This window comes from Chiloscyllium punctatum, chromosome 45, assembly GCF_047496795.1.
Source record: "Chiloscyllium punctatum isolate Juve2018m chromosome 45, sChiPun1.3, whole genome shotgun sequence".
NCBI lineage: Eukaryota > Metazoa > Chordata > Chondrichthyes > Orectolobiformes > Hemiscylliidae > Chiloscyllium > Chiloscyllium punctatum.
The window spans coordinates 13,858,099-14,101,891 of record NC_092783.1 but is presented as its reverse complement, the minus strand read 5'-3'; the positions used below and the strand labels follow the sequence as shown (position 1 = coordinate 14,101,891).

Genomic DNA, 243,793 nt, shown 5'->3' with positions numbered 1-243,793 from the left:
TGCTCCTTATCAAATGCCTTTTGAAAACCCAAATTCACTACCTCTATTCATTCCCTTTTATTCATGCTGGTTGTTAGATCCAACTAAACTTGTCAAGCAAATGATGTCTCTTTCGCAAAACCATGTTGACTCTGCCTGATTATGTTATAATTATTTAAATGTCCTGCTGCCAGCTTTGTTAATCAGGGATTCTAACATTTTCCCAAATGTTCTTATCTGTCCACAACCTTGCATTCCCTACCATATCCTCCTGTAGCCCTACAATCTTATGAAATCGTTCTATTCCTCCACTCTGGAATCTTGTGCATTTCTAATTTTCATTATTCCATAACTGAATGCCTTCAACATGCCTAGACCCTAAGTTGTGGAATTCCCTAAACTTTACCACATCTTTGGTTCTCTCTCATCCTTTAGGATATTCCTCATGACCTACTTGTTTCACCAAGTCTGGTGGCTTAATATCTCCATGTGTCACTTCATGCTAAATTATTATGCTTAAAGTGCTACATAGATGCAAGATGTTGTTTCATAGGGAATCCAGGCTATCCCCTAATCCTGAAAATCACTTGCAAAGGTTCCTCCACACTATTACTTCTGGTATCCTCAAGGATTTATCCTCAATCGCCCCTGTCTCTCATCCATTTGCTGACTCCCTATGATACTATTTAAAAGTCTAGTGTTAATCTTCATACAAATGCAAACAACACCCAGTTCTAACTCTCCACTAACTCTCTTGAATTCCCTACTATTGCACAATTATCAGAATGCTTGCATGTCAGCTGGCTGGGCAGAATCTCCTGGTATTGAATATTGGGAGACTTGAAGCTTTTGCTTTTGGTCCCTGTTCCAAACTCCACTCCCTACCAACCAATTGCATCCATCACCCTGGCAACAGTTAGAGGTTGAGCCAATCAGCTTGTAACCTTGCTATCATTGTTTTCGAATCCCTCCACGGCCATACCCCTCCCAAAATCTGAAAACTTGCCCAGCCCTACAACCTATTGCAAGAGACATTGCAACCTTCCGGTTCTGGTTTCTCAAATACCCTCTGTTTTATATGCTCCACTAGCAGTGACCACACCTTACAGTTACCTTGACACTAAGCTCTGGGATACCTTTTCTTCATCTCTCTTCCCCTCCACTAAGATACTTTAAAAATGTACCCTTTTGACCAATCTGTTGGTGACATGACTTGAAGACTTCTTATGGTCTCAGTCTGGGGCTGGGACAGAACTCACTGACCCTGGTACTGCCCGTCGCCTGGGACCCTGGCACCCCATCCTGGCACAGCAGGCCACCCTAGAGCCCTGAGCACCGATTCTAGGCCTCTGATGTTTACTCCCCATCCTGAGCTGTATTCTCAGACCATATTTTATTTACAATGTGCCATGGAAACATGTTGGAATATTCAATTAGATCTTTTATAAAGGTTTGATAGGACATGGCTAAGCCAGTATTGATTATCCATCCCTAATTGTCCTTTAAAGATGGAATACAAACATAAGTTGAAGTTGTTTGAGAATCTTCTTCTTTCAGTAGTATATAGTAGATCAAGGATATGAGTTTATGATAGTAAGTAAGTCTATGATAGTAGGTCTATGATATGTTCACCTCTGTTGGGAGTCTAGTTACTCTGTGGCTATGCTGAGCACCGTATGTGCTGAGCTCATTCCCAGTGCTCCTTACCTGTCAAGTGACATAGAGCCAGATAGGTTGTATTATGTGTGAGATTTTTTAGTGGTTACTTTCTCCCACATATAATGAATGAAATCATGCCTATATATGATTTCCAGATGATACCTTTTAAAACGCTGCAATGTAAAACCAATTTGTACACCAATGACAAGGTGATCAATAATCAGAAATATATTTCATATCTTTTAGTTGTGAAATGAATGGTAGCCAGTACATACCTTTTTACATCTGTCGGAGAGGCAGCTTTGAAGCTCTGTTTAAAATCTGATCGAATAGTCAAGGCCGCAACAATGAGCACCCACTCAATGCTAAAGTATCAACCTAAATAATGTTCTCAGTGTCTCTGAACTCACAACCTCCTGATTCTGAGCTGAGGGGGTTAGCACTGAGATGTGTAGACCATGCTCACTGTTCAATGCCACTGCCCTGTGGTTGGGATTGTGAAGCCACATTAACTCAGTGCCTCCCAAACTGGAGGCATGTACCTCTGAGAATCCATTGACATCTCCCAAGGAATAGAAAAAAAAACAAAGCTGTTGGATTTGGTGCGGGTCAGGCACCAGTCATTATTCTGATTTTCTTCATCCAGTTGACCACCTCAGTGTTTGATGTCAAGTCTGAGAAATTCGTACACCTCTTTTTAAAAGTATCCATTTCGAGGATCTGCATATCACTAGCTGGGCCCCTCCCACTTGCCTTTGAGAAGGTGATAGTGAGCTACAAAGGCATGATATGTATGTAAGTGTTGGACTGGGGTGGACAAAGTTAAAGATCACACAACACCAGGTCATAGGCCAACAGGTTTATTTGAAAGTACAAGCCTTTGGAGCACGGCTCCTTCATCAGACAGTGCTCCAAAAGCTTGTACTTCCAACTAAAGCAGTCCACCTGATGTGGATTGATCCACACTGCACTTAAAGAGGAAATTCCACGATTTTTGACCCAGCAACAGTGAAGGAACAGCAATACATTTCCAAACCAGGATGGTGAGTGGATTCTGCTACATTTTTTCCTTTTACATGTAAGTAGTTGAGGGTTTGGAAGGTGCTGTTTCAGGGTCTTTTGTGAATTTCTGAAGTGCACCTTGCAGGTAGTAAGCACTGCTGCGACTGTGCATTGGTGGTGGAGGGAGTGGATGCTTGTGGATGTGATACTAATCAAGTGGGCTGCTTTGTCCTAGATGGTGTCAAGTTTCTTGAGTCTTGTTGGAGCTGCACCCATCCAGATAAATGGGAAGTATTACATCACATTTCTGACTTGTGCCTTGTAGAGCGATGACAGACATTGGGAATACAGGAAGTGAGTTGCTTGCCGCAGTATTCCTAACCTTTGACCTGCTCTTGTAGATACTGTACTGACATGGTGATTTTAGGTTAATTTCTGGTCAATCATAAGCCCAGAATATTGATGGGAGGTTGGGTGTTTCACTTGCCCAGGAGACACTGAGGAGCAAACTGGGCACCAAAACTGAGACAATTCTGGAAATGGAAATTTGAATTTGCCACATCTTAGAGTATCTGAAAATCCTGAAAGAGGAGAAGGCAGGAGGGCAAAATCAAACTGGAATGACCATCAAGCAGAGTTTTATTTACGAGTGCAGCAGCTGAGTTTATGACTAGACCGAGGTAAAAATGCCATCTCACTTACTGGCATTGTCACCAATGGCGGAAATGACACACACCAGGCAGTGTGGCCGTAATATTCTGGTGCAGATGGTTTGATCAATAGAGTTAGCGGAGGGAATGACACCTGAAACAGTTTGACAGCAGAGCTGAGATGGAGGGCAATGAAGAGTTACACCTAAAATAGTGCCATTCTCAACCGAATCTACTGAAGCTGAGTCCACCCCAGAAGGAGCAGGTAAGTATTATACAGTGTACTGTTCAACAGGCATGTTGCTGAACCAGTAAAGTTGGCTTTCAGCTGAAGGCAACATATAAGGTCACATCACTGTTCACTGACTCTGGACTGCCCTGGCAACATTTGTTGCAGGTCACTTTAACAGGACTCTGCTACACTTTGCATTCAGAATTATAAATACATAAGTAATTTATTATGTTGTTATTTCAATCAGAGCAATGCAATTATAAATTATGTGATTAGCCATTTGGAAAGGTCTCCTTTTAGGAAAGAAATTGAAGGAACTCTGCACTAGCCAGGGCCTTATGTTTCATACCATGAATCCTTTAAGCAAAATAATTAAATATTAAAATTGCCAATTCCTCCCATTTGCAAAATACTAAGTAAATTCTCCTATTATGACTTCCGGCCAATGTTTTGTTTCTGTTACCCTGCCATACAACTTACTCCCAAAGAATGTAATCAAGTACAGTATTTCTATAAAATGGTCTCTGTTAACATTTTACTAATTTCTATTTATATTCTTGGTCTTCCTTTCCGGTCTACTTTAAATCAATAATGAGTTCTTCTTATCTTCTATGACAGTTTCATTTTGTTAATTTGATCAAGTTCAGTATCTTTTCTAAAATATAAAGATTAGTCTTCTCTAATCTTCACAGCTGACTGTCTTCATGGTTGGATTTATTCTTGTCTCCTTTTTGATTGATGTGAGTGCACTGTGAAGAGGTTTGGCTTTAATATCAAAGACATTTTGATACCCCAAAGTGAGGAAACATTGAAATTAAAATTTTGGAATTTCAACATGTAGTTTTAATTATTGTATTTTGCTATTTTAATTTTACAACTTCGAGTATCAAAGAAAAACTGTCATGTTGAAAGCAAATGTTAAAAATCTAAAATTCACCAAACCTCACTTCATTTAAAAATCAACACCATTCTCCATTCAGGGTCTTCCACCCCAGCTCCATACAATTATTCAAAAGTATTCATTTTGTCGTGAAATAAACTCATTGCAAATTGAGTTTTATTATGTGGAATCTTTATGCAATTTTGAGAGCTAAACTGTTGAAAGGAATTTTCACTATAAGCAGTTTTGGGCTGATATTCATCACCAAATGTCTGTTACACAAATGATCTGGGTGGATGGGTGGCCTGTTTGTTTGGCGTGAGAGAAACCATTTCATGGAAGTTGGAAGTGGCCAATTTAGAAGGAGAAGAACTGCATTGGAATTTTGCAGGACTGTATACAGTTTTTTCATTTAAGAAACAAATTTAGACATGTATGTGGATGGGACTGGTTTGGAGGGATGTGGGCCAAGTGTAGGCAAATGGGATTTGTTCAATTGTGAAAACTGGGCAGTAAGGACATGTTGGCCAGTTTCCATGCTGTAGACCTCCATGACTATGACTTTAACTCTCACTATCTCCATCTTTCATGCTAATAATCTTCAAGGAAATCTTAGATGAGAACCTTTTAAGGAAAGGTCATAAAGTCTTACATAAGATTCCTTTTTCACGGATCAATTTTCCCTACTCAGGCATTTAGTAAGACTTGCATTTTCTGCAAATGTATTTAATTTCCCTTTGATCTTATTTGTACTGTCACATTTCGTGGCTTCCTCTGGTAACCTATTGCACAAATCTGCTAAGATTAAGTTAAACAATTTCATTTATTCCCCATTAGGCCAGAATTCTTTCCTGGGTACTCCATGTGTTAATAAATCTTCCAAAACTCTTTCAGTAATACCAGATGGACAGATGTTGAAAATAGTATCTTCTGAAAGTCTTTGCAATGTTGCCTGATTTGCACCTATCATTGACCTGCAAGATCACAGTTTGAGCTATATAGCAAATTGTAGGCGTGCATATTTTTATGTTGCTGTTAGTTGACTCCATCTTTAGGCTTCAGTGAAGGAGAGGGAAATAATGGATTATCAGGACTAAAGCTTGGTACAATGTCAACATCAATCCAAATAATCCCAAGTAATGTGTGGGGCCAATACTGACACAGAGTAAAGCAACACAATGATCACCCTGGCATTGGTGATGATCATTACCTACAGGGAGCTTTTCTCCATGTTCATCCTGAAAGTAGGTCACTGGTGACAGAAGAGTTCATAAAGCTTTTGGTCAGGTCCACTTTCCTTTTGGGAATATACATACAGTTCCACCAGACACTAACATAATGGATTCATTTCAAAAAGAGCCACAAACCCATTGATATTTGTCAACATGTGCAACGTCCAATAAATAGAGAAGCAGCACTTCAATGGCAACAATCCAAACTTCTTGTAGTAGGAAACAAGTTTAAAGAGGGAAAGAAAGAATTAAGTTCTTACAGGTTAATGTTGTTGTTTATGCTTCACCATGATTAGTGTGACCATGTGACCAATATCAGTAAAAGAATATTGAAACAAGGTTTGTATTTTTGATGAGATGACTAACCTTTAAACGACAGCGCACCTTCATTCAAGAAAAGAACTGAAACATATTTATTATAGGGTTAGGGTATAGGGTGTTAATCATAGACGAGGGGAGCAGATTGCAGGGAAGGTACTAATTGTACATTTTGTAACCAGTGAAAATATCAAACATGGATTAGGTGCAGTTCAGAGTCCACTAAATTTACATTTCGTTCTCAATAGGCATTAATTGGAAAGCATCGAAAACTTTGCCTTCCAATTTGTGTAAACATTTCAATTATTTATCACTCCATCGTTAGCCACCCGTTCAATTACACCCAAGTACAAAGTGATAATCACTTTAAGCTATTTTTAGCTATAATGCTACACAAACATTGTCTTTAGTTAAAACCACATAAATAAAGTTTTTTGCAGTCTCCATATTAGCCTGAAGTGCAGAAAAATTACAAGATGAATAGTGAGTGTCTTTTTAAAAAAATTAACCTGTTTTCAGGAAAAAAAGCAGTATTTAGGCAGTGTGAACAGTAACTCCCCCCACTGGAATGTGAACAGTATTTATATACAATTTAACCTGACAGTGTTCAATAGTAGACCCCTCTGACAGACTCTGGTCAAGATAACCAGCAGCAGTTCAGAGCAAAATGATCTCTAAGTCTGTGCTGGGAGTTAGACCAATTATATTTCACTATCATTTCAAGCATGATTTGATTCTCCTTTAATAATTTTCTCCCCTTAACTAAGGATTGTTTAATGTCATAACTACGTGACCAAGTGTCAGGGACAATTTAGTAAAATCCAAACTCTCCTCAGGTTACTTTTAGACAGAATTCACTCACACTTTACCAACTACCTTAAACTCCATTAGACTTCATGAATGTAGATGATGGTCAACTGAAGGTTATTATAGCTCTACTCAGTTGACTGATATGGCCAAAAGTACGCTTAGTCATTGTTCTGTAGCAAACTGTATCAATGCAGACAAATGTGAACTAGAACTGGTAAAGGTCCATTATTGACCTACCTGTGACGGAAAGTTATGTGCTTAGAAACCACAGCAAGAGGTCTTCCCTCACAGTTGTTGAGATCATGAAACTCCATCTCAATCAACAATGAGTCTAATACAATTGCAGATTAATCTGGCATGTTTTGATTTGATTTTTTAAAATTTAATTTTTCTATTAAAGAATCTAATTTATTGATGTTGTAGAGGCAGCTTGCCCTGATAATTTGATCTCCAACTGGAAAGAAATTAACGTGCACACGTGACAAATGTGGTACAATTCCCTGCATTCTCATGGTCTTATTGTCAGTCAGTAGAAATAGTGATGGTGGATCTCTTAGGAACTATTGCAGTGAACCCAACTTTCTGGGTCAGTCAAGAGAAGGGGGAGGTGGGCAGGTGAAGGTGGCAATACAGGCTCAGCGGATGTTATGAGTTAGATTCACTGGCATCACCTTCAGACAGAAATGGGGTTTGGTCCAAAGGCATGCCTTTTTTTTACATTAACCTGCATGATGTTATATTTGATATACTTCAAAAACATGGTAAATGGAGCACTTTATGTTAATATGTCATATGGACCACACCCTAGATTAAGCTTTGCTGTAATGAGGAAATTTAGGAATCTAAATCTTGGTATGACAGGTTTCCTCTGGGTGCTCTCGTTTCCTCCCATAGTCCAAAGATGTGCGGGTGAGGTGGATTAGCCATGGGAAATCTATACAATTTGCCTACTCACAATATTATTTTTCATTATAAAAATTCTGTCAAATTTGGTACTTGAACTTCTCTCTTTAGCTGGGAATATGCATCTGCCTTGCTCATGGACATGGCGACATTTCTTTATGACTATACTTGAAAGCAGGTAAACATTCAGATACGTTTGGTCTTGCTTGAGTGATTTGTCCTCCATTGTAAGAGTGAGGAAAGCTGCTGTATTTCACAACATTTCAGATTTCAGACATAACTTACCCAAGAGCTTCCTTATGATTGCAGAACATCAGAGCCTAATAATCAGTGTCATGGCTTCTACATACATATTTAAAAATAGGCCTTGGGAATTAAAACGTAGCTCGTTTAACAGAGGTGTATGAAAGCTAAAAGAAACTTCATTCAAAGATGTAACAGCAAAACATCAGAAATAGTTGTCGTATTTGACCAAGCTGACTGAAGTAATACAAAGAGTAGATAAGGGTAATGTAATAATGTAATGTATTTGGTTTCCAAGTCTCACAGGTTTCCCATATTGTGGACTTACGACTATGATCAGGTCATATGTAGTTAGCAGATAAAGATCTGATAAAGCTATGGCTCAGAAATGGGAGTTAAAGGTCACTATTCGACTTGCAAAAGGTGGACAGTGCTGTTCCAAGGAGATTGGCATCAACACCAATATTTTTGCTAACATTTGGACTTGGGAATTGGAAAGTGCAATTCCAAAATCTTTACATGGTAGTAAATTGGGCACTAAAGTTAATACTGAGGAAGACTGCAACAAATTACAAAAGACATTTGTAAGCTTACAGAATGCCAAATGTTGATAAGTATGAGGTGATATATTGTGTTAGGAAGAATAGAGAGGCCACATACCTTTGTATAATAAACATTTGAATGGGACAAAGACGTTGAGGAGTCTAGGTATGCAATAGAGGGCTATAAGGATATGAAAGAGTTAGTTAAAAAAAATTTATATGTATATATCAACTTTAATAAAACATGCCAATGTGCTACAGTGGAATGTTAGAAATCAGAATTTAATGTTAAGCCACATTAGGCAATAATAGTTGGCCAAAAGCTTAGCCATAAAGGTAGGTTCTGCAGAGGTGTATTCAGGAAAAGTGAGTGAGACAGATAGAAGAGTTTATAGAGGAAATCCCAGTGGATAGGCCCCGGACAGTAGGATGCATTTATAAAAAATACGCACAAAATGAGGTGTTATAAAAATGAGACTCACAAAACAATTCAAAGGGAATTTGGGAGAAAATGTTTTATTCTGAAAAGTGATAGGGGTGTGCTATCACAAGAAGTAAAGTTAGTCTGTATAGATATATTTAAAAGAGCGCTGGTTAAATGCAAAGGAGAAAGGAATAGAAGGATATGTTCATAAGGCTGGATGAATAATGAGGTTGGAGCTGGGTGAGGGGAGGGAGCAACATTTGACATAGTCTAATTGGGGCCAATGGTCTTTTCTTGTGCTGTAGAGTGTACAGACCCAATTTTAACCAACACACTTACACAAGATTAACATCAGCCTATATAGGCGCCTGTTCAATTCTAGGCACTAAGAATGTGCAACACACATTGTTACTCTCTCTCATTGATAGAAATAGGAAGAGCAAAGGGTGAAACATTAGTTAAATGTGATGAACTACTATAACCCCATGCATGGCGTGTTACAGAAACTAGTTTAAGGAGGCACTGTGGCTACATTGGTGAAATATTTGGTTGTCAATAAATCTTTAAAGACTTTTTTTGAAGAGAGAAATCTAATTACTCTCCTGACCCTCTCCACTGTCGAGGCCTCACTCCCTGAATCTCCTGTGCCTACCCTAGTGATAACCAATAAAATGACACATATGCCTTGATTATATTTTAAATTATGCAGGATCATTATTAAAGACAGAAATAAAACCCTGGACAGACCTCAAGGTGAAGCCTCAGGCTACTGAAAAAAACCACGTGGGCCACTGAAATGTTCAAATCATAGAACAGGACCGAGGTGGTGAGAAAGAAAATAAGGTTCAGATGTGATCACATGACTTCAGGGTTTTAATGCGCTACCAGATTTCACAATTAGTGAATCCAATCTGGGGGTGCGGCCGATAAAAAAAGGCATGTTCTGATCACCAGAATAAATTGAAAACCAATCTGAAAGGAGTTGTGAAATGCAAATACAGGCAGGCAGTGTGCATGCAAAACACATCCTGAATCTTCAGGCAAGCATCGGGCCTTTGATGTTCAGACATTTCCAGTCACCTGTTCGGGGGTGTGAACATCACTAAGTCTCTGAATCTTCCTTTCCTCTCCTCATACAGGGTGTACAAACTGGTACACCAAACGCTGCGATACATCAGGCTTCCGAATAATCCCCTTTTTATAATATTGCCGGATAGAACGGCTTAGCTTGTCATAGTTCATTGCTGGTCGGTTCTTCCGGATTCCCCATAGCCGAGCAACCTGTGCAGAATCTTCAATCTTAAATATACCTACATCAAGAACAAGATGAACAAGGTTTCTGCTCATTAGTGGTAACTAACTTTTTTTCAGTATTAAGTAGACTAAAGAACTAGGTTAAAATGCTTTCCTTTCTATTATCAAAGTTCAAATGTGGTTCTGGTGTGAACTGCTCTCGGACTGTAACTGGGACAGCACAACTTTAATGTGCCCTACAGCTGCTAACTTCCCATGTATGCATCTTTGGAAAGGCAGCATTTGTGTTGAGAGTGTGTTGCTGGAAAAGCACAGCAGGTCAGGCAGCATCCGAGGACCAGGAGAATCAATGTTTCAGACAAGAGCCCTTCATCAGGAACACTTGCCCGAAATGTTGATTCTCCTTCTCCTCAGTTGCTGCCTGACTTGCTGTGCTTTTCCAGCACCACACTCTCAACTCTGATCTCCAGCATCTGCAGTCCTTATTTTCTCCAAGGCAGCAGTTGTGGCCCATACATAATTGCTCTTGAGAAGTTGATGAACTGACTCCTTGAACTGTAGTAGTCCATGTGTTGTAGGAACATCCATTGTGCTATTAGCTACAATCCCTTGCATTGTTTTTCCACTATACAGACCTCCAGCATCATGCGGAAGTACATTTGAGGGCAGAGCAGTACACATTGTCTACATGGACTTTTGTAAGGCCTTTGACAAGGTTCCACATAGTAGATTGGTTTGTAAAGTTAGATCACTTGGGATTCAGGGAGAACTTGCCAAGTGGATACAAAATTGGCTTGATGGTAGGAGACAGAAGGTAGTGGTGGAGGGTTGTTTCCCAGATGAGAGGCCTGTGACCAGTGGTATTCTGCACGGATCGGTGCTGAGTCTGCTGTTCATCATTTATGTAAATGATTTGGATGAGAATACAGAAATCATGGTTAGTATGTTTGCAAAAGACTCTAAAATTGGTGGTTTAGTAGACAGTGAGGAAAGTTATATAATATTACAAAATGATCTTAATCAATTGAACCACGGGGATGAGGAGTGGCAGATGGAGTTTAATTTAGATAAATGTGAGGTGTTGCATTTTGGTAAGATGAACAAGGGCAGGACTTACACAGTTAATGGGAGGGCCCTGGGGAGTGTTGGAGAACAGAGAGACCTAGGGGTTCAGGTACATAGTTCATTGAAAGTTGCATCACAGGGAGACAGAGTGGTAAAGAAAACATTTGGAACACTGCCTTTCATTGCTCAGACCATTAACTTTATGAGTTGGGACATCATGTTGTGATAGTACAGGATGTTGGTGAGGCCACTTCTGGAGCACTGTGTACAGTTCTGGTCTCCCTGCCAAGGGAAGGATATTATCAAATTGAAGAGGGTGCAGAAAAGATTTTCAAGAATGTTAGTAGGATTGAAGGGTTTGAGTTATAAGGAGAAGCTGGATAGGCTGGGACCTTTTTAACTGGAGCACAGGAGGTTGAGGGGTGACCTTATAGAAGTTTATAAAATCATGACGGACATAGATAAGGAGAATAACAAAACTCTTTTCCCAAGGGTTGGGGACTTCAAAACTTGAGGGAATAATTTTAAGGTAATAGGAGAAAGATTCTAAAAGGGCCCTGAAGGGCAACATTTGCAAACAGAGAGTGGTGTGCACGTGGAATGAACTACAAGCTGAAGTGGTAGATGCAGGTACAATTACAACATTTAGATAGGTACATGAATAGAAAAGAATTAGAAGGATATGGGCCAAGTACAGGCAACTGGGGCTAATTTAGTTTGAGAAACTTGGCATTGATGAGTTGGACCAAAGGATCTGTTTCCATACAGTATGACCTGATTTGTGGAGTCCTGCTGTACACAAATTGACTGCCCCATTAATGAATTGTCCTGCACGCAGTTGTTCAGAAATCTTGCAGTTACACAGAACTGTCAAGGATTGCTGCACACATTGCAACAGGACGAAAAGCACAGCTTGAGACTGACCTTTCTCTTTGTTCAGCCAGCGAATGAATCGACCATAGTTGTGTGGCTTCAGCAACAGTTCCTTCAGGAATTGCCAAAGGTGAATTGGTTGACCAGAGCAGGAGGAGTCTGCCTCTGTGTCCATCCATCCTTCATCACTGCCTGGTGAGAGCAACCACAGATTGTCATTGTCACTTTTACTTATTCACAGTTCAATCATTGGACAGCACCTAACCTTATAAAGTGGCAGTCAATACAAAATGAATCGTACAGTGATCTGAGCACAGAGAGGCTGAATTTTGAGAATGTTTTGTTGATCATTTTCAGAGTTAATACTTTCTTACTGTTCTTTAGTTAGCATTCAAGATAGGTGGATGGATGAAAAAGGAAATTAAGAGGGTCTGTCGATTGTGAAGGAGCAAACATGGCCTTTGCAGTGATATGTACTTCTTGTCAGACGTGGGAGTTTAAAGAGAGTTTAAGGGTTACTGCGGATGATATCTGCCATAAATGCTGTTGGATGCGAATCTTATCAGATCGAGTGGGTGGGTTGGAGAGACAGATAGAAGCGATGAGGAATTTGCAACAGTGGTGGATGGCAGTTCTAGGAAGGGGGGAAAGTCCCAGATACAGTCACATAGATGGGTTAACACCAGGAAGGGTAAGAGAGGGAGGCAGCTGGAGCAGGAGTCTTTTGTGGATATACCCATTTCAAACAGGTATGCTGTTTTGGAAAATGTAGTGGGTGATGGATTCTCAGGGGAACGTAATACGAACAGCCAAATTTCTGGTATTGAGACTGGCTCTAATGCAACGAAGGGTACGTCGGCTTCCAAGTGATCAATTGTGTTAGGGGATTCTGTAGTGAGAGGTACAGATAGATATTTCTGTGGCCAGCAGAGAAAAAGCAGAATGGTGTGTTGTTTCCCTGGTGCCAGGATTAAGGATGTCTCAGAGAGGGTGCAGAATGTTCTCACGGGGGAGAGGGGCCAGCAGGTGGTCATTGTCCACATTGGAACTAACGATAATGGAAGGGAAAAGGTTGAGACTCTGAAGGGAGATTACAGAGAGTTAGGTAGAAATTTAAAAAGGAGATCCTCAAGGGTAGTAATATCTGGATTATTCCCAGTGCTACAAGCTAGTGAGGGCAGGATTAGGAGGATAGAGCAGATGAATGCATGGCTGAGGGGCTGGTGTATGGGAGAAGGATTCACATTTTTGGATCATTGGAATCTCTTTTGGGGTAGAAGTGACCTGTACAAGAAGGATGGATTGCACTTAAATTGGAAGGGGACTAATATACTGGCAGGGAGATTTGCGAGAACTGCTTGGGAGGATTTAACCTAGTAAGGTGGGGGGGGTGGAGGGGGGGGGGGGGACCCAGGGAGATAGTGAGGAAAGAGATCGATCTGAGACGGGTACAGCTGAGAACAGAAGTGAGTCAAACAGTCAGGGCAGGCAGGGACAAGGTAGGACTAATAAATTAAACTGCATTTATTTTAATGCAAGGGGCCTAACAGGGAAGGCAGATGAACTCAGGGCATGGTTAGGAACATGGGACTGGGATATTATAGCAATTATGGAAACATGGCTCAGGGATGGGCAGGACTGGCAGCTGAATATTCCTGGATACAAATGCTACAGGAAGGATAGAAAGGGAGGCAAAAGAGGAGGGGAAGTGGCATTTTTGATAAGGGATACAGCTGTGCTGAGGGAGGATATTCCCGGAAATACATCCAGGGAAGTTATTTGGGTGGAACTGAGAAATAAGAAAGGGATGATCACCTTATTGGGATTGTATTATAGACCCCCTCCAATAGTCAGAGGGAAATTAAGAAACAAACTTGTAAGGGGATCTCAGCTATCTGTAAGAATAATAGGGTAGTTATGGTCGGGGATTTTAACATTCCAAACATCGACTGGGACTGCCATCGTGTTAAGGGTTTAGATGCAGAGGAATTTCTTAAGTGTATACAAGAACATTTTCTGATTCAGTATGTGGATGTACCTACTAGAGAAGGTGCAAAACTTGACCTACTCTTGGGAAATAAGGAGGTGTCAGTGGGGGAGCACTTTGGGGCCAGCGACCATAATTCTATTTGTTTTAAAATAGTGATGGAAAAGGATAGACCAGATCCAAAAGTTAAAGTTCTAAATTGGAGAAAGGCCAATTTTGACGGTATTAGGCAAGAACTTTCGAAAGCTGATTGGAGGCAGATGTTCGCGGGTAAAGGGACGGCTGGAAAATGGGAAGCCTTCAGAAATGAGATAACAAGAATCCAGAGAAAGTATATTCCTGTCAGGGTGAAAGGGAAGGCTGGTAGGTATAGGGAATGCTGGATGACTAAAGAAATTGAGGGTTTGGTTAAGAAAAAGAAGGAAGCATATGTCAGGTTCAGACAGGATAGATCGAGTGAATCCTTCGAAGAGTATAAAGAAAGTAGGAGTATACTTAAGAGGGAAATCAGGAGGGCAAAACGGGGACATGAGATAGCTTTGGCAAATAGAGTTAAGGAGAATCCAAAGGGGTTTTACAAATATATTAAGGACAAAAGGGTAACTAGGGAGAGAATAGGGCCCCTCAAAGATCAGCAAGGCGGCCTTTGTGTGGAGCCACAGAAAATGGGGGAGATACTAAATGAATATTTTGCATCAGTATTTACTGTGGAAAAGGATATGGAAGATAGAGACTGTAGGGGAATAGATGGTGACATCTTGCAAAATGTCCAGACTACAGACGAGGAAGTGCTAGATGTCTTGAAACAGTTAAAGGTGGATAAGTCCCCAGGGCCTGATCAGGTGTACCCGAGAACTCTGTGGGAAGCTAGAGAAGTGATTTCTGGGCCTCTTGGTGAGATATTTGTATCATCGATAGTCACAGGTGAGGTGCCGGAAGACTGGAAGTTGGCAAATGTGGTGCCACTGTTTAAGAAGAGCGGTAAAGACAAGCCAGGGAACTATAGACCAGTGAGCCTGACCTCAGCTGTGGGCAAGTTGTTGGAGGGAATCCTGAGGGACAGGATGTACATGTATTTGGAAAGGCAAGGACTGATTCGGGGTAGAGAACATGGCTTTGTGCGTGGGAAATCATGTCTCACAAACTTGATTGAGTTTTTTGATGAAGTAACAAAGAAGATTGATGAGGGCAGAGCAGTAGATGTGATCTATATGGACTTCAGTAAGGTGTTCGACAAGGTTGCCCATGGGAGACTGATTAGCAAGGCTAGATCTCATGGAATACAGGGAGAACTAGCCATTTGGATACAGAACTGGCTCAAAGGTAGAAGACAGAGGGTGGTGGTGGAGGGTTGTTTTTCAGACTGCAGGCTTGTGACCAGTGGAGTGCCACAAGGATCGGTGCTGGGCCCTCTACTCTTTGTCATTTACATAAATGATTTGGATGTGAGCAGTTAGTAAGTTTGCAGATGACACCAAAATTGGAGGCGCAATGGACAGCGAAGAAGGTTACCTCAGATTACAACAGGATCTTGACCAGATGGGCCAGTGGGCTGAGAAGTGGCAGATGGAGTTTAATTCAGATAAATGCGAGGTGCTGCATTTTGGGAAAGCAAATCTTAGCAGGATTTATACACTTAATGGTAAAGTCCTAGGGAGTGTTGCTGAACAAAGAGACCTTGGAGTGCAGGTTCATAGCTCCTTGAAAGTGGAGTCGCAGGTAGATAGGATAGTGAAGAAGGCGTTTGGTATGCTTTCCTTTATTGGTCAGAGTATTGAGTACAGGAGTTGGGAGGTCATGTTGCAGCTGTACAGGACATTGGTTAGGCCACTGTTGGAATATTGCGTGCAATTCTGGTCTCCTTCCTATCGGAAAGATGTTGCGAAAATTGAAAGGGTTCAGAAAAGATTTACAAGGATATTGCCAGGGTTGGAGGATTTGAGCTACAGGGAGAGGCTGAACAGGCTGGGGCTGTTTTCCCTGGAGCGTCAGAGGCTGAGGGGTGACCTTATAGAGGTTTACAAAATTATGAGGGGCATGGATAGGATAAATAGACAAAGTCTTTTCCCTGGGGTTGGGGAGTCCAGAACTAGAGGGCATAGGTTTAGGGTGAGAGGGGAAAGATATAAAAGAGACCTAAGTGGCAAATTTTTCACGCAGAGGGTGGTACGTGTATGAAATGAGCTGCCAGAGGATATGGTGGAGGCTGGTACAATTGCAACATTTAAGAGGCATTTGGATGGGTATATGAATAGGAAGGGTTTGGAGGGATATGGGCAGTGTGCTGGCAGGTGGGACTAGATTGGGTTGGGATATTTGGTCAGCATGGACTGGTTGGACCGAAGGGTCTGTTTCCATGCTGTACATCTCTATGACTCTATGACTCTAAATGCAAGAAAAGCATAATTCAGAATGTATTTGCTCACAAGGAGAGCAAGCACTGATTGGATTTATTTGTGTTGTAACACCAAAGCTATGTGAGTATGAATAAAATTAAGATAAACCTGCTTTTTCCAATGCAAATCTGCAGCCAGTGTTGAAAAAAATTACAAAAGTTATTTCAATATGATAGGCAGATAAACTCTTATTCTCAGTACCCATAAAAATGTTATGGAAGTACCAGCCATTAATTTCCGGATTAATTTGTTTTTGCTTTGAAGATATGAGGTAATGATCCAGACAGGGAAGGTGGCTGAGAGGAGTTAGAGTCCAAATTGGAGGGAGATGAGCATTTCATTGTGTCTACTTGTGTGTCAATTCATTATCCTAATCAATGACCTCATTATTCTTAGGAACTGATTCATGAACCAGGGTTAATTGATGATATATGTTAATCAATGGCATGGAGTAGGACTCCCTCTGTATTGAAGAGCATGTCCACTGCCTCTCACATTGGACTTTGTTTACTCCTTTTACTCCTTTACCACCCACAACTATCTCACGTGGGCAAAGGCAAACGCTGAGCAATAGCAAGAAAAGAGTTGGAGGAGAGAGTAGGAAAATGGAAAGGTTTAAGTAGAGGGTTCCAGAACAGTCATTGACACTTTGTGTCTCCCTTCTTTATTCTTAAATCTCTTGGTGGAGGTTGAGGAGGTATAGTTGTGAGAGGGAGAAAGACACAGTTCAGCAAAAGGGAGAGTGTACTGCAAGTTGAGTACTCTGCTTTCTTCATGGCTGATTAAATGACGATCTCTCCCTATCGGCATCACTGTCTTATTGGTTTTTAAGGGAAAGTACCTCATAGAATCCCTCCAGCTTCAAGCAAGCCCTTCTGTCCACCAAGTCCATACTGACCCTCCGAAGACCATTTCAGCCAGACCCAATCCTTCTAACCCTGCATCTCCCATGGCTAATCCACCACGCCAGCACATCTTTAGATTGTGGGAGGAAACCAAGGCACCCGGAGGAAACCCACACAGACACTCGGAGCATGTGCAAACACCACACAGTCACCCAAGGGTGGAATTGAATCTGGGGTCCACGTTACTGTGAGGCAGCAGTGCTAACCATTGAACCACCGTGGACCCGAATATCGGTCTTGGTGAGGACAAAGAATCATTTAAAGTACAGCAGCACATCAAAGTTGGAACTGCTTTCAGTAACAACATTGTATAGTCCAGCAAAAAAAAACAGAGAATCCTTTCACCTGAGTACTTTGTAAAGACTTGTTAATCCTAATTCCTTCTAAGAGGTTGATGATCAAAGTGGTTGGTTAGAACAAGACTTCTCTTTACATGCAATTATCTCATATCTTTTTTTTCCATGGACTGTGAGGAGCATCAGGATTACTGGACAAATCTATATGGTTGCTGTGAATGCTGCTGTTCATTAGGTAACTGGAGGACAGGCACACAATGGGCAAGGACCACATGTCTGTGGCACAGTAACTGGACATGAAACCCCACCACTTCTGAGACCTTAAATTGGGATTGGGACAATGACACACATGTTAGTGCTGCAAGGTCCATTGTACTTAAAGAAAGGCAGAAAGTAAGGGTTTGGAAATCACAATAAGGAAGGAACAGTGGAGAGCCAGTCACTATTGTGCAGCCATCAATGATCAGCGCAAACACCACCAGCAAAGGCCTTCACATAGATCACATGTTCCATCCGAATATAATACATACCGCAGGAAGACATAGAGAGTAGAGAGTTAAATTGGAAAATAGCAGCGAATTGGTAAGAACCATTTTCAATCTTTATCTAACTTATTCTTCTTGTAAGATCACATTCTATGGAAGCCTATTCGTGTGGGATTTCTTCCTCTGGGTAGGGGACCTCTTTTCATATTGACAGTAGCCTTTCACAGACCCCCAGCTGAGAGACCATGCCCCTCCTGGTCCAAGCTATTTACACGTCCTCCCCAAGTCCAAGAGGCAGCAAGGGATTTTGTCATAACTATTTTGGTTTTGGCTGAGTTGTTAAAATAACTAGATAAAACAAATCAATAGTCATAACACAGCTAATATATATGAATGTGCCTATTCCACCTAACACAAGGATGTATATGGATGCATTATAGAGTCATACAACATGGAAACAGACACTTAAGTCCAACTTACCTGTATCAAGCAAACATCACAATCTGACCTAATCCCATTTGCCAGCATTTAGCCCATACCCCTCTAACTCTCCCTATTCATGTACCTATCCAGATGCTTTTTAAATGTTGTAATTGTACCAGCCTCCACCACTTCCTCTGGCAGCATATTCCATACATGCACCTCCCTCTTTAAATCTTTTCCCTCTCACCTTTAACCTATGCCATCTAGTTTTGAACTCACCCACCCTAGGAAAAAGAGCTTGACTATTCACTCTATCTAGCCCCCTTGTGATTTTATAAACCTCTATAATATTCTTGAAGAGTGCAATTTTACTGCAACACAGAACGTGAAACTTAACATAAATAAATTGCAGGGAGGCCACAAACTCCAGTCATGCAGTTCTTCTGCAGTGATGCCCGTGACTGAATGCAACATTCAAACTCAGCAATGGTTGTATATTGCAGTATTGAGTACTTATGCTTGAATTAAAATGACAGAATCCTTACGGTGTGGAAGCAGGCCATTCAGCCCATTGAAACCACACTGACTCTGTGAAGAGCATTCTACCCAGACCCACCCCATAACCCTGCATTTCCCACAGCAAACCCACCCAACCTACATATCCCTGGACACTATAGGTAATTAAGCGCAGCCAACCCACCTAACCTGCACATCTTTCTGTTGTGGGAGGAAACCCACACAGACACAGGGAGAATGTGCAAACTTCACTCAGACCGTCACCTGAGGGTGGAATCAAACCCAGGTTCCTGGTGTTGTGAAGTATCAGTGCTAACCACTGAGCCACTGTGCCAATTTCATGTTAGAGAGTGAGATTTATGCCACTAGTGGCTGCCTTTCACACAGGCTTTTCTGGAAAGTTATTGTTTGGGGATGTTGCAGTTCCACTCCTTCCCTATGCCACAGGAATATAAGCAGAGCCCCTCAAGTCTGTTCAGCATTCTATAAGATTACAGCTGAGCTGTGATCTCAATCCATGGCAAGTATGGAACATCCTCAACGGGACAATCTTTATTAAACATTGTTTTCTTTTCACTTTGGAGTAAAATAAGAAATTTAAAACAAAAGACTCCTTGCCATAACACTTCCAGCACAGAGCCCTCCACAGAAGTTACTGCATCCAGCTGTTAGTTTAGGGTATCTGTAGAGAAACCCTCTGCAGAATGAACTGGATCAAAACTGATCAAATGATAATTCACACTTTTGCTCCCCAACTAGTTACGTTTCATAGTTACAGCCCGAGCCATAGCCTCCCTGCAAGTGTTCCTGCACAGCTACAATTGCATTGCATATCTCAAATTGAATGAATATAAGAAGAGTTTACATACAGATAGAACGTTCAGAGGTCGTGAGCAGCATGTTACCACTGTATCTGTTATCTCCTGGTGTTGACTTCTCTTTCATCCAGGCAGCTGAAAAATACAAAAGCACTGTGTTTTAATATCCACCAATCAATACCCTCCAATCTCTTCAATATTTATTCTCTCCTTCCCTTTAATAGTCCTTGTCAAATATATTTCATCCCCTTTAACATTATAGTCCACAGCTCCCCTAATAAAAAATAGAAAAACATTCATTTAATAGAATATATTTCATGACTTTGGAATATCTTAAAACATTTTGGAGTGAATGAAATATATTTGAAGTGTAGACCCTGTTGTAAAGTGGCAATCACAGCCACCATGCACCCAGAGAATGATTCCCAAACAGCACTGAGGTAAATGATCAATCTGTTTGAGTGATTTCTATCTGAGAGCTGCACGTGGCAGGACAGCAAGGAGAACACGCCTGCTGTTTTTCGAATTATGTCATAGTATCACTGCTCCAAGCAATTGGAGCCTTGTCTGACTCAAAAGACAGAAAGTCAAAGAATGCAACACCTACTCTGGAATGGATTTGATCCAGACACATTCTCACTAAAGGAGGACACCATTGGCACCTCATAATTTATAATCTATTCTTCCTTCCCTGTTTATTATATTTGTAAGAAGAGCTTTTGTAATCTCTTCTACGATCTTGGAAATGTTAACTAAATAGATTAATAAATCATTTTGACATCTACTGGTTTTGAAAAAAAATCAGTCCAACTTCCTTTATCCTTTCTCAGAATTGAGCTTCCTGATACCCAGAATTAGCTTGGCTGCTTATCACTGATGCATCACAATGATAACTACCCCTGATTTCAGAGAAATGGGGAATGTTGGTGCAACGTGTTCAGAAAAGAGCACAGGAACATAGTCTATGGATTACTCTTTGATCTCCTTCGAGCATCCTAGGAGTACTGACAAAATATAATGGCTAGATCTTCCCAAAGTGAACCATGATGGATAATGTCATATTCGACTTTCATTCTTCCTGAATGCCATTTCTAGTGCTGATGTCTCCTCACTTATGAACTTTGTACTTGGCATCAAGGGCTCATCATTGCTGATTCTCTCTTCCTCTGCTCGGACAATCAAAACAGTCTACATCCATTTCTCACTGAGTGTGCTGGGCCCTGCCTCAACCTATCTGCTGCTAAACCCCTCCTTCATTTCTACCTTGTGATCTAGACTGGATATTTCCATCTCCTACGTTCCATAAACTTCAACCAATCCACAAACTACTGCAGCTCTCTAACGCAAACCAAATCCATTCACCCAGCACCCAGATGCTCACTGAAATGCATTGACACCAGTTACAGAGGTGTTTAGATTTTAAATTTCATATGCTTGGTCTCAAATAGCCCATGGCCTTATACCTCACTGTTTCTGTGATCTTTCTACAAGGCTGCAATCCCTCAACTCTGGTCTCTTGCATGCCCTGATTTTAACAGCTCCACGATTGATGACCATTCATTCAAGTCTGCTGCCTGGAACCTAAGCTCTGGAATTCAACCTCACAGTACCAGGCATCTGGGTTTGATTCCAACCTTGAATGTTTGACTGTGTGGAGTTTGCATGTTCTCCTCGTGTCTGTGTGGGTTTCCTCTCACTGTCCAAAGATGTATAGTTTAGGTGGTTTGGCCATGCTAAATTGCCCTACAGTGTGCAGGCTAAGTGAATTAGCCATGGTAAATGCAGGCACAAGGTAAGGAGCTATGTTTGGGTAGGATGCTGTCTGGAGGGTTGATGCACACTCAATGGGCTGAACAACTGCTATCCGTACTGTAACGATTCTATGATTCTTTCATCTCACCTCTTCCTTTCCATTCAGTGTCATGTCTTTGTTTTACAAACAGTTTTAAAATGTTACTTCATGTGAAAATACTGAATAGATTTTTTGTTGCTTGTTAACTACTCTGTTGGACTATTATAAGCAGTAGACAAGGAAGTTGTTCACAGTTTTGAACTTTGTCTGGTGTATGTCTATTGTAAGGAGACATGGAAATTAACCTGACAGTCAAGTAACCTCAACTGTTTAGCTTAATAAGACCATTAAAAAAAATTCAGTGTCAGTACTGAATTAAGGGCTTTTGCCTGAAACATCGATTTTCCTGCTCCTCGGATGCTGCCTGACCTGCTGTGCTTTTCCAGCACTTCTCTAATCTTTTTTTTATTAGATTAGATTAGATTACTTACAGTATGGAAACAGGCCCTTCGGCCCAACAAGTCCACACCGACCCGCCGAAGCGTAACCCACCCAGACCCAATCCCCTACATTTACCCCTTCATCTAACACTACGGGCAATTTAGCATGGCCAATTCACCTAACCTGCACATCTTTGGACTGTGGGAGGAAACCGGAGCACCCGGAGGAAACCCACGCAGACACGGGGAGAATGTGCAAACTCCACACAGTCAGTCGCCTGAGGCGGGAATTGAACCCGGGTCTCTGGCGCTGTGAGGCAGCAGTGCTAACCACTGTGCCACCGTGCCACCCATAAAATCTTGTCAGTATTGAATACTGAATCTAGTTAAAAATCACACAGCACCAGGTTATAGTCCAACAGGTTTATTTGAAATCACTAGTTTTCGAAGCGCTGCTCCTTCATCAGGTGGTTTCACTGGTTTCAGGTGGTCCACCCCAGTCCAACACCAGCACCTCCAAATCTGTTAGCGTGCAGAGTAAACGTCCAATAGTTGCTATGTAGACTAAGTAGTTCATTGCTTGAATGCTGCATATGGATAAGATCAGTAGTCAACATGCTGACTTTCAACTAAACTTTGATTGTCCTAGAAAATGGATCCATAGAGGGCAATGCATGATTAATTTGTTAACAAGTAACTTAGGAAGCATACAAAAGTCATGCTCACTGCCTGTTATAATGATAGTGGCATGCCGTTAGCATTCAATGTGCTGATGCATGGCTTCATGTGTTCAGGATGTTACCCATGTGGGTCCAGCAAGTGCCTAAAACTGGAAAGTGCTACTTATAGCCAGGCTGCACCTGTTAAGGCCAACCAGTCTGCAGCAAGTGCTGGAAGTCTCATGGAAGAGTTTATGAGCAGGTAAAAGAAGGAAAATGCTCCAAAAAGCCACACAGCTTTCCCTTGGGCCACACAATGCAGCACAGGAAGCCCAGGTGCAGGAAATTAACAGGATGGATCTCCTCTCTCCACAGAAAACAAGATGTCCTGGGAGGGACACTGCCAAGGAAGTGGGAGCAGTTAGTTTATGCTAATATTTAGGTCTGAGAATCTGGATGCACTTACACAAAAAGTTCAATGACCTTGAGCAGTCATGGTCAGTGGATGCATCTCATATGCCATGTCCTTTTACCAGTACTCTCACGCATAGTTCAATTCACTATAAAATCTCCACTTTTGAGTATATCTCAAATCCCAAAACACTCCCTACCATACTCAACATTCACCAGCCTGCCCTCACCCTCACACATTTAACACAGCTGCAAGCTTCAAACTTAGAATTCACAGCTTGTACACAATTCTTTTTACTTGTTCATACATTGTGATTATGACTGGCTTGGCCAGTATTTATTGCCCATCCTGAATAGCACTGGGGAAAGTGGCATTGAGCCATCTTCCTCAACTGTTGTAGTCCATGGGATGTAGGAGCACCCACAATGATGAGGGAACAGCGGTAGAATCCCAGCTACGCAACTGTGTCTGGCATCATCCAAACACATTGAACCACACTTGATACACTTTCTCTTCACAAAAGCAGCAGCAACTAACTAGCAGGAAGCAGATACAAACTGCATCCCCTCCACCATCCATCCCCCCTCCCTACCACCCCCCCCCCCCCCTCTCCCCCCACCCCCACCCCGGTACAGGCAGTCGTTAGTGCAGCCAGGGTCAAGAACATGGGATTCAAACCTTTTGTTTTTGTCCTTAACCCTCCTCTCACATCCCACAGTCTCCTGAAACCACAATCTCCCCTGGTGTACTAACTAAAGATGCTCCTTTTGCTTCCCTGGCTCCCACCCCATCTTGTACTTTCCAATATCCAGAAGCTGTCACTTGGTAACAAACCAGTGCATGAGCCTGAAGTCCAAGAGGAACAGGAGACTGGTAAGGAAGGAAAGCTGTGCATTTCCAGCCAGCAGCTCAGAGACTAACACAGCGTGTACTTCAGAGGGGAGCAGGGGAACAGCATCTGCACCTGGTGAGTCACCAGGCATGGGGAAGGGGCAGAACTGCCACTGGGTGCCCAGAGGCTGAGGTCACCCTGTTGCAAATACAGACTCGGATGAGGATTTCAGTGGGGTCACAATCTGATGAAATGGGCTTACACACAGTACATTGGCAGGCCAGCCAGAGAACCTGGCACCATTGTCAAGGGACTTGGAAAAGTTTGGCTCTAGCTTGACATGAGGCTTTACACAGAACTGGAGCCTGTCATTGATATCTCAGTCAACGAGTGTGGTGCTGGAAAAGCACAGCCAGTCAGGGAGCATCCGAGGAGCAGGAGAATCAACATTTTGAGCACAAGCTCATCATCAGGGTTGGTATCTGAGCCTATTATCCATGATAATGAAGAACTGAAGAAATTCCAACAGGAATGATGGTTACATTGCTGCTCCAATTAAAACAAAACCAGTTTTAATCAACCCATTCAGGCAGGTAATGGCACAGCCCGATAACAGATGGCACTTGAATCTAGAGCTCTAGTTGCAGAGATAAGTTCAGTGACCACTGTCTACACACACCTTCTCAATTTACCTGGAACAAATTTGCCCAGTTTATTGTCTCTTTCTGATCTCATTGTAATTAAACGTACCTGAACCTAGTTACGTTTGGATGTAGATTTTCTTTATCTAACATCTGTCAGGGCAACACAGAAGTAGTTTTAAACCAAAACACTTCACTTACATGACTTAAAATATCTTACAATTTACCTAAGTTCAATTTGTATGTAATCTCCTTTTCTCAATATTCTTTCTGTCTATGGAGTTAACTGTGTAGGCTGAAGCTATCCAGCACAATTACAAAGATCAGTGAACAGATTAATGCAATCCATTACAGATCAATTACCATTAAATACCATACAGACCCTTAACAGCTGTGGTATAAAATTATTCACACAATACAGTCTCAAACTGCCCATACTTCCTGTTGTAAGTTTGATCACAATCACTGATAAATAATTATGCTCTAGTGTTGGAGAATTTAGCCCAATTAACCAGAGAACACAAACACACAGATCAGACTGAGAACTGACAAGGATTTATTGAACAAACAGCGATATCGTGGAAGAGACTTGAGCCCACTGAAACAGTCACTGAATAGGCTGTTCAGAAGGAACCTCAGCTTCTTCTCTGAACAGAGTTTTATACCCGAACAACAATGAAGGGTGAGTTTGGGGCAATGGTGTGAGTTGTACAACAAAGAGAAATAAGGTTTATTCATTGAAAAGATTTAAGTGTCCAGTGTCTGACAATGAGTTTCTTAATTGACTCAGGAGATTCCGATCCTTGGCTGGAGTAGGTGTTAGTGGGTTTCATCCTGGTATCAATGTGTTTGTATTGTTGAGGGAGCAAGCAAAGTACCTTGGGTGCCTCATTGTCTGGGTACCCGGCTTGACTCCTAGTGTGAGCAGCTGTGCCCTAAGGACATCAGAGGTGCTGTGCTATTGTGGAGTGGGAGAATCTTTATTGGTTAATCTGAAGAAGTATATTCTCTTGGTCTGGGGATGGATGAGTCGTGTCCTCAGGTATGTGTGATGTCTGAGGTGGCTGGTTTGGAAAATTTGAGGCATTGTGGTAAGCTTAGTGGCTAAGTGCAGTCATTTTGTGTTGTCTGTTTTGTGGCCATGTCATGGGGAGGCCGGGACCCATATTTTCTCCCACATCCGGTATAAAGGTACTCATCCACACAACCCTAAAGTTGCTCACTTCCTGATGTAAAGTTATTGGCATTCCCTGGTGTAAATTTACCAGTACTCCCTGGTTTAATGATGTTCATATTCCCTGGTGTAAATTTGTTCACACTCCCCAGTTTAAAGTCATTCGGAATCCTTGATGTAAAGGTGCTCACTCATACCCACTTCTGTAAAGTCCCATCCGCTATGCTGCAAAGTTGCTCACATCCCCTATGTAAAACTAGTCATCCTCCTTTGGTGTAAATTTGCCAATGCACCCTGGTATAATACTGCGAATGCTTTCTGGTGTACAGTTGCTCACACTCTCTTCCATTGCTGGAAACCAACGATATTGCTTGCTTGATCATGACAAACTTGCAATCAACTAAGTGGTCAGCTGCTTGCAGTTGCAATTTCATCACTGAGTAAGAGGTCATCTCGCACCAACAGTTCTTTCTGTGGTAGCTTGAGTTACAAAAACAATGGAGTGGTCAATCTGACACACACAGTTGGTGCCAGCCCTAGGGGTTGCCCCTTTACAAGTTCACAGGCACAGTACAGCCGATGCCTTAGATCATTCAATTACATTTTCAAATGAAAAACTTCATGTTTTGATGAAGTAATTAAAAAATAATCCATCCTTATAGGCACAGATGCGTGGGAACCAACACAATTGCCTTTTATTTAAATCTAAGATTCATCTCATTGAAGTCCTTTAACCATCACAGTGAAACTTCACTCAAGACCATGAAAATGCCTTTTAATAACGGAGAAATGTGTAACGGCAGAGTTTATAATAACAAAGATTTCTTAAAGCATTTCTTATAATACTGTAGAATCTAATCAGAGTCAAATAATTGTGGCAAGGATTTTGTTCACCGTACATAGAGTCATACAACACGAAGACAGATTTCAGTCTGACTAATCTAGGCTGAGTATCATCCCAAACTAATCTAGTCCCACCTGCCTGCTCCTCGGCCATGTCCCTCCAACCCTTTCCTATTCATGTACTTACTTGATGTCTTTTAAGTGTTGTAACTGTGCCTGCATCCATCATTTCCTCTGGAAGATCATTCCAAACCACCCTCTGTATAAAAAAACTGCCCCTCATGTCGTTCTTAAATTTCTCTCATCTCACCTTAAAAATATGCCCTATTCTTGAAATCCCCCACTCTTAAGGAAAAGACACCTACCATTCACTCTATCTATACCCGTCATGAACCTGCTATGCTCTAAAGCAAGAAATCCCAGACTCTGCAGCCTTTAATTACAAGTCAATAAAAGTAATAGAGATTTATAAATAAGCACTTACAATTATCCTAATATTTATCATCCATCTAAATGTATAGGCTTATAGTGAGAAAGTCTACAGTACCTAGATTTGTAATGAACAAGTCTAATAATGCTGGCTCCAATAGCAATACTTTAACAAAATAATTTATATTGAAGGCCATGAATAATGGCAGGGTTTATAATGTGACTTTGTAAGAGCATATAAGATTGTAATGAGGAGAGGCTAGAGAAATCTATTCAATGTAGGAGAGTAAGTTCAAGTTATGGGAGGTTACAATGAGGTAAATAGGAACAAGACAATTAGCTGTGATCTTCTTTTTACAAACAGTAAACAGTGACCAAATTGATCGCTTTTAAAGGGAGATTATTGAAAAGCTATAAAAAAAATTAAAGGTGGAAAAGAGTTCAGAACTGGAAAACGTGGATAACGTGTTTAGAGAACTTTCTTAGGTACAGATGGTTGAATAACCTGTGTTGTAAAAGGTTCCATAATGTCAATTAATATTTGTAATAGCAAGTTGGTACATAAAGGGCATTTCAAACAGCAGTACTGTACTGGTAATGAGGGTTTATGATAATAAGGTTTACCGGCATTGTTTTTATAACCACAAGCTTTGTAGATCTTATCAAGTCTTAAATCTGATACCAGCCTCCATTACAATTGATGTTAATTATTTATATTGTGAAACTCTGCTCATAAAGTCATGCAAAAGAATTCTAGGAATCACCAACATAAAATTAAAGTGCTCTGTTCATAATGGTGGCTTCCAAGCTACTGTACACTAGCTGCCATCCAGATAAGGAACAGAGTGCCCTGCTAATTCCGTGGGCTCAGTTATTTATACATAATTCGAGCTGTGGCTTGGACTTACTGCCACCACAAGTAACCAGGGCAATGAAGCCTGCATTAACTTGTGAAAGGAGTCTGATGGGATGGATATCATGGTTGGCATAGGGTAACCACTCACTCTGCCAGAATGTCAAAGTGACACTTCAATAAAATCACAAGGTGGGCAGAATTGACTGGGGTGGAGGATAAGTTGCAGGGGGAGGGGATGGGAGAGATGACCTGGAATGCTGTTTCCAAGCTAAGCAAAGATAAAGCAACAGAGTTGAAAGTTCAATGAAATTTGTGTTGTGTGAACTGATTTCAGACGGAATGTCAGCAAGTGACCATGAGATTGATCACAGTGTGTCAGGAGATGAAAAACAAGCCTTTGAACCTTTTTCCCATCTCGATCTAACAGCTTCTGACTATTAAGTGGATGTCAGGTAAATCCATATTAGCCTGTGATGCCTCCACAGTTAAACAACTTTCTTCAATTGCTGCCTGGACCCACTCATAGGTAATGTATATGCAACAGGATGGGATTCCTGATGAAGGGCTTTTGCCCAAAATGTCAACTCCCCTGCTCCTCGGATGCTGCCTGACCTGCTGTGCTTTTCCAGCACCACAGTCTTGACTCTAATCTCCAGTATCTGCAGTCCTCACTTTCACCGAGGGAGGGATTGTACTTTAGCTACTACAGCTATCCAAAACTGGGGGAAGGATAAGAGGCCTGTTAAATGAATGAGGAGACAAGAGCATTGGCTGTTCATGCCTTGTACTATTGCCTTGTACATACCAGATTTCCAGATGTCCAGGTGTGCATACAAAATATCACCGCACATCGGCGATCTTTGTCTGAATTCCTCTTCTGACATGGAGCACAGGTCCTTGCCGCTGAGCTCCTGGAAAGATTTCCCAATTTGTGGCAGTCGGTATTGATGCTCTGTCCATAGAATCCACTTCTGAACATTGCTCACACTCCATTCTATTGGATCTAGAAACAAGAACATTGTAGGAATTAATAATTTGATTTGATATGATTTATTATTGTCACATGTACCTAGGTACAGTGAAAGATTTTGTTTTGCTTGCACTACAGGTGGATCATAGCATACAAAGATTATAGGATGATTGAACAGACCTAGGATTACCAAGTTATGGTTGCAAAGAAGGTGCACAAAAAGCAAGAGTAACATGAGATTTGAAATTTCAGAGGACCTTTCTGAAGTCTAATAACAGTGAAGAAGAAGCTGTTCTTGAACCTGCTGTTTCTTGTGTTTAAGCTTTGATACTGTATTTTGCCTGACAGAAGAGGTTGGACCAAGTTATAACTGGGGTGGGAGATGTCTTTGGTGGTGTTGGCTGCCTTTCAGAGGTAGTGAGAAGAGTAGATGGAGTCAATGGGTGGAAGCTCAGCTTGTGTGATGGACTAGGCTGTGTTCACAACTCTCTGGAATTTCTTACAGTACTGTGCAGAGCAGTTGCCATATCAAGCTATTATGCACCCAGATAGAATTCTTTCTATGGTGCATCTATAAAAGTTGGTGAGGGTCCTGATGGACATACTGAATTTCTTTAGTCTCCTGAGGAAGAAGAGGTGTTGTTGTCACTTCTTGACCATTGCATCAATGTGAGTGACATAGACAGATTGTTGGTAATCGTCTATTGTAGGAATTTGACACTCTTGACCCTCTCTACCTCAGCTCCATTTTGTTAGCATCTGACAAACGTATCAGTCCTAGTCACCATCAGAAAGCAGAGGCATGCATTTTGAATGAGATGAATAACCTTGATCTGAACTGAATTATCTGTATCTTGCTCTGTTCTATAGTAAAGTAGATGAGCTAGTTCCATGCATTGCTCAGGCAATTAAAGTTTGTGAGTGTCAGGTATGGTCGTCTGAACTACAGGATTTGCTAATTCTGATATTTTGGGTTACATATTTAAAAGAACTTTCACCTTGCAGGAAACAGTTAAGGTTCATTGTTACCTTTCCTCCTTACACATTCATTATTTGATGAGTATAATTGAACTAATTCAGATCGGATTCCCACTATGCTTTGCAGTACTAGGAAACAAATGTGATTCTTAAATTCAGCACCAACTGAACCGGTTTTTTTTATGCTACGTGTTGCTTTCATAAAAAAAATGCACAATGCTGCATTTGACTTTACTTTAGAAAAGCATTATACTGCAGTTCTGGAAATCTGAAATAAAAACAGAAAATTCTGGAAATATTCAGCAAGTCAAGCAGTGTTTGTGGAGACAGCAATTGAGTTAACATCACAGTTACTGATTTTATTCATGAGGCAAATGCTTTAACAAATATACAAGCAGGGAAAATGGTATAAGGTTGGGTGGGTTGCGCTTCGGCGGGTCGGTGTGGACTTGTTGGGCCGAAGGGCCTGTTTCCACACTGTAAGTAATGTAAAAAAGGCAAAAGGCAATTATTATGGGGAAAGACTGGAGAAATTAAATGACAAAAGGAACGAGGATGCAAAGAGCAAGCACGTGATAAGGGTACAAGTGAAGAAGCAAAAATGGTTCTGGGTTACCAAAGGTCATGAGGTCAATGATAGTCTTAGAGACTTGTTCAGTACGGAGCCACGAGCTGGAGGGATATAGAATGCAATCTGTTAGGTCTGTTATGCATTTTCAGCATTGTCTGTTTTAATGTTCTCCTTAACTATATTTCCTATTCCTCTATGTTACAATTTCAAAAATGTATTAATTTATGGGATGTGGACAGTGCTGACCAGGAACATAGGAACAGGAGTAGACCATTCAGGCCCTCGAGTCTGCTCTGCCATTCACAAAGATCATAGCTAATCTGTGGCCTGTTTAATTAAAAAAAGACTCTAATTAAATTTAACAATAGAATTAGTATCAACTGCCATTTGAAGAAGAAAGTTCCAAACCACTATTATCCTTTGCATGTAGAAGTATTTTCTAACATCTCTCTTGAATGGCCTGGCCCTAATTCTAAGACAATGCCTCCAGTTCTAGAATCGTCACCAAGTGGAAATGGTTTATCATTATCTACCCTGTCTTTCCCCGTTAATATCCTGACGACCTCGAATAGATCTTCCTTTAGTATTCTCAATTCTAAATAATAAAGGCCCAATTTTAATAATCTCTCCTCATAACTTCATCCCTTTAATCCTTGCAACTTGCATTGAATTCTCTTCAAGGCCAAAGCCTTACTAAGATGTGATGCCCAGATCTGCTCATAGCTCCTTGAAAGTGGAGTCGCAGGTAGATAGGAGAGTGAAGAAGGCGTTTGGTATGCTTTTCCTTATTGGTCAGAGTGTTGAGTACAGGAGTTGGGAGGTCATGTTGCGGCTGTACAGGACATTGGTTAGGCCACTGTTGGAATATTGCGTGCAATTCTGGTCTCCTTCCTATCGGAAAGATGTTGCGAAACTTGAAAGGGTTCAGAAAAGATTTACAAGGATGTTGCCAGGGTTGGAGGATCTGAGCTACAGGGAGAGGCTGAACAGGCTGGGGCTGTTTTCCCTGGAGCTTCAGAGGCTGAGAGGCGACCTTACAGAGGTTTACAAAATTATGAGGGGCATGGATAGGATAAATAGACAAAGTCTTTTCCCTGGGGTCGGGGAGTCCAGAACTAGAGGGCATAGGTTTAGGGTGAGAGGGGAAAGATATAAAAGAGACCTAAGGGGCAACTTTTCCATGCAGAGGGTGGTACGTGTATGGAATGAGTTGCCAGAGGATGTGGTGGAGGCTGGTACAATTGCAACATTTAAGAGGCATTTGGATGGGCATATGAATAGGAAGGGCTTGGAGGGATATGGGCCAGGTGCTGGCAGGTGGGACTAGATTGGATTGGGATATCTGGTCGGCATGGATGGGTTGGACCGAAGGGTCTGTTTCCATGCTGTACATCTCTATGACTCTATGACTCTACTCTAAGGTTTTGTATAACTGCAGCATAATATCTACATCCCTAAACTCCAACCATGTAGAGCTGAAGGCCAACATTCCATTAACTTCTTGACTAGGCTAGCATTTGTTTCCAACCCCTAAAGAAATGCAGCCATAGATTGGATAATCAAACTTGCAGGACAGTGGGGCTAATTAGATTATTCTGTCAAATATCCTGTGGCAACCCAATAGACCAAATGATCTCCTACTGTGCTGTATGGTTTAATGATTCCGAGGCATAATTTCTCCTCTCTGAATTACCTGTGGGTTGAAATCAAGAACCCCCTCAAAGTTCAAATAAAAGCAAAATACTGTGGATGCTGAAAAACTAAACCAAACACAGAGAATGCTGGAGAAACTCAGCAGGCCAGCTCTGAAGAAGATTCATACTGGACTCAAAGAGTTCACTGTTTCTCACTCCAAGGTGCTGCAGATGCTGGTCTCTCCACATTCTCTGTGTTTGCTCCACTCAAAGCTATTCTTTCACAGGACAACAATATCCCAACCTCCCAGTGTCTTTCTTCCCTTTTAAAACCTTCAGAAATAGAAAGACATTCAATTAAATAGTATATTTCATGATAACTGGATGTCCTGAAGCATTCTACAGTGAATGAAGTACTTTGACAGGTGGTCATGTTGGAAAATCAACTGCCAGTTTGAATACAACAAACTCCCCAAATATATGATAATGACCAGCTAATAAATCAGCTCTTCCTCAGTCCTGATGTGGGTCTTGAACCCAAAACCTAGTAACACATTAGTGAGGGTACACAGTTGACACATGGTATAATATCAGCTAATCACAAGCAATTTCTTTCTTTGTCTGAACTTGGTAATCTTTGTTTCTTCACCAACATGCACCAGTCACTGCAAATGCTCATTGCCCCAGTTTAGACCTCCTCATTTCCCTTCATGCCCTTTCAGTACTCCCTACCGATCTCCAAGTGTCCACATTTCTCAGCTAATCATTACATTCCCCAAACTATGCACAACTCCCACAGTTTCTCACTTCCACAGCTCCTCTTCCTTGCTGAAACAACACATCCACACACCAATCATTGATAATGCCACAGAAGATAGTTTCCTTCTCAAACATCAAGTTCCCAAGCCTCCTATGAGCAATACTATGGGAGATCAACTGCATTAGAAATGTTAGTGTGCACTTTCGAACATCATATAGTGTTCAACAAAATAACCTCCATATTATACCTGATAAACAGTGCGTAAAGAATAAAAACTGAGAACACACCAATAAGCAGTCCAGTTATCAAAATCATTGACACTATATCGAATTCCCTTAATTGACATGTTTATAAGTTATAGTCATAGAGTGATGCAACATGGAAACAGATACTTCGCTCCAACCAGTCCATGGTGAACATAACCCCAAACTAAACGAGTCAAAACTGCATGTACATGGCCCATATCCCTTCAAACATTTCTTGTTCATATAACTTTGTGGGTGGCACAGTGGTTAGCACTGCTGCCTCACAGCGCCAGAGACCTGATTCAATTCCCGCCTCAGGCGACTGACTGTGTGGAGTTTGCACATTCTCCCCGTGTCTGCGTGGGTTGCCTCCCACAGTCCAAAAATGTGCAGGTTAGGTGAATTGGCCATGCTAAATTGCTCATAGTGTTAGGTGAAGAGGTAAATGTAGGGGAATGGGTCTGGGTAGGTTGTGCTTCAGTGGGTCGCTGTGGACTTGTTGGGCCGAAGGGCCTGTTTCCACACTGTAAGTAGTCTAATCTAATTTAATTATCTGAATGCCTTTTAAACATAACTGCAGTCGCATCCATCCCTTCCTCTGGAAGATCGTTCCACATAAGAACAACACACTGCGTAACCGGTCCTCATGCCTTTTTTAAATCTTTCTCCTCTCACCTTAAAAATATGCCCCCAGTCTTAAAATCCCTCACTCTAGGGGGAAAGACACCTGCTAGTCACCTATTATGATTTTATAAACCTCTATAAGGCCGCACCTCAATCTGTCATGTTCCAGTGAAACAAGTCCCAGCCTATCCAGCCTCTGCTTATAGCTCAAACCCTCCAGTCATGGCAACGTTCTGGTAAATCTCTTCTGAACCTTATCCAACTTAATAATATCCTTCCTGTAACAGAGTTCCATCAAATTAAAGCAGATTTGCAGTGGTAAATTGAGCAAACATATGAAGCATGAAGAAGACAAATTGATCCACTTTACTTGTTCCCACCCAGGCATGTTACTGTCCATCTGCATCAAAGCCAACCCAACTCATACAATTTCCTGGGAGTGGTATTGACAATAAAGAGAACAAGTTCAGGGGGATAAATCTCCGGGTGACTCCTGCTTGATTCTCAAAGGTAAATCATGAAAGTTCCAGGGGACTGCAATGACCAGTATCAATTGTACAGCTAACCCATTGACTTGCTATAGGTCGAGATGACTTCTCACTGTTCACAAAAACTCATTCAATTCCATACTGAATGGCTGTCATAACTCCATTGTCATTGCATGTTCTGACAATTTGTTCCACAGGTAAGAGACTCTGAAAAAAAGATGTTCTTAGCAGCTAACTTAATTCTATCCTCCCTCAGTTATTAACATTGACTTCAACCTCAGAGAAGCACTTCCCATTGAATCTGTGTGACAACTCAATTTTCCAAACAGCAGCCTTCCTTCTGACCTGTCCAAATAACCACCAACGTTTCCATCACAAGATCACAACTTGACATTTATGTGAAGGAGGCGGAGGTGGGTATTGCAGATGCTGAAGATTAGAGTCAAGATTAGAGTGGTGCTGGAAAAGCAAAGCAGGTCAGGCAGCATCCGAGGAACAGGAAAATCGACATTTCAAGCAAAAGCCCTTCATCAGGAATGATGAACATTGATTTTCCTGCTCCTCGGATGCTGCCTGAACTGATGTGCTTTTCCAGCACCACTCCAAACTTGACATTGATGTGAAAGAATCTGTGCTTGTCATTTTGTAGCAGTCACACATCCAGAGAATAAAATCCTGTACAAGTAATGAAGTGGTACAGGTTGGCACTGATGCCATGGAGTTTTAGTAGCATGTCACAAGTTGTCAATTTTTCATTTGATTTAATAGTGAAAAATGCCGCATGAGATTCACTGATACTTGATAAATCATCTAGGATTATGTTTCAAGGCATCAGCAAATCATTTTTGTTCAGATTGTGCTTTAACCCATTCAACCTTTGCTGTTTAATTTATAATTACACTCTGAGGTTTTTATCATTTTACTGCCCTACAACAAATTCCTGGCTACTTGGTAATCTTCACACAACACATCATTGCTAATTGACGCATTTAACAACAACAGTAACATAAATTTATATGCCATTTTTAATATAGCAGAGTGTTCAAAAGCAGTACATGGCATTCTCAAACAAAAGAAAAGTGACGCTGAATCATACAAGAAGAAATGATGGCAGAAGACCAAAAGCTTTGATCATGAGGAAAGGGAAGCTTTAAGAGTCCTAAAGGAAGACTAACACAAAGGAAGATAGCTGTAGTTGCACAATCACTGCAAGTCCAAATAAATCATTGCTGCAGCTCCTCAAGGTAGATCCAATTATCTTCAGTTCCTCCATCCATGACCTTTTCTCCACTATAAGGTCACAAAAGGGAATGTTCATTAATGACTGCATAAAATTCAGCACTATTTGTGACTCCTCAGATATTTCAGCAATCCATGTCCAGAAGCAACAAGTTCTGGACCACACAATGGGTGACAAGTAATATATTACCAACACACAAGTGCAAGGCAATGACCATTTCCAACAAAAGAGAATCATTTCTTGATATTCACAATCATTACCATTACTGAATTCCACACTATCATATCCCTGGGATTTGCAGAAATTGAACTGGACCAGTCATAAGTAATGTGGAGCTTATTCAAGGAAAAGCTACTATGTGTCCTAGATAAGTATGTACCTGTCAGGCAGGGAGGAAGCTGTAGAGCGTGGGAGCTGTGGTTTACGAAGGAAGTAGAATCTCTGGTCAAGGGGAAGAAGAAGGCTTATGTTAGGATGAGATGTGAAGGCTCAGTTAAGGTGTTTAAGGGTTACAAGGTAGCCAGGAAAGACCTAAAGAAAGAGCTCCGAAGAGCCAGGAGGAGACATGAGACATTGTTGGCGGATAGGATCAGGGTAAACCCTAAGGCTTTCTATAGGTATTTAAGGAATAAAAGAATGACAAGAGTAAGATTAGGGCCAATCAAGGATAGTAGTGGGACGTTGTGTGTGGAGTCAGAGGAGGTAGGGAAAGCACTAAATGAATATTTTTCAACAGTATTCACTCTAGAAAATGACAGTATTATCAAGGACATAAATGAGATACAGGCTACTAGACTAGGTGTGATTGAGGTTCACAGGGAAGAGGTATTAGAAATCCTGCAGAGTGTGAAAATAGATAAGTCCCCTGGGCCGGATGGGATTTATCCTAGGATCCTCTGGGAAGCCAGGGAGGAGATTGCCGAGCCTTTGGCATTGATCTTTAAATAGTCATTGTCTACAGGAATAGTGCCAGAAGACTGGAGGAGAGCAAATGTGGTTCCCCTGTTCAAGAAGGAGAGTCAAGACAATCCTGGTAATTATAGATCAGTGAGCCTTACTTCAGTTGTTGGTAAAGTGTTGGAAAAGATTATAAGAGAGAGGATTTATAATCATCTCGAAACGAATAATTTGATTAGGCATAGTCAGCACGGTTTTGTGAAGGGTAGGTCGTGCCTCACAAACTTTATTGAGTTCTTTGAGAAGGTGACCAAACAGGTAGGTGAGAGTAAACCAGTTGGTGTGATGTATATGGATTTCAGCAAGGTGATTGATAAGGTTCCCCACAGTAGGCTATTATACAAAATGCGGAAGAATGGGGCTGTGGGAGATATAGCAGTTTGGATCAGTAATTGGCTTGCTGAAAGAAGACAGAGAGTGGTGGTTGATGGGAAATGTTTATCCTGGAGTCCAGTTACCAGTTGTGTACCGCAAGGGTTGGTGTTGGGTCCACTGCTGTTCGTCATTTTTATAAACGACCTGGATGAGGGCGTAGAAAGGTGGGTTAGTAAATTTGCAGACAACACTAAGGTCGGTGGAGTTGTGGATAGTGATGAAGGATGTAGTAGGTTACAGAGAGACATAGATAAGCTGCAGAGCTGGGCTAGGAGGTGGCAAATGGAGTTTAATGCGGGCAAGTGTGAGGTGATTCACTTTGGTCGGAGTAACCAGAATGCAAAGTACTGGGCTAATGGTAAGATTCTTGGTAGTGTAGATGAGCAGAAAGATCTCGGTGTCCAGGTATACAGATCCTTGAAAGTCTCCACCCAGGTTGACAGGGTTGTCGAGAAGGCATACACTGTTTTAGCTTTTATTAGTAGAGGGATCGAGTTCCGGAACCATGAGGTTATGCTACAGCTGTACAAAACTCTAGTGCGGCCGCACTTGGAGTATTGTGTACAGTTTTGGTCACCGCATTATAAGAAGAATGTGGAAGCTTTGGAATAGGTGCAGAGGAGATTTACTCGGATGTTGCCTGGTGTTGAGGGGAGGTCTTACGAGGAAAGGCTGAGGGACTTGAGGCTGTTTTTGTTAGAGAGAAGAAAGTTGAGAGGTGACTTAATAGAGACATATAAGATAATCAGAGGGTTACATAGGGTGGATAGGGAGAGCCTTTTTCCAAGTATGGTGATGGCGAGCACGAGGGGGCATAGCTTTAAATTGAGGGGTGAGAGATATAGGGCAGATGTCAGAGGTAGTTTCTTTACTCAGAGAGTAGTAAGGGTATGGAATGCTTTGGCTGTAACGGTAGTAGATTCGCCAACTTTAAGTACATTTAAGTTGTCATTGGACAAGCATATGGACGTACATGGAATAGTGTAGGTTAGATGGGCTTCAGATTGGTATGGCAGGTCGGTGCAACATCGAGGGCACTGTAATGTTCTATGTTCTATAAGGTTAGAGACTGAGAATTCTGCAGTAAGTAACTGAACCCTTGGGGTCAATCTTTGATTCCATTGTGTGACAGAGAAGATAGAGGAACAGACTGCAGGCAGAATCCTTGACGGGATGGAATGTAAGAGGATTTTACAAATGAGCAATCAAAATCAATTCTGTCAGCAATGAAAATGAAAATCTCCCTGTTAATGTTGGCAACACTTTGTTTAATGGTGTCAAATTTAATTTGTTGATGCTCCTGTTAAGGATGTTTTATTAACTTCACAGTGTTAACTAACTCAACATTCTCCCTCTCAGCTGAGACCTCTAGCCGATAGTCAACCAAGTTCTTACTACTGTGTAGACATTTGTCCCCTTGCAAACACTGGACCCATTTGTTTGATATTGATGGATCCCCAAAACAGGCAATAGGCCCCTTGGAAATATGGAGCCCTGGGCCTTCCCACTCAGGATTCTTCTCTGAAATTATATCCTGCCTGTTTTGAAATATTTTCTCAATTCTTCAATTTATTTTCCGTTTCCAATGCAATATATGCATTTTATCTTTTTCTGACCCTACATAACACTTCTAATTTCCCTTTAATCTTGTGATCAAGGTAATACTTTATCTCAGTCTTTGCTAGTACACTAGACAGTTTGCTCTTCTTACTCTTTCCCTTTATGCTTTCCACAATCCAATGTTCTTTATTTGTATATTTACCTCTTTAAGTTCTACCTTCTCTTGCTTTTTCTGATTGTTTTCATTCCTTCTGTCCCTTGACAATGTGGTTTAAAGGATATCTTGCTCTCTGTGTCATCAATACATTATCCCCCATCCTATTGAAATGTAGTAATCATTGTAGACAGGTTCCCATCTTCTCCTGAACTAGTGTCCCATATAATGATGAATTCTGTTATATAAGATCCAGAAAACAAACATAGGATGAGAATTGATTTTGGGGCAAAAGTTCCGATATTAGCTTGGTAGCGAATAGAAGTGTACTTTAAGGAGTGCCATGTAGTGGGAGGGAGCAGCAGAGAACAGAGAGGGCTAGCAGGAGTGAGGCAGCTATAATCACAGCTGCCTGTGATGGGGAAAAGGAGTTGAAAAGACGACACTAGGCTAGAGTTAGAAAAATGCAGAGCTCTCAGTGGTTTTGGTTGGAGGGAGTTAGATTTACAGAGAATCAAATCATAGAATCCCTACAGCATGGAAGCAGGCCATTCAGCCCCTTGAATCCACACCAAACCCTCCAAAGAGCATCCCGCCCAGAGCCACTCCCTTGCCCTATATTTCCACTGGCTAACCCACACACCCCTGGATACTTTAGCACAGTTATCCACCTAACCTGCACATCTTTGAACTGTGGGAGTACACCCACACAGAGAGAATTTGTAGACAGTTGCTGAAGGATGGAATTGAACCCAGGTCTCTGGCACTACCAGGCAATAGTGCTAACCACTGAGCCACCATTCACCCTAAAGGAATAGAAAAGGACAGGGGAGCTTCAACAGGAGGACTAGAAGTTTTGAATCAAGCCATTGCTGGACTGAGAGCCAATATCATTCAGTAACCGAGCGTTAATGGATGGGCAGGACTAATAGGGAGTGTGTATATAGGCAACATTTAGATAATCTCAAAATGAGTTTATAGAAGATAGTAGTGTTGGAAAATTTTATCTTGCAACACACCATTATGCGTCAGTTATGCTCCACAGCCTTTTTTACCCTTCCCAATCCTAGAACACAATTTAAAGTGATCTGCAAAACAAGAGTGAAGAGAGCAAAACTTTTTTCACTAAGTCAATGCTAGGGGATGGAATGCGCTGCTTACAAGTGTGGAGGAGGGCAGCTTACTTTGAGGCATTTGAGAGGACACTGGACGATATTTGGATAAATCCAATATGTAAGGGTATGGGGGGAAAAGCAGGAGCTTAGTACTGATAATGATTTTCATTTAATGATGGGCTGAAGAGCTTCTTGCTGTGTCATAACTCTTTAGTGATTTGATGAAGGAACACTTGGGATTGCTCCCCGAGTCTTAGATCTGTCTCCTAATCTCCTAAACGTCTTCAGGCCTTACCTTCCCAAAATCATTGGCTCCTACTTGGATCATAAATGGCTGATTTGCTTGCAAATCCATTTCCAGTCATTCTGATGTGTTCCTTACTCCTAGACCTTGGAAGCAAGAAATCAATGGGGTTCTCAATCTGTGCCAAAACGGATTTAGCAGTTCCAAAGAACAATCACACAGGATTCAAAATGTTAGTGTTTCTCTGTCTCCATTGCTGCTGCCAGACTCCATCATTTTCTGTTTTAATTGCTAACAGATCAATTAACTTTTACCACAGGAATACATGGCACTGTGGTTAACACTGCTGCCTCACAATGCCAGAGAGCTGTGTTCAATTCCAGGTGACTGTCTGTGTGGAGTTTGCACATTCTCCCTATGTCTGCAGGGATTTTCTCTGGTTTCTTCCCAGAATCCAAAGATGTGCAGATTTGGTGAATTGGCCATGCTAAATTGCCCATAGTTTTCAGGGATGTGTAGGTTAGGTACATTAGTCAGGGGTATATAATGGGTCTGGGTGGGTTACTCTTTGGAGGCTTGTTGGGCTGTAGGGCCTGTTTCCACTCTGTAGGGATTCTTTGAATACAATTCAAGCTTCTGGAAGTTTCCAAAGTAACTTTTCGTGGATATATCTAAAACAGTATTCTTCTGTGGAATTCCACATCTGTCATTGTCGAGGATTTTACTCTAAAGGAACAATACTGGGTGTGTCCAGGTAACAAAGGAGTGCTATTGAGCCTGATTACACACAATATACCCATCCAAATGCCTCTTAAATGTTGCAATTGTACCAGCCTCCACCACTTCCACTGACAGCTCATTCCATACACGTACCACCCTCCGCGTGAAAAAGTTGCCCCTTATGTCTCTTTTATATCTTTCCCCTCTCACCCTAAACCTATGCCCTCTAGTTCTGGGCTCCCCAACCCCAGGGAAAAGACTTTGCCTATTTACCCTATCCATGCCCCTCATAATTTTGTAAACCTCTATAAGGTCACCCCTCAGCCTCTGACGCTCCAGGGAAAACAGCCCCAGCCTGTTCAGCCTCTCCCTGTAGCTCAAATCCTCCAACCCTGGCAACATCCTTGTAAATCTTTTCTGAACCCTTTCAAGTTTCGCAACATCTTTCCGATAGGAAGGAGACCAGAATTGCACGCAATATTCCAACAGTGGCCTAACCAATGTCCTGTACAGCTGCAATATGACCTCCCAACTCCTGTACTCAATACTCTGACCAATAAAGGAAAGCATACCAAACGCCTTCTTCACTATCCTATCTACCTCGACTAAATTATACTGCTCCTTGACTACATCCAGGAGAGCATGCTGGTTCTGACTTTTAGATGGACCACAAGCTAATGGAGGTTTGGAAATACATTTCAGCCTTATCAAAATTACATTGCACTGAATATGGACAGAAGGGAAGGAAGGGTTGGGGCTTCCAGTCTATCTCTCTCCTGTGTCCTATCAAAGTGATTGAGAGAAACATAGATGCTAGTTAAAAATCACACAACACCAGGTTATAGTCCAACAGGTTTAATTGGAAGCACTAGCTTTCAGAGAGCTAGTCCACAACCACCTGATGAAGGAGCAGCTCTCTGAAAGCTAGTGCTTCCAATTAAACCTGTTGGACTATAACCTGGTGCTGTGTGATTTTTAACTTTGTACACCCCAGTCCAACACCGGCGTCTCCAAATCATAGATGTGAATGGCAGAATTTTGTTACAAATATTGCAAATTTCCTACTCTATAATCCGATTTTATTGGGAGTGATGATGTGGAGGTGCTCATGTAGAACTGGAGTGTACAAAGTCAGAAGTCACATGACACCAGGTTATAGTCCAACAGGTTTGAAATCACGCAAGCTTTCAGAGCACAGCCCCTTTGTTGGGTGCTGTGAGAGAGCAGGGCACACACGCACACACACAGTTTATAGGCAGAGAGATCAAGGGCAGAGAGATCAGAAGATCATACAACTGGTATGAGTGGAGTGTCAGATAATATGTCTTTACAGGTGACAAAGAGTGTTGGACGGTGGTGGGGAGAAAGTGTATGTGTATGTGTGTTTGAGAGTGTATGAGAGAGTAAATGTGTGTGAGAGAATGTGTGTGTGACACATATACTCTCTCACACACGTTACTCTCTCATACACCCTCAAACACACATACACATACACTCTCTCCCCACCACCTCACACATGTAAAAATCTATGGGGTGTATCATTTCATTGGGCCTGAGATGTTACCTTTTGTATATTCCTATCACTTTGCTTGATTAACATGACAGTACAGGGTAAAACAAGGGCTGCAGATGCTGGAAACCAATTCTAGATTAGAGTGGTGCTAGAAAAGCACAGCAGTTCAGGCAGCATCCGAGGAGCAGGAAAATCGACGTTTTGGGCAAAAGGCCTTCATCAGGAATAGAGGCAAAGTGCCTGCAGAGTGAAGAGATAAATGAGAGATAAATGCTACTTTCTCCTCACCCCCACCCTCCTCTCATTTATCTCTCCACCCTGCAGGCACTCTGCCTCTATTCCTGATGAAGGGCTTTTCCTGCTCCTCAGATGCTGCCTGAACTGCTGTGCTTTTCCAGCACCACTCGAATCTAGAACCTGACATGACAGTACACCACTGGCATTGACTTTATAAACGCTTTACACACCGTCTAGCACTGTTGGTCACCTGCAAAGACACATTATGTGACACATCAGTTGTCTGATCTTTTGATCTCTCTGCCTATAAACCCTGTGTGTGTGTGTGCCCTGCTCTCTCATTGAATTTGACGAAGGGACTGCACTCTCAACGCTTGTGTGATTTCAGATAAACCTGTTAGACTATAACCCGGTCATGTGACTTCTGACATTTTGGGAGTGGGCAAGGATAAATGATTGTGACATCCCAGGAATGCTACAATTACAGAGATCCTGACGACTCTAAGAGCAGGTTTTCATGATCATTTCCTGTCCTAGCCTGGCAGTTTGCCAGGTTTATGAACTGGCCAATTGCCACGTGATCAGATAATAAGGAAACTTCATTAACATGTGAGAATTATAGGCCTAGGTCTCTCAGTGGGTTACTTGAAAACCCCAAACCCACTGTCTCTAAACCAGGAGTAAACATAGTTATGCTATGTTGTGGTGGAATTTTTCAAATCTATCAGTTTAGCTGCCAACAGCTGCCCACCACATTTGCCTAGCCTTCATGAAGGTGCACTTAACTCTCTCTGTCATTCAGCACTGAACCAGGCAGCTCATAAATGAAAGTGCTTACAAGGACAGAAAGACTAACACAAGGCTGCCATTATGTAATGTTTGCATTTACAATTTTGACTGAAACTGTAAACTTTGACTGAACATGTCTCCTACTCCAAACAAAAGTGTCAATGATGCATAGCATGGCTTCAGGTTCTTTACCAGATCTGTGCCATCTTAGTAAAAAAATCACACAACACCAGGTTATTGTCCAACAGGTTTAATTGGAAGCACACTAGCTTTCGGAGCGACGCTCCTTCATCAGGTGATAGTCGCTCCGAAAGCTAGTGTGCTTCCAATTAAACCTGTTGGATTATAACCTGGTGTGTGATTTTTAACTTTGTACACCCCAGACCAACACCGGCATCTCCAAATCATGTGCCATCTCTTTAATGATGACTCTATAGGTTATAGAAAGGTAACTACTCTTGAGATTCCTGTTTCTAGTTGTAGTGAGAAATGTTTACTGTGAAGAGTGAATGTCTGAACCATAGCCCTCCCTTAAAAACAGCATCCCAGGCATCAAGGTGAACATTGGAATGAGGTAATAAAAGCAGGTAGGCTTATGGGATCAACAAGGTGCCATGCTCTGAGGAAGCACATGTTAAAGGCCTGGCACTGTTTCCAACTGTTTTCGAATTGTTTCATGCTGAAAGCACTGGGATAGCACGTTTACTTGATATGATCTGGTGTAACCTGTACCTGCCCTGTAGCCATAGCCAAAATGGTGGTGTTTGTTTGGAACAGGCTGTGCATGGCACCGTCACAAACTTTCCATTGCGCCAGCTGTAGACCCTTTAACATTGGTGAAGTGACTGCTACTACATAAAACCATAATATTTAGTAGAATTAGTAAAGCATAAATTGCAGAAACTCTATCACATTTTAAACTCTATTGCCAATTTAATGTTTACAGGTCAACCCAACCTTGAACCCAACCTATTCTAACATTGTATTGGTTGAGTTAGATGCCCAATTTGACAATTGGCTCAGCCCTGAAAATGTTCAATCAACTAAGCCTGTAATCAATCTGACTTCTTCCTTTCTAATTGACCTTGATGACCAAAAGTCAGGTCCTATGTTTTCGATTGATACGGTCAGATTTTAATATCGGGATAGTTTATGAATACAAGACCACTGAATCCCTGTGTATATCAGAAATGAGGAACTGAGAGGCAAAGTGAGAAATTATATTGGACAGGCTGAAAGAATTTGATTATTTCTTAGAGCCATAGTCATAGAAACGTACAGCATAGAAACAAACCCTTCGGTCCAACCTATCCATGCCGACCAGATATCCCAACCCAATCTCGTCCCACCTGCCAGCACCCGGCCCATATCCCTCCAAACCCTTCCTATTCATATACCCATCCAAATGCCTTTTAAATGTTGCAATTGTACCAGCCTCCACCACTTCTTCTGGCAGCTCATTCCATACACGCACCACCCTCTGCATGAAAAGGTTGCTCCTTAGGTCTCTTTTATATCTTTCCCCTCTCACCATAAACCTATGCTCTCTAATTCTGGACTCACCCACCCCAATGAAAAGACTTTGTCTATTTATCCTATCCATGCCCCTCATAATTTCGTAAACCTCTATAAAGTCACCCCTCAGCCTTCGGCGCTCCAGGGACAACAGCCCCAGCCTGTTCAGTCTCTCCCTGTAGCTCAAATCCTCCAACCCTGGCAACATCCTTGTAAATCTTTTCTGAACCCTTTCAAGTTTCGCAACATCTTTCCGATAGGAAGGAGACCAGAATTGTATGCAATGTTCCAACAGTGGCCCAACCAATGTCCTGTACAGCCACAACATAACCTCCCAACTCCTGTACTCAATATTCTGACCAATAAAGGGTAGCATACCAAACGCCTTCTTCACTATCCTATCTACCTGCGACTCCACTTTCAAGGAGCTATGAACCTGCACTCCAAGGTCTCTTTGTTCAGCAACACTTCCTAGGACCTTACCATTAAGTGCATAAATCCTGCTAAGTTTTGCTTTCCCAAAATGCAGCACCTCGCATTTATTTGAATTATCTGCCACTTCTCAGCCCATTGGCCCATCTGGTCAAGATCCTGTTGTCATCTGAGGTAACCCTCTTCACTGTCCACTACACCTCCAATTTTGGTGTCATCTGAAAACTTACTAACTGTACCTCTTAAGCTCACAGCCAAATCGTTTTTATAAATGATGAAAAGAAGTAGACCCAGCGCCAATCCTTGTGGCACTCCACTGGTCTCAGGCCTCCAGTCTGAAGAACAACCCACCACCACTCTCCGTCTTCTACCTTTGAGCGAGTTCTGTATCCAAATGGCTAGTTCTCCCTGTATTCTGTGAGATTTAACCTTGCTCACAAGTCTCCCATGGGGAATCTTGTCGAATATCTTACTGAAGTCAATATAGATCACATCTACTGCTCTGCCCTCATCAATCCCCATTGTTCTCAATCAAGTTTGTGAGACATGATTTCCCACGCACAAAGCCATGTTGATTATCCCTAATCAGTCCTTGCCTTTCCAAATACATGTACACCTTGTCCCTCAGGATTCCCTCCAACAACTTGCCCACCACCAACATCAGGCTCACTGGCCTTAATTCCCTGGCTTGTCCTTACCACCCTTCTGAAACAGTGGCACTATGTTAGCCAACCTCCAGTCTTCTGGCACCTCACCTGTGATGTAAGGCCACAGAATGATTTTTAGATGATGCTCTGAGAAATGTAAACAAATCTGTTTTGCAGTTCATTAAAATCCTGGAATGATGATAATATGGGGATAAGGTGATCGCAAGCCTTCTGTGAGACATGGGTATCGTGAACAAGGTCTGTACTTCTGGCCCCTCCTTAATTGTTCTTGAAGAAAAATATGAGCTGCCTACAGTTGCTCGGGTTGTTTTAGAGGGTAGCTCAGGATTAATCTGGTGCTAATGGCCAGCAAAAAAATTGACAGTAGTAGATAAAAGTAGATACTATAGATGCTGGAGATGTAAAGTATAAAGGGAAAGTTATGTTTCTCACTTCACAGATGCTGCCACACCAGTTGAATTTCTCGAATATTTTCTGAAATGTTGGCCAACAGGAAAACCTGAGCACACAAACCAGGATAAGAAAAATAGACATGCACTCATACACCACCTTGATTAGATTACCTACAGTGTGGAAATAGGGCCTTTGGCCCAACAAGTTCACATCAACCCTCGGTGAGCAACCCACTCCCTACATTTACCCCTTCACCTAACACCACAGGCAATTTAGCATGGCCAATTCACCTAACCTGCACATTTTGTATGGACTGTGGGAGGAAACCGGAGCACCTGGAGGAAACCCACGCCGACACGGGGAGAACGTGCAAACTCCACACAGACAGTTGCCTGAAGTGGGAATTGAACCCAGGTCTCTGGCATTGTGAAGCAGCAGTGCTAACCACCGTGCCGCCCACTCAGAAAGATATGAATAGTACTTCAGACAATAAATTATTGTGAAGTGTACTAACTCTTTTTATAAGTAGGTACAATAGAATAGCGGCTATTGTTATTGGACTAGTCTTTAGAGGCATGAATTGGATACACGTGTTGAAATCCCATCACTAGGGCAGTTTAGCTCAATGAACGAAATGATTCTGGAATTAAAAGCTACTCAGTAATGATGAGCATGAAACAACCTGATTGCCGTAAAAAGGAGTCTGTCTTCCTTACCTAGTCTGGCCTACATGGGACTCCAGACCCACAGCAATGTTGTTAACTCCTAAGTTACCTCAAACCTGGCCTCAGAAGTCACTTTGCTGTCTACCTTCTCAAGAGCAATGGAAAATGCACTATCAATGCTGGCTTTTCCAATGATATCCACATCCTGTGAATGAATAAAGAAAATAAAGAAGCAGCACTCCACATTTCCTTCCAACTCCATTAATAGTTAATTTGATTCCTTGAATACATTTGTTCCTCTTTTTGCATTTTCCAATCCCTATTGTTAATGAAACTGCTGAATATTGTTCTGGGCTCTTTGAACAGGTTACTTGCAGGGTATTAGCTATAACCTGTCGAACAGAATGTTGGTCTTTAACCCACACCTAGAAATTATTGTTTTAGCAATGCACATCCTCCTTCTTGCCGCTGCATAAACAGATTGATATTTTATGAAGGGATGGGATGCATTGCGAAACTTGGAGAGTAAGTTAGAATACTGCTTGCCACCTGTCTTCAGACTCAAATAAACTGTGCCTCAGCACCTGTATATCTCTACTCTCAGGTTATCGAACCAACTTGAGTAAATGCAGTTAAGATACAGATCACTTATGATTTAATTAAGTGGTAGAACAGGCTCGAGGGTCCGAATGGTCAACTCCTGCAACTATGTTCAAATATCATAAACTGTAACAGCTGCCCAGTGGCAAACTTTCATGGATTTAGCAACACGCTTAGCTGTATCCAAAGACAATTTGGATAATCGACATTCAGATAATCAAGGTTCCTCTGTAGTTTCATGTCCTGGAATGGGTAGGCCACATCCATCCACCAAAGTCTCTCATCTGTAGGTCACTTTTTGGTGACCCTTGCTGAAAGTATGAATGTGAGGGTGCCAGCTATGGATAAAGCTGTTGATGATGCACCACATGGTTCAATATCCTGTCAACTTGGCTGCTAGATAACCTAATGGAGGAGGTCCAATATTGACTATAGTGATTACGTGAAAGGGGAGGCAAAGGACAAAATCAGTCTAAAAACTAAGAAACAAATAATTGAAGACCTCACTTGAAGAGAGCAAAAGTAAGACTGTAAGACTGTTTATTGGAAATATGAGAATTGAATTCTCTTGTTGTGTAGGGAGGTGTCCTCCACTAACATTGAGCAGAATAAAGGAGGGGTCATTCAAGAAAGATGTATAGACCTCCATACTTTAACTTCCATACAATCTAGTCAGGGTGCAAAGAAGAGAATTGAAATAGTGTACTCAGTAGTATGTAAAATATAACAAAAAGATAGGAATAAAAGTGTAGGGCAAGTCTGAATTGACTGAGCTTGTAATGGAATTTAGGTTCATTCCTGATGAAGGGCTTTTGCCCAAAACATCAATTTTCCTGTTCCTCTGATGCTGCCTGACCTGCTGTGCTTTTCCAGCACCACTCTAATCTTGTACTGGAATTTCTATGAGAGGAGATCTCATAGAAACATATAAAATCCTGATGGGACTGGACAGGCTAGATGTGGCAAGAATGTTCCCAATGTTGGGGAAGTCCAGAGCTAGGAATCACAGTCTAAAAATAAGAGGTACTCCATTCAGGACTGAGATGAGGAAGAATTTCTTCACTCAGACAATTGTGAACCTGTGGAAGTCTCTCCCACAGGAAGCTGTTGGGTCCAGTTCATTAGATAGATTCAAGAGGGAAATGGATGAGGCCCTTTCAGCTAAAGGGATCAAGGGGGATGGAGAGAAAGCGAGAGCAGGATACTGACATTGCATGATCAATCATAACCTTTTTTTTTAGGTTAGATTCCCTACAGTGTGGAAACAGGCCTTTTGGCCCAACTAGTCCACACCAACCCTCAGGTGAGTAACCCAACCAGACCCATTCCCCCTACCTAATGCACCTAAATTTACGGGCAATTTAGCATGACCAATTCACCTGACCTGCACATCTTTGGACTGTGGGAGGAAACCAGAGCACCCGGAGGAAATCCACCCAGACAGAATGTGCAAACTCCACACAGACAGTCACCCGAGGCTGGAATCGAACCCGGGTCCCTGGCATTGTGAGGTAGCAGTGCTAACCACTGAGCCACCATGTCACATCATGCCAATCATATTGAATGGTGTTGCAGGATTGAAGAACCGAATGGCCTACTCCTGCAGCAACTTTCTATGTTTCTATGTCTTCATTTTTTAAACCTTCAAATCTTGGGGACTGCTGATTATTGAAGTCAAGACAAAGAGGCTATGTTTCGATTAGTACAGTGCAACCCTGAAATGCACACAGACCACTCCTGATACTAAACTTTGCTCAGAAATCAAAATTGACTGAAGGTGCCAGATACTCTGACGCACAGTCAATACTTATATGTACTGAGTCCAAATTATCCTTAAATACATGCAAATTAACATGACAATGCGGGCCTCTAAAGGAAATGGTCGTTATGATAAAGTAAATAATGATGGAAGCCAATTCAAAAGTAACTTTTCAAAAGGAAATTGCATAAATACTTGTCAGAGAGAGAATTACAGAGTTATAGGGAGAATGTGGGGAAATGGGTCTAATAGGATTGTTCTTTCAAAGAGCCTGCAGTGACCCTTTGGTCTGCTTTCTTTACTAAGTACATTGCAATGAACCTCACTTAAAATAAGAAGCAAGCATAAAATTCTCATGCACCCTTTTTGCCATGTTTCATGTCATTAGGTCTAAAACTCTGTTTTAAAACAATAACAGGGTCCAACTCACTAAACTCATGCAAATATAAACCAGACAACAATGACAAACTTGCATGACAGTTGCTGAGTAATTGCAGTGAAACATGACACTGCCATAAATCAGAGCTTAATACAGTCTCCTCCACATATAATTAATACCTTCATGCAAACACAAGTTGCGTGTTATACTCAGTGGATTGTGAAAATGTCTGAGAGGAGCTGCTGGATCTACCTGGCTATAGGCCAGATCGGGCATTTAAATTTGGAGGGACATAACTAAAAGCAAGAAGGAGCAATCTGAAAAGTTCACTTGACTTCCTATTTATTTTACTATAACCTCCCCTCAACCCTCACTCCCTCACTCCCTCTGCTCTACAAGGATCCAACCATCCTACTCCTGCACTCTAATGTTTTCTATCAAGTTCCCCTTTTTTAGACGTCTTTTCCTGCTCTCAGACATCATCAAACTCTCTCTCATCTTCACTCAGCCTTTGTTTCCAACCTCACTATTTCCTTCCCTCTTGCACCTGCTCAGTGCCTTTTAGATTCATCTCTTCCTTTTATTGTAAAGTACTCAAACCCACCTTCTGCATAATGACATGATACAAGATTGCTTTTCTCCTTAATTTTATTGAACAAAACTTGAAGGTTGTAAATCGGTTATTTCATCGCTCAGCTGTTCAAGGTTCGCTTTTCCTTCCAGTTAAAATAGTTAATTCCTCATTAAATGAACTTTAGACTTGTTGTTTGAGCTACTGTGCACTTCATCAAATTGGTTAGTGCCAAACTGCGAATGCTCAATATATCTCATTGTTATAAGATCATTAAACTATCATAAGGCACAGCGTGGTGCAGATCAGTTCACATTCACTCACTTGGGAGAGATGAGAGAGAGTTATGGCCAATAGCAGATATTCTCTTTATCTCTATCGTTAATGTACAATAATGCAGTATGTCACACTAATACAGAGCACATTGTTCCATTGTGGAACAATCTGCCATGAAACAATGTCAGATTAATTTGAAGCAAACTCTTCTAGGGCATCAGAGCACATTGATCAGTCAGTAATGCCACACAATTGAATAAATCGATTAATCTAATAAATCTGGTTACAACTGCTTTCTCTCACACCAACTAGAATAGTCTGTTGCACAGTAACATATTAAATTGAAATTATGAGTATCAAGAGGATTAATTCAGTGACAATTTATGAAATGTTTTTAATAAGGAATTAATAAATAGTAAATAACTGTCCGATTGAACTCAGCAGACAATCCATATTTTAGATTAATTTTGAAAAGTTAAAATGATGATTTTGATCAGATTAGCTGTTGAACCCAAATGTTTAAGTTACTTTTGGAATCATTTACCTGCTGCAATGTTTAGTAGCTTACAGGCTGTTTCTATCTCCTTGAGAACTTCGCCGACCACCATCGTCTGAACCTGTTCTAGTGACCTTTCTTCAAAGTGGACACTGTTCTGATAGTCCAGCTCTGTGGGTACACATAGCTCCTGACTGTCCACTATGGGGCATTGTTCTGGCTCTTTGTGCAGCTCAGTCTTCATGATGTGGTCAGTCTCTGGCCGCTCCACCAGCCCCTTAGATAGCCATGCATAGTCTTCAGTTAGCAACATGTCGAAATAGGACAAGTAGACAGGCAGTGTCCGTTCAGGAGTTGAAGGGTTACTGGATGGTTCCACCATGGTCCACTCGAGACCCTTTGGGTGACTGGGTTTCTCCAGGTTGGTGAGTATTGCATCCTCAAAGGCAGTTCGATTCTGCTGCAGCATGGTCAGTCGCCGACCAGCACTGCCCATCACCTCAAGTAAACTCTTCAGATCTATATCAAAACAAGATGAGACAAATGTTTAATTGTATAATAACATTATCCATACACTGATGACTATTGACTGCTTCACAACAAAACTGTTCATTGAACCCTTTGGGAAGCTGTAAGCTAGAAACGGGGATTATGAGGTCAGTTGGTCACTTAAATATCCCAGTAAGTCCTGAATGAGCTTTAATGAATGTTTTACTCATGGGTCAGTTTGTATTAATGGATGATCACGTTAAGTGGAGCTGTTCGTTCAAATACAGGATTCAAACTGTAGTTTCTTTCTTGTGGAAAGAAAAGCTGCTGCTTAAACAGACAACATCTGACTTTCTTTTCATGACTTTAATTAAAAGGGCCCGACTCTTTCTTACAACAACGTCTTTGCCTTTTACCAAATGAATAGGAATTAATTGTGGTTGATGGCAAAAAAAAAGAGAATTAGACATTAAGGTTTACTCATTCTTAAGCTTAATATATCCTAGTTTTAAAGAATGCTTTTAGGTTATATGTGTACATAATTAGACTACAAACCTTGACTTAAATACTTTTGCATCTCCATCAAGACCTGCAGTAGTACCAAATGTGAAAGTAAGGTTATATCTTCTGCCAGTACCGTGGACAAGCCTGGGAAATAGGTGTAAACTATGATGCAGTGTGAATGTGCAACTACAGTTTGGCAGCTTGACAGAAAACACAGGTCAACTTGAAAAGAAATTTTTGTATAAACTTGTATAATAGAATATTAAGATCATAATATTCACAATTTACCACCACCAAGAGTCTTACGCTATTAGAATAATTAAGATTGGTCTTTTGCCCACAACTAATGGAAGAGAGAAAGCACAGCCGGTTAACTTGTCATTTAAACATTGCAGCTTCTGCAGAGACAGTGCCAGCTCTTCCATCGTAACACCACTTTCAACCATTTATCCTACTTCTCTGGGGTTCCACCAAAGGCACAGAAGACAATTTGAAGAACTCTTCAGGGTTCTGCAAGTTTTTCTTCAGTCTTCAACTTTTCCCCTCCTAACGATACTGACTCCTGCTAAAGAATCAACCAACTGGCTTTCCTTATTCTGTGAACACCAATAGAGGACATTCAACCATGGCGGGAACCACAGCCAAAACTGATTCCATCAAACACAGATCTCGGTGAGACGGAAATACGGGTGTGTTTCAAACCTACTCTCAATCCCCTATCTTAATGTTAAGTCTATTTATCATCGAACTGAGTATAGTTAATAACTAACTAGAGATGTTTCAGTCTGTATTGCTTACTGCTACATGGAATGATGCCTTCGTCTGTGGCAAGGTTATCTAAGGGGCTTTTTGTTTCTTCTGTTGTGCTTTAAGCCTCCTCCTTGCCTTTCTTCCCCACCATCCGACTATAAGATAGCAAGCTTTTAGAAACTTGGACCTTGCAGCTTCACTGAGACTGATATAATGCCAATCTATTATTGGCTAGTGCACTGGTCACTTAGTGATCCTTTTACAATAACCTAGAACAATCTGTTACACGCACTGCACAATATCATATTGATCTAGGACAGTCTGTCAAGCAGAATTGCATAATATTTTAACTGGACCCATCGAAAGACTAAACAGTGAATGAAAGTTGTTAAAAATGATATAAAAATTTAAGGAATTATTGAATATTAAACAGGCGCGAGATTAAAAAGATTTGAGCCCATTGGTGATGTTGAAAGTTAAGCTCACAGAAAGGCCTCCATTGCATCCAGCAACCCAGAGTCAGACCTGGGTTCTTTGGTTTTCAATTTTGTTCACACTCATTTTCTTGATGAGTGGTTTGTGCAAGATCTGGTTGAGTTATTGGATAAACTAGTGGAATTTTGTCATGAGGCTTCACTAGTGAGATAATGAGTTGGTACAGTAATACAAAAAATGAGAAACTGCTTCCACGTGAGAGTCAGTAAGCAGAGGACACAGAAATAAGTTAATTAGAAAAAGGACAAAAGATGAGATCAGAGTTTTATTGTCATGAAACAAATTTAAATGAACTGGAACTGACCTTTGGGAATGGGACTTGCAAAATGGCTATTTACAAGCTCTGTACAGGTATTATGGGCTGAATGGTCTTCTTTTTTGCTGTACAATTCTATCACTAACTGTTTTGTCTTAACCAAGATTATTCAAGGACTCAAAATAGGAAGAAAAAAAATTATGAGGAAATGGAGATCTGGGGGAATCTCGAAAGGCTTTGATTTTGGTTGCTCACTTTTTGTTTTCTGTTGTCAATGATTCTGTTCCAGAAAGTTATCTTAGTCCCAAACCAAAGCTGAAATAAAGTATAACAGTTGCTTGGGTCTGAATGCTTATATTTGTTTTACTGATTCAATTTGACTCTACCTTCTCAACTCTTGACTCGTTTGGTTCATTTAATCTCTTGTCGATGGATAATTTCGCTGTAGATGCTGGAAGGTTAAACTACTAACATTTAGAATTTAAACAAAACACAAGGGACACAGTGAACACAAGTTAGGAAGTTATCACAATTATGGCCATTATAATCAGAGATATCAGACTTGCAATCTGAAAATCCACCATCATAAGCTTGGGCAGAATTGAGAATATCACAAGTTTCAATCCTGTTGTTGGAATTAAATCTTTAACTTGAAATGTCTGTTCATAATATTCCTTTTCACATTTAATAAATATTTCTTGCTACGTTGTAAGTTTTTTGGCCAATCTGATGTGCAAATATCAGGCAGGTCACAGCTTCTCTCAATATATAATTGATTCCAATTGGATTGTGTATCATTGTCTTGCTAGTCACCATCAAAGCTATACAAGACAGTCACAAAGACTGTATACCCCATATACTACACCTTTTACTCTGATATACCCAAATTTTAAAAACGAATGAATGGTTTTACTGTCATGTATATTTTATGGTGAGAAAAGCAGTAAAATATAGTGAAAAGCTTTTCCATTGTCGCTACAATCCAGCACCATTTTGAATAGTTTTAAGAACAAGAAAAAAAAGGAAATGGCTTAAAGAGAGTCCATCAGTCCTGAGATGACTCTTCATCAATGACGCCTATGCCGCCATCACTCCTCCACTCTTTTTCACTGCCATCTGCACCAGACCCAACCAATGTAGAAGTTGCCACTCTTCAGCTGCCATCTTTTGCTGCTAGGCCAATTCTCTATTACCACTGCCTCACCGTTACCTGTGGTGGACCCAACCAATAGACAATAGATGCAGGAGTAGGCCATTCTGCCCTTCGAGCCTGCACCGCCATTCAATATGATCATGGCTGATCATTCCTAATCAGTATCCTGTTCCAGCCTTATCTCCATACCCCTTGACTCCACTATCTTTAAGAGCTCTATCCAATTCTTTCTTAAAAGAATCCAGAGACTGGGCCTCCACTGCCCTCTGGGGCAGAGCATTCCACACAGCCACCACTCTCTGGGTGAAGTAGTTTCTCCTCATCTCTGTCCTAAATGGTCTACCCCGTATTTTTAAGTTGTGTCCTCTGGTTCGGCACTCCCCCATCAACGGAAATATGTTCCCTCCTGCCAGAGTGTCCAGTCCTTTCATAAGCCTATAAGTTTCAATCAGATCCCCTCTCAGTCTTCTAAACTCAAGGGTTTACAAGCCCAGTCGCTTCAGTCTTTCCGTGTAATGCAATCCTGCCATTCCAGGAATTGACCTCGTGAACCTACGCTGCACTCCCTCAATAGCCAGAATGTCTTTCCTCAAATTTGGAGACCAGAACTGTACACAGTACTCCAGGTGTGGTCTCACCAGGGCCCTGTACAGCTGCAGAAGCACCTCTTTGCTTCTATACTCAATCCCTCTTGTTATGAAGGCCAGCATGCTATTAGCCTTCTTCACGACCTGCTGTACCTGCATGCTTGCCTTCATTGACTGGTGGACAAGAACACCCAGATCTCTCTAACAGCCCCTTTACCTAATTTGATACCATTGAGGTAGTAATCTGCCTTCCTGTTCTTGCCACCAAAGTGGATAACCAGACATTTATCCACATTAAACTGCATCTGCCATGCATCTGCCCACTCACCTAACTTGTCCAGGTCACCCTGTAATCCCCTAACATCCTCATCACATTTCACCCTACCACCTAGCTTTGTGTCATCAGCAAATTTGCTAATGTTATTGCTGATACCATCTTCTTTATCATTTACATATATTGTAAAAAGCTGCGGTCCCAGCACGGATCCCTGCGGTACCCCACTGGTCACTGCCTGCCATTTCGAAATGGAGCCGTTAATCACTACCCTTTGTTTCCTATTAGCCAACCAATTCTCTATCCAATCTAGTACTTTGCCCCCAATCCCGTGCGCCCTAATTTTACTCACTAACCTCTTGTGTGGGACTTTATCAAAAGCTTTCTGAAAGTCCAGGTACACTACATCCACTGGATCTCCCTTGTCCATCTTCCGAGTTACATCCTCAAAAAATTCAAGAAGATTAGTCAAGCATGATTTCCCCTTCATAAATCCATGCTGACTCTGTCCTATCCTGTTACTATTATCCAGATGTGCCGTAATTTCATCCTTTAATGTTAGGGTCGCATCTCTCATTCTTGTTGCCAAGATGCCCTTTTTTCACTGCTTTGCCACCACCAGCACTTGACCCAACCAACAACAAAATCACTGATCTTCAGGCACCATCTTTTGCCACTGGGTCTACCTCGCCGACATCATCTCTACCCATGTAACAGCTGCCAATTCCGATGCGAGGTCCCAGTCTCACCCCAGGAAGTAAATAGGGCTCACTGGACACTGCAGTGGGGTCAGTCTGGGCCTACTCAATGGCAGTTGATATGTCGTAACCATTAACATTCAACAGGCATGCATATGACACAGCAATTAATATTCACACTGCCACAATAGAGAGACTGGAGATAATAAGGAGGATTATCTTATAGTAGAGTCACTGGAGACTGGAGAGGTGTTGATGTACAGGTAGCAACAACATGAAGTACAAAACAGTCACACGATGGAGACATGAAACTATGGAATTATAATACAAATTTCAACCCTACACTGGCAAACAATATCAACATGGATTCAGGAAAAATGACATCCCAAGTGGATTGAGGAAAACCCCCCCTCAACTTGAAAGGCATTTAACCAGTTCCAACACAATTTAACAGGAAGCTTCAGCATCAATTTGCTAAAGGTGCTCTGCACCCGTCAAAGGTATTTCTTGTGACACAGTAGCTAAAGCTAAATGTCACTGACCAAGAATAATTTTGTAATCAATAGAAATTGGCAAAATGGTTGTAAAGAACAGACATAGTTTTGAGTGTAGAGACGCATTGGCGGAAGTGCTGAGCGCTGTGCCCCAGGCATTACTATCAGAACCACTGCTACCTTAAATCACACAAAGGATTTAGATTCAGAAACTGAAAGGAAATGAAGTAGTGAATGACATTACCATTGTCCTCCAAGGAAATGGAAAAATGGAAGTTAGAAATTACAAATCAGAGTATGAGACAGGACAGTTAAGAGCAGGAGTAGGCTATTTAAACTCTTGGCGTGCTCTGTCATTCAGTTAAATTGTGATTGATCTCTATCCCAACTTTACTTTTCCATCTGTGCTCCATTTCACTCAATAACTTATGAAGGAAAATCTATTGATTTCAGTCTTAAAAACATCTTTTAACCACAGCCTTTTCAGAGAAGGTGCTCCAGGTTTCTTCTACTCTTTAAGTCATAGAGTCATAGAGCTGTACAGCATGGAAACAGACCCTTCGGTCCAACCCGTCCATGCTGACCAGATATCCCAACCCAATCTAGTCCCACCTGCCAGCACCCGGCCCATATCCCTCCAAACCCTTCCTATTCATATATCCATCCAGATGCCTTTTAAATGTTGCATTTGTACCAGCCTCCACCACATCCTCTGACAGCTCATTCCATACACGTGCCACACTCTGCGTGAAAAGGTTGCCCCTTAGGTCTCTTTTTTTTCTTTCCCCTCTCACCCTAAACCTATGCCTATAGTTCTGGACTCCCCAACCCCTGGGAAAAGACTTTGCCTATTTATCCTATTCATGCCCCTCATAATTTTGTAAACCTCTATAAAGTCACCCTTCAGCCTCCAGCGCTCCAGGGAAAACAGCCCCAGCGTGTTCAGCCTCTCCCTGTAGCTCAAATCCTCCAACCCTGGCAACATCCTTGTAGATCTTTTCTGAACCCTTTCAAGTTTCGCAACATCTTTCCGATAGGAAGAAGACCAGAATTGCACACAATATTCCAACAGTGGCCCAACCAATGTCCTGTACAGCCGCAACATGACCTCCCAACTCCTGTACTCAATACTCTGACCAATAAAGGAAAGCATACCAAATGCCTTCTTCACTATCCTATCTACCTGCGACTCCACTTTCAAGGAGCTATGAACCTGCACTCCAAGGTCTCTTTGTTCAGTAACACTCCCTAGAACCTTACCATTAAGTGTATAAAGCCTGCTAAGATTTGCTTTCCCAAAATGCAGCACCTCGCATTTATCTGAATTAAACTCCATCTGTCACTTCTCAGCCCATTGGCCCATCTGGTCAAGATCCTGTTGTCATCTCAGGTAACCCTCTTCACTGTCCACTATACCTCCAATTTTGGTGTCATCTGCAAACTTACTAACTGTACCTCTTATGCTCGCATCAAAATCATTTATGTAAATGACAAAAGTAGAGGGCCCAGCACCAATCCTTGTGACACTCCACTGGTCACAGGCCTCCAGTCTGAAGAACAACCCTCCACCACCACCCTCTGTCTTCTACCTTTGAGCCAGTTCTGTATCCAAATGGCTAGTTCTCCCTGTATTCCATGAGATCTAACCTTGCTAATCAGTCTCCCATGGGGAACCTTGTCAAACGCCTTACTGAAGTCCATATAGATCACATCTACAGCTCTGCCCTCATCAATCTTCTTTGTTACTTCATCAAAAAACTCAATCAAGTTTGTGAGACATGATTTCCCATGCACAAAGCCATGTTGACTATCCCGCATCAGTCCTTGCCTTTCCAAATACATGTACATCCTGTCCCTCAGGATTCCCTCCAACAACTTGCCCACCACCGAGGTCAGGCTCACTGGTCTATAGTTCCCTGGCTTGTCCTTACCACCCTTCTTAAACATTGGCACCACGTTTGCCAACTTCCAGTCTTCCGGCACCTCACCTGTGACTATTGATGATACAAATATCTCACCAAGAGGCTCAGCAATCACTTCTCTAGCTTCCCACAGAGTTCTCGGGTACACCTGATCAGGTCCTGGGGATTTATCCACCTTTAACCGTTTCAAGACATCCAGCACTTCCTCCTCTGTAATCTGGACATTTTGCAAGATGTCACCATCTATTTCCCTACAGTCTATATCTTCCATATCCTTTTCCACAGTAAATACTGATGCAAAATATTCATTTAGTATCTCCCCCATTTTCTGTGGCTCCACACAAAGGCCGCCTTGCTGATCTTTGAGGGGCCCTATTCTCTCCCTAGTTACCTTTTTGTCCTTAATATATTTGTAAAATCCCTTTGAATTCTCCTTAAATCTATTTGCCAAAGCTATCTCATGTCCTCGTTTTGCCCTCCTGATTCCTCTCTTAAGTATACTCCTACTTTCTTTATACTCTTCTAAGGATTCACTCGATCTATCCTGTCTGTACCTGACATATGCTTCCGTCTTTTTCTTAACCAAATCCTCAATTTCTTTAGTCATCCAGCAGTCCCTATACCTTCCAGCCTTCCCTTTCACCCTGACAGGAATATACTTTCTCTGGATTCTTGTTATCTCATTTCTGAAGGCTTCCGATTTTCCAGCTGTCCCTTTACCTGCGAACATCTGCCTCCAATCAGCTTTTGAAAGTTCTTGCCATCAACATTGGCCTTTCTCCAGTTTAGAACTTCAACTTTTAGATCTGGTCTATCCTTTTCCATCACTATTTTAAAACGAATAGAATTATGGTCACTGGCCCCAAAGTGCTCCCCCACTGACACCTCAGTCACCTGCCCTGCCTTATTTCCCAAGAGTAGGTCAAGTTTTGCACCTTCTGTCGTAGGTACATCCACATACTGAATCAGAAAATTGTCTTGTACACACTTCAGAAATTCCTCTCCATCTAAACCTTTAAGACTATGGCAGTCCCAGTCGATGTTTGGAAAGTTAAAATCCCCTACCATAACTACCCTATTATTCTTACAGATAGCTGACATCTCCTTACAAGTTTGTTTCTCAATTTCCCTGTGACTATTGTGGGGCGGGGTGGTGGGGGGGCGGGGGGGAGGGGGAATTGGGGGGGAGGGGGGGGTCTATTTCTTAGTTCCGCCCAAATTACTTCCCTGGATGTATTTCCAGGAATGTCCTCCCTCAGCACAGCTGTAATGCTATCCCTTATCAAAAACGCCACGCCCCCTCCTCTTTTGCCTCCCTTTCTATCCTTCCTGTAGCATTTGTATCCAGGAACATTCAGCTGCCAGTCCTGCCCATCCCTGAGCCATGTTTCCGTAAGTGCTATGATATCCCAGTCCCATGTTCCTAACTATGCCCTGAGTTCATCTGCCTTCCCTGTTAGGCCCCTTGCATTGAAATAAATGCAGTTTAATTTATTAGTCCTGCCTTGTCCCTGCCTGCCCTGACTGTTTGACTCACTTCTGTTCTCAGCTGTACCCGTCTCAGATCGATCTCTTTCCTCACTATCTCCCTGGGTCCCCCCCCCCCCCCCCACCTTACTAGTTTAAATCCTCCCAAGCAGTTCTCGCAAATTTCCCTGCTAGTAAATTAGTCCCCTTCCAATTTAGGTGCAATCTGTCCTTCTTGTACAGGTCGCTTCTACCCCAAAAGAGATTCCAATGATCCAAAAATGTGAATCCTTCTCCCATACACCAGCTCCTCAACCATGCATTCATCTGCTCTATCCTCCTATTCCTGCCCTCACTAGCTCGTAGCCCTGGGAGTAATCCAGATATTACTACCCTTGAGGACCTCCTTTTTAAAATTCTACCTAATTCTCTGTAATCTCCCTTCAGAGTCTCAACCTTGAAATACTCCTCTTGATTTCACTCCTAAAAGGTCTCACTAGTTTTAAGATATATTGTCATTCTTTTGATTTTTTTTTAAAACAGAGGAAATAGTTTCTCCATATATGTATATCCTTTTAAATTACTTTATCATTTTAAACACCTTGACCAAATAACTCCTCAACCTTTTAATTGAGGGAATTAAAACCAATTATAACCTAACCTTATTAGAGAACCATTTAATTTTAACCTTTTGATAAATCTGTACTTCACTCTCTCCAAATTCAATACCTCTTCTATTTCTGGTCTTATGGTCTTCCAATGTGTTGCCCAAAACTGATAGTAATAGTGGAGGTAGGGCCTGAGCAAGGCTCCATACAACTGAGAATAACTTCATGTCCTTTGTAATTCAGCCTTTGGTAAAATGGCTAAGATTACATGAGCTTTATCGATTGCGTTTTGTACCATTACATCAATGTTTGATGGTCTGTGTACCTGGATGAAGTGGAATGTGGTGTAAGAAATTGCAAAGAAGAAACATGCTCCACACAAGTCATCGATTATAGATGACAGAATAGATAGATGACAGAAATAACTGAGAGTAAAGTTGAAAAATAACTGACAGTCAATGCAACCAAATGTGACAAAATAGCAACTCCCAAATAGAAACCATTTAGGCAAAACTGTAGAACACAGTCTGAGGAAGCTGTGATCAAGCAGTAAGATGCTCTGATGTGATTAAACCTTATGGACTGTGTCCACTGCAATTGCTAAGCTACAAGAGAGCTTGTCACACATGGCAGATAGTGCAGAGAATAACCACATTTTGGTCTCATACTAAAGCAATGTTTGATGAAATCTGATTGGATGGCCTCTTCAGTATTAAAAGGAGAGGCCTCAAGGGTGATATTATAAGGAGGTAAATGCATGGCAAAGTATACCTGGGCAATTACTTTATTTTGTAAAAAATAGTGTAAACTTAAGATTGAATTCAGGACATTGGCAAATTCTGGAAGGATTATCTATTATCTTGTGATCTGGTGATATATCACAACCAGATATACCACAACCAGATAGGACACAGACAGATACCATTGTCAGATACACCTCAGAAGATACATCTCAACTAGATACACCTCAACTAGATAGCCCACAGTCACACATAGCACAGCCAATTACATCTCAGCTAGATACACAACAGCCACACACCACATCATGACCAGATATACTACAGTGGGACATACCATAGCCTGAAACACCTCAAGATATACCATAGGCAGATGCATAGTCAGATACTCAACAGCTAGATATACCACACCCAGATAACCATTGTCAGGTACTCCACAGCCAGATAGTCCACGGCCAGACATACCATAGCCAGATTTACCATAACCAAATTGACACAACCAGATATATCACAGTTAGGTATAACGCAACTGGATATGCTTCAATTAGATATGCCATAGCGAGAAACACTACAAGATACACCATAGTCAGATACACACAGCCAGATACTGTATAGTCAGATTTATCACAGCCTCTGTTATAGACACTAATATAAGGCAGTCTCAATAAATTGTAGCTTCTAAAACATCATTGTCTCTGTACACCACAGTCAGCTGTACAGCTGCAATATACCACAGTCTCCATTGAACCACAGCCACTAATGTCTAACCATTATTAAAATCTCCCAATGAATGTGTAACTATTATCAAAACCTCACAACGCCCAAAGAAGGCATGTGGTTACTGACATGCTAACATGGAAATTACTCCCTTAATTACTGCTTAATTAGAACTGCTCCCATCCTCCTAGCTCTAAAACGATTATAGAGAAAATCTACACTTAAAAGGAAGGGTAATATTTATACAAGAATTGCAAGGGTGGATTTTTCCTGGAGCTAATGTCCAGCTGTTGCCTGATGCCCTTTGGAAACAGATTAAAAACTATGTCAATTATATTTTTTCAATAAAAGCCAGCTGAAACTTGGCACCCTTTTAAAGATTATGGATATTACTGTGGATCACAGTGACTGAAGGTAGTACATCTGAGACTGTAATAATGCTATTGAAAGGTGGTCTGTCGCTCTGAGTTTGATCTCAATGTGTTGCATCTAAAAGACCATAGTTTTGGCTGCACATAGTGGCTGTGTGTTACTGTGGGGATTTTATTTTCCATTATTTGCCCAGGATTGGATTAAGTGATTAGAGGACTGACCCCTGCAGTTCACTCCTTTAAATCCTGCAACAGCTTGATGACTATCCATTAGTGCAGGAAGCCCTGCAAACAACTTCTATTGGTCCAACAGCAACCCACAGCAACCAAGGCTGTGATTTACGTAGGAAAAATAATAATCAATCTCAATTAAAACTTGCTCTCCAGTGTCAAACTGTATTTAATAACACTCCAGTGAAGCATCTTAGGAGGTTTTAACTGACATTCGATGAATGCAAATTGCTGTCACTCAGTTATGCTATGAGGTATTTCATTATTTGAGAAACAATTAGTTTGAGCTTTGATATTTAACACAGTACACTTCAACTTAGAATTGCTTGGGTTAAAGTGTGTCCATTTCAAAGGACTACACAGAAAAGGCTTGCATTCTTTTTTGCTGATGAAAATGTAAGATACAAATAAAAAACACAGCACATTTTATTTTGCAGTGCAAGGACTTTTTCTGAAACAAATTATATCATTGTGCTGCTAAATGCAATGGGAATGCTTGACCAAAGATTGCACGGCCTGGTTAAATCTTGTCTGCTTTATCACTGAATAACTATGTCATGACATTTTTTCTGGGACAGTGGCATCTGAGCAATGAATTCTGAACACCGGGAGGCTAATCTCTAAACTGTAATAGCCAAAAAAAGCATTTTCTTAAGAAACAGAATTTTATCTTCCTTGAACATTAAAGGTATTCTCTAATCTTACACAAGCAGAGATAAAGGAATATTTCCCTCATTTTGTAAACTTATGCTGTGTTTAGTGAAGAAGCAAAGTCAGGAGAGTCAAATGATTATTTAATTACAATGATTTCTTCTGTTATTGACTCAATATTTGTCACTTCTTTAAAAAACCTTTTAGTTCAACTTTATAAAACAGAAAAAGTATAAGCTTGGACATCAAGTGAGAAATAGTTAGCGGTTTCAGTAGTGGGGCAGGGTAAGATTGCACTAAAATCAAGAATGTCACTGTGAACAGCATCAACATGAATTCTGATAAGAGATGGATAAAATAATCATGATCAAAGTTCATAAATACCCTTGCACTAAGATACACATTATCAGTGGCATGAAATGCAGTTACTCCTGACTCAGACCTCAGTAATTGAGGATATAGTCATCAGGTTATGAAATTTAATTCAAAAATTAATGAAAGCAAAATTTCAAAAACAGCATTAACTACCCTGGAAAAATGGCAGAATTCTACATTACACTACCATACGTTAGTTTCATTCAGTTGCTCAAAGTCAGAGACCTCATTTCTAAGCATTTAGAGCATTGAGCACAATCTCCAAATCAGGAGGCAAAACTGTGTGATTAAATGAGTTACATATGAAAGTTGGCATGTTTAATCACCATGAATCAATGCATCTAATTATAAGTCGATGTAACCACAGATCACAAATCTCAAAACATAGGTGAAGAGTCTAAAAAAAATAATAAAAAAAAGACTTTGAATCATTCCATATTGTAAAATCAACACCACGTAATTTAGTTAAGGGGACAGAGTTCATTCTTTTTCTTAAACCATAAGGCAGCAAGTTCATCAGTTGTCTCCCAGATTTGAACTCAATGCACATCTGGGTGGCTCGGTTGCACAATGGTTAGCACCGCTACCTCACAGTGCTAGGGACTTAGGTTCAGTTCCTACCTCAGGCAACTGTCTGTGTGGAGTTCGCACATTCTCCTCGTGTCTATGGGTTTCCTCCCACAGTCACAAAAGATGTGCAGGTTAGGTGAATTGGCCATGCTAAATTGCATGTAGTGTTTGGTGTAGGGGAATGGGTCTGGGAAGGTTGCTCTTCAGAGGGTCAGTATGGACTTGTTGGGCTGAAAGGCTTGATTCCACACTGTAGGTTATCTAATCTTGTTGCTTCTGTCAGTAGTCACTAAACCTTTTGTCCTGATCACTTCAATGTTGACACTAATTTGGAACAGGAAAACCATATTTGGAAGGATCTGTATCACTGAAGCCTGGAGATAATCATTTTCAGACGAATGCATATTCGAATAAGTATAATGCCAACATAATTTTCTACTTCAGTAAGTATTTTGTTGGCTGGGAAGTGTTTTGGGAGGTCCTGAAGTCATAAATAGTGCTCTGCAAATGCAATTCCTTATTTTGTTATGTTGGGTCAGTGCTCTGAAATGATTTGTTGCGATCAAGGTTAGCCCACATAACATAAAGAGTCTTACTGAATTCAGATATCATTGAAACTTATTAACAACTAATAGTAACATACTAATATGACTTGCATACATGGTTTGTGCTATATTCCTACTTAGGTTACTATTATATTGCATACATGGTTCACTGGCTGACTTAAAGGTTTACCAGCAGGCTTCTGACTGATTGCTTAACTGCTGACTGAAAATACAGAGAGTAAGATGGAGATCTCTTGTACTGCAGTGTCATTTTATCATGCCAAAAAGCTGCCTTAAAGGTATACTATCTGAGATCTGTGCAATACTACAACAATCTCCTGTTTCTCTTTGAAGAATAGAAAACTTATTCTGACACAAGGATACACATCAGTACACTATCTTTACCTGGGAATAATGTTTTGACACATGTACAATGTAATTAGATCTAGGTCTTATATCATTATCTCAATTTGGTTATGTAGCTTCACTCTGTGGTGTGTTACCTGTTGATGTGGACACATGTTTCACGCTTAATGGATGTCGGGTTGTTGTCTTGTGATATACTTTCAATAACAGAATAATCATCATGTAGGTTAAAATCAAAAATTGCACGGCACTGGGTTATAATCCAATAGGTTTATTTGAAACTGCAAGGTTTCGGACCGCCCCCCAAACCCTGCTCCTTCCTCAGGCAGCTAGTGACAGAGAATATATCAGACATAGAATTTATAGTAAAAGATTTAAATGGTCATACAACTTATGCAAATGTGTTGAACAAACCTAGATGGCTATTAAGTCTTTAATCAGTTAGAATGGAGGTTCAGGTCTCTCAAGCACACACACGCACACTCCTCTCTCAAGAGCACGTACGCATAAACACACACACGCACACACTCATATATACACAAACTCTCTCACACAAGCACTCTCTCTCCCTCAGACAAACACATACACGCACATATAAATCTATGCGATGATATTGCATTTGCAGATTTGAATTTGCAGATACATTCTATTTTGTTCAAAAAGCACACAATCTATAGACAGTCAGTCAATGTGGCATTTTATAAATTCATACTTTGGAAATAAAACCAGTCTGGCTCCAGGATGAGACTTGAAACATGGCCCGACGCTGAAAATGCATTGTCTGACCTCAGGTGTCACCTTTATTCTGATAAAACCTGAAGTTATCTTGGGGCAGGGGTTTACATATTAATCAATGGGAACCCACACCTCCATTCTGATTAAAGACTTAATAGCCATCTAGGTTTGTTCAACACATTTGCATAAGTTGTATGACCCTTTGATCTTTTACTATAAATTCTGTGTCTGATGTAAGGTCTCTGACTAACTGCCTGAGGAAGGAGTGGGAGGGCTCCAAAAGCTTGCAGTTTCAAATAAATCTGTTGGACTACAACACAGTATTGTGTGATTTTTTTACTTTGTCCATACATCTTGCAGGTTGGCTACGTATAACCTGTTTCATAATGTGATAATTTGTGATAATGTTGAGTGACCTGGGCAGCATACAACACTGTTTCCATTGATCCATGTACTTAAAGTAAGATTTCAAAATTATGCTTTGCTCTGGTTCAAGTTGGGATAATTGTTTGCAGGCTCATACACTTGTACCATCTTCTTCCTTCTTTCCAACAATGCATCATTGAGATATACATTGAGATATACACATAATAACAGAGGCCACGTGTTATCTGTGTTAATCTGTGTTCCAAACATGAGAGCTGCTGGTGATGTTAATTCAATGTCTTGAGTAGGAGCAAGTTTTTCTTGGATATCTGAAAATCTTGGCAAATAGCTCTGAATCTAATGATTGTGGATTTCACCACATGAATAGCATACTCAATGGGACAGTGGCTCAGTGGTTAGCTGCCTCTCAGTGCCAGGGACCCAGATTTGATTCCAGCCTCAAGCGACTGCCTGTGTGGAGTTTGGACATTCTCCCCGCGTCTGTGTGGGTTTCCTCCAGGTGTTCCAGTTTCCTCCCACAATCCAAAGATATGCAGGTTAGGTAAATTGGCCATGCTAAATTGCCCAATAGTGTTCAGGGATGCGTATGTTAGATGCATTAATCAGGGGTAAATGCAGAGAGTAAGGTAGGGGAATGGGTTTGGGTGGGATTCTCTTTGGAGGACTGGTGTGGACTTATTGGGCCAAAGGGCCTGTTTCCACACTGTAGGGAGTCTATAATTCTATGAAATTGAGTATAGTGAGGAGAAGAGGTAATGTGTTGATACATCACTTCCCACACATATCTTGGGAGGGTCAACTAGCATACTTCTGGATTAGTGGTGCTGGAAGAGCACAGCAGTTCAGGCAGCATCCAACGAGCAGTGAAATCGACGTTTCGGGCAAAAGCTTCCTGATGAAGGGCTTTTGCCTGAAACGTCGATTTTGCTGCTCATTGGATGCTGCCTGAACTGCTGTGCTCTTCCAGCACCACTAATCCAGTATTTGGTTTTCAGCATCTGCAGTCATTGTTTTTACCTAGTAAAAGGAGAAACCAAGATTAATACTCTGGCTTCAACTCCTATCATGGCAGATGGTGAAACTCTAATTCAGTAAAATCTGTATTTAAAAGCTAGCTTACTGATGATGATGCAACCACTGTCAACTGTCGTAAAAATACAGTTGATTCACTAATATCCTTTAGAGAAGGAATTCTACAGTCCTTACTTGGTCTAGGCTACATGTGACTCCAGACTCACAATGATGTCGTTGACACTTAGATACCCTATGGGTAATTAAAAATGAACAATAAATTCTGGCCTAGCCAGGGATGCGCACAAATAATGAGTAGATTTTGTAAAAAACCTGTTGAGGAACATCAAACTTACTGGATATGGTGGTTACACTGGTGGTTTCTTTGATCTGTCTCACAAAAGGGAATTGAGTGAAATAATTAGCCATCAGAATGCAGTTGTCTCCTTAGACTTTGAAAGTATCAGTTATGGATTTGCACCATGGATCAGAAAAGTTTTGTAAGAAATGAGACATTATCTCAATTATTGGGGTTCACGAAGTTGACATGTTACATTGACTTGATCACTTGGTCCATGTCCTCACTGATATGAAGTCAGTAGATAGATTTGTATGTCACGTCCTTGGGTTTTTTTTCTGCAGCCACTTGGCCTCTGTTATTATGTGTATATCTCAATGTAGAGCTTATGTAATGATTATATGCTTTCTTTTGAAAATCACATTCCTAGAAAGTTTGAATTTGTCCAGTAACAATATGTTTGGGACTTGTTGGCTGCGTTGAGGCCACCCAGTGATAATTTTTGAATCAACCTGATCATATTGGATATTGCACACTTCTACAGCAGGACCCTTCCTCTGAACCTGGGCCACCTGGTTCAGAGGAAGAGACATTACCATTGCACTACAAGAACCTAGCCAAGCCACATGCTGAAAATTTACGAATGTTCAGAGACATTGTTATGCACCTTTAGAGCAGGTGGGACTTGAACCCAGAGTTGAGAGTATGGTGCTGGAAAAGCGCAGCTGGTCAGGCAGTATCCGAGGAGCAAGAGAATTGGCATTTCTGGATTAGGCCCTTCATCAGGAATGAGGCTTTTGGGCCAAGGGAGCTGAGAGATAAATAGGAGGGGTTGGAGCTCGGGGGGAAGGTAGCTGAGAGTGCAACAGGGAGATGAAGGTGGGGGTGATGGTGATGGACCGGAGAGGAGGGTGGAGCGGATAGGTGGATGGTAACTTGACCCAGGTCACCTACTTCAGAGGTAGGGATATTACCATTGCACCACATGAGCTCTCTCAGGCCACCTGCTAATGATAACTTTGTTGAGCAATTGCAGCTTGACATTATCAGATATAATTTTCTGGATTGACTTTATTTGGCTATGACTAAAATGAATGAGGTTGATGGGGAGACCATCATTGACCCAGGATTCAACATTATCCCAGAGTAAGTCCAGAGCAATATCTTTCTTAACAGATTTTGGAAGTGTGTGAGAACTAGGAATAGCCGTGTGTGAGCCTGGTTTGTTTCATATTTCAAAACGGAACCCTTGTTCTTTCACAAGCTTTGCTGAAGGGGGTCTTGTGAGATGCTTTTCACAGATCCTTTCCAACCTCTGTGCTTTGTAGGAACAACAGAATTCTTACTGAATAGCTACATATAAAATTTTTATAATCTGAAAACTAGAGCAAGTGTTTCCCTTTCTACATTAGAATACTTTGTCTGAGCTGTCATGAGGACTTTGGAAATAAATGCAATATACTCGCCATTCTGTAGCTAATATGCTCTGAGACCTTTCTGGCTACATTTATTTCTAATGAGATAGATTTGAATGGATAATAATTTTGAATGGACTTGATACCACAGTCTAGAATCTCTGCTATTTGAATGGAAATTTTGATCATCTGGCAGGTCATAATATTTAGGAGATCTATTCATGCTGGTGCACCAATGATAGTAGGTCCCATTGCCTCAATGATGTAAAAGCTTTCAGATGTCCATCCTGAGAAGCTGTTTTAAATTTAAGATGGATAACCCCAATGCCTGGAATGTCAGACCCAGTGTAAGCAGTTAGCTTATCATATATGGACTGCACCTGTTTGTGTCAGTGTCCTGAGTACATCACATGTAAGGTGCATAAAAGAATGAAATTTGAATTTGCACTAGTATGAGACTTGGCATACAGCACATATTGTCCATTCCATTTGGCGAATATCACTTGGATGGAAATAAAAGCTTCAACATTTCTGACAGTGTACATGCATTATTTCAAATTAACCATGTGTACTGGAGTCTGCAGGATGTAACATTCCAGTTATTTCTTGCACTTCATTGAAGTGCATATGTGCCATAAATGGGAGTTTGGAAGCATCTTTGCCATTGTTCATTGGTTGGTCCTTCTGCACATTATGATGCAGAGAATTACATTACACTTTGATAATCTCAGAACTCTTGGACTCTTTGTATATTCTGGCCCAATGACCTCTTGAGGAATATATTTTGGATATCTCACAGAAGATTTGGATATTTTGTTAGCTCTATTGATAATTGCAAGTGATGTTACAGAGTCAAGCATCTATAGAGATTATTGTCCAGCTACAACTTGCATCAAACATTCATCCTTCTTCTAGCAATCTGTGAATGGTATAATCTTTAGGTTTGTCCAAAAATGCCTTTCAGAAAGATTTGTTAAGTGTAGAGGTAATGGCGAGCTCCATCATCCTTTTGGCTGGGGTAGCATTGGTGAAGTCATGTTCTTTGCACTTAAAATAGGCTATGGATTGATCAATATTTCCACCCGGTTTTTGAGAACTTGGAAAATCTTGTATGGATTTGTGTAATCAACTGAAAATGCTAAAGAGTCTTATTCTTCCTAATGCTTCATTCCCCAAAGGAATAAGAAATTTGGCAGCCTGTCTTTCTTTACTAGTTGATCAATGAAGTGTAGATTCTTTTCGAATAACTGAAATTTGAACAAAATGTCACTGGAATACTAATCCATGTTCTAAGGTTTACTTTCCATTCTGATCATGCTTGTTTAAAAGTTTCAAGTCCAGATTTTTGTTTCAGTGTACAGGCAGTCCCATGTTAAGAACAGGCTCTGTTCCTGAGTACATTTCTCAGTCGATTAGTACGCACATCAGAACACAATATAGCACAATATAAAATAGCCATTTGTAAGTACAATAGAAGGCTCACACATCAAATTCTTAAAATAAAGAATAATATGGGACCTATTTCATTCATATGAGCATTCAGAAGTCAGATGTTCATTAATTGGGGACCACCTGTACTGTTTATCTGCTTATTAGTTTACTTGCCTTTTTCTCTGTTTGTAACTTTATAAGTTATTGCTTTAAAATTAATAGGTTTGTGCCTGTAGGTGACATTTGATTAAAAAGAGAGTTGTTACATCATGTGCCTCTTTTTTCTTTATTTTTGCCATTTGCAAGAATCAAGATGGCAGAATCAACTGATGCTAGCAAACAAGTCAAAAATGTTTTTGTTCTCCAGTGTTCCTTTCTGCCACCATACCACCACAATCTTTTAGTGTGTGTGCGATTAGATTAGATTAGATTCCCTCCAGTATAGAAACAGGCCCTTCAGCCCAACAAGTCCACACCGATTCTCTGAAGAGTAATCCACCCAGACCCATTCGATCGCCCTATATATAACCCTGACTAATGCGCCTAACACTATGGGCAATTTAGCATGGCCAACTCACCTGACCTGCACATCTTTGGGTTATGGGAGTTAACCAGAGCACCCAGAAGAAACCCACGCAGACATGGGGAGAAAGTGCAACCTCCACACAGTTGCCTGAAGCGGGAATCGAACGCTGCCGTTGTGAGGCAGCAATGCTAACCACTGAGTGGGGGTGGGGGTGCACAAAGAGGGATAGAGAGAGAGCGAGAACTCAGAAATGTTCCTTCCTTCAATACTGTCATTGTCTTCAGCCTTACTCACTAATTAAACACATCAACTGTCACTCAGACAGGTCAGGTGGTAGAATAGAATAGAATAGCCTTTATTGTCACATATACTCAATGAACATAGTGAAAAGTTTATATCACAACTGCTATCATCACTGCAGCCGTCAGTACTAATTTGCTGTCACCAGCTTCTGGAACTTGATTTCTGACACCATCTTCTCATATCTGTTTGTTTTCATTGCTGTCACCATCATGGCCATTGTGGTTTTCTATATGTTCGGTCATGTAATATATACTACAGAGAGTCAAGTTCTTGATGAGTCCAACCTCTGGAAACTTATTAATGAGTAACTTTATGTACAAATATGATTCAGTGAAGAGATCATAGAATCCCTACAGTGTGGAAACAGGCCCTTCATCCCAACAAGTCCACACTGACCCTCCAAAGAGTAACCCACCTAAACCCATTCCCCTACCCTATATTTACCCCTGACTATTGCACCTAACCTACACACCCCTGAACACCATGGGCAATTTAGCATGGCCAACTCACCTAATCTACACATCTTTGGATTGTGGGAGGGAACCCCTACAGACAAAGGTAGAATGTGCCAATTCCACACAGACAGTCACCTAAGGTTGGAATCAAACCTGGGTCCCTGGTGCTGTGAGGCAGCAGTGCTAACCACTGAGCCACCGTGCTGCAACAGTGGCAGAAGTCAGGTTCCAGAAGCTGATGACAGCAAATTGGTACTAGTGGCTAAAGAGGTGATTGTGTTCAAAGGAATTCAGATGAGAGGAAGCTAATATGAAACATAAACATTGATATATATCAGTTTGGCCTGTTCCTACTCTGTCAATTGATTATCATTCTATGCATATAGTTCAGATCCAGGCACTCATCACCTAACTCATTAGTGTTTATCCTTGGCCCTAAATTATTTCTTCTGGAATAACCCTTTTAATCTAAACTATGATCAAAATAAATATACCTGTTCTCCCTGATAAGGCAAACAGATATGAAAGCCTTCCACAAACTGAACAATTTCACTTAATGAGAGTGTATTTGTATATGTGTGTCTGTGCAGGTATGTTTTTGCATATCTGTGTGTTTTGTGTATATTTTTATTTATGTGCGCACGTTGTGTATGTGTATGTTTTTCTGTGCACGTGTGTGTGCATGTATATGCACGTGCAGTGGGCAATATCAATTTGAGAGATTTCAAAACCACATTAATTCTATAAAAAAAAGGACGTAAACAACGACTAGTTGTATTTGAGTATTGAGTATGTAGAGTAAGGGTCAAATATTTGCTTAAATATTGCACATTAGTTGTGTCAGCTATAGCTTCATTGGAAGCACTCTCCCCTCTGAAACAAAAAGTCATGAGTTCAAATTCAATCCAAGCTGACACTTCATTGGAGTGTGACACCGTTGGAGGTGCTGTCTTTTCAGTAGGTCATTCAACCAAAGACCTATCAGCTCTCAGATGTATATTGAAGATCCTGTGACACAGCTTCAAAGATGAGCAGGGCAATTCTCCCCAGTGTTTTGTCCAAGATCTATCCCTTAACCTACATCACCAAGAAAAAGCAGATGATCTGACCATTCTAATTTGGACAAGTTACATTTTGGCTGAAATGTTTGCTGTAACAGTGACTACACTTCAGAAATATACTTAATTAGTCGTAAGGAGTCTTGAGGTGTTGAACATGTAAAATGTGTCATACAAATACAGGCTCTTTATTTCTTTAGTAAGATTACAGCAGAGATAACGTGGTACCATGTGCTGTCAGAAAGTCAAATCTCCTTTCAGCTCTTTGGGCTCTTAAATGTGTCTGAAGTCCACAGGTGCAGGAGCCCGTGAAAAACAGCATGTCCAAGTCAGACAAAAAGAGTGAACATTTGTGGTCACTTTGCCCTGGATATTTTTACATTTAGTCCAAGAAGAATAAAGCTGCTGAAGCATTAAACAGGTTTACGTTGTAATTCATCACATATTACACCTCACTGCAAAAGGTTATGCAAAGACTAAAATTCCCACATAATTCAATAGCTGTCAATGCTCGATGGAATCTTTTATTTCCTGCCAGCTTAGTAATGATGTAGGAAGATGGTAAAATGAACTGAGTGCACAAGTAGTTTATGATGATAAATTCTATTGCATAATGATTTAATAAAAGGTTTTTTTAATATTACCCTGTATGAACCTTTATAGTTAAAGAGGATATTCCTTAAAGGAATGTATCTGTTATGTAAATATCTTGAGTCTGAGTTGGCGGATGACTAGCAATTTTACCTTTTGTCAGTTAAATTGCCAAAGGAATGTATATATTTTACAGGAAAATTATAAAGTGTTGCTCAAAGGGAATAGAAGAGGAAACATTAGGTTTCTTCTCCCATTGTTTTTGAAATGATTACTAGGTGTTTCCAAAACCTAATATCACTAGCCATTGCATCGAGGCTGAGTCAATATCAACAGATACAATACAATAACATTGCAGGTCTCTTGTTGAGGAAAGCATTGTTATCTTTCCTGATGGCACAGTGGATAAAGCCAGTGCTTGTTATGGTATTTAGTCATCTGGGGTAGGAGGATTTCTGATTGTATTCAGTCAGTGATCTGTTAGTGGAGTGGTTACTCTAATATCGTCAGTGCTCCTTCACCAGAGAGAGAGAAAAATAACCACTAGAGCTTCAGTTCTTAATTCACTATTAGAGGTGTAGTGACCAATGAAGAAGGTTACCTCTGAGCACAACAGATGGGCCAATGGGTTGAGGAGTGGCAGATGGAGTTTAATTTAGATAAATGTGAGGTGCTGCATTTTGGAAAGACAAATCAGGACAGGACTTATACACTTAATGGTAAGGTGCTAGGGAGTGTTGCTGAATAAAGACACTTCAAGTGGAGGTTCATAGTTCCTTGACAGTTGAGTTGCAGGTAGACAGGCTAGTGAAGACAGAGTTTGGTATGTTTGCCTTTTTTGGTCAGTGCATTGAGTGTAGGAGTTTAGAGGTCATGTTGTGACTCTACAGGACATTGGTTAGGCCACTTTTGGAGTATTGCATGCAGTTCTGGTCTCCCTCTAATAGGAAGGATACTGTGAGACTAGAAAGAGTTCAGGAAAGATTTCTGGGGATGTTGCCAAGGTTGGAGTGCTTGAGCTATAGGGGCTATTTTCCCTGGAGTGTTGAAGGCTTGGGAGTGATCTTATAGAGGTTTATAAAATCATGAGGGGCATGGATAGGATAAATAGGCAAGGTCTTTCCCCTGGGGTGGGGGAGTCCAAACCAGAGGGCATAGGTTTAAGGTGAGACGGGATAGATATATAAGGGACCTAAGAGAAAACATTTTCATACGGGGCATGGTACATGTTTGGAATGAGCTGCTAGAAGAAGTGGTGGAGGCTGGTATAATTGCAACATTTGAAAGGCGTCTGGATGGGTACATGAATAGGAAGGATTTGGAGGGATCAGGGCCAAGTGCAGGCAAATGGGACTAGATTTATATAGGAGATCTGATCAGCATGGACTAGTTGAACCAAAGGGCCTGTTTCTGTGCTGTATATCTCTATCATTCTATGACTACCCAGTGAAAATTGTATGTGCGCATGTCAGCCAGGACAAGGGTGAGTTCAGATATGATGATCATCAATGAGTACCCCGTTGATATTCACTGCCTGAGCTTCTACAGGAAGAAAATTCATTTGGGCAAGATGCAATTGACTAGTGGAGCCCTGAAAACCATACACTACCATGAGAATGCTTTCAGTACAAGAGAGGAGAAAATTTGAATTTATATTTTGGACTTCTATATAGGATCTTTTCAAAGTGCCCTCAAATAGTTTAAGAATCCTTAGGAGAAGTATGAGCTAGTCCTGGGAACACTATCAGACAAAGCATTTTTTCTAATCCTCATATATTTAATTCTAAATTGTGGAATCTACAAGACATCATTATCTCATGCTATTAGTTGTCTTTTAAATTTTGGGCTGGGGATTTTTTTTAACTCCGCTAGGGTACTGGCCTGCTGACTGCACTTAATAGGTTTGTCTTGCAACATAATTTACATCCATGCAATGTAATTGCTACTTGGGTTGTGTGTTGTGCAATCCGGCTGTGGAGTTACATGGAGCACAGTTAGGCAAGGAATGTCATAACCTGTCTCATAAGGATAATGCACATTGAATAGATTAAAATCACTTGCATTGTGAATTCAAAATCAAAACATTTTGACAATCAGAGACTATGATTAATTTTTCAAATGTTAGCAATGAATTGGCTGTCCTACTGGCTGTCTGCTGTTCATGACATTTAACTTGCATTTCGATGTTTAACAATGCCCCATGGGAATCCCTGCTTTAGTAAAAGGTGAATCATCCATAACCCAGCAGATCGCAGTTTTGTATCAGCACTTGAATGAAGTTTGCGGTTAATGACAATAGGAATCAGTCATGACCTACATAGCATTCTGGGTGGACAGCTGAATCTAGTTCCTCATAAAAAAAAACAGAATTGCCTAACTCTTTAGCCTTTAGGGTTTTTTTGGTAATCTGCCAAGAGTGACATTGCTTAGAAATAACATTTTCAGCAATTTGACAGACCGAAACATGAAAGCATGAAACAGGTTCAGTAGGATATGAGAAGCTGGCTTCAAAGCAGCTTGGGACTCAGGTCATTGAATCATAATTATGATGCAAAAGACAATTGAATAAGTCTATGTAAAGTCAATTGGTGCCACTGCATAACAAAGCTTAAAAATGCATATGCAATTCAAAGAATAATTCATATCTATCAAAGATTAATATATAACTTCATTACCTGACTTCGTAATATTTTATTTTTTATTAGAAGAATACTGAATGAGAAACAAGGTCAAATAGTGTAATGGAAGACCAGTATTAAATACTTTGCTGTTTACTAAATGAATATTGGTGTAAACTGATTATTTGGCAATTTTGATAATCAGCTCTCTCTATTTCACCAGGTTATCACATTCACTATTATACTGAGCAGGGAAATTAGAAAGGATAAAGTGTCTTATACCTCAACAGCATCATTACCATTAAGTCGTGCTAAGATTTGCTTTCCCAAAATGCAGCACCTCGCATTTATCTGAATTAAACTCCATCTCCCACTTCTCAGCCCATTGGCCCATCTGGTCCAGATCCTGTTGTAACCTGAGGTCACCCTCTTCGCTGTCTACTACACCTCCAATCTTTATTTTTCCATTTTCCTTTTTTCCTTTTATAAGATTTTAAAGTTTTTTGTTTGTAAGAAAACTTAGCTTGAAGCAGCTAAGAGCTTTTATGGAGGTATGGAGCAGTGTGGAGCAGCTGAGAGCTGGAGTGGAGTGGGCTGGAGGTATAGAGCAGTGTGGAGAAGCTGACAGCTGGAGTGGAGTGGGCTGGAGGTATGGAGCGGTGTGGAGAAGCTGACAGCCAGAGTGGAGTGGGCTGGAGGTATGGAGAGGTATGGAGCGGTGTGGAGCAGCTGAGAGCTGGAGTGGAGTGGGCTGGAGGTATGGAGCGGTGTGGAGCAGCTGAGAGCTGGAGTGGAGTGGGCTGGAGGCATGGAGTTGAGCGGAGACAGTTGTTGGTCTGGGGTCCAGAGTGGGCGGTCAGTGGCTTGCAAGGCCATTCAGGCCAAAATCTGAAAGCTGCTGTAATCTGTTTCTCTGACTGTGATGTTTGTCCTTTTAAAAAGGTCTTATTTCTAATTTATCCTATGGATCATTGTAAGATAATGCAACTTCTTTTCTTTATTCCTCTTTTTGTAACTAAGATTTGTACCTAGGTACTTTGTACCTTAAGATGGCGCCATGAGAGGTGATATTGTAAGCTTTTCACTGTACTCCTATTCTTCTGTACTTGAGTACACTTTACAATAAAATCTAATTCTAATTCTAATACTAATTTTAAGGATGAATATTTGAAATGTCATAATATTCATGGCCAAGTGCTGGAGTGTGAGATTAGCATAGATGGGCCAACACAGACTCGATGAGCCGAAGGGCCCTTCTTTGACATATGACTCATTGACTCAATTACTCTACTTGTCCTTTCTTTATAATTTAAATGTCAAAATATTGCACAGTAAAGTAATCTAGTTGTTAAACATTTTCACTATTTATTAATCTTTGACCATCATTAACTACTCTTTAACACTATTATTATGCACTGTAAAGCCATGTTATACACAATGTCAATACTTGCATATCAAGAGATTTAGTTCATGGTTTGCTTCAATTAGTGCTTGCTGATTGAAAGTGAGGTAGAAGAGAGCAGTATATCAAATCAAGAAGAAAATGAGCAGGTCTCATGAGGAAAGATCAAGTGAATCAAACTCTGGGACAAAGATAAGAGACAAGAGAATGAAGTAAGAATATTAAGCCATAGTGATAGGAAAGAGCAGTGATTGGTTTTCTATCAACTTCACTTTCTCATCCACAACATTTATTGAGGACACGTATACCATAATCCAAGCCAAAAGGTTATCCCTGCCTCGTAGCATTAGAGGATTCCTGCTGTCATCAAGTATGTCTCTTTGCAATGTATCATACACGATATTTGCCACACATTCAAAACTTGCTCTAACCACAAATGTCAGATGCGATTAGAAATCTATTTTAGTATATGCCATGCAAGTGGTATGATTGGGAAAGCGGATGTGAACTGTTTACTCAAGTATGCTTTACAACTACAGGCTTTGTATAATATATTTTATTTCTCATTGCTTGGTTCATGGAATTTTGGAAAGAAAAATAAGGATTATTGGGGTTGGCTAGAATTCAATCTATTATCTTCTGTGGCATTTCAATTGTAATTTTTTATTCTGTGTATCATAGGCCATTGGAGTTTACCAGGAAACAAACTTCATTGGGATCCCCAATATCTGACCCAAACTCTTGAATTCCACTATAATTAAACAAATTAACAGATGTAGTTACCCTCAGGTAGTGGTCATAATTATATTCACTGTAATTTTCAGTTAGTGCTGCACTTGGTTTCTCACATCAGTGTAATTCTTTTTTAAAAATGCAAGACATTGTTACAGCCTTTTACGTGTGACTGATCAGATCTCCTGTGTTTTGTAGGTTGAAATAAATACAGGATTGATTAAAAGGAGCTTTAAACTGCATCTAACCATGTTGTATCTGATCTGGGAGTGCTAGTTGCTGTCACTAGATTAGTCAATGAACTGGAACTGTCACATTCACTGGAACTGTCACATTCACCAAGCTGACATCTCATTACCTAAATGAGCACTACATAAATCAAACCAAAGTTCAGGACTTGAGGATCTGACTAACTGTCAATAGAATCACACACAGAAGAGAGTGTCAAAGGCAAACGTTAACTGTTGAAATGAAAGCACAGACAAGTTGTGCTATTCATTAAAATGGAACTGGAAAGTGAAACGTTTACAGAGAATAAAGTCACTGGGGAACTTTAGCCTTCTGTAACTCAGCCAGGAGAAGTGTAAGTACAATAATGTTATCGCTATAGGAAGAAGATGTTCTGTCCCAGAGTAATGTTCCAGGACCAGACAGGCGCCTGTTCATTAAAGGAAGATGGACTTGCATGAATTCAGTGCCTTTCATGTCTTCAGGACCTCCCATAACACTTTATGCCCAATAAAATACTTCTGAAATGTATTCTCTGGTGTACTGCAGGAAATGTGACAGCATGGTCAGCTCCCCCAAACAGCAATGTAATAATAGGCAGATTATCTGTTTGTGTGATGCTGATTGAGCGATAAATACTGGATAAATCAGCAATAACACTCCAATTTTTCTTCAAAGTAGTGCCATAGGATTTTTCACATTTATCCATGAGGCAGACAGAGCCTCATTTTAAAGTTTCATCAAAAGTCAGAGTCTCCAACAGTGTAGCACTCCTGTACCACATTGTTGGAGCAACTTTGGCTTTGCATTCAAGTCATTGGAGTGAGTTTATGCCTTCAGACTCAGAGGGAAGGATCCAATTAGAGTCATAGAGTCCTACAGCACAAAGACAGGCCCTTTGGCCCAAACTGGTCCATGCAGACCAAAAATGTCAGTCCATGCTAATTCCATTTCACTGCACTCGGTCCATATTAATAAGCTAAAACACATGCTGAAGTATCTGCGCTTTTTAGCCACCTAGTCACTAAACACTAGTGCAGAGAACATTGCTAGGAAGAACTCACTGAAATTCAGCAGCTATGTGCTAAGAGTAAGTGAAAGCAGTATTAGTTAAATAATTGGTAGAGAAGTGGAATACAACGTGTGGACATGACGATAAGAGCAAAGCAAAAGGAGGTAAACATCAGAAGCAAATAAATAATGGGTTTTGGGGGATTATTAATTTCCTTTCACACAAATCATAGAAAGTTAATGCTTTCAGATATCGGTTGCAGATGCAGTAAGCAATTAGCAAGACAACAGCATATTGTTCTTTATTGTAGGGAGCTGCAAAATAATAGCAAAGAACTCTCACTGAATTTACACATGACTTTAGTGAGATCATACCTGAAATACTGTGTACAGTTTTGGTCAATGTACCTAAGGAAAGACAATATTTGCTTTGCTGGATTTATACCTGGATCAAAGCACCATCTCATAAAGAGAAACTGAGTAGACTATGCCTATGTTCTCTGAGATATAGTGGATAAGAAACAATCTCATTGAAATATATAGGATTTGTCAGGCCAGGGGGATGTTGACCCCTGACTATGCCTTACAGTTTCAGGATAAGAGATCACTCATTTAGGACTTAGATGAGCTTTTTCACTAAACAGATTGTGAATCTTTGAAGCTCTGACTTCAGAAGGCTGTTTGGATGCTTTCTTGATAAGTATATTCAAGATTGATATTAATTATATTTTGGTCATGAGGAGAGTCAAGGGATATGAAAATATGATGAGGAAATGGAATTGATATGGATTTTTAGTCATTACTTAATGAGTGGAGCCATGTTAAAGGGCCTTTTGACGTGTTTCTGTCCTGTTTGCAGGTTTTATTGTTCTTCTACAACAATCTCCTGCCTTGTAACAGTTCCATATTGGAGAGAAATGTTTCTTTCCATGAGCATACAGAGGAACCTTGATTATCCGGCATTCGATTATGTGAATTTCAGACTATCCGGACAAGATCATAAAGTCCTGATGCTTGGCTAAATTGTGTTATCTGTCATTCAATTCTCCAAACATTCGATTATCCAAACAAAATACTCCCTGCCTTAATCATTTGGATAATCAAGGTTTCTCTGTATCTGCTTCCTGGCTAACAAGCACTAGCAAACTGAGAGGAAGAGAAAACAAAGATCCCCATTCTATGCTCTTTAATTATGCACTACCTCTGGTTGAAAGCAGACAGCATATAATGTGACAGTGAGTTGTAGATCAGGCCTCGCTGGGAACAGAGGTGGATGGAATACAGACACCACTAGGCTCCTGATTACACTAGCTACCTGATCCTGATCTCAATATTAACTATTTAGGCCGACGTGGGTTCAAGTCCTGGGAAGGCTTCTCACTCCCACAGGACAGACAGCTAATTTGGCTTATCAAGGATGTTGTCAAACGTGAAAGGGTTCAGGAAAGATTTACAAAGACGTTGCCAGGATTGGAGGAGTTGAACTATAGGGAGGGGCTGTTTTCCCTGGAGTGTCAGAGGCTGAAGAGTAACCTGATAGAGGCTTATAAAATCATGAGGGGCATGGATAGGGTAAATAAACAAGTTTCTTTTTCCCTGAGATGGGGGAATCCAGAACTACAAGGCATAGGTTTAGGGGAAAAATTTAAAAAGGACCTATGGAACAATTTTCACACAGAGGGTGGTGTGTGTATGGAATGAGCTGCCAGAGGAAGTGATGGATGCTGGTACAATTATGACATTTAAAAGATATCTGGATGGGTGTATGAATAGGAAGGGTTTAGAGGGATTTGGGACAACTGCTGGCAAATGGGATTAAATTAGTTTAGGTTAACTGGTCGGCATGGATGAGTTGGCCCAAAAGGTCTATTTCCATGCTCTACATCTGTATGACTCTGGGACTCTAAAAATCTCCCACCCCAACAATCCCCACCTTGACCTGGCTTCTCTTTAAATTAATGTTTTTGAAAAGTTGTTAAGACATCACTTTTGGCTGAAGAGTCTTCCTGGTCACTTACCTGCGTAGTTGAGTGCATCTCTGAAGCTGGTAGTCCTCTGATTGTCCCTCCATCTCAACTGACAGGGCCTCCATTCATCTCCATGGCAACTAAGAGGTCACCCACTTGAAAATTTTGACTTTAATCAGTTTCACACCAAAGGTGGGTTCAAAGACCCAAAAACAGTTCCAACTCCTGTTTCTCACCTCCCCGGTGAAAATTCAGCCCCATGTATTTGTTTTAAGAATTGGTCATACTTCAGATTAAAAACATTTTTTAGATTCCTTTGTATTAGAAAACAGCAAGATCAAATGTTCTTGTTAGTTTCACTGTTTCAAATAACCATTTTTAAAAAAAGATGATTTATTCATAGCGACATACCTACTCTGGAGGATTGTGGAGGGGGCAGACATGAATCATCTGATCCATTGTAGACTTCAAAGTTTTGGAAAGTGCATCAAATAAAGTATCACAAATCAAACTGGTCTGGGACAACATGCCCCAGATCATCTCAGAAAGTAAATCTTGTGCTTTCAACAACAAAGTAACAACAGCCTATATTTATATTGACTCTTGGAAGTAATAAAATGTTCCAATGTTCTTCCCAAGAGGATTATCAAACAAAATACAATATCAAACTACATAGGAGACAGGGCGAAAGTAAGGACTGCAGATGCTGGAGATCAGAGTCAAAAAGTATGGTGCTGGAAAAGCGCAGCTGGTCACGTGGCATCCGAGGAGCAGGAGAGTCGACATTTTGAGCATAAGCTCTTCATCAGAAATATGGGGTGTGGGGGTAACCGGTAAGGAAGCTGAGAGATAAATGGGAGGTGGGTGGGGCTGGGGGAAGATAGCTAGGAATGCAATAGGTAGATGAAGGTTGGGGGTGATGGTGATAAGTGGAGAGTGGAGCAGGTAGGTGGGCAAGAAGATGGACAGGTAGGCCAGTTCAAGAAGGTGGTGTTGAGTTGGAGGGTTGGATCCGGGATAAGGTGGGGGGAGCGGAGATAAGGAAACTGGTGAAATCAACATTGATCCTGCGGGGTTGGAGGTGAGGCATTCCTCCAGGTGTCGGGTGGCTAGATTTTGGCGGTGGAGGAGGCCCAGGGCTTGCATGTCATTGATGGAGTGGGAAGGAGAGTGGGACTGGGACACACGCACTAATCAACTCCACCACACTGTGGCCAAACAATTCTAGTCCCCCTCCCATTCTGCCAAGGACATGCAAGTCCTGGGCCTCCTCCACTGCCAGATTCTAGCCACCCGACACCTGGAGGAAGAACGCCTCATCCTCCATCTTGGGATCCTCCAACCCCATGGGATCAATGTCAACTTCACCAGTTTCTTCATCTCCCCTCCCTCCCTCTTATCCCAGACCCAACCCTTCTTCTCGGCACCACCCTCTTGAACTGTCCTACCTGTCCGTCTTCCTTCCCACCGATCTGCTCTACCCTCCTCTCTAACCTATCACCATCACCCCCCACCTTCATCTATCTATCACATTACCAGCTACCTACCCCCAGCCCCACCCACCTCCCATCTATCTCTCAGCCCCCTTGGGCCACCCCCTCCCCCCCCCACCTCACCCCCACATTCCTGATGAAGTGCTTATGCTCGAAACGTTGACTCTCCTGCTCCTCGGATGCTGTTTGACCGGCTGTGTTTTTCCAGCACCACACCTTTGGACACATAAGGAAACAGTAGGATTGCATGGTTAAAATAGAAGCTGCCTCATTAAGCTGCTTTACAGCAGGAAAGAATTGTTGAGGTGGAAATGTGCAGGAAAGTAATTTGGCCTTTAGTGGTAGAATGGTTAAGATCGGAGATGAGCAAGAGACCAAAAGTGGAAAAGCATCAAGATCATGGAGGGCTGTGAGGAGATTCCAGAGTCAGAGAGGGACAGAGCCATGGTGGGTTTTGAAAACAAGGCTGAGCATTTTTCAGTCGCAGTGTTGTCAGACTTGAGATTTGTACCACCAGTTGTGCACCTTTCAGCTTTTTGTGTTCTTATGAATGGGTGATAACATGATCTAGAACCTGAACGTGAGTGGAATGGACAGAGAGTTGATCTTGGGATGTTATGGGTGCTCACCTTGTGAGTTACTATCCATTTATTTTGAAATGAATGATTAGTGACTCAGATCCAAAGTGCCTGTGATTTCCTATGATTCCAATGTGAATATTGGAATGCTTGGGATAAATACATGAACCTGAATTTTCATTCGGGAGCATCATTTGCTTGAGGCAATGGGACAAAGAAAGATTTGCAATACTGTAGTTCTTACCTTTAGACTCCATATTGCTCTGAATGTTGACTGGAGCACAGGATTAGAGAATTACCAGTGCTGGATATAAACATATTCAATCAATCTGTTATTGGAGAAGGTGGAAATTGACCTTCTGACTTAGAGGCAAGGACACTACCCCATGCCAGTGCCATGCTCAGGCATAAGGATTTTCCAATGTTGGGTATTTCCATAACTGAATGTACAGGCTGTGGCCCATAGCATTTATGTCGAAAACAAATTCAATTTCTAAGACACCTTTCATGTCCCTGGAGCACCCCAAAGAGCTTTACAGTCAATCAAGTACTTCTAAACTGTAACCACTCTACCATAGGAAATAAAGCAGCCAGTTTGTGCTCAAGCTCCCACAAGTAAGATGATGAGCATATAGATTTGTTTCACTGGCAAATATTAGTGAGGAATGTCCTGCTCTTTTTAAAATCATGTCATGGAATCTGTTACAACCATAGGGGGCAAATGGAGATTCCAGTTTAGACAGCACCTGTGAGAGTGTAGCATTCCTTCAGCATAACCCTGCAGCCAAACTTTAGGCTGAAGTCACTGGAATGCAGCTGGGACCCCTGAAACTACTGACTCTGAGTCGGGAAGTGCTACATTTCACATGACCTGGCATGTTCTGGGTCACTTTGAGTCATCAACCTTGTTGCGTCTGTTAAACCGTTTCCCCAGGTTGTCATGATTGCAGATATATATTGACAAAATATTGTCCTTTAGCTTGTGAAAGGTTCAAAAATCAACAGAGAGGAATAATGTCTCCTTCAGAACTGAATGGGTAAAATAAATAGTTGCCAGTCAGCACATTAGTCATATACATATAATACGTACATGGGGAGATAATAACTACTGGATATAACCGTTCCTTATTACACAACAGTTCAACAAACAGTCTCCTAAAATTTCAAAGCACACAGCTTTCCACTTTGCAGGGCCTGTACTCTTTACATAAAATAATCTGAATACAATTGCAATTGTCCGTTTAAAATTTATGCAAAATTTTCTGTGGGAGAAATACTTTGCGGGTGATCAGCCAAAGCAGGTGAAGCTGCTTATTTACATAGTAGGTGGATTCATGTTTGCTCATTATTTTCTACCTGGCCTGGCACACTCCCAAAAACACGTTATGAATAGGTGTGTGATGTTTGCTCAGGTAATTCCACCCTAGAGGAAAATACCAGCAGATGAATTGAATCAACTGTGAAGGGCTCTTCTTTCTTTATCTCCCATTACCCTAGATTTCCTTCATTGTTTAAATGTTACTTTCTCTTGGTTGTTGAAAACCTCCTTTGCAGTGAGTAAAATAACACTCAATGAGTCACATCGGACAGTATCCTCATAATATACAGGAACTATTCAGATGTGCAGTGTAGAATTCCTGCTCAAACCCATAATTCAGGGGTTCAATATGGATATTGAGAACCTCGATTTTCTTATCAGTGTTACTTAAGTGTTAGTATTAATTTGATACAAAGTGGTAAGTCTACTCTCTGAAAAGCATAAGATGTGAGTTGTCTTTGACTGTATGAACAGGATCAAAATGGCCATAGACTCTCCAAAGGGCCATTCGGGTGAGACTTTGGATACCAGCTAGTCACCACCAGACCACATAATAGCTTCCTACATCCAGAACGAATTTCTTCAAAGACATTTTATGGAATCTGTTGTTTTCATTAGGTGTCTCACTCACTCTTGGAAAGGAGATGAGGCACATGCGCTGACTCTTCAGAGAAAGGCTAGCTCTGTCTTCTTCCAAACAGGCAGCTTAGAAGACACCAGTGGGCCTCCCTCTGATATCAAGTCTGGAGGAGGCGATTGAATCCACTGACAGCAGCTGGACTTGAAGCTGGGATCAGTCATGATTGTATTTCATGGCAGAGCAGGCTCAAGGAGCTGAACTGCCTACTTCTGTTCTAATTCTTATGTTCTTATGACTTTGCCTTTTAAAGCCTAAGTTGTCATCATCATGTCAGCTCAGAGGAGTTGTACATCACAAACTTGTCAGCACTGGGAAATATCTCACTTCCTGCCTCAGGAGCTTGCCTTTGTAATTCTTAGCTGCCAGGTAATGAGGTTCTGCCTTAGAATTCAAGAATCATGAGTGTTTGGGAAATGTCCTGCAGCCATTACCAACGCAAACTGGTGCTGTAAACAACACACTAACAAGAGGCTGAAACATGTCTTGGGAACAAAGTTTAACTTTAATATGACAGCTATTAAATTCACGAAAGAATCAATCGATTATAAAAAGTCTCTGGTTTGATTCTCTGAGTTAATTGATCTCAACAACTGAAGCATGATCACCATGGGTTACTCAAGTTTATGATTAAAGGTTATTGTTAAAATGTATCTAAACTATTGAAGAATTATTTAACAGACATCAAGTCCTCCTCTTTCATGCTGATATGATGTCAAAGTAAAATGACATGATGGAAGGAAATTGACTGACATTTAGAGGCTGGGCCTGTTTTCCCTGGAGCATTGGAGGTTGAGGGGTAACCTTATAGAGATTTATAAAATCATGAGGGGCATGGATAGGTTAATGGACAAATTCTTTTCAGGGGGAGTCCAGAACTAGAGGGCATTGGTTTAGGGTAAGAGGGAGAAGATTTAAAAGGGACCTAAGGGGCAACTTTTTCGTGCAGAAGGTGGTGCGTGTATGGAATGACCGGCCAGATGAAGTGGTGGAAGCTGGGATAATTACAATATTTAAAAGGCATCTGGATGGATATATGAATAGGAAGGGTTTAGAGGGAAATGGGACAAGTACTGGCAAATGGGACTGGATTAGTTTAGGATATCTGGTCAGCATGGACGAGATAGACTGAAGGCTCGGTTTCCATGCTGTACATCTCTATGACTCTATGACTCTAGAGGATTTGACTGATTTGTAAAATGTTCACATTGGCATTTTGTCTGGCAACCTATATTTACAGCAGAATGGAGTTTGTGTGTTTTTGTGCGCTTTGACTATCTCTGTAGCTTCTACGCTGTGTCTACTCCTTCAGTAGAGATGATGAGAGAAGTAAGGTCACCTGCACATCTTCTGGCACTGGGTGCAACCCCTTTCTTCAAGTTATTTGGTGACATGATGTGACACGATTTTTATACTAAAAATAGAATGGCCATTAAGATCACTTTGCAAATCACAGGGTTTGTTTCAGAACAATTTGAAGTTGCTTTTAATTTCTTCCAATTTAATCATTGCCTTTCTGAGTCCTCATTTCGATTTCCTGGAATGCCGTTGTGTGCTCCAGTGATTCTTAGAACTCTTGTGAAATTAGTTGCTGTCAACTGGACATGGCATCTGGTCAGTCAAAAAGCATCTCCCTCACCAGCTCTTTCTCAACTCTCAAATGGCCAGTGTTCCAGAGAAGACAAAGAAAATGATACAAAATCTCTTGAAATTTTCCTTGTATTCTGGCAGAGTTCGTCATAAAGTCTAGAGGAAGCTTACTATGAACCATTCATAATGGTGACAATATATCCACCAGGCTGCCTTCCCCGAAATCATAGGCTCCCTGCAATACAGATAGAGGCCATTCAGCCCATCAGCTCAGCACCAGCCATCTGAAGAACATTCTACTCGGACACACTATTACCATGGCCAATCCATCTATCCTGTACATCTATGGCCTATGAGAGGAAATTGGAGCACTCAGAGGAAACCCACACAAACATAGGGAGAATGTGCAAACTCCACACAGAGAATCACCCAAGACTGGGTCCCTAGCACTGTGAGGTAGTAGTATTAGTCACTGAGCCACTGTGCTGCCTTTGTGTTGTGGGGCCTAGAGGCCATATCTACAGGTCTGGATTTGTCCCAGTCATACACGGAGCACGGAGACAGGCCCTTTGGCCCAAACTGGTCTATTCCAACCAGTCATGCTCTTAAAGGCATGTTTAGCATGCTGTAGTCTCAAGGCTCTATCATAGTCATCACTATGCTGGCTGACAGGAGATGAGGTCAACTAATAGGGTCAGCCTGAACAGCTTTCTGGCTCAACTCCAAGGTGACAGGATGCATGGCCTAATGCAGTGACAAACAGATTTTAATGTTTACTTCTTCAAACAATGTTGATTGGGAGCAGAGTTTGCTCACAAAAATTCGTTTGTGCTGGACTAACTATACAAACAGATCGGAATAGCAATAATTCAGTGTTGCACTTAGCAACTTTTAAAAACATTTGGGATAAGGCCATAACTGTAAAACACTGTGTGCCTGCTCTAAGAACACCCTAAAATAAACAATCCTATCACACGCCTTTTAAAGCAATGGTCTATTTCCATTTTAACAACAAACCCTTCAGCTACAAAACTCAGGTACTGAAATGAGAACTCAGATGAAATGGACACAGTTCTCCATCAATCTAGGGATAACCCTGTCCATTACGGAAAATTAATAATCAATTGCATTGATCTTTTATCACAGAAGGAGCTTTCTCTCCCATACCTAGTGATAAAAAGATGAATCATTGATAATGAATGATCACTCTGATAAACAGAACAGATTATCTTAAAGCTGGTTGTTTTTACATCGTTATCCAAAGTGAAAATAAATTCCAAAGCCTGCCTTAAAAATCTATCAGTGTGAGTAAGAGGTTAATCAGGCCACAATGATTGCAGTGTTTCACCAAAGTAGCGCACCACCGCCAATCAGGGGATAGGTAATAAAGGCTAGTGACACTCACATCCCATGAAAGAAAGCATAAAATTTAATTTGCATACATCCATGGTACTTTCTCCTCTGTAGTGTTCTCCTCATCTTTCCTGGAGGGTTCAAGTGCAATGGAATAATTCTTCAGTTAAAGCACGTAGCCATTCTTCATCTAGGAATGTTAATTTTATTTGGCTGAAGGTAACTGAACCTTGAAGATATCAGACTTGAGTGTAATCCTGTTCTCAATTCAAATGCACACTGACACGGCACCTGTTTCAAGGATTCGATCTAGTCTGGACTCTTAGCAATGTGGATATAAGTGGGCTTCACTTCTAATTCAGAAAAAGCAAAAGAAAAGACTGCTAGTTAGAGTCATAGAGGTGTACAGCACAGAAACAGACACTTTGGTCCAAATTGTCCATGCTGACCAGATATCCTAAATTAATCTAGTCCCATTTGCCAGCACTTGGCCCATACCGCTCCAAACCTTTCCTATTCATTTACCCATTCAGATGCCTTTTAAGTGTTGTAATTGTACTAGCATCCACAACTCCTCTGTCAGCCTGTTCCATACACGCACCACCCTCTGTGTGGAGAAGTTGCCCCCAGGTCCCTTTTAAACCTTTTCACTCTCACTCTAAACCTATGCCCTCTAGTTCTGGAATCTCCCACCCCAGGGAAAAGACCTTGTCTACTTACCCTATCCATGCCCCTCATGATTTTGTAAACCTTGATAATGTCACTGCTCAGCCTCTGACACTCCAGGGAAAATCACCCCAGTCTATTCAACCTCTCCCTATAGCTCAAACCCTCCAACCCTGGCAACATCCTACTAAATCTTTTCTGAACTCTTTCAAGTTTTGCAGGATCCATTCTATAGCAGAGAGACCAAAATTGTGCACAATATTCCAGAAGTGGCCTGATCAATGTCCTGTACAGCTGCAACATGACCTTCCAACTCCTATACTCCGTGTTCTGACCAATAAAAGAAAACATACCAACTGCCTTCTTCACTATCCAATCTACCTGTGACTCCACTTTCAAGGAACTATGAACCTGTACTCCAAGATCTCTTGGTTCAGCTTTTCAGACCCTACCAATTCACCTTGATCTGTATTCTCTCCCAGTCCCTTCAATCCACATTAACCACAGAGTTATTCCGATTATCTGAAGGACACAGGCGGGGAGTATTTTGCTCGGTTAATCGAATTCCGGATAATCGAATGCCAGATAATATCATTTAGCCAAGAACTGGGACTTTGTGATCTTGCTGGATAATCCGATATTCGGATAATCGAATGCCAGATAATTGAGGTTCTCTGTATTTATGTTTCATGGACATATAAATTTCATGGGTGGCACAGTGGTTAGCACTGCTGCCTCACAGCACTAGAGACCTGGGTTCAATTCCCACCTCATCTCCCCATTTCTGCGTGGGTTTCCTCCAGTTTCCTCCCACAATCCAAAAATGTGCAGGTTAGGTAAATTGGCCATGCTAAATTGCCTGTAGTGTTAGATGTAGGGGCTGGGTCTGGGTGGGTTGCATGTCGGTGTGGACTTGTTGGGACGAAGAGCCTGTTTCCACACTGTAAGTAAGCCAATATGTTACTCCAATATGTAAAGTGAACCTACGTTTTTCTGTTCCTCATGTGAGTACAGTGAGGAACGGTTTAACTGGAGCTGCAGTACCTCAGAGCGGGTAAGAAATTACTGTCTGAGGTTAGGGAAGTACAGTCATAGTTTCTGTCTCTCACAGCCATGTTACTGAATTGTCTTCCAGAGTTAGAAGTCTAGTGTTGGAGGGGGTTTGGCAGATGGTGGTGGCCCCCCTGGTGCTTTCAGACAACAATTGGTATCTAGTCTTTCCTCTCTGAAAGGAGATGTCCAATAGGTGACCTTTTAACACATGTCCAAAAGTGACCTTTTAACACATGTCCAATAGGTGACCTTTTACCACATGCCACTGAAAAGAATTCTATAAACACAATTGTGTAAGTAGGTCAATGAGCACAAAATAATATTTTGAATTGGTATCAGGCATTCTTTTTTCATATAAAAGTTGGTCAACATTCAAATAGCCCCCTGGGATAGACCAGTAGATGAATTAAGTTGGACCAAATGGCCTACCGTTTTCATTATTGTCATGTGATCAGGATACAATCACATAGATCAGCCCTTATAGAATGAAACTGCATACTGTTTACTGGTGCTTCTCGGACATGACAGAAACATAAGGTGCCAACATCAAGGGTGTCACCAGAGCCGGATGGATGGGTGTGGTTCTGGCCATGGCGACGTTTCATTCGACATGAACATGCAACTGAACTAAACCATGTGCCCACTCCAGCCTCTACACCTAACACTCGATAGGAAAGTTCACCCACCTCTCTATCCAGGCATTCATTTCCAATGTCAATCAGACTTCGTAAGAAGAACTTCTGATGTCAAATTTTTTTCTAACCCTTCATCAATCTTAAATTTGTCTAATAATAACTTGAACCTGTGTCCCTTTGACTGATAGTGACTGTTTGACTTAGACGTGCAACTTTAATTCAGTCTAATTTTTTGGAACTTATTTTTTCAAAGCATTTAGTATCGGATGTTTCTGGAAATTCAATGAGATATTTCAAAGTGTGATTTGACCCTGTGAAATCCTGGAATAGAACATTTGCACCCCATCTAAAAGTGCAGTAAGTTTAAGCTCTTGACCAATGAACAGAGGACACCAACAATAACAACAACAACAGAAATTGCTGGAAAAGCTCAACAAGTCTGGCAACATCTGTGGAGACAAATCAGAGTTAACATTTCAGGTCAAGTGATCCTTCCTCAGAACACAAGCGCCACCTTTATGTGAAACTTTGAGCATAGTATGTATTAACTGTGCTCCAAAAAGAACTGTAGTGGAACTGCAGGAAAAGTCTATTTTGGCCACATATGAAAGCATCTGCATGGTCTCCACTAGGACAGCCAGGTACCTTCCCCATATTTTCCCCTATATATGGTACTGACACTTTGACTGTCAGCTAGGTTCCTGTATCCCTATCCAATGCCTGTATGGGTGAGCTTTGAGAGTTGGCATCAACAAGCTATTCATCTGTGTGATGCATCGTAGCCAAACTAAATCCTGTCCTTGTGTGATGCAACTGCACACATAATTTCCAGCACTTTCTAATACCAGTTGGCCACATGATCATTTCCCTACTCTGACTGAGACCAGTCAAACACAACACAGACTGAGGATTGGAACAAAGACTTTCGTGGGCTCTTATATCATGTCCAGTGATCTATTGGAGAAGCTCACATTTGCACTACTAACAGTCAGCTAACTTCTACTAGTTTCAAATAGCACACACATTCTACACTAGATATGGTAAAGACAAGTTAAATATGCATCCTTACGACAGCTGTCCACATTGCATTTATCCTCAATGGGACTCACCTAATTGTGTAGGAGAACAGGAATAAAATGTGACCTATGTCTGCAGATTTGATGCAATATTGTAAAGGGAAACACAGGAAATAAGTACGGTTTTCTAGTTACAATCAGTTTGTAACTTCAGACAACCTTATTGTTTTTGGTTTTGGCAAGTGTGCAGCTATCACTTGTGTATAAACACAAAAAGGAAAAGTAATGCTGTGCAATGAGAATGAATAAAGAAGGGGCACAAATTGTGTAGCTCCTTCAAAGAGCCTGAATGGCCTCCACTACTGGCACTTAAACCAATGCCACTTAAATCTTCTAATTGTGTACTTCTTTTGATTTATGCAGTCTATAAATTCAGACACTTTTGAACAGACCAACTTACTCTTAAGCAGTTTAAGACAAAGTGTAAGTCTGTACATAATTTATTCTGATCAATACAAAAGACAGAAGAGTATTAAAAAATTGCAACACACTGTGCAAAATAATCCAACAGGTTCTGCCAGTTAACACTCTGTCCTTCCTAATCTATTGCATTTAAAATCACTTCAGGTCCATATTATATTGAGCTGCTTTAATAAAGTTTAACTTCATTTCATAAATGGATATTGATAGACATCAGACTTACCTCCACTCAGCACCTTTCCCCTTGTGAAAAAAAATAAAAGAATTCTTTGTATCCGCCGTCAGATTGCTTGGCTGAGGACTATCTGGTACAGCTCCACAATACACCTTGTACTGATGTTTCCTGTCAGGTTATAGCAGCTGTAGGCAGTGGCTGAATTTATAATCACACATTGTTTACCTGTGCAAACACAATAGGCTTGCATCAGTTGACTTTTTGTGTATTCCAGCCAGTGATTAACTCTTCAATCCGTTTTTCTGCTTAACTCAAGAAAGCAAGTTGAAACTGAAAATCACTTTACCCCTTTGATGGGTTGGGGGTAATTAAGGTGACCTCCTTGTGGGTCTGCCCTGGGCTAGGGCAGCAGTCCAAAGGTTTAGATTGACATGATCCATGAGGGTGGTCCCTCTGACTAGAGTGGTTATGCTAACACTGGATTAGTGGTGCTGGAATTATGCTAACACCCTAGTGTGGTTGTGGAGAGGGAGCATACCATTTCTGGCATTTTCCCAGACAATGGGTTCAACAGGAACTGGACTGAGCAGTAGGGATGGGAAATAGTATTGCTGTCAAATAATATTACGATTGGTTAATACTAGTCTTAATTAATATTTCTATTTTGAAATTAAATATTTGTACTTCTGAAGTTCTTTCCATGAATATTACCATGTTCAGTTAGCAGTTAAGAAGTTTAATGCAATGTTAGCATTCATTTCAAGAGGGCTACAATATAGGAGCTCAGACTGTACAAGGCCCTGATCAGATCGCATTCAGAATACAGTGAGCAGTTTTGTGGACGGAGAAGATTTTTTCCTTGTTGCAGAGACTAGGACCTGAGGAGTGAATGGGCAATCCTTTAGAACTGAGATGAGGAGGAACTTCTTCAGCCAGAGGGGTGGGTAATCTGTGGAAATCATTGGGTAGGGGTCAAGTGTCTGTGTATATTTAAGTCAGAGATAGATTGTTCTTGATTAGTAAGGGGATCAAGGGTTGTAGGGAGAAGCAGGAGTCATAGAGTTATACAGCACGGTAACAGACCCTTCAGTCCAACTCCTCCATTCCAAGTAGATATCTGGTCCCATTTGCCAGCACTTGGCCCATATCCCTCTTAACTCCTCATATTCATGTCCCCAACCAGATGCCTTTTAAATTTTGTAATTGGTCCAACCTTTACCACCTCTTCTGGCAGTTCATTCCATACACACATCATCCTCTGCATGAAAAAGTCGCCCCTTAGAACCCACCCTCTGTGGCAATGATTTCCACAGATTAACCACCCTTTGGCTGAAGAACTTCCTCCTCATCTCAGTTCTAAAGGATTGTCCATTCACTCCTCAGGTCCTAGTCTCTTCTACTAGGAAAATATCTTCTCCATGTCCACTCTATCTGGATCTCTCAATATTCTGAAAATTTCAATCAGATCCCTCTCATCCTCCAAATCTCCGTCGAGTACAGGCACAGAATCCTCAATGGCTCCTCATATGACAAACCCTTCATCCCGGGATTATTCTTGTAAATCTCCTCTGAACCGCTTCAAATGCCAGCACAACTATTGTTAGATACAGGGCACAAAACTGCTCATGGTATTCCGAATGCGGTCTGATCAGAGCCTTATACAGTCTTAGCTCTTATAGTCAAAATCTTTCCCCCTCAACTTAAACTTATGCCCTCTAATTTTGGACACCCCTATCCTGGGAAAAAGACCTTGGCTATTGACCCTATCCATGCCCCTCATGATTTTATAAACTTCAATAAGGTCACCCCTCAGCCTCTGATGCTCCAGCCTATTGAACCTCTCCTTACACCTCAAACCCTCCAAGCCTGGAAACATCCTTGTAAATCTTTTTCTGCTCCCTTTTAAGTTTAACAACATTTTACTTACGGCAGGGAGACCAGAATTGAATGCAGTATTTCAAAAGTGGCCTAACTAATGTCTTGTACAGCCACAACATGACATCCCACTTCTGTACTCAATGCACTGACCAATAATGGCAAGCATAGCAAATGCCTTCTTCACTACCTTAGTTTAGATCAGAGTGGTGCTGGAAAAGCACAGCAGATCAGGCAGCATCCGAGGAGCAAAAGGCCTTCATCAGGAATGGAGGCAGGAAGCCTCCAGAGTGGAGAGATAAATTGGTGAGTACAATAGGTGATTGGGGGTGGGGATGGAGGTGATAGGTCAGAGGGGAGGGTGGGGGACATTAGCAAAGAGTACAATGGGTGAATGGGGATGGGGATGGAGGTGATAGGTCAGGGGGGAGGGTGGAGTCGATAGGTGGGAGGGGAGATTGGCAGGTAGGACAGGTCATGGGGACAGTGCTGAGCTGGAAGGTTGGAACTGGGGTAAGGTGGGGGAAGGGAAATGAGGAAACTGGTGAAGTCCACATTGATGCCCTGGGGTTGAAGTGTTCCGAGGCGGAAGATGAGGCGTTCTTCCTCCAGGCGTTGGGTGGTGAGGGAACAACGGTGGAGGAGGCCCAGGACCTCCATGTCCTCGGCAGAGTGGGAGGAGGAGTTGAAATGTTGGGCCACGGAGCGGTGTGGTTGATTGGTGCGGGTGTCCTGGAGATGTTCCCCGAAGCACTCTGTGAGGAGGCATCCAGTCTCCCCAATGTAGAGGAGACCGCATCGGGAGCAACGGATACAATAAATGATATTGGTAGATGTGCAAGTGAAACTTTGATGGATGTGGAAGGCTCCTTTGGAGCCTTGGATGGTGGTGAGTGAGGAGGTGTGAGTGCAGGTTTTGCAATTCCTGCAGTGGCAGGGGAGGGTGCCAGGACGAAATGGTGGGTTGTTGGGGGTCGTGGACCTGACTAGGTAGTCACGGAGGGAATGGTCTTTGCGGAAAGTGGAAAGGGTTGGGGAGGAAAATATATCTCTGGTGGTGGCGTCCGTTTGGAGGTGGCGGAAATGTCGGCGGATGATGTGGTTAATGCGAAGGTTGGTAGAGTGGAAGGTGAGGACCGGGGGCGGTTCTGTTCTTGTTACAGTTGGAGGGGTGGGGTTTGAAGGCGGAGGTGCGGGATGTGGATGAGATGCATTGGAGGGCATCTTCAACCACGTGAGAAGGGAAATTGCGATCTCTAAAGAAGGAGGCCATTTGGTGTGTTCTGTGGTGGAACTGGTCCTCCTGGGAACAGATACGGCGGGGACGGAGGAATTGGGAATACGGGATGGCATTTTTGCAGGAGGTAGGGTGGGAAGAGGTGTAATCCAGGTAGCTGTGGGAGTTGGTGGGTTTGTAAAAAATGTCAGTGTCAAGTCGGTCATCATTAATGGAGATGGAGAGGTCCAGGAAGGGGAGGGAGGTGTCAGAGATGGTCCAGGTGAATTTAAGGTTGGGGTGGAATATGTTGGTGAAGTTGATGAATTGCTCAACCTCCTCGTGGGAGCACGAGGTGGCACCGATGCAGTCATTAATGTAGCAGAGGAAGAGGTGGGGAGTGGTGCCGGTGTAACTACGGAAGGTGGACTGTTCTATGTAGCCAACACAGAAACAGGCATAGCTGGGGCCCATAAGGGTGCCCATGGCTACCCCTTTGGTCTGGAGGAAGTGGGAGGATTCGAAGGAGAAATTGCTAAGGGTGAAGACCAGTTCAGCCAGACGAATGAGAGTGTCAGTGGAAGGGTACTGTTGGGGACATCAGGAGAGGAAGAAATGGAAGGCTTGGAGGCCCTGGTCATGGCGGATGGAGGTGTAGAGGGATTGGATGACCATGGTGAAGATGAGGCGTTGGGGGCCGGGGAAAAGGAAGTCTTGGAGGAGGTGGAGGGCATGGGTGGTGTCTCGAACGTATGTGGGGAGTTCCTGGACTAGGGACGATAGGACAGTATCGAGGTAGGTGGAGATGAGTTCGGTGGGGCAGGTACAAGCCGAGACAATGGGTTAGCTGGGTGGTCAGACTTGTGGATCTTGGGAAGGAGGTAGAATCGGGCAGTGCGGGGTTCCTGGACTACGAGGTTGGAAGCTGTGGGTGGGTGATCTCCTGAGGTGATGTGGTTCTGTATGGTCTGGGAGATGATGATTTGGTGATTGGGGGGTTGGGTCATGGTTGAGGGGGCGGTAGGAGGAGTTATTTTCGAGTTGGTGTTTGGCTTCAGTGGTGTAGAGGTCAGTGCGCCAAACTACCACTGCACCCCATTTATCTGCTGGCTGGATGGTGAGGTTGGGATTGGAGCAGAGGAAGTGGAGGGCTGCGTGTTGTGAGGGTGAGAGGTTGGGGGCAGACAGTTTGAGGTGGTTAATGTCTCAGTGGTAGTTGGAAATGAAGAGGTAGAGGTTGGGTAATAGGCCAGCGCGGGGTGTCCAGGTGGATGGAGTTCTTCATTACCTTGTCTACTTGTGACTTCACCTTCAAGAAACTATGAACTTACACTTTGGGTTGAGAAACACATCAGCCATGATCAAATTGCACAGCAGACTCAATGGACCAAATGGCTAATTCTACTTCTATATCTTCTGGTCTTATGATGACCAGGTATGTCAAAGTATTTTATGGTAAACAAAGTGGTGACATGGTGGCTCAGTGATTAGTACAACTACCTCACAGTGCCAGGGACCCAGGTTTGATTCCACATTTGGGTGACTGTGTGGAGTTTGCACATCCTCTCTGTTTCTGCGTGGATTTCCTCTGGTTACTCCGATTTCCTCCCACAGTCCAAAAATGTGTTGGTTATGTGGATTGGTCATGCTAAATTGCCCATAGTGTCCAGGCATGTACAGAGTAGGTAGATTAGCCAGGGAAATGCAGGTTACCAGGTTGGGATGGGTCTTGGTGAGATGCACTTTGGAGGATCCCAAAGTGGACTTGATGGGTCAAATGCCTAAATCCACACTGTAGGGATTCTATGTAAGTACTTTTCAGTGTGTAGTCACTGTTGTAATGTGGGAAATTCTAGTCCTTTATCGGTTGTAACCCTCTAAAAGAGACACACTTCTGCTTTTCTGATCTCACTGGGGCAATCCAGTATCCCCTTATCAATTTATATAGGAGAAGCATGAATAGGAGCGGACTGAATTTAGAGACCGAGTAATTCATGCAGGAGAGGAGACTGAAAGAGCTGAATGCAGGTTTGCTCACTGAGCTGGAAGGTTCATTTCCAACCTGTTTTCTCAGGCACTTGTGCAGGGAGTACAGCTGTTCGTGGGGGGCACTCTGACGGATGGCATTTGTTTCCCATTTTCGGGCCATTTTTAGCTTATTGCGCCCAAAGGTCTTAGGCAGTTTCGAGAAGATTTGTAGCTCAGCTTGAGGTTCTGGAAGTAGGCTTGCTCACTGAGCAAACAAATCTTCTCAAAACTCGCTAAGAGCATCAAGAAATGTATAAATAGGGAGGAATTCCTTTTAAATGAAACGGGCTGAAAGAGCAGATTGTCATAAAGTATCTAGCTGGAAAAGAGTGGGTGAGGAGGCAAGTAAAACTGTAAAGAAATAGTTAATTGCAACCTGAGAACATAGGAACAAAGAGCTCAATAAGGAGTTCCACAATTTACACTTTCCTAGGATAGAATAAGTTTGGAAGAAAAATGGGAGAAGGTGTTTCACTGGTTCTTGATAAGCAGAAACTGGATGCAAGGACCCTTAAAGTTACTGCAGTTTATTTCACTCCCAACTGGCTTGACCATTCAGTAGCTGGAGAACCAGATAGTTCAAGATACTGGGGCTTTGTTCGATACGGAAATTCGGGTTCTATGGTGTAGATAGGGTCCCTATTGTCATTGTAGGATTTAGGTTGCATTGTGTAAGCCACTGTCAAAAAGGACTAAACCGGAAAGTAATTTCAGTGGATCCGAAAGGAGTCATATCACTGTGCAAGAATTATGATTCTTATTCTAACTCTACCTTCCAAAACCTCAACCCTAATCTCTTGGCAACGCACTTTTCTATTGACCAGTGAGAATTAGAATCCACCCAAGTAGGATGAGTCATGGATGGAATTTTCAACTTTCTCATTTTATAGAATTTAATTTTCTGGTGCATCTTCCTCATGACTCTTTCAGTTCCTTGCTGTGGAGTTTTTCAGTTCCTTGACATTAGTTGTATTGCTTTTGTTGGGATTGCACCAAATCTTTGGGGTAACTTCACAATTTCAATGAAACCATACAAAATGCTTTAGGCAACTTTGTAATTTAAAACTTTTGGCTTAGCCAAGATGTGACATAAGGCATGCAGTCTTATTGTGCTGAAAATAAAGCCATCTCTCTAGTTCCTCTCCCTTCAGGACAAATACATTTCATTCAAGATGTTGCAACTTTTAACATCCTGACTGAACCAATTTGCTATTTTGAGTTGGAATGTGAATCTTGCACATTCCGCTAAGATTACAATTCAACTTGTCATGATGCAAGCAGTGGACAAAAAAAAATTGGATGTAAGTTTGCTCGTTGAGCTGGAAGGTTTGTTTTCAGACATTTTGTCACTATACTAGGCAACATCATCAGTGGACCACTCTTTATGCGGTTACCTAGTATGGTGACACATGTCTGAAAACAAACCTTCAAGCTCAGCGAGCAAACATACATCCAGAACTTCAACCTGAACTACAAGACTTCTCAAAACTTGCTAAAAAGACCATTTCTTAGCTGAATAAATGAATAAGAGATTTTGTACAGAATGGGAAGAAGAGTCAGAGGAATTGAGGGAGAGTTTTTGTTGTGACTCTGTTCAAAGTCATTCAGAAATTCATTCCTTGAATTTTGTTTGCGATTTAAAAAATGCTTAACATTGTTGTTGAACCGAAGTTTCAATATTCCTGAGTTCGGAGTCCAATGACTTTTATTGTTTCATGGGTCATGGGCATCGCTGGCTAATTATTTATTAATTGCACAGCTCATTCTTAAATGCCCTTTAGAAGGTTGTGGTAAGCTACCTTCTTGAATTTCTGCTGTCCTTGTACCTTAATTATACCCAAAATGCTGTTAGTGAAGGATTCCAGGACTTTGACTTTCTCAACAGAAAAGGAATGGTGAAAAAATTCCAAATTAAGATGGTGAGTGGCTTGCAAGTGAACTGGCACATGGTGGGGTTCCTATGATTCTTCACCTTTAACCTTCTAGGTCAGATGGTTTGTTTTTGGAAGGTCAGGTTGAAGGAGACTTGGTGGGTTGCTGCAGTACATGTTGTAGATGGTACACACTGCTGCAACCTCTGACTGGTACTTTGATGATGAAGGAAGTGAATGCTGAAAGTGATTGGATGTAATGCCAATCAAGTGGACTGCTTTGTTCTGGACGATGTAATATTGCTGGGTGTTGTTGGAACTACAATAAGACAGGCAAGTAGAACACATTCCATTATACTTCTGGCTTGTGCCTTGTAAGTGGTCCGCACGGGTTTTTGAAAGGCAGGAGTTGAAGGATTCTTAGCCTCTGACCGGGTCTAAAGTATCTATCTACCAGGCCTTCTGTCAAGCAAAGGCCACCACATTCTCAATGTTTTGGAGGAAGTGGGAGGATTCGAAGGAGAAATTGCTAAGGGTGAAGACCAGTTCAGCCAGACGAATGAGAGTGTCAGTGGAAGGGTACTGTTGGGGACATCGGGAGAGGAAGAAATGGAGGGCTTGGAGGGCCTGGTCATGGCGGATGGAGGTGTAGAGGGATTGGATGTGCATGGTGAAGATGAGGCATTGGGGGCTGGGGAAACAGAAGTCTTGGAGGAGGTGGAGGGCGTGGGTGGTGTCTCGAACGCATGTGGGGAGTTCCTGGACTAGGGGCGATAGGACTGTATCGAGGTAGGGGGAGATGATTTCGGCAATGTTTTTCTACGATCTCTACCATAGGGGAGAAGGTACAGAGCCTGAACACACACACACCAGCCAGTTTCGAAACAGTTTCTACCCTACTGTTGTTAGAATACTGAATGGACTTAACATTCGCCTGTACCACTGTTTTTGTGTTTTCAGCTGTTTACCTTATATTTACATTCTATGCTATTTAACTCTGTGATCTGCCTGTACTGCTCACAAGACAAAGCTTTTCACTACGCCTCGGTGCACATGACAATAAATTCAATTCAATTCAATTCAGTTGTAGCCAACGGATTAGTTTCTTATCAATGGTATCCCCATGACTTTGATAGTGATGGTAATGCCAAGATTGTTAGATTCTCTCTTGTTGGAGATTATGTCAGAAATGACAGGGTAAACCTCAGGACTTTTAATTTACTTCCTCTTCTTTTCATCCATCTCGCCCCATTTTTGCCTTTGAACTATTGGGAGAAGGGGCAGTAAACCAGTTCTGGAGTGCTGTTGACCAAGTCAAACATTTGTATGAATCATCCACTGTTATACACAGCAAACTGCAACTCACAATACATTCTTGAGATTGTGCCAGATACCCTCAATGTTTATTTAAAACGATCATGAAATCAGCTGGAAATCCTGGGGGGCAACATAGAGTTAAAAAGACATAGCAAAAAACACTGATTACAGATCAGAAGTGCTCTACTTAAATGGAAAATCAAGCTGAATAACTTAATTCTCACAGGAGAGAAAAATTCTCAACTTTGCAGGAAGGTCTCACAATAGGAGCAAAATGTCCCCATAAATCATTTAGAATAAGGGTGCAGCAAAACAGGACTGGCTATTCTGTACCGATAACTTTAAAAAAAAACAAAAGTGAATTTAGTTCTGATGAAAGGTCATTGACGTGAGCATTAACTCTGTTTCTTTCTCCACAGATGCTGCCAGAACTGTTGAGTGTTTTTACTTCAGCAAATTAATCGCTGCCCACATGCTTTGATTACTCCGCATATAAATAAACAGGTGCTTTGGTGAAGCTTACTTGAACAGATTAGCTGGCTAGTGCTTTGGGTACAGTACAATCTGACACTTGATCCTTTCAGACCTTGTGGAGTTGGGATGTCTGATGCTAGTTACTGACGGACAGTGGAGTCTGTCAGAGATAGAAATGTGTCAGAAATCCAACTTACAAAAAAGGGATTATTGAAATGTTGACTTCAATCTGGTATCACCAATGCTAATTCAAATTATTCCTGAAAGTACAGTCAGATGAGATAGGTTTACAAATGATACATTGCACAGAAACAGGCCATGATCCAACCAGTCCGTGCTATTTTATTTGTGGTACATAAGTCTCTTCTCATCTTTTCAAGAGAATAACTACAACACCAGATAATAAATTATTTCCTTCTAATGTCTCAATTGAAACTACCTCTACCACGTTTTCAAGCAGTTAATTCCAGATCCTAACCACGCACTGCATGAAAATAATTTTGCCCATCCAGCTATTGCTCAAGGTTGTGGTTCTGAACAGGTTAATTTTCATGTTACGTTGGCTAAGCCCATTCTATTGAAGTCACAGCGTTGGAAATTCCACAAGTGATGAGATGTTTTTGGTAAGTATTCACCTCTTCAAAGTCATTGCCACTAACTTCTCCATCACTCAGAGGACAATGTTAGATTTACGAGGACCAATGGCATGCTGCCATCCACCTTTGGCCAGCAGTTGACTCATTAACATGTTCACTCCGCAATGTATCGCATATAAGTGAAGACAAAATTGCAAATTAAGTTTAGCTGCAGTTTGCAAATGCTTACTTCATGTTTTTGTTCCTGTAATGTCATAGTGTCCAACAGACATGGACACTCTCGCTTGTCAAAGTTGGCTCTGCCCATTCAGGGCATTGTCCTAACCACTTTCCAGTTGCTTCTCCCATCTAGAAAATGTCAAAGCATGGCAAGAAATGCAGCTCATGGTGGGCACTTTGGCACTGGGCCCTGTCATGGTACACCCCATCTCCCTGGCCCAAGTCTCCATGTCCCCTTTTAACTCGCTCTACCCCAACTGCCCATTTCCACCCATCACCCTTTTATGGAGACCCACCCAATCAAAGTTCATCTCTAATTGTCTTCACTGACCCCTGAACCTTGACATTACAACTCAAGTTGTCCACCCTGCTTCTCTATGCCTGTCCTGTGGAGGCTACAGTGGTGGCCACTGCCAGAAACCCCCTCCCATAGCCTACAATGGCCTTCGATGATGTCCCGCCTCCCCCATAGGCTGTGCACCCCATCCCCTCATCACCACCCACGTCCCCACCTCAACAAAGGCCTCTGCTTCCATCCCCAGCCTTGACCCTCCCAAACCTTTTGGCCGAAATCCCCTGCTGTCCCTATAGGCCCTCCCTGCAACCTCCTTAAAGATTGACAGACAAACCTCCAAGATTGTTTTCACTCCTTACCTCTCACTGAGTTCAATAAGTCAAGATATGACTAACCAGAAACCTGACCTCTGTCAGTGCAGCTCCCTGAGTGACGATAAATGATTGCCCTGACTGCTGCTGTTGGTCTGTTGTCTTCTCCTCAGACTGACCCCCTGAGCATGAGTAATCAAAGCAGACAACTGACTATGGCCAAGCCCCTGACTGTGAGTGGATAATGTCTGTGACTGACAGTACTGAGACTTTTTAGCAACAGCTTCCTCACTTAACTGGATTGAGGACTAACTCCCACCCAGTTTCTGACATGGCCATTTGGTTGGTGACACATGCAGTGTGTTCGCTGTGCAGGCAGCTGGCACATGCTGTAGGTGTTAAACAGAGGCCTTATTATGATACACAACACTATATACCTCCACCAACCTGACCCCCTCCCTACACAAATCCCTACTGTCAAGCAGCTTGTCTATATGTCTGCACAAAGCAGCACATTAATACAGCTGATACAGCTCCGGCTAATAGGCACAACAACTCCTGGGTATTGTGAGAATACAAGTAGGTACTAAATGAATGATCACTAAGTGAGGAAGTGACAGCCCTGAGCTGCAACCTATTCCAGTCTGTGAGTTTATCTCTGCTGTGGGCATTCAATGCCGGTTGCTGGTGCACCCTACAATGTAGGTTCGTCCTTCCTAAATGTCCTGCCAATGTCATGAAGGATTGTCAAATGTCGGATGCCAATGTCTGTGAATACAGAGCACATGTGACTGTTGCCTATGAATTGGGGCCTGAGTTGCAGTTTGATGCTGAGCAATATGAAAACTGGAGAGACATGAAGTGAAATGGGAAAAGCGATAACACTTCCTAACAGATCCAGGGTGTGTGAATGGTTGTACAGAATACAAGACTGAGTTTCAGGAGGTGACAATTCTTAAGAAACATCATTACCTCAAAATTAAAAGCTAAGACTAAAGCTGAGAAAGTTAATAGACCATTATGTTCAGTAGATTTGATTTCAGATTGTTATTAACAGGTAAAACATCAAAGAAAGAATACCTTGAAATGTAAATTGCTGGAAAACCTCAGCAGGTCTTGCAGCATCTGTGGAGAGAAATCAGAGTTAGCATTTCAGGTCCGAAGACTCTTCTTCAGAATTGCACTTTTGAAGATGTCCTAAAGGCTTTTGATAATTACTTCAATTTAAGAAAATTCTTGAACAAGCAAGATTTAACAGATGAGTTCAGCATCCAGGAGAATCCATAGACAGTTTCATTAATTACCTCTACAGATTAATGGAACACTGTGAAAATGAAGCTTTGAAATCAGAATTCATACAAGACAAAACTATGCTTGGATCTTTTGATGAAACTTCGTCAGACATTTCACAATTCAAGAAAGATTGAACTTTAGGGAAAGCGATTCAGAGCATACTGGAAGCAGGAGTTGGAGTGATTCATCGACAGACCATGACAGGAAGTGACTGACACGACCTCAAGAGGCAACAGAATCTATTATTTTTTTCAGGTATGGACACTCTTAAGAGGGACATGAGAAGCCTATACGGGGAACAAGCCAAACATGTAGTGTTACAAACATTGTCGGTGCTTTGGGGCAACAAGGCCAACAGGCACAATCTCAAGTCATCATGAAGGAGGACTGGATTTGCAAAACTATAGGTCACTTCTAGAAAATGTACAGAAGTAAGACACAGTAAAGTACTGGCAATCACAATTTGTAAAGAAGTCTGTACAATAAACACCAATGACCATTCAAAATTAAACCTGCAATTCACAAGATATTTCCACTGGAGAAGGCATCAGATGTTTTCCCAGATGAATTAACTAATACAGCTGAAGCAGAAGAGACACAGCTTGTCTAAACCAATATACAGTCTGTAGACTATGGTTTGATGTTGGAGTAAATGTTTATAAACCATCAGACTAGTTACCAAGGCCAAAGAGGCAGAAATTACATCTGATAGAGATAAACAACATGATGCAGGTGGAATAACTGCCAGAAACATAGGAATGCGATAAGTGTCTTGATGAAAGGTTCCGACCTGAAACATCGATTCCCCTTCTTCTCTGATGTTGCCTGTCCTGCTGTGCTTTGTCCAGCTCCACTCTTTATCCACTCTGACTCTTCAGCATCTGCAATTCTTGCTATCTCCAGAATGCCATACGTTACACACATGTTGAAAATGTGAATGATGCTCATGTTACTGCCAGTTCTGGGGCCAGGTTCCCCAATTTATTACAGTTCCAGATGAGAGATCTCAAATTATTAAGGTCCCAGTTGAGGATGATCTGGTTTCCCTTTATTCAATTGTATCCTCAGTTAGTCAGAACAAAGTTAATTTAAAAATGGGTCCCTTCCCATGTTGATATCCTTCTCCTATACCCAAAAGAACTAATGGTTTCAAAGCAGATGGTTTTCTTGTGTTAGCAAAGAGTTTATTAATTACTAAACACAAGAAACATTAGTAACATAACAAATACACACAATAAAAATAATTAGAGTCCAAAAAGATAAACATTAGCTGTACTACACCAGAAATACATTCAAGATCTCACTGCATTCCTATTTACCACTGTACAAAAATAAGAAAATTGAATTCTTGTCTGATATTGAGCACCAGCGCAACTGGTGTTTTCAGAAAAATATTTGCATAATAAAATATAAACAGGGGATTTAGAATCTCCTAAATTTAGGGGACTGACTCTGAGCTGGCTGGCCAGAACCAGTATACTTTGCACAATGTAAGTGAGGACTGCAGATGCTGGAGATCAGAGTCAAAATGTGTGGGCTGGAAAAGCACAGCTGGTCAGACAGCATCCGAGGAGCAGGAGAATCGACATTTTGAGCATAAGCTTTTCATCAGTTTCCTCCCACAGTCCAAAGATGTGCAGGTCAGGTGGATTGGCCATGCTAAATTACCCGTAGCGTTAGATGCATTAGTCAGAAGGAAGTGGGTTACTCTTCGGAGAGTCAGTGTGGACTTGTTGGGCTGAATGGCCTGTTTCCATACTGTAGGGAATCTAATCTAATCTAATCTAATCAGGAATGATGAAGAGCGTCTGCTCAAAGCATCGACTATCCTGTTCCTCGGATGCTGCCTGACTGGCTATGCTTTTCCAGCGCCACACTTCTTGACAAGTAAATAAAGAGTAACTTGATGACGGGATTTCGGCCCTTGTGCAGATATTTCAGTGACTATGGGAAAGTACTTTGATTTTAAACTTGACAACACACAAATGCTCAAACCCAGCTGGTGCACACTAAAATGTTCAGTGCCAATAGTATGCTCCAGCAGATGTGAAACTTACTTTCTAACCCCTATTCTTCAAAGGGAAAAATATAAAATGTGTCTGCAGTTTGGGACATAATCCACGAAGGCTGACTTGCTATTGAGAAGAATGTTACCATCCATTCATTATTCTACAGAGTCAGAAGATATCACAGTTCAGTCGATTTTGACTTGTCTCTTCTCCCTTTGCTGGGGCTTGTATTTAAAATCCTCTTTGCACCTTTAAGTGTGACATTCCTCTTCACACAGACAGCCACTCATTGTACATCAACACTTTGGAATTATGAATTAAAGTCCATAGTACTTCAAGGTTCTGATCTGTGGTCATTAACTTCATACTCAACTGACTTCACTTTTAAGTTTGCGAGGACTTCTCAATCCCAATGACATCAGAAAAGTTAAAGAAAATCAATAACTTCCCAGAGAACAACTTGACCATAAATAAAATAGGCTGACTAAACAATTCATATGACATAGAAAAGGCCCTTTGGCCCATCACGTCTGCACTGACATAACTACCACTAAAAGCATGCTAATCGCAATTTCCATGTATGTTATGATATTTGAAATAATCATTCAAATTATTTTTTAAAGATTGTTAGGTTTCCAGCCTCCACTACCTCCATAAGCAGTACTATCCAGATTCCTACCATCCACCAAGTGAGAAAAGTATTTTTTTCCCAAATCCCCCTTTCAAGAAAAGGTTAGCAATACTTTCAGGACATTATGCAGGATGACAATGTAACATGCACTTTGTGGGTATGCCTAATGTCCAGTTTAAGGGAGAAATGTAAATACATTTAAGGAAAAACAAAATGAGCGTTTGAGGGAGAAAGTGAATACACAGTTGTGATGGCAGATTTAACTGCATTTGTTAAGGGCAAGTCATGTTTAACTAATTTAAAAAAAAATCACTGAGCTTCCAAAATTCCTGGTGGAATCCAAAGAGAAGAAAGAATAAAGCAACAAAAACAGAAATTTCTGGAAAAGCGCAGCAGGTCTGGCAACATCTGTGAAGAGAAATCAAAGTTAACATTTCAGGTCCAGCGACCATTTCTCAGAATGGACCCGACACATTAACTTTGATTTCTCTCCACAGGTGCTGCCAGACTTGCTGAGCTTTTCCAGCAATTTCTGGTCTTGTTTCTGATTGACAACATCCACAGTTCTTTCTGTTTTTATTAAAGAATCAAGTAAGTTCACTTACGTGGGCCTGTGAGATATCAATATTAATGAAGTCACAGGTTCCACATGACTAGTGGAAATGTTCAATCATGTATCTTCTATAACAGAACAGTCAATGTCAGTGACAGAGGTGGTGCTGAGTGAGCATCAATCTTCCAGTAACATTGAGAAGATGAAAAGTTTATTCCAGTGGACAAGTCAGACTAGGGTCCAACGACCATAAGCAACATGCCTATCATTCACCCAAGTCCAAAGAGAATGCAATCTGTAAAAAGTGCGAAATACCCAGACTGGATGCACTGTGAAGGGGGGGGTGGAGGGATGAGGTGGGGGGCATGGTTCAGATGGGATAATAGCACATTCTCCCCACTTGTATACATGCTTGTGTAATGTGTTAAATGTGACAGAAATACCAGGGAGGGGAGATGTTGGATAAGGTCACGGTCCTGAAGAGTTAATGTTCACTCCAAACATTTTACTGATGTTACACACAGCCCGTGGCTGGAACATAAGAGTTTTACCCTAACATTTGGACGGAGTGGGTATGTCTATAAACATATCCACATCCCTATGATCCCAGTAATTGCACCTGAACGCATCTATTACTCATCACTAAAACAAAAGAGGATTGGTGGCAGTGAACTATCTCAAACAGTGCTTCACCAGCGCTACATACTGATGGAGGTTTTATGTCAGCCACAGAATTTGGAATTGTATCCTCTCCAGCAACATTGAGGTTCAGTAATGTACATCAGGAACAGTCGGGAACCTGGAACTGGCCTCCAGAATCTTCCTCCAGTCTCAAACATAGTGTTACGTTTTAATTCCCTGAACTCACAAAACTGTTGTATAGCACTTTATGAAATACCTTAATTAGAAGTCCATGTACATCAAATCAACTGCATTATCCTCATCAGCCCTCTATGTTATTTTAAAATTATTAAATATGACCTGCTCTTAACAAATCCATTTAAATCTGCCATCACAAATATCTATTCACTTCTTCCTCAAATGTTCTTCTTATTTTCCCTCAAATATATTTGCATTTCTCCATTAAACTGGACATTAGGCACACCAACAAAGTGTATGTTACCTTGTTATATTGCATAAAGTCCTGAAAGTATTGCTAACCCTTTCTTGGAGGGTATAGGATGATAACTGATTCACGATCAAGGTGCTGGTGCAATAAAGGGTCACTAAATAACCTGCGTCCCTGCTTTAATTTGTAGATAATTCTGCATTAACACAGGTATTAGCGTGAGCAAACCCTGACAGTGGTAGGGGTGTAGGGGTAGCATTCTTTTCTGAGTTGAAAGACTGAGTTTAATTATTCCTTGCTGAGGGAAGAGTTTTTCTCTCTGAATTCTGGGTTGATGTCCAGTGGGACACTTGTATCTGATTGGAGGGGAGAAATGCCCCATCTTCCATCACATCTAACCAGCCCTCCTGGGAACGAGCTGTGAGTCAAACTATTAACTAGTCCACATATAGCAGTATTCGTTATTATAGCAGCCATCCAGAGCTGTGGAAGAAATGGTTTCCCTCTCGTGCTGTCGGCTTGGAAGAGCATTATGATTTGAATTGGGTTATTATTTTCCAGGAATTTGATACCAGGAAGTTAAACCATTCAAACCAGCAAACCCCACACCACTAAAGTTAATATATGTGTTTATATTCATAGTGTTACCCCTGGTTGGAAGCATTGGGAAGCCTGCCAAGTATATCTGTAAATAGCTGAACAATTAACATTTAGTTTTTACAGCATTCTTTCTGGTAGCCTACTCTTGATGCTCACTACTTCTTTCATTAGTGCCAGAAGCCCAACAAACCAATCCACAATGCAGGCAGGAGAATTTAATCTCAATGTTCCACTATTATCATTAAACTAGGCTTAAGAAAGAACAAATGCTGCTCATAACAGATCTCTGTCTTGTACTGTGCAGGGGTAGGCTGTTGTACGTATGCTCAATAGCTCTATACTTAGATCCAAGACCAGCTCAGCAAACAAGTGCTGTAATGCAATACATTGGGCTGCAATACCCAGTCAAAACAAGAAGTAACTACAAACGTCACTCTCATAACAAAAACTACCCTGAAAGTCATCCACCTTGGACAGAATCAGATCACCACAGGACCAAATGGTTTCAGTGGACAATCTGTACTTTCCAATGGTTCTCAGTAATTAGGGGCTGGATTATATGCTGAGGATGGTTTCCCCACACCCTGGCATAAATGATGGAAGTGGGTGAGCTTCAATTTGTTGGTTGTTGGCCTTTTAATTGGTTGGAGGCAGGACTTCTGGCCACCTCCAGGAGGATGTTTCCCCTGGAGAGTAGTTACTGACCAATCAGAAACCACCTCTTGTCATTCAATGGTGTTGCCATCATGTAATACCCCACTATCAACTTCCTGGGGGTTGCCATTGACCAGACATTCAACTAGACCCGTCTTATAAATACAATGGCTTCAAGTGCAGATCAGTGTCTAAGAAAATTGCAGTGAGTAACCTATCTCCTGACTCCCAACGCCTGTCCCCAGCAACACTCAAGATGCTTGACACCATCCAGGACCTGATTGGGACAACATCCACAAGCATTCTCTCCCCCCACAACACCCCCACACCTCCCCCCTCCCCCCAACCCCTGACGCTCAGTAACAGCACTGTGTACTATCTACAAGGTGCACTACAGAAATTCACCATATATCTTTAGATACGACCTTCCAAACCCATGACCTCCTCCACCTGGAAGAACAAAGGCAGTAGATACATCGGAACACCAATCACTACAAGTTCCTTCCAAAATATTCACCACCCTTGAGTGGAAATATATTGATGTTTCTTCATTGTTGCTGAGTCAAAATCGTGGAATTCTTGCCTTCAGGGCATTGTGGCCCTACCTACAGAAAATAGACTGCAGCTGTTCAAGAAGGTAGCTCACCACCACCTTCTCAAGGGCAATGAGGAATGGGCAATAAAGCGACGCCCACATCCTACAAGTGAATACAAAAAATGTAGGCTTTCTTTACCAACTTACATGCATCAATTGAGCAATAGGTAGGTGACACACCCAATGTCCCCCATTGTTCTGCCACACAGCAATGTGTGATCGAGTGGGCAGGACAGAAATAGGCATGCTTCCCATGGGCATTGCCTAAATTTCGATACCATTCACCTTTGCCCCTGCTTGTGAGTAGTCAGTAGCAGCAAGGCCAACTCTCACCTGAGAATCCCAGATAGGAAAGAAGGAAAATCTTTGGCAAAGGTTTAAGAGCAGGTCATATTGCCCTCCTTATCTGCTTTAATTGTATACATCATTATAACGAAGCACGTATTTCATTCGTTTGACCTTGGCAATCTCACTTATTTTTCTTCACCCTCCTCTCCTGAAGCCATTGACACATGCTGAGACTTAGTTCCCTGAGGTTTGTTGAAATAATTCCCATGTAAATCTCAGTGCTGGCTATCGCGTCTCAGGGGCATTAAAAATCGATTCCTCCTCATTCTTGAGAAAATTTACAATCAATCACAGGGATTTTAGAAGTGTATTTACTGTTGTAATGCTCAAATCCTGATAGTCAAGTTACATACAGCTAGCCCACAAACAAAACATGATGATCACCACATAATCCATTGATTGGTTGAGAGAATAATATCGAGCAAGACATTCTCATTGAAATAGTAGCACAGGATGTTCCACATCAATCTGAGATACCAACAGGACGTTAGTTTAATCTCAAAGATGCACCTCCAACAGTGCAATGTTGCCTTGGTACTGCCCTGGAGCTTCAGCCTAGTTATTTTGTGCTCAAGACTCTGAAGTGGGACTTGAACAAACAAGCTTTTGAGATGAAGGTGCTAGTTCTAAGCTGTAGCCGACAATGACTCCATTATGGGAGATCTAATGCGCTCTCTGGCAACAAATCTATATCAGGAGACCAGTGATGAATTACTAACCCAACAAGCTCCAAGAAAGATAAAGGATTTCTCACCAACCTAGGTCCTAAACAAAGCGTCCTCATTGCAACACCAATTTCTTCCTACAGAGTATGATTGAGATCCACACAGTAGAGCAATCTGAGGAACTCTGAGTAGCTTTTCTAGTGAATGATTTATTTATAAAGCACAGAACATGTATTGGTTCGCTGCTTTGCTTTATGTTATGGGTGTGATTGTTACTTTTTGTTGGCTGCTGTACTATTATATCAGAGTCTGAACAAAAAAGTGCAGAAATAATAATTCACAAGTGTAAAGTATAACTCAAACACATAATGATCATTAGCAATGCACAGTGTCCTTGGAGGTATTTAAAGAGGCATTCAAGATTCTAACAGTGACTGCATGGCTGTAGGAGAAGCAGAATGAGCTCAATTTTCCCTGTGGTCAGGTGCAGCTGCTGAAAATAATCAAGCTCCCTGACTCGGAGCAACATGTCTACATTGGAAACAGTCTCTGCACTATAGAGGAATGCATCATATGTGAAGCACTTAGAAATATTTCTGAAAGCTGTAATAGGACATAATAAAAGTTTTTGAGCTCCCCAACTGTGACTAGTTTGGATGAAATAAAAACAGAAAATGCCGGAAATGCTCAGGAGGTCTGGCAGCATCTAAAGAGCCAGAAACGGAAGTAATGCTCAAGATCAATGATCTTTCATCAGAGCTGGGAAATGGTGGAGATGCTACAGGCTTTAAGCAAGTACTGGGGCAGGAAAATGAAGGGTGAGGGAAAGAATAAAAGGATCAGGTGAGAAGCACGAGAGATGAAATGAAGAGTTGATAATGCAAGACAAAAATGGATGGTAATCAGGCAAGTAAAAGAACAAAAATATGGGCCTAAAAAAAGGTAAGGTCCTAGGGAGTGTTGCTGAACAAAGAGACCTTAGAATGCAGGTTCATAGTTCCTTGAAAACGGAGTTGCAGGTAGAAAGGGTGGCAAAGAAGCTGTTTAATACACTTGTCATTATTGATCAGAGCACTGAATAGAAGAGTTGGGAGGTCATGTTGCGGATATACAGGGCCACTTTTGGAGAACTGCATTCAGTTCTGGTCTCTCTGCTGTAGAAAAGATATTGTGAAACTTAAAAGGCTTTAGAACAGGTTTACAAGGACATTGCCAGGTTGGAAGGCTTGAGCTAAAGGGAGAGGTTGAATAGGCTAGGGCTGATTTCCCTGGAGTGTCGGAAGCTGAGGGGTACCCTTATAGAGGTTTATAAAATCATGAGGGGCATGGATAAGGTAAATAGACAAGGTATTTTCCCTGGAGTGGGGGAGTCTAATACTAGAGGGCATAGGTTTAAGGTGAGAGGGGTAAGATATAAAAGTGACCTAAAGGGCAACTTTTTCATACAGATGGTAGCGCGTGTATGGAATGAGCTGCCAGACGAAGTGTTGGAGACTGGTACAATTACAACATTTAGAAGGCATCAGGATGAATATATGAATAGGAAGGATTTAGAGGGATATGGGCCAGATGCTAGCAAATGGGACTAGGTTCCTTTCGGATATCTGGCCAGCATCGGTGAGTTAGACTGAAGACACTGTGTCTGTGCTGTACATCTTTATGACTCTAAATTGTAAACAGGTATAGCAGGATCATTATCAATATCTGCTGAGTGATGAAGTGCGGATAGTGATTATAATCTGTAATTGTTGAACTTAAGTTTGCATCTGGGAGGCTGTAAAATGTCTAATTGAAAGAAGCTGCTGTTCCTCAAGTTCATATTGAGTTTCATTGAGCAGTGTGTGAGGCCAAGGATAGTCAGGTCAATGTTGGAGTGGGGAAGATTTAAAATAACAATGTTACAACCAATCCAGAGTCACGTTCCCCAAGTTATTACAGTTCCAAATAAATTACCCCAAACTGTCAAGCTTCTAATGAAGAAGGATAAACTGACTTCGCTTCATTATTAAACTATTCTCTCAATTAATCGCGACAAAGTTAATTGACAAAGGATCAGCACTATTGTGGGTTACTTTAACCCAGACCAAATATGTTTATGCTTTAAAAGGAGTCAATTTAATCTTTCTTGAGTTAGCAAAAGAATGAGTTTGTTAGTTACTGAATGTGCAAAGAAGTAAAACGCAACACACATCTTAGGAATAAGACCTGAGTCCAAAAAAATGTAAAGTTAGAAAAAGATTACAAGTCAGTCTCAGAATCATGTGTGAAGCATAGATGGAAGAACATTAGATTAGATTAGATTAGATTACTTACAATGTGGAAACAGGCCCTTTGGCCCAACAAGTCCACACCGCCCCGCCGAAGCGCAACCCACCCATACCCTTACATCTACCCCTTACCTAACACTACGGGCAATTTAACATGGTCAATTCACCTGACCTGCACATCTTTGGAGTGTGGGAGGAAACCGGAGCACCCGGAGGAAACCCACGCAGACACGGGGAGAATGTGCAAACTCCACACAGAGAGTCACCTGAGGCGGGAATTGAACCCGGGTCTCTGGCGCTGTGAGGCAGCAGTGCTAACCACTGTGCCACCGTGGCCTATTGCGCCACTGCATTGTTGGCCGGACAACCATGTCAGCTTTGTTTCCAATTTCCTTCTCTCACCTTCACACGGTTACTGGTAATGAACTATCTTCTACTATTTATTATAAATCCACCAAACGTGGAGTAAGCAACTTCCACTTAGGCCTCTGGTCAACTATGTGATGACCATAGTTCATAACCCTAGAATCCACATTGACTCGTTACAATGGCTGTTACCATTGGTGTTGATGTTGATAGTTGAACAGTTGATTTTGAGATTCTTGGCTTTGAATGCTGATTGAAATTCTCTTCTCCTTATTGCTTTCAACAGTGGCTGGCTGATAGTACTGCAATAAGTGTTTTCCCTTTCTCCACCTGCGTGGCTGGGGTGTTTAATAGCTGTTCTCAAACCTGTGGCCCTTACAGCACATCAGTCCATGCACACCATGATGTCAGGCCACTAACACACAGAGAAGTTTTAAAACTTGTTTTTAATCCTGTCCTCGTTCACGTTCATAATCTGAGATACTCACAGGAATTACAGTCCGGTTTCTAGTACATTTTCCCCTTTGAAGCCTTTTTGATGCTTGAACATGTGACATTCCAGAGGATTTACATTCACAGTTATTTTGACAGTATCAATCCTCTTTTAAAAAATAAAACTTGGAATAGGAAATCTAGGGTTATGAACTATGGTCATCACATAGTTGACCAGAGGCCTAAGTGGAAGTTGCTTACTCCACGTTTGGTGGATTTATAATAAATAGTAGAAGATAGTTCATTACCAGTAACCGTGTGAAGGTGAGAGAAGGAAATTGGAAACAAAGCTGACATGGTTGTCCAGCCAACAATGCAGTGGCGCAATAGGTGAGGAAGGGGTTTGGTGTGGCACTGGCACAAAGTATGTTTCAATTCTCCCACAAAAATGCAGGCATTACTAGACCAATATAGAATCTTATAGAAATACCTTTGAACAAAGTGAGCGAAGTCAAAGGAGATGTTGTTCAATGTGTGAAGATCGTGATTGATGAAGACTAGTTGGCCTCTGTTGCTGAGGCACTGATACTGTCCAGGTGGAAAAGGGAGATGTAAAGAATCTGGATATCTATAGAAAAGAGGAAATATGTAGGACCAGGAATCGGGAACTCTTAAAGTGACAAAAGGAGTCAGATGACCTTTGGTTGTAAATGGGAAGAGACTGAACAAAATAAAATTGAGTATGAAATAGATAAGCTCCATTGGACAGAATAGCCTGAAATAATGGATCTCTGTTCTCTCCAATCCTCACAATTAAGTTCCCCAGTGTCCCTCCCAAAGCATCCACCCCTGATAACCTCCTTTTGACTTTTAATAGATAGAACCCCAGGACTGACCATGACCCACTGCTTGACTGACTTAAACAGACAGACTCAAATGATAAGTCCAGACCCCTGACTGATACCTGTACAGCTCTTGGACTGAATTCCCACAATTCACTGGAATGGTTGCACTGAACTCACAGTGCTGATTGCAGCGCACTCCACAGGTTTAGAAGGACAAATCTCCCCCCCTCAACCCTGACCACTGCAGGTGGTCAACTAACCATGCCCAAGCCTCTGATCAATATCAGAGGTTACCCATCACTTATTGTGCTGGACTGCCTGATGGAAAGGTGTCTCCCTTGACTTGACTAAGATCCAACATCTAGACTTTGAAACATTGCCATTTGCTTGAAGCACATGCAGTGTGTTTGTCACTCATAGCAATATGTCTAGCCTGATAACTGCTGTCAAGCCTAACAGGATGACTGATTTTGTGTCTGTGCTGAAAGGCAAGTGACAATATAGATACTGTAAATCTGTAAGCTCTGGCTGAGGGGTCAAAATATAAAAGGCCAATATAAGGCAAGAATGTTGTGAGCATTTAAGGAGGTAGTAAATGACTGAGTGCTAAAGGATCAAATGAGCAGTCCTGAGATACAGTCTGTTTCAATCTGTGAGTTGAGTGGTCATCTTGGCAAACAAAATACCCTGACAGGAGCTTTCTCGTGAAAGGCGCCAGTTTGATCCAAAGTGCAGCATTGATATTAGATTAGATTAGATTAGATTAGATTCCCTACAGTATGGAATTTTGAGCCATATTGTATGTGCGTAGGAGATGTGCCGTGATGATGCAATGAGGCTGGATACATGTCTGCTGGACATTAGGAGAGTGAAAAAGCAAATACATGAAGCATGCATTTACAAATTACAGTGATGTTCCATTTCCAATCATTTCTTCACTCTTTTGCAATGCACCCAGAGCAAAAATGCTAAGCATTCAAATGCTATTTAGAAGCAATTTGCACCATGCCATTGGCGTTTTGAAATCTGACAATGACATTTCAATGATGCTGGAGCTAGCAGCAATGATCTTAAAAGGAGATGAAAGCTGGTCAAAAACATCCCCTCATTTGCAAAACATCCAAAAGAAGTTGAGGGATAAGATGAAACATCACTTTATGTCTGTCATGTAAGTATAGACTCCACTGAATGCAGTGATAATTTGAATGGTTGATGTGGATCTGGGATACAAAAGGAGTGTCTGCTGTGTGGGCCGGCATATCTGGAGATGGGAGGTCATATGATGTAACCTCCAGGATTATTTCCAGGGTTAGCAACAATGCCTCAGCTTTCTGACCATAACAATGTTTCATGCATTGTTTTTCTATTTACCAATCAAAGCTTTATTAAAGTGCTTGTATCAAGATCATCTCACATATTAGTTCGCTGACTCTATGCTATACAGTGACAACCATTACCATCTTATGGTTGGATCTGTAGCATTCATCCTTTTACACTTGAATAAAAAAATGTAATGTATTGGTCACTCAGCCATGTGGCACCTTCACCAAGTTGACTCACATGCTGTAACCAGGACTATGGTGGAGCAGACTATGGTGGAGCAGCTCAAGTAATTCCACTACTTGAGCTGGTCTGGCAATATTCTCCATTAGAGACCAGACAGACTGTGCTGCATCACCTGGTGGGCTGTGTCCTGAACAATTGTGACAGACAACGAGGCAACTTGCTGGGAGAACAGGAGGACGAGGACACTGGGAAGGAAGATACTGTCATTGTCAACGACAAAGTTCAGTTCCATCAGGACAGCTATAAGCCGGGCAGAACCTGACTGATGCCTGGTTCCAGTAGATGGGAGCTGGGTGCAGCAGGCCAGCCTGGACTGTAAAATAGTCATTGGTCGTGATACCAGCATTTGGTTGGCATTGTGTGGGTAAAGAGCAGCCTCTGTTGCTTTTGCAGTTTTGGTGTCTGTCAGTCAAATCTCTCACTTGTGTTTGTCCAATTGCCTGTATGTGATACTTCCCGACCAGATAATGACAGGCTGTGGTTCCCTAATGGGCATTAAGGGATAGACTTATAAGGCTGGATGTAGCTACTGTGATGATGCTGTCACTTTGAGAATATTTTGTCCTGAGATTTTTGAAGAGAGGTTATAAAGGCAGAGGTGCTGAAGCGGCTACTGGAGATGGCCTAAGTCAAAAATCAGAGGAGGCCTTTAGGTTTTCTCTGAAAAACAGTTGTAACAATGGAAGGGGAGGGGCCAGTTCTCACAGATCAAGCGTTCTAGCTCTTTTTTAGCTGTAGCAGTCAGTTTGGGTCCCTGAAGAGTTGGAGCTTCTGTAAAATGATTCCTAGCTGCTACTTTCTCTGAAATCTCTCTTGATGTTATTTCCTCCTGGAGTGGAGAATTGCCTACAAGAATTTGTGTCTGAATTTACCTTTTTGCCAAGGAGTGTGTTTAGAACATAGAACATAGAACATAGAAAAATACAGCGCAGTACAGGCCCTTCAGCCCTCGATGTTGCGCCGACCGAAGCCTACCTAACCTACACTAGCCCAATAACCTCCATATGCTTGTCCAATGCCCGCTTAAATGACCCTAAAGAGGGAGAGTCCACCACTGCTACTAGCAGGGCATTCCCTTCGTTTAAGGGATGCTACTACATTGGAACAGTTAATTGGTGATAGGTACAGTATCTATTATTCAGTTAAGTTTTCCAATAGTTAAGTTATTCTAAACTCCCCTTTCTTTTGTTTTTATTTTAATTATAGTGTTTAAATAAGTTGTGTTTTGGTTAATGTTGTGTGGCTTGACAGGTTGCATCACATCTGGAACACACAGTTCACATCTACCTTAGGATTAAGAAAATATTAGGGTCCAGGCTACCTTCGTAAAATATTTTGAGGGGGGGGGGGGGGGGGTCTGGTCTGGTCCATAACACTACAGGTAGAAAAGCTGAGTGACCTAATGGGTAACTAGCAATGAGAATGAGAGGAAAGGATTGTATATGTGAGGGAGTGTCAGCCAAGCCAGCTATAAGCCATGAGCAGCATGGCTTTATGGTGGTGTGTTGTTATGTTGCTACTCAGGAGCAATGCCAGATTTGTCTGGGTGCACTGCAGCTTTGTAAAGCTGGCTCAAGCTCCAGGGATGATAGTCTTTCAGTGGATATCCAATGAGTATTGAGTTGTTCTGAGAATAGCATATGGCAAGGTAGGACTAGAATCAGATAAGGAAGATGCCATGCAACAAGGTAGGTGGTTAATAAGGCAAGTTCAGTGAGATATGGCGAGAGATTTCACAATGATTCACAGTGAGAAAAAACCCAATGTAACCACCATTTAGCCAAACAAAAATTGTCAGATTCTGTACCAAATTAGTAACCTTCATTACTAATTTACTAAGTTACCAATTTGTTGTCATGCAATAAACTACATCTTGTTTAAGAAGGAATCTTTTCTCATTAAGATTCAGTTGTAGTTTTCCACTCCCACTGTAGGTCCTGAGATGCAGTCAAGAAAAAAGGTTGGATGCTACAAATCCAACCACAAGATGGTAATTGGTGGTACAGCATAGCATTAAAATAGCCTGTCTTGAATTTCGATATAAAGTCAACTACTTTATGAGCTGAATCTGATACAAAATACATTAAAGATGTTCTGATTGCTAAATGGAGAAATAATTTAGCATTGCTATGGTCAGAAAGCTCCTTGATACTGAGGCATTGTTGGCCAATCTGATTGAAGATAAAACTGGAGGTTACATTATGTGACCTCCCACTTCGAACTACACCAGCCCACGCATGTAGCCTTTCCCCCGTCTCCAATACATTTACAACAAATAAACAAGAAAAAGAAAAAAAACACCCTTGAGATTGTCTTTCAGATTGCTCATAGCAATATCCAGCAAACTTAAAACCTGAAGGGGTGACAACTCTATACTGAGGTTTGTATGTTCATTGACCCTCCACCTTCAAATTGCCACAGGAAGGTTATTGGAGATAAAATGTGAGCAGGAAGTGGGCTTGTGGAATTCTCTCTAGTGCCCTGGTCAATATTTACCCCAGCTAACACCACCAAAAGCCATTCTTCTGGTAATCCTACGAATCGAGAAGCACGCTTGTAAGACCTATGGCAAAAACCTGCGTGTGGAATCTTTTAATAAGGTTATCCCAAATTTATCATTTGTCGGTAGTGCATTGGAAGGATCTATACTTGGACAATCTACCTATTTTAACATGATATAAGAGCATTTTCCATAGCCATCAAAATCCAGATTAAGATTAGTGCTTCTGGCTCAGAGCAAAGGACTCTAGACATTGTATTACAAGATGTCCTTCCAAGACAGTTTATGGGACCTTGCTGTGCCCAAATTGTCTTCCCAATTTCCAACACAAAACAGTGAATATGTACTAGAAGTATCTCACTGTTTGTCAACCAGTTTGGGACAGTCAGAGGTCATGAAAGGGGCTAGATAAATGCAAGTCTTTCTTTGTTTCTCTTCAAATGTGCCTTTGCATCTGGGTAACTAGATCCTACAAAAAATTTGATAATGAATCAATTTTTTCCCATGCTTAATACCAGCTTTATTCAAGCCCTGCTTCTTTAATATTTACTTTTCCACGGGATGTAGGCATTTGTCACCCATTATTAAATGCACTTGAAGTGAATGATGATGATTCCTGTAATTTTGTTCAGAAAGGATTCTAAGGGTTACAGTATTAAAACAGGAGATACAAGTTGATTAGATTTAATTGAATGGTAGAACGGTTATAGGGATTTAATTATCTATCCCTATTTCTATGTTGCATTCTTCAACTAACACCATTTGCAAACAAAATATTCTTTTTCATAGGCTGTACTTGAGATTTGCTTGAGGGTTACTTTTTTGAAATTGGGGGCTATTTTTTGGTTTTCCTTTATCATTCTCATTAACATTTATTAAGTGAGGGTGTCACAAAAATAACAATACCTTCTGCATTTGTATTGCCATATGGAGCCTTTAGATTCATACAGAGCAGAATTAGACAAATTCAGCGATATTCTGAATAATTATCAAGTCCATAAAGTTAAAGCCACAATACACCTGGAACACATTCATTTCTTAGATACCATGGTATTTAAAATAGCAAGAAATCAGACATAAAGTAGCAACATGTTTCAAATGAAATAATTGATACTCTCCCCACACACAAAATAAACCCTAAACACATTTTCCCCAGATTGATAAGGTTGCAACTAATGTGTTTCCTCTGTGTATGCACTGGATGATTTACCTGGTAGTGACGAGTCTTTTTGCTGTAACTTTCTAATTTAAATGAAACAATTGGCAGTGTTCAGTATTCATTCAATAGCATCCACTATATTTCCCACAAGGAACAGCTCCTGAACATATGCAGCCTTAAGCTAGAGATTTCACAACCATTTGTAAGGAATTCATTACCTCAGTGATTTCAAGTTTTCATGGCTCTTAGACAGCTGTGTATGTTGCTGGAAAAGCACAGCAGGTCAGGCAGCATCCAAGGAACAGGAAAATCAATGCTTCGTGCCAGAGCTCTCATTCCTGACAAAGGGCTCTGGCCTGAAACGTCGATTTTCATGCTCCCTTGCTGGCACAATTAAAACTGTTTTGTCTCCTCAGTGGTTGCCTTCTATACCCTTTCTTCCCCACTTACAGCCTCCATTTCTCTGCACTATCACAGCCTCTTAATCTCACCAAGCCATTACAGCATCCCTCTTTCTCGTGGTAAATATTCCTTCACAACATCATACGTTATTGTGGGCGGCACGGTGGCACAGTGGTTAGCACTGCTGCCTCACAGCGCCAGAGACCCGGGTTCAATTCCCGCCTCAGGCGACTGACTGTGTGGAGTTTGCACGTTCTCCCCGTGTCTGCGTGGGTTTCCTCCGGGTGCTCCGGTTTCCTCCCACAGTCCAAAGATGTGCAGGTCAGGTGAATTGGCCATGCTAAATTGCCTGTAGTGTTAGGTAAGGGGTAGATGTAGGGGTAGGGGTAGGGGTAGGGGTATGGGTGGGTTACGCTTCGGCGGGGCGGTGTGGACTTGTTGGGCCGAAGGGCCTGTTTCCACACTGTAAGTAATCTAATCTAATCTAAACAAATTATTGATTGTACACCTCCTGATATGTTTAAACTATTTAGAAAAGGTGTTGTTGAATCTAATGGTGTATTGCACTGTAATAGAATGATTGAGAAAGAACACAAAGAATACTGATGTAATAAGGTTAATCTTATAAAAGGTTGCCATTTAAATACTTAGAGATAGCTGACTTGATGTTAATCATTGAACACGTTATTAAAAAGGCTGCAGAACAGTGCTCATTTACACAGAACATGTTTCTTCTGGTAACATTGGCTAAGAACTTCATTAATCAACAGATATAAAGGTGTGCATAGATGCATGAGCAACTTTTACAGACTGCTTTTTAATTCTATAAAATAGAAAATGTGTGCACTCCATCTATGAAGTTGCAGGGCAGAATTTAGTAAATTTTGGTGGACAGTGAGAGCCTTTTTCCCCAGATGGTGATGGTTAACATGAGAGGACAGTGCTTGAAATGGAAGGATGATAGATATAGGGCAGATGTCAGAGGTAGTTTCTTTACTCAGACAGTAGTAAGGGCATGGAACGCATTGCCTGCAGCAGTAGTAGACTTGCCAACTTTAAGGGCATTGGATAAATGGCACGGCAGTTCAGAGGACAGCACGGTGGTTCAGTGGTTAGCACTGCAGCCTCACAGCACCAGGGTCACGGGTTCGATTCCAGCCTTGGGCGACTGTCTATGTGGAGTTTGCACATTCTCCCCATGTCTGCGTGGGTTTCCTCTGGGTGCTCTGGTTTCCTCCCACAGTCCAAAGATGTGCAGGTCAGGTGAATTGGCCATGCTAATTTGCCCATAGTGTTAGGTGCATTAGTCAGAGGGAAATGGGTCTTGGTGGGTTACTCTTCGGAGGGTCGGTGTGGAGGGCCGAAGGGCCTGTTTCCACACTGTCGGGAATCTAATCTAATCTAAACATATGGATGAAAATTGAATAATGTAGGATAGATGGGCTTCAGATTGATTACACTGGTCGGCGCAATAGAGGGTTGAAGAGCCTCTACGCTGTAATATTCTATGTTCTACGTAAGTAGCCAGTACTGGTTGTAAGGAAATGACACAGCAATGCAAAGTCTCTTATTGCAGATTGCTGCACGCACTTCCACCAACTGAGCACACTCAACAGAAACATCTGCTTATTGTCCTGGAACACTTGGATTCAATTCCTCAACATCTGTTTTCTAAGTGCATTGGATACGCCAGCGCAAAAACTGTGGCCACACCTGTAAAATGACTTAAGATTTACAAACTGGGAAGATGTCAGATTCTAGATTAGCTGACGTTAATTGGGCAGGAATTCTCCACTTAGTCTTACCTCTGGGCTAGAAAGTGAGGCATCTGACAGGGTCCCCATTCCTGATCCTAGGATCCCACCCAGAACTTGAGCATCAACCAGGGAAGGATTAACCCCACCCCCACCCCTCCTCCAGACCACACCCCAGTACATGGTTCTTACTTTCTGTATTCTTGAGTAATAAGTAAAGATCCTGATCCGAATAACTACAAATTCTGCAATTTCTTTATCACAGCTTCTATACATTCAGGGTGATGATCTTTTAGCTTTATAGAATGGTCACAACAGTGAAGGTGCCAATGAGCCCACCAGCCTAGGCCAGTGTTTTGCAAAAGCTACTCAGTGAGTCCCACTCTTATGCTTTTTTCACAAAGCCTTGCAAATTCTTTCTCTTTGGTTAATTATTCAATTCCCTTTTGTAAGCAATAATTGAATCTGTCTCCATGTCACCATCAAGCAGAGTATTCCAGATGAAACATGTAGTCCCTGGTCTCCCTTTGTCTTCACTCCTTTAGAATTGCATCTTTTATTTTCCCTTTTCTCATTCTTCCTCACAAAAAGATTACCCTAGCTGATCAGGAAAACAGATTCAAAAGCAAATTGGGTAAATGATGGAGAAAGAAATATTACATAGTTAGGGAAACTCCTGAGATAACTCTTTCCAGAGCCAGCATAAACAATGATACGTGGAATCATCTCCTTCTGACCTGTATGAGTCCCTGGTTTGGCTTTTTAACAGTTCAAAAATTGGAAATATTTTGGAAAGATTGTTTGCTTGTTAAAAACTGCTGTCTAAACATGGAATGATTTCTTAAGAGCCTAAACCAGGTCCATATATAGATGATGCACCACAACGATTACTGGAGTAAATTAGGCTCCAGGCCTTTTCACAATATGCATCAAACCAATTCACTGACTGACAGAGTCATCTGGTTGGGCATTAGGAAGTTCACTCCTTGCAAAACCCACCATCTATTCTGTTCCTCCTCCCCCACCCTCTTCTTTGAAGAAATCTTTGATTTTTTTTAACCTGACATACAGGTATGACTGGATGTGATTTCTGCCCACCAGTCTTATTTATCACAAAGCCAGCTTTTTTTGAATGTGCTTAAATACCCAGGCTATGACTTCTCCCCACTGATCCAGGAACACTGAATTTTCCCACCTTGGGCATTGGCCCAGCCATTTTGCAGTAGCATTTTACATCCAGAGAATGGCAGGTGATGGCAGATCGCAGTAGACACCGTCAACACTGGGTTTCATCTGGTTTCCAGTGAACAAGGGGTAGTGTTCTGGGGGGTGGGGATAGTGGCAGTGGGATCTGTGGGGGGGGCGTGTCAGCAGAATGCAGGTGAGTGGCGCTGGTGGGGGCGGAAGTGGTGGTGAACACGGCAGTAGGGGTGACGGAATCCCATTGTCACTATCCCCACCCCCCAGAACCCCGAGGGGAACACTACTCCTGCTCATGACTCCACCCCCATTCCCCCCACCATCACACCCACTCCAGTTACAGGTTCCGCCCCCACTCCCAGCTCTACACCCACACCAGATCCCAGCTCCCAGCCTTGCCGAGTTTTCACCATCCCCCAGACCTCCCCCTCACTGAGGATGAACGATCAGTCCTCAGTAAAGGACTAACCTTCATCCCCCTCCGTTCACGCATCAATGAATCAATCGAACAATTCTTCCATTACCTCCGCCTCTGAGCTTACTTTCACAATCAGGATTCCCGCCCACCTTCTGAGGACCCCTTCGCCCACCTCCAACAAACTGCACCCACCTGGACACCCCGCGCTCGCCTATTACCTGCCCTCGATCTCTTCATTTCCAACTGCTGCCGGGACATTAACTGCCTCAACCTGACTACACCCCTCCCCCACTCCAACCTCTCACCCTCACAATGCGCAGCCCTCCAATCCCTCTGCTCCAATCCCAACCTCACCATCAAGCCAGCAGATAAAGGGGGCGCAGTGGTAGTCAGGCGCACTGACCTCTACACCACTGAAGTCAAATGCCAACTCGAGAACACCTCTTCCTACTGCCTCCTCGACCATGACCCCACCCCCCATCACCAAACCATCATCTCCCAGACTATACAGAACCTCATCACCTCAGGAGATCTCCCACCCACAGCTTCCAACCTCATTGTCCAGGAACCCCGCACTGCCCGGTTCTACCTCCTTCCCAAGATCCACAAGCCTGACCGCCCTGGCCGACCCATTGTCTCAGCATGCTCCTGCCCCACTGAACTCATCTCTAACTACCTCAACACTGTCCTATCCCCCCTAGTCCAAGAACTCCCCACATACGTTCAAGACACCACCCACGTCCTCCACCTCCTCCAAGACTTCCGTTTCCCCGGCCCCAATGCCTCATCTTCACCATGGATATCCAATCCCTCTACACCTCCATCCGCCATGACCAGGGCCTCCAAGCCCTCCGTTTTTTCCAGACATCCCCAACAGTACCCTTCCACCGACACTCTCATTCGTTTGGCCGAACTGGTCCTCACCCTTAACAATTTCTCCTTTGAATCCCCCCACTTCCTCCAGACCAAAGGGGTGGCCATGGGCACACGTATGGGCCCCAGCTATGCCTGTCTCTTTGTTGACTATGTAAAGCAGTTGATCTTCCGTAATTACACCGGCACCACTCCCCACCTCTTCCTCCGCTACATTGATGACTGCATTGGCGCCACCTCGTGCTCCCGCGAGGAGGTTGAGCAATTCATCAACTTCACCAACACATTCCACCCTGACCTTAAATTTACCTGGACCATCTCTGACACCTCCTTCCCCTTCCTGGACCTCTCCATCTTCATTAATGACGACCAACTTGACACTGACATTTTTTACAAACTCACCGACTCCCACAGCTACCTGGATTACACCTCTTCCCACCCTACCTCTTGCAAAAATGCCATCCCGTATTCCCAATTCCTCCGCTTCCACCGTATCTGCTCCCAGGAGGACCAGTTCCACCACAGAACACACCAGATGGCCTCCTTCTTTAGAGACCGCAGTTTCCCTTCCCACGTGGTTAAAGATGCCCTCCAACGCATCTCGTCCACATTCCGCACCTCCGCCCTCAGACCCCACCCCTCCAACCGTAACAAGGACAGAACGCCCCTGATGCTCACCTTCCACCCTACCAACCTTCGCATAAACCAAATCATCCTCCGACATTTCCGCTACCTCCAAACAGACCCCACCACCAGGAATATATTTCGCTCCCCACCCCTTTCCGCCTTCCGCAAAGACTGTTCCCTCCGTGACTACCTGGTCAGGTCCACGCCCCCCCTACAACCCACCCTCCCATCCTGGCACTTTCCCCTGCCACCACAGGAACTGTAAAACCTGCGCCCACACCTCCTCCCTACCTCTATCCAACGCCCTAACGGAGCCTTCCACATCCATCAAAGTTTTACTTGCACATCCACTAATATCATTTATTGTATCTGTTGCTCCCGATGCGGTCTCTTCTACATTGGGGAGACTGGGCGCCTCCTAGCAGAGCGCTTTAGGGAACATCTCCGGGACACCCGCACCAATCAATAATACCGCCCTGTGGCCCAACATTTCAACTCCCCCTCCCACTCTGCCGAGGACATGGAGGTCCTGGGCCTCCTTCACTGCCGCTCCCTCACCACCAGACGCCTGGAGGAAGAACGCCTCATCTTCCGCCTCGGAACACTTCAACCCCAGGGCATCAATGTGGACTTCAACAGTTTCCTCATTTCCCCTTCCTCCACCTCACCCTAGCTCCAAACTTCCAGCTCAGCACTGTCCCCATGACTTGTCCGGAATTGTCCTACCTGCCTATCTCCTTTTCCACCTATCCACTCCACCCTCTCCTCCCTGACCTTCATCCCCTCCACCACTCACCCATTGTACTCTATGCTACTTTCACCCCACCCCCACCCTCCTCTAGCTTATCTCTCCACGCTTCAGGCTCACTGCCTTTATTCCTGATGAAGGGCTTTTGCCCGAAATGTCGATTTCGAAGCTACTTGGATGCTGCCTGAACTTCTGTGCTCTTCCAGCACCACTAATCCAGAATCTGGTTTCCAGCATCTGCAGTCATTGTTTTTATCTCCTCAATGATAGACATGAAATGGATTTCCCTCACCACTGCCTTGTTCATAGAATCATAGAATCTCTACAGTGTGAAAACAGGACATTTGGCCCAACAAGTCCACACCACCTCTCCAAAGAGCATCCTATCATCTGTTGACCATCCCTACTCACTCTATTAGTGTACATTTCCCCTGACTAATACAAATAACCTACACATCCCTGAACACTATGGGCCAATTCACCTAACCTGCACATCTTTGGATTGTGGAAGGAAATCCATGCAGACATGGAGAGAATGTGCAAACTCCACACAGTCACCTGGCACTGAGAGGCAGCAGTGCTAAGCACTGAGCCACCGTGTTGTGGATTTGAGGACAGTAACTATTCAGCTAATTTCTAGGAATATCAATCTCGGGCAGAATGTCTTTCCCTTCTTTTTCATAGGAGAAGAGAGCTCCACAAAGTTTTTAATCACATGTGGGATGCGGGTGTTGCTGGTTGGCCATCATCTGTTGACCATCCCTACTCACTCTTGAAAAAGTGGTGATGAGCTGACTTCTTGAACCACTGTAGCCCATGTATTGTAAATGGTTGCACAATGCACAGAGGAAGGGAATTCCAAGATTTTGACCCAGCGACAGTGAAGGAATTTATCCTAGTCAGGATGGCGAGTGGCTTGGAGGTGCACTTGAAGGTGGTGATGTTTCCATATATCTGCTGTACTTATCCTTTTAGATGGATGAGATCATAGGTTTGGAAGGTACTGACTGAGGATGCTTTGTGATTTTCTGGAGTGCACCTTCTGGGTGGTGGAGGGAGTGAATGTTTGTGGATGTGGTGCCAATCAAGTGGGCTGGTTCGCTCTGGATGATGATGATGATGATGATAATAATAGTACTTCTGGAGTGTTGTTGGAGCTGCACACATCCACTAAGTGGGGAGTATTCCATCACACTCCTGACTTGTAGATAACAGACAGGCACTGGGGAGTCAGGAGGTAAATTACTTGCTGCAATCTTCAGAGACTTTAACCTGCTTTTGTAGTGTGTTTATGTGGCAGGTCCCGTTGAGTTTCTGGCCAACAGTAACCCCGCAGGATGTTCATAGCAGGGGCTTCAGTGAATGTCAAGGGGCTATGATTAGATTGTCTTTTATTGGATACGGTCATTCCCATGCTTGTGTGTAGCAATAATGTTACTTGCTGCTTTTCAGCTTGAATATTGTCCAGACCTTGTTGCATTTGAACATGGACTGCTTCATTATCAGAGGAGTTGCGAGTGGTGTTGAACATTGTGCAATCATCAGTAAACAGTTCCACTTCTGACCTTATGATGGAGGGAAGGTCATTGATGAAGCAGCTGAAGATAGTTTGGCCTGGGGCATTTTCCTGAGCAACTCTTGAAGAGATATCCTGGAGCTGAAACAACTGACATCCAACAACCACAGCCATCTTCCTTTGTGCCACTTATGACTGCAACCATTGGAGTGTTTTCCCCTGATTCCCATTCATTCTGGTGTTGATAGCATTCTTTGATGCCACACCAGGTCAAAACAGTCTTGATGTCAAGGGCAGTCATTCCCACCTCCCCTCTGGAATTCAGATCTATTGTCCATGTTTGAACCAGGGGTGAAATGAGGTCTGGAGCTGAGTGGCCCTGGTGGAACTCAAACTGGATGTCACTGAGCAGGATAGATTGCTGAGTAATTGCTGTTTGATACCACAGCTGATGGCACCTTCTATAGCTTTACAGATGATCGAGAGTACACTGATGGGGCAGTAACTGGCTGGGTTGGATTTGTCTTGCTTTTTATGTACAGGATATACCTGGGCAATCTTCTACATTGTCAGGTAGATGCCAGTGTCTTAACTGTACTGGAACAGCTTGGCTAGGGGATCGACAGGTTCTGGAACACAAGAGTTCAGGACTATTGCTGGAATGTTGTGAAGGCCCATATCCTTCGCAGTGTCCATTTTCTCCAACTGTTTTTTGAAATCACATGGAGTGAACCTTAAAATATAGTCCATTTAACCTTGCTAGCCTTATTTCTTTCTTGTCTAGCCAATGTTTCCTCTACTTCCAAGGCTCATTAAGGTAATTAATATGGTGCACTATGCCAGTGTGGTCCAGATATAGGGGTTCGTGATCACAGTTACCTAATAGAGGCAAGCAGTAATTTGTAGCAATTTTCTGATAGTTTATTGAGAAGCAGCTGTTTAGCTACGGTGCATTCTTTAATCAGGCAAAAAAAGGGAAATATGCAACCCACGACAGATGATAAAACTTTACTGATCTTGGAGCTGTTCTGTAAAAATGCAGGAATGGAGGCATCACATTCCCATGTCTCAGCGGTTCTACGCTCCTGTAGTGTCTCTCACAACGGATTTCTGCCCCATTTTACCATGAGCGATTTCTGGAACAACTTACCACTTAGTGGATATCCCAGAAGGCACCAGGATCCATTGCACACCACGCCATCTTTAAAAGCCGGTTGTATACCTAAACAAAGACCTGCAGTCCAGAGCTGCCCTATAAGCTTCCTGACATTTGCCCCAGACATGGCAAAAAGATGAAAATCATCATCCCACTTTGCGGGCAGTGACCCAGAGGTTCTGCTGGATGGGATGGTGTTAATGTGATTCTTCCTCTACCCTCAAGACGAACAGACTATGGCAGCCTGGTCTGAGGTTGCCACCTAGTCTAAAAGAATCTTAGCAGTCCAGACGAATGCTCAACACCATAGGAAAAAGATTAATGTCCTTCTCCACTCTGGCAGCACAAGCTTCACCTTCTACACTTCAATAACTCACACTCATTCCATCTACCAACAAGGCTCATGCTCTACCATTCATTCTCAACACCTTCTCTCACTCGGTCTGAGTCAACCCAACCTCCAACATCACTCATCCTGGATGTCTGAGCTGCCTATTCACTAACTTGGGATACTGCTTCACATGCACCAGCAGTCATTGCTGTCCGTGCACTTTCATTGGCCATCTTACTTGCCTCTCTCTCATTGGGAAAATGGCTCCCAACAGAGCAGAAAGACTCCAGATGGGTACTGGAGTCCGCAGCATTCAGCTCCTCACCCCTCAGCCTGACCATCCTAAGTGGCTGACTCACCACATCTAATTCCTGGACTGATATCAAAGGCTGCCCACAACTTATTACGCCAGTACACCCTGAACAAAGTCTATCCCCCTTGACTTGACTGAGGCTGCTGATAACTATGACAAGTTATCTGATGTTGTGCCTGTGTTAAATAACAAGGCAAGCCAACAGCGTTATAAGTCTGGTATCTCTTGTTGAGGGTGTAAAGTGCAAAAGGGTGTAACTCAAGGCTGTAAGCATTCAAGTAGGTTCAGAGTGAGTGAGCACTGTGACAGCAAGTGGTGAGCCTGGAGATATAGCCTGGTCCAGTCCAGGAGCTGGGTGTGTGTCGCTGAGCACACAGTGTCCTTGCTGCAGCATTACAATGCTAGCTGCCATACAGCCTAATGTGCAGCATTGAAGAAAAGAAGCATCCTGTAAGTGGATGCCAAGGTACGTGGATGTGGGGTGGGTATAGCCAGTTCCTTTGGAGTGTGTCTTGAGACCTTAGTGCCTAGTTTCCAACATGAATGTTGTTCAGAGTAAGCGGTGAGTTGAATCCCCTGTCCCTGTCAAATTATCCTGACTTGGAGCTTGTTTGCTGAGTTTGGTAAGATGGAGGCTGATTATTGATGAGGCAAGTCATTTCATAAACATTAATCCCCATTGATTGACAACTCATCACTGTCTAGCAAGAATCTCACCATGCTATTTGGAAAGAAGCGAAGAAGATGGTGGAAGTTGCTTCTGATGTCAAGTTGTCTTCATCACATTTGTCACCCAATTCTGCCATACATCACAGTAAAGCCCACATCACTCAGACCCTGATAAGATTCTGCCCTAAATCTATTGTTGATCCTGTAGTGTGGGAGCCTGGGAATTAATAATGGAAAACAAGGAAAGAGCAGAAGTGTTGAACAGTAATTTTGCATCTGTGTGCACTGTGGAATGAGTTGAACACTTCTCAAATGTGTTTGAAAATCAAGAGGTGAAAGAGAGGAGGCAAATGAATAAAGGGATTAAAAAAAAGGAAGAGATACTGGAACATAGTTGGACCTAAAGACTAACAAGGAACCAGAATCAGCTTCCAAGATTCCTTATACTTTGACCCAGTCCCAGCAAATCACAAATGTTACATCTTGTTCAAGAAAGGTAGGGGACAGAAAACAAAAAAACTAGAGACGAGTGAACCAAATATCTATCATAGCAAAATTGCCAGGATCCAATATTAAGAAATTTTTGGCAAAGGACTTTGAAAATTATAGCATGATTTGGCAGTTAACATAGCTTTGTGAAAGAAAAAGTTATGTTTAACTACTTTCTTCGGAGTTTTTTTGAGGAAGTAAGGTCAATAGAAGCCTGTAGATGTAGTGTACTTGGATTTGCAAAAGACATTTGATGAAGTACTACATCAAGGTTACTACACAAGGTAAGAGCATATGATCTAGAAGATAAACATTGGTCCCGATGAAGGGTTTGTTAACTAACAGGAAGCAAATGGTATGGCTAAATAGATATTTGCGTGTAACTTGGAGTGCTGCAGAGATTAGTGAAGGAATCTCAACTTTTTATAATCTATATCAAGACCAATGTATAGTAACTAGATTTACTAATGACCTGATGATGGGTGGGAAAACAAGCTATCAAGAGAAAATAGAGAGTCTGAAGAGGGATAATTGAGTGGAAAAAAAAGGAAGATTAAATCTAATACAGTGAACTTGTCCACTTCAGCAGAGAGCATGGAAAAGGAATATCTTATTTAAATTCTGGGAGAATGCAGAACTCATTGAGACTGCGATATCTGGGTACCTTGGTAGATGAAGCACAATAGTTTATTAAGTAGGTTAGAGCGTCATCAAATTGAATTGAATTGAATTGAATTTATTGTTGTGTGTACCAAGGCACAGTGAAAAGATTTGTTTTGTGAGCAATACAGGCAGATCACAGAGTTAAGTAGCGTAGGTAAGAAAATAATAGGTAAACAGCGGCAAAAACAAAAACACAGGTACAGGTGAATATTAAGAGTTTGTGAGTCCATTCAGTATTCTAACAACAGTAGGATGGAAACTGTTTCAAAACAAGCTGGTGCAGGTGTTCTGGCTTCTGTACCTTATCCACCATGGTAAAGGTTGTAGAAAAACTTTGCCAGGGTGGGATGGATCTTTGAGAATGCTGGCGGCCTTTCCTTGACAGTGGGCCTGGTAGATGGAATCTATAGATGGGAGGTTGGCCTTTGTGATTGTCCAGGCCGGGTTCACCACTCTCTGTAACTGTCTCCGATCTTGAATGGTACAGTTGCCATACCAGGTAGTGATACATCCAGACAGAATGCACTCGATGATGCACCTATAAAAGCAGGCAAGGGTTTTCACCATCATGCCAAATTTCCTCAGCTGCCTGAGGAAGAAGAGACGCTGTTGGGCCTTTGTAACCAGTGCATCCACATGAAGAGTCCAAGAAAGCTTGTTGTTGATGACCACTCCCAGGAGCTTGAAGCTCTTCACTCGTTCCACCTCTGTGCTGTTAGTGTGTTGGGGGGGCATGAGATACATCCTGCCAAAAGTCAATAATGAGTTCCTTGGTTTTGCCGGCATTGAGAGCTAAGTGTTTCTCAGTGCCCCATTTTTCCAGGTCTTCCACTTCCTGTCTGTAGTCTATTTTATCGCCATGTGAGATTCGACCGACTATAGTGGTATCATCAGCAAACTTGTAAATGGCATTAGTCTAATATTTGGCGATGCAGTCATGGGTATACAGTGAGTACAGTAACACCCTGAGTGTTAGTGAGGATGAAATATCGTCCCCAATCTTAATTGATTGTGGCCTGTGGGTCAGGAAACTGACAATCCAGTTGTAGAGAGTGAGGTTTAGTCCAAGATCACTAAGTTTAGTAATCAGTCTTATCCAATAGTGTTGAAGGCTGAACTGTAGTCAATGAGTAGGATTCTTACGTAGCTGCTGTTGGTGTCAAGATGTTATAGGGAGGAGTGAAGGGCAAGTGATATGGCAACTGATGAGGATCTGTTGGTCCAATAGGCAAATTGGAGTGGATCAAGAGTAGTGGGGAGGTTAGAGTTGATTAATGCCATGACCAGCCTTTCAAAGCACTTTACGACCACTGAAGTTAGGGCCACTGGGCGGTAGTCATTGAGACATGCTGCGTGAGCCTTCTTAGGCACAGGGATGATGTTGACCCTCTTGAAACAGTCAGGGACTGTGGCCTGCTGCAGGGAGAGGTTTAAGATGTCCAAGAAGACCTCTGCAGTTGATCTGGGCATGCGCTGAGTGCTCCGTCTGGTCCCATCGCTTTCTTTGGATTCACACGAAGGAAAATTGATCTGACCTCTGATGCAGTGGCTGTTGAGTTAGGTTCATCAGGACTTGTCTGAATAGGTGTTACCTCTCCACAGAAATTCTGCTCAAAGCGAACATTGAAGATGTTGAGGCGATCTGGGAGGGACGTATCATCATCTGCTATCTTGCACTGTCTCTTTTTAGAACTGGTGATTTCATTCAGTCCTTGCCATAGTTGCCGGGTGTCTGTCTGGGTCTCTAGTTTGGATCGGTATTGGTCCTTGGCTATCTTAATGGTTCTGGGAAGGTCATACTTGGATTCCTTATATTTGAGTGGGTCTCCTGATCTGGAAGCCAAATTAAATATCAATATTTTTTCAAAAGGAATGGAGTATAAAAATAGGGATGTTTTCTTGCAACTGGTGAGATCACAATTGTCATATAGTTTTAATCTCTTAATTTGGAAAAGAATATAATTGCATTAGAACTTCAAAGAAGGTTCACTTGATTCCTTCCTGAGTTGAAGGGTTTACTCATGAAGAATGAACAGATTGGGCTTATACCCATTGGATTTAGAAGAATGAGGTAAAATTATTGAAACATATAAGATCCTGAAGAGACTTGATAGGGTGAATACTATTTCTGGTGTGGGAGACAAGAACAAGGAGGCACTATTTATTATTAAAACCTACATGTTTTTAAGATGGAGATGGATCAGTTCTTCCTTTCTGTGTGGAATTCTCTTTCCCCAAAGCAGTAGAGTAAGGTCACTGAATTTAAACAAGGCCAAGCTTTTGATAGAAAGGGAATCAGGAGTTTTGGGCAAGAATTGGGAAAGTGGAGCAGTCATGATTCCTATAGAGTGACACAACTGGCTTGAAGGGTCAAATCGCCTACTCCTAAGTTGTCTGTTCCTATGTTCTTCATAATGTGAGATGATTTGAAATTCTGAACTTTGTTCAGAAAAAATAATGCCAGAATATCTTTTAAATGGTAAGAGATTGGGAAATGCTTCTTTTGAGCGGGATCCATTATACAAATCACTGAGATTTAACACACAGAAACAGCAAGCGATTAGGAAAGCAAATGATATGTTCACCTTTACGACAAAAAAGGTAGAACTGTCCTTTTATTTCTGTGACTTTAAAAACTGTGGACAGTAAGGGGAAAGAATTATTTTTGTAAAAAAATGATGCATTCACCAGGATAGCTGCATAATTTCCTGACAAGGAATTCAATCTCGATTGTGAATTTTATGGCTCTGGTTTCCTGCGAAGTGCAAATGATTAGGAACTGAGGAGTTATTTTCAAGTAAAGCAGATTGGTTCTCAGCTACCTGAGCAGGTTGAAATGAGAAACAAGTTAGAGGGGTGCGCACATGCACACACATTCATTGGCGTTTTAAAGACACCCAGTTTACATTTGAAGAGATTACCTTTCCTGCAGCTGAGAACTATGACTTTTGAACTGACAAAACAGAGACGTTTTCCAAGTGAATCAGCCACTCTGTACCCATCAAACCAGTGGAAGCATCAAGAAGGCAGATACCTGAGCAACAAGGAATCTGCCAGCTGCAGAAGGTTCTGGGAAGCAAAGACCACTCAATTGACTTTCCAGTCCTTTCTGGCTTCATGAATAATCTATTTTCCCTATTTGTTTGCCTCTGATTGTGTGTATGTGTGGGGGGGAGGGGATGTGGATGGGGGGATGTTAGTTTATACAGGGATTAAAATTTTAGCTGGTAATCATAGAATCCCTACAGTGTGGAAGCAAGCCATTCAGTCCATCGAGACTACACTACCCCTCCGAAGAGCACCCCACACACCCTCTATCTTCTCTCTGTAATCCTGCATTTCCCGTGACTAACCCATCTAGCCTGCATATCCCTGGACACTATGGACAATTTAGCATGGCCAGATCACCTAACCCGCACATCTTTATACTGTGAGAGGAAAGCAGAACACTCGGAGGAACCCACCAGACATGAGGAGAATGTGTAAACTCCACACGGACAGTCGCTTGAGGATAGATTCGAATCCAGGTCCTTGGCACGGTGAAGCAGCAATGTTAACAACCGAGCCACCATGCCAGTGTTACATGCCAATTGTTCATGCCTGTTTACTTATAGCTAGGATCTAATTACATATAATAAGTAATCATTCATGTTCAGTCCAGAAACCTGGTCAGAATCAAACATTGATCTGAAAGCCAGGTGAATGAGGTACTGTTGCATACCTGAAAATATTTGATACGAGTCCAGAAATAGCAGGGCTCAATTTACTGGAATATTCAGGAAAAGATTGATTTTTAGTCATTTGTAATTTTGTTTTTCAGGACATCAATATTTTCTGCTCATCAGTCAGTCTGTCCTCCATTGTTCACATCTCCCCATGAAGCAGTAATCCAGCAGTATAATTTTCTGCCATATGCCACCTCTGTCTATTACTGCTGTGTTTTGTTTTTCCTATGCACGTTTATATTGGGACATCCACATAAAGTAGAGGCTGGATGTATGCCATAACTTTACAGCAAGGGCTGTTCCAGAGCAGTGTTGAAGCAGATTGAATGTTAATGTTCAAAAGAGAATTGGCAAGTGCATGAAGTGGAAACATTGGTAGGATTATGGGAAAAGAGCAGAGGAATGGGAATCAAAGAGATGACAGTGGCAAGATAAATCATTTGTTTCCCCGTCTGTGTAATCACATCCTTTGATCTTATTGGCATGGGCTGTTGTGTAAGGGGTCAGTAACTGTCACACTGCTTACTAGAGTGCATCATTAGACATCTCAGATGATGTTGGATCACTTGTAGCAGAAGCTCAAGAGGATAAGTTCTGACAAACCTTGCAACAATCTATTATGTACGTCATGTCAATGGACAACAGATGTGTATTAGTTTACAACGAAATGGTTTTCAGCTCTCTTCTATTGAAGACATGCAGACCTCAATCATGGTATTAATGAATAGCTCTGGGAGAAGTCTCCCCTCATCCATTCGACCAAGGAAAGCTAGCAACGTGAGACACCTGACTTCTTTTCTGAATGTGGATATTGAAGTTAAAGTTGCAAAATTTAAAATTTCACCTTTCAGACTTCAGATACAGTGAATTGGCTTATTTCAGCAAAGTAAGGGCATTGGTGATGAAATAATGGAACAAAACTCATTTTACATTTATAATCAAATTATGAAAACATTTGAGAGTAGACGACCAGCCTTGGATCAATGGTAACACTTGTGTCTTTGTATCAAGTGATCCATGGGTTTGAGCACCACTGCAGAGTCTTGAACACAGAATTTTAGCTGAGAATTCAGTGCAATACTGAGGAAGCATGCTATTGTTGGAGATGGTGTCTTTAGTAAAACCAAGGCTGTGTCTGCTTTCTCAACTGGATGTCAAAGATTCCAAGGCGCTATTTCAAAAGCCAGCAAGGGCAATTCTTATTGGTATGTTGGTCAATATTTGTGCATGAACCAACAGCACGCAACTGCTTTCCGATCTTTATTAACACTGCTGTTTGTAGTATGTTGCTATACACAGATCAACTTCAGTGTTTCCATCATCACAACAGTGACTATCATACTGGCTGTCAATTGCATTGAACAGCCTGAGTTTGTAAAAGATGTGACATATGGGCAAGTTTTTCTTTCTATTTTTGTTCAGTACAACTATGGACAAGGAAATTGTTTTCTGCTCATTGCAGCAATGATACTTAATAAGCAGCTGACTCTATGTTGTTGATGAATAAAGCCCTTGGTCTTTAAATACTTGTGTAAATTTAAAGACAGCTGGCAAATGTCATTGAATATTATCTTGATTGCAGATACCATTTATGTCTCTCAAGTTACTTATGGATATAAATACACTGACACAACACTATATTTATGATACACTTCTGGAGTTGCTATGCTCGCTTTTTGCATACTCATGGCATTTGTAACTTTAACTCTTCAGACTGTGTAAACACCTCTCACCATATCTAATAATATGGCCTGGTATTTGCACTGGAGGAACAGTGCTGCAGGCAGGAAATCTGCCCATGCATCTTTCCAGTATTTTGCAGCCTGGCAGTAATTGTCCTTTATGACTAGTTAACTGTGTAGCCCAGCTGACTTTTCATGATCTGACTGTTTCTCACTGCACTAATGGAATATCAGCTGTGACAAATGAAAGACATTTTCTGTCTCCACTCTCCAGCACACAGCTATTCTTATGACTGCCAAATATAGACCAGTTCGACACTATAAAGGGAATAGTAGATAAAGGCCAAGCACAGGGTGAATCATACGTTCATAGATGTTTACACCATAGGAGGACATTCAACCCATCGAGTCCACACCAGTCACTGAGATCTGACTATACTAATCCTATTTTACAGGCTTTGGCCCCTTTGATTTGATTTGATTTGATTTATTTATTGTCATGTGTACTTGTTACACATATTTGTTACAAAAACAGTGAAAAGTGTTGTATAATCTCACCACTCTCCATGTGCCATCTTAAAACACAGAAAATAAACAAGGCATAGAATATAAAGGTAGAAAATTAGGAAATAAAGTTAACACTTCAACTTTACAGTATTTCTTGTTAAGTGCTTAGTCATGAACCTGGATTTGATCTCTTCCATCCTGAAAATGAGTTTATGGCAATGTAGGTGAATATCTAAGTGCTGCTATAAAGTTATGAGATTTTATGATTCAACCACACTTTCAAGCAGTGAGTTCTACACTCTCACCAGACTCTGAAAGAGAAGTAAATCCTCAATTCTCCTCTTAGCCTCTTGCTTTAAATCTTAGCTCCTTGCTATTGATCTCTTGTCTAATGAAATAAATGTTTTCCTATCCACCCTATCAACACCCCTAATAGCCTTATACACCTCTACTAGGTCCTCTTTCAACTTATACTGTTCTAATGAAAGCAATCCCAATCTATCCAATCTTTCCACTTAGTTCAGAGCCTCAGACAGGCAGCATCCTGCAAAATCTCCATTACACTTTCCTCTTGCTTATATCCCAAGCATATATACCTTTTATCTTCATATATAGCAGCATTTGCTTTCCTTAAAATTCTGACTATTATCCAATATTGTTGCAACCAGGTAAGGAGGGTAAAATCAGCTTCCCTCTTTTTAAATGCTCTCAGTCACAACAGATATTTTTACTTCTTTATAACGTGTATCTACAAAGTAAAAATGTAGTATTAGCCAAATTTAGGAATCAATTTCAAGGATTTTTTTTTGAGTGAAAGAAAGCAGAGTTTTATAGTTATCCACTCTAAAATGAAATAAAACTTGATATCAAACAAGGTACATGGCTGAAAAGGAGATTGAATCTGGACTAACGGAAAAATGAAGGCTGTGCAGCTGAAACGTCCCTCGAGTCCTTGAGATGTTTGACTTTTGAACTGAGATCTCAGTTGTTTTATTAATGACTGGCATCCTCAGCAGTGGTGAGATTTGTAGATATTCTTGAGATCCTGGTGAATGGTTGCTTCTCCAATTTTCTACTTCATTGGGCATTATTTTTGTTTTGCTGAGGAGGAAACGAGCAGAGATAAAGTCATAGAGCCATTGACTCAAATAACACAGAAACAGACCCTTCAGCCCAACTAATCCATGCAGACAATTTTCCTAAACTAAACTGGCCCCACCTGCTTGTGTTTGACCCATATCCCTCTGAACCTTTCCTGTTCATGTACTTATCCATATGTCTTTTAAATGTTGTAACTGTTCCTGAATCCACCACCTCCTTTGGCAGTACATTCCGAAAACAACCACTTTCCATCTAAAAATGTTGCCCCTCATGTCCATTTTATATCTTGCTCCTCTCATCTCAAAAATATGCCCCCTAATTTTGAACTCACCTTAGAGAAAGGATCTTTGCTTTCACATTATCTATGCCCCTCAACCTCCTATGATCCAGCAAAAGAAGTCCTAGCCCCTGCCCAGCCTAATTTTACAACTCAGACCCTCCATTCCTGGCAGCATCCTATTCTTCCTATAACAAGGTGACCAGAATTGCACATAGTGCTCCAAGAAGAGGCCTCAGCAATATCCTGTACAACCTCAACATGACTTTCCTAACTCCTATACTCAAAGGTCAGAGCAATGGACAAGTGTGCTAAATGTCTTCATGACCTTCTATTGAGATGTAGCTGGTTTAGTTACCCTGATTGTCGTAAAAGGTCCAGGCCCAAGCTTGATCGGGTGGAATTGGTTGAGAAAGATTCATGTGGATTGGCTCAGCATTTTTCAATGAGAAAATGGCTGCCTGATTGAAGTCATAATTAAATCATAGAATCCCTACTGTGCTGAAACAGGCCATCTGGCCCAACATGTCCACACCGACTCTCCAATGAGTATCCCACCCAGACCCATTTCCCATGACTAATGCAACTAACCTACACATCTCTGAGCAATATGGGCAATTTAATATGGCCAATTCACCTAGCCTGCACACCTTTGGACTGTGGGAGGAAAGCGGAGCACCCGGAGGAAACCCACGCAGACACAGGGAGAATGTGCAAACTCCCCACAGTCGCCCGAGGCTGGAATCAAACCCTGGTCCCTAGCGCTGTGAGGTTGCAGTGCTAACCACTGAGTCACTGTGCCACCCTGGAAATTTTTCAGGAAAGTCTAGGAACTATCAAAGGAGTCAAGGTCTGTTGATCAAGAAACAATTCCACGAAACTGCAAGGCCCACCTAGTGCCATTAACCATATGGTCAAAAGTAGAGGCAGAAATCAGAAGGCTGGAAAGCAAAGGAATCATCAAACCAGTCCATTTTATGGAAAGGGTAGCATTGGTCTTACTGATTTGGATGCCCAATGGGTCAATTTGCCTTTGTGTGGATTTTAAGCAAACACTAAATTGCTTTTCGCAGCTGGATAAATACCCAACCCAACCATTGAGGATTTATAGACAAAGCTGTCCTTCACAAAGCTGGACATGAGCCATGCATACTTGCAATTGCAGTTAGATGGGGATTCCCAGAATGATGCTATAATTAATACCCATAAGGCTTTGTATCAATGTACGAGACCGTTATTTACCTGTGCAATCTTTCAGCAAATGATGGAGAACATCTTGCAAAGTATACCCCAGGTCACCATTTTTCTGGATGATGTGTTAATAACAGGGAAAACCAGTAGCAGCATTAGAGAACTTGGGAGAAAGCTTTAGGGTGTAGGTTTGCTCGCTGAGCTGTAGGTTTGATATCTAGACGTTTCATTCCCTGGCTAGGTAACATCATCAGTGGCGACCTCCAAGTGAAGCAAAGCTGTTGTCTCCTGCTTTCTATTTATATCTTTCTCCTGGATGGGGTTCCTGGGGTTTGTGGTGATGTCATTTCCTGTTCGTTTGCTGAGAGGTTAATAGATGGTATCTAGATCTATGCGTTTGTTTATGGCGTTGTGGTTGGAGTGCCAGGCCTCTAGGAATTCTCTGACATGTCTTTGCTTAGCCTGTCCCAGGATAGATGTGTTGTCCCAGTAGAAATTGTGGTTTTTTTCATCTGTATGTAGGGCTACGAGGGAGAAAGCCCTTAGACATTTCTCCTAGGCAGGCATATGCCTTAGAAGAGAAACATGTGTGATCCAGGCGCCCCAAGTGACCTGTTTGGTCTACAGAGTCAACAAGGCCAGATTTACACCCATTGGAAGGTGAAATGAGGGCAATCAAAGGTGTCCCAGCTCCCATGTCTGTATCATCTAATGGTGCTAGAAGCTGCAGGAGATTGGACCTGCGTTTGGGCAAAGAACTCAGAAAGAAGGAGGAGCATCTAAAAAAGAGGCTGGCTATGGTCACTGCAAGTCCAGATAAACAAAATAACAGATTCTATAAGCGAAGCAAGGAGATTAAGTTAAACTTGTGTCAAGCACTGGCTCAACATCAACTAGAGTACTGCATCTAGTCCTAGACGTTACACTGTTGAAAAGGTGTGAAGACATCAGTAAGGATGCAGAAAGAAAAATCACAAAAATGCTCCTAAAGATTAAGAACTCATCAAGTTATATTGATGGATTGGAAAAGTTCTCCTTGGACCAAGAGAAGGTTGAGAGAGGATTGACAAGAGCTATTCAATACCATGAAAAGTCTGGACACCAGGGAGAAGCTATTTCCATTCATGGAATCATTCAAGAGCAAAACAGCACAGACTGAAACAATGGTGACACAAAAGGATTTCACTTAGCAAACGGTGGGGACCTAGATGGCATTGCCTGAGTATGAGCTGGGGCAGTTTCAATCAAGACATTCAAGAAGGAACTGGGTAATTTGAAATTGAAGAGAGGGAAAGGCTAAAGGAGGAGTGGGATTGGTGAATTGCTCCTCTGGAGCTTGGCACAGAAACCACAAGCTGAATGGCCACCTTCTGTGTTGTTTCAATTCCAAGATTAATCTACACCTCGCTAGGGTTTTCCAGGAAAATGCACGGAAGTATGGTCCATATTTTTCCCAAAACTAAAGACACCCGCACTCAGGATAACTTTCTTTTTTGAAAGGAGGATCAGACAGATAGTGCTTGTGGTTTGAGACTAAAGGTTTTCATGTATGTGTATTACATGTTCATAAATGCACATTTCAATTTTCATACCGCAGCCTTTAAATTCCAGGTAGTCAGTTGCCACTTAGCACAGATTAGTTATATCTAGGACAGCCACGAAGGTTGCCAGTTTGCTCCCATTATCTTTGCACTCAGCTCCTCAACTCTTCTTCACAAGAATAGGAACCTGTTCTAACAACTTCTGCAACTCAAGCTTCTCCTCACCTCTCACAGAGAGAGAGAGAGAGAGAGAGAGAGAGACAGAGAGACAGAGAGAGAGAAAGAGACACAGAGAGAGATACTTTCAGTTCTTGATATTACCAATCCATCTCCTCTCTCTTTTTGTTGCTTTGCCACACTGAAATATAGTCCCTTTGTGTTTTCCTGTGTTTGGCTTTACTGTTTTCTTCCGAGCTGGATAACCTGCAACCAAGAATTCAATTAGAATTTTGTTTTTGTTCACTCATGGGATGTTGACATTGCTAGCCAGCATTTATTGCTTTTACCCTAATTGCCCTTGAGAAAGTGATGGTGAGACCTACCTCCTTGAACTGCTGCACTCCATGTGCTGTATTTAAACCCACAATGCCATGAGGGAGAGTTTGGAATGTGCTGTCTAAGGATCCATTGTGAATTTCTGCAGTACATATTGTGGAAGGTACACAGGCTTATTATTGAGCATTGGTAATAGAGTGCCTGAATGTTTCTGGATATAGTGCCAATCAAACAGGTTGTTTTTTTCTGGGTGGGGAGTATTCTATTAGATAATACCCTAGATGCCATCATCTCCATCCTTGGATATTCCTGTTCCACCAGCAGCAGGACAGGCACAGCAGAGGTGATAACACAGTAGCATATAGTCAACAGGGAGTTACCATGGGAGTCCGTAACATTGATTCCATCACGTTTCAAGGCAACAGGTCAAACATGGGCAAAGAAACTTCCTGATTACCATTTGCCACCCCACATCAGCTGATGACTATAGCACTCCTCCATGTTGAACAACACTTTTAGGAAGTCTGAGCATGGCAACTGGACAGAATATACTCTGGATGGGAATTTCAATATCCATCATCCCAGGTGAATGTCAGCTGCGCAATTGATTAAGCTGGTCAAGCCCTAAATGGGTAGCACAGTGGCTCAGTGATTAGCATTGCTACTTTACAGCACCAGGGACCTGGGTTCAATTCTGGCCTTGGGTGGCTGCCAGTGTGGAGGCTGCATGTTGTCCCCATGTCTGTGTGGGCTACCACTGGGTGCCCTGGTTTCCTCTCACAGTCACAAAGATGTGCAGGTTGCATTGTTTGTCCATGGTAAATTGCTCTCTAGTGTACAGGCTAGATAGATTAATTATGTTAAATGTCAGGTTACAGGAATAGGGTGGGATGCCGTATGCAGGGTTGGTGCAGACTCGATAGGCCGAATAGCCTCTACCTGCATTGCAAGGATCCTAAAGGAAAATGTTGCTATATTTGGCTAACGGCAAGTGATGAAGGAACCAACAAGAAAAAAACATATTTGATCTCATCCTCAGCAAAATGTTGTGAAACTTGAAAGGGTTCAGAAAAGATTTCCAAGGATGTTGTCAGGGTTTGAGGAGTTGAGCTATAAGGAGAGGCTGAATAGGCTGGGGCTGTTTTTTCCTGTTTTTTGTGGTTTGAGACTAAAGGTTTTCATGTATGTGTATTACATGTTCATAAATGCACATTTCAATTTTCATACCGCAGCCTTTAAATTCCAGGTAGTCAGTTGCCACTTAGCACAGATTAGCACAGAGGCTGAGGGGTGACCTTATAGAGGTTTACAAAATTAATAGAGGCATGGATAGGATAAATAGACAAAGTCTTTTCCCTGGGGTGGGGGAGTCCAGAACTAGAGGACATAGGTTTAGGGTGAGAGGGGAAAGATATAAAAGAGACCTAAAGGGGAACATTTTCACACAGAGGGTGGTACATGTATGGAATGAGCTGCCAGAGGAAGTGGTGGAGGCTGGTACAATTGCAATATTTAAAAGGCATTTGGATGGGTATATGAATAGGAAGGGTTTGAAGGGATATGGGCCGGGTGCTGGCAGGTGGGACTAGATTGGGTTGGGATATCTGGTCGGCAAAGACGGGTTGGACCGAAGGATCTGTTTCCATGCTGTACATCTCTATGACTCTATAATCTGCCTGCTGCAGATGCGTGTGTTCATGACTGTCTCAGTAAGTGACCATTGCACTCTCCTTGCAGAGAAGTAATTCCTTCTTCACAACTTATGCTCTCATTTTAACTTTGGTTCAGACATGGATAAAAGAGCTGAATTTCAGAGGTGGAGTGACAGTGATAGCCCTTGACAACAAGGCTGCATTCAAACAAGTGTGGCATTAAGGAGTCCGAGCAAAGTTGGAGTCAATGGCAACCAGGGGGACTGATGATCACTTGCTACAGACATATCTGACACAAAGGAAGATGGTTGCACTCGTTAGATGTAAATCATCGCAGCTCCAGGCCATTTCTGAAGGAGTTCCTCAGGATGGTGTCCTAGGCTCAACAAACTTCAGCTGCTTCATCAATGACGTTCCCTCCATCATAAAGTCAGAAGTGGGGATGTTCACCGATGATTGCACAATGTTCAGCACCATTCATGGCTCTTCAGGTACTCAAGCAGACCAAGAACATTTGCAGCAAGATCTGGACAATATCCAGGCTAGGGCTGACAAGTGGCAAGTAGCATTCATGTCACTCAAATGCCAGACAATAACAATCTCGAATAAAAGACAATCTCACCACCACCCTTTGACATTCAATGGTGTCACTATCACTGAATCCCCCATTATCAACATCCTTGGGGTTACCATTAACCAGGAACTTAACTGGACTCACCACATAAACACAGTGACTACGAGAGCAGGTCAAAAGCTAGGAATACTCCAGAGTCTGTCCACTATCTACAAGGCTCAAGTCAGGAATTTGATGGAGTACTTCCTACTTGCCTCGATGAGTGCAGCTCCACTCAAGAAGCTTGCCATCATGCAAGACAAAGCAACTCGCTTGATTGGCAATAATCAATAAACATCCACTCCCTCCACTCAGTAGCCGCAGTAAGATGCAAGATCCACTGCAGAAATTCACCAAAGATCCTCAGACAACACCTTCCAAGCCCACAACCAATTCCTCTAGAAAGACAAGGGCAGCAGATACATGGGAACACCACCAACTGCAAGCTCCCCTCCAAACCACTCACCATCCTGACTTGGAAACTTATCATCATTCCTTCACTGTCACTGGGTCAAAATCTTGGAATTCCCTCCCTAATGGCATTGTTGGTTAACTCACAGCATGCAACAGTTGAAGAAGGCAGCTCACCACCACCTTCTCAGGGGCAACTAGAGATGGGCAATAAATGCTGGCCCAGCCAGGAACACCCATGTTCCACAAGTGAACAAAAAAAATTCTGCTTTAGCTGGCAAAGGACCTGAATCATAAAGTACTTTATCATACACAGTAGATTCTTCAAAGTACCTTACAGCCAGAAATTTATGTCCTTAAATATACAAGATTGTTTGAAGGACCTTATACAATATCAGATGTGAATGGGGCAGCACAGTCATTGTCATTATTGTGATATCCTGTTGACAGTCCATCTCACTGCTGATACATCACTTACATTTAAAACTTTAACTTTATTTGCAAATATCACAGATGAGAAAGAACCACCCAAATAAAAATGTACAATTAAAGTTTTCATGGCAGTTATTTATTTGATATGATATTACCCCATGCACAGTGCTGCAGTTAAATTGATTGGAGCAACTTTGCATTGAGTTGTTCCATGCCTCACTAATAACAGTAGAGTTGACTGTTACAATGCATGATGGGAACATGGAGTGATGTGCTGATGGTATGGTGGGAATGAGTGCGCATAATCAAAACCTTCAACAATTCATATTATTAATGTAAAAATAGTGATGGACGCACCATTTGCTTCATGATTCACATTATTCAACAATATTAATGCTCATGTCATGGCCACACTATTGAAAATTGAATAACTGCCTAGAAACAGAGAATTCATCTTTATTAGTAGTAGCCTTTTGCACTTTATGTGATGAAGACATAACAGCAAAAACTACTCATAGAATGGAAAGGCAGTTTATTATGAGTTGGTTGGAGTGCTTTGGTGATGGTAAAAATTAACCAGTAATGCCTGATACTATCATCATCATTTTCTCATCAAGAACTTCACGGAATGCATTCACTGAAAGGATATGGATGAGAAGTCAGAGAGATACATGTTTGTGCTGAGGGCAGAGAGAGTTTGAGACAAGCTTTAATTTGGGTGCAAAGAGAAAAATGAAGCAAACCATAGAGGCAACTAAAGAATTTAAACCAGTAACATTTTTAAAATCTTCCATTCACAACTACCTTTCACTGGCAGTCATCACGATGATTCCGTTGCATTAGTTTTTACTGTTGGGAAATAAATGGAGGCTAGGAAATGCAGGGAAATAAAAATTGATGTTTCAAAAACAGTTCACATTACAGAAGAGGAAGTGCTGGAGGTCTTACAAAACATGAAGGTGAATAAATTTCCAGGAAATGATCAAGTGCATCCCAGGACATTGAGGGAAATTAGGAAGGAAATTGCAGGGCCCCAGCAGAAATATTTGTATCATCTATAAACACAGGTGAAGTACCTGAGGACTGGAGGTTGGATTACTGTTGAGCCTTTGTTGAAGAAAGGCTGTAGGGAGCAGCTTGGGAACTATTGACCTGTGAGTCTGAAATTGGTTGTAGGTAAGTTGCTGGAGGTTATTCTGAAAGGTAGGATTTACAATGCATTTGGAGAGGCAAGGATTTATTAGGGATAATCAGCATAGGTTTGCACGAGAGAAGTTGATTGTCACAAAGATGATTGAGTTTTTTAATGAAGTAACCAAAAAGGTTGCTGAGGGCAGAGCAGTCGCTGTTGTTGACTTGGATTTCAGTGAAGCCTTTGACAAGGTTCTGCATGGTAGACGAATTAGTGAAGTTAAATCACGTGAGATTCAAGGTGTGCTTGCCAACTGGATACAAAATTGACTTCATGGTAGGAGACAGAGGGTGGTGATGGATGGTTGTTTTTTTAGACTGGAGGCCTGTGACCAGGAGTGTTCCACAGGAATCAGTGTTGGGTCCACTTTTGTTTAGCATTGTTAGCGCGGATGAAATGATCTCAGTCCGAGCCCAGAGTGCAGTTCGACAATCAGTAATTTTATTAAAGTGTTTAACGCCGGCGGAGAGCAACCGAGGTCCGAATCCCAATCGCTCTCCCGTTCCCCGCGCGATGTTACAAGTTATATACTTCATGAGTCAGGATGTAGGAGATTGGGTATGAATGAGTGTGAATGGTGGCAATCATGGCTGGAGTATGTGTGAATGTCAAGCTTCCTGCCGTCCTCGGAGAGTCGGCAGCATACACAAAAGGTGTGCTGTTTATCTTTACATAAATGGGTCCGGGTGCTATCTGCTTGTCTCTCCGTGAGGGCTGGAGGCTAGCACCCCCCTTTGTTACTTCCAAAGTGTCTGTTAGATTCATCCTGTTTGTTTGGTGTTTGCCTTTTGTGTAGGACTGTTTTGCATGATCAGGTTATGGGTGTGTGTCAGTTGGAACCTTGACGAGATTATAAAGTGGGTTTCGATCTGTGAGTCATGACCATTGTCTGGAGTCCTGACTAGTGTCTGGTCCGGTGTGTATTCGGATCTGTCTTTGGGCCCCCCCTCTCACGATCATGTGGTCAGGCTGGCAGCTGCTGTTTTAAAATGAATACTGTTTGCTTTAAAATGGATACTGCTAGCCCTCCCGATGTGGGCCTTGCTCCACGGTAAACACGGGGCGGTTTATCACCCCCCTTCAGCATTTATATAAATTATTTGGATGAGAGTATAGGAAGCATGGTGAGTAAATTTGGATATGAAACCAAAGTTGGTAGTATATTCAACAGCGAAGAAGATTACAAAGAGATCGTGATCAATTGGGTAAATTGGGTGAGGAATGGCAAGTGGAATTTAATTTAGACAAATGTGAGGTATTGCATTTTAGTAAAACAAACAAGAACAGGACTTGTACAACTAATGGTAGGGCCCTGGGTGTGTTGTAGAACAGACATACCTAAGGGTTCAGGTACTTAATTCTTATGAAATTTGTGTCACAGGCAGGCAGGCTGGTTAAGATGGTGTTTAATATGCTTGCCTTCATTGCTCAGACCTTTGACTATGGGAGTTGGGATGTTATGTTGAGATTGTACAGAACATTGCTGAGGCCTCTTCTGGAATACTGTGTACAATTCTGGTCACCTTGTTGTAGGAAGGATGTTATTAAACTGGAGAAGGTTCAGAAAAGATTTACCAGGATGTTGCAGGGAATGGAGTTTTTGAGTTATAAAAATAGACTGGAAAGGCTGAGACTTTTTTCACTGGAGCATAGGAGATTGAGAGGTGACCTTACAGAGGGCTATAAAAACATGAGGGGCATAGATAAGGTGAATAACAAGGGTCTTTTCCCTCGGGGAAGTTCAAAACCAGGTGGCATATTTTTAAGATGAGAGGGGAAAGATTTAAAAAGAATATGAAGGATAACGATTTTATATAGAGAATGGTTCATGTGCGGAACGAACAGCCAGAGAAAGTGGTGGAAGCATATTTATTTACAACATTTAAAATATATGTATATAACTTCATAAATAGGAAAGGTTTAGACAGATATGGAGCAAGCACAGGCAGTTGGGACTAGTTTAATTTGGGAACATGCCTGGCAAGGACTTCTTGGACCAAAGGGTTTGTTTCTGTGCAGAATGACTATATGTCATTTCACCCCACCTACATTTGAATGGCTGGGTATGTCTAAGAAGTCTGTGGTCAGCAAAGTTTTGGAAAGAATTCTGAGGGATAGGATTTATGACTATCTGGAAAAGCATAGCATGATCAAAGGCAGTCAGCATGGCTTTGTGAGGAACAGGTCATGCCTCACAAATCTTACTGAGTTTTTTGAGGAGGTGACAAGACAGGTCAACGAAGGTCAAGCAGTGAATATGGTGTATATAGATTTCAGCAAGGCACTTGATAAGGTTCCCCATGATAGGAAGTATGAGGTACAGGGAAATTTGGCCATCTGGATTCAGAATTGGTTGGCGTGACAGAAAGCAGAGAGTGGTTGAAGATGGAAAGAATTCTGCCTGGAGGTCAGTGTTGAGTGGGGTCCCACAGGGCTCTGTTCTTGGGCCTCTGCTCTTTGTAGTTTTTATAAATGACTTGGATGAGGAGGTTATGGGGTGGGTTAGTAAATTTGCAGATGACACAAAGGTTGGAGGTGCCATTAATTGTATCGAGGGCTATTGCAGGCTGCAGCACGACATAGACAGGATACAAAGCTGGGCTGAGAAATGGCAGATGGAGTTCAACCTGGATAAATGCGAAGTGATGCATTTTGGAAGGTCAAACCCAAATGCTGAATATAGGATTAAAGACAGGATTCATGGCAGTGTGGAGGAACAGAGACATCTTGGGGTTCAAGTGCATAAATCTCTTAAAGTTGCCACCCATATGGATAGGGCTGTTAAGAAAGCATATGGTGTTTTGGTTTTCATTAAGAGGGGTCTCAAGTTTAAGAGCCATGAGGTTTTGCTACAGCTCTACAAGTCCCTGGTGAGACAACACTTGGAATGCTGTGTCCAGTTCTGGTCGCCCTACTATTGGAAAGATACAGAGGCTTTCGAGAGGGTGCAAAGAAGGTTTACCAGGATGCTGCCTGCACTGGAGGGCTTGCCTTATGAAGAGAGGTTGACTAAGCTCAGATTTTTCTCTCTGGAGAAAAGGAGGAAGAAAGGTGACCTGATCAAGGTATACAAGGTAATGAGAGGCATCGATAGAGTCAATAGCCAGAGACTTTTCTCCAGGGCAGGATTGACCGGAACGAGAGGTCATAGTTTTAAGATGTTAGGAGAAAGGTATAGGGGGGCGTCAGAGAAAAGTTCTTTATGTAGAGAGTTGTGAATGCATGGAATGCATTGCCAGCGGTGGTGGTGGAAGCAGAGTCATTAGGGACATTTAAGCAACTGCTGGACATGCACATGGAGAGCAGTGAGTTGAGGGGTGCTTTAGGTTATTTTATTTTACATTAAGAATAATCCTCGGCACAACATCATGGGCTAAGGGCCTGTTCTGTGCTGTACTTTTCTATGTTCTATATTCTAACAGAGAAAATACTTGGCAGATTTACCACAAAATCAGTGCCCCTAACATTCCAGGGGATGACAGCACCTGAAGAAACAGCTCGCCATAATTTATGAAGTCCATCTTGTCAGTGTGAAGCTGGTTTTTCAAGGTGGCAAAAGGAAGCCACTTAGTTTGAACTGCAAAGGTTAATTGTAAAGGCAGTCTGATACGAAGACTCTGAAAGCCTGCAAATGTTTGAAAGTTGTTCCAGGGTAGCCAATAACCATTGCTGTTTCAGTGAAGAACATGGGGAATGGACAACTAGGTGAAGACCTGGCCCTGTGCAAGGTTCCACTCATCTGACTGGATTGAAGAATTACATTAATAGTCTACTGAGGGTGTTCACAAGGATCCCTCAGCAACTATCTTCAATGAGGACTACACAGCTCCACCTGTTTCCAGAACTGTTAACCAAACTTAGTGGCAGCAGGTATGTTTGTCCAATTGTTCATCCGACCCCTCCTAAAGCAAGTCATTGAATATCTACAATGGCAGGCATCCAGGAAATCAGCTGTTGCTTTGTTCATGACTCATGTCTGTCGAAGGATAACATTTTTATTGGTATTCTTAAAAGATCCAATCATTCTAAACTACAGGTAAAACACAGGGACAGGACAATGTGTTTCAGTGGGGAGTTTTTTTGTGCCAAAGTCCCAAGTCTTTTTGTGCCTAAATGCATCAAAATCATGTTTCTTGGTGAGTTTTTAAGTGAGAGTGACTGCTCTTTAAATTAAGTTAATGGGAACTGGGGAAAGCTACACTTTGGTTGGAGTCATCCCTCGCAGAAAGGAAAATGACTGTGGACATTAGAGGTCAATCATCGAGCCCCAGGAAGTCATTGCAGGATTTTCTGAGGCTGGAGTCAGAGGCTCAACCTTGTTTTATCAAAGATCATCCCTCTGTCAATAAGTCAGAATGGGGGTATTGACTGACAATTGCAAAGTGTTCAATTCCATTCACAGCTCCTTACTAACTGGTGGTTCTTGCTGCATATATTATTAGATTAGATTCCCTACAGTATGGAAACAGACTCTTCAGCCCAACAAGTCCACACCAACCCTCTGAAGAGTAACCCACCCAGAAGCATTCCCCTACATTTACCCCAGACTAATGCACCTAACGCTACAGGCAATTTAGCATGGCCAATTTACCTGACCTGTACATCTTTGGATTGTGGGAGGAAACACACGCAGACACAGAGAGAATGTGCAAATGCCATGTAGACAGTCACCCAAGTGGGTATTGAACCCTGGTCCCTGGCGCTGTGAGATGGCAGTGAGCCACCGCACCACACCTGGACAGCCTTCAGGCTTCACTAATAAGTAGCAAGGCACTCAAATGCCAGGCAATGACCATCTCCAAAAAGAGGAAATGTCATAACCTCTCATTAATGTCTAACAGTTATATCATTGTTAAACCATCCCCTTCCACCATCAATGTCCTCGTGGGTTACTCTCGAGCAGGACCATAACTACACCTGCCATATATATATTTTGTCAGTAATAGCAGGGCTCAAGTATTCTTTGACAGTACCTTCTAAACCTGCAACCTCTACCACATTTAAGGCCAAGAGCAACAGATGCACTGGAACACCAAGTTCCAATCTAAGACTCACACCATCCTAACTTGGAACAATACTGCCATCCCTTTGCTGTTACATTGTGAATTATTGATTATTGTTGCTTCTTCACTGTCACTGGTTCAAATTCCTGGAGCAGCTATGATCTAAGAAGTCACTATCTTCTGAAAAACAATTAGAGATAGATAATAAATATTTGACTTGGCAGTGGTACCCACATCCTGGGAACCAATGAAAATAAAGTCCACGGACTTTCATTCACTCTTTTTTCAGAATCAAAGATCTTAATTTACCTCACACATCTTTATGATTATAGAAATTCTTTATGCGCATTGTCAGTCAGTTAAGAACAGGGGGAGAAAGAAAGAACTAAATTACAGGCTTTAATCTATGATAATTAATTACTGATAAATCCAGCTTGAACAAAGCAACTTAATGTCATCAAACCATACACATGCCATGTGTTTTCCCAATGCACCAAACATTCAGAGCATCTCCAGCGCTAATGCTTTCTTAGAAATGTTTTATTAGATATTATGAGGTAATGTAGATAATAGAAGCTGAGAACCCGCCTAAAATATTCTTGAGATAACTCAGCAATGCTTTATAGTTTTTCAAAACAACTGATAGAGGCAGGAGATATATTCTCTGCCTGTTGGTTTGAGAGAATTATGTTAAAAGGAGGAAGAAGGAAGTTGAATTTATATTATACCATTCATATTTTTGGCCTAACCCTGTATTCCACAGTGACTGAGTATTTCTTTGAGAGTGTGAACTTCCTTGTTTTGCAGCCAAATTAACAGTTCACAAGATGATTCCACATCTGGCAATCAAGTGTCATTAATTTGAGGCATGGGCTTGGGCTTGGGCATTGACCAGAACATCTGTGCCATTCAGTTTCCATATCTAATCAAAACCATTCAAGATCTTATCATCTTCAATCATTCGTCCCTCACTCTTCTAAATGACAGTGAAAACAAGATCAAACTGTCTAATCTTTCTTCACAAGGCAACCACTTATTTGAAGCATCAATCCAGGAAACTTTCTCAGTACTGCTTCCTCAAACAAGGAGACCAAAACTATAAATAGTATTTGAGGTGTGATCTCCCCAACACCCTGTATAACTGAAATATAACATCCTTACTTTTGTGTTCAACTCCTCTAATAATAAAGGATAACATTTCACTAACCGTCTTAATCCCTTGCTGTACTTGCATACCAACCTTTTGTGACTTATGTACTAGATCACCTCGATCCCTCAACACCTCAGAATTCTGTGGCCACTCTCCATTTACTTTTTATTCTTCTGACCAAAGTGAACAACTTCATATTTTCCCACATTGTCAATCATCTGCCCACTTTCCTACCCATCTTTGTGTCCTCTGCAAATTTTGCTACAATGTCTTTGTTTCCCTCGGGGAATCCAAAGAGTCATATTGTCATCAAAAGAATAACCCTTTCTCTCACCACAAATGCTGCCAGTGTTGTGATTTTGTACCTATGATCAGGCAATCGTGAACTTTTAAGACAGTTAAGTGACGATGTGGCATTATATCTTGCCATGTATTATTCTTGTGTAAAGGTATTAACTCCATCTTGAATAGCTACTGCTCAGATGCTTTGTTGTACATCAGAGTCAGTCAGTCAAGTGATCAAGCCCAGACTATGCCCATGTCTGTGATAGATTTGTAATGCATTCAGTTGTTCTGTAAATAAATCTTCAGAAACTTGTTCTCAGTAAGAACCACCCAGGATCAGTGTTAATTTTACAAGAGTTAACCTAATAGCAAAACGCAAAGAACACATGATCTGCTGAATTCAACCAGCACTTTCAGTTTTTATTTCAAATCTCTGGCATGTACAGTAGTTTACTTTTACTTCACATCCCCAGACTCCAAACTGCATGACACATATCAGCATACAAAAATCTCAGCTATATTTAAAGCTAATATCCACAAATATGAATTGCAGATTTCCAGACTGAATGAATAGTCATGCAGCAAGGCCAATGTCCAGATTTAGTGATGCGTTATGGGAGTTACTGCTAGGTGGAGTCAGGGCTAGGAGGACAGGTACGAGAAAGAGGAAGCAACTGTAACTTTCAACCAGACGACATGTTAGAAGGTAGTTGTGGGTGAGCAACAAGATTTTGTGTCCAGGTCATTGACAAAGTATAGATAGCATGTTGAAGATCTAACCCAGTCAGGAAAGGTGAGGACATCTGTTGATTCATCTATATCATGTGTGCCCTATTTTTCATTAAGTGTTCTCCATCACATTACTCCTCACACACCCAACAAGCAGCCTTTACTTTTGAAGCACATCATCACCACCCAGTTATCCACCCTTCACTCACCTCAATCCTTCTGTAATGTAGTGCATATATTTTATAGTCATCCTTACTATCCTTACATATGTCCACTTGGTGACATGACCTCGACTCACTCACAGATCACTTTTCTCACTTTTATCTCAGAGATATTCTTGTTATTATCTGACATGTTCCCTCATCCCATGAAACCCAGATGTAGGCTACGGCTGTCAGGCCTCACAATACTGAAGGTGTGGCCTTAAAGCATCTTGCCAATGAGGACAGGAATTTGAACTCACAGCTTCTACCTTTTCCGAATTGAGATCATCTGCAGCACTATGTTGCACTATGTTACCTTTTGGAAAGCTAAAAATGCACTCATTCTCCCTTGCCAAAGGTGCAGGATGGTCACAGTTGAAGCCTTCTCATGGGGTTTGGTGCCTGTTTCAGAGTTTCTGAAACCACGCGTGATGATAACGGTGAATTCCAGGCCACATCCAATGTTTCCATTTGCAATAATACAAAGTCACCACCATTGTGACGTGTGGTTTCAGAAACTCTAAAACCGGCACCAACCCCACGAAGAAGGCTAGTGTTCCCCACTTCTCACGATGGATGTGAATTGAATTTATTGTCACGTGCACCAAGGCACAGTGAAAAGCTTTGTCTTGTGAGCAATACAGAGTTAAGTTGCACAGATAAGTGAGTAAATAGCAGCAAAAACAAAAACACAGGTACAGACGGATGATAAGAGTTTGAGAGTCCAATCAGTATTCTAACAACAGTAGGGTAGAAACTGTTTCGAAACCGGCTGGTGCATGTGTTCAGGCTTCTGTACCTTCTCCCCGATGGTAGAGGTTGTAGAAAAACATTGCCAGGGTGGGATGGATCTTTGAGAATGCTGGCGGCCTTTCCTTGACTGCGGGCCTGGTAGATGGATTCTATACATGGGAGGTTGGCCTTTGTGATTGTCCAGGTCGAGGTCACCACTCTCTGCAACTTTCTCTGATCTTGAATGGTACAGTTACCAAACCAGGTAGCGATACATCCAGACAGAATGGTCTCGATGGCGCACCTATAAAAGTTGGCAAGGGTATTCGCCATCATGCCAAATTTCCTCAGCTGTCTGAGGAAGAAGAGACGTTGTTAGGTCTTTGTAACCAGTGCGTCCACATGAAGAGTCCAGGAAAGCTTATTGTGGATGACCACACCCAGGAGCTTGACACTCTCCACTCGTTCCACAGTTTCATGTCTCTTCTGACAGAATTCTTGAATTGCTTTGAGCTGATCTGCTATCTCTCAGAACATGCTGTACCCATATCCTTGGGGATTTGGCCCACTTCCTTTCTAAACAAGAGAGGACTTTGTTGGTTGAAAAGCAATAATGTGCTTAGCATTTTTACCCCTGGAAGGACTGTTTCATTGATGTTTCCATCTTGCCATGTGATGTCAAGGATACATCACAGACACCTGAGATGGAAGTTATTAAGGTACTTTTCTTTGTAGATGTACATTGAGCAGGCTTCATCAAGAAACATAATCTTTCCACCACCATATCCTGCATCACGAGGTAGTAGTGAGTCCCATACAGGACGTTTGTTGTATTGAACTGCAGGCAATGCAAATAAACATGGGAAGACATGTAAAATGAGTTGTTGGCTGATTATCACCCACATTTACAGATCCAGATGCAATATGAGGAGCACCTGCCAATGATGAAGAGCTTTAAGAACCATACATTCGAAGTTACCATTTTTCTCTCAACGACTCAATGCTTGCATATGTCACACTTTAGATTAGCCGTAGAAGTTCATAGACACAAGTTCATAGAAGCCCTACTGAGTGGAAACAGGCATTTGGCCTGACACGCCCACACCAACCCTCCAAAGAATAACCCACCCAGACCCATCCCCTACCCTATTACTCTACATTTACTCCTAACTCATACACCTAACCTTCACATTCCTGAACACTATGGGCAATTTAACATGGCCAATTCACCGAACCTACATATCTTTGGATCATGGGAGGAAACCGGAGCACCCAGAAGAAACCCATGCAGACGTAGGAAGAATGTGCAAACCCCAACACAGTCACCCGAGGCTGGAATCAAACCCAGGTCCCTAATGCTGTGAAGCAGCAGTGCTAACCACTGAGCTACTGGCTCACCCACCATGCATTGTATTGTCAAATTATACTTCCTGAAAGAAATATATCCATGTAATTTGCATACAAATGAATAAGTACTTCCTGCTGCCCCCAACCCCTAAGGGAGTCTGTTCTAAATGCTAAACATGTACACACTTACCTAAGGAAATTTGAATAACCAGCAAACATCTTCCTCATCTGTCTTATTTCATCACAGGAGAGAAAGCATTAACTCTTTAAGTGACTTCCAACCAGTTACTTACTCTGGTAATGCTCTTGTCTGAAGGGTGTTCCTTTGCACCTGACAAATTTCCCCTCTCTGTATCATGACTTTAAGAAGCATCTTGAAGTTCTCAGAATGTTGTCAGCCTACCATATGGGTTGCTATTGACATTTTTCTCTTTTTATATTCTGATCTTTCCTGCGAAAGACCAGTCATCTATTATAATCAACCATTACTAGAAAACCCGGTGCCTGAGTTCACCCTCTCACTGCTGTCACTCTATCTGCACCTCTTTCTTCATCCTCACCTCACCGTACAGCAGAAGACTGCGAAAGGCACAGCCATCAACTGAAGGGGAGTTACCCATTGTGACCATGCTGGAACCACAGACGCTGCCTAACAACAACAACTGGCTTTTGTATAATATGTTTTAGCAGATATGATAGTCCGAGATGTTTTGCAGGAATGTTATCGAGCAATATTTTAAGGAGACATGCCATATTTTAAGGAGGCATTCAAACAAATTATCTAAACCTGACCAAAGAATCTGACCTATAGGAGAATTTTAAAGGAGGAGCGTAAGTTAAAGAATTGGTTTAATGAGAGCACTTAAGATCATAGGACCTTGGCAACTAAAGCCATAACCTCCAATGGTGGTGCACTAACAATTAGCAATAGCCACTCAGCTGGAGTTCGAGGAATAAAGAGATTTCAGAATGATGTAATGCTGGTGTACAGAGCAGAGAAAGGAAGGGAAGGGGTCACTGGGAGACTTGAACATTAACGTGTAAATTTTAAAATTGTGGCAATGTTAGACTGAGTGTTAATGTACGTTAATGAGCACAGGGTGATGGGTGAATGATCATAGGAGAAAGGACATAAGGAACAAAGTTTCTGATGAGTTCAGGTTTACAAAGGTATCAAAAATAAAAATGTTGATGGTTGTATAGAATGTACATTTACTTTATATTTGGTTTGATCCAGTGCCCATTAGCTACATATTTAAAAAAGTTATGTTTTTTGGCGATGCAATGGCTTACTGGCTTTATTGCTAGATTAGTAATCCAGATAATATACTGGGGACACAAGGTGGAATCCTGCCACAGGAGATGGTGGAATTTAAATTTAAAAATACCTGGAATTAAGAATCTAATGATGACCACAAATCCATTATTGATTGTCATAAACATCCATCTGGTTTACTAATGTGCTTGAGGAACATCTTTACCTGGTCTGGCCTACATGTGACTCCAGACCCACAGCAATGTGTCAAAGAGATGTTCAGCATAGAAACAGACCCTTCGGTCCAACCCATCCATGACGACCAGATATCCCAACCCAATCTAGTCCCACCTGCCAGCACCTGGCCCATATCCCTCCAAGCCCTTCCTATTCATATACTCATCCAAATGCCTCTTAAATGTTGCAATTGTACCAGCCTCCTCCACTTCCTCTGGCAGCTCATTCCGTACACATGCCACCCTCTATGTGAAAAAGTTGCCCCTTAGGTCTCTTTTATATCTTTCCCCTCTCACCCTAAACCTATGCCCTCTAGTTCTGGACTCTCTGACCCCAGGGAAATGACTTTGCCTATTTACCCTATCCATGCCCCTCATAATTTTGTCAACCTCTATGAGGTCACCTCTTAGCCTCCGACACTCCAGGGAAAACAGCCCCAGCCTGTTCAGCCTCTCCCCGTAGCTCAAATCCTCCAACCCTGGCAACATCCTTAGAAATCTTTTCTGAACCCTTTCAAGTTTCACAACATCTTTCCAATAGGAAGGAGACCAGAATTGCACGCAATATTCCAACAGTGCCCTAACCAATGTCCTGTACAGTCACAACATGACCTCCCAACTCCTGTACTCAATACTCTGACCAATAATGGAAAGCATACCAAACACCTTCTTCACTATCCTATCTACCTGCAACTCCACTTTCAAGGAGCTATGAACCTGCACTCCAAGGTCTCTTTGTTCAGCAACACTCCCTAGGACCTTACCATTAAGTGTATAAAGCCTGCTAAGATTTGCTTTCCCGAAATGCAGCACCTCGCATTTATCTGAATTAAACTCCATCTGCCACTTCTCAGCCCATTGGCCGATCTGGTCAAGATCCTGTTGTAATCTGAGGTAATCTTCTTCGCTGTCCATTGCGCCTCCAATTTTGGTGTCAACTGCAAACTTACTAACTGTACCTCTTATGCTCACATCCAAATCATTTATGTAATTGACAAAAAGTAGAGGGCCCAGCACCGATCCTTGTGGCACTCCACTGGTCACAGGCCTCCAGTCTGAAAAACAACCCTCCACCACCATCCTCTGTCTTCTACCTTTGAGCCAGTTCTGTATCCAAATGGATAGTTCTCCCTGTAATCCATGAGATCTAGCCTTGCTAATCAGTCTCCCATCGGCAACCTTGTCAAATGCCTTACTGAAGTCCAAAGAGATCACATCTACCGCCTTGCCCTCATCAATCCTCTTTGTTACTTCCTCAAACAACACAAGCAATTTTGTCAGACATGATTTCCCATGCATAAAGCCATATTGACTATCCCGAATCAAATACCTTTTCAAATGCCTTTTCAAATACATGTACATCCTGTCCCTCAGGATTGCCTCCAACTACTTGCCCACCACCGATGTCAGGCTCACTGGCTTGTCCTTACCACCCTTCTTAAACAGTGGCACCACGTTTGCCAACCTCCAGTTTTCAGGAACCTCACCTGTGACTATCGATGATACAAATATCTCAGCAAGAGGCCCAGCAATCACTTCTCTAGCTTCCCACAGAGTTCTCGGGTACACCTGATCAGGTCCTGGGGATTTATCCACCTTTAACTGTTTCAAGACATCTAGCACTTCCTCGTCTGTAATCTGGACATTTTGCAAGATGTCACCATCTATTTCCCTACATTCTATATCTTCCATGCCCTTTTCCACAGTAAATACTGATGCAAAATACTCATTTAGTATCTCTCCCATTTTCTGTGGCTCCACACAAAGGCCACCTTGCTGATCTTTGAGGGGCCCTATTCTCTCCCAAGTTACCCTTTTGTCCTTAATATATTTGTAAAAACCCTTTGGATTCTCCTTAATTCTATTTGCCAAAACTATCTCATGTCCACTTTTTGCCCTCCTGATTTCCCTCTTAAGTATACTCCTACTTCCGTTTTACTCTTCTAAGGATTCATTCGATCTATCTTGTCTATACCTTATATATGCTTCTTTCTTCCAAACCCTCAATTTCTTTAGTCATCCAGCATTCCCTATACCTACCAGCCTTTCCTTTCACCCTGACAGGAATATACTTTCTCTGGATTCTCGTTATCTCATTTCTGAAGGCTTCCCATTTTCCAGCCATCCCTTTACCCGCGAACATCTGCCCCCAATTAACTTTTGAAAGTTCTTGCCTAATACAGTCAAAATTGGCCTTTCTCCAATTTAGAACTTCAACTTTTACCTCTGGTCTATCCTTTTCCATCACTATTTTAAAACAAATAGAATTATGGTCACTGGCCCCAAAGTGCTCCCCCATTGACACCTCAGTCACCTACCCTGCCTTATTTCCTCAGAGTAGGTCAAGTTTTGCACCTTCTCTAGTAGGTACATTCACATACTGAATCAGAAAATTGTCTTGTACACACTTAACAAATTCCTCTCCTTCTAACCCTTAACACTATGGCAGTCCCAGTCTATGTTTGGAAAGTTAAAATCCCCTACCAATTAACCACCCTAATATCCTTACAGATAGTTGAGATCTCCTTACAAGTTTGTTTCTCAATTTCCCTCTGACTATTAGGGAGTCTATAATACAATCTTTGGCTCTTAACTGCCAAAGGACATTTAGGAATGGGCAATGAATACTGGTCTAGCCAGCCCTCATTCATTGAATGAATTAAAACAAAGATGCAACTCATTTCAGAGTACTCCTAAAACACAGAGAGGTGATGACCGACTGGTATCATTGCTATTAATTCAGAAACTCAGCTAATGTTCTGGGGGCCAAGGTTCAAAACATAACACTGCAAATTGAATTCATTAAACTGTTGCTAATTGTCAGGAAAAACCCATCAGGTTCACAAACATACTTCCCTCAGGGAAGGAAATCTGTCATCCTCACCTGGTCTGGCCTACGTTTGAATCCAGCCCCATTGAAATGTGGTTGACTCTCACCTGCACTCTGAAATGGCCTAGCAAGCCATTTAGTTGCCTCAATTGCTACAAGGTCTGTCCCATCCTGCTTTCCCCCACCCCTTTCACTTTTGATGGTTCACATTGTCCATAATGAGTTTTGCTTGTAAATATTTAATTGGTTCCATGGGTGATTACTGGTTGTGTTTGGTTGCGTGCGATAGCACATCAGGACTTAAGAAAAATAAGTTCTCCCTTGCAACTCCATTTAGACTTAGCCCCCTCCCTCTCTCCCTATCTCTGTATTTGGTGGTCTGCATTTTCCCATAATGGCCTTTGCATGTAAATTAATGTGGGTGATTTACTGGGGGAGGTTAATAGGTGAAAAAATATCACGGGTGGATTTGGTGATGTGAAACAAAACATTATTCAGTTGTGTTTAAGAGCATTTCTATGTATTTTCAAAGAATAAAAAAGTAAAAGGGGTAGCGGCAGTGTCCCTACCTCTGGACTAAGAGGTCTGGGTCCAAGTCCCACCTACTCCAGAGGTGCATTTCTACACAGTTTGATTGGAAAATCAAAAACAGAGCTGTATATATTATGAGAGAAACTTTAAAAAACCTGTGTAAAGTTTCATTTTGTCTGTATAATGATCATGACTGATTACAGAGGGAGGATCACAGACTGACAAACCGGTCTGTAGCTTCTTGGTACTTACACAATATTGAGATTTACTGTTTCCAAGGAATTAATTATGATAAAGTTATTCAGAGGTATTGCCAATTTTCAACATCGTATAGATTTGGCAAGTGAGAATGTTTTAATCTCTCTTCCAGTAGCCTGATTCAAATTATTAAACAAAAAGAAGTCCCAAGGAAACAAGCTTCACATTTATGAATTCTATGAAACAAAGGGATTTTGTCACTGTGCCTGAAGTTTCAAACTCGCTTCTTTGGACTCTTACATTTCGTGATTGTTTTTCCTTCTTACCCCTCCTTGAGTGGTTAGCACTGCTGCCTCACAGCGCCAGGGACCAGGGTTCGATTCCCACCTTGGCCAACTGCCTGTGTGGAGTTTGCACATTCTCCCCGTGCTTGCGTGGTTTTCCTCAGGGTGCTCTGGTTTCCTCCCACAGTCCAAAGATGTGCAGGTCAGGTGAATTGGCCATGCTAAATTGCCCGTAGTGTTAGGTGCATTAGTTAGGGGAATGGGTCTGGGTGGGTTGCTCTTCAAAGGGTCTGTGTGGACTTGTTGGGCTGAAGGGCCTGTTTCCACACTGTAGGGAATCTTTAGGGAATCTTGATATGCTGACTCACATTGACGTAGAGTTTACCAGATACTGGAACTCTCTTCCACCTTATCCTACTGGCCATAACCAAAGGCTTGGCTGAGTAATAACTGTGGCGACATCAGGGCTGAAGCTGATTCTGTGATTGGATAAAGTTTGGTGGGAATGGCCTCCATCCAGCCCAGTGCTGCTTCTTTCATAAAACCCTGAACAGATTACATGGTTGCAACAGAGATGCTGTGGAAGGCAGGGAAGGAAAGGGTTACAAAACAGATTTGGAGGAGGAAATTGCATTAGCAACAACAAAATGAGTATTGGCTTCTGGTAAATATACAGTTTCTTGGTTACGTACTACAGATTAAATAACACAAAAGCAAAATCACATGGATGTTGGAAATTTGAGATAAAACATAGAGTGCTGAAAATACTCAGCAAAGCAGGCAACATCTCAAGAGAGTGAAGCAAACTTAAAGTTTCAGGTTTGTGATTGTTCAACTGGGAAAAGTTTGAGATGTAGTAGGTCCTGAATAAGTGAAATGTTAAGGAGACAGAAGTCTTTAGTGCTTGCAATCCCTGGGCCAGAATTTGGATTTGAGTCCTGCTCCAAATTTGATGACCATCAGAAGTGCATTAATGACATAAAAACATTTATTACCAACCTGTAAACTCCTCCAATGCATCTTTTGTAAGAGGCTGCTCAGCCATGCTTGAAGTGGGTAACAAATCCTCAAGCTATAGCCTCTGGCTATAGGCTGGTCATCTCTGCAGTACAGATGGCCATTCCCTGTGGCAGTTACCATCCCTACTGGGAGGCAGAAGTGGAAATTGTGTTATTATATCCTACCTGAAGTTATTATTGGACAAATCAGATCCCAGACTGAAATGATTAGATTCCCTACAGTGTGAAAACAGGCCCTTCAGCCCAACAAGTCCACACCAACCCTTCGAAGAGCAACCCACCCAGACCCATTCCTCTACATTTACCCCTGACCAATCCACCTAACACAATGGGCAATTTAGCACGGCCAATTCACTTAACCTGCACATCTTTGTGACAGTGGGAGGAAACCAGAGCACCCGGAAGAAACCCACACAGACACAGGGACAGTTTGTAAACTCCACGCAGACAGTTACCTGAGCCAGGAATTAAACCCGGGTCCCTGGTACTGTGAGACAGCAGTGCTAACCACTGAGACACTGTGCTGACCCTGGCTTGATGGCTTGATGAATCATAATTTAATTCTGGTTTTAACAAGGTGATCTCTCACTGAAACACAAGCACATAATGTCGCAGATTTGGTTTTTACGCTAGAACAAAAGAAGTCTGAATAAAATGGATTAAACAAATTTCTTAACATATGACCTACTTAAAGATTTTGAAACACATAGTAGCAATGGAATTCCATTAAACTCAAAAGCACTCTCCACACCAGCAAGACAGTATTCCCTTTCTGATGATCCCTATAGGATTTAAGTTAATTATAACTTCAACTCACAGTCTTGAGAACCTTATACCCTCTTCCTTGAGCCATCGTACATTTGAGCCTAAATTTCTCAGCTTCAAATAGCCCCTCATCTTATTAGTTAGACACTTCCGGTCTGGAACTTCCACTAAACTCCTTACATTGAGATCATTTGTTTTTAATAATTCTAAGCTACCTTCTGCCTTTCTCAAGAACAAGTATTTTGCACATTCAGCTACAGCCTAGGATCCTGTAGAACTGGGAGAAAGTGAGAACTGCAGATGCTGGAGGTCAGAGTTGAAGAGTGTGGTGCTGTTAAAACACAGCCGTCAAGCAGCATCTAAGGAGCAGGAGAGTCGATGTTTCGAGCATAAGCCCTTCATCCTGATGTACAGCTCGCACTCGAAATGTCGACTCTCCTGCTCCTCAGGTGTTGCCTGACTGGCTGTCCTTTCCCAGCACCACACTCTTCGACCCTGCAGAACTGCCCAAACTGAAACAAAAAAAACTTTTATCTAAGTTACGGGTGTTTCCCTTAATCAAAAGAAAAGGCAGCAAAGAACAGAGCCCCTTCCATTGATATGCTATGCTGGTGTGCCTTCGGCCACTAGTTACAAAATAGGTCCAAGACAAAAGAGCGTTGGTGACAGCAAACTACCTCAAACAATCCTTACCCAGAGGTGACCACATGCCAGCAGTGGTCATCTGGGAAAATATCACTGATGGAACATGTTGGAAAGAGCCTATAGCCAAAAAAAATCTGACTATGGTCAAATCCAGGTTTGCTTTCTGCTGTGGAGAATGTAAATATCAGAAGGCTAGTAATCTCATACTTTTGGTGATATGCAATTTAAGGTTGCTTCTCTTTCCACCCACAAGCGCAGGTATGGCTGGTAATTTAGATTCGCACCCAAAGATTCACAGCTTTCACAGGTGAGATTCAAAAATTAACATATCAATAGCTCATATCTTCGCCATCCTTAGATGTTGGGTGATCTTATACAATCATTATCCTCCAATCATAATTTTCAACATCCCTGGATGTTTTGACATTATGAGCTATTCCCATTCAGGATGGATGGATAGTTTCAGTTTTTATTGTGGACATAGACATATAATTTGTGATCAGCTGAATTTCTTCCCTGATAAACACAGTTTACACGTCACTTTTGATATGCCCACTATTGACCCAGTGCTATGACTGGAGAATAAGCCAAACACATGACAATGGTTAAACATTTGAATAGTACATTTTAATCTGTAAATTTGTGTAATTCAATTGAATTTTAACCAGCAAATTTGCATGATTCAATTGAATTTAGCAACAAATTACGACTGGACCAGGTGGAGTGCCATTTTCTGAATAGCGTGACTGGGTTGAATAAAATGCGGCTTTTACCATAGGGGTGGAGTGGGTATGCAACACATATCCATTGTAGTGAAATACATTGTTCAAAATATAACAAAGTGATCAAAATATTAAGTTTTATGGTAGTTATTTAATTAAGCTTTATATTATAATGATTTACATTACAAGACTATTGTTTGTACTAGTGACTGCATGACCATGTTAGCACCTGACTGGCTTTCTCCTCCAGGTGCAGGCCCTATTGTTGTATAGGGTTTGCAAATAAATTCTGCCAATTTCCATTTCCTTTCCAGCAGCCTGGCAGTATGTTGAATGCAAGCAATAGCCAGAATCCCTGGCCTGAGGCCTCTAGCAGAACAGAGAAATTCTTTAATGAATCTCCATTTCAGCTTTTAGAAGGGTTTGTGTTAAACCAAGTTAAAATCAATGAATTCTGTGCTGTAATGTTCTATGTTCTATTGGAATAGTGTCAGTTAGATGGGCTTCAGATTGGTTCCACAGGTCGGTGCAACATCGAGGGCCGAAGGACCTGTACTGCACTGTAATGTTCTATATTCTATAATTCCCATCAATGCATATGTCAGCCATATTAAACACTTGCTCTCCTGTGTTTCACCCTGTCTCAAATTTTCATTTTGTTCTTGTTCCACCCACCACTTGCACAAGATCTTTTACATCTCTATCTTTTCCCAGTTCTGAGGAGAGGTAAGAGTCCTGAAACACAGATGCTGTTATAGTTAATGTGATATATGCAGTATCTGAGAACTGTTTCTTTATAAATAGCCACCACTGTTAACCCACACCTACCTCATTATCTGTTGTACAGGCAATTCTTATGTTAGTTTTCAAAACATAAGAATGAAATGCACGTGACATAGCAGTGAATAACTCAAAAGATTTTTATTACATGCATTAAAATTACAGGTACTTGTGTGTCTAGGCTCAAGTTAAGGAATTCTGATGTCCCTATAGCACATCACTCAGCACATCATGCTGCAAAGGTCTCAGTAAGATCGGGACTGAGACCTTTATCCTATTAAGTCACAAGCCACTTTGTAGAGACGACTTCATAAGCATGTCCCTCAAAGGTATATTACATTCTAGCTTTGCGTCATAACACAACAATAACCTGCTGGGTATTTCCAGCAGTTTCCATTTTTATTTCAAAATTCCATCATCTGCAGTATTTTGCTTTTGGACAACTTTAAAATTCACTCTCTATGGGACAGTTTATTAAGTGCATTTCTCACCTTGTTGATAGTCAATGCACTCCAGTACAGTTAACATTTCACAATCCTCTAAACAGAAGTAAATTACAGAGGATGCTGGAAACATTGAATAAATAGAGAAAATGCTGGAAGCAGCCAGGACGGCAGACAGGATCAGTGGAGACATGAACATAGGTATAAAGTTTGACATCTTAGGACTCTTCATTGGAACTTGTATGAAGGTCATGAAGCCTAAAATCCCCTCACCAATAATGTTTTTTTCACAAACTGTTATTTGATTCTGTTTCTCACCTTCATTTTGTCTAGGAAAGTTGTGTGCATAGTGTATTTACACAATGTTATATTTCTAAATCTACCAAGCATGGTTGGAGGGTAAGGACAGTTTCCTATGATTTGCTCATTCTGAATTATTGAGCACTGGCTGTTGCTGGAGTTGATAAAGCATGACACTGGAAAGGGCACAGCAGGTCAGGCAGCATCTGAGGAGCAAGAGAGTCGACATTTCGGGCATAACCGTTTCCTCAGGACACAACTAAGCCTAGGTGAGTAAGAGAATGTGTTCAAATAACCACGGGGCCAAAACTGGCCATTCTAAATTGACCCACAGCTGGAGAAATCAGACCTGATAGAAAATTGGTCAAACGAAATTAAACAGCAATCAGCAGTTATCGGCTGCAGATGACAGTGGAAAGCAAGATCAAAGAGATCACAAAGTTTCAGGGGAACTAGTTACATCAGCCCAGTTGTATATAAGGGAAGCATTGATCAGACTTTCTGGCACTTTGACCTCTAGCCAGTGCCTGTGGATGTACACTTTATATCTCCCCAGCATGGCAACAGTGAAGGCTGTTGGCACACTCCCATTGGGGTGCTCTAAACTCAGCTCTTTGACCCCATGAGCCAAATGCCACAGAATATTCTAGAAGATCCTGGGTGAGGGCAGATAAAAACATACACCTGGAAGAAACCCCCTCAGTGAAGACTTGCAGTAAGGCTGATGGCAGAAGACTGTGCGGCAACCCAACAAGACCCAAAGAAAGATCCTCCCCAAACTGCAAGATCCACCTTGGTGGGAGAGAACCAGCCCTACATCGGAGAGGAAGGAATTCCAACAGCCCATGGATCATTGTGGATAATGTTCTTTCTAAGATACATAGAGGTAGATGGACAGCACCAAACAAATTGTTTTTAGTCTAGTCTATAGGTAAGTTGCAGAAAGTGTTGGCTCATTGAGAATTTGTTTTCAGGACAAGGAGTCAGAAAACATTAGCTGTGGAAACCAGATGGCAAAGTAGAAATGAACATCATAGACACAGAAAGTTGCACTCACCTTTATATTTAATCATTATTCTGTAATCAATAATCATCTCCATGGTGCACTCTTTAATCTGCGGTCAAATCAGTTTAATCTCACATCTGTGTACCTACTAGTGTACAATATACTTGAAGCTGTGATAAGTATTGAAAGTTAGCTTTAATTTCAACAGTGTAGGATATGTCATATACCCTGGGAACAGTTTTTATTCTCTCTTTGATGTAACTGGCTGTGTCCACAATGAGCGCTATTAATATTAGATGATAGTCATCAACTGTCAATTGTTGAACAAATGTGTCTCCTCCAATGAGAATCTATTTTAAGCCTGCCTCAAACATTTGCTAGTAAACAGCAAATATGAAATGCAATAAAAACAGCACTCATCCCTGTTATATTCCCATGGGAAAAGATTTGTTCTTCAGGTCTGTGCTGCTTTAATTGGTTGATAGGCTGTTCATATGTATGGCAGTGTCTACAAAGCAAATGCTAAAACATCTTACTGAACAGTTAGCTGGAATAGTGGACTGATAAAAAGTCTGATCATCTGACTGAACCTCTCTCACAGACGGAGGCCTGAATTCTAACACTTTCTCCCCCTTCCCATCGTCCGTCACCACTCACCCACACAACCCTGGTAACCCAATCTGAGGTGGGGAGTTTTAGATTTCAAAAGAATAAGTATTAGGATTGGATGATCCCGTCCCAAACAAAATCCATCCCCTTTCATTTTGTAAGGTTATAAAACTAGGCTATGGATGAAACACTTGGAAAAGGCAATGGATAAATGACATATCGAAGTCGGCACCTAATGATATAATTCCACATGGTAATAAAGTTTTATTTAGACCCAAATGATGTGTATCCCTTGGCTATTGGCTTCTAAATAAAGTGGCCTGTTTAACATTGCACATAGGCCAGGAATGTGAATGGAGGGGCCAGAAGGAAACCTTTGATGATTGCAAGAGCCAATCCCCAAACTCACCAACCGCTCCTGACCTGATCAACTACCATCAATCCCAAAGGCTCCCACCCTCCAAATCACTGAGCTACCTGCTGAAAGCTTCCAGAATGCTAACCCCACATCCCTACCTGCTAAGGCCTCTTGATTGACAAGTAGACCAGAACTGGACACAGTACTCCAGAAGAGGCCATGATTAAAGACTGCTCACACCTCTTCATGTCCCACTGTTCCTAACTGAACCCTCCCAATTACAGGTCTAAGTCCATGCCTTCTTTTTGAAGACAGGCCCATCCAAAGGCCTTCCTGATCATAGGACGGTACCAGGCCTCTCTATTTCAGGACTGTTCCCAGTCTTCACCATTTCAGGACTGCCCCAGGATTGTCCCCAGTCCTCTCTATTTCAGAATTGCCCCCATCCCTCGCTATTTCAGGATTGCCCCCAGTCAATTGAATAAATTGGCTTGATAGTAGGAGTCAGACGGTGGTGGTGAGGGTTGCTTTTTGGACTGAAGCCTGCAACCAGCGGTTTTCCACAGAGATTGGTAGAGGGTCCACTTTTGTTTGTCATTTATATAAATTATTTAGATGAGAGTGTAGAAGTGATGGTTAATCAGTTTGCAAATGACACCAAAATTGGTGGTATAGTCGACAGTAAAGAAGGTTAGAAGACTGAGAGGGGATCTGATTGAAACGTATAGGCTTATGAAAGGATTGGACACTCTGGCAGGAGGGAACATATTTCCGTTGATGGGGGAGTGCCGAACCAGAGGACACAACTTAAAAATACGGGGTAGACCATTTAGGACAGAGATGAGGAGAAACTACTTCACCCAGAGAGTGGTGGCTGTGTGGAATGCTCTGCCCCAGAGGGCAGTGGAGGCCCAGTCTCTGGATTCTTTTAAGAAAGAATTGGATAGAGCTCTTAAAGATAGTGGAGTCAAGGGGTACGGAGATAAGGCTGGAACAGGATACTAATTAGGAATGATCAGCCATGATCATATTGAATGGCGGTGCAGGCTCGAAGGGCAGAATGGCCTACTCCTGCATCTATTGTCTATTGTCTATTGTCTATTGTCTATTGTTATCTAAGATTACAAAGAGATCTTGATCAGCTGGGGCACTGGGCTAAGGGGGTGGCAGATGGAGTTTAATTTGGATAAATGCAACATGTTGCATTTTGGTGAAATGAACAAGGGCAGGACTTATACAGTTAATGGCAGAGCCCTGGGTAGTGTTTACAAACAAGAGACCTAGGGGTTCAGGTACATAATTCGTTGCAAGTTGCATCACAGGTAGACAAAGTTGTAAAGAAGGCGTTAAGTAAGCTTGCATTCATTGCTCAGACCATTGAGTTGAGGAGTTGGGACACCATATTGAGATTGTATGCGGCACGGTGGCTCAGTGGTTAGCACTGCTGCCTCACACCATCAGGGACCTGGGTTCAATTCCCGTCTCGGGCAACTGTCTGTATGGAGGTTGCTCTGGGTGTTCTGGTTTCCTCCCACAGTCCAAAGATGTGCAGGTCAGGTGAACCTGCCATACTAAATTGCACATTGTGTTAGGTGCATTAGTCAGGGGTAAAAGTAGGGTAATGTGTCTGGGTGGTTTGCTCTTTGGAGGGTTGGTTTGGGCTGAAGGCCTGTTTCCACACTGTAGGTAATCTAATCTACAGGACATTGGTGAGGCCTGTTTTGGAGTACTGTGTTGAGTATGGTCTCCCTATTATAGGAAGGATGTGACTAACTTGGAAAGGGTTTGGAGAAGACTTATAAGGATGTTACTGGGAGTGGAGAGTTTGAGTTAGAAGGAGTGGCTGGATAGGTAGGGACCTTTTTCACTGGAGCATTAAGAGGTGACCTTACAGAGGTTTATAAAATCATAGATGGCATAGATAAGGTGAATGGCAAAGGTCTTTTCTCTAGGGTGCAGGAGTTCAAAACTAGGGAGCATAATTTTAAGATGAGAGGAGGAAGACTTAAAAGCAACGTGAGAGGTAACTTCATCATACTGAGAGTGGCTTATATGTGGAATGAACTCTCAGTGGAAGTGGTGGATGCAGGCACAGTTACAATATTTAAAAGTCATTTGGATAAGTACATGAATATAAAAGGTTTAGAGGGACACGGGCCAAAGGCAGGCAAGTAGGACTAGATTAATTTGGCAAATGTGGTCAGCCTGGACAAGTTGGACAGATGGGTCTGCTTCCAAGCTGTATGACTCTACTTTCTATTTCCGGATTGTCCCCAGCCCTCTCTATCTTGTTGATTTGATTGATTTATTGTTGTCACATATACTGAGTTACAGTGAAAAGTGTTGTTTTGCATGCTGTACAGACAGATCATACCATACAAGTGCATCAGGGTAGCAGACCAGAGTGCAGAATACAGTGTTACAGCTCCAGAGAAGGTGCAGAGAAAGAGAGATCGGAATTAACATTTGAGAGATCTGTTCAAAAGTCTGATATTGGCAGGGATGAAGCTGTTTTTGAAGCTATTCATGACATGTTTCCAAACTTTTATACCTTCTGTCCAATGGAAGAGGATGGAAGAGAGTCCAACCGGGATGGGAGGTACCTTTGATTATGTTGGTTTCTTTCCCAAGGTAGTAGGAGTTATAGATGGAGTTAATGGATGGAATGCTGGTTTGCGTAGTGGGCTGGGCTGGGCTGTGCTTCTGACTTTCTGTAGTTTCTTGTGGTCTTGGGAAGAGTAGTTGTCAAACCATGCTCTGATGCATCCAGATAGGATGCTTTCTGTTGTGTACCTATAAAAATTGGTAAGGATCCTTGTGGACATGCCAAATTTCCTTAGCCTCCTGAGGAAGTACAGCCATTGTTGTGTTTTCTTGACCATTGTGTTGGTGATCAACCTCCCAGAACTTGATGCTCTCAACCACCTCCAGCACCAATGATGCAGAGATGGGCGTGCCCTCCATTCCACTTCCTGAAGTCAATGACCAGCTCCTTCATTTTGTTGACATTAATGGAGAGATCTATACACCATGCTGTTAAATACTCAATCTCTTTCCTGTGCTCTGTCTTGTCGTTGTTTGAGATCTGACCTACAATTGTGCTGTCGGCAGCAAACTTGTAAATGGAGTTGAGGTGGAATTTGACCACACAGTCATGAGTGTATAAGGAATATAGGAGGGTGCTGAGTACGCAGCCTTGCAGGGCACTGGTGTTGAGGATTATGATGGAGGAGGTGTTCACATCTATCCTCACTGATTGTGGTCTGTGAGTCAGGACGTTGAAGATCCTGCTACAGAGAGGGGAGCTGAGACCTAGGTCTCGGAGTTTAGAGATGAGTATATTTGGAATTATGGTGTTGGAAGCAGAACTGCAGTCAATAAGTAAGAGTCTGACATAGGTATCCTTATTATCCAGATGTTCCAAGGACGTGTGTACGGCCAGGGAGATGCAACCTGCTGTTGCACCGATAGGTGAATTGCAAATGATCAAAACAATTTAGGAAGCTGGACCTGATGTGAGCTATGACTAATCTCTCAAAGCCCTTCATAATTATAGAGGTCAGAGCCACTGGGTGGTAGTCACTGAGGTATGCTGCATGACATTTCTTTGGCACCAGGATGATGGCAGTTTTCTTGAAGCAGGTGAGGACATCAGATCATAGTCAGGAGAGGATAAAGATGTCTGCGAATACTCCCACCAACTGCTCTGCTCAGGATTGGAGGGCATGGCTGGGAATTCCATCCAGGTTTGTTGCTTTCTGTGGGTCCATTCTCAAGAAGGCCTATGTAACATCTATGGCAGTGACTGTGGGTACAGGTGACTGTGGGTACAGGTGCATCCGAGGCTGTTAGGACAGCTAACATTAGTTTCACTGCCCTTCTGTTTAAAGTGAGCACAGAATACATTGAGCTCATCAGGTAGGGATGTCCTATTGCCCATGATCCTGTTCAATTTTGCTTTGTAGGCCGTTAGATCATGTAAACCATGCCACAACCCTGCGGCTGGTCTAGGTCTCAAGCTTAATTTGGTATTGCCTCTTGGCCTTATCTGATGGCCTTAAGTACCTGGATTTCCTGTACAGGTCAGGGTTGCCTGACTTGTACACCTCAGACATGGGTTTCAGTAGGGAGTGGATCTCCCAGTTCATCCATTGTTTCCGGTTGTGGAACATTCAATTAACTTCTTTGGTTCGCATCTTCTGTACATTTTCTGATGAAGTCTGTAATGGTAGTGGCAGACCCATTTATGTTAGCCGCTGGGTTCTTGAATAAAACCCAGTCCACCAACTCTGTGCAGTGGCAGCCAACTAAGACTCAGGCTAAGACTATACTACTTTCTGTACTAGGTCCTTACACTTCAACCCCTCACCTCCCTCCAAGGCCCCAATGGATCCTTCCACATCCATCACAAATTCATCTGCACCTCCACACACATCATTTACTGTATCCGCTACACCCGATGTGGTCTCCTCTACATTGGGGAGACAGGCCGCCTACTTGCGGAACATTTCAGGGAACACCTCTGGGACACCTGCACCAACCAACCCAACCGCCCGTGGCTGAACACTTTAACTCCCCCTCCCACTCCACCAAGGACATGCAGGTCCTTGGCTTCCTTCATCGCCAGACCCTGGCCACACAACGCCTGGAGGAAGAACGCCTCATCTTCCGCCTAGGAACCCTCCAACCACAAGGGATGAATGCAGATTTCTCCAGCTTCCTCATTTCCTCTCCTCCCACCTTATCTCAGTCCCAACCCACGGACTCAGCACCGCCCTCTTGACTTGCAATCTTCTTCCCGACCTCTCCGCCCCCACCCCCTCTCCGGCCTATCACCCTCACCTCCTTCCACCTATCAAATTCCCAGCGCCCCTCCCCCAAATTCCCCCCCACCCCCCCCCCCACCTTTTATCTCAGCCCGCTTGGCACACCAGCCTCATTCCTGAAGGAGGGATTATGCCTGAAACGTCGATTCTCCTGCTCCTCGGATGCTGCCTGGCCTGCTGCGCTTTTCCAGCACCACACTTTTCAACTCTGATCTCCAGCATCTGCAGTCCCCACTTTCTCCTTACACTTCAATCTCTGCTTGTGAGCTGGGAGGAAGAGCACAGCATTGTGATCTGATTTTCCAAAATGCAGACATCTTTGATGGTAGTATAGCAATGGTCAAGGATGTTCGGACATCTAGTGGAACAGGAGACATGTTGATCGTATGCTGGGAGCACAATTTTGAGGTTGGCCTGGTTGGAGTTGTCAACTATAATGAACAAGGCCTCAGGTTATTCTGTCTCAGGACTGTTTGTAGTGTTGTATACTTCATCAAGTACACTCTTCACTACTGTCAGTTTAGCGGAGGTGAACCCACACAGCAGGTAGTAGGGATAGAACTTTACTATAAGATATTCTAGGTCAGAAGAACAGCAACTCACCAGGGTCACCACTTCTGAGCACCAGGAGGCATTGATTAGATGGTAGACTCCACCCTTCCCTTGCCCTATTCCTTGCCTCAATTTCAGAAATGCCCCCAACCTTCTCTGTTTCAGGATTGCTCTGAGCCCTTTCTATTGCATCACTCACTGCTGAAGCTGTCAGCTGTGCTCATGGGTAAATGCCCACAGTGATAATCAACATTGCTGTACTGAATAGGAGAATAAGTAATAAGTATAGAAGTAGGCCAATCAGCCCCTTGTTACTGTTCTCGCATTTGATCAGATCATGATGGATTTGTATGTTAACTCCAGCTCTGATCTCAGCAGAAGCACCAGTTGTTCGGCTACAATCAGCCTGAGTGTTTATGGACCCCAGAGACAAAGAATTGGCCAGGGTCTCCACTTCTCACTGCTATTAAATGACACTTGTGGAAATAGAAAGTTCTTCATGTTTTTCAACATAATTCAGATTGCCCTCGAAAAGGTGGCAAGAGCTGCCTTCAGTGGTATTGGTACACACACAATGCTATAGGGAAATAGGTTCTAATATTTCAATCCAGCAACAGTGATAGAATGCCAATATATCTCTAAGTCAGGATGGTGTATGACTTGGAGGGGGACTTGCAGTTTGTGTTCCAATGTATTCACTGTCCTTGTCCTATTAAGCGATAGAGGCTGCATGGTTGGAATGTGTTTACTGAAGAGTCTTGAGAAGAGATTGACAGAGTTTAATTAAAGTACAATAGTAGAGTCTGATAGATATTGTTTCCTTGATAAAGTGTCACTAAAGTTGTGTTGGACCTTCCCCTGACTCTTGTCCCCTATGTCTACCTCACCATGAAATGTGCCTGAGTTTAAAAAAAGGTTACTGCAAACAGGTCAAGGTTAGTCAAGGTACATTTCCCATCAGTCACTTTACATCAGTAAGTTTGATGCAAGTGTAGGAGTGGCGAAGACAGAGAACCTCTACATCTCCAAATTAACAGCCCCTTAAGGACCATGTGAATAGGCTGGAAGGAGGTAGAAGGGAAATTACAAAATACTTTTAATAGCAAAGCTGTCTGATTCAATGTGGGGAGCTGCAAAACTGCTATTAGAAAACAGGAAAGGATTTACCACCATGGCTTTCACTGCAGCACTGTTTGGCTTAACCATTCGGCCAATTTTTTGAGTGTTAAGGCTTTTGGTCTTGCTTGTTCCTGCCTTGTCTCTTGTGTAAGTAAGTGTCTGGTCCCATCATGATCATTCGCCTTTGATTTCCTAAGTTAACACTTTGTCTCCCCGATGGGGAGTCTTTGACATGAGGCAATCTTCAAATGGTAATACCCTAATTGGGCCAGAAGCAAGACTGATGCAGAGTCATTCTCAGTGAGGAACATGGTATACTGGTTGGAGCAACATAATTCAGATTGCATCAGACCTGATGTCCAAATAACCAAGATTTGGTGATCAATTTAGATTAGGTTACTTACCATGTGGAAACAGGCCCTCTGGCCCAATAAAGTCCACACCGACCTCCAAAGAGCAACCCACCCAGACCCATTCCCCTACATTTATCCCATCACCTAACACTACAGGCACTTTCGCATGGCCAATTCACCTAACCTGCACATTTTTGAACTGCGGGAGGAAACCGGAGCTCCCGGAGGAAACCCACACAGACACGGGGAGAATGTGCAAACTCCACACAGACAGTTGCCTGAGGCGGGAATTGAACCCAGGTCTCTGGCGCTGTGAGTCAGCAGTGCTAACCACTGAGCCACTGTGCCACCCATAGTGCTTACTCTGGCGTCTTTGAGGATATTCGGAGCTCTCTAACATAACAGTAAGTCAGGTATTCTTTTGTTCATGGAATGTGGCTTGGACATGTCCCACCACCAGTTTAGTCACTCAGCATCCTGTTCCTAGGGTACAGTCTGTCTGAGTGCTCAACATACAACCAAAGTCACATAGAGTCATTGTCATACAGTTGTGTAGTCATTCAGCACAGAAACAAACCCTTCGGTCCAACCAGTCCATGCCAACCATAATCCCAATCTAAACCAATCCCACCTGCCTGTGCTTGGCCCATATCCCTCCAAACATTTCCTGTTCATGTGCTTATATAAATGTCTTTTAAGCATTATAACTGTAGCATCATCCACCACTTCCTCTGGAAGTTCATTCCATTGCGGCCACATTTTTCTTAGGATGGAATGGGAGCTGTGGTAACATAAATTACAAGTTATTTTTAACACAGGTTCACCTCACTAATCTCCTATTAATACAAAGGACACCTTCCTGGTGTTTCCACATTCTGACATTTCTCTATTCACGTGTTTTCATCTTCATATAATCCCGTGTTTCTATGTACCCTACTCTTGTAACTTGGTTCTGTACAGTGCGTTAATGTCTTGTGTTTTCATGGTGCTGTGTTTTTGTTCTCTGATGCAGCGCTAGGCCACTGGATTATTCCACACTTTTTCACATTGTGGCCTCCTCAACTGTTTCATCAGACCAGACTCTCAGCACACCCTGGCTGCTTCCCTATTGAATTAAAAAAAAGTAAATAATTGTATTTCGAGCAGCCTATCTTGCTTTCAGGAATCTCTCAAATACTTCCACAAACACTGAACTACTTATGTAATGAGTGTAGGATGTTGTGCCACTTAGTATTGCAAACAGTAAGTCGATTACAGTATTTACAGTACAGAAGCAGGCTTTTATGTTAAAAAAAGCCAGGAGTGTGGCAGATGAAGGAAGAGGCCTCCATCGGCGGCAGCAGCAATGCTGGGACAAGTCAGACACAGCTCCAACTCAGCCTGGGGATCTCCTCCAAGTAAGGAGCATGTCTTGGGCTGACTCACCTGGCCTGGACTCAAAGTCTGGACTGAGGTTCTAGGCCCAGGCATCTGAAGCAGCAGAAACATCGGCGAAAGGGACAGATGGCGGATTGGCGGCAGCATATGGAGGAGCATCAGATGGGGAACAGGAGGCTTCTCCCAAGCCAGCAACAAAATGGCTTCCAGCGGCTTGGCGTGGCAGCCTCTGCCTGGAATGGCAGTTGTTCTCCAGCTTCTGGCCCACGCGTCCTTCCTGCATCTTCAGGCTATTCCTTAAATGGCTTTTCCTGAGCGCAGGAGCCATTAGCTGAAATGTGATCAACTTTGTCTTAATTTTACTTTTTTTTATCATTATGAAATCACATAGAATCCATACAGTGTGGAACCAGGCCCTTCGGCCCAACAAGTCCACACCAACCCTCTAAAGAGTAACCCACCCAGACCCACTCCCCTACCCTACATTTTTACCCCTGACTAATGCACCTAACCTGCACATCCCTGAAAACTATGTGCAATGTGGCATGGCCAATTCACCTAACCTGCACATCTTTGGACTGTGGGATGAAACCAGAGCACCCGAGGAAACCCACACAGACACAGGGAGAATGTGCAAACTCCACACAGGGTGCCCAAGGCTGGAAGCGAATCCAGGTCTCTGGTGCTGTGAGGCACCAGTGCTAACCACTGAGCCACTGTGCTGCCCCAGAAGTCATTATCTATGACTTCTGTCATTAATATAGACTCTGTGGTGTAGCAACTCATAAAACCTTTCACCGTATTTATCATGTAAATGAACATGTGATAATAAATTTCTGTTCTATCCTGTTTAGTTCAACTGGTCTATGGCAATGTTCATGCTCCATACAAGCTTGCTCCCATTCTACCTCACTGATCATATATTTCCTTGTTGACTTTTTGCCTCATATATTTCTTTAGTTTCCCCTGAGAGGCAGGGGAGCTTGCCTTAGGTATTGCTGAATAACCAGAATACACTTAATTTCTCCACTGAAATAAAGGGAAGCAGCTCAGATGCTACTGCACTGGAACATTAACTTAAACTCTGAATACAAGCAGCTGGCATGGGGCCTAAACTCTCATCCATAACAAGGATAATAGCTACATCCCAGTGGTCAGGCCAGACAGGAAGAACAGTAGCATGGTGAGGGGACAAAGGATGACCTGGACTGTATGAATAAACCTTGCATGTAGCCAATGCCATCTGGAGGTAGGGAAAGGAAACTGGAAGCCCAAGGAATAAAACATTTCAAATAAGTATTCCGGATGGCTTAGGAATACAGTTTTAATCTAATGTGGTACTGAAATATATGGACAAGGAAAATCCTAATTACAAAGCCTGGTCCAAATTATCAAGTGGGACTAAAGAGAAGCAACACAAAAATGTTCTACAATAATGCTGATATCTGTCAGGCTTCTCAGTGTTGATTAAAAACTGAAAGATTTCTGCACATGCTGGAAATCAAAAACTAAAATCTCCGAAGATCTGGCAGCATCTGTGGAGAAAAATCAGAGTTAACATTTCGGGTCCAGTAACCCATCCTCAGAATTCAGGAAGTGTTCAGAGAAAGGGTCCCTGGATCCGAAACGTTAACTCCGATTTCTCTCCACAGACTCTGCCAGACCTGCTGAGCTTTTCCAGCAATTTCTGTTGTAGTTTCTCATTGCTGATTGTGGTCAGTGAGCCTCCCTCCTGGAACATGCACATGTGTAAAAATCTAGCATGGACAAGAGCTGGTTGGGACCTGATATCATTACTGATGCCAATTGCCTGGTTTGGAGGCAATGGTAACATGTTTTGAGCTTTAACCCAACAAAATGCAAGTAATTTCTAGACAGTTGGCGGAAAGGAAGGAAAATGGACATAAAAACGGGGAAAAGGTTCAAATCAAGTCTTCTTGATGTTCAAATGCAGTGTTTAGTGCACAGGGTAGGAAAGGCACATACATGATTCACAACCTGTTCTGGATTAGTCACAGAATATTGTACCCCAACATCAGCGAGGGAGGAAGTATATAAGTTTACTGATCAATTCTCTTTCTCTCAGAGGATAATCTCCATCAACGACAACCTACCTTCACTTGCATGTAGGAATGAAAATCTCTGTAGTATGACTAGCCCATGTCTTGAAAACTTTGTGAGGCCTCTGTTCATCACCTTATCATGATGTTGAAGTTGGATGAAGAATGGAGGCAGGTGAAGGCTGCTCTATACTCCCGTACAGATGGGCCTTTTCTTTTCACTCCACAGTGTTTGTCAAACAATGCTTCTGGTTGACAGAAGTTGTAAATGTGGATATTTACAGACACTGAGTAGCTTTTCAGTCTTCCAAGAGGCACTTTATCATATGCCAGGCCCTTGCAGATTGACTTAGCGAAACTAAAAGCCCTAAAGCAAAGTATTTTTAAATTACTTTTTTGATTTTTTTTCAAACTTTGGACATTTCATGCAGCTTGTTGAGATTTATTGATCTCCTCTGAGGGTGTGCCCACTCATGAACTTCAGCCGAACTCATATCTTCTGGTAGAGTCATAGAGTCATAGAGTTGTACAGCGTGGAAACAGACCCTTCGGTCCAACCTGTCCACGCCGACCAGATATCCCAACCCAATCTAGTCCCACCTGTCAGTACCCAGCCCAAATCCCTCCAAACCCTTCCTATTCATATACCCATCCAAATGCCTTTTAAATGTTGCAATTGTACCAGCCTCCACCACTTCCTCTGGCAGCTCATTCCATACACGTACCACCCTCTGCGTGAAAAAGTTGCCACTTAGGTCTCTTTTATATCTTTCCCCTCTCACCCTAAACCTATGCCCTCTAGTTCTGGACTCCCCAACCCCAGGGAAAAGACTTTGTCTATTTATCCTATCCATGCCCCTCATAATTTTGTAAACCTCTATAAGGTCACCCCTCAGCCTCTGAAGCTCCTGGGAAAACAGCCTGTTCAGCCTCTTCCTATAGTTCAAATCCTCCAACCCTGGAAACATCCTTGTAAATCTTTTCTGAACCCTTTCAAGTTTCACAACATCTTTCCAATTGGAAGGAGACCAGAATTGCATGCAATATTCCAACAGTGGTCTAACCAATGTCCTGTACAGCTGCAACATGACCTCCTAACTCCTGTACTCAATACTCTGACCAATAAAGGAAAGCATACCAAACGCTTTCTTCACTATCCTATCTACCTGCGACTCCACTTTCATGGAGCTATGAACCTGTACTCCAAGGTCTTTTTGTTCAGCAACACTCCCTTGGACCTTACCATTAAGTGTATAAGTCCTGCTAAGATTTACTTTCCCAAAATGCAGCACCTTGCATTAATCTGAATTAAACTCCATCTGCCACTTCTCAGCTCATTGGCCCATCTGATCAGATCTTGTTGTAATCTGAGGTAACCTTCTTCGTTGTCCACTACACCTCCAAGTTTTGTGTCATCTGCAAACTTACTAACCCTACCTCTTATGTTCACATCCAAATCATTTATATAAATGACGAAAAGCAGAGGACCCACTGATCTTTATGGGACTCCACTGGTCACAGGCCTCCATTCTGAAATACAACCCTCCACCACCACCATATGACTTCTACCTTTGAGCCAGTTCAATATCCAATTGTCTAGTTCTCCCTGTATTCCATGAGATCTAACTTTGCTAACCAGTCTCCAATGGGGAACCTTGTCAAACGCCTTACTGAGGTCCATATAGATCACATCTACTGCTCTGCCCTCATCAATCCTCTTTGTTACTTCTTCAAAAAACACAATCAAGTTTGTGAGACATGACTTGCCACACACAAAGCCATGTTGACTATCCCTAATCAGTCCTTGCCTTTCCAAATACATCCTGTCCTTCAGGATTCCCTCCAACAACTTGCCCACCACCGATATCAGGCTCACTGGTCTATAATTCCCTGGTTTGTCCTTACCACTCTTCTTAAAAAGTGGCACCATGTTAGCGAACTTCCAGTTTTCCGGCACCTCACCCGTGACAATGATACAAATATCTCAGCAAGAGGCCCAGCAATCACTTCCCTAGCTTCCCACAGAGTTGTAGGGTACACCTGATCAGGTCCTGGGGATTTATCCACCTTTATGCATTTAAAGATATCCTGCATTTCCTCCTCTGTATAATGGACATTTTGCAAAGTGTCACCATCTATTTCCCTATATTCTATATCTTCCATGTCCTTTTCCACGGTAAATACTGATGCAAAATACTCGTTTAGTATCTCCCCTATTTTCTGCAGCTCCACACAAAGGCCGCCTTGCTGATCTTTGAGGGGCTCTATTCTCTCCCTAGTTACTCTTTTGTCCTTAATGTATTTGTAAAAACCTTTTGGATTCTCCTTAACTCTATTTGCCAAAGCTATCTCATGTCCCCGTTTGGCCCTCCTGATTTCCCTCCTAAGTATACTCCTACTTTCTTTATACTCTTCTAAGGATTCACTCGATCTATCCTGTCTAAACCTGACATATACTTCCTTCTTTTTCCCAACCAAACTCTCAATTTCTTTAGTCATCCAGCATTCCCTATACCTACCAGCCTTCCCTTTCACCCTGACAGGAATATACTTTCTCTGGATTCTCATTATTTCATTTCTGAAGGCTTCCCATTTTCCAGCTGTCTCTTTACCTTTGAACATCTGCCCCTAATCAGCGTTCGAAAGTTCATGCCTAATACTGTCAAAATTGGCCTTTCTCCAAGTTAGAACTTCAGCTTTTAGATCTGGTCTATCCTTCTCCATCACTGTAAAAACTACTAGGGCTCAATTACATCAACCTGGCAATACCTTTCTTATTTCTGAGATATAATTCCATCGATGAAACATGGGAATTCCCGAGAAATTCCTTGTGCGTGTTTCAGGTTGAGATAGATAGATTCTTGATCAATAGGGGAATAAAGGATTACAATGAAAACACAAGAATGTTGGATCAGCCACGACCCTGTTGAATGGCAGAATCAGCTCAACAGATCAAATGGCCTATTCCTGTTTGTATCACTAATGGTCTTAAGTATAAAACCAGCCGCTATGTACCATTGATATAATTGTATGAAGCTGGTGTCCAAAAAGATAATTGTGTATTAAAAAATGTCTTGGAAAGGTTTGGTAATCTCCAACTACTTGGAATCTAACCACAGCAAACATTGGTCTTTCAGTAATAATAGGATCCTAGCTTCAGTCTGGAAAGTGACCTTTGAAATACAATCCTTCAGCAGTACAACTTAAAATATACAATAGGTATACAAATTAATTTTACCCTTCCCAACCAGCATGGAGTCGCACAAGAAATGAACAGCTGATTTGCTATGACACCCTTTAAACTTCGCAAAGCAGGAAGCAAGGGCACCCCTGTTTGAACAGTCTTTCTTTAAATGTGCAGATTAGGGTTGGATGATATAATTTGATGCCAAGTTTGAACTCTGACCAGAGAGCTGAATTCTCTGAGGCTTTCTTGCTGACTGAGTGGCATGGTGATTCAGTGGTTAGCACTGCTGCCTCACTATGCCAGAGACCCGGGTTCAATTTCAGCCTCAGGCAACTGTGTGGAGTTTGCACATTCTCCCCATTTCTGCATGGGTTTCCTCCGGGTATTCCAGTTTCTTCCCACAATCCAAAGATGTGTAGTTTAGGTGAATTGGCTGTGCTAAATTGCCCATTGTGTTCAGGGATGTGTAGGTTAGGTGCATTAGTCAGGGGTAAATGGAAATGAATGGGTTTGAGTGGGATACTCTTCAGAGGGTTGGTGTGGACTTATTGGGCCGAAGGGCCTATTTCCACACTGTAGGGATTTGCTTCAATTCTATTCTACAGTGATATAAGGAGAGCTTTGAAAGCAGAGTAGGCTATTCAAATTAGGTTTTTCTTTTCATTTTCTTTTCCTTTTCGCAGGTAAGGGGCGTATGACTGCTGGTCTTGAAGGACAGCATTGACCTCTTCCGCGGCCCTTCATTCAACACTGTAATACACCCTCTGCAGAGCTCAAAGCAATATGTACTTACCTGAACATAAGAAAAAGGGTCACTGGGCTTGAAACATCGACTCTGTTTTCTCTCCACTGATGCTACTACACATTCTCCAGCACTTAGTTTTTATTTAACATCTGCTATATATTACTTCATTTACCAAAAATAAAATCGGGATGTTCGCCGTTGAGCACAGTAAAATAAAAATGTAGGGTATCAGGAAGGATTTTGATACACAAAATAAGGAGAAACTTTCGAGTAAAGAATAGGAGACAGATTTAAGGTTACTGGCAAACAAACCAAAAGGGATATGAAGAAAGTGATTTTTGCACAGGTTGTTGTGAATTCTTGTGGGGATGGCCAATTAGTAGTGAGGGAGCATGCTCACCATCTGATGAAGCCTGGAGGTGAAGACCAATACAAAAACTTCCAGCAATGACAATTCGGCCATCCTACTGTCTGAGGTGGGAAATGTCAAAGCAGGTAAGACAGGGAGAGAGGGTATCATGTGATAGAATCCTAGACTAAAATGGAGAGAAGTCGAAAGCCAGCAGGCTCCTCACTTATCAATGACCTGCCCAATCTCACGGCCCACCTACCTCCAAACCCACCTCTGAGAGGACATTAAAGCCTACCAACAGGTAGCCTTTCCAGCTGGTGACCAAGTAAGGCCCAAGGACCACCTCAGGACTTCATCCCACCACTGCTGGCATTCACCAAGTCATAGGCGAAGGATTCACTAACCACTAACAATAAGCCCAGTCTTGTTTCCCAGTGCCCTTCAGGAGGTGGGGGCTGGGAAGATATGACATCTTAGGATGTCCTTACGCTCATTACAACCAATCAAATAGCATTGAAGTTTAACCATTCTTGAAATATAGAAAACACAACATCAAACCTGTTCACCGAAAACCCCGACCAACAGGAAGGTGATAATAACTAGATTTTCTTATGTAGTTGAGAGATAAATGTTCACCAGGACCACCAGGAAACTTCCCCTTTTTATTTGAATAGTGCCATGGGATACTTTGTATTTACCTAACATAGTAGACAGGGTCTGAATTAAATGTCTCATTTAAGTGACGGCATCTGTACCAGTTCAGTCCTTCCTGAGTAATGCACTGGAAGCTTAGCCAAGATGATGTGCCCTTCAGGAGTTGGGCACTGGGAAGATATGACTCTGAACCCACAGTTTTCTGATTCTGGACTGGAAGTGTTTCAGTGAGCCACAGCGAAACAATTTCTTTAAAAATGAACTTTTCAACGGTGTTTGGAAGAAAAGCTTGTGTTTGGACTAGAACAAATCAGACTCTGGCTAAGTCGTAGAATAAATACAGCACAAAAGAGGTCACATGGCCACACCAACTCTCCGTGACAGCAACTTGGCTACTCCCGCTTGCTTGTCTTTTTGCTGTAACCTTGCAAATATTTTCTCTTCCAATAATTATCCAGTTCCCTTTTGAAAGCTACAATTGCATCTGCTTTCACCAAATTCTCGGGCAGAGCATTCAAGATCCTGACTACTTGCTGTGTAAATAACCTTTGCTCATGGCAGTGCTGACTCTTTTGCCAACTGCTTGAAATCGGTGTCCTTTGATTCTCATCAATATCACCCACACGAATGTGATCCTTATCCACTGAAGGGGCTAGGTCTTCAAGGCCCAATTATGACCTTAACACAACCTTTAAACCAGCCAAAAGTGGGTCCAGTGTAGAATACAAATCAGAGGAAAACTTACCATCAAATTCTATGATACAAAAGAGGATCCTTGTTTTTTTGCAATTTATATTGCAGTCTCACCCAAAGACAACTTTGGCATTTTTTACAAAAACTCTAATCCAATTCACTTTGTGGAATTGCAATAACATTATTGGAATAGATAAGTGCGTGTGAGTGAAACAGGTGAGTGTTTTTGAGAGAGGACAGCAGCTCCACCTATTTACAATAGCTCATCATTTATATTGATTCATTTGCTTCCACTCACATTTAATTTTGTATTCAACAGCTGGTGTGAGGGATTATTTCACTTGAATGGATGCCAGTGTAACCATTGCTATGTAAAGCATCAGAATGTTTGCACTTAACCTTTTCCCCTTAAAGTGACACTCTTAATATGACCTTTTCTATTTGTTTGCACTTGCTATATATGAGCTCTATGCCGACCTGAGTGTGCATACTGGGATTACTATTCCATGTTTTAGTTTCAATGAAGTAGCTTGCTTGCTGTCACACTTGGAGGATCAGAGGCAGAGTGCTTGTGGCCTCCTGATAAATGCTGGGGACACAGAGGTACCTCAACACTCAACTAGACGTGGGTAAGCTAGGGCATCCTGATGAAGGGCTCTGCCCCAATTCTCCTGCTCCTCAGATGCTGCTTGACCTGCTGTGCTTTTCCAGCAACATACTCTCAACACTAAGCTAGATCACAGCTCACTGGAAGAGCTGTAGAAATCCAGACCTAAAAAGGGGTTAAAATCACAGCTGTTTTATAGACAAATTGTTCAATGTATCAACCTGTGTATGTGCTCATTCAGTTCTGAAATATATCACCCACTATATTGGCGAAGGGAGGAAAACTGGGCATGAGGCTTTGCTCAGTTAAAAAGTAAGGGGCTGAAATAACTCCACAGAGGCCAATGTCATATCACCAAATCATCCTTTCTTTACACATCCACAGTGCATGGACTCCAGCCAGCCAGCTCAGAGTGAGGAGAATCCCTGACACTCCTGTGTATATCTGTCAGCCAGAACTCCCCGAAAAGCCCCAATCAGGGAACTCCTACTCAATGAGATCCACCTAGCCAACCTCGTTCCAATCACTACAGGAGGATAATGAGTGGAACTTAAAGTACTAGAACACCAATGGAACTAAAGGTTGAAAATTCCCTGAACCTGAAGTCATGCATCCTGGAGTCTTAAAGGACTTGGCTGAATAGATGATGCCTGCATTAGTTGTACTCTTCTAACATTCCCTAGTTCCTGTCAATGTTTCAGCAGGTTGGAAAACTGCAAATGCAACACCATTATTTAATATAGGAAGGAAACAGAAAGCAAGAAACAATAAGCCATTTGTCATTGGGAAGATACTAGAACCCATTATTAAGTATGTAGTAGCAGGATAGTTACAAAATGCAATGCAATCAATAAGAATCAAAATTGTGTTGTGAAACGTTTCCATGCTGTACATCTCTATGACTCTATGACTCTATGACTCTATGAAACAGAAATCATATTTAATAAACATCTTCTCTGAAGGAGAAACAAGCAAGGTGCATAAATGAGGATCAGGAGTAATTGGATTTCTAAAAGGCATTCAATGAAATGTCACTCAGTAGGTTACTACACAACTTATGATCATATCATATTGGGGACAAAATGTTTGCATGGATTTGCAAACAGAAAACAGAGGGCCCTGCAAGAACAGGGAATGGGACATGTGACTGGCTGAATTAAGCAAGATGCAAGGTTTTGATTTCCCTATAGTGGGCTGAGAAACAATAATGAGTGGGGGGCTAGTTAGTTAATTTGGCTGGATGGCTTTGTGACACAGACTGATATCAACAGCACAGGTTCAATTCCTGTACTGGTTGAAGTTACTATGAAAGTTCCACTTTCTCAACCTTTCCTCTTAACTGAGGTGTGATGACCCTAAGCCACCAGCAGTCATCTCTCTCTCACTCTCTCTCTCTCTCACTCATCCCCTTCTCTCTCTAATGAGACAGCAAGACTATGACAATGTTACCTTTCAGTCGTTGACTTGTTTGCACAGTGACAACTCTCACACTGTTCTGCTGTGGCTCCCTCCTTTTATAGATTAGTCATTAGCATAATGTCTTATTTAATTACATCCTACCGCCAAGATAAAGCACACAAGAATTCTGAGCACCCGTTTTATGTTCCTTAAAGGTGAACATGCAACAACGCAGTAGAGTTTTGAATTCAGTGGATTTCCTTGTTGAAATCTCACACACAAGGGAGGGGAGAGGGAGAACGGCAGCTGGGACCAGCATGGGTGAGTCAGGAGCAAAGGGGTGGAGAGAGTGTGAAGTGAAGTCAGGCATGAAGGAGTCAAAGAGAGGAGAGAAGGTGGGGTAAAGGTGATGGAGGAATGGAGGAGGGAAGGACCTGGTGTCTGTAATGGGACAGTCGGCCAAAGTTAGAAATGAGGGCTGAAGGGATGGTGTCAAAATTGTCAAAATGTGTGTCCATCTCAGTGAGTTAGCTAGCAGAGTCCTTACAGGCTTTAGGTTCATCTGGACTTTTTCAGTTTTCCCCAGTGAGAGTGATGGTGGACATAGGGTAGGAGTGAGGGCCATCTGAGCCTGCTGGTTTAGCCATGTATCACACAGTGGACAATGTGACACTGTGCACTAACATGAAGTCTCATTAAATAACAATCATAAAAAAAACACTGTTTATAAAGAAATGTCCCTAACTCCCTGCAAGCATCACCACATGCTAACCATTAGGTATACCAATATGTTTAGTTCTCTGACTAAGCTAGACTCAAAACATAGCAATGAAGCACACAAGAATAATTTAGATTTGAAAACGTCTGCACCACTTTTGTGCTTTCAATACTTATGGCAATGGCAGTAAAGTTATGGTCATGATTTTAAATTGTATGGTCCTTGTTTTAACAGTTCTGAATTAAGATCTGATCTGCATTCATTGCACAATTATCTTCTCCAATTTTTTCACTTATGTTATCCTTTGTATTTTCCATTCAGATTTTGATCTGGAATGTCTTACATTTGTATAATGAACAAAAATGAAGCATTCTTTACAAATCTTCTGCAGCATCCTGTATCTTGACCATTACTTTGTTGAGCTGCAAATCTGAGCAGTTTATAGTTGGTTTCACAAATTAAGCCATTTATTTTGTTCTATGTAGGAATCCAAGTTAGAGTTCAGAGTACAGGTAAATATTTATTTATTTAGATTTTATTTGTCATTATTTTAGACATTTCATTTATTGGTTAACAATTATTATTGTTTAGTATTAGTACTTTCTCAGAAATAAAGTGAGATGAACTGAGACTGGACTGGTACAGAATGTTAACAGAAGCAATCCACTTGCATTAGGTGAAGAACACAAATCATGTTGAAGGAGGCTTTGTTGGAGCTTTCAAACACAGCATGGCTTTAGTCAGCATCTTCCAGTTCTGTTCAAATAATACCAGAGATCAGGAATGCTTATGACCCACATCTAACAAAAGAATAAAAGGACAGTGGCAGGGGACCTGAACACCAGTTCCACACAATCTGACATCACTATGATGCAGCTTATTATAGTGATGGATCTTACTGGGGAAGTGAATGTGAAGTTTCCCCATCCAATCACACACACAAATGTCTGCTGAGTTGGAGAAACAGGTGGAAACACACATTAACATCTGATCCTTAACCGCAGACTAAAGTTCTAGAATTCATGTGAACCAAAAGGACATTAAAGGGACAAGGCTCTTGGTCTGAATTTTACTAGTTCTTTGAGGGTTTGGAGACAGGCGGACATGCAAAATAGCAGAGAAAGATGGTGTCCTTTATGTCTTTGTACTACAATGCTATTTTGACGGCAGAAGGACAGATAGCAGATGAGCTGATGCATGGAGTTCAACTGACTCACTTAAATGAGAAAATAAGACTCACTTTGAGTCTGCAGGTGGGGATCCTTGCCCCCTTGGGGAAACTTTCCTCAAAAGCTGATGGCCTCCTAACTTATACTAGTGGAGGTCTGGGTGTGGAGGGGAGGTGGGTTGGGAGTGGGAACACTCCCTTTGAGCATTCTTAGTCCACAGTGAGGACCCCAGCAGTACCAGATCACCTGTCTGCCAAGATCTCACCACCTACAATTGTTGTGGCCTATCTGCCAAGCCCTGGACACTGCCAGCCCAATTTGAGGGCAACCGTACAATAACGTGGCCTTGTCCTCTCCGTACCATCCCTGCAATGGCCAATGCAAACAGTGATGGTGCTGAGCTGCCCACTCTGATTTCAGCAGTAATTGATAGAGGTGGAGTGGATAGGAATGTCATCTCCCACAAACACAGCAACCACCACACCTCCCCCCCCCCACACACCCCCTACCATTCCCCCACCTCCCCCTCACTTTCTGCTCTAGCAACAGGCTGACAGATATGAAATCCAGGCCCTATTTTCCATAAACATTCATGAATATGGTATTAAGCAAGGTTCCCATATCTCATACTCACCCCTGTTTCACCTGAAATAGCAGAAAGGAATTCCAACTTCTACATGTTCACAACTGAAACTCGGTCCATCTTTGTTTAATAACAGTCACAAAATTGAAGTTATTGGTCAGGTCAAGTTAAAGCATCTTTCCAAGTGAGGTTAGTGATCCTTGTTGGAGAATGCTGGCATTAACTGCTGGAGAACATGATGGTGTTGGAGTGATTAATGTTCATATTATGTTAGTTCCACCCATTCTACTGATGTCATACACAACCTGTGGTTATAGACAACAAGTTATCTAATTTTCCAAGGCTGCAGGTGTATCTATGCCATATTCCAAAAGTCCTTACCCCTGATGTACTTATTACTATCATGCAAAAAGCCTTTTCATTGTCTAAGTACAGGACCTTTTCTGTGATATTCTACAGTGGGGTATCCTCTACCACTAATAACTAGGTAGGCCCAAGACACAGCAAAGACAATGGAGAATTAGTGGTGATGAAAAACCCTTACCCAGAACCACATACTGGTAGAGGGAGAACCACAAGTTACCAGATACAGTCATCTGGAAAGAAAACCTTCATGATCTTGTTAAAGTTAATCAGTACTGTAATTCTTTGGAGTTATGTTCAACTTTGCTCCATGAAATCTTAAGTCAGTGATGAAGTTCGGTATCAATCCACATCTTACACAAGACATAATGACAACTGCATGTTGTGTTTTGAAGCCGAGTCTAATGCAGCTGCAGTACAACATTGACTTTGGAGCAAGCAGGTTGTGTATATGAAGGATGTCAAACTGACTTTCCACAAAAGCAAGTGAAGCAGTGGAAACCTCAGTCACAAATCAAAGTCTGTCAGCAGAAAGCTCCTCTGTGCTTGCGACATTATCAAAGAAAAAGTACCATGGCTTATGTTTTGCACGCTGCTTTTAATCATGGTGCAGTTGAGCACGCAGCTGACGTGCTGAGCGCAGATGCCCAATTTTGGATAAGCTCCCTCGGTAGTTACAAATTGAGAGAAAATAACATAAAACGGGTAGGGCTGAAACTTGCAACTTGTCAATGCAGCACTGCCTCTCCTCAACATGAGCTTAAATATGAGACGTTTTACTCTTTAATGATCTGATCGATGATTTCACCACCTCAGAATTCACTACTCGAAAGCACGAAAATAAAACCAAAATCCTGCAGCTTTCCAATCATTCAATGGGTAAGTGAACATATCATATGTGAGGCGTCAGCTTTGCTCAGTGGTAACACTCTCACCTCTCAGTTAGATTGTGGGTCTCTATCCAGACATTTGAGCGCAAACTCCAGACTGACATATCGGTGCAGTGCTGAGGGAGGTTAGCGCTGTCAGAGGTGCTATCTTTCGGATGAATCATTAAATCAGGCCCCTGTCAGCCCTTTCTGATAAAAATAAAGAATCACACATTGCTATTTTAAAGAAAAGAACAGGGAGTACACGCAATGTCCTGGCCAATATGTGTTCCTGAACCAACATCATAATTAAACAATCCAACTTGTCATTATCAAAGTTCTATTTATGAGAGTGTACATTAAATGTATGCAACATTTCCTACATCGACTACACTTCAAAAGTACTTCACTGGCCATAAAGTGTTTTTGTGACATTGTGAGGTCATAAAGGTTGCTATGGAAACACAGGTCTTTCTTTTTATGTTACTCAGAATAGGACTGAGTCAAACACCAGAACAGTGGTGAGTTTCATTGCTGCTCAGTATTGATGCAGTTATTATTTGTGGTCAGAGTAGAGAGGGCTACTGCTCCCTTTAGTCTCCAGGCACGGCAAGTGAGAAAGAAAATCAGCCAGAGTTTCATCTAATTCCTGAGTGGAATGAAGAGACTCTTGCAGAAGATGTGATTTTGTTCAGTCATCATGTTTGTTCATCATGGCAAGGCTAGTAGTTATTGCTCATCCCTGTCCTGGAGAGGTTGGTAAGCAGTTCCTACTTGAACTGCTACAATCCTTGCGTTGTAGATACACCCACAGTGCTATCTGGAAAGAAGTTTCAGGATTTTGACACAGTACCAGTGAAGGAATGGCAATGTAGTTCCAAGTCAGGGAGATGTATGACTTGGAATGTCCGGGTGGTGGTGTTCCCATCCATCTGTTGTTCTCACCTTTCCAGATGGAAGAGATCATGAGTTTGGAAGGTTCAACTGAAGGCCCTGTCTTGTGGATTGGACACACTGCTGTCACTGTGCATTGGTGGTGGGGGGAGCGAGGACCAAAGTTGCTGCCAGGGCTGTTTTATCCAGGATGGTGTTAACCATTGAATGTTGTTAGAGCTGCACTCATCCAGGCAAGACAGGTGGTTATCACCACTTTCCTGATTGCAAATGACAAACAATGTTTAGGAGCTGAATTACTGCATAGCATTGTGGGTCGAAACACTGAAATGGGAGTAGAGTAGGCTATTTGGCTCATCTAGCTTGCTTCACCATTCACTGTGGTCATGGCTGATTCCCTAAGCATAGGAGCAAAAGTAGGTGATTCGCCCCATCAAGTGTACTCTGCCACTCAATGAGATCATATGATCTGTTAACCCTCAGCTGTACTTTCCTGCTTTTTCCCCATAATCCTTGATTTTCATACCGATTAAAAATCTGTACATCTCAATCTTGAATGTACTTAACAGACCATAAGACACAAGCCACAATCTCAACAATATACTCTTGCTCTCTCCCAAAGTATGCAAAGTGAATATCATTTTGCTGGTGATGGTCTCTGGTGAAGTGAGCTTGGCGTGCCTTAATTTACATAAAACTCCCTCAGGTTTGTTAAAAACTGGCATTAATGGAGTGATTTGTTCATTCAAGCAAGCAACAGGGCTATTGCCATGAGAAATGGACAATGTATTAGACAGATGTAGATTTTACAATATAGAAATAGACCATTCAGCCCCAAAAGTCTGTGCTGGTCTGGGATCTTACCGGCATACCATGGGTCCAACTCAATGCCAGATCCCATGCGAACACAGGAAGCTGATGGACTACATTACAGTTTTCCTGGTGAGAATCAACAGAGAGGCTGCCCTGGATTTCCATCCAATTCAGGTTGGTGGCTAGCCTCTTGGATCTGCTGGCCCAATCAGAGAGCTGGGAGATTTGCAGCCTTGTCTGTGTCATCAATAGACAGTTAATGAGGCTATGGATGAAGGGAAGACAGAGAAAGGAGGGGAGAGAGTGAGAATGGGGTGGGGTTGGGCACCTACAAACTGAGGTGTTCTGCTGAGGGCAGGTAGCCCAGACCCCAGCAATTGAATGTTTCTATAGAGGTTAATATTCCTGATACATTACCTTCACCCATCCTATTGATATTACACACAGTATGTGGGTGGAGTTTTGGAGTTCAAGTCTAACTTTCAGAAGGAACAGATGTATCTGTCCCAGCTACCTAAGGTCCTAGTAATTATGCATAGCAAAGGATAGTTGCACTTATCACTATCATGCAATAAACCTTGTTATCTAAAAACAGAATCCCTTCAACTGATAATTAAGTTTGTATATTCTCTCATCACGAGATAGGCCCAAGCCAAAGTAAAGACAAAAGAGAATTTGTCACAGCGAGCTATCTCAAACTACCCTAACACATTACCACATACTGAAAGAGATGGCAATTACCATTAGGTGTCAGGAATAGTCATCTGGGAACAAATTACAGTGCCCATTGCTTTGATGAACACCTCAAAGGAACAGGAAGTTTCCAGAAAGGAAGACCTCCAGGAGGCTGCTGGGAAGTCACCTCAATGTGATCTCCCCACATGGTCAGGACTGTTGTAATGCCAGTAAAATACAAGCATTCTGGTGAAATAGCTGTCATTAAGCTTATTATCTTCATTGGAAATCCAGTTGGTGGGTATTTAAATCACTGTCATTCCTGCCATCACTCAGACTGTCCCTGGTTGTAAGAATACATCAGGCTTCTTTCCTGATGCTTTGTGTCAGACACACCCCACAACTCCCAGCCTATTCTAAATGCCCTTTAAAATTAGGCTGTAACACATCTGCCACGCGTGAGACCCCACTCACACTCATTCCTCTAACACCATCAGCATATTCCTCTACTCCTTCCTACCTTGTGTATCTAATGAGCCTCTTCTCAGAAGCATTTATTGTTAACCTCAGACCCTGCTTATGATTACACACTTCACATTCCAACCACAATCCATCTACAGTTCCTCCTGAATTCCTTCTTGGATTTATTTGTGACGGTTCAAGCTTTGAACTTTCCCAGAAAACCTGGAACTAAAGAAATGTGTTTTATTCTGCAGCTCACCACACTAATTCTCGCAAACGTGAATAGTTGCTATTCCTTGGAACATTCACACAGAAAGACACACAACAAATATTTTATCAAATCAAAAAGACTATCAGATGTCAATCTGAAGATTTGCAAGCAGCAGGATCCCTGTCTACCAGCGAAACTGAGAAGGGAAAAGCCAGAAAACCACATGAAAACAACACTGAGGTAAAACTGCAGCTGTACTTAATGTCAGAATGCTGAGCACTCTTTTTTTATATAGCCTCTGTTATTAAAGACCATCACAAATGGTGTAGCAGTCACCCCCATACGGAATTTATATTTATTCAGCATAGTGAAGTGTTAAAGGGTTGAAATGTGCATAAAAATTCCAGCTTTCTTTTAATGGCTGCAGAAAGTGCAAAATCTCACTAAAATTGATCCATTTCCAAAATTTAGATTTCTACCTCATTCTGTTGAGTTAAATGTAATTGTTAAAATCAGCAAATCTTTTAAGCTGGGCAGGATTCTTCCACCAGGAACAAGTGTTGGTAAAGCAAACACACCCGGGTGTTGGCCCAGAACATTCTGGAAGAAGGGTTGCTTGCATCATTTGTTAAATGTTTCCTCTCACTGCTCATCTTGATAAATATTTGCAGCACAGATTGTTGCTCATCAGGGACTTTGGTGAATGACCAACAGGACCAACAGCTTATCTGCTTAGCTGATGAGATTCAAGAGTAACGAAAGAAGCAAAGAATTATCCGAATAAAAAGATAAAGGAGATTGAATTTAGAGACTGACAAAAATGGAAAGATACAATTAAAAGAGTGAAAAAATCAAGAAAGAAAAGTAAAAATAATGAAAATGTTTAATTTTAAAACAATTTTCAGTACATATTGTTATGGACAGGAATGAAACTCCAAATGTTCAGTTGTTCCCTCTAGGATGCAACCTGTAGTATTGCAAGAACATAGATTGCTGCACTGAGTAGTTTATTTAGTCTATAATCCAGAAGGAAAAAAAAAGCAAAAAGCAGTAATACTAGGAAACAAATCAATGGACGGCAAGGTGGCTAGCTCTGCTACTCACTAGTCAGGGTTCGATTCCTGCCTTGGGTGACTGTCTGTGTGGAGTTTGCACATTCTCCCCCTGTCTGTGTGGGTTTCCTCAGGATGCTCCGGTTTCCGCCCATAGTCCAAAGATATGCAGGTTAGGTGGATTGGCCATGCTAAATTGACCATAGCATCTAGACATGCAGGCGAGGTGGATTAGCCGTGGGATATGCTGGGTTACAGGGATAGGATAGGGGGTTGGGTCTGGGTAGGATGCTCTTCAGAGGATTGGTGTGAAGTTGGGCCGAATGGCCTGCTCCCACATTGTAGGGATTCTATGATAAATGTATTTAGTGATTATATTGGAGCTCCATCTTAAGGTATACAAAATGAGTCAGATGTGTCATTTGTAGGTTTTATTGCATGAGAAATAATTTATGTGGGGAATTTTATGCATATTGATGACGAGAAAGGAATAATAGGCATTGTTAATCAAGTTTCAAAGCGTATTCATTTAAGAACAGGATATAATCTAGTTTCCAAACTTTTATACAATAATTTTTTGAAGCCCATGAGAGGTTGAGGACATGCTTTGCTTTTGTCAGGTTAACAGTGCACAGTTGCAAACCAAGTAATTTGTGGTGATTCAGGTGTCTGCTCCCTTTGCTGTAAACCACTGTATTATTTACATTCGAACAAGGACTTGCACATTAAATTCACTGTTTTTTAATCAGCAAATTCTGGGCCATTCTTCACAGTTGATTATATAGTTTTATTCATCAAAGCAAGATATTTTTGGCGATTTCGAGCAGCAAAAAGCCACACTAAATATACATCATTTTATTCTGATCCTGGAGTAATCCGTAAAGGACCCGTGTTCATGGAAAAAGCCTGTGAATTAGATTGTAATTTGTTCTTAAATGAGCACCCCTTTCACCTTGATCAGCAGATCCTGATTAGAATCATAGAATCACTACAGTGTGGAAGGAGGCCATTTGTCCCATCAAGTCCACACTAATGTTCTGAACAGCATCCCATCTGTGATCCCCCAACCTTATCCCTGTAACCTTGCATTTCCCATGTGCAATCCATATAACCTACACGTCCCTGGACACTATGAGCAATTTAGCATGGCCCATCCACCTAAACTATACACCTTTGGACTTTAAAAGACAAACTGACAAAGTTTTGTAAGTGGAATATTTCTCTCTGCATGATTTCTGTCCAAGACCTGCCAACTACTACACTACAATTCTTTTATAAACTTTCAGGGACTTTGCCACCCATTCTCTTCCCTCTCTGACTTTTCACTGTCTCACACTTATACCCCTGTATGGAATCATAAGTTTGAGCATTTGTCAGTCAGATGTTTGTAAATTGGGGATCCCCTTTGTTCTTTCCTTTTACATTTTCTGACTGAGTCCTGTTTGTGTTCTTGCATTTTTCTCTTGCCCTTGTCTTTGCGCCTTTATCTAACTCTGGAAAGCAGGAGAAATCAGATTAGGTCTGAAAGCCAGCACTATGGGCAGCATGAGTTATCTGTGTGGTTATTTTTTTAAAGCAGCTATCTCTATTAGGCGTTTTGACAAGACTACCAACTTTACTTTAGATAATTACTTTATGTAATTACTATTGGATCTGACCAGGACAGAAATACCACAAAGACTCTTATTTTGTGCTAGAACGCTGGGAGGATTCAACAATATAACAACAAATATAGTTACATTTCAGGGAGACAGAAGGAAGTAATTAAGGATGATTAAAACTAAAATGGGTGTATACAGCAGAGTTTAATAGCTTGAATGACTGGTTCCTAGGCCCTGCTGTTCTATGACATGACTGAAAAAAACTAATGAAATTCTTTTGGCTGTCATCCAATTATGCTGACAGGGCTTTTCAGATCACTTCCACCTTTATGTAATTTTAAGTGGATTTGACAGCTTTGTGATATGGCATGAATCAATATGGGTTCATTCAGTGGTAATTGAACTACAAGACAATCCCACAGTGGACATTTCTTGAGTGTGCTGTGCAAGCTGAACTGGTGGACTGGAATTGATTGCACCCCACGCTACTTAAGAAGGGAAATATCAAGGATCACATCCAAATTCCAATCCAGTGGTCCATGCTGGATTTTTTGCATTGGATACTAGATTGGGTCCAACGAATAGCTACCAGTGCTCACAGTCGAAGGACACATTTGAGTGTAATGCCACCACAGTATCTGTAACATAACCTCAAAGAGGAAATGCTAGAAAAAAGACTAGTGCAGAGAGAAAGAAACATTTAAAACCAACAAAAAACTGTATTAACTGCGTCTTAGTTCAACATTCCATTATTTGCAGGAGGTGGGTATGAGCTGGGAATCATTTATGCACCTATGTCTAGAAACAGACAGACTGTGTTTTTTGGGGTGTGTTGATGCATGTTTGTAATGTGTACCTTAGCAAATAGATTAGTTTCCTTAGGGTAAAACACCACTGTTAGTCACCCCTGTTAGCATCATACATGCTGAGAGCTTCGCTGTCTGTGAGCCCGTACAACATACACTACAAAGATGGGGTTCTGGATGAAACAGATGTCCTAAAGTTCATTAACAACATTAACATTATATACTAATATGATATCTTAGACTTACAAATAGTCAAGTTCTATGCTTACTTATATTACTGTTGCATTACATACATAGCTGACTGGCTATTTAACTGAGGAAGAGCATCACGTGTTGTGATGTCATTGAGCTGTCTTAAAAATGGCATGCCTTTCTGAGATCTATACAATAATACAACATTCCCCTTTTTTGCTTTGAAAGAATGGAAACCTTCTTCTGATAAAGATGTGCAAAAGTGCACATAAATATCGATTATCTCTATATATTACGATAACCATTTGGTGGACATACAAAATAATTGGATCTTATCATTACACAGTTATTATGATTCAGTTATCGAGCACCAATCTGCAATGGGCTGAATGTTGAAATGGATGGTTATCATGCATAGTTAATATGTGTTTGCTGTCTGGTATGCCACTTTCACTTTCAGTGGCTCAGTGGTTAGCACAGCTACCTCACAGGACCAGGCATCTGGGTTCAATTCCAGACTTGGGTAACTGTCTGTGTGGAGTTTGCACATTCATCCCATGTCTGTGTGGGTTTGCTCCAGGTGCTCCAGTTTCCTCCCACAATCCAAAGATGTGCAGGTCAGGTGAATTGGCCATGTTAAATTGCCCATAGTGTTAGGTGCATTAGTTAGGGATAAATATAGGGGAATGGGTTACTCTTCGGATGGTTGGTGTGGAATTGTTGGGCCGAATGTTCCCACACTGTAGGGAATCTAATCTAATCTGGGTGGTTGATCATGTTAACTCAAATGCATTATTTGTTTCATTGTAGAATTTGACCATTGTTTATGACAGCGTAGTGTGAACTGGACTGGACACAATGTCTTATTATCTTTCCATGAACTTATGTATTCATGCTAAGATTTCAAACTCTGATATGTTTGCCCTGGTTCTTCTTGGGATAATTGTTTGTATGCCCCATGATTATAATCTTGTTCCATTTCCTTCCTGCTTTCCAACAGTGTATCATGTACATGTGTTTGGATGGTAAGTGTATATAAGGTACAACTGCATGGAATTGTCCTCCAAACACAAGAGCAGTTGGTAAGAATAAACCATTGCCTTGTAGAATAGGACATGGATTTCTATCTAAAAATCTTGACAAGTTGCTTTACACTTCATGATCATGGATTTAATCGTATGGACATTAAATTGAGGGTAATGAGGAAAAGAGGTAATTTTTTTAACACCCCATTTTGTGCATGTTTGGAAGTGTATAGTAGACAATAGTTGAACTCAATTTGAGGATGCCAAACGTACTTATGATGGTTAATGTATCAGCAACTGTTGCACCAGTGATTTGGCTCACAGTCTAAGTACACATTTGAGTGTAACGCCACCACAGTATCTGTAACATAACCTCAAAGAGGAAATGCTAGAAAAAAGACTAGTGCAGAGAGAAAGAAACATTTAAAACCACCAAAAAATTGTGTTAACTATGTCCTAGTTCAACATTTCATTATTTGCAGGAGGTGGGTATGAGCTGGGAATCATTTATGCACCTATGTCTAGAAACAGATAGACTCTGTGTTTTTTGGGGTGTGTTGATGCATGTTTGTAATGTGTACCTTAGCAAATAGATTAGTTTCCTTAAGGTAAAACACCACTGTTAGTCACCCCTGTTAGCATCATACATGCTGAGAGCTTCGCTGCCTGTGAGCCCATACAACATACACTACAAAGATGGGGTTCTGGATGAAACAGACGTTTCACAAAAGGAATTTTGCTGAAATAGTCACCAGAACATAGTCAACTCCTTGGACATGGAAAATATCTGTCACAATCTAGCACTACAGTTCAGAAATAAATTTCTAATGGAATGAGAGGGTCTCTTCATTGTTGAGGTTAATGGATTTGGCATATTTCACACCACCATATCAGTTGATTGTTATCTTTACTGATGCCAGGCCAATACAGTATACAAACTGATACATCAATCTCTTTATTTCTTCTGCACCTATGTAATTTGTGCAGATGGTCAACCATATCTCAACATCGAGCTTGTGGAAGAGTCATTTAGTTTGCTTTCACAAATTACATTCCTAGAAAGTCTTAGTTTGTCCCTGAATGCCGAGAAAGAATATGTTTTCTCAGGAACCTGCTGTATGTATTCAGGCTACCTGCTGATGATGATCCTCTTGAACTATTGCATCTGGACATCATCAGGTACAATTTGCTGAATCTGCTCTGGTTGGCTGCGGCCAAAATGAATGAGATCAATGTGGAGATTAGTTTCAAACTTGGATTCAACAATATCCACTTTTAAGTTTAGAGACGTACCTTGTATCTAATGGGATTTGGAAATCAGCTAAAAGCATTGGGAATAGTGTTATGGACCAGGCCAGACCCCTCAAACATCCCAGACTCTAACTTTGCTCATTGTTTTAATCAGGTGTTAAGTGGATATTGAGGAGAAATGCCACTGGTCAAACCACTTAGTTTTAACCAAATCAATTTATTGATGAGATTACAGACAACAGAAGACCAAATAACTTAACCTCTCCGAAAACCCAACAGATCAACCTAACTTACTGCTGCTGTTCCAAATACTTGCAACAATTCCCATAAACACCCCTTGGCACAAAAGGTAAAATCAAACACAGGTTCTTAGAGGAGAGCAATCAGAGAGAGAGTACCAGCCCGGACCTGCTTCTTTGGGTCCAGCAGCTTTTTCCACACTCTGCTAAACACCAAACCAAACCAGAGAAAAGCCAAGCTGGGAGATCTGGCCACACCTTTCATTGTTCTTTTTTTAAAACTTGAAAGCCTCTGTCTGGGGCAGTATCTGTTACCTATTGTCAAATTGGCTCTAAAAGCCTTCAACCCTCAGACTTTTCAGAGTCTGTGCATTTACGACCTCTCTGAGAAAAAAAGCCAAGAACAGTATAACATTGCTAAAGGAGCGGCTTTGTCACAATAGTCATTTGTCAGCTGGGTTTGTGTTATACTTTGAGGTCACACCCTTGGATCTTCACAGGTAATCTCTGTGGTCATGATGGTGCACTACTGAGAGGTCTTGGCAAATTATTCCTGAAGGTTTTGTAATCAGCATGAACAATGAAATGCTGAGTGGAGGTCTGTAACCAGTGGTGTTCTGCAAGAGTCAGTGCTGGGACTTCAGTTGTTTGTACATAAATATAAATGATTTGAATGAAAGTTTAGGTTATTTGATTAGTAATTCCTCAAATGGCATGAAAGTTGGTGATTTATAAATAGTGAGGGAAGTCATCAAAGAATGCAACAGGATTCACATCAGTTGAAAGTTTGGGTGGAGAAATGGCAGATAGACGTTAATCTTGATGGGTGTGACGTGATACAGTTTGGGAGGTAAATGCAAAAGTAAGGTATACAGTAAATGGCTAGACCCTTAGGAGCCTTGATATGCAGAGGGTTCAAGAGGTCCATGTTCAAAGCTTCCTGAAAGTGGCAACACAAGTGGATAAGATGATGAAAGAAAGCATACAGCATGCTTAGCTTCATTGATCAGGGCATTGAGCGTAGACGTTAGCAAGTCATGTTGCAGCTGCATAACATTTTAGTGAAGATGTACTTGGAGTATTTGTGCAGTTCTTGTCCACACTATAGGAAGGATGTGGAGAGGGTGCAGGAGAAGTTTACCAGGATGCTGCCTGGATTGGAATGTATTTGTACAAGGAGAGGTTGGGCAACTTGAATTGCTTTTGTTAGAGTGTGGAAGATTAAGGGACGACTTGATAGAAGTACATAAAATTATGAGAGGCATGCATAGGGTGGATAGACAATGTGAAAATGTCAAATATTAGATGGCATTGGTTTAAGGTGTGTGGGGGGAATGTAAAGGAGTTGTGTGAAACAAAGTTTATACTCAGAGGGTGGTAAGGGCTTGGATCACACTACTGGGGTAGAGGTGGGTAGGGAGGTGGTGACAGAAGCAGATATGATAGCAACATTTAATAGGTATTAAAAAGACACAAACAGGCAGAGAACAGAGGGATATGGCAGACAAATGGGATTAGTTTAGCATGGCATCACAGTTGGCGCAAACATGATGGGCTGAAGTGTCTGTTCCTGTGGTGTAACGTTCTAAATTTTATGTTCTATTTGCCAAATAGGTACATATGCAACATTTTGGGCTGGATCTTTTGTTTTTGGCTACATTATACATGTAGCTCACTGGTTTACCAGCTGACTGACTGTTTTAACAAAACAACTGCTTGACTAGGAGCCAAATGAGACCCTTTTATAGACTGTGTTACATTTGGATGTCATCCAGCTGTCTTAAAAGTATAGTGCCCATTCTGAGATCTGTGCAATAATGCAAGAGTTAATAAAAGCTTATACAGTGTATAAAAGTTAAGTTCCAGTTGTAATCTTCACTGCCTGGCTATCAGGAGTAGAACTACTGCATGTATTTCACAAGACAGTGAAGTAATTAAGGGGTTCAGACAATATAAAGCATTAAGCAGTTTATGTTTAACTCCTGAGACCTAATATTAAAATATTCTCCATAACTCACCATCAGCATTATTTTTAATAAACAGTGTAACATAATTTCTTTTAAAGGATAAAACACAATTTCACCTGTAGCTTTCTATGACTGATTGATTGACTTATTTGTTGTCACATGCATCGAAATATAATGGAAAGCTTTGTTTATGAGCAGCACAGGTAGATCATACTAAGCAAGGATGTACAGATCAGAAAGACTTAGAGGCGTACAGGTTACACTGCTCAGGTTCTGCACTAGGCAAGGCAAGGTTAGCAAGGTCAGCATTATTTGAGGCTAGAAAGTCCTTTCAAAAGTGTAATAACAGTTGGGAAGAAGCTGTTCCTGAACCTTCTGGTGACGTCTGTTCAGGCTTCTGTATCTTCTGCTGGATGGATAATCATTTTCAATCAAAGAAGAAAAGACTTGCCTTGATACAATGCCTTCCACTACCTCAAAAATGCTGTACAGTCAATGAAACATTGACCAGATCATTTGTTTCCATGCTCAGGGTTGAGGGATCCATATTGGCCAGGACCCTCCTCTATGAAAAACTGCCACCAGATTTACTTTGCAAATCTGAAGAGGCCCTGACAGAAAGGACCACCATTTATTGAGCAAATACAAGGCTCAGGACTGCTTACCTGTTGAAAATAGCAAGGAGAAACTAAAGGGAGGGGGAGTCTCAGTGCTGCATTGTTTCCTATATTCTTTGAACTTTTACTTTCTTGATTATTAACAGAAAGAAATATGAAGCAACGGCTCAATGGTGGGCCCAGAGTGGGAGGTCATCTGATAAAACCTTTAGTAATATATTTAATCAGAGTTAGCAACTGTCAACTAATAATCCAATAATTCTACTCCTTCACACGCAAGAGCAGAGGTGGTTATTGGCAGGAACAGGTTGAGATGAGATGCTCTTTGCAGTTGAACAGCCTTCCAGCTTGACTTTTGAAACCCAGTTATGAGGAATGCCACTTGAGATACCAAAGATACTGTCTTCAAAGCCCTAGAAAGGACTCAGCAGCCTGGGAAAAGATGATGGGAGAGATAGCAAATAATAAAAAAGAGTTCTAATGAACAAACTAAACGATATAATATTATGTGGAATGGCCCAAAAGTGTAGGGTGGGGGTTGTGTCTCTGATTCCCCTACAGAGGCCCTCCTAATTGGAGATTCCCCAGGATGAAGGTGGTTGAAGTTCCTCTGTCACCTCTGAAATAGCAGATCGTGGATTCAGGGTTCATTCGAGAGACTGAACAAATCTCCGAGGCTACACTTCAATGCAATACCAAGAGGGGACATTCAATTTTTCTCAACAGTCCTTTGGTTACTTCAGCACCTGCAAGAACCTAGTTCAGAGCTGGAATTATCCCTGGAGAAGGTTAACTCATAACCTATTTTTTAAGAATATCAAAAAATAAGCATTAGTTCATAAATGTCAGCACGGAACAAATAAAAATTTGGCAAACATTATCCATCCATTAATATACAGCACCATTGTAATAATAGATTGTCATGTTGAGTCAGAGATTTCTGTGACTACATTCTGATGGAGATAATATATCATGCTAAATACTGTACGTGATTGTACTTATTTTGTGGCTGTCTGCATTACACCCCACTCACCCATCACCTCTGTTCTTGCCAGTTACCAAATACCCCTGATGATTCCCCTAAAGCTTTTATCACATGGTTTCCTGTCACCAAACTACCACACCCCCTCTATCTCCAGGTCACCTCTCACCCAACAAGTCCACCTTTGTGATTCATTGACAAGATTGACAATATTGTTGAAATGATATGAGTGAAAAGAACACATTAATTTATAAAACAAAACAAAAATGCTGGCAATCCAAAACAAAACCAGAAATTGCTGGAGAAACTCAGCAGGTCTGGTAGCATCTGTGGAGAGAAACCAGAGTTAACATTTTGGATCCAGCCACTTTCAGTGAGCATCCACAATGATGAAGAATATTGAACCCATGAAAGGACCTGCAGAGTCCACCTGTAACCAAGTCCAGGGTTTACCCAGCCATTCCTGTCACTCAGAGAGTAGTCGGGACATGGAATGCTGAGAGTAGTAATATCTGGATTACTTCCGGTGCCACGAGCCAATGAGGGTAGGAATAGGAGGATAGAGCAGATGAATACATAGCTGAGGAGCTGGTGTATGGGAGAAGGATTCACATTTTTTGATTATTGAAATCTCTTCTGGAGTAAAAGTGACCTTGTACAAGAAAGACAGATTGCACATGAATTGGAAGGGGAATGATATACTGGCAGGGAGATTTGCTAGAGTTGCTCAGGGGGATTTCAACGATTAAGAGGGGTGGGGAGGTACCCAGGGAGATAGTGAGGAAAGAGATCAATCTAGATTAGATTAGATTAGATTACTTACAGTGTGGAAACAGGCCCTTCGGCCCAACAAGTCCACACCGACCCACCGAAGCGCAACCCACCCATTCCCCTACGTTTACCCCTTTACCTAACACTACGGGCAATTTAGCATGGCCAATTCACCTGACCTGCACATCTTTGGACTGTGGGAGGAAACCGGAGCACCCGGAGGAAACCCACGCGGACACGGGGAGAACGTGCAAACTCCACACAGTCAGTCGCCTGAGTCGGGAATTGAACCCGGGTCACTGGCGCTGTGAGGCAACAGTGCTAACCACTGTGCCACCGTGCTGCTCACAAGACTGGTATAATTGAGAAAAGAAGCAAGCCAAATAGTTAGGGCAGGCAGGGGCAAAGCTGAGAACAAGGTAGGACTGATAATTTAAACTGCATTTATTTCAATGCAAGAGGCCTAATAGGGAAGGCAGATGAACTCAGGGCATCGTTAGGAACATGGGACTGGGATATCATAGCAATTACGGAAACATGGCTCAGGGATGGACAGGACTGGCAGCTTAATGTTCCAGGATACAAATGCTACAGGAAGGATAGAAAGGGAGGCAAGAGAGGAGGGGGAGTGGCATTTGTGATAAGGGATAGCATTACAGCTGTACTGAGGGAGGACATTCCCGGAAATACATCCAGGGAAGTTATTTGGGTTGAACTGAGAAAATAAGAGAGAGATGATCACCTTATTGGGATTGTATTATAGGCCCCCTAATAGTCAGAGGGAAAGTGAGAAACAAATTTATAAGGAGATCTCAGTTATCTGTAAGAGTAATAGGGTGGTTATGGTAGGGGATTTTAATTTTCCAAACATAGACTGGGACTGCCATAGTGCTAAGGGTTTAGTTGGAGAGGAATTTGTGAAGCATGTGCAAGAAAATTTTCTGATTCAGTATGTGGATGTACCTACGAGAGAAGGTGCAAAACCTGACCTACTCTTGGGCAATAAGGCAGGGCAGGTGACTGAGGTGTTAGTGGGGGAGCATTTTGAGGCCAGCGACCATAATTCTATTAGTTTTAAAATAGTGATGGAAAAGGATAGACCAGATCTAAAAGTTGAAGTTCTAAATTGGAGAAAGGCGAATTTTGATGGTATTAGGCAAGAACTTTCAAAAGCTGATTGAGGGCAGATGTTTGCAGGTAAAGGGACGGCTGGAAAATGGGAAGCCTTCAGAAATGAGATAATGAGAGTCCAGAGAAAGTATATTCCTGTCAGGGTGAAAGGGAAGCATGGTAGGTATAGGGAATACTGGATGACTAAAGAAATTGAGAATTTGGTGAAGAAAAAGAAGGAAGCATATGTCAGATATAGACAGGATAGATCAATTGAATCCTTAGAAGAGTATAAAAGCAGTAGGCGTATACTGATGGTATAATAGGGAAATCAGGAAGGCAAAAAGGGAGCATGAGATAGCTTTGGAAAATAGAGTTAAGGAGAATCCAAAGTGTTTTTACAAGTACATTAAGGACAAAAGGGTAGCTAGGGAGAGAATAGGGCCTCTCAAAAATCAGCAAGGCGGCCTTTGTGTGGATCCGCAGGAGTTGGGGGAGCCACTAAATGAGTATTTTGCATCAGTGTTTACTGTGGAAAAGGACATGGAAGAAATAGAGTGCAGGGAAATAGATGGTGACATCTTGCAAAATGTCCATAATTACAGAGGAGGAAGTGCTGGATGTCTTGAAAAGGTTAAAGGTGGATAAATCCCCAGGACCTGATCAGGTGTACCCGAGAACTCTGTGGGAAGCTAGGGAAGTGATTATTGGGCATCTTACTGAGATATTTGTATCATCGATAGTCACAGATGGGGTGCCGGAAGACTGGAGGTTGGGTAATGTGGTGCCACTGTTTAAGAAGGGTGGTAAGGACAAACCAGGGAACTATAGACCAGTGAGCCTGACCTCGGTGGTGGGCAAGTTGTTGGAGGGAATCCTGAGGGACAAGATGTACATGTATTTGGAAAGGCAAGAACTGATTAGGGGTAGTCAACATGGCTTTGTGCGTGGGAAATCATGTCTCACAAACTTGATAGAGATTTTTGAAGAAGTAACAAAGAGTATTGATGAGGGCGGAGCAGTAGACTTGATATATATGGACTTCAGTAAGGCGTACGACAAGGTTTCCCATGGAATACTGTTAAGCAAGGTTAGATTTCATGGGATACAGGGAGAACTAGCCATTTGGATACAGCACTGGCTCAAATATAGAAGACAAAGGGTGGTGGTGGAGGCCTGTGACCAGTGGAGTGCCACAAGGATCAGTGCTGGGTCCACTACTTTTTGTCATTTTTATAAATGATTTGGATGTGAGCATAAGAGGTATAGTTAGATGTTTGCAGATGACACCAAAATTGCAGGTATAGTGAACAGCAAAGAAGGTTTCCTCGGATTACACTGGTTCTTGATCAGATGAGCCAATGGGCTGAGGAGTGGCAGATGGAGTTGCCTTTTGGGAAAACAAATCTTAGCAGGACTTATACGCTTAATGGTAAGGTCTTAGGGAGTGTAGCTGAACAAAGAGACCTTGGAGTGCAGGTTCATAGCTCCTTGAAAGTGGAGTCACAGGTAGATAGGATAGTGAAGAAGGCGTTTGGTATGCCTTCCTTTATTGGTCAGAGTATTGAGTACAGGAGCTGGGAGGTCATGTTGCGGCTGTACAGGAAATTGGTTAGGCCATTTTAGGAATATTGCGTGCAATTCTGGTCTCCTTCCTATCGGAAGGATGTTGTGAAACTTGAAAGGATTCAGAAAATTGGTTAGGCCTTTTTAGGAATATTGCATGCAATTCTGGTCTCCTTCCTATCGGAAGGATGTTGTGAAACTTGAAAGGATTCAGAAAAGATTTACAAGCATGTTGCCAAGGTTGGAGGATTTGAGTTTTAGGGAGAGGCTGAATAGGCTAGGGCTGTTTTCCCTGGAGCGTCAGAGGCTAAGGGGTGACTTTATAGCAGTTTATAAAATCATGAAGGGCATGGAAAGGGTAAATAGACAAGGTATTTCCTTTAGGTCGGGGAGTCCGGAACTAGAGGGCATAGATTTGAGGTGAGAGGGGAAAGATGTAAAAGAGTCCTAAGGGGCAACTTTTTCATGCAGAGGGTGGTGCATGTGTGGAATGCACTGCCAGAGGAAGTGGTGGAGGCTGGTACAATTGCAACATTTCAAAGGTATGGATGGGTATATGAATAGGAAGGGTGTGGAGGGATATGGGCTGTGTGCTGGCAGGTGGAACTAGATTGGGTTGGGATATCTGGTTGGCATGGACGAGTTGGACTGAAGGATCTGTTTCTGTGCTGTACATCTCTATGATTCTATGGCTGTGTAGACTCACCAACTTTAACAGCATTTAAATGGTCATTGAATAAACATATGGATGAAAGTGGAATAAGTTAGGTTAGAGGGTTTCAGATTGGTTCCACAGGTCAGCGCTACATCGAGGGCCAAAGGGCCTGTATTGTGCTATAATTTTCTATGTTCTATTCCCATGAATGTGGGGGAGCTTCTGCTTGTAATTTTTGTTCATCTTGGCACTTTGGGCACTGTCCCACCAACACAGCTATGTCTGCATCCAATCCTGGCTACCAGATGTAACCTCTCATGAACATCTTCATTTTGGAGACCCCTGGGTGAGCCTCATGGAGTTCATCTAGTATCTGGCAGTGACCTTTGTTCAGGACAATCATTCTTGCTCCCCATAGTAACACTTCATGCTCTACTGTAATCTGGTCTCTCCAGGCCAAAAAAGATTTCAATTCTGGTTGTGATGTCTCTTTGGTTTTCCCCATTACCACCAGTTGTTTCAGTTTTGGCAGGACCAGATCTTCCTGCGTCCAAAGTCTGATATTTTCAGCCGTGACTGGAATTGTGGCTAGAAAATTTAAAACCATTATGCAGTCTTCAAGGGCAGTGCCACAGGTGGTATATCTGGGAGGCTGACCTGTCGGGCTTCACAATCAATATGACTGGTACTGCCCATTCCGCAAAATGCACTGGTTTGATGATGCCTTCGCTTTCCAGCCTCTGGATTTCACCTTTACGTTTACACATAAAGCAAGTGACACTGGACCGGCCTTGCAGAATCGTGGAACTGCTTCCTGATCAACATGGTGTTTAACTAGGACTTCACTCAGGCAGCCATTTTCTAATTTAAAAATGTCGAGCCAATCTGGGTGAATTTCACCGAGTCACCCCATCCAGCTTGGGCCCAAGCCTTTTACTACATCAGTGGGAACTGAACCAGCTGTTTCTCATAGGAGACCAGAACCAAAGTATTTTGTGCTCTTAAACTGTTAAAGTTCGCCGGTATAGGTTCTCAGTCTAGCCGAGGTTTGCACAAACTTAAGGGTTGGAGTCCAGAGTTAATTTTGTTAAAGACCAGTTTTACGATCACTGAAATGGCCACACCTGTATTGACTTCCATTTCAACCAGGTGACCATTTAACCAGATAGTTGTTTGGTTAGTTCTGATTTGGATGCTATGAAGCAATTTAACTATTCCAAACCAATTGTAGGGACTTTTCAAACTGTGTGCTCTCCTGAACACAGGAGAGTTCTCTTATGAGTTCTCTTACTCTGTTTATGTCTACTGGGACTCGTGTGCTGCCTCCCTCTCATTGCCATTGAAATGACTCTGCAGAGGCCGGTATCCCATCACCAAGTCACTCCTTATTTATATGTGGAAAGCCCTTGTTGCTGGTCCAGCTCCATCACAGACCAGCTCTCAGAGTTTCAGAACGCTTGATACTCCTCTTTTTATGTTTTTTTCTTTTAAGCCAGAAAACAAACAATCTCAATAAACAATAAAGAAGAAACAAAAACTTCAAAATAAACTCCTCCTCAATGGGAAGACATCAACAGAATCAGTCTTACTTGTCTTTTTAATCTGTCAGCCAAGGTTCCCTGATTGGTCCAGACTAACAGCCCTAATCAGGGAACTCAAATTCTATGCGGTCCACCTGGCTGACCTTGTTCTACTCACTATAGTTCCCTCATGCCAGAGGATAAACATCATGCAGGGATCCTGGATTAGAGTTTGTAGGAAAGCAGGATCTGTTACAGCGGCTGTGATTTTCTTGCCGGGTAAATAGCTTACTGGGACTTCCAACCTGGAATCACAGGAAAACAGAGTATTTGATTTTGGTGGCTACTGCCTCCTCTCTCCACCCAAGCTCCCTTCTGGGATTAATGCTGACAAGGGAAGGAGAACATTATCAAAACAAATCAAACCTCCCATAGGACATTGTGCATCAATTGCAAGTTTCATAATTAACAGCTATAACTCCTACAAATCCAAACATTGTACGTCACAGTGTATTTGTAAATGCATTTCCTTGCTCATTGATACCTCATGACAACAGACCACTAGCATCAGGACCAGGTTACCCAACATCCCTTATATTTCTTTGATAGGAGGAGGGTTGCCATTTGATCTGATCAATATGTTGCTGGCTTGCCCTCAACTGGAAACGAGGAGAATTCAGTCAAATTTTCCTCTTGTCGCAGGGCTGATGGTGGTGGGGTTGAAATATGTGACACTTCACTTGAAGGCAGAGAATCTGGCAGAGGCTAGCCAATCAATTATGTAGAGATAGGGGTCCCAGCCAATCACGCCACACAGTGGGAGGAAGTTGCCTGAACGAGCATTGCCTCACGGTAATGAAGGTCCCACATGGTATTTGAACAGCACTTGGACAGGCCATTTCCTCACCGCCATCAAGCACCCATCAGTCTGTCTGTTGTGAGGAACATGTCATCTCCAAACCTGCTGTTACTTTAGAGAAGAGGTAAGACACTCAATACAAGGCTCATTTTGGCTGGAAACTGGTAGCGATGAGGCTATCAAGAGCCTGCCTAGCATGGCCCTCTATTGCCCTTGCCTTGTCTTTGGTGAGCCTTGACTCAACCCTTGACCATCCCACAGTTCCCTTGTCACAATTAGTCATCGAATGATCAAACCCCGCCCCACTGCCACATTGGAAGTGCCCCCCTTTACCCTCATGCTGCCATCTATCATTCTCTGCCGTCCCTTGATTAATTTTGACCCACCCTCTGTTACCGTCAACACTCAGCACTTCACCTTTGACCTCCCGGTACAACTTTTGATCTGCCCATAATCATGTTTAACGTTATTGGTGTAGCTATTGATCAATCCTGTATGGTTAGCTTCTATGATCTTCCTCAGTTAGCCTGCCTTTGTTAACTTTCACTGCCCTAAACTGATCTGATTGCACTAATGCCTTCTCTCCCCTGGACCACAAATCTCCCTATCTACACAATCAAAGCTGCTCCTACTCAGTCCAAATCCATCAGGAGGATTACCATTCCTGCTGCAGGACACCATTAAACACTCATAAATTTGAAAGTAGGAGTTCCCTGTTTGCTGCACTTTAATTTCAAAGTTACAATTCAGTCTTGTGAAGCAGTGTGTGAATGAGTATGCATGAGGTGCAAATGTATTATAAGTTCCCACCCCTTGCTGTCAGGAAGCACAATCTGCTCTCAAACCAGCAGCAACTTTAGAACCATCTCTTGCCCAGTTTTCAGGAAACTGTTATTACCGCTTCCTGCTCAGTGAAGTGCTCTTGATCAACTTGTTCCCCATTCCCAGGGGTTTCACAAGATTCTGGCCATTATCTGTAAAGCAGGTTTAAATGTCTAATTTAATTGAATTTCTACATGAAAGGAGGCCCAGAAACAACAAAGTTGGAAAATGGTTTCTTGATTTTTCCCTCTGATATATGATATTCTTCACTCAGTAAATCACAGCCCTATGGTGTTGTATGTTTATGCGTAACGTTCTTTAAAAGGTTGTTTAAATAAATTCTTTCACTGGCCTTTGACTCATCACATTGTTTTGCATGCAGTAAGCTACCTGGGGGGACGTTTCTGTGTGTAACACAATAGAAGCCAAAACATAGATTAAATGCATATTCAAACTTGTTCCTTTTGCAGAATGATTTTCCACTAAGAGAAAGAGGAACTTTTAATCTGATCAAGTGTAATTTATCAGAGAACCTGCTCTCTTTTGAGGACTGTGGTCTTGTTCCATTTCACACAGTGTATTATTCAGATGTTAAAATGTGTCTCTGGACAATTTACCCATTCCTTTAATACCAAAGTATCTTCTGTTTTTTTTCTCGATGAATCTGTATGTTTTTTTGGAAGGATTCTCTCTGAGTGGCCCAGCCAGATTTCTCGCTGTATCTTGCTAAAGATGCTTCATGAACTACCTCTCCTACACCAATAGCATTTCTCACAGCTGACTCTATCCCAATCTTACCATGATTGGTTGCCAGGACAACCCACCACACAAACAAACTTACACGGGATATTCACCAAAATCTCAGCATCCCTTGTGCCCACTCCATCTTTGAAATGCCACTGTACACCCTGACAAGCATTGATTTATAATTACAGCTGTAAACAGTACAGCAACTACAAAGCCACACTGCTCACAGCACAAAGCCATCTCTTCCTTGCTCATACAACCCCATTGTCTCACCCTAGTCACTGTGTAACCACCAGGCCACACCGTCTACCTGTCCTTAGCTATATTCCATTTAATGCCCTCTCTCTCAGTCATTTGTACTCCTTACCCAATGCCCGTTGAATGCCCGGAACCTGTCCTTGTCCATTCAAAGAACTTCACCTTCAGGGAAACAATTGGACCATTCCACAGAACAAAAGAACAAAAAATATTACAAAACAGGAACAGGCCCTTCGCCTGCACCGATCCAGATCCTCTATCTAAACCTGTCACCTATTTTCCAAGGATCTGTATCCCTCTGCTCCCTGCCCATTCATGTATCTGTCTAGATACATCTTAAATGACGCTATCATGCCTGCCTCTATGACCTCCACTGACAACACATTCCAGGCACCCATCATCCTCTGCAGAAAGAGCACATGAGCACTTACTGACAGCTGGCTAAAAGGGAGCAGAAGAAAATAAACAGGCTGCAGTTCACTCCCAGGTTCTGAACTGAATCCTAACATTGACAGTAAATAATAGTGTTCAGCACCCAGTTACCATCTGCTGGAAGTGGGTGTCATCAGATCCTGTCTGCTTTGTCATGTGTGATGCAGCTGAGGTCTATCATATACAAGGAGAGCTTCCCCAACTCAATGTTTCCTCATCCTTCTCCTTGGGTGACTACTCCAGTTCTTCCAGTTCTTCACATCGCTTTGTAGCCTGCTACAACTCTACAGGACACCACAAGCCAGGATGATGTGGTACCATGTGAAGATGAAGGTGCCATGTCAGCTGATTGACCAATGCATTACACAAAGAGGGAGCGCCTGCTGCACTCTGACCCCTTTCCATCTCAGACCCACATCAACTATTCCACTTGTCATAGTATTCATTACAGTCCATCGTTATACTTATAGGACAACAGCAGTGACCCCTTATCCCTTGGAAGTTTCACAAATGATTGTGGCCAGCATTTGCCTCCTTTTGAGTCATTGTCATTAACTTCTGTATCACTGAGATGACAATGTTAGTTTCACTAGCACCAATGCCATGGTACAGTCTATCTTTGATCAACGTTTGACACATCAGTACGTTCAGTCTGCATGCATTGCATACGTGCAAAGAAATGTTTGCAATTGTGATGTAGCTAAAGTTTGAAAACAGATGCCTCATGTATTGCTCCATTAATGACTTAACATCCAGCAAATATGGCTCCTGTATATTCACTCATCAAACTGACACTGAAACTGACACACCCTGGCCTTTGTCCCAGTCAATTTCTGTTGGATTTTGTATCTAAGACAATGACAAGTGATGACATGGAATGCAACTCACAGTCAACACTGTCAGCACCGGGCTCTGTATAGTCACCAGGTACCCACCCCCATAGCCTGTGTGCTTCCTTTTCACTATACCCCAACAAACCATTTCCAACAATCCACCCCCCATTTGGAGACCTATCACATTGACCTGTGCCTCCAACTGTCCTCCCTATTCTACAAATGCCAACACTGCACCTTAATGATACCCACCACAGTCCTCTGCCTGCTCCCTGTGGAGGCCCTGATGGTGATCACTGCAATAACCTTCCCTTCCAGACTCTACTATGTCCTTTAAGACAGTCTCACCCACTCTCCCACAATATACCTCCTCACATCACTGTCCGTGTTATATCTCCACAAATGCCTCTGTTTTCCCCCCAGTAACCTTGCCCCCCCCTTCCCCCGCCCACCCCTTTTCAGAGTGATCTTCCTGCTACCCTTTTTGTACTCTCCTAAAATATTAATGGACAGATCCCCAGAGCTGTCTTTGCCCCAGACATTTGTCCAGTTTCAACAAGCAGCCCTAGACATGACTGACCAGACCCTGCCCACTGTGTTTGCTGATGGTATATTATATCTCTGACTGTTGCTACTGGCTATATAGGACTGACCTTGGACTATGTATGGACTGTGCCTCTGACAGACAATATCAGGACTCTTGGCAGACTGCTCTTCCCCATTGACTGTTCCTGACATGGCCATTTCGTTGGTGAACATGCAGCGTGTTTGCCACGTAGGCAGCTGGCACAGATTCTAGGTGTTAGACTGATGTCTCAGTGTTCCATACAGCAAGCTAAACATTTCCCTCACTGCAGACAAATCCGTATGGACAAGCAGCCTGTCCATGTGTCGATATCTAAAGCGTACCTCAACATGACAGTGCTGAGAGTCTTTAGTCTCTGTCTGAAGCTTCAATGTGCTAACAGGCCACAGCATGACAAGGCAGGGTATGGATGCTGTGAGCACGTAGGTAGGCATTAAGTAGGTGAGCGCTAAGAGAGGAAGTAAGGAGACCTGAGATGCAGCCTGGTCCAATCCGGGAGTTGGGAACCTATCCATGCTCATGGAGTAACCCTGCTGCAGCCTTTCAACACTGGCTGCTGTGTGTCCTGCAATACAATTCTGTACTTCCTGAGTGGCCCGAGTGTGTATTGGAGAGAGGCCATGATGTTGTGAGGGGTTGGCAAAGGTTGGGTGCCAATGACAATGGGCATATGTGACCCTGCCTGTGGATCATACCCTGAGATGCCGATGACCCTCAGGCTGCTTGCACCCAGTGGCGAACTGAAATCACCAGATACCTGCTCAAATTTCCTCATCAAGATCTCTCAATGTCCAGCTTGTGGTTAAATAGGAAGCTGAATATTAATGAAGTGAGTTGCGGTATTAATTTGGCACTTAACAAACAATATCCACCCTTAATTGTCAACTCACCGCTGGCTAGCAAGAAACTCACCTTGCCGCTCAGCAGAGATAGAAAAGATCCAGCAAGATGTTCCTGACATGGGAGAGACCCCATTGAACTCCTGCACTGATTCTGTCACAAATCCTGCCATAGCCAATGTCACTCAGACCTCTGTGGGATCCTCCCTAAGGAATCTTATTTCTGGTGAATGAACACAACTTGAGGACAATTTATTTTTCAAATAGTGGCCTTAGGTTATGACTGGATTTCCCTTTTTTTAAGTGAACTTGAACTCAGTAATAAGAAGTAAATGGTCAGAGTAGGGTACTAGCCAAATGGGCTGGTCTTTTGTTGATTTAACCAAGAAAATTGTCATTGGGTCTGCTTAATATCAATAATTAACTCCTCATTTTCCAACAGGTTTGAATTAAAATTCATTTTAAAAAGAGTGATGTGCACAATATGTTACACATATTTCTAGTTGCAGTCATAGAGTCATAGAGATGTGCAGGACGGAAACAGACCTTTCGGTCCAACACGTCCATGCTGACCAGATATCCCAACCCAATCTAGTCCCACCTGCCAGCACCTGGCCCATATCCCTTCCTATTCATATACCCATCCAAATGCCCTTTAAATGTTGCAATTATACCAGCCGCCACCACATCCTCTGGGAGCTCATTCCATACATGTACCACCCTCTGTGTGAAAACGTTGCACCTTAGGTCTCTTTTATATCTTTCCCCTCTCACCCTAAACCTATGCCCTCTAGTTCTGGACTCCTGACCCCATGGAAAAGACTTTATCTATTTATCCTATCCATGTCTCTCATAATTTTGTAAACCTCTATAAGGTCACCCCTCATCCTCCGATGCTCCAGGGAAAATAGCCCCAGCCTGTTCAGCCTCTCCCGATAGCTCAAATCCTCCAACCCTGGCAACATCCTTGTAAATCTTTTCTGAACACTTTCAAGTTTCACAACATCTTTCCGATAGGAAGGAGACCAGAATTGCATGCAATATTCTAACAGTAGCCGAACCAATGTCTTGTACAGCCACAACATGACCTCCCAACTCCTGTACTCAATACTCTGACCAATAAAGGAAAGCATATCAAGCACCTTCTTCACTATCCTATCTACCTGCGGCTCCACTTTCAAGGAGCTATGAACCTGCACTCCCTAGGACCTTGCCATTAAGTGTATAAGTCCTGCTAAGATTTGCTTAACCAAATTGCAGCACCTCGCATTCATCTGAATTAAACTCCATCTGCCACTTCTCAGCCCATTGGCCCATCTGGTAAAGATTCTGTTGTAATCTGAGTTAACCCTCTTCGCCGTCCACTACACTTCCAATTTTGGTGTCATCTGCAAACTGACAAACTGTACTTCTGATGTTCCCATCCAAATCATTAATGTAAATGACGAAAAGTAAAGGAACCAGCACATATCCTTATGACACTCCACTGGTCACAGGTCTCCAGTCTGAAAAACAACCCTCCACCATCACCCTCTGTCTTCTACCTTTGAGCCAGTTCTGTATCCAAATGGCTAGTTTTCCCTTTATTCCGTGAGATCTAACCTTGCTAATCAGTCTCCCATGGGGAACCTTGTCGAACGCCTTACTGAAGCCCATATAGATCACATCTACCACTCTGCCCTCATCAATCCTCTTTGCTCCTTCTTCAAAAAACTCAATCAAGTTTGTGAGACATGATTTCCCACGCATAAAGCCATGTTGACTATCCCTAATCAGTCTTTGCCTTTCCAAATACATGTACATCCTGTCCCTCAGGATTCCCTCCAACAACTTGCCCACCACCAATGTCAGGCTCACTGGTCTATAGTTCCCTGACTTGTCTTTACTGCCCTTCTTAAACACTGGCACCATGTTAGCAAACCTCCAGTCTTCCGGCACCTCACCTGTGACTATCGAAGATACAAATATCTCAGCAAAAGGCCCAGCAATCACTTCTCTAGCTTCCCACAGAGTTCTCGAGTACACCTGATCAGGTCCTGGGGATTTATCCACCTTTATGCATTTCAAGACATCCAGCACTGCCTCCTTTGTAATATGGAAATTTTACAAGGTGTCACCATCTATTTCCCTACAGTCTATATCTTCCATATCCTTTTCCACAGTAATACTGATGCAAAATACTCATTTAGTCTCTCCCCCATTTTCTGTGGCTCCACACAAAGGCCCTTGCTGATCTTTGAGGGGCCCTATTCTCTTCCTAGTTAACCTTTTGTCCTTAATGTATTTGTGAAAACGCTTTGGATTCTCCTTAATTCTATTTGCTAAAGCTATCTCATGTCCCCTTTTTGCCCTCCTGATTTCTCTCTTAAGTATACTCCTACTTCCTTTATGCTCTGCTAAGGATTCACTCGATTTAACCTTACATATGCTTCCTTCTTTTTCTTAACCAAGCCCTCAATTTCTTTAGTCATCCAGCATTCCTTATACCTACCAGCCTTTCCTTTCACCCTGACAGGAATATACCTTCTCTGGATTCTTGTTGTCTCATTTCTGAAGGCTTCCCATTTTCCAGCCGTCCCTTTTCCTGCAAACATCTGCCTCCAATCAGCTTTTGAAGGTTCTTACCTAATACCGTCAAAATTGGCCTTTCTCCAATTTAGAACTTCGACTTTTAGATCTAGCCTATCCCTTTCCATAACCGTTTTAAATCTTATAGAATTATGGTCGCTAGCCCCAAAGTGCTCTCCCACCTCAATCACCTGCCCTGCCTTATTTCCCAAGAGTAGGTCAAGTTTTGCACTTTCTGTAGTAGGTACATCCATATACTGAATCAGAAAATTTTCTTGTACACACTTAACAAATCCTCTCCATCTAAATCCTTAATACAATGGCATCCCAGTCTATGTTTGGAATGTTAAAATCCCCGACCATAACCACCCTATTATTCTTACAGATATCTGACATCTCCTTACAAGTTTGTTTCTCAATTTCCCTCTGACTATTAGGAAGTCTATAATACAATCCCAATAAGGTGATCATCCCTTTCTTATTTCTCAGTTCCACCCAAATAACCTCCCTGGATGTATTTCCAGGAATATCCTCCCTCAGCACAGCTGTAATGCTATCCCTTATCAAAAATGCCACTCCCTCTCCTCTCTTGCCTCCCTTTCTATCCTTCCTGTAGCATTTGTATCCTGGAACATTAAGCTGCCAGTCCTGCCTATCCTTGAGCCAAGTTTCTGTAACTGCTATGATATCTCAATCCCATGTTCTTAACCATGCCCTGAGTTCATCTGCCTTCCCCGTTAGGCCCCTTGCATTGAAATAAATGCAATTTAACTTATTAGTCCTACCTTGTCCCTGCCTGCCCTGACTGTTTGACTCTCTTCTGTTCTCAACTGTACCCATCTCAGATTGATGTCTTTCCTCACTATCTCCCTGGGTTCCATCCCCCCCACCTTACTAGTTTAAATCCTCCCGAGCAGTTCTAGCAAATTTCCCTGCTCGTATATTAGTCCCCTTCCAATTTAGGTCCTTCTTGTACAGGTCACTTCTACCCGAAAAGAGATTTCAATGATCCAAAAATGTGAATCCTTCTTCCATACACCAGCTCCTCAGCCATGCATTCATCTGCTCTATCCTCCTATTCCTGCGCTCATTAGCTCGTAGCACCAGGAGTAATCCAGATATTACTATTCTCGAGGATCTCCTTTTTAAATTCCTGTCTTAACTCTTTGTAATCTCTCTTCATAACCTCAACCTTCTCCCTTTCTATATCATTGGTTCCAATATGGATAATGACCTCTTGCTGGCCCCTCTCCCCTATGAGAGCATTCTGCACTCTCTCTGAGACATCCTTGATCCTGGCACCAGGGAAGCAACACACCATTCTGATTTTTCCTTGCTGGCCACAGAAATGTCTGTCTGTACCTCGGACTAGAGTGTCCCCTAATACAATTGATCTCTTGGAAGCCGACATACCCCTCGTTGCATTCGAGCCAGTCTCAATACCAGAAACTTGGCTGTTCGTACTACGTTCCCCTGAGAATCCATCACCCTCTACATTTTCCAAAACAGCATACCTGTTTGAAATGGGTATAGCCACAAAAGACTCCTGCACAAGCTGCCTACCTTTCTTACGTTTCCTGGAGTTAACCCATCTATGTGACTGTATCTGAGACATCCCCCCCTTAATTGCCATCCGTCTCATTCCATTGCTGTTGCAAGTTCCTCATTGCTCCTAACTGTCTCTCCAACTGATCCATTTGATCGGATAAGATTCACAACCAACAGCATTTATGGCAGATATAATCCACAGTAACCCTTAAACTCTCTTTAAACTCCCACATCTGACAAGTAGGACATATCACTCTACTAAAGGCTATTTTTGCTCCTTCACAATCTACAGACCCATTATTCCTCTACAAACACTACCCCAGGTTAAATTAATAGTTATGGCTTATATTTTAAGTTTAATCAAGAGACGTATCTCCAAAAACATATAATCAAGCAAGAACCCACTCTACTCACTACTGCAGACTCTCTGTAGGCCACAGTGAAAACAACAATTAACCTATCTGATTCTGCGCTGTGAACTTTGCCCAACAGTTCTTCCAAGAACAGTTGTGAATTTCACTGTTTGTTAATTTTCCCAGAAGCACTCTGATGTCTAGCGATACATGAATTCAAACAGCAAAGGCAGTGTCAGTATCTCTCTCTCTTTCTCCTGCACTGACCTCACCATGTGCTTCCTTTGTCTGTTCTCCTCCCTTTTAAAACTGCTGTTGTTTTGACTTCTTTTTCCAAAGTTCCAAAACAATGCAACAGCATATAAAACAGTAATTGCTTTCGAGGAAATCACCTCCAGCACCTAAAATACCTCAAAAAAGCAGCAGCTTTTACAGCCAATAATTTTTTCCGTCCTCCATCTTGGATTACCCAGAATCCTTGCCATCAAGGATGGCAGTAGTCTCAGGTTCAAATGGGCTGTACTTGGTGTGCATGAGAGTGAGTGTCTGTGTTGGAGCTGGGTTAGTGATGAGTCAAAAATGGTGGTTGTTGCAGTGCCAGGACTCGCAGGATACATAGGTTTCAGTAAAGTCAGAATTCATGAGAATCAAACCATACTCACTGTGGTAGAATAGCTCGCATGTGATGCAATCAAATCAGTCAATAATCGGCAAGGATGTGATTTCAAAGTGAGATATCAGACAGTTACTTGTTATGAAGATGTACCTTTAAGCGAGTTAAAAGCTCGCAGAACTACCTGACAGCACCAAGCATTCTGAATAAGATACAATGTAACATGTGGTCCAGTAGCTGGTTGCCTGGAGACAAAAACAAATTTGAATTAGGCCAATCAGTTTAAATTATGCCCCCAAAATATAACCAAACTCCAATCCAGTTTGAATTGAGTATATTGACAATATTAAAAGCCAATGGCACAATCAATACTTTGGGGATATGAGACTGGGAAAATTGAACACTTGGGGGAAAAGTGCCGAAAGACCAATAGATGTATACTGCTAGTCAGAACTGTCTGAGACGTACCTGTCTAGAGAAGGAGTTTGCACAGAGAAAAACATCAACACCGATCTGGAGAGCAAATCTGCAAAGAGAAGATTCGACAGCTGGCTGATTTTTGAAATTTGAATTTTCAGTAAATCTTAATCGGGGGCTTTATCAGACTAGTACATAGAACATAGAACATAGAACAATACAGGGCAGAACAGGCCCTTCGGCCCTCAATGTTGCGCCGACCTGTCAAGTAATCTAAGCCCATCACCCTAGACTATTGCATCATCCATATGCTTATCCAAGGACTGTTTAAATGCCCCTAATGTAGCTGAGTTAACTACATTGGCAGGCAGGGAACTCCATGCCCTTACCACTCTCTGAGTAAAGAACCTGCCTCTGACAGCTGTCATAAATCTGTCACCTCTCAATTTGCAGCTATGCCCCCTTGTACAAGCATCATCCTCGGAAAAAGACTCTCACTGCCCACCCTATCTAATCCTTTGATCTGTACTATAGAATGGAAAGTAAAAGATAGGTTAGAGGAAGGAGTTGTAAATAGTTGTTAGTTAATTATTCACTGCTATACTTTAAGGAATTAAGTTGTTAATTTGTACTTTAAATAGTTCTTGTCCTCTCGAATTTTCACAGATTTACTGCACGGGGTAAATCTTTTGTTTACCCTGTGTTGTAACAACTGAGATGGTTGAGTGTGACACGATGAGTGGATTACCTACCTCTAAAACCAAGATATTCCTCTTGGTCTATACATTAAAACAGTAGATTGGGAAATTGAAGAGATTCTCAAGATTAATCTGTTATACTTTGACCAGAGCTAGTGTGAACAGCTGCAATCAGCCACTGCTGAAGATGGATAACTACAAGAAAATTATTATCCAGAGATGGTCTAACAGTGTTAAAGGAGTACCCAAGAAACTTTGTTCATGTTGGCCTTACACAGAGGAACTTGGAACATCCTATCAAGTCATTTTTAAAGCCAAACAAGCTCTAAAACATTTTGCCAAGATATCTTGCCTGTGTTACATCAGAGTATATATGAAGATTGAATGTATAAACAGTTGGCACATGAGTTTGTGTACTGGTCAGGGATGAATCAGGATATTCAACAATTTGTGAATTTATGTGAGAGATGTCAAGCATATCGTATTAATGAATCAATTAAATGAATCATATCAAATCCAGCAGATGAGTGAGCCTTTAAATTAACACAATATTCAATTTACTCCTTGGATGGAAATAACAATAGACCCATACACAATGCAGGGACAGATTATATCCTTGTTAACAGATTTGATCTCTGAACTCCCCATGGTTTAACAATTTAGCAACACAACAAGTGCTACTGTATATGACACAATGAGGACTGTTTTCACTTTACTCCTTGGGTATATTACACCAGTTTATTCAGATTGAGGCTGTCAACAGAATGTAGTATGCTGCAAACCATTTCATAACCTGCACATGAAAGGAAATGACCTATATCACAATAGCTATCAGAGCTGAAACAGTCTGGCAGAATGGATGTTACACACAGAGTGGATGTAACCAATGTTCATTCAGTGTCCAGTACTAAAATAAGATTCTCACATTGTTTTGCATTATGTTTTCATGCAATACCAATGGAGAAAGGATTACCAAGCCCAGCATAATTTCAAGTCGAAAAGTATAGCGCTCGAAAAGACACAGCAGGACAGCAGCATCCAATGAGCAGGAGAGTCAATGTTTCGGGCATAAGCTCTTCATCGGAAATGTGGAAGGGTGAAGGGAGCTGAGAGATAAATGGTGGGGTGGGGGTGGGGATGGGGCTATGGGGAAGGTATTTGGAATGGCGATACGTAGATGCAGGTAGAAGGTGACTATGAAAGGTCGGTGGGGAGGGTGGAGCAGATCGATAGGAAGGAAGATGGACAGGTAGGACAGGTTAAGGAAGCGGTGCTGAGTTGAAGGGTTAGATCCGGGATGAGGTGGGGGGTGGGGAGAAATGACTTTGCACAGCAACCAATTATCTGACCATTATGAGACACAGGGCATTTATTCTCCTTGATCTTTGAAGAAGAAAGTGCTACACAATGAGCAAGTAGTTAGAGAACCATCAAAACTGTGCATTGGGCAGAGAGTGTGAGTTAGAAATTCAAATACTTTAATACCAGCAAGTGCTTCTACAACATACATCCAGCTCAGACCATAGGCAATCTTTATTGATCGTGGCGCTACATTGAAGTGGAACAGGAGCCAACTCAAATCAATCAGTATAAAACAGAAATCATGCACAAACAGAGTGAGGAAAAACACTCCAACAATAACCCTTGTGTGGCAATGTTAAGTACCAGCAACCACAGAAAGTCAACCAAGTTGTCAAACAAGTTCAACAGAAAACAATGTAAACCTTTCCAAACAGAAAACGAGGAATTGTCAAAGCTTCAAAACATAACATTAAAGATTGTCATGTTAATCTTATAAAATCTGTATAAATATCAAACTGACATAATGAGCTTGTGTACAGATGTTTAAGTTCATTTGGGAGCAGTCTTCTTATCTTTGAAGAAAGGGAGGTGTGTTATGTCTAATGGTCAGTATGTCATAAACACAGAAAGTGCTGAAGAAACCCAACAGGTCTGGATGAATCTGTGCAGAGAGAAACAGAGTTAACATTTTTAGTCTGATATGGCTCTTCTCAAAACTGAAAGAAGTTGGAAAAATTGAGGCATTTTATATTTTGACAGAGTCAGAGGAGGAAAGAGTGAAACAGATGCCCAGTGCAAAAGACAAAGTGGCTGTTAATTGTGGTGAAAGATAAATTGAGATTTATGTGGATGTAAGTTGAGGTGTGAAAGCAAGAAAATAGGTCCTATCTGCTGATAGCAAAGCAAACAAGACAAGGCCATAAGACAAGGCCATACAGTGGGTGGGGAGGAAGGGAGAAGAGAGAGTGAAGATGTAAGATGAATAGATGGATGACATCATGCTGTCAGTCTCTGTAATTGTTGAACTCAGCATTGAGTTCTAGGGGGCGTAAAGTGTCAAAGTGGAAAATGGGGTGTTGTTCCTTGACCTTGCATTGTGCTTCGTTGCAACATCGCAGCAGGGCCCAGAAATTTTAGCATGGGAACAGGGAGGTTTATTGCAATAGCAAGCAACTGGAAGGTTGCATCATTGTTATGCACAGTTTGTGTAAGTGGGTATTGCAGATGTTGGAGATCAGAGTCAAGGTTAGAGTGGTGCTGGAAAAGCACAGCAGGCCAGCCAGCATCCGAGGAGCAGGAATGCACAGTTTGCATTTTGTCTTGTCAGTGTAAAGGAGACCCCTGTGAACAGACTTGTCAGTTTGACTTTAAGAGACACATTCATAATATCGCTGCATATTACCTGAGGGTAAAATGGAATTATACCACATCTTATCTTAGATCACCTGAAATGTAATATTCTACTGGAGGTATGACTCTATGTTCTAAATTAATAGCTTATTATAGGTGTAGTGGGCAGCAAAGAAGATTACCTTAGAGTACAATGGGATCTTGATCATATGGGCCAATGGGCTGAGAAGTGGCAGATGGAGTTTAATTTAGACAAATGTGAGGTGATGCATTTTGGAAAGGCAAATCAGGGCAAGACTTATACATTTGATGCTAAGGTGTCAGTGAACAAAGAGACCTTGGAGTGCAGGTTCATAGTTCTTTGAAAGTGGAGTCGCAGGTAGATAGGATAGTGAAGAAGGTGTTTGATATGCTTTCCTTTATTGGTCAGTGCATTGAGTATAGGAATTGGGAAGTCATGTTGCAGCCATACAGGACATTGGTTAGGCCACTTTTGCAATACTGCATGTAATTCTGGTCTCCCTCCAATGGGAAGGATGTTGTGAAACTTGAAAGGGTTCAGAAAAGATTTACAAGGATGTTGCCAGGGTTGAGGGTTTGAGCTATCGAGAGAGGATGAATAGGCTGGGGCTGTTTTCCCTAGAGCATTGGAGGTTGAGAGGTGACCATATAGAGGTTTATAAGATCATGAGGGGCATGGATAGAGTTAATAGAAAAGGGGGAGTCCAAAACTAGAGGGCATAGGTTTAAGGTGAGAGGGGAAAGATATAAAAGGGACCTAAGGGGCAATGTTTTCATGCAGAGAGTGGTGCATGTATGGAATGAGCTGCCAGAGGAAGTGGTGGAGGCTGGTACAATTACAACACTTAAAAGGCATCTGGATAGGTATATGAATAGGAGGCAAATAAAGGGACATGGGCCAAATGCTCGCAAATGGGACTAGATTTATTTAGGATATCTGGTCGGCATGAATGAATTGGACTGAAGGGTCTGTTTCTGTGCTGTACATCTCTGTAACTCTATGACTCTATGGTCCAGACTATAATGTGCTTGAGGAATGTAATGATTATACATAATAGTTGTAATAAATGTCATTTAGGTTCTTCAGTACCACAATAACCACTCCCAGTGTGTTATGTTACAGGAGATAAATTAATACATCAGATAAAACACCTTGGTGGAGGCAAACTCACACCATATTACTGGTACTCCTATTTACATCTGACAGTTTTCTGGGGCAGACTGGAATTCAAGGCAAGGACATTTAATAAACTGTTGCCTCGTAAGTTAAAGAGGAGGTCCTGTCAGCTGGCTGTTTGTTTTACTGACCCACATTTCTTGTCAATGTTGGAATCTCAACTGGTTACACTAAACGTTGCCAATAATATCTACTGAACAAAGATCTAGCAAAGGCAGAGAAGTCGAGAGGTTTGTGGAGGAAATTCCAAGTCTTTAGGATCAAGCAACAGAAAGAACAGACACCCCCAATGGCCTTGGAGGGTGATGGAGGAGAACAGGATGCACAAGAAGCAGAATGAAAACATTCCTGATGAAGAGCTTATGCCTGAAACATTGACTCTCCTATTTCTCATATTGACTCTCCTATTCCTCGGACGCTGCCTGACCTGCTGTGCTTTTCCAGCACCACACTTTTCAACTCTGAATCTCCTCATTTTCTCCTCAAAACCGAGTATGTCCACTTGATTTGTGTTGTTGTATGACTGAGAAAAAAGAAACACATTTAAATCCAAGACTTCCTACTTTGGAAACCTTAGATTTTGGTCATCAGGGCAGAAGCACAAAAGGAAACAGAGTTGTCCCAGATGCAGGGAAGGAAAAACCAAATGAATGTCGCTCATGATCCTTTATCCAATCTTTGTCAATCAGTTTTTCATGGAATTTTCAAGAACTGAAAAGAATTTCAGTCAATCAATGCACAAAATGAAATGAAACTCCACAGACCTAATAGGCCCTTGGTTTGATTTCAATTGTTGATGAATTAACTGATCTCAAGCAGAACTTGGGTTACAGTTTAGTCATTGGGTTATGTGTTACTATGAAATGGAATATCAGCCTTGTGTGTGCTGCTGTATTGTGCTTAAAGATGTTGCCTAACCTCAAGAATAGTACCAAAAGACATTGTGTCGGCTGGTACATGAATTCCTCTCACTCGGATGAGGTACCAGTGGGCACCCAACTTTCTTAGAGAATCGTCCTCGCAGGAATATGCATCTTCAAGAGAAGCAGTCAATCTTCTCCCTGCCCTTTAACCCAGAACATCATGCTAGAATGGTTTTGGGCAGGACTCCATCCATTTCATTTGCCTTCTGGTGGAGAAGTGCCTCAGCCTGGGCTGAGACCAAAAACCCTACACATAAAAAAAAAACTATGGGCAAGAAGCCATATCTTAAACATAGTTTGGAACATGCTGTGCCACCTACCAGGGCACTAAATTGCTTCAAAATTTACCCAAACAATGGGCGTAGAAATTTATTTGGAAGACAATAAGGCATACATCCTGTTTCCCATGAAACAGAATATTCGTACTACTGTTTGAGTTATGGTCCTTTCAAAATTCTGAATGGAAAATGGTAATGATCTGTCCCTGCTGGGATCAGTAGTAGTTCAGTTCCTCACAATGCATTCTGGAAGACATCTTTTTCTCTTCCCTGGGTTAGCAGCATTTCTTTATAGTAACCAGTCACCAAGGCAACAGTAAAGGCTGTTCCTGTCCCAGCGATTGAATCTGATTTTCTAAAATGTAGTTTGTGGAATCTTGTGTATGCAATTCACACCAGTGAATTTAGTCTGATCTGTTTTTATTGTTTATGTGTCGGAGAATCTTGTTTTTTGGACTAATGCGTAAAGTCAGCAGCTGAAGTCGATCCTAACATCACAACCATTCCATCTATATCAATGGCATGAGATGAGATAACACCAAGAAAGATTTTAGAAATGTCACAACTGAAACTTTCTTTGCAGTCTTTAAATTTTCAGAAATACGTCCCTCTGACACAACTCAGCTGATTTTTCATCAGTTATCCAAAGAAAGGTGACTGAGCAGCTCAGGTCATGGGCATGTTTGAGGTGGAAGAACAGAAAAGACTACCTTTATTTATATCAGATATTTTATGACCCCATTACGTCGGAAAGTATTTTACAAGTGTGGTTATTGGATAGAATCTTGCAGAGTGAACAAATGTCTCAATGGAGAGCCCTGCCTCACCTCTGTTTGAGAAGGCCAACCGCATTTTGTACCAATCAGACACTGGCTGTGCCCCCATTGTGAAATACCACGGACAGGGTGAGGATTGAAAATCCCACTTGCTGGGATATGTTGATGGAAGCCTAGGACTGTAGACAGATCCAGGTGCAGGTGAGTAATGGTGAGCGAGGGTTCAAGAGGAGGAAGTCATAAGGAAACGAGGGGAGGTACCCTTCCTGCAACTATTTGATGGCATTTTCATGCTATTCAGTCACATAGAAGAACCTGGAAATATTTTAGCCCATCCAACCAAGATGCTATTAGCCAATTAGAGGCCATCAACTCACCATTTTCCATCATTGCCATTGAGAGTGGGACTGTTATCAGTAAAATATCCAGCTAAGGCCTAGGATCGATAAGGAGATAAAGCACAGAGAAGTCAAGGCAGGCTAAGGGGTCAGATAAATCAGATCACTGGATGGGTGGGAAAGCAATTAGATGAAATGACAGGGGATGGATCTGAAGCTACACCCCTTTCCTAATCCTAGACCCTCAATCAGGCTGTTGGTCTTCGAATGAGGTGCTTGCAACAAACAAATGCAAGAAAAGCTGCTGTCATCAAGGCTGGGACATGGCATAAGCTGTGCCACCTTAAGTGTGAGCTCTATTAATTCCTGCCTGCTTGAATTTAAACGTGAGGAAAGTCAGGGCTTAGTTTTTCATATTTCATGTCATCATTCAATGCACCAGGTGTTGAATTGTCCCATAAGTCAGTAGGTCATGTGATGTTGGATCTGCTGGATTGTATTACATTAGAATTGTATCTAAGAAGCCTACAAGATGAGTGAGTCATTAAGATTTATATCTAGAATTGGCTAAGTCACAAACTACATTTGTCCGATTAAACATGATGAACTCGTCATCTGTGAGAGCATTGTAAAATTTATTGCAGATTGTGGCATGCCATCCTGCATAATAGTGAAAGGTCTGTGGAAGAGGAGATATTTAATTCAATTTTTGAATCAAACAGACAGCCATGCATATATGCCCATTTGGGGATGATATAATATCTGTGCTGTAAAGAAGCACAATGTAAGTTTGATTAGTATTAAGTCACTTCTATTTTGCAGGTAGCAGTATGGTTAGTAAGTTTGCAAATGACACCAAAATTGTTTTAGTGGAGAGTGAAGAAGGTTAGCTAAGAGTTCAAAGAAATCTCAATCAAGAAGTGGCAGATGGAGTTTAATTTAAATAACTATGAGGTGTTACCTTTTGGTAACAAATCAGGGCAGGACCTACATGGTTAATGGTAGAGCCCTGGGATGTGTTGTGAACAGAGGGACCAAGGAGTGTAGGTTCACAATTCCTTGAAATGGCGTCGCATGTAGACAGGATAGTGAAGTAGGCATTTGGCACGTTTGCCTTCAGACCATTGATTATATGGGTTGAGACGTTATGTTGCAGCTGTACAAGACATTGGTGAGGCCACGTTTAGAATACTGCATACAATTCAGGTGTCCCTGCTATAGGAAGGATGTTGTTAAACTAGAAAGGGTGAAGAAAGAGATTACAAGAGTGTTGCCAGGACTGGAGGGTTTGAGTTGTAAGGAGAGGCTGGATAGGGTGTTGACTTTTTTCCCTAGAGCTTCAGAGGCTGAGGGGTGATCTTATAGAGGTTTATAGAATCATGAGGGGCATCGATAAGGTGAATAGCCAAGGCCTTTTCCCAAGGGTCGAGGAATCCAAAACTGGAGGATATAGGTGTAAGGTGAGAGGGAACAGATTTAAAAGGGACCTAAGGGGCAACTTTTTCTCACAGAGGGTAATAGGTGTAAAGAATGAGCTGCCAGTGGCAGTGTTAGAGATGGATACAATTACAACATTTGAAAGATATTTGGACAGGTGCATGAATACGAAATGTTTAGAGGGATGTAGGCCAAATGCAGGCAAATGGGATGAGTTAAGTTTGGGATATCTAGTCAGTGCGGTTGAGTTGCACCAAAGGCTTTGTTTCCATGCTGTATGAGTCTACAACTCTCGCACAATTAGGGATGGGCAATAAATGCTGGACCTGGCCAGCAATGTGCTCATCCCATCATCAAACGGTTTAGAAAAATCCCTCAGTCTGCTCACCAGCTATGTTTAGCCATTCTCCTGGGGGAAGGGATGGCAGGAGAACTGAAGCTTAAAATCAGAAAGAAAATGTTTTTGAAGCAGCTCGTTTACAAGGAGTACTTGTGCAAGTTGGGGCCATTCGTTGTCTACCTGCCTATTTTTCCAGCTTACCTCTGGCTCCTTTGCCTAATGTCAAGTTCTTGATCTGACCCCAAATCAGAACCAACACGAATCGTTTCCACCCTGCCCTCTCAAAAGTGTGCCCTGTTCCATGATTCATTGATGAGAGCAAAGAGAAGAAAATGACATGTAACTACCACAAAAGAAACAAAATTGTTGTTGCTACGTAGGAACACTGCACACATGAAGCTGTGAGAATATTCAATATTTGCTCTGCTCAAACAGATCAAGGGAACATCACAATAGCTATCAGTTCCATTGTATATTTGAACTAACAGCTACTAAATGAATTATAAAGTAGCAGAGAAAAGAAATCTGCAGTTGGATTATTAAATTCCATTTAATGTTGTATTGTGTACTTACCTCTATTTTCACTCAATTCCTCACTCCAATTTAGTAAGACAATCTTTATTCTCTCTTTAATTGGATATATTTCTAGCTCCCCTGATCTTTTTTTCAGTTCCTACCTGTGCAAACAAATACTATTTTTCATACTGTTCAAGTTATTCGAAGTTGCCAAGTCAGTAAATTTACATACAATATAAGAAGTTGTTATTATAAGCTTATTGTGTGACATTTCAGCGTCAAATAAATGCTAGTCTGGCAAGCAGCACGTTATTAGATTACAAATCATTTTCTCTTGCCCACGAAATATGAAGGACTGTGGCAGGTGTTGTGACTCTGATGCCTGCCCCTTCTGAGACTGGTGATGCATATAATCTGGGCAGGCTCCCAGGCTGCACAGTATCAGACTTAGCTTCTGTGCATAGAAAGAATGCTGTACGCCATCTCAGAACCTGCTTACAATCAGGTGATCTTTCGGAATCATAGCATTATGACTCTCAGGGAATGTTGAACCAGGCAGAAACTCATTAGCATGCTAAGACTGATTTGTGGCATCAGAACTGGGTAGACCCCATGTACTTTTGGTAGTGTTACCCTGACTGCCACCACTGACACTTTGTGAGATTTGCCACCTCTGCTGGCATGTGGTTCAGAACAAGGTTTGTTTGAGTTAGTTCACTACCACCAATCTCCCTTTGTCTGTACTGTGTCTAGGGCCTGTGTAATGATCACGGATGGAGGTTACACCACTCTAGAGTCTTGACTGAAGAGGCACTGCTGTTAGTTAACAAAATGGTTCATTGCAACAAGTAAAACTACATTATAAGTTGAACATAATGTCCAGGTCTCTCATTGAGTAATGAATATGAAGCATATAGACTACAACTCTCAAAGGCTGGCAGATCACAACAAACAACATATCACTTTGACTGTTCACAACAAGCAAGGGACTGATTATAATCAATTAGCCTGCATTTGCAGAACTCACAATATAGCATTCAGCATTTGGTGTGATTCTGTAATTGGACAGGACTTGCTAAATAATCATGTGTATGTATGAAGAATTACACTAACAATAAATTCAGGACAGTCAGTCGGATTTGTAGAGTTGTACGTTTGTACATACTGTAAGCTACACATGAATACACAGAGCCTATTCATTGCAGATACACATAATATTTGTACACACTGTACCTGTTTCAACTCAACAAAATGTGTGATAGCCATTCTCTATTTCATTTCTCAGGGCAATGGTTTGATCAATCAAAGTCAACCTATATGGAGTAAAATATTAATAAGGTTTAGCAATTAACTGTCAGTAATTATCAACTGGTTCATTCTCCATGGCAACATATCTACCAACCAGAGTCCTTTTGCCAACCAATCAACACTCCTCTTATACAGTATAAATCTGTTCTCCTCTTACTTTGGATTTTCTTCCAAACTATCCTCTTGACAAAAAAAAAATTCATAACATGTGTTGTCTCTAATTTAGATATTTCGAAGTAACTTACCAAAGAAACAGTGTAGCTGATTTTAGAGGCCGGTCCAAAACTACTGAAGAAAAACATCCTTAACTGATTCTAATGCCACAAATGCTGGAAGCCTGAACTAAAATATGAAAATTCTAGACAACACTCGGCATGTCAGGCAGCATCTAAGGAAAGAGATGAGCATGTTTACTCTTTCTCTCTGTTGACAGGTGTTCCTGACCTGCTGAGCATTTTACAACATTTTCTCATCTTTAGTGAGGGACTAATTAACTGCAGAGTGATAGTAAGAAAATCACTGACATAGCTAGTAAAGTTAATGGACTACTCAACAACAATCAATATTGCTTTGTAGACTGAGACTCTAATTCTAAACTGGCGATTCATTTCAGTAAACCAATTAACTGAACTTCATGAATCTGCTGGAAATTAATTTGCTTCTTTTCAGAACTATTAATGATTCAGTTTCTATGTCTAAAAATTCTTCAACATAAAATAATGCTACCTAACTCTTCTCATTATATTTTAATGATCATCTCACATTTGTACATTCTAGTTATTTACCTGACCAGTGGAAAGTTTTCCATAACATATGTTGCCTAAACCTCGTAATTTGGAACAGATCTGTCAATCGTCATTTTAATCTTTTCTATTCTAAGGAAAAGGCCTTCAGTTTCTTTTTTGTGGTGCTTCCCAAGCTCTTGCCCACTGTGACCCCACTTGAAGTTTGAAAATGCTGGCATTCTTTGGTGAGAACGATGAGAGTGGTGGGTAGTGAGGCAGAATACCTGTGAGAGTTGATGGAGGGGGTGAGGGGGGGCAGAAGGGGAGTCAAACTCCACATTGACCATTGCTACCTCAGAGCTCATGGCCCAAAATCTCAGCTCATTTGGGGTCCTGGTAACTAATTTGAGAAGTTCTGGTCGAATATCTCACAAATGGCGTGGCACGGTGGCTCAGTGGTTAGCACTGCTGCCTCATAGCACAAGGGTCCCCAGGTTCAATTCCAGACTCGGGCGACTGTCTGTGGTTTGCACATTCTCCCTGTGTCTGTGTGGGTTTCCTCCAGGTGCTCCGGTTTCTTCCCACAGTCCAAAAATGTGCAGGCCAGGTGAATTGGCTATGCTAAATTGCTGGGTAAAAACAATGACTGCAGATACTGGAAACCAGATTCTGGATTAGTGGTGCTGGAAGAGCACAGCAGTTCAGGCAGCATCCGAGGAGCAGCGAAATCGACGTTTCGGGCAAAAGTCCTTCATCAGGAATAAAGGCAGTGAGCCTGAAGCGTGGAGAGATAAGCTAGAGGAGGGTGGGGGTGGGGGGAAAGTAGTATAGACTACAATGGGTGAGTGGGGGAGGGGATGAAGGTGATAGGTCAGGGAGGAGAGGGTGGAGTGGATAGGTGGAAAAGGAGATAGGCAGGTAGGACAAGTCCAGACAAGTCAAGGGGACAGTTACTGAGCTGGAAGTTTGGAACTAGGGTGAGGTGGAGGAAGGGGAAATGAGGAAACTGTTGAAGTCCACATTGATGTCCTGGGGTTGAAATGTTCCGAGGCGGAAGATGAGGCGTTCTTCCTCCAGGCGTCTGGTGGTGAGGGAGTGGCGGTGAAGGAGGCCCAGGACCTCCATGTCCTCGGCAGAGTGGGAGGGGGAGTTGAAATGTTGAGCCACAGGGCAGTGTGGTTGATTGGTGCGGGTGTCCCAGAGATGTTCCCTAAACCGCTCTGCTAGGAGGTGCCCAGTCTCCCCAATGTAGAGGAGACCGCATCGGGAGCAACGGATACAATAAATGATATTAGTGGATGTGCAGGTGAAACTTTGATGGATGTGGAAGGCTCCTTTAGGGCCTTGGATAGAGGTGAGGGAGGAGGTGTGGGCGCAGGTTTTACAGTCCCTGTGGTGGCAGGGGAAAGTGCCAGGATGGGAGGGTGGGTTGTAGGGGGGTGTGGACCTGACTAGGTAGTCATGGAGGGAATGGTCTTTGCGGAGAGCGGAAAGGGGTGGGGAGGGAAATATATCCCTGGTGGTGGGGTCTTTTTGGAGGTGACGGAAATGTTGGCGGATGATTTGGTTTATGCGAAGGTTGGTAGGGTGGGAGGTGAGCACCAGGGGCATTCTGTCCTTGTTACGGTTGGAGGGGTGGGGTCTGAGGGCGGAGATGTGGGATGTGGACGAGATGCGTTGGAGGGCATCTTTAACCACGTGGGAAGGGAAATTGCGGTCTCTAAAGAAGGAGGCCATCTGGTGTATTCTGTGGTGGAACTGGTCCTCCTGGGAGCAGATACAGCAGAGGCGGAGGAATTGGGAATATGGGATGGCATTTTTGCAAGAGATCGGGTGGGAAGAGGTGTAATCCAGGTAGCTGTGGGAGTCAGTGGGTTTGTAACAAATGTCAGTGTCAAGTCGGTCGTCACTAATGGAGATGGAGAGATCCAGGAAGGGGAGGGAGGTGTCAGAGATGGTCCAGGTGAATTTAAGGTTGGGGTGGAATGTGTTGGTGAAGTTGATGAATTGCTCAACTTCCTTGCGGGAGCACGAGGTGACGCCAATGAAGTCATCAATGTAGCGGAGGAAGAGGTGGGGAGTGGTGCCGGTGTATTTACGGAAGATCAACTGTTCTACGTAGCCAACAAAGAGACAGGCATAGCTGGGGCCCATACGTGTGCCCATGGCTACCCCTTTGGTCTGGAGGAAGTGGGAGGATCCAAAGGAGAAATTGTTAAGGGTGAGGACCAGTTCAGCCAAACGAATGAGAGTGTCTGTGAAGGGTACTGTTGGGGACGTCTGGAGAGGAAAAAATGGAGGGCTTGGAGGCCCTGGTCATGGCGGATGGAGGTGTAGAGGGATTGGATATCCATGGTGAAGTTGAGGCGTTGGGGGCCAGGGAAACGGACGTCTTGGAGGAGGTGGAGGGCGTGGGTGGTGTCTCGAACGTATGTGGGGAGTTCCTGGACTAGGGGGGATAGGACAGTGTCGAGGTAGGTAGAGATGAGTTCAGTGGGGCAGGAGCATGCTGAGACAATGGGTCGGCCAGGGTGGTCAGGCTTGTGGATCTTGGGAAGGAGGTAGAACCGGGCAGTGCGGGGTTCCTGGACTATGAGGTTGGAAGCTGTGGGTGGGCGATCTCCTGAGGTGATGAGGTTCTGTATGGTCTGGGAGATGATGGTTTGGTGATGGGGGGTGGGGTCATGGTCAAGGGGGCAGTAGGAAGTGGTGTCCTCGAGTTGGCATTTGGCTTCAGCGGTGTAGAGGTCAGTGCACCAGACTACCACTGCGCCCCCTTTATCCGCTGGCTTGATGGTGAGGTTGGGATTGGAGCAGAGGGATTGGAGGGCTGCGCGTTGTGAGGGTGAGAGGTTGGAGTGAGGGAGGGGGGTCGACAGGTTGAGGCGGTTAATGTCCCGGCGGCAGTTGGAAATGAAGAGATCGAGGGCAGGTAATAGGCCAGCACGGGGAGTCCAGATGGATGCAGTGTGTTGGAGGTGGGCGAAGGGATCCTCGGAAGGTGGGCGTGAATCCTGATTGTGAAAGTAAGCTCGGAAGCGACGGAAGAATTGTTCAACGTCACGGCGTGTATTAAATTCATTGATGCCTGGACGGGGGGTGATGAAGGTGAGTCCTTTGCTGAGGACTGATCGTTCGTCCTCAGTGAGGGGGAGGTCTGAGGGGGATGGTGAAAACTCGGCAAGGCTGGGACCTGGGATCTGGTGTGGGTGTAGAGCTGGGAGTGGAGGCGGAACTTGTAACTGGAGTGGGTGTGATGGTGGGGGGAATGGGGGTGGAGTCATGAGCAGGGGTGGTGTTCCCCTCGGGGTTCTCGGGGGTGGGAATAGTGACAGTGGGGTCTGTAGGGGGCATGTCAGCAGAATGCAGGTGAGTGGCGCTGGTGGGGGCGGAATTGGTGGTGACCACCACAGTAAGGGTGGCGGAAGTCACTGAGCATGTGGCATCAGAGATGATGTGAAGGGTGAAAGTGATGTCACGTGTGATGCATGAGGAATTGTGAGGGTTGGAAGTGGTTGTGGGAGTGGCCATGATGGGGGCGGAAGTGACATAATCAATCAGCATGGTGGTGGCAGCTGCATCAGCCACATGGCTAATAGTGTCTGAGTAGATTGTGAGGCCAGGGGAATCTTCTGGAATGTTTGAAGAGCGCTGGTTATGGAGGTGGGTAGATAAAAGTTTGTTGTACTTACAGTTTTTGATGTTTGAGATGGAATTGAAATACTGTTTGTTGAGAGTATGAATTCTCCTGAGGATGTACTACAGAGTGGGTCCTTTGCAATTCTGAGAAAGTGTGGCCCTCAGCTGAGGCAGGGCTGACTGTAGAGAGGTTAAGTGCTCATAGTCAGAGGGAAATGGGTCTGGGTGGGTTACTCTTCTGAGGGTCGGTATGGACTAGTTAGGCCGAAGGGCCTGTTTCCACACTGTAGGGAATCTAATCTAATGTAAACAGTCTCTCATCCTTGGTGCCATGTTAATGATTCACACCATCTTCAACATCCTGAGGTGAAGGACACAAAACTATGTTAATGGACAGGATTTCCTTCTTGGATTGAGAAATAGAATTTAGCTTTGTTCACTACCTCCAGAGGAAAACAATAATTTGACCCAATTTTCATTGTAGGGGGAGGTTGGGACAACCCTTAAATGAGCCTAGAAATGCACTTAATGTACAATTAATGACTATGGGACTCGGAACAGACATGGGACTACATTTACACAAAAAGAGCCAATAATACGGCTTTTGTGAATAACACATATAAAGGTTGCAGATGAATGTAGATAATCTAGATGAATGGGAAAAGAAATCTGGCAGGTGGAGCATAGCATAGGAAAATATGAAATTGTCCACTTTGGCAAGAAGAATAAATATGCAGATTATCAGTTAAACAATAACAACTTCAGAATTCTGAGGTACAGAGAAATTTAAGTGTTCTGATGCATTAATTCACAAAAGGTTGGTATGCAAGCGTAGCATCTAATCAAGAAGGCTTATGGGATGCTGTTCTTTATTACAAGAGGAATAGAATTTACAAGTAAGAATGTTATTCTTCAGTTGCCTCGAATGTTCAGTGGTGCCAATGGTGCAAAGATGCCTGGAGAGTATGCCAGTTTTACTCCAGGCAGTGTACCTCTCTTGCCATCTGGAGTAACATTGGGCTGAGAAAGTCAAGAATGTGGATAAGAGTGCCACCCTTCATTGGGACTACCATCACAAACAACTTCTATGAGCCTTTGTGCAGAGGGAGCACCTGTGCAGGAGGACCCAGGAACATTGGCTGTGCCAAGAATTTAGATGCAGCAGCCTCTGGAGATGTGCCAATTGGCACCTACAGAAAGGGAGGTTAACAGCCAAGCACAGCAAGCAATTTACCTCCAACTCACCCACAGCCATCAGTACAATATTTCATAGAGGAGGCTGAGCACAATTCCACAGCGTTGGATGGGGTACCAAGTCATTCCCTGGAGTGTGTGATAGGGTTAAACCCTAACTTAATTTTATCTGTAACGCTGTACAGTTTGCCTTTATGAGCACTGTGAAAGTAATGATACATGAAGCCTGATGTGTAACTCACCTTTTATTAATGGCAGGGAGGGTAAAGAGCTATGAAGTGGTAAAGGAGAGTGAGGGTTTGCCAATGGTGAAGGTGGAACCTGGAAGATATACTTCAAAGCCACAGTGACTTTAATGGCTCCTAACTGGCCTTGTCGAGCAGTGTTGCAGTACAAGGTCTTTGGTGACAAGGCCCCAGATCTCTGTCAGCGTCTACCTGGAGATATGCAATCTCAGGTGTCACTGGTTCTCAGTTATCTCCAGATAACTGTGTCTTTGCTGAGTGTCTGGTCTCCAGGTCATTCCTGCCCCTTGTCCCTCTCCTGTACCCTCCTAATCCTTGTGCTTCTCCCTTTCCATTGAGGGTTTTGCTCCTTACGAATACTGGTCCCAGCATCTGAGAGCTGTACCCACATAGCCAGTTTCTGTTAATTATGGTTGCCAGCTTTGCCCCTTATGAGCCACTGATGTCTCGAGGGTGATGACACCTTGCACTGCCTATACACTTACTGCCCACAACCTGCACTGCCCTGATGACATCTGTTCCTTATTGGCCAAGCTTCAATCTGCAGCATTCACCCTGGCAAAGAGCCCAGCTCAGTCCCTGTGAGGGACCAGGACTGGCTCCCAGTTGTGTCTCTGTCTCATTTGCCTAGCCCACCCCAGACAATATGACAAGCCTACAAAAGGTGCAAAAGAGAGCCACCCAAGCAAGCTTGCAACAAGTTCTTTAACGACCTTAACTAATGCAGTAACAAAAATAGAAATTTCTGAAAAAACTCAGCAGGTCTGGCAGCATCTGTGAAGAGAAATCAGAGTTAATGCTTCGGGTCGAGTGACTCTTCCTCAGAACTGAAAGTAGCTCGGAAAATGTCAGTTTATATGCTGTGTGTGTTCATTCTGGACTCGGCAACTTGGTGCCCCCTGACTCAGACCCTGGTGAAAACTGACAGTGACAATGCTGAGAAACTCACTTGCTGGTATTTTCAGATTTTCAGCACTTGCTGACCCCTAGTGAGTTTTAAAAAATCAATTCAATACAATAACTGCAGTCCAATCAATCGTGCATTTAGATTTAGCGTAAATGATCTTTACACTTTCCTCAGCACAATCCAATTTGGAAAAGCTAGGATTCCAGATATCCTTTCTTTTAACAATTTCCCACTTCCTGTATTTTTAAAGATGCAAGCTAAAACCAAATTGGTCTCTCATATCGCCATCTCACTCTGCTTGTAGATTTTTCTAATCAGCCTGTTCAGTGATGTTATTACACAAAGTAAGAAAGGGATGATCACCTTGTTGGGTTTGTAATAGTCAGTGGGGAATTGAGAAAGAAATTTCTAAGGAGATCTGAAATATCTGTAAGAGTAATAGGGTGGTTATGGAAGGGGATTTCAAATTTCCAAACATAGACTGAGACTATGTTCAGGGTTCAGGATTTAGATGGAGAGAAATTTGTTAAGTGTATACAAGAACATTTTCTGATTCAGTATGTGGATGTACCTACTAAAGAAGGTGCAAAACTTGACCTGCTCTTGGGAAATAAGGCAGGGCAGGTGACTGAGGTGTCACTGGGGAGCACTTCGTGGCCAGAGATCATAATTTTATTAGTTTTAAAATAGTGATGGAATAGGATAGACCAGACCTAAAAGTTAAACTTCTAAATTGGAGAAAGGCCAATTTTAATGATAATGGGCAAGAACTTTCAAAAGTTGATTTGGGAGTAGATGTTCGCAGGTAAAGGGATGGCTGGAAAAAAGGAAGCCTTCAAAAATGAAATAGTGAGAGTCCAGAGACAGTATGTTCCTGTTAGGGTAAAAGGCAAGGCTTATAGGTGTAGGAAATGCTGGATAACTAGAGAAATTGAAGTTTTGGTTAAGAAAAAGAAGGAAGCATATGTCAGGTATAGACAGCAGAGATCAAGTGAATCCTTAGAAGATTATAAAGGAAGTAGGTGTATATTTAAGAGGGACATCAGGAGGGGAAGAAAAGGGGATATGAGATAAGCTTTAGAAAATAGGATTAAGGAGAATCCAAAAGGATTTTATAAATACATTAAGGGCAAGGGGGTAACAGGGAGAAAATAGGGCCCCTCAAAGATCAGCAAGGCAGCCTTTGTATGGAGCCACATGAGATGGGGAGACGCTAAATGAGAATTTTGCATCAGTGTTAACTGTGGAGATGGACATGGAAGATATACAATGTGGAGGAATAAATGGTGACATCATGAAAAATGTCCATATTATCAAGGAGGAGGCACTGGATGTCTTAAAATGCACAAAGATGGATTAATCTCCAGGCCCTGATCAAGTGTACCCTAAATCTCTATGGGAAGGTAGGGAAGTGATTGCTGGGCCTCCTATTGAGATACTTGTATCATCAATAGGCATAGGTGAAGTGATGGAAGACTGGAGGTTGGCTAACATGGTGACACTATTTAAGAAAGGTGGTAAGAAAAAAGCAGGGAACTATAGACCAGTGAGCCTGACATCGGTGGTGGGGAAGTTGTTGGAGGGAATCCTGAGGGACAAGTTTACATGTATTTGGAAAGGCAAAAACCGATTAGGGATAGTCAACATGGCTTTGTGCATGAGAAATGTGAACCTGATCTATATGGGCTCCGGTAAGGCGTTTGTCAAGTTCCTTATGGTTAGCATGGTTACATCACATGGAATACAGGGGGAGCTAGCCATTTGGGAGGTGTGGTGGCTCAGTGGTTAGCACTGCTGTCTCACAGCACCAGGGACCTGGATTCAATTCCAGCCTCCAGTGACTGTCTGGGTAGAGTTTGCCCATTCTCCCCGTGTCTGTATGGGTTTCTTCTTTGTGCTCTGATTTCTTCCCACAATCCAAAGATGTACAGATTAGGTGAATTAGCTGTGCTAAATTGTCCACAGTGTTCAGGGACATAAAGGCTGGGTGCATTAGTCAGGGGTTAAATGTAGGGGAACGGGTCTGAGTGAATTGCTTTTCAGAAATTCGGCGTGGGCTTGTTGGGGCAAAGGGCCTGTTTCCACACTGTGGGGATTCTATGATCTATGATTTGGATACAGAACTCACTCAAAGGGAGAAGACAGAGGTTGGTGGTGGAGGGTTGCCTTTCAGACTGGAAGCCTATGACCAATGGTGTGCCACAAGGATCCATGATAGGTCGACTAATTTTTGGCATTTATGTAAATGATTTGGATGTGAACATGGGAGGTATAGTTAGTAAGTTTGCAGATGACACCAAAATTGGAGATGTAGAGGACAGCGAAGAAGGTTACCTCAGATTACATCGGGATCTTGATCAGATGGGCCAATGGGCCAAGGAGTGGCAGATGGAGTTTATTTTATAAAAATGTGAGGTGCTGTATTTTGGAAAAGCAGGGATGAACTTATACACTTAATGGTAAGGTCCTGGGGAGTGTTGTTGAACAAATAGACCTTGCAGTGCAGGTTCATAGCTCCTTGAAAGTGGAGTTGCAGGTAGATAGGAATAGTGAAGATGTTTAGTATGCTTTCCTTTATTGGTCAGAGGATTGTGAGTTGTGAGGTCATGTTGCGGTTGTACAGGACGTTGGTTAGGCCACTTTTGGAATATTGCGTGCAATTCTGGTTTCCCTCTGATAGGAAGGATGTTGTGAAACTTGAAAGGGTACAAGAAAGGATTTACAAGGATGTTGCCAGGGTTGGAGAATTTGAGCTATAGGGAAAGGTTGAATAGGCTGGGGCTGTTTTCCCTGGAGCGTCAGAACTTTATAGAGGTTTACAAAATCATGAGGGGCATGGATAGGGTAAATAGACAAGGTCCTTTCCCTGGAGTGGGAGAGTCCAGAACTAGAGGGCATAGGTTTGGGGTGAGAGGGGAAAGATATAAAACACACCTAATGGGCAACTTTTTCAAGCAGATTGTAGTGCGTGTATGGAATGAGCTGCCAGATGAAGTGGTGGAGGCTGGTACAATTACAACATTTAAAAGCCATCTGGATGGGTATTTGAATAGGAAAGGTTTGGAGGGATAGGTACCAAGCACTATCAAATGGGACTTGATTAGTTTCTGATATCTGGTTGGCATGGATGAGTTAGACCAAAGGATCTGTTTCCGTGTTGTACATGTCTATGACCTCTAGAGCAGGTGGCGTTGAACTGGGCCTCCCACCCCAGAGGTAGGGGCACTGAAACTGCTGCACAAGCACCCCGAGTTGCTTGTATAATTTCATTGACTGGTCAAACATAAGCTCCAGACCACACTTTGATTTTCAAATTCAAAGGGCAGTCCTGTGAGATACGAACATGCCCAGAGCTGTCCAACACAAAATACGTGACATTGCACTTGTCAGCATTGAGGAGAAAGTGAGGACTGCAGATGCTGGAGATCAGAGCTGAAAATGTGTTGCTGGAAAATCACAGCCGGTCAGGCAGCATCCAAGGAGCAGGAGAATCGACGTTTCGGGCATGAGCCTGAAGAAGGGCTGATGCCCGAAACGTCGATTCTCCTGCTCCTTGGATGCTGCCTGACCTGCTGTGCTTTTCCAGCAACACATTTTCAGCACTCATCAGCATTGCCCATAAAAGGACCCATCTCCAACTGATTTCAATCATCTCGCAGCTTTTTGATTTGAAGGATTGATTCTGGTTTCTTGATGAATTAGCTGATTGTATTAAGGGTCAGAAAAGTCATCCTGACTGGGGAAAAAAATAACAAAGAACTTGTGGATGCTGGAAATCAGAAACAAAACCAGAACTTGCTGAAGAAACTCAGCAGGTCTGGCAGCATCTGTGGACAGAAGGCAGAGCTAATGTTTTGGGTCCAGTAACATGTCTTCACAACTGATGGTAGTTGGGGAAAGGATGGTATATACAGTGCAGATGGGCGAGGGGTGGGGGGAGAGGAGTAAACGATAAATGGAGATGGAGCCCAGAGAGAGAGAGAGAGAGAGAGAGCAAGTGGACAGACCTCTGTGCTGCACAGACCATATCGTTCAAGAGACTTGTGCTACAATGTACAATTGTGTGGAATTTGACTTAACCAGGTCTCCCTTATGGCTGCAATTGCACAGCCTCATGGTACTGCAAGACTGGGATCCCATACAAATAATTAACTATTAGAAAGAAGCAAACTCTGAACCACTGGGGTAAGTCAGTAGATGAGGTGAGAAAGTTGAAGGGAAGAGAAGAATAAATAGCCTTAAAAAAATTAAAGGAGTGTAATGAAAACAGATACATTTTTATCCAGAAACATTTTTAATGTTCACAACGACATTAGCATTGTGAAATGCCTGAGGAGCTCAAAGTTCAATATTTACTTTAGCTGCTGTTGGAGAACAACAAACATATTTGCATTTATGTTGTTAAATATCAGAATATCAACTACAATCACTTAAAAAGGCAATAGCATAATTATGTTCTGAACAGAAATGATTAGGGAAATATTTTGGCACATGCCCAAATACACTTCTGTGAAGTGTATAGTATTCCATATTAAAGTGTTCGTAACATTTTATAATCAAAACTACATCATTGCTGTTATTTCTAAGGGTCCCCTGTGTTCTGTCCCATGGAAAACAATGGAAGCACACCCAGGACAGCAAAAATACAGCACATACTGACCGGTCAGTATGACTTTTCACCAAGCAGTAGTGCTCCAGTAGTTTCTAACAGAAGGGATAGAATTTTTCAACATGAAACTCATGAGAAAGAACAACCCGGGCATTAAGGGGCATTAGTTTCATTTTATTTGTGATAGTGCTACGTTTCATTTTCAACATTCTCAATACCCGAAGATTCAGCCTCATTAAAAACCTTCCAATCACACCATTGTTCCTTGCTGCCAGGACTTGGTTGGGATCAGGAACTCACTACGGTAAAAAGAAAAAAGAACCAATTTTCATACAGTACCGTTCAAATCTCCAGGCCACTCCAGAGTACAGTACACATGTAATACTTATTGAAATAATGCCACTGTTGTTGCATTATTAAATATAATAGCCAAATTATCCACAAGGTCTCTCAAAGAATATTGGGATAAATAATCAGCTAATGGTTGATTTGTCCCGAGGGTTAACTATTTGCAAGCACACTGGAGAAAACCAATTAGTGCTCAGATCCTGAAAAATGAGAGTGGGAGTAGATTTTAATTTGAGTCGTAAAATTGAATTGTTGAGGTGGGAGAAGGATTGTGAAGAAACATAGTGGAGATCTGCTCTACCAATTATTTCCAGCATTGCATGTGCTGATCACCATAATTGGAAGGGTGATAGCATGCGTGTCCAGTGTGTAGAACAGGAATAAGCAGATTATGGGGTCAGACAACATGCAATGCTAATTTAATGCACAACCTGTGATTTTTGGCTTCATTAGTCCTGTGGCCCTGTATTAAATATATACACGCATTCAGCTGCATGAGGAATCCCTACCCCACCTATTGTCTGCATTATTTAAAGGTATCACCCTCCAACTTTCTAGTGAGGAGGTGCTGTTGCAGCTGGTGAAAATTCTGTATTGTCGGTGGAGTTGACAAGAAGGCCTTGTGTTCACAAGTGACTTTTGGAAAGGACACTGAGCACATTTGCTCCCAGAAAAAAAGGAATTTTGATGACAATGTAGGAGAGATGGTTAGTATGGTTTGTGGATGACACCAAAATTTGTGGCATAGTGGTTAGTGAAGAAGGTTATCTAAGATTACAAAGGGATCTTGGTCAATCGTGCAATTGGACTGAGGAGTAGCAGATCAACTTTAATTTGGATAAATGTGAGGTGTTGGATTTTGGTAAAACAACGGCAAAACTTATAGAACTAATGGTAGGGCTCTAGGTAGTGTTGTCAAACAGAGGAGCCTAAGGGTTCAGATACATAGATCTTTGGAAGTTACATCACAGGTAGACAGTGAGGTTAAGAAGACATTGAGCACCCTTGCCTCTATTGCTTACACTGTTGAGTATAGGAGTTGGGATGTCATGCTGAGATTGTACAGGACATTGGTGAGGCCACTTTTGGAGGGTTGCTTACAGTTCTGGTCACCCTGTTATAGGAAGGATAATATTAAATTGGAGAGTATTCAGAAAATATTTACCAGGATGTTGCCAGGGATGGTGAGTTTGTGTTACAAGAATTGGCTGGGGTTTGTTTTTCACTGGTGTGTAGGGGTGACCTTATACAAATTTATAAGTTAATGAGGGACATAGATAAGGTGAATAGCAAAGGTATTTTCCCTACAGTGTTGAAGTTCAAAACTAAGGAGCATACTTTTAAGATGAGAGGAGAAAGTTTGAAAAGGGACATGAGGGGCAACTTTTTTTTTAACACAGAGGGTGGTTCGTATCTGGAATCAACTACCAAAGGAAGTGGTAGATGCAAGTACAATTACAACATTTAAAAGATATTTGGATAAGTACATGAATAGGAAAGGTTTAGAAGGAAATGAGCCAAACATGGTCAGAGGGGTGGGACTATTTTGGTTTGGGAAATTAGATCAGCATGGATGAGTTGGACCAAAGGATCTGTTTCTGTGCTGTATGACTGTCTCTCTTTTTAGTGATGTTAAATATGTAATAAATATTGGCAAGGGGATGACTCCCCTGGTTTTGTTCAAAACACTGCTATGGGAATTTTATGCCCAGTTGAGAGAGTTTTGGTTCAAAGGTCTCATCTGGAAGTCAGCCAATTCAACAGTGTAGCAATCAGAGTGCTCAACTTTAGTGTTAACTTGGATTTTGAGCTTAGGTCCCTGGACAGGAAAATGAACCCACTTTCTTACTATGTAGCGCTACAGTAAATGCTACCAAATGAGCAATCTAGCCATTGCTTTGTACTCCAACACTGCAGAATGAATCATTCAAACACCAACAATGAGCAACTTGTTTGGCACCGGAAGATTTATTATATTGCTTAATATTTACACAAGCAAGACTTAAGCTTGAAGGTAAAATTGAAACTAGGATATTAAGATGACAACAATGATATTTCATAACTGGAACAGGAAAAAATTCTAACACCCAAAGGAAATCCAGTTAAAAGGTTTACCTTGAAACTGATGCAGTAAAAAAGGATTTGACAGAGGATGAGTTCTTGCTGTTTTGCAACATATGGACAAGAAACCATTTGATGACCCACCAAGTTTATGCCTTCCAAAAGATCCGCATGTAGGGCAGGTGATCTGTGGTAATGTGAAATATTGCTGTCAGTGCCAGCTGAATGTGTGGCTTAACCATGTACTGGTCTATATGCAGATTTCAGCTGTAAATCACTGTTCTTAATTTATATATAATGCAAAGTAATATATATCACCCAGAATCTATTCAATATGTCCTTCAGGATCCTGGGACATTCTAATGTTGATAACATACTTTTTTTTGAAGTGCAGAAACCATTGAAATAAACAGAAACTAAGCAGACAGCTTAGTAATTTCGCAGTAAGTAGTAATGAGACAAATGGCGAAAATAATCCATTTGACTGGTGTGGATGGAGGAGTGTGCAGATTTTCTTAAGACTGCATTCACAAGAGTTAGCAAAAGTAATTTCTATGTCAATGTGGTGACGTTCTGCATACGTAAGTACATATATGCGCACCTGTCTCGATGTACCCATGCATTTGCTTATGTGTTTGGGAATTCATACAATTCTTTGTAACTGTTTGTATAACCCTACATGAGTCCACTTTTCCTGTATTTTAATCAGGTGTCAAGGTCACCAATTTCCCAGGCATAAAGTAAACTAGCATTGGATTATTCTTCTATTTTCACGACTTTGCAATTTCCACTGCGATTTGACATTGAGAGTAATTTTGGCATATGACAGGGAGAAACGTAAATGTAGGAATCTCTTCCTGACCTCTCCTTTGGTAAACTATTCTGCTAGGTAAAACCAGCATGCAGAGTGCACACAAAGTACAAAGAGAGGTATTGATGAAAAACATTTCAGTATTAATCTCCAGCATCATGACATATTACCAATGTTAAAATTCTGCTGTTATAGCATGCCAACTTTAGAGCAATCTACAAAAAATTAGTGAGAAACCTTGTGCATGTGAACTCCAGCCAATATCATTCCAGAAGAATGGGTTTCAAATTTACAGACTGCGACAACAAAAGGAAATAAATCCATTTTCACAAAGCTTTAGATTCACTTATGCTAATCTAGAAATTTTTTTACTGCTAGTTGCATTTCTGGTATTACTTT

At 42.1% G+C, this 243,793-nt stretch overlaps 1 protein-coding gene across 2 annotated transcripts; it reads right to left on the bottom strand.

Moving 5' to 3' along the window:
* Nucleotides 1-6,023: 6,023 nt before the first annotated feature.
* On the bottom strand, nt 6,024-103,621 carry spdef (SAM pointed domain containing ets transcription factor). 2 transcript variants are annotated; one of them, XM_072563325.1, is made up of 6 exons: nt 103,603-103,621; nt 50,947-51,417; nt 28,776-28,973; nt 19,944-20,027; nt 12,118-12,258; nt 6,024-10,184 (listed from the first exon to the last, which is right to left on the bottom strand). In XM_072563325.1, exons 2-6 carry the CDS (start codon nt 51,392-51,394, stop codon nt 10,006-10,008), a joined length of 1,050 nt encoding a protein of 349 aa, XP_072419426.1. In that variant the 5' UTR covers nt 51,395-51,417; nt 103,603-103,621; the 3' UTR covers nt 6,024-10,005. The 2 variants fall into 2 exon arrangements, with proteins under 2 accessions (XP_072419426.1, XP_072419425.1); XM_072563324.1 differs by lacking the exon at nt 103,603-103,621 and adding an exon at nt 92,369-92,489.
* Nucleotides 103,622-243,793: the final 140,172 nt, after the last annotated feature.

Bases quoted from the DNA above. Each gene is read 5' to 3' on its own strand.
- spdef (XM_072563325.1), bottom strand. From the start codon at position 51,394: ATGGGCAGTGCTGGTCGGCGACTGACCATGCTGCAGCAGAATCGAACT. The intron at 28,974-50,946 runs GTAAATGATTCC...TCTTGTTTCTAG, and splicing joins GCTACTAAACATTGCAGCAG to ATCCAATAGAATGGAGTGTG. The intron at 10,185-12,117 runs GTCAGTCTCAAG...TTCTTGATGTAG, and splicing joins CTGGCTGAACAAAGAGAAAG to GTATATTTAAGATTGAAGAT.